The sequence below is a fragment of the Camelus bactrianus genome, chromosome 29 (genome assembly GCF_048773025.1).
Source record: "Camelus bactrianus isolate YW-2024 breed Bactrian camel chromosome 29, ASM4877302v1, whole genome shotgun sequence".
Taxonomy (NCBI): domain Eukaryota; kingdom Metazoa; phylum Chordata; class Mammalia; order Artiodactyla; family Camelidae; genus Camelus; species Camelus bactrianus.
Window position 1 is genome coordinate 6,588,722 of NC_133567.1, and position 265,669 is coordinate 6,854,390.

Sequence of the window (265,669 nt, forward strand, 5' to 3'; positions counted from 1 at the left end):
CCCTTCAATTCTCTAGTGTTAACTGATACCACCGCACGGAAAGTAAGGGCCAGCACCAGGGCCCCTGGGTCTCGGAGATGACCTCTTCATGGCTGACTAAATGCCAGGGAGAGAGCTCTTTGCCCCAGTTGTGCCATCAACACTTCAGTAGTCTCTCACTGAAGTAGAAAAATATTTTCAGCCCAGTAACATCATGGTCTGCTGCCAAAGACACAAAAAAACATCTTGACATTTGCCTTCAGTATAGTTCAGAGATTTTCTTGACACACCCCAGTTGTTTTTATAAGCTATTTTCCCAGGTCTTGGGTAAAGTCCCTGGCGAGCTGCTCTAGGGGATCCTTTGAGAAAAGTCACACTGAATATTGCCTCTTTGACCAAGTGTGCCTCCTTGACTTCCATCACCCAGAGACACATTCCTTTCCTTGAATCTCCTAGAACACTCATGAAAACAGATGCTTGGGGTGCTGGCCCCATATTCCTCTAAAGGCGTCTGGTCACATCGGACCCCAGAACACGCACATTTGGGGTCCTGCTCCAGAACACCTACTGCATGAAGTATATACACAGAGGAAATCTATGCAGTACAGAAGGGCAATACATAAGTGGTAAAATTGAACGGAAATTTTTATGGGACGCTTATCATGTATCCTGGCTCGAAGGCTTTGCCTGTATTTGATCATGCAATACTCACAACTTCCCTACGTGAAAGATACGGTTGCTCTGATCCACAAAAGGAAAAAATGAAGGGGAGATATGGTACCCAGCTCATCCAAAGGGAACGGCAAAACCAGCTTTCATACTCAGGTTTGTTGATTATGGAGGCTACGCTCTTAACCTGCACATTGTGCTTGGCATGTGTTAAAGATTTATTTTGAGAAGTTCAAAAGATAAGAAACTGGTGTTTCTTAGGGTAGTGATCTGTTGAGGAGATACAACTTAAAACGGCCCTTAAAGGAGGGGTCAAGTACTAAGATACAGAGACTTAAGGTGAAGTATGAAGGCTTAGAGAAGATTCAGATTAAAATCCTTGAAGAAGATGGGATTCCAAGGGATTTTCTAAGTGATGTTAAAGGAACTGAGAACTTCCAGTTTTGTGAACAGGAAGTTGATACAATCACATTATAATGATATTCTTTCATGAAGGGCACTTCCCCAGCGGGTGAGAAACAGCAAAGTATGAAAGCTAACACATTAGAGATTTCAGACTTGCATAGCGATGAAATGAAGTGTTGAAGTAACAAAATGTTTTACCAAGAAAGATGACCATGTTGTTTTCAAGGGTCTAAGCAGAACAGGCATTCTCTAATCCGTGGAGACCTGGAAAGTCTCTCCACTGCGATGGCGGGGTTGTCCAACCCCACTTCCTAGCTGACCAAGTGGTAGGCAGGTCTAATTCTGTCCGTATAGACAGATATGCTGCCTCGTTAAAAGCGGAGATGTAAAACGGGAGAGTCTGTTCTAAAAAGGTCTCTTTGGAGTATCATGCACCTGAAATCTTCAAGTGATGTTAACAGAATATTTTTGTGTACATATACAAGTGTGTATGTTGCATGCTTGTATATATGTATTTATGTATATGTGTGTGCAATTGAAAAAAATCACAAATTTCTCTTTTCACATTCTTTTACGTGGATAGCATGGTTTAAAGATGATAGGAACTAGGTAGGCGTTAGTCACTGGAAAAGGTATCTCTCTCCTTGGAAATGCAAGACTGAGGTAGGGAACGGTGAGCAGTAGGAGACAGCAGTTGACCTTTCTACCTGGCTCTGCATTCGAAAGGAGGACAATAAAGGCTGTTGAACACATTCATCTCCCTGCCTCTGTTACCTGAAGTGGATAATCAGCTTAACACTACAAGGACGGTGTTGAATGCGCGCTGATTTTTCTTTGGTATTGATTGCTATGCTTTGCCGTCCTGTTCTCATTACTGTGCACCAAGGCACCACCTGGCACCATTGTCTATCTTAACTACTCCCACATCAGGTGATCATTCTTTTTGCAGGTTTTCTTTTCGTTGTATACAGTTGCCAATACATATGCCTAGAACATAAGACATGGCTTCTTGGCTTAAGTAACATAGTTCATATTTTAAAGTACTGTTTGATCACAACGATACAGTTTCAGACAGAAGAGTCTGAAATTCAAGAGCTGATTTTTCTAGACTGTATTTTTTTTTTCAAGTTTCTTCTAAGAAAAGTGTTGTTTCTCATTTTAGGTGACACTTTGGTTCCTCAATAGACAAAGGTACAAATATAAGTTGTAGGTGCATCGTGGCTCATGTTATTTGCATAAATATCTGTATATGAGCAACCAGAATATGTATATATGCTTCTTGAATAACAATTATAATGAGAATAATCATTGTCAGTTTTCATAAAGAAACATTGGCATAAATGGGACCCTTGTGTCTACTTACCCACTTGTCTACGGGCACCAGGCAGGCGACGGGTGGCTCCCGGGTAATCAGCAAAGCTTGTTCCCTGCCCTTGGGGCACCCACGGTCCAGGCATCCCTTTTGCAGCTCCAGCACCTGAATTATTCACGCAGAGAGTGTCTACCAGCCTCGCCACTATCCTTGTGAGCAGTGCCCACCAAGTCAAATCCTATCAAAGCTCTACCCCAAACAATTCCCTGCCTTCGGTGTTGAGTGCAGGAGGGCAGCAGCCTTCTCTGCTCCTCTGGCTCAGATTCTGTAAAAGGATCATCTGTGCTGCCTGCCCAGAGTCTGCTAGTCTGAGAAAGTCCACCAGTCCAACTTAGTATTTTTTTGGACAATGCACCAGTGAGAGCCAAGGCCCAGAGTATCCTGAGAGCCCCCAAGCCCAACCTTTACTAAACATCAGGGCCCAAGGTTAGTCTTTGTCTCCCTACCTGCTACCTAATGTGCTTGGGACCACAGGCACAGACCTTCCACCTCTCCCCCAATACACCCATGCTCATGTGAAGTCTGAAGGTTCACATCTACCTTGATGCTTCTTAATTTGCCAGGTTGGCCCCCCGAGCAGCCTCACTGCACTGCCCTGGCTTAGCGCCCAGACCCCACCACGCTTTCCTCCCGTGACAATCCACCTTTTCCATGACAGTCACTCATGGTGAGTCCCCTCCTCGCCCAAGACCGCCAGCTCTTCAGCTGATGGCAGATGTCCTCACATGGAAACTGGTCTTCAGAAATTCCTCAACCAGAAAATGTGGCAATTGCTTCTTCAGAGAGAAACCAGAAGATGTGAACCCCTCCGGAGATGTGCACTTTACTTCAAGATTGAAAGGATGTCCAATTTAAAAACAGCGTCTGCAGGGACGAGTTACAGCTCGGGAACTATCGCTATGCCTTCTAAACTAGGTGAAAAACACTCGTTGTTGATGTATCTAATCAATCTAAAACGGGGGGTGGCATATAGCTCAGTGGTAGGGTGTGTGCTTGGCAGACATGAGGTCCTGGGTTCAATCCCCAGCACCTCCACTGAAAAAAAAAGAGCTTTATTGAGATAAAATGGAGATATTTAAGAAAGAACTCTCAATGGTTGGCGCTTACTGACTACAGTAATGCTTATTACCCTGAGCTCTCTTCCAACACAGAGTGACCTGCTGACTGCTCTAAAAGAATAATTTCTCATGCAAAGGAAGAAGCTAGTTTTAAAGGAAAATTTTCACACTATACATCCCTTCCCCCAAAACACACCTGTACGCAATTATTTCAATTCTCTTAGGATTTGGCCAGGAAGTGATATTTAGAATTTCAAGTAAGCTAATACTATTATTCTCCATTGCTTTATGTTCAAGACTAGTACAGCCAATGAATTGAGTGATTTTTATTTTCAAAAAAAGTTGGGGCACCTTGGGGATTTGCAGACATTTATCATTTTTCTTCTCTTATAACACAGTAATGGATTTTTTAGTATTCAGTTCTCTTATTTTTCTCGACCTGACTTGTAGGCTTCCAACCAACCTATAACTACTAAAGAAGCAGTGAGGAAGGTGAAGTTTCATAGAAGGCCCCATCCTGATCAGCAGGACCGTGAGACTTTCTGAATTGTTGGTATTCTTTTGGTGCTTCCAGTAGACCAAGAACTAGAAATTTGGGTTGCAAAGTGCATTGGAGGAAAAAATAATGAATAGAAGGCAGTGGAAAGGATGTTGCAATGGGCCTTCTCTCGTTTGCCTTCTCTCCTCAAGGCAAAGAAGTAGATCTTTGGGTTTCCCTGTAGCTCTGACCTAGATTCGTCCTGCCCCTTTCCCATCAAATTACCACGGCACCGGGGCAGAGATTCACTGAGGTCAGCGCTGGGCTTTTGCCCATGGTGAGTGGTGTGTTTTACCAGCACAGTTAGCTGCAGAGGAGGCGCCGGGATACAGGAAGCCAAATCTTGAGATTTCTTTCTTCAAGAACCTCCCATCAGATACTGTCACTTATTATCTGGTTAATTTATACTATTCATCTTGCTGAAACAAAACCATGGCCAGGGTTTATCACTGACATCTCTTTGACCAGCCTCGCTTCCACCATCAAATCAGTGTCAACACACGAAGTGAAAATGCACCCAGCCCCATCGGAAAGCCTTCTCTCACGTGGTCTTGTAGCATTGGTTTATGTCCCTTTTTTCTCCCCACCTCCACTTTTTCCTCAGATTCAAGAGGTAGGTTCATGTCCCGCTTATGTCGCTTATTAGCCGTGTGAACTTGTACACATCACTTATAATACTGAGTTTCTGTTTTCGGGTGAGAAAAATGAAGAAAAAAATGCTTGCTTCACAGAGCTGTTATGGGAATCAAATAAGATATTTCTATGTGAAAGTACTTTGTGAAGCATACAGAGTATGTACTCACCTCCTACAACCGGGGCTACTTCCTCAAATGTGTAGGCATCCTCTTTCCTGTCCTATATCAAAATACCCCTAGTAAACCACATCTTTAGTAGAATTCATGGGACCTGTATTTGTTCCCTGATAAATGAGCTGCCTGTTAGTATGTACCATGGGGGCCAAGTAGCTATTTTTCCTATGTTCAGAATTTTTTATACTCTCTACTTATTTTTATTAAGCAAGTCTCTCTCCCAGAATCAAAATTAACATATTCAAAAGCAGTGACTATGTCTTACACTTTGGTCCTGTAGTAAACAGAGCTCTGGGTTCTGTCTTAACCAGAGTAAGCCTTCACTTGGATTAGTAACAATGCTGTTGGAAGATGTAAAAAAAAAAAAAAAAAAAAAAAACAACTAGAAGCCAGGAATTTGAAGAGGAATACTGTTATTGTGCTTTATAAAATGAGACATGCATTTTGGAGAGTAAAGGGTCCAATCGTTCCCCGGCTGGCGTTACCATGCCAGCCCATCGCTGCCTCTTGTTGCTATTAGCCTCTCATAATGTAAAACATTTCTTCATTTCCAGCAGATAATACTTTCCGTGAAAAGGTAATTTTTGAAGTCTATTACTTGCATTCTTAGTGAAGAGCACAATGCGGCATTTTGTTCTAATATGGCATTGAAATTGTTTGAGTAGGTACACCATGGAATCAAATACAAAATGTCAAAATGGTTTCCATTAACTATGCACATTTGCACCGCTTCGGTTAATGGCCATGTTTTTGTTCTTCCCCTTCATCTTTGCATCTGTAAGATGAAATGATTCAATTGATGTAACTGAAAAGTACCTTGAAAAGGTAGAGAGCAAATTACAAAAGCATCAAGCCACAATTCCACCCACGTACTTTACTTCATAATGAAGTTTACTAATGATAGGAACTGTCGCCAGACTTAAACATCAGTCATTTCAGCAATTGTAGTTAATGTGAATATCTCCTACCGAGCAATGTTTTACAAAAACATGGCAAGGATCGTGTATTATATTGAACTGAAATGTCATAATGAAATCGTAACTAGGAGCTATTATTGTGATATATATTATGTTAAGAGAAATTTACTTCACCTTGGAAAGATGAGCATTATTTCTTTCAACATCCTAAGTTCAGATAGAACCATTTTACTTGGAAGAAAGTTTTTTTTCCTTTCTAGACTTAGCAAGAGCACAAATAAACACCCACTACTCATTCCAAAAGGTGTTGTGTTTATGTATCTGGGGGGTAAATACACAAAGAAAATAGAATTATTTTTCTTTGATGAAAAGTTAACTCTAGAAAGAAATTTGTGGTTCATACACAGTATATATTTTTAAGCCCCGAATGTATTCGAGTTGTTGCTTTAATCTATCTTGGAAGAGAAGAGATCTTCCCAGTGGCAAAGCCCTAACTAAACCCAAACCTACGCAACTTCAGTTACAAGGTGGTAGAGCCCTGGGCGGTGAGACGCCTGGGCCAGGTGGCCCTGCCTGCTGAGTCATTAGCAGCAGCCTTACTGCCTTCCTTCCTGAAAGTACCAGTTCCTGTCGGTGACGGCAAATCAGGCACCGTAACATCAAATGAGATCAGCACCTGAAAACTCTCTCATTTTCCACTGCCCACCCCACTCACAGCAGCCTCTGCCCACATCCGAGGTGCTTAGCAAATCTCTGAGGGGACTGGGGAACATTTCACCCCCATGATGAAGGAAGAAGTGAGTTTTCATCGCTGAGTATCACGTCCTCTCTTCCCTCCTCTAGCAGAAAGGATGAGATGAGAGGCAGTCAGCTTCCCATAGCACTGTCTCTGCCCAGAGTCCACAGCAGTGCCAGAGAGGTGAGGAGGAAAGAGTAACTGGCCATGGGATTCTTGTCCTCTGCACACATTCGGGTCACTGTCCCCACATTCACCTCACAGAAGTTTTCCTTAGTAGTTCTGGTTCCCAGGAATTCTCTGTGCTTATGTGTGCATTTTCATATTTTAACAGTTTCAAAAATGCTGCCAGATGAAGCCAACAGATTCCATGAAACATCCAGAACAATTAGTCTTTGCCACCAGATGGCAGTGTGATACCATCCATGTATGGAAAGAGGTGGGAGGGGGGAATGGGCCTAAGGGACTCTGGATTTGTACTATCAAGCCATCCCTGAAATTAGATATCATCTCCTTCAAATATTCAATACTGATACACTTAAGATAAAAGGATCCAGAGCTTTGGCAAAAGAATGCTATTTTGCTTATCTATTGCTGCGCAATAAACCAACTCAACAAGACCTCCTGGTAAGGATTGTACTATTTACCACGTGTCTGTGGGTTCGCTGCACTCAGCTGGGCTTATCTTCTGCTGCAGGGATGGAGCTGAGGTCTCCAACGTTGCACTTCCAGCTGGGACCTTGGCTGGGGCTGGAATTTTCAAGATGGTCTCTCACCCTCCAGAGCCTCTCCCCACCTGGCTTATCGCTCTTTGAATCTAGCTCAAGCTTCCCTACAGCCTGGTACCTGGCTTCCAAAGGCAGTTTTCCAAGACTTTTTCTTGAAAAGACAGTTCAAGTGTTTACAAAGGCCCGGCTTGCACCTCACTTGCTAATGTTCTATTGGCCAAATCAAGTCAAGAGGCCAAGCCCATGGTCAGCATGAGAGGGGCTCCATGTGGGCATAAATACCAGCAATGGGATGGTCTATTATAGACCCATGAAAGCATCCACAGCTCAACCAGCACAAAGAATTGGAAAACTCCTTGATTCTGATTTGTTCTAAGTTGACCTCTCCTTTTTTCAGTAAATCATAGACAAGACCAATGGTGCTGACAAGCTTTCAAACTGTCAGAGAGATGGACCATCTGGCTGCTCCCTCCAGTGTTTTCCTCCTTGACAGAAGGGCATAATTCCAGGCTCTGGCACTAGGATTACAGAGCCCCAAACTCAGCTTTTAAGGGCAAGCATTATTTTTTTTTTTTACCATTTTTTAGTGATTTATAATCATTTTACAATGTTGTGTCAAATTCCAGTGTAGAGCACAACTTTTCAGTTATACATGAACATATATATATTCATTGTCACATCTTTTTCTCCATGAGCTACCGTAAGATCTTGTCTGTATTTCCCTGTGCTATACAGTATAATCTTGTTTACCTATTCTACAATTTTGAAATCCCGTCTATCCCTTCCCACCCCCCGCCCCCTTGGCAACCACAAGTTTGTATTCTATGAAGGACATGCATTATTGATCAAGGTAAAAGGGGACACTAGGGCTCGGTAAACTTACAAAAGACAACATCACCAACCAGATGTCATTCAGTAGTTTACAGAGACAGACCTCCCTGGCCTGTGTGTGGAGGCTAACTGCAAACCCAGTCCTTGTGGATAAATCCCCACCGGGGAAACAAATTATAAAAGCAGAGACCATTCTGTGAACACAAATTTGGAACAAAGGGAGCTGGACAGTCTCATGGGATATTTCCATTAAGGCTGATGAATTGTCTTTCTCAGTCCTACAAACGTCTCTGTTTTAAGAACTGACTCTGTTCTGTTGAATTACAGCAACACTGCCTTGTAATAAGACTAGAAAACCACTGATAGAACATTATTTTCAAGAACAAAGACTATGAACAGGATTAAGTATGAAAGTCAAAAACTTTCTCTCAACATTCCATGTTGCATAACGCCAATCATTTTTTCATCCAAGATAATATTCATATTGACTGTGCATGACCCAAAAAGCATTGTTGGCACACAAGTTTAGTTCAGTAATGAGTGCACTTCCATTTGTAATCTGATAATCCCCCCGGCTAACAGGTTGCCATAGCCAAACGATGCTTGTATAGTTTGGTTAACATCTGCCAATGACTGAACCTAAGGACAGAATCCATTGACTGTTCTAAATTTGCTTCCCAGCGTCAAGATTAAACTAAACAGCTAGGCCTTGCATCCACTAAGACAGTCGATTAAATTCATTTACACATAAAGTTTATATACTTTACAAATATCAGTGATTCATGCTGCTAATGTTCCTGACCTTCTGGTGAACTAGAAACAGAACGGGGAAAGGGACATTTACTGAAACTCTTCTGTAAGAGTTCGTGTTTTCTTTTGGACATTAAGATGACATACACAGTTTGAGAAATGGGATATGTGGATTTTATTGACAGCATTTCTTTATATGAATCCTTTAGGCCAACCTCTCAAAATTCAGTTTTCAGGAGGGGAATGCAATTTTTCTATGATGACTGTTCTTCCTCCCATGGCAAAATATTCTTCGTGGTGTTAAGCCTGGGATTAAGTGATTCATTAGATGAGGATGGAGAAATCTTCACTGTATCATATGTAAAAGAGCTTTGTCTCTTTAAATATTAAATATCTCATATGTCAATATTCAAATACCAGTTCTCAGGGCATTGCTATACAAGGCTCTCTCAAGAAATGCATTTATATGAGCATTGATTGAAGATTATGTTCACAGCAGTAAGAATCACATCAACTCTTTTAGGCACCCAGTTCTCAAACTTACAAGTCGCAATAAAACCTCTCACCCTTGAGAGGTCTACCATCACCTCCAACTCCACATATTGGGTTGGAATTAATCACTGATGTTCCTGATGTGCTTTGAGACACGCCAGTGGGTCTCAGAGCCAACCAAGAAGCCACAGAGTCAAGAAGGAATCATGTAGAACTTGGGACTCTGCCATTTCCTTTCAAGCAGAGAAATCTGGTTTCTATAATGAGTTCCCCTTAAAACCTTATCATGATAAATGGGATTAAATGTTGAGCCCACAGTAAGTGCTCAATAAACATTTATTCTTTGTCTCCTTCCCTCCTTAACCCACTCCAGGATCCAGTCTATGAACATTAATATTATTCCCTAGTCTTACAGTCTTGAGACCCTGAATTCCTCCCTAGCAGTTCCTTCCTTCACTCCCAATCGCCAGTCTTTACTATTCCCACCGGTGCTGTTTATCGTAGGTCTCAAACACGTCCTTATCTCACCACTTTCTCTAATACCATCTTCTAATATTCTGGGCCTGGGAGCCCTGCAACAGCCTGAGGTCTGAATCTCCGGCCGTGGGTCTCTTTACTTCCATCTGGACAACGCCGCCGACCTCCGCAGCTCGGCTGCTCCGAGGCCCTTCCAGCCGAGTCTGCCGCCGAGGCTTGCAAGGCTGCTTGCTGAGCTCTTGCGCGCACAGGCACTTCGTGAAAAATCTAAAGCCGTGCCTGCCTCAGCGCTGTTGGGAACTGTTGTAGGGGACCTAGCGGGGCGAAATAGCTACGTTGGTGACCGGAGTTATGGCTGCTGTGTTCAAATGTTCAACACACACCTTAGTAGGGATTCCTTAAAGAATTACCTAAGACCCTTCTCTCAGGAGATCTCCTTTTTAAATTAAAAAAAAAGAAAAAAAAGGGGGGAGAGAGACAGAAACCTTCGTTTGTCAAATAGGTCTGAGAACCCCATATAATATATTATGCTCTGAGTATAAAACTAGATATTAACATCTCAAGTCTCTGATAAATATTATAGTTAAGAAAACTGCTTACCTTTTTTTAACCTGCTATTCCACAAACTTACATAAAGATTAAATCTCTCATTTTTTTGGTTGTTTTTATTCTTATCTTTAGCAAAATTATTAAAATCCTGCAGAATTTGTGTCCTCAGAAAGCTTGGTAAACACTGCCTTAGTAAGCACTGTGGTGGACACGAACACAGTATGTTAAAGGGTAAATTGTCACTGTGTTACCACGATTCAGAACTTTCCTGTCGATTAAATCTGAAGCTCCTTTTCTATAATTCAAACTCCTTTACTATTTTCTGCTGTCTCATGCCCCTTCTTATACTGATGACAGTGAGAGCCACCAGTTGCTGAATCTGATACTTTGGCAAAACTACCTGCATTTTCATTATCCTCATAAATTTCATGGAAGTGGAGTTAGAGGAAAACACTGACCTAGAGGAGCTAAAGGCCATTTAGTGTATAAAGGGGACCATCACCGCTATTTCCAGTATTAGTAGGCGTCGTGTGCAAAGTCAGAGGACGCTTGTCTTGCCTCTGCCCAAAAGACAGAGCTAAGATCTTGGTAAAAGTAAGAAGAGGCAAATTTGAGTTCAGTATGAAGAAGGTCTTTCCAACAACAGCGGCTGTGACAAGATTGACAAGATTGTGCAGGCTTCCCTGGTGCCTGGGGCTATTTATTTAGTCATACTTTCTCAGAATATTCTAGAGGGTCCCCATGCACCTCTTGGAGTTCTTAGACTACATGAATCCTACGTTTACCCTGCAACCTTCCCTGTCATGATTGCGGGCGTTATATCACACATGGAAGTAGACATTTAACAAGTAACGTTCATGCCCACACACACTTAGCTCTTCCTCATCTTCACTCTGAGTACGCTTGTTCAAAGAAGAGTCTTCTTCAAAGATTCTGGTATTTGGAGTGTCCTTTGAAAGAAAGAGTCAAATATTCTCAGCTCAGGACATTAAATCATGGGGGCTAAAAATGTTCTGAAAACATACATAGATTCATATCTTAAAAAGAAACACATGAGTTTGGGATTAACAGATACACATTACTATATATATAAAATAGATAAACCACAAGGACCCACTGTAGAGCACAGGGAACTATATTCAATTTCTTGTAATAACATATAATGGAAAAGAATCTGAAAAAAAATAGATGCATGTGTATGTATATGTATAACTGAATTGCTTCGCTGTACACCTGAAACTAACATTGTAAAGCAACTACACTTCAATAAAAAATAAAATTTGTTTTTAAAAAAAGAAACACAAAAGCAGCTCTGTCCCAGGGGACAGAACCCATTAGGGAGAAAATTTAGGAGCTCCCACTAGATGCCCATGTCCACCAGCAACCGTTCCTTGAAGAGCCCAACCAAGCCCCCAGAGGTCTTGTAAGGAATCCCTGACTCCTGAAGGAAGCATTCTGCCCCTTCTCACAGCTGCTGTGAGTCACATAAAACATCACCTCGGCTCTGAGACCAGAACTTAATCACATATCGGGACGGAAAACACAGCCTTAAACAGGCTTAAAATCCAAATTCTTTCCATGCCCCTGCGCAAGTATTAAAAAAAAAATACCTGCACCCTTTTATAATATAGATTTGTGAAATGATGAATACGCTGCTATCATTTATGGTTTCCTTTCAGAAGGGACCCTTATTTATAAATGAATGGTTCTGTAATAACCCAATGGCACCTTCATAAATCTCTCCAATGTGCGGGACTCTGTAACACATCTGATGAGAAATGTGTTTACTCTTTCAGGATTAAAAATAGAAAAACACAATAGAACAAGTTCATTGGCAGGTTCAGGTGGCCACTTAGTTTATAATAGAATCAGGAAATGAAAGTGCCCTGTGGTTCAGTAAAAAACTCCACTAGAACCCATTTTTAGCTAACACAAGCAGAGCGTGTTACTGAGCTCCCTCAGTTGTCAGCATTAAAAAAAAAAAAAAATTAACTGTATACCTCCTTTCAGCCAGCTAAATATTTATTCAAATCTTCAGCTTGTTATTTCTTCATTAACAAGGTTTCCCCTGCTGCTCAGCAGAATATGTGAGGAACTTTGCAAATGTCAGAAGCACTCGAGTTGAATCAACCAGGGGAAGTGATAAAAAAGACTCATAATCAAGTGGAACCACCGCAGTGGCACATTTCAAGCTGGGAAATAATAGATCAATACACAGAGCTCTCTCCCTTGGGATAAGGCCGCTGTTTGTTCTTATTTTGTGATTCGTTTTTACTCATCGGATCACAAGTACAACGCATGTCTGTGTTAACCTGCAATTTGTAAATGATCATTTGTGTTCTAATCCCCAGAACGCTGCCACGGAGGAAAGAGGGTGCAGGTTTTGAAAGGAAAGCGGAATCTTGGGAACAAAGGAGAGCAAAATAAAATAAACAAAGCATTTTAGGCAAAGAATGAGTGCCTTGGGAGCTCCTGGTTAGCCTGCGAATATCTCGAATATCTCGTTCTAATAGTAAATCAAGCCTAAGGACACAGGGTTTGTGAAACGTGGACAAATACAGCAAAGATGCTCACAGAAAAGACAACTCTTTCTTTTTTAACGTTTTTTATTGAGTTATAGTCAGTCAGTTTACAATGTTGTGTCAAATTCCAGTGTAGAGCACAATTTTTCAGTTACACATGAACATACATATTCATTGTCACATTTTTTTTTTTTTTTTTTGCTGTGAGCTAAGAAAAGACAATTCTTAAGCTTCAGTTTATTCTGACATTAGAAAACTACCATGTTCATTTGCTTGGTTTTTTTTTTATAATTTTTTATTATCTTGAATTTGTAGATGTTTTATGTTTACATTTGTGGTTTGGTAAGGGTCTTGGTTTGTGTAAGCTTTCCTGCTGTTGTTGGTCTAATACAAAAATCGTATCAACTCATCTTTTTTACATGATTGCGTCTTAGTTTTAGCACCATCGTCCAATAATAAAACACACCCTGGTCAATTTATCTTGAAACCAGTTTCCTTACATTATTTCGGATATTTATTACAACATAACAGTTCCCAATTATTAAAAGCATCTGGTTTATAAACAAAACCACAGCAAAATATATGAAGATTGCTATTTCTTCATCCAAGAGAGCAACATGATAGCAAAAGAGATGTTTCCAAAATCACAAAGAAGAAAAAGTTTCAATGCAGAGGTAAATAAATGAACCCGCAAAAATGTTGCAGTGAGGGTGCACATCTTCCTAGATTATGGAAACTCCGAGCATCTATTTGGCTCTTTCCAAATATAAACAGACTTTTCTAAACTAGAAAGGTGTCATTTGCAAAATAAGACCCACCATGAAACGAAGCAAAGGGCTCAGCACCCAAGTGCCCTTCATGGCCAGCCGATGACCGTGATGATGATGTGAGAACTTCCACTGTGTATGTGAGACTGAAGCATGGGGGATGCTCGGCTGCGCCCTGCCTGCAAAGCCCAAAACTCACGGTGTCACTGTTCTAGCAGGTCTTTTAAGTCTTCCAGTCCAGGAAGAAAGGAGGCAGTCAGCAGCCAGGGCCCAGGGGAAGGTTACTTCTCAATCCACAGGGTCCACATTCATCCACAGCACCTGCAGGGGTTACCCCCACCCAGGCCTCAGGGCTCGCCTGGCTCCTCTGGGAGAGGGTAGCACAACGTGGTAGACGATGGGTATAAAATGAGGGCAACTTTTGCTTGTTCATGTTTGTTTGAATTGAAGCACACTTGATGTCCCACTTTCTGTTAGTTTCAAGTGTAAACACAGTAATTCAGTATTGGTATCGTTTATGCTTCATGGAAAGTTAAAATACTGCCATCTGAAGAGCCTGTCTGCAGGTGGGACACACCAGCTCAAGCTCCCCAGGCTAGGGTGACTGCTGATGAAGTTATAATGTAGACTGGAAGGTCGGGGGGCTGGGTGAGGAGGGGAGAAGTAGCTCGTTTAATGAAAAGAAAAGGGAAAGGGTCATTCAAGGGGCAGAGTTTGGTCACTCCTCTACATCACAGGGATTCATTCTGCATATTAAATAAATTAAATCTTAACACCACTTACGAACAAAACCCTTGCAAAGTCGTCTTAGGACAAGGTCTGTGTCTGAGATTCTCCGGGGCTGTGGCTAAAATCAGACTATGCTTGACTTCACATCATCCGGTCCTTTGCATTCACACTTTCCTCAGTTCTACAGGAAAGATCTCTAGGTCTGCAGTTTTTGCCCACCAAAAAGCAGAGATGTTTTCCTGGACTCCAGCGTCCAGGGAACTCTGCCTTTATGCGATGTTGTGAGTGACTTTGTAGCATAAGCTGGTTTCTTTTTGTCAAACGAGCTCTCTTTCAAGCTGGCCGAGAGTTTATTTTTTACTTTTTATGAAAATTCTACAGTGAGCCTAATGGCACAGAATGGGGCCCAGAAATCATTTGTAATACTCAGCCGCAACATGGATTTTATTTTCTGCCTCCTTCGAAATAAGTCTTTTCTAAATATATTGTTGAGGACTGACGGCACATAAAAGGGAGCTATTAAGGAGAACCACGGGGTGTCCGTGATGGGAAGGGCTGATTATCCCTGACAGCCTCCAACCCTGGAATTCATGGAAAGGCAAACCACACATATTTCAGCAAGACTAGCCGGCAGATAAATTTTATGCCACATTGCCCTTCTCCCCTTTTTCTCTTCATTCCTCTAAAATGGCACGTCTGTTATGAGGTGTTCTTGGAAGCTTGCTGATGTCATCCGAAGCAACGTAGTATCAGACGCATCAGCATCTTCTTAAAAGATAAGCTTGCTCTGTCCTACAGCAGCTTCCTCATCAGAGCAAGTGGATTTATTTACATGCTCCTTTGCATGGCATTACTATTATTCTGTAGTAGGACATTCTGAGAAAAGCTCCATGCCTTCCCAACACTGAAATTCAGGGAGGTCGTCTGCAAAACCCCATAAACGAATTTGAATCTTATCCTTCCTTCAGGTTTCATTCTGTGACCTTGCACCCAGATTCCATGAATAGAACATTGTCCTCACAGGGCAGAGGCTCAATAACTGGACATTTTCTGGGTCCCTGAATTCGTACAATGAGATATCAACTCCAATCTGCGAGCACGATGCTCCAGTGACTGCCGGGAATGGCTGCAATATTGATGCCTTTCAATGGAGTTCGCATCATTCACCCAGCAGAGATCAATAAAACGATACTGTAGTTAACAAGTTTTATAACACAAAGTTACTTTAAAACATGGAACTAATCAGAGGGAAGCCTGTTTATGCATGTCACCACCACATTTAATTGTCAATAAATAAACAAAGATTTGCTTCACCTATTGTCATGTATATCAAGTAAGTCATTAATCTAAACTAATGAAGCTTAAGATATATGACAGACAGTTTTTATGGAGCGCCTTCATAATGATATGTTTGCTTTTCATTTCAATGCCAAGAGCCCATTATCAAGAAAGCAGCACATTATGGTCCAAAACGCACTGAAATCTACAGTACGACTCTTTGTTCGGGGTTCACAACAAGCGGCGCCTGCACTTACGTTGTCATGTACTCTTTGCAGTGAAAAGTATTAGTTAGAGACGAATAAAGGGAGGTGGGGGGGGGCGATGCATCTGATGCTGCTGCTCTGGTGTGGGTGCCCCCCATCCTGCCATCAGATTTTTAAGCTTACCTGGAAGGAAAAAGGAAACTCAATCCAGCCCGATTCATACACACACCCATTATGAAAAACGTGAGTGAATGTGTATCAGAAACACAATGAGCCCTAATCACTGCAGAACTCCCTGAATCTCCAAAGGGCACACACCCGGGGTGCCACGCCGCAAATAGTTGCTGGGTGATAGAAGCAGGCATTCGACAATTATTTCAATATTCATGTTCATCCTAAACCCTTGATGGTTTCCAAAGATGAAGAAATCATTTCTTATTCTGCTTCTAGTGGAGAAGAACCATATGGATGAATTAAACATCTGTCAGACCACAGAGATTCCTTTACCCGGTGACAAACATTCAAAATAGACCCTTTGGGCCAGTGCCACTAAGAGACTATGGCAGGTACCAAATACCCAACGAAGGGCTCTGTCCTGTCCCACTTTGGTTTACATAAATCTGGAGAAATATGCCTTAAATGGGACCAGATTATAAGGGGACGCAGTAGATCCATGAGCAGGGCAGGACAAAGGGCCGCAGTCTGTGGCTCAGGATCTTGACCACCTTTTTTCCTCAGTGCACTCCCAGCACCTTCCACGGTTCCTGGCCCACGGTGGATATTTGGCGAATATTTGCCAAGTCTATAAAAGCAACCATGATATAAGGAATGAAAGGATATTTTAAAGCTTTTCTGGAAACATCTTTTTCTCCTCTCCCATCCCCTTTTATCTATTCTTCGAGTGAAAACAGAAATGCCTCCACGGTCAAGTGTTTTCCCTTCTCTGTCTTCAGGGTCAGGCCTGAAGGGCCTCGATGAAGTCATAAGTCCATTCCTTCTTGAACTTTCTACTTGCTCAAACCAAACCAAAATTCAATTCATTCCTTCAAGAGATGCTTACGAAGCATCACAGGGCACGTGGGTCCTCACGGCGCTCAGATACGTACACACAGAGAAATAGCAAGCGTTGTCCACAGCTTTTAGAGCTGTGTGCTCACACGTGCACAGGGGAGGGTGATCATGAGCAGAGGGTTCAGGGAAGTCTTCCCAGGACACACGCCAAAGAGGTCAAATTACCACTTTTTGAAGAAGACGTGATAGTGAACTTTCAAAAGGTTTTGATAGGTTTTGATAGTGAACTTTAAAAACTTCGAGAACCAATGATAAAACTAACGCAAACATTAAAGAAATTAAATAATCTCTCAGGATGTAAAATTAGCTCACAAAAGTAAATAGCTTTCACAAACACAAAATGACACCAGTTAGAAGATACACTGAAAGAGAAAAACCCACTTACAGTAACAAAAATAAAAGATACTTTGAAATAAACGTTAAAGAAAAACTTCAAAACTGTCCTGAAGCAGAGAGAGAGAGAGAGAAAAACCTCAAAACAAAAAGATATTAGCTCTTCTTATAGAGCAATTTAACATCCTAAATATATGCCAATTCTCCCCCAAGTTAATATACTAACTCAGGGCAATCCTAAGAAAATTACCAACTTTTCTTTTCTGGAGCCATGTGAATTAGTTCCAAAGTGCATAAGGAAAAAACATCCCAAAGTGCCTAGGGAAATCCTGAACAGTAAGAATAATAAGAGGAACTACTGTTACTAGACATTAAAACTATGAAGATCAGTAATTAAAACAGCACATTTCAGGTATATAAACAGGCAGACAAACCAATGGGGAAGGGAGTTTACCAATTTAAATTGGAACGTCTTGTGACAAAGCAAGGAAGCACTCAAAAACAAGCAGGACAGATCCAAACAACAGACACCAGCTTGAAAGGGCTTCCACTGGCCAATTTTTTTTTAGTGATTTGAATATAATAAAGAATAATGATTCTAATGGATGGATCCTAATATCCATAAGGATAGTAAAAGGACAAGGGAGAGAGGCTAAGGAAAGATCTCCTTTATATAAGAATACAATTAATAAACTCAGAGAAATGACAGCATGGAAAAGCTGCCACTTTCCATGTTAACTGTAATAATTTATTTAGGTAAGGCGAAGGCTAACTTCGTAGGTGCTAAAGCCATTACATGACATATGATCGAGGAACATGACATTTACATGTTCTCAATGTGTTATCTCACAATTTAACCATTACAAACGAAAAAAATACTTTTACACTGGAGAGCTCCGAGAGATGTCACTTCAACCAAGTGATCAAACTTAGTATCACCAGTAATTAGGTGACCAGTAACCAGAGTTCCCAGTTTTTCTGGAATATGCCTAGTTTTCACCTGATGTCTCCGAATACTTATTAACTATACCATTTTCTCCTCTCAAAGGAGTCCCAGTTTATGGCAAGAAAACAGACACACAGATCAATGGAACAGGATAGAGCCTGGAAATAAACCCAAGTATTGTGGTCAGTTCATCTACAACAAAGGAGGCAAGAATATACAATGGAGAGAAGACAGTCTCTTCAGCAAGTGGTGCTGGGAAAGCTGGACAGCCGCACGCACAAGAGTGAAATTAGAACACACCCTAACGCCATATACAGAAATAAAACTCCAAGTGGGTTTGTTAGGCAGTTAGATAAGTGGGGGCACCGGGCAGATAACGAGGAGAGGGAGGATGGTCCGGAAGATAGTGCTATGCCTGTCCACAGTGTAAGGGGCTCTACTTCCTCTAAATGAGCGCCAGTAAGAAACCGGTTGGGACCTAATGACCATGAACATGCAGTAGTGACAAGGACCTAACCAGACATGACCCAGTGCTCATGATAATATAATTAGCATCGTGGTTTAGGGCCCCCCATGGGTTTTCTGTGTGCATAATGGGTAAGGACGTGCAAAAAGGGATGAGCATGACTAAGCATTCCAGGGGCAAGGGCTGTCAATCAATCAAGAGATCGCTTCTAAGTGAGGGTATAAGACAGAAGGGACAAAGACCAAGGCTGCCATCCATTCTTGGAGTTGCACTTTTGCTTTGCTAATAAAATCTCTAAAATCTTAACTACACGGTGCTTTTACATCCTGTCTGAATTCTTCCCTTTTGAACGAGACAAAAACCCAGGCCTTTCCCTTTGGGGTAACAGATTGAGACCTAAACATAAGGCCAGATACTGTAAAACTCCTGTAGGAAAACATATGCAGAACCATCTTTGACACAAATCACAGCAACTTTTTTGGATCCATCTCCTAGAGCAATGGAAGTAAGAGCAAAAATGAACAAATGGGACTAATCAAACTTACAAGCTTTTGCACAGCAAAGGAAACCATAAACAAAACAAAAAGCAACCTACAGACTGAGAGAAAATATTAGCAATCGATAAGACCGACAAGGGATTAATTTCCAAAATATACAAACTCAGACAGCTCAATATCAAAAAAAAAAAACCCAATCAAAACATGGGCAGAAGACCCAAACAGACATTTCTCCAAAGAAGACATTACAGATGGCCAACAGGCACATGAAAAAGATGCTCAACATTGCTAATTGTTAGAGAAACGCAAATCAAACTGCAACGCAGTATCTCCTCACACCAGTCAGAATGGCCATCATCAAAAAGTCTATGGGCACTAAATGTTAGAGGGGGTGTGGATAAAAGGAAATCCTCCCATACTGTTGGAAGGACTGTATATTAGTGCAGCCACTATGGAGAACAGTGAGGACATTTCTTTAAAAACTAAAAATAAAGTTACCATATAATCCAGCAATCCAATCCCACTCCTGGGCACAGCCAAAAACTCTGAGTTGAAAAAATACATGCACACCAAAGTTCATAGCAGCACTATTTACAATAGCCAACACATGGAAGCAACCCATGTCCACTGACAAATGAATGGATAAAGAAGTTGCGCCATATATATATAATTCAGCCATAAAAATGAATTAAATAATGCCATTTGCAGCAACATGGCTGGACCCAGGGACTACATTCTAAGTGAAGTAAGTCAAACAGAGAAAGACAAATATATGTGGAATCTTTAAAAAAAAAAAAAAAAGATACAAATTAACATATTTACAAAACAGAAATAAACTCAGAGACATAGAAAACAAACTTATGGTTACAAAAGGGGAAAGGTAAGGGAGGGATAAATTAAGAATTTGAGATTAACAGATACATACTGCTATATATAAAATAGATAAACAGCAAGGACCTACTGTACAGCACAGGGAACTATATTCAATATATTGTAATAACCTATAATGGAAAAGAATTTGAAAGTAAATATATATATATTATATATATAACTGAATCTCTTTGCTGTATACCTAAAACATAGTAAATCAACTATACTTCAATAAAAAAAAGTAAACAGTGTCCCAGTTTAGATGATAAATTATGTGGTCAGTCTTCTGATAATGCCTCCTGATGGGATGCAGTCAAGGTCACACAGACCACTTATATAGTATTCTTGCCAAAATGTTTAACTCTTGTTTAATCAGAAGAAAACAATCAGATTAATAAATAATATGGAGAATTTTGCAAGACAACTGCTTTGGAGTCTTAAAAAGTGTCAGCATTATCAAAGAAAAGAATCTTCGGGCATGCTAGTTGTGTTATGGGCGGGTAGGAGAATACCTTCTTTCTTAGGAGATAAATGCTCATATATTTAGACAGCAAATAGTTGGGTTTTGCTTTTTTAATCCAGTTTAACAAGTTCTATCTTTATTTTTATTTTTAAACAAGTTCTATCTTTAAATTGGAGTATTTGGACCATTTATATTTAATATAATTATCAATATATTTGGATTTTAATCTATCATCTAGCTACATATTTTCTATTTGCCCCCTCTATTATTTGTTCTCTTATTCCCCTTTCTTTCTTGATTTTTTGACTGAGCACTTTTTTCCATGTTCTGTTTTATCCCCTGTCTTGATTTAATAGTTAAATGTCTTCATTTACTTGTTTTTCCAATTGCTCTGGGTTTTATGATATGCATGTTTAACTTATCACAGACTGCCTTCAAATATTACATCATTTTGTGTACAATGTATACTTCCATCTCTCCCATTTCATCTTTTGTCCTATTGTAATTAATCTTACAATATGTGATTATTTTTTGCTTCAAACAGCTAAGAACATTTTAAATAGATGAAAAAAGGGAGAAAAAAGCCTTTTACATTTTTCCCTTCATTTATACTATTTCTGCTGCTCTTTATTCCTTTATAAAAATATGTTTCCACTTGGTATCATTTTCCTTTAATCTGAAAAACTTTAAACTTTAACACTTTTTGTAGTGCAATCTTTTGGCAATGAATTCTTTCAGGTTTAATTTTATTGAAATTAAAAAAGTTTTAGAAGGCTATTTTTAAGAAATACAGAATTCTCATTTGACAGGTTTTTTTTCTCCTTTCAACGCTTTAAAGATGCTGTTCCATACCCAATCGCACTGAGAGTCTCCCATCAGATCTGTGGCTTGCTCTGGACGTCTGAGCTACATCAGTTCTTAAGGATGCAGCAGTCCCTGATATAATGAAGCTCACTTTCTAAGCAAGGGGAGACAGAAGATAAACAATACACCTAAATAAATAGTCTTGTAGAAGGTAATGGACAAAATACAGCAGGAGGGGAGGGACCTGGAGGACGGCAGAGGTGGTTATAGAGAATAGTGTGTTTGGATGGGGCCTAATTGGGGAGACGCCATTTGAGCAAAGGCTTGAAGGAGGTGAGCCACATGGATACACAGGGGAAGAGGGCTGCCCCAGAGGAAATAGTCAGAACAAAGGCCCTGAGGCAGGGACAAATTTGGTGTGTTCCAGAAACAAGAGGCTCAGTGTAGCTGCATTGTAGGGAGCAAGAGGGCCAGTAGTAAGAGATAAGGTCCTAGTGCAGGAGGGAGACAGACTGGGGGGGGGGGGTGTCTTTAGGCCTTTGTAAGACTCTTGCCTTTTACTTTCAGAGAAATAAGGAACCACCAGACGGTTCTGAGCTGGGGAGGATGTGATCTGGCCTCCACTTTAAAAAGATAACTCTGGCTTCTCTACCAACTGTGGAAGGCAGGGTGGGAACAGTGATGCCGTGGGGGAGGCCGGAGGAGTTTTCCAAGGAGAGATGGCAGCGGACTGGAACAGGACAGTAGGGAAAGGGGCTGAGATCTTGTGTACTAACAGGAGGACTGGCTTAAAATAAAACATGGGATATTTCATCTCTAGCATCAGTTGGGGGTGCTCCTAGGTGGTAAGTGTGCTGGTGGGTTATCCACACACAATAGGTAATAAACTTGTGCTTTAAATTTTTTCATAAATAGCATAGTCTGAATCCGTTTGTCACTTTTTTTAATCCTAACCTGAAGTTTGGGGAATTCACGCACACTTAGTCTATTCACTTTATGTTCACTGCTACCCTACCCAAGGTGCAAATCGATGCATTGGTACATGGCATAAATAGACCCCAACATATTATATAACACCGCATTGACAGAACAATTAGCTGTTATAAACAGTGCAGCAATGGACACTTTCCCTTCTACAACACATAAGCAAGAGTTTCTCTCAAGCATGTAAGTAAAATTACATTGCAAAGCTATAACATAGGCGCAGCTACAATTCTATTAAGTATTGCCAAACTGCCGCTAAAATACAGACTGGAGCATCATTTTATACATCAAATAATTACAAGTTGTGTAAGTTTCCTGAAACAACATTATTAAATAAAGTTTTGTACATTCATAGGACATAAAATCATGTAACCATAACAAATCTTTTTAGACAACAGTTAACTAGGAGAAATGTTTATTATACAACTTCATATTTAAACCGCGAAAAGGAGAAATAACACCATAATTTATGTTATTAAAAGATTGACATTTTAATGGGCCTCTGTGTAGAAAATGACTGGAAGTAAATATTGTCAATATATTAACAGTCATTATTTCTGGAGGTTGAGATAATGGGTAATAATTTTTTTCATATGTTTACTTTTCTGTGTATTTTAAATTTTGTACCCAAATGTGTATCCCTTTAAGTAAATTACAATGTTTGTATTGTTATTGAAAGAACTTCACGATAAATATTAATTTTTCTTAAAGAAATACAAACTAAGGCTTATGTACGATAAGGCAAGTTTCAAGAAAAGTTTTTTTTGAAGAGTCTCATTGGTTTCTTCACCCACTGGTGTCCACTGCCTTAGAGCCCCTACATCGTATGTGAGTACAGTCAGCTTCACGATTTGACAGTATTAGAGAATATCTATTATATGTAAGAATAAAAATGCAGTTTTCTCTTCCAAGATATAAACACCATCTACCTCCTCCACCCACAGCTGTACTGTATTCTGCTGCTAATTCTTTCTGGAGCAACTGATTCCCCACCCTGTCAAAAGATTCAGGGGACAAAAATTATGTCACCTGGTTGAACACCCCAGTGCTTCACTAGAAAACGGAAGCCGGTCAAAATTGTGGACTTGGTGGAACACCCCGATGCTGATGTGTCCCATTTGACATGAGGAGGGCTGTCTTCTTCCGAATGGAAGCAATGGGATATTCATTCTGTCCTCAAGAACAGAATAACACCTAAAGATGAAATGACACCAAGGAATAGGTGTGTTTCAGCTGTTTGAACCTCTCTCTTTGGAAGTGTTCTATCCTTTAGTTTTGTTATGGAAATGTCATACAAATGCGCCATCTACAAAAAACAAAAAGCAAGAAAAACAAAAAACCAGGTAGTACTACTGGTCTTTCAGTTCTGTCTTTGATACATAGAATTTAAACTTTTTTTAAAATCGTCCTTGCTTTGTCCAGCAATTTACTCCCTTCGCCTTTATTTCTCAACTTTCATGAGATAATGGAAAGAAACCTCCCTATTTTTATAGGAACATTTATATACAATCTTGAAGTCAACAAGAGGGCCACAAAATCTATTTCCATTAGTGTGAGAAACAAAGAAGGGCTTTCAACCTAGAAATGTCAGGCACCATTACTTTCTGTACGGTGCGAAAATGCTACATCTGTTGATGTCAAAGATAGCAATGTGTCCATCTACATAGGAACATTGATGATTGTGGGATGGTTCATCAGACTCCTGGCAGGTCCACAGATAGTCACTGTTCTCATAAGTAGCCAGCAGGAAAAAAAAAAAAAAAAACATGCAAGATGGAATTTTTGCAACAAAAATCATCTAAACTGATTTTTAAAAATTTACCAGTTGTGGGGAGGGCTAGATGAGGAGTTTGGGATTAATAGATACACATTACTATATATGAAGTAGACAAACAACAAGGACCTACTGTAGAGCACAGGGAAGTATATTCAATTTCTTGTAAAGCAGTAATGGAAAAGAATCTGAAAAAAATATATATATATATATACACACACATACAAATACACACGCATATATGTATGTATACGTATAACTGAATTGCTTTGCTATACACATGAAACTGAAATTGTAAATCAACTATACTTCAATTAAAAAATAAGAATTAAAAAAAATTTACCAATGAGCTTACATTTATCATTAGAATATTTTGCAAAGAGCCTGTGGTAAGTTGAGGTGATCTTCGTTTCAGTAAAATGGCAAATTGCATCATTATGGGTTTCACTGAAGGTGTGTGTGTGGGTGACAATGTGTATGTCATGTTTCTACGTGACAAAAGATACGTGTAGCCCAGCAAAAGTGCCCAGGTGCAGGACTGAATCCTTGTTGCCTATCAAAGCAAGAATTCTCTTTATAAAGATAAGACTATATTGAATGAGAACTAACAATACAAAAATACACACTGAAAAATTTAAAGGTCATATTTTCAGCTGCCTTCCATACAGCCTGTTGGTAATTTCAGCTTTTGCCCAAAATGTCTGCTATGTTTGAAGCATGTTAGTTGTATCTGGATTAAGGACAAACATAAATAAGGTATTTGAAAGCATTGTCAATACACACAAATAAGCACTTGAAGTATTGTGCTCAGTCTGAGAGAGAAGCTTACCTTTGGGTTTTCCAAGATTTCTAAATGGGTAGGAAAAATATTGTCCAGCCTCTGTGCCATCAGAGATACAATGCGATCTTTTTTCAAAGATCCGAATACCAGGCCTTGGTCTTTCCTAAGCTCAGCCAAAAAGAGCGTCTAACACCAAAGACATGACTGGGTCTCTGGGACAGTGGGACCCGGGAGCTAGTTCCAGACTGGGACTCCCACTCTGCTTTTCGTCTGTCCTGGCAATTCATTAACTCTATAGAGCCCACTTGTCCCACACAAGACACGTGGCTTCTCATAAGTTCCAGCCTTCAAAAAGGATTACTATTCCTTCATTAAGTCCAATTTAAAAAAAAAAATGGGGGAAGACTGATTTGCATCAGTTTGGTTCATATATCTCCATTCCCAAACCAGTGCCTGCAGCCGTGGGATTAGGCACTAAGGCTGTCTCAGCCTCACCCAGTTGCCTGCTCTTCACAGAGTCACTGTGGCTGGGAAGAAACCATTCTAGAAAAAGATAAATCCACTAAATCTCATGGTAAAGAATTCGGGGAGGACCCTTTCCTAACAACAGGTGAACGCTTTTATCAGAGGCTGGAAGAGGTGCTGGCAAACCTAATAACATATTTCAATAGACAAATAAATGCATTCCTGCCAACTTCACCTCATCAAAAGAAATGTTCATACAATACATTGAATTATATTTCCTTCCAATTAGTCAGGCTTTTAAGAAAGTAAGGAAATTGGAAAATAGCTAAAATTCTTTGAACACAAATTAGTCTTGCCTAGGCAATTCTTATAGGACCCATTTTCATGGACTCCAATTTAAACTGAGTCAGATCATAATTATCTGGTCTGGAAAAATATAAATCTCATGTCTGCCCTGCTCTTTGATCTTATTTACTTCAATTTTCTTCTTTACCAATCTATTTCAACAAATCTCATTCTCACAGTTGCCTTGAAAATGTAAAAATCACAGACGCATTAGATACTCCATATGATGTTTCATAGATGTTACTAATAAATGTGTCTATTTTGAAAAAAAAACAACTGTCTGTGATTTCAGGGATGTTTACCCCCATTCACTGCAAGCACATTTGATAAGCATAATTGCCACCATGACCGTAAATCATATCATAAACAGATTGTTTATAGATGTGAAATTCATCCTCTTCAACTTCCTCTTCAATGTGGATTCTTCATTTTAAATATACTCTACACTCTGAAAAATTTTGCAACATAGTTGTGACCAAAAAGTCAATGGGTCTTATTGTTTTGCAGACAAAGAAGATGGTGAGATAAAAATGCGTGCTAAGAAAAATATATATATATGGTATTGATGGACATGTTACTAAGTAAAGCTAAATTCGGTTCCTATTTAGTAGCTTAAACAGCCTTCTACCAGCAAGACTCAGAACTAGCAAGTGTTGGCCAATGCCTTCCTCAAACAAATAAAAGGAAAAACAAGAAAGTCACATTTTGTTTTGCAGCTGGTTGTTTCTGTTTGCTCACTGTATCATGGGAGTTTTCTAAATTACTGTTTCAAAGAGCAAGTGCTCATTTGTGCACATCGCTCACCTTAATTTTCTGATTTTCTCAGAGACGAGTAGAGCTACGTAGGAACATCTGTGAACACAGAGGGGGTGGAAACCTTACTTCCAACATTCTGGGCCAACTTCCCTCCCGTTACAATTCTATCTCAGGATCAAGGTCATACAGGAAACCCAGCAGGTGTGACTCTTCCCCTCTGATCAACTCACTTTGTTTTTCTATTTTTATGCTCTCTTGAGCACTGTCGAATTAACTTCCCTAACGGTTCTAAAACTACTGAGTAAATATATTCAATGAGCTCCCATCCATGTTGACGGAGAGGAAATATGATGACTGTCGGAACTGCTCCTAAGAAATGAACCAATACTAACAGCTTATTGGTAAAAATATAAGTCTATTGCACTGTAGGTGTTCTGATCACCCCCTCCAGCCTTTTAAAGAAATGATGGGGACGGAGGAGCAGCAAGCTGCAGCAGGCATTCCCAGGAAATCCAGAGGCACCTCTTCCTCCATGTAAAGGCTGTGACACAACGTGCCCATGGTCCCAACCTTACCAGCTCCTGCTGAAAAGGCACGCAGATAGATAAGATCACACCAAGTCCTGGCTAACCAGAAACACTTCTTGAACACCTGCCATGTGCCAGAACAGATCTGCACTTTCAAGAAAATGGTTTCAAAACCCTTCAACAGTCTTCCATCTCATTCAAATGAAACCCTAAGTCCTGGCAGGGTTCTTCCTCCGCTTCATCCCCACTCCAGCTGCAGTGATGTACTTCCACACGCCTGCATGCTTCGATTTTAGAATTTGGGTGCCCACGGTTTCCTCCACTTGGAAAGCTCTTACCCCAGATATCTATGTGGGTTGGCCCTTCCTTCCTTCCTTCTGGTCTTTGCCCAAATGTAGCCTCAGTGAGGTCTTCTCCAGCCATGTTTCCAAACTTGTAGCACCCTCTCTACTTCCCAATCCGTTTCTCCACTGCAGTTTCTTCTTTAGTGCTTGTCAGCCTCCTGCATAGCATATATTCTACCCATTGTGGCCTGTTGCTGTCAGTAGGACAATAAGCTTCAGGCAACTGGAGGTTTTGGTTTGTTTTGTTCACTGCCAGCTCCCAAAGGAGTGCCTTGCACATGACAGCCACTCAATAAATAGTTTTGAATTAACCAACTTATGAATATATGTTCGTTTCATAATGACTTTACGAGGTTAGAATTATTTCTTTATACCAATGAACAAAGAGGCCCAGAGATTACTCTAAGGTTCCAGAATGTGTAAATGGGAAAGCCCCTCGGTATCTCCAGATTTCTGGTGTAGGACACATTCCTCTCTGGTACAGCTACCTGGGAAGCACAGACCAAATTCAAGGCGGGGTGGGGTGAAGACAGGTGTTGGAAATGGCCATTGGAAGGCACATCCATGTCCTGAGGAGTCAGGGCAGGGCACGCACGTGGCAAGCTGGGTGAGTGAGACTCAAATCCTGTGCTCATTGGCAAGTGGCTGGAAAATGTTTTGGGTTGCAATCTTATAAATTTAAAATATTTCTAAATTATAAATATGCCCCTCTCTGATCAGCACATATCTACTTAACAATCTAGGGTTGCTTCCGTGGAAAAGAAACTGCTCGCCTCTCATCTGACTTCTGTAGTATGAACTTCACTATTGGTATGAAATGAATGCTTATTTGAGTGACATACTGGCTGCGTTATAACTCTCGTGATTGCCTGGCACATAACTATCTTCCGCGTTTCATACCAATTGAATAGTTCCATGTGGCAGGATGAGGGAGAGAAAAAGCCGAAATGAATAAAATATTAATCTCACATATGTGGCAGCTTTTTACATTTCATCCTGTTTTCTAGATTCTGCACAACAGATTCATGCAGACACTGATCGGATTTTAATCACGCTCTTCTTGCATATCTGACCTTGGCAGAGAAGCACTCCACTCAAACAGGTGGACCAGCTTTTTTTCAGTAGAGCAACCTTATTTGGTTTAACAGAAACAACTGACTTTTTTCTGGGCCCTAAATCCTACTTCTGCCTGGTTTACATTCATCAGGTTACTGAGTCAAGGCTCTTTGGCTTGAAAGTGGCAGAAACCCAGTGGGACCATGTTGAGCAAAAGAGGAATGTAGTAGCAGACACGTAGGCTAAAAAGATCAGAGTGCGGGCAGGCTCTAGGTACAACTGCAAAGAGAAATATGGACCCTCCAAGGCTCTCCATCTCCTGCCTTGCTTCACTTCCCCTGGATACGTGGTTGTCTCTGGGCTACTTCTTCCATGTGTTGAAAATATGGCCACTAGCTGCTCCAAGGCCTGATACCTCACCGCTTCGCCACCATCTGGGGACTCTGTCTTTCCCCTGTTTATGTTTGCAAGGCTTCCAGGGAAGGATTCTGATGGGGCTGGTTTGGAAGTCCACTCCTGGATCTCAATCTTCTATGACCACATTGGAGTCAATAACAAAATGGACACACCATGCAGACTCCACCAGTGCAAAGGGGTGTGGAAAGGAGCGTTTCTCAGAGGAAGGGCGGTGCTGTTCCCTCAGACCCCAGGAGAGGGAGGATGGACAGGGAAGCTTGCTGGGTGACAAAACAATTCATGTCACCCACACAGGCCCACGTTTCCAAGTTCCATCATGTACTATGCACTCTATCTTGCTAAACTCTCCCCATAAATTTCCTACAGTCCACTAAATCCATTAAATTCCATTAAAGTACCAGAAAAAGCTTTCGTCAGATGCTGCGGCAGAGCCCGAAGCCAACAATAAGTTGGGTGCCTGTGAAGATCTTCAACAGCTGGCATTCAAATACTTTGAGCCCTTTGACTCCATTGTTGCCAACCCTTACCACAAGTTAACGAGAGTGGAGTACATACAATGAGTCTAAACTGCTTCCTGAAATAATCATTTATGTAACTGTTCTTCTGGGATGTCTATATGCATGTGCTCCCTCGTGCTCCATGCTTCTCTGTGCACACGCAGGCAGACCCAGCAGTTCTCCCCCCACATCTCACATTGCAAGATGTCAGTATCATTGTGCCATACATTCATTCTGCTGGTCTACCTGCAGTAGACTGCTAGTCACCACTGTTGAGGTTAATAATCATGACATCTGTGGAACATCACAGACTTATGAATATTAGCCCTGGCCTTAGCATCATTTTCTTTTATGACTTACATGGAAAATATTCGATCCAGAAAAACTGAAGAGACATGCAAAGTTCTATTTCTCTTTCACCAGAAATAAGTCACAAAGTAAACTACATTCACACGTACTTACACACAAACACACACACACATACACACACACACCTCTCTGTGCTTCATAGTAACTACATTAAGGAATTTCAGATCAGCTTGAAAGAAAATTACTGTTTCTAAACAGAAGCTTTGAGACTTTTTTTTTCAGATTAAAAAAAAGTCCATGAACATGCTCAGCATCTGACAAAGTTAGTGTTGATTTTATTCAATAACATGCTTCACCTTACCCAGTACATATTAGAAAAACTGAAGCCGAATAAGAACTACAGATTTATAGAAGCTGGTGGAACGCACCAACTGAAAAATTGCACTTGCTGTTCGACAAATGACTGCTCTTCAGAATACAAAAACCTTCTGAATAACAGCTACAGAACAACGCAAGAAAAATTCCATCTGTTAATCAATACCCAAAGAATGCATTCCATTTCCATCTCAACCACAGAAATTCCTCTAATAAAAGGAGACACAGACATAGACACAGACACTGGTAAGTGCATCATTATTCACCCAGTTTTCATTATTTGTCATTCATTAACCTCCGGATGTGACGCATTTGCTAGGAACTGTACAAAAGAAAGTCTGACACAGTTTCCACACCTTGGGCTTACAATCAAAAAGAAACAGTGAGAAGATATTCAATGAGACAAAAAAAAAAGAGAGAGAGAGAGGTAAAAAATGACACAGGGAGAAGAGAAATTCAAAGACAAAATTTAAGCCATGGAGAAAGGGGCTGTTAAAATATGAATTCCTTTTTGGGTTTAAATCACCATCAAATATTAGAAAGCAGCTCAAATGTTCAGGAAATATAATATTCCAGTGAATCAAAAAAAGGGAGGAAAAATAAAAGAAACTGTAAATCCCTTCAGATCAGAGGCAATGGTTTATTCTTTTTAATTCTCCACAGCCCCTAATAGAGGAACACAAAATACATAGTAGGTTCACAGTAATTATTAAATAAAAGAATGAATGAAATCATTCTTTAAAGCAGTGTGGCTTAAAGACTTTTGTGAGGCACACCACACCAGCGAGGTGGTCTGTACACAAAGGTTTTCATGGTCAAATAAGTTTACCAGTGCTGTGTAATATCATATACAAAATGCATAAGGTCCACAGGTGAAACTCTTAAAGAAAAGATAGTGAAGCATATCTTTGACATTGATCTTAGCAATGATTTTTGGGTATGACACCAAAAGCACAAACAATAATAGCTAAAATAAACCAGTGAGGCTACATCAAACTAAAAAGCTCCTGTACACCAAAGGAAACAATCAATAAGTTGAAAAAGCAACCTGTAGAATGGGAGAAAATATTTGCAAACATGTATCAAATAAGGGGTTAATACCCAACATATGTAAAGAACTCAAACAAATGAATAGCAAAAAGGAAATAATGCAGTTAAGGACCTACATAGACATTTTTCCAAAGAAGACACATGGATGGCCAACAGACACATGAAAAGATGCTCAACATCACTCATCATCAGGAAAATGCAGATCAAAACCACAGTGGGATAACATCTCACACTTGTTAGGATGACTACTATCAAAAAGATAAGAAACAACAAATGCTAGTGATGATGTGGAGAAAAGGGAACCCTATATACTGTTGGTGGAAATGTAAATTGGTGCAGCCATTATGAAAAACAATATGGTGGTTCCACCAAAGAAAAAAAAATCGAATCACTGTAACATTGAGCAACCCCTCCCGGGTATGTGTGCAAAGTAATCAGAATCAGTATCTCAAAGAGGCAGCTGCATCCCCTGCTCACTGCAGCATTATTCACAATAGCCAAGATACGGAAACAACCGAAAGATACCTGAATAAGATAAACTGTAATTTACATCACATCCCCCACAGAAGAAAACTGAAGATAAGTAACTTTACTCAGATCACACACCAATAAGATTTAGGAATAGAAACAAGGGAACTGTTTGCTGCCTCTTTCAGAATGAATCAACAGATACCCATTTAGCACTTCTATCATAGAAACCAAAGAAATGAGATCAAATCAAAGAAATGTGAGTCCTAACCACTTTCGAATGCTGAATCCCTGATAATATCAACAAACCAACTTGAGGATAAGGCCGTAGAGAGGACCGCTCGCCACAGCACGGCAGAACACTACCTTGACAAAATTTAAGTAGCATCCTTGAGGGGACAGGCAGAGTCAGGAGATGTATGGGGTTTTGGAACCTAGTTTAAGACAGACCTTTCAATGTGCGGGCTTGGCAGGGATTAGGTAGAGGTCACAGTATAATAGTTTAGGATTGGTAGACAAAGCAAGGAAAGGACATTAGTGCACACGTGGAAGAGTTTTGGGGAGTAATCAGTTATCTGATGTTCTCTGTTCAATAGTTGAACAATGTGATGTTCATTTAAATGGAGTTTTCAGAAACAAACTCATAGACATAGAAAACAAACATGATTACCAAAGGAAAAAGAGGGGAGGGGTAAATTAGGAGTTGGGGATTTACAGGTACGTATTACTATGTATAAAAGAGATAAACAACAAGGACCTGCTGTAGAGCACAGGGAACTATATTCGACCTCTTGTAATAACCTATAGTGGAAAATAATCTGAAAAAGAGTAGATACACATAATATGTATAACCAAATCATTTTGCTGTGCATCTGAAACTAGCCATGTTGTAAAAGAACTATACGTCAATAAAAAAATAAAAATTAAAACATGAAGTTTTCCACAAAGTTCCTGATACCACCTGTAAAATTATTTTATCTCCCTGGGCCAGAGTTTCCTAGAATAGTGAAGTTATGTTGAAAAAAACACTGGAACAATAAAGTTAAGTTAGTGAAGACAGCCAAATAGTATAATCGTGTTAATATAAGTGACAACCTGTGTGAGTACAGATGGTTTTGACTCTTACCACAAAGCAGTATTATACATATGGTAGAAGGAACAAATACTTCGGAGCCATCCAGGCTCAGGTTTGGGGAAAAAAGAACTTTCCACAGATTAGGTCTGTGGGCTTAGCCAAGTCACAAAACCTCTTTTAGTACCGCCACACAGTATAATCTTATTTAAGATGCTTTGTAGAAAGACACAACCCATCAGACCCAGGGAAAGGAAGAAAACAGCAAAAACCAGGAGCATTTTGAGACAAAGCTGGAATATAGTGAAGAAAGCATGATAAAGGAAAACATCTTTATCATTAGCTACAAACCTCCAAATAGCCATACCTTTCATTTTTGTTCTCTTTAAGTACTATTTTTTAATGAAATAAGGTACAAAATAATCATGTAATTATGATTAAAATGAAAGAGAGGGTGAGATAACCCATCACAATTTGTTGATAAATAATTTTTACCCTGCTTAGCAAGATGAATATTTTACATCAAACATTAGAGTCAATTACAATCACAAGTACTACTTAAATTCTATTAGAGTACTGACCCTCCAAACTGTTGTGATGTCAGCTAGCCCCAGGCGTTAAAGAATATGCACTAACTCCATCTCCTTTAAAGTCTTCGTTGAGCTAAAACAAAACCCCCTTACGCATTAAGTACAGACTTTCTTATTGCTTCAAATGTGGAAAATACAGGGAAAATCAAATACAAGTGCCATGGTCACCAACTGAAACGAGAGATGCTTAGAAATATAAGATGACCAACCTAATGAAAAGTGTGCAAGAAAGGAAGACATTTCCTTCTGAGGGGCAAAAATTATGTAAAGAAAAATATAAGGAAGCTAGTTATTTGATCATTGAAATGGTATAATTTTTCACACACACACACACACACACACACACACAAAATTGAACCAAAAAATTCCTGTCTTACTCTGGAGAGGGGAGAAAAAGCAATAAATAAAGCAATTTTGCACCGTGCAGCAGCCTATTGCCAAATTTAAATCAGAAAGCAAGAGGGAATAGGGACTTTGGAACATTAAGCTCTAATACCATTGAGAAAACTAAAAGGTTAGACACAGAGACTCACTGGATTGACTTTGGCAAAGCTCACAAACTTTGTCACGACAATAAAGTTATTAAAATTGAAACTGAAATTGGAATGGAAATAGTGCAGACACCAAGAACCAGAAAAACATCACAGAAACTAAGGCGCCAAACTTTTCCCTAGAGAAAGTGGAATTAAAAGTCACTGCTGTAATGAAACATGAAGAGATTATGTTTGGAAATATGTCAAAGAACCTTTTTTATTTAAAAAAAAAGTTTTAAAGGCTATTTAGTAAAAATATCAATTTACTGAAAACGGATATTCCCTGGATAACCAAAATGTGTGTTTCGTGGCAATCAAGTGTTGATCAGGCCTGAAGAGTTAGACGTGAGCATGCAATTACCAATCCTGAAGAAAGTGTTTAAGAAATGAAGTCAGACCACATTTCAAGGGACCTCAGAGTGTTAATTCACTTCACACACTGGGCTGTTTAAAAGAAAACACAATCGTTTCCTCCCCATGGCATTGGTTTTGTCCAAGGCTAGCTCTATAGAGGCAGAATTGCTGCCGATCCATGTGATCTGATTCAAAGAAATACCAAAATCCACCCTGCAAAATATAGCGTCACTATCTGCCATCACCTCATTCTCTCCTTTCCTTTGGTCCACAAGTATTTCCTTGAGATTCACTGCATACGTTCATTCGCTTTATGGCTTTTGGAGGACATCAGAGATCATCTTGCATATAGATCTCCAGCAAAAGAGTTGACAGTAGAAACTGAGGGATGTTGAAAGTAAGACCAATTATCTCAGTGTGTAGTTGTTCTGAGTATTTTATGTCTTGGGACAAAATATGCTTCTCTGTCCTTCCATGATACTGGCCTCCCATATGCTAGCAACCTCTCCTCTCAGGATGACTGTCACTGTCTCCTCTTTCCCCAAATCCCCAACACAGAACACGCTTCCAAGCATTTCTAGGTATTTTAATTGGCTGTGGTCAAGTTCTAGCTAATGCAATGAAAAATATTTTTCTGCCCTGACTTTTCTATCCAGGCAAATTTATGGAAGGCAGTTTGACCACCTCCATTATGTCATCAGACAGCGGCGATGTTTTATAGTCCCTCTGGAGAAAGCAATCTGCAAGAACTCTATCACTGTTGCTTGGAAGGTAGCATCTTCACAGTGCTTTTTACAGCTGTATCACTTTGTACTGGGCTTACCTAGAAATAGTTTGAAGGTCCAATCATCACCGGCTAATAGCAGGGAACAGAATGGTAGTCAAATTGAGATCTCAGACATCTCTATAAACACACCTGAAAGCTCTGGTCACCTCTTAGGATACCATCGTAATACATTTACTTCCACAGAAGAATCATGAGAATTAGTTGTAGTAAATCAAATCTGTAGCATCAGATTGTAAGGACTCCTATATTCGATAAATCTCTAAGTCTTTAATTAGAACAAAGTAGGAATTATTTTAAATTGCCATGTCTTTGGCAAGTTTTTAAAATTAATTACAGGTGTAAGAATATAATACATATACATATATACACATTTATACAGATATATATATATATATATATGAAACCATAGATATACCAAGAGAAGCTATTTTCTTGGCAACTGAACATAAAGAATTCATTCTGAAAATTATATCTGTAGAAAGTAAGATTGTGTCCAATATAGATAGAGTAAGTGAAATCTTGTGAGTTGCTTTGTAAATTGTACACACAGGAGAATGAAGGGGACAGGCATAAGATTATTTCCTGGCAAGCTGAATGTACAAGCATCAGGAATAAATGAAGATAGGAATAGAAATATAGCACATAAATACATACAATAAAGCCATACGAAAAATAGCTTTAGGTAAACCAGATTCCATGGCCATAAAACTGTATTCTCCTGTTAAGAAAAAGTTCTCCCCTAAATTGGCAGCAATAGATTCAAGAAGGAGAAGAAACTCCAAGTGGAAGTAGCTAAAATCAGATCGTTGATAAATGTAAGTGATTCAATTAAAAATATTTAATATTTACTGACTAGTCCCAATTTCAGTCACTTGGGAAGAGGAACAAGGATACCCCTTTAAAATGCAGGTTTCCAGCCCTCAGGGCTTTATTCACAGGGAAATACTTAAAAGTCTCTGCATCAGGAGATGGAATTGGCTTTACTTATTTTCACCTTTATTTGTAACTTATTCTCCAGAGGTTCTTTTCTCCCACATTGAAAAGAAATTCCTAGAAACAAACCTACTGACAATGTGAGCAGGTCAACATTCCAACTAGATCTCATCTTTAGCACCTTTTACAACGTGCAGTATGTCAGAATATACTGGCTAACAACACTCAAACCAGTATTTTTGATGACAACATTGGGGAAACTGCAGTGTGAGTCTTCAGGAGCTTGGCCCAGTGTCACAGCCATCGCCACGTGCAAGCTCTGACAGCGCAGTCAAATGTTTCAATGTGCTTAACACTCCACAAAGCCTATCACCTTAGACATGTCGACGACTAACATGCACTGAGTGGTTTCTTCACCCTGAGGTTAAAGGAACGTCTCTTTTTTAATTGCAAGTTTGGGGGGTTTTATTTATTTTTTTATATTCTCCCCATTAGGTTGCAAGTCAGTGAAAAGTATAAAATGTAAAACAAGAATAGCAAAGTTGGCGCCGTGAAACCAATAGCCACTCACTCTGCTCCTTGATGGAAGCAGGATGTGAATACAGAGTCATCCAGACAACTACTGCTGTGAAAGCAACCGATTAGAAGGGAAAACATAAACTCAGAGAAAACTCCCAATTGCTGTTCTCATTCACATCCACTAGGGTGAAGGTCCACTAGGCAAATGGGCCATTGTTCTTCTATGCTTCTGGAAATAGCTTCCTGGGAACCAAGGAGAAAGAGAGACTCTTGGAGCAGCCGATGGCTCATAACAAGTGCCTCCTCAGCCCAGACGGTGGCTTCTCAGGCTTTTTGGATGAGTTTTGCAGAGTAGGGAACCAACAGCAGCAGATGGGAGCAACTTTAGAGACTGAGAGGGACCTAGAGGCTGGGATATGGAGACTGAGCCCATCACTGAGGGATGCTGGAGCAATAGCCAACTCGGATGGGAAGCAATTCATCTGACCAAGATGCAAACTAACAAGTAAACAACACACATTCAGGTCATTTTTGTAATAGACTGATAAGCACAAGAGAATCTATATCTTTGCGAGAAGAAGCAAAAGAACACTTTCTGTAAGTGAACATGAGATGTTGAAAGATACCACCCAGAGCAGTAGCCAAGAGGAAAAATAATGTGTAACCAGATCAAATGCAATGAATGGATGAAAGCATTTCTTACAGTCACCTGGAACCTAGTAGATAATTAGCAAATGCTGTTAACGCTCTCCACAGCAAGGTGAGAGATGCACTTGAAAGTTGACATCAGCAGAAAGACAGTTTTTCCACCCTTACTCACAGGTTATTACTGTTCTAACCATCTAAATCTTGCTTTTAAATCAAAATCCTGGAAGAACTGTACGCTTCTCTCATGACTGTTTCACGACTCACTTTGCATCAGATTAAAAACTCACTGCCAAGTATGATGAAGTTCTACAAAGTAAGCCAGTCCTCCCGAAGATGACGCAAACCAAGTGAGACTCTGGATCACCGTGGATGTGACATTATGATGATCATTCCCTCGCTCACTCATTCATTTATTCAACAGCGTACCTTCAGTGCATACTCATGGCATGGCTAGCGGAAACCGAAAAGTAGGAGCGCGGAGCACATGATGAGATAATATATGTTAAAATCCTTTGAAAAGAATAAAATGCCATAGAAATGACACAGGTGATGATGATGGTGGTGATGATGATGATGATGCTACAATCATAGCCCATTGGAGAAAAGGCAACATAGTCTCTTTAAATAAAGGAAAATCATGTCTGTCTATTAATATAAAAAGGGTTCATTTATTCGCATAACTTATTTGGATTTTCCAATAGCTAGCTTTTCGGGCTCTGTAGACAGTCAATTTTTCAGGTTCAAATCAGTTGACATAGGATTATGGGGAATGCTTTGTCTGGATGAGACACAGGTAAGAAGAATATATGTCTTGGTATAGAGAAGCACTAATTAGAATAATCTTACTTAGCAATGTTATAAATCACTCAGAAGATTTCAGAGTGAAGTCTTCCTGTTTGCAGCAACTCTCAGCTTCTAAACAACGACATAACAAGCTGGCTGGCATCAACTAGATCTCGTGAGGCTGTGGCATGAAAATTCGCAATTAAATTTGATTATTAGGAATAAAAGGGGGCGTAGAAGGAGAAAATCATGGAACAATCATTTTGAGAGGATGGGTTCCAGTGAAAAAACAGAGAAGACCCTGGAGTGACACTACTGTCATTGCCTGCTTGTGCATTAACGTGGCCTTTGCTCTCAGACGCTCCTTTCTTCAATTGAGTTGTGCACGTCCTTCTTTTGACAGGCATTGTCAAAATGTTTTAACATGTTTTTGGTTTGCCATCAAAATGAAAGGTTACTATGAACACAGAATGACGTGAAAACAAAAGAAGATTTCCAGGTTGCGTATTAATGGAGCAAATATTTCCTGTTGGAGGAATGACTACAATTGCGTATTTTCTTTGAAAGCAATGACAAAAAGCATTTTGCAACGTAAGCAAGCGAGATGCTCACAAATGGCTGAAGCTGGGATCCATCTTGCTCCTGAGGAACATGCACAAAGCTGGCTGGTCACACACCAAGTAATGTGACCAAGGGCAGCCAATGCCACCTGATCCCTTCAAATACAAGAAAGAAATTTTAAAGTAAAAACAGGTTAAGGAGAGCTGATTTTGCATTCTCTGAGTTATAAATAAGACACCGAGTCCTCTTTTAATTGTCAGCTCTTCTCAAAGCTTTCTTGGGGAAGAAGATGGTGTTTCTTACCATCAGTGGTGTATTAGAGCTAGTAAAATACAGTCGGTGAATGTCTGGGGGGACCTCGTGTGAAAAGTGTTGCAAATCCTCAGAGAGAAGAGCAAGGCGGGGGGTGGGGGGGCAGAGGCTGCAGGGGTGAACCAGCAAAAGATAGGACGTATATCCAGCCAGGCAGGGCCACACGGCAGTTTTGTTGCTGTTGTAAGAGCGATGAGAGCATTTCCAGCAGAAACGGGGGTGAGGGTGGAGGTAGAGGGAAGAGAATCACATGTTTAAAGCTCACTCTGGCTGCAGTGTAGAGACATGGCCCCAGTGGGTCCCGAGTGGATGGGGGACAGAGGTCAGCCACAGTGCTCCAAGCCAGAGATGGAACAGCTATCACTTGGGAGGTGGCAGTGTGCAGAGAAGTAGACATTGTCCCGACTGCGGTATTTTAGTAAGTATGTGTAATAGAGTATTTTAAGCTTGTCTACCTTGACTCAGTTGTGAGGCTCCAGCTAGAGGCTGGTCAGTTCTTCTTGAGCAGCTGATTAAGTCCATCTCCCCAGCCCCCTCCCTTAGTGCCATGAGCGCACCCGCCCTGATCACCCCAAGGCAGGTACCAGACCACCGTGGACAGCTCCCACTCCGCAAAGCCCACGGAAATGATTGAAACCAGCCAGTCCTAAGCCTGCTGACGCTGCCTGGCCTGTTTCTTGCTGTGGATACCACAAGAAAGGCTCTTGCCACCCTCCCCCCGTTTCCCCTCGCTCCCTCTGCCTCCTCAGTGCATCCACCACGTAGCCCCGCACGTGTGCTGCATTCTCCCCGGGGAAACTTGAGCATAACCAACTGTGAAACTCTAATTTCCTCTCTCTCCATGTACATCTGGCCTCACCACACCTCACTCAAGGTAATACGGTTAAAACCGTATAACCCTGTTAAATCCAAAAGGTAAATTTGAATTTAGGCAAGTCTCATATAGTCAAAATATTAGATAATGGGGGGAAAGGACAGTAGAAATTCATGGTACCCAAACAAATGTGACTCAGAGACCAAATTTATTGAAAAACTCTTAGAGATGCCCCCCCCTGAAAAACCAGTTACAATCTCCTTTCCTACCAAATTTGCAGACAAGTAGCAGAATTACTTGATCTAATTTTTTTATTTCATTTTATTTCTCCTGTCCATCAACCAGCAAAGATGCTAAAGAACAATGAACATTTACATGTTCCAAAAGCAAGCAGAGAGGCAAGGAGGAAGAACAAAAGACCTGTTTCATCTTAAAATTAGATTAGTAATATTTGAATAATTGTGCTTTGACTAGAGTAATAGCATGGCTCCTGTCCATAACAGACCTTTGATAAAAGTTTGCTTGAGTGAATAAAAGAACCAGCAGGATTCTTTAATCACAAAAAAAGTCATTAAATTAATATTAATTATGGGATGGAAAGTTCATATAAAATATATAACTCAAAAATACATTACATTCAAGAAAATGAGACATGTCCCTTTGACATGTGTTCATCTGTTAAGATCCCTAGAGTTGTGTTCACAGTTTAACCCAACTATCTTTATAGATCTACATATATGCATATTCATCTACTTGAATAATTTTGCACATATTCAGTTTGGGATGTATTTATTCAGCCTGATCACACTGCAAAGTCTGAGGTATTTGATGAGTATAAACCCAACTACAACACATGGAGGATAAAGCCCACGTTTCTAAATCTGTTTGCAATTCTGAGAAATTCTGCTTAGTTCAAAAGAGTTACTTCTGTTGGCTGGGATCCAGCTGGGGTTTAAGATATTATGACATGTACGCTCGTAACAGATAAAAGCAAGAAGAAAGACACCAGCACTAAATAAGAGTGTCAGGATGAATTGCACACCGTTCTTCGGGATAGAATTTGGTTTTACCTGTGGGGAATCATCCCTAATATATAAGGCAAGAAAGGTGTAATTTAAGATCTTAAACCAGCATTTCTGTACCTACAAGAAAAATAAAGTTAAAAATGAAGATCCTCTTGCTTATTCTTCAGGCTTCATATGAAATGTCTTCTCCTTCAGGGACGCCTTCTTGGATAACCCAAGGTCCCTTCTAGCTGCCTCTGTACCATGCACTTACACTTGTTTTATCACTTTTCAAATATTGCATACAAGAGTTTATTTACAAGTATACTTTTAGCTACTTTAGTGCTAGAAATGTATCTTATTTCCCGTAGTAGTGCACGGTAACCTTTCAATATATAAACAGTTCAATAAAATTCTTTTAAAAATATATCAGAAGTATGTTCTCATAACCTATCAATACTAAAATATAAAATACATTCTGTAACGTAACATAAAATTTAAACCACCGACTACGACTGGCTCTATTTCTAATGGTATTTGACTCCATTTGTGAAGACATAATAGAAAGACGCTACATGGCCATTAACACAGCCAGTCGCACTCAGTCAGTCCCACTGAAAGCCAGCAGGTGTCAAGACCGTTTGTCAATTGCTATTCAGTCATCGGAATTTTACTTCGGTCAGTAAAGATCCAAATGGTTTCCTTCATGTCTGCAAAAAGCACATCGGAAATGCCACTGTGACACACAAACTGGCACACACCAATAAACAAATATCCAAGCCAGTCACTTCTCAAGTGATATTCTGGGGTGTCCTTATTAAGTACACATAGGAATGCTATGAAGTAACAGTTTCCATAGCCTTCCATTAAAACATGAAGAATGATGCTCAAGTTTCTGATCTTTAGGCCAATTGAAAATGTTGGTATACTGGGTGGAGCGTACAGCTCAGTGGTAGAGTGCATGCCCAGCGCGCATTAGGTTCTGGGTTCAATCCCCAGTACCTCCATTAAAAAATAAGTGCTGGGGTACAACAAAAGTTAAGGTTACAGCAGAAGTGTTCGTCCACTCCAGGGAGTGTTACCTATTTTTCCAAAAGGAGTGGATTTCGGAAGAGTCTAAAAGAAAGTGTTGCTACAACAGCTCAAAAGTGTTATTAATAAAAATAGAATCATAGCTACCACGGATGTGGGCAGGGCCGCTTTCATCCTAAGGGCCTCCTGGGTCATCCAGGTTACAGTCTTTAGCATAAGAGGACTCAACACTGACAGGACAAAGAAGTGAGTTACAAGGAGTGCAAACAGCAGCTCAGGTCCAGCTAATGGAAAAATCACCCTGCTTCCTTGGCTTACAATTGTTCCTGTCTTAGATGTTCCCATTATTTCTGTCCTTACTGCCACTTACTACTACACTAGGAGAATAGAAGCTTCAGAACAAGTCAGAAAATTAAAAACAATAATCATGTCTAAATAGTGTCTGAAGGCGACAGATGTCAACTAAATCTATTGTGGTAATCACTTCATAAGATATACATTTATCAACTCACTATGTTGTACACCTCAAATTTCACAATATTATGTGAATTATATCTTAATAAAATTGGAAAAAAATGAGTCCTACAAATAGCAATAAAGTGGTTAAACTAACAAATTTGAAGTCAAATATAATAAGAAAAAATAGTTCCTAAAGAATAATAAAATATTTTAAAATAGTGAAACAAAATTCAAAGTGCTTATAGATATTAAGATGAATGAATTTAAAAATAAGTAGCATCATATAAGAAAATAAGTGGCAGACACAGCTGCCTGGACCAGCATTCCTTCTCCCGTTATTACCACTTAGTCACAGAGCCCTGATTTTGCACTGGGCGCATCATCCATCCAGAAGCCAGGTGCAGTCAAGTGTCCATATTCTGACCAAGGAGTGTAAGCACCAGAGCTGCATGGGATTTCTGGGGGGCTGCTTAAAATAGTTCAGCTGCTGGGAGGGCACCTTTTTGATTTTCTAATTTTATTCCTTTTCCAGTCTGGAGTTACAGCAGCCATCTTGGACCCCGAGTTGACCAGGAATGTGGAAAGTACATACTAGGATGAGCATCAGAAAAACTGGACCCTGATCCTTGATGGTGGTTGGTTACCCCGCCAGCCCGCAAGTGCTGCCTGTGGGCATCTTTTACGCAGAGGGGAAAATCAGGTCAGTTTCTAGCTTCTTTCAGACACTGTTAAGTGAGAGTTCCTGTTGTGTGTCCTTGAACATAAAATCCTAACTAAAACAGAAAGTTCAGAGACACTGTAAGTAATCTGGAAAAACTAAAGCTAAAAATGAGCAAAAGTCTAAAACTAGAGGACAATCATATGCACTAACTTGTTAAAGATTAAGAGCCGTTAAGATGCAGAAGGTAATACAAAGAACAAACAAGAGTGGATGAAAACTGTTGATGAACGTGAAGCAAAATGTTAGACAAACTAAGACAAGGACAAAATTTAACAAAAGGCAATAGTTCAAGACAAATGTGTTGAGTAAACAGGATTGAAACCAACCTAAGATACCCAACAGGTGTCGTATTTCTTATGCCAAGATTCTTTCATAGGTGTCTCCGTTAACTGAGATTCCCATAGATAATCTTAAAGTAAAGGCTTATTGTATAAATTCATGCAACTGGTGTCTAAGCATAGTTTTATTTTCCCTTCAGAGCAAAGTCACCCCACTATCTAAGAGATAAGGGGGTGTGGTCATAAGCACAATTGCTCCAACCAAGAATATATGGGTATAAAAATCTCACATCTCTAACCAGCAGCCATGGGGCAAGCACTGGGAAAGTCTTCCAGGCACATACTGGAAACTAGTCTCACATTTTCTTTCAAGGATGCTAATGTTAGTAGCTGTAATGTTTTAATATAATAAGTAATATTTGCTAGCTTAAGAAACTCAAAATCCAACTTGCTCTTTATTTGGAAGTAAAATAATACATTTCTTAAAGGTCCCATATAGCATAGTTGATTTTTTTTCTCTAGCCTTAGTTTGTTCTGCAACTTGGGGTTTAAAAAATGTTTAAGTAAAATGCAGCCTTTGGTGTGACTTTTCTTTCAATTTCTAAGTCTACAGACTCCAAGGTTTTAGACAAAATTGCCTTTTCATGGGAGTAAAAAATTGATGGATTCTAAACCAAGATTGAGCTGGCCGTGCTCAGAGAGGACTAATGCATATATCTGAGGGAAGAGGGCTCACAGCCCAGAGGGTGCAGCTCCCTTCCCCCAGCCCCATGGGATGTGATGGGCAACATTTTCCAAAACTTCAGGTTCTATTAAAATATGTAATTTGTCGTCTCTGAGTATCTCAGAGACGTGATACAAAGAACAAATATATGACTAAATCCAGCTGATTAGCCTATTTCAAGTTGAGATGATTATTTGTAGAAAAATACACAATAATTTCTGTATAATGACTCTCTTAGTTAAGATTATCATAGTGATTTTCCCAACAGTTCATTATTAAATGTGCAAACCCTTACGGGCAGTTGAGAAGAAAAATGTAACAATGTGGACATAAGATTTCATTCCCCATCCTTTCACTTCTTAATGCAATCTTTAACTCACACAATATTCATGGTGCTGAAGGCTAAGTATTTCTGAAGAGGGAAAATAAAGCCATAAAATGAAAATACTCATGTTCGTTTAAGCTACCTGAAGCCTTGACCCAGTGTCTTTAGCTCTGGCTCTGGCTGGTTTTCTCCACTGCATCTTCCCTCCTGCAGCTCCTTCCCTCTCTGCCTCCCCTAAGCCCGCTGGCCGGGACTCCCGGGTGCCAGTGCCCATCTTATCCCATAGAATCAAACCATCGTGACGTGGAATAATGGCGCTTCCCACCAACACCTCTGGGCAGACAGCATCCGAGGACCCAGCCAGGTGGCCTTCATGTGGGACTGGGATTAGAAAGGACAGGATGAAGGGACTGCTGGAGCACAAACAGGTGGCAGCTAGAAGTTACAGAGAATGACTAGAAACTTGGTAGACTGCAAGTCAAAGTTGTATAATCCCCAAGATCCATGGAGCTGATCCTCATGAAATGCTTAAGATGCAGCAGTTGCATTTCCGGGCTGAATACAGATTGATGTGCGCGGTCCGTGCCTGCAGGTGCACCCACGTGTCTAGCATTTTTAGGGAATGATCTGTTCTAAATGAGTAACTATCCCAAATAATACGTTTTCCCTCTTTTAGCAGCAAATCTTTTGTGTTAACCATGTACAATTAAGCCTTAAAAAAATAGTATTGCACTTTGTTGCCTTTTCAGACAAAGTGCATTGAAATACAACTTCATCTTTTTCAAGGACGTGGGGTAATTGTTATTAATATGGCTGGGCGTCTCCCTACAGTATTAATATAACTGTGTAGCTATTGAGCCTGCCACGTTGTGCGCCCCACGCACAAGGAGCCCAGCCGCCCTGCCTCTTCCGTCTCCCGGGCCGCCCATCCACCTGGCTCCGCTCTTATTTTAGCCCGACAGCTGCTACTCTACTCCGTCATTGTGTCCCTGAACCTACAGCCCTGATTCTGAAAGTGATTCTTTGCCTGATACAGAAAAAAGAACAAGATGATTTTGACAGATTTTTCTCACTGTTGCTCAGCTTTTTCTCAGACCTCTGAGATCACTGCTGTGATCAAGAGACTCAGAGCTAATGAAATCCCCACCCCTCCAGATCCATCTGTCTGTAAACTGGTAGTTCCACTGTACCAAGCCGCCAACAGTTTGATGTTAATTTAGGAGAATACATGTAGCCTTTTGTTTATGTTCTATAAAAATTTTTTCCAGTGGCGGAAAAATTCCATCTTTAGGGCCGCTCATTTGGTCATCACGTGATCTCCTGCAGACTGTCAGTTCTGCGACTCCCCACCATCACAGAAGGAATGACGTTTAGAAGGAGAGAAGACAGGACAGCTGAATTCTGGCAGACGAGCCAATGATATTCTGCAAGAAAGGACAGCCTGAGATGGAGAATCTGTATGGGAGCCTTTGGAGGCCAAGGGCGAGGCTGGCAAGCACTGAGTGTCTGCGAGGAAGATCAGCAAGAGGGTGACAGGCAAGGAACCCATGAGGTTGCCTCTCCCCATCTCCCTGCATCATGTGGGGTCAGTCCTGGTTAGGCGGGGCACACACAGGGAGGGGATGTCAGAGGAAGCCAGACCACACTCCACACAGGGGCTCTGAAATAGACACAGAGAGATTCTGTCGTGAAAGTGTATCCAAGATGGGTTTTTAAATGATGGGGTTGCTTACTCTTATGCCTGTGTTACCCCAGATGGACCGGCGGCAGGTGCAATGAGAACTTGATGGCTGAAAACATCACTAATAGATCTCTTTAGAAGGAATTATTGCTTCATTTCAACCAGAGTTTATTATTTGAAAAATCCAATTCACTCATGACATATAAAGTCATATTTTTGGCCCTGTAAACAGCGATCCTGGTAAATGTTGGGGGAGTACTAGGAACAAGAACCTACCTTCAATATTTTGATTAGTTTCGCTTGGTTTGTGCAAAATTGCACATATTAAATAGAGCGGTGCCTTTACAATGACTTAGCAATTATGCTGCCATCATATTGGCCCCCCGGACCTGCAAGTTTTACCAAATAAATGTTTTAAAGAGATCATCATTAGATCTTAACAATTTCATCCCCAATAAATGCTGTGAATGCACTGCTGTGAATACACCTCTAAAAACATTGCGTTGCTAGAATCCATAAGCAATATAATTGTTGTTAGGCTCTCTGAGTAGAAATTTTCCCCCAAAGATCACACTAACTCAAGCAGACATGAAACAAAAATCAATCTAAACTCAAAATTAGGGATTTATGTGTTCAAAAATAAGCGCAGATATGGGAATAATCCTGTTAGATGCAGACTAAAATTAAAATCTAATATACAAGTGGAACAAAGATAACATTGAGGATATGAGAGAAAGCCTGTCTTCAGAAAATTCTACATAGTTTCTTATCAACTATGGTCTGCCAATAAATAACACGCAAAAACGACTCAAGTGTACCAGTTATCAATTGCTGTGTAACAAGCCTCCCCAAAATATAGTGGCTTAAAATAATGAATGATAATTGAACTGGATTCTGAAAGTGGCCTCTGTTTCTTCTGCTCCATGTGATGAAGTCTGGCATCAGTCATGGTCTGGGAGTCCAAGAAGGCTGGGGTCTCCTCCACATGGACTCTGTTCCTCCACAGCCTCTTCAAGTGGCCTGTCTCTCCAGCAGGAGAGTCTGAACTTCCCAACAGCCTGGCAGCTGGGGTCCTGAAGCATAAAAGCAGGAGGTTCTAGACCTTTAAAGGCCCAGGTCCAGAACTGCACAGCATCACCTCTTCCATAATATGGAACTTCCAGATTAGAATGCAGACTAATTAACAAATCCCAAAAAAGGCCTTACTCAACTTACCTCTGGTATCTGAGAAAGCAGACAGTTAGGAAGCAAGAATCTACAACAACATCAAAAACAAAGAGTGACCAATGAGCTTGACCTCAGAATGAAGGAAAGGTACAGGTTGTCAGAGGGGAGAGGAAAAGCAATTCATGGCTGACATGCGTTCTACCTCCCAAGTCAAAATGATGAAACAGGGAAATGAAAGATACCAATTCCTACTGCCGACCCCCGGCACGAGGGCAAGAAAGCTGCACTGACCTAGACACAGTAAGTACAAACACAGAAGAGAGAGAGAGAGACAATATGGAATTTTACTTATTCTAAAATGTGTGTGTATAGCCTGTCCTCAATGGCACCAATTCCTATTAAATTTAAGATGGGCCACAATAAATCGGAAGCCTCCTTTTCCAACCTTAATATGTATCAGCTATTGCCAACATGAGTGCCCTGCTATGGAGAACCAAGGCTTCCCAGTGGTTCCTAAATCCAGCTCTGGCCTTTCCTCTTCCCCCTTGCTCATGTTGTCCTCCACCCTGCGTCTTGCCTGGCCTCACCTTATCTCTGCCTGTAACAGCATGAATGTTGCCTAAGGTCCAGCTCAGAAGTCACCAACGCTGTAAAGCCTCTCCTGGTTCCTCACCTGGTCATGATGATCTTAGTTTTTCTTACTTTTCGCTTTGGCAGAACCATTTGTGCTACAGTGACCGTGAGGACCTAGATGAAGCTGGCCTTGAAGCAAATGGCAATGGTCATCTGCTTGGTCCAACTCTCAACGACCCAAGTTTGCAAGGGCGGGGCGCAGGAGCTGCTCTTGCCGTCAAGCGATGCTCTGGGCATGTTACTTACTTCAGAATCATTTTTAGTTTAAAAAAATCTGACAATGTCCATTTCAATACATTGTTTCAGTACAGTGTCCCCATGATACAATTTCTGAGCCTAAAATTCATGTTTACCTAAATTGTATGGTGTTTATAAACTGTACCTGCTTACATTAAACACAAAGCAGGAACACATTTATGGAGAAAAGCTGGGTGCTTTCATTCTCCAGTTACTCTGGGAGGATGTTTGTTCACGTTGGGAGGCCAATGGTGTTTTCCAGCATTTACGCATAAGAGGATATCCCTGAGGGGCGACAGAGGGAGCTGTAGGGTGCAAAACTGCCACTGTGTCTTGTCTAACTAACTTCCCCTCCCACCGCCCCTCCTCCATTCTCCTTTTTTACCGCCCTTTCCCATCTCTTATTGATGAGCACAAGGTCTGTGTCTGAGTGTCTAGCACACAGTGACTTACACATAGGAGGTACGTGGTGTTGACTTGCATTTTTAATAAACTAAACTGGGTATAGATCACTAGCAAGTTCCAACTCTTAGCAAAGCAGAGGTCCACTAAGGCCATCACTAGAATGCCTACGCTGCAATCTTTAAAAGAATAATCTAAAATGTGTTATTGTATATTTGTCTGAGACATCACACAGATCTTTGCTAAAGTATGCACTTCTAAACAAATGCTTTGGTCAAAAACGTTTGATCAACTTCCCCTTTCTTAATTTTAATTCTTTTTGGTATGTTCACTGAATTGAAAAGGATTCCACAAAGAATCAAGAGGGCCAGGAAAACTGCCATCGAAAAACTGGTCGGGGGAGAAGACCCTATTTCTCTAACTGAGCCACATTGCATGAGGATAAGGTCTGTCTAGTGTCCCAGAGAATCCAACTCTTCCAACCCAATCTGTCCATCAGCCTAATTCATATTCAGGATTCTCAAAAATGGCAGTTTTCAGTTTCTCAGGAATCTAAGCATCTGCAATGTACTTTGTGCAATGAAATAAAACATATTTTTAATATTTGGCCGAGACTTAAATCCTCAAGAGCCAAGTCTCAGAGCAAATATTTCCACATTAATTGAAAATTTTATTGTCAAATATATTTCATGGTTTATTCATGCACAGGAGTGCCACTTGTCTCCTACCTTTCACTCCAATGATTTCACGGAGAAGCCAGGGGCTATTTTCAAAATTGGGGTGACATTTAGAATCAGGGTGACATTGTTTTTCTCACATGCAAAAATAATGATTTCTTCCTTTGTGCTGAATATCTTCTCCACTGGGTGATTTCGCTGATAATAGTATCTTTCCTGTGTAGCTCAGAGGAGAGTTATAAGGATCCAAAAAGAGAGAAACTCTTGTGAATCTGCTACATAAACTGCAGAGGGTTTTTCTAAATATTGTAGATTATTATCATCATTATTATTACTCATCCAAAGTGAGACGCAAGCACCAGGGCTCAAGGGGATGTGGAATCCAACTGAGGAAATTAATTTTGAAATGTACACGGAGAGGAGAGAGACAGCCCTCTGATGAAGGCGTCGGAACAAGACTGCGTTTAGTTCTGTCTCCGCCCATTAATCTTATGCAAGTTACTTAACTGACCTAAAACCCAATATTTTTCATTTGTTGCACAGGGATAATAAGCGCATTCTATCGGATTGCTATATTAGTAAGTTAGATCATGTGTGTGAAATATCAGCTCGCTAGTAAGTGCTCACTTGTTAGCTATCACTGCTTCACTGGAACATAAGCACCGCAAAAGCAGGGCCACAGCCCTTCCGTGCATTTATTTATTCATTTTTTTTTAAACAAACGTTTATTACCAGACTCTGCTCTCGGCACTGAGTCTGCAGCAGGGAGGGAGACAAGGTCCCTGCTCACAACATTAAACAAGTAACTAAGGTCATTTCACAGGGTGACGAGTACTGCTAAGAAGCTGATTTGGGTACATTACATAGAGTTACAGGAGTGCAGGGCGGGAAGCAGCGGCGAAAGACAGGAGCCCCAAGGCCGCCAAGAAGGATCACGTTCGACTTAACCTCTTGCCACATTTCTGGTGTTAGGTCCCATGTGCCAGCCGTGCAAAGATCTGAGGGCCGAGATCTTCACCCTGAGGAAATAGTATTGGCCACGTGTCTAGATTGAAAACTGGCTTATTGTGTTCAGAAGACAGAAGGGGCCCCGGTCTGTCTGGAGCTGGGTGAATGAGAGGAGGAGCTGATGGGAGAAACATGATGAAGGTGGAGAAGCAGAGCGCCCACATCACCTGGCGCTCAGTGGGCCACGTGAGAAAGGGCAGCTGTGTTCCAGTGGCACTGCAACTTGCCGCTCCGTAGACACTTGCGTGTCTTTTTTGAATAATGTAACTAATATATTCACAAAGTATTTTTAATAGCAACACTAAGAAGGCATTCAGGATACTTTGGAGACTTGGAGACTCTTAAAGAGATGCCTTCTCTCAAGGAAAAATCAGAAACTAGCCATGTATCCCATTTTTTAAGTGGTATGAATGTAATTTAGCAGTGACTCTTAAGGCAACATCTCTCCTTTGTTCATCACATCCAATAAAAATGCCTATGCTGACCATACATCATTGGGCAAAGGTGAGGCTCTGCTTTTAACCTGGAGCGAAGATGGTCACATCTGGGATTATAGCAGAGATGGTTTATATCTGAGATGTTGCGAATGTTCTTGTTTGTGCTCTCCAAAATGTGGCTACTGAATCCTTAATGTGTGGCTAGTGTGACCGAGGAATGAAGTCTCTAATTTTGCTTCATTTTAATTAATTCTAATGCAAAGAGCTTTAGGTGGCAGGAGCCCTGGGCGGCTACTGTACTGAGTAGTGCAGATTGTATTTTTCTTTGCTTTTGCCATTTGCCTTCCTGAAGTGGCTCGTCAGCCTCCCCCATCTTGTCCCCACCGGTATTTCCTCCCTCTCACTCGGGCATGTGCTGTGGCCCGTTGACTGAGCTGTTTGCAATGCTAGTCATGGGGACGGTTCCTGGGTGAGCTGCTTACCCTCACTCTGCTGGCTGGTCCTGACTCCACCCCAACCCACAGCCATCTCTCCATCTGTGCTGAGATGATGAGATGGACCTCGTGCAACCGCATGGACACAGAAAGCGTGCCCATCTCTGCAGGCCAACGGGTAACACGAAATTGGTGAGTAGGAGACAATTCCCCCGTTTGCCAAGGGTGGCTTCATCCATCTTAAGTGAATCACCCGTGTGGTACTTTTGCCAGATGTAGAAGGCACACCTGTATCAGGTCAAAAGAAGATGAGAGACGTTCCAGAATTAACCTAAACTTAGTTACTCCCAAATTCAAGGAATTATTATATTCTTTTCTATTAGTTAAAGCTTCCAAATCTGTCTTATTCACATTATTGATGATACTGAATCTAATGGATAAACATTTTTTAAAGAAATGCAACAGCTGTTCGAACTTAACTCCACATAAAACATTCCACTTTTGAATACAGCACTCATTTGTATCTTCAATGGGGAGGCAGGTAGAGAATGCAGGTTTTTGGCTTTTCTTCTCAAGTTTGCCACTATCCAAGGAGCGAGTCCGTCACGAGGACGATCACAGGGGACCTCACAGCAGACCATCAGAGCAGTATCGATGGCAACTCAAACTGGCCACCTCATGTTTTATTTTCTGCCGCAAACACAATTTCCAGACTTAAACATTTTTTACAAGTGTTATTTAGGTTCCTTGGACATCGAAGAACCCTCTAAAAACAGATTTTGGATGAGTCAGGAGTAGATAAATCAGAAGCATGCAGATTAAATGTCTACGAGGGGAAAAACCGAGAGGAAATGTGCTTGAGGAGAAATTCATTTGGATCATCCTAAAACCAAACCATTTTTAACCATGTTTTAAATGTTTATTTTTCAAAATTCACCTATTGGAGGATCTAAAGTTAAAGCCTTCTTTAAGTGCTTAGATACCAGATTCCACTGTTTCCCTGTTTCAGGCACAGTAACCTCAAGGCGCCCTGTCCTGGCAAAGTTCTTACTGATACGTATAGAAACCCTTGTGTCTAAGTGAATAACACGACCTCCAGGATTTCTAGGTCAGATGTGATTACTTCGTTCAACAGCACTGAGAGCCACTCCCATCCAGCTAATCTCAATAGCCGCATCTCACAGCATCCATCGAATTAACAGTTTGTTTCTTTTAATTAATCCTTTTCCTACCAGAGTAAGGAGTGTATAGTATTTCTCTGACCTAAGGATTGTGGAGTTCTTGGCAGGTATTCCAACCTAGAGTAATATTTTTCAAATTCAGATAACTGGGACCCAGGAGTATATGTCGTTGGATCCCCAGAGGGGCAAGGATATCAGTGTGAAATTTTTGGTGTTGTCTCAGAAGTTAATATAACCACAGACACTGAAAGTACATGGTAAGGCTCGATTGTGAAGTGGTCACCTTCAAGACCCAGAGAATCCTTCCATGATTTTTGTGGTTCTATTTTAAGCACCTTCATATTACAAACACAAAAGAAGGAATGTTCTTACAGGAGTATTGGACCTTAGAAAAGAGAACCAACAACTCTAGTTTAAGAAACACCCCTCCAGAAACTACACATTTAGTCAATTACAACTTAGGGAAACCCTTCCTTACTTTAGGTATATCTCCAGAGCATAGATTCATCATTGCTGTGTCCTCCTTAGTTATCATAGAGAATGTCAAATAAATAGCAACAGAAGTGTCTGTGTAAACTCATAAGTTAAGGAGGGAATTAATTTCTAATTCGAGTTAGGGATAAGCCCAGTGTACGTCTGCCCATCATTCCCCAGCTTGCAACGCCACAATACTCCACGCATCACTTTGTTCTTAGCCCTGGACGTGGATGTGCTCGCTGAGTTTTCTAACTTATGAATGTGTCCATGATTTCTTTCTGTTAACCAGGGAACAGAAGACAATGTTAGTCTATCAGAAAATGTTTTACCCAAGAGTAGATTTTGTTGGAAATTCCAGGTGTGTGTGGTCCAATCTGATTCTCCACAATTTCCACCACTGAGATTAATGGACTGACCCTGAGGTCAACTGGAAAGGCTGATGGAATAAGGAGGCTCACGTACTTGTGGAAATTTGCTCTGAAGTCAGTTCTTCGAGGTAGGATAATGAATCCCGTTCAGTAAGTATTTGTTCAGCATTTAAATATCTGTTGAGTATTTATTATATTTATATCCGTAAAAACCTACTAAGTAATCATGAATGGACAGAATTTTAGGCTAAGCAGTTGGACAGAATACCTTCAGAACATCTTCCAGATGCCTCTTGGTAAATTTGTGCCCTTTGGAACAGGTAACTATGTAATTATAGAGTTAATGATTGATGAGATTTTTCCAGAGGAAAAAAATTAACTATATTGAATACAGCCTCCGGAAAGTTGTTCTTCAACAGGCATAATTTTCTTTTTGCTCAGTCCTGCAGGATAAGCTGCATATTAAAATAGTTCAAAAGCAGCTAGCACTGTATTTGGGGTAATTAATTCAACAGCTTTGTGCTACTGAATACCGTTGTTCCATAATGACACAGATACTATAAAACTATTCAAATTCTACACTGTAGTCCGGTAGAAGCTACTTATCTGGAACTATCTATTAACCAGGACTTGTGTACCTGTACAATACAATGGAAACTGATGTTTATAGTCATGTCTTAAAGGCACCTGGAGATCTCAAAATGCCTCCTAAAAAATGTCACCTAGAGCATAAGGCAGTTAAGCTCGATCAATCCGCAACCATGTCTCTATTACTACATGTAGAGATGATTAAAAAAATGTGTTAAAATGTGGTTTCTGCTTACAAGACACTGACAGCCATAGAGAGAATTATAACCCACCTAATAAATCTTTAATCTCTGAAAAAAAGAGATGACCTTGATGGACATTCCCTAACAACTACCTCACTCTCCATATTTTTGAAGTGGAAATGTACAGGTATTTATTTTGGATCATGGTTACTAAATTGGGGAAATAGATATGTCACCCAAATCACACTAATTGAATTTTAGTCCATGTTCAAGATCAACCTCTAATTCCACCTGCTATGCATACCCAGAGTCCACATCTGTTCTTAGGTAAAAGATGGACAGTGGTTCTATTTCGACAACTTCTAAAATGTGAGCATATTCCACAATCATTTTGACAAATTTGCTTCAGGGAAAATTTGAGCATTGGAAACAGGCCCAAAATGAAGGGTCACCTGCTTGAGCATCTGGCCAAGTTTTGCCAACAGCAACAATTTAATTGGTAGGCGATATTCAAATACAAGTGTGGGGCTATTCATGATATTGTTGATAACTGAGGAGAAAATTATACTCATTTCTTTTTCTCTGTAAGTTTCTGTTTTGACTTAAATTTAAACTTACAGAAAAGTTGCTGGTGTGTTGACTACATTTTATCACCTCAAATCATTGTTTACACTTGTTTTATCCATTTGCTCTATCATTCCCTCTGTCTCTTCTTTCTCTCTTTCTGTCTGTCTGCCTTCTCTCTCTCTCTCTCTGTGTCTCTCTCTCCAGTGTCCCAGTGAATTTATCCATCTGTCTCACTCTACTGGGCTCTACATTTCTTGAGGTAGAGACTGTCTTACCGGTCTTGGACCCTTGTGCTCAGTGGTTCTGAACTGTAGGCCCACGTTGATTACTTTGCCCATATGCTGATGGGCTCATGCCAGGAGGCCAGAAGATCAGTGGCAGGCATTCTAACTGAGAATAGCTGATGGCCGAGGGAAAAGCCAATGAAGAGAGAGAGACCACAGTTAACAGAAGAGAGAGAATAACCCAGTCGAGAAAAGAGGAGGCAATAGAAGCAAGAGCCTACGACTTGTCGGAGAAGAATATCTAGACTTGGAAATAGGAATGGAGAGGCAGTGGAGGGCATTCCAGAGCAATGCTGAAGCAGAGAGACAGCAGACTGAGGTTACTTGCTGTATGTATACAACCATAAATCAAGAAGCCATGCACCAAATTCCTTTCAAATGTATGTGCTTATGTTTTTAAAAAGTTAGCTTTTAAATCTGACTTTCTACCAAAATACACTTAAACAAAGTAATGTCTGTCTTCAATTTGAGACCCAAATTCTTTTTACCCGTAGCATTTTTATTGGAAATTTGACCTTCACATTAGAGTTCTGGTAAAATCCAGCAACTCTTGTTTACAATGCCTTTTGTAGAACTAGCATAATTTTAAGAAACAAATTGAAGAGGAATGTGAAGTAAAGGCTTGATAAAAATGCATTTGTTTCTGACAAGCAGTGATAAGGTTCTGATATTTTTCCCCTGATATTTTTTTTAGAATTCTTTTTCAGAAAACTGAGCTGTTCAATAACAGTCAATATCAACATCACAGTCTGGTTCATTACCAGACTCACACTGGGCGGCGGGGAAGGGTTTCTCAATCTCTTCCTTCCATCTGACCCCTCCTTTCACTCCCAGCAAGAACTCTGTCACTTGGCACAAATTTTCCCAGAACCAGCAGCTCCTAGGTGACCCCCGGCAAGCCTACTTTACGGCCGTCGGTGCCCTCACGAGCCCTAATAAACCACGAATCACTGCTATTAAGGTCACTTCTGATAAAGACGTGTTAATACCCCTTTGATAAAAATCAGTGGAACCAGAATCATCACGGTGGTAACAGTGAAATGATGCAGTCAGTGAGGTGTCCTCCAGGAGGGAACCCGGAAGGGCCTCTCATGGGACTTTCTGTCTGACTATTTCAGGCGACTCCTCAAGCTTTCTGAAGATGAGAGTTTCTGTTTTCCTTCCAAGCTCAATAGAGTTTGGCTCTGAATGTGGTCTTCTTATGGTACAGCTATGGCTGGCAAGAAACAGAAATAATGAAAAAATAATGGTTGAGATTTATTCAGTGCCTACTATGGGCCAGGCACTGGCTACGCACACCACATCTGTTACTGCCTTCCATTTTCACAATACTCCTGTGAGCTGCTACAGTGCCCCCGCTGTCTGGATGGCCTGTGTTCACAGAACAAGCAGGTGGGCAGGAGGTAACCAGTGTGGCAGTGGAACTCCAGACACTAGATTCTAGGAAGAAGCCATTCGCAAGTCTCTTCAAGTTCCAGGGGACTGCAACCAGGACCTTGACTTGTACACCAAGTCCACCTCCCTACTGGATTCCGTGCCTAGAGGGGTTCAGGTGCCAAATTTTTCACTATAAGTTGGCAAAACAGAACCACTGTCCATCTTTTATCTTGTAACTGTCACTACAATTTATTTGAAACATCTCATTATTTTACTATGAGGATCTTATAAAAAATAAATCAAAACCTTATAATAATAAATGTAGTTCAGCTCTGTTCACAATAGCCAAGATGTGGGATTAACCTAAAGGTGCATCGATGGATGAATGGATAAAGAAAATGTGGCGCATACCTACAATGGAATACTCGTCAGCCTCAAAAAGAAGGAAATCCTGCCATCTGTGACAACATGGATGAACGTTGAGGACAGTATGCTAAGGGAAATAGGTGAGATAAGCAAAGAAGGACAAATACTGCGTGATTCCATGTACCTGGAGTAGTCAGATTCATAGAAGCACAGAGGAGAATGATGGGGTCATGGTCTGGGGGAGGGGAGACGGGGACTTGCTAACCAAACTGGCATAAACTTTCAGTTATTCAAGATGAGGAAGTTCCAAAGATCTGCTGTACAATATTGTGCCCGTAGGTAATGCTATAGTCTGCACTTTAAAACCTGTTAAGGGGATAGATCTCATGTTATATATTCTTAAATAAATAAATAAGTACCCCTTTTTTATTAAAAGCAGAGAATGTCCTTTAAAATATGTATTATATTAAAACCCATGCCCTCAAACTCCAAAAAACATTTTCTGTGCTTTTCATTGATGCATGTACACATACACGCACATACACACACGCACATACGCAGATGTACACACAAATGATTTACCTCTAATAACATTTCAGTATATATCACATCTTCTCAAGTGTTCATGCAGCATGCGCCAAGGGGGATCACTTACATAATGAGGTGAAACCGATGGGAAACAGGTTGCTTTTCAGCTTAACTACGTCTCCTTTTGAGCTGACAGGAGATTCAACCTCTAAGTTGTTTTCGACATTTGACATTTGACATTTGATAACCGACCTGGCTATACGATGTCAGTTTTGAAAGCTCTTATCTGTAACAGGTGCTCTCCCTACTCTTTTGATAGCATTTTACAGCTTATTTGGAGGGTAAATGTAGGGCCGATTTTCCTATCTTTCCCCTTCCTGAGCTAAAGAACACTGCACTAAAATTCCCCTAAAATATTCCCCTCTATTCTCTTCTCCTGTGTCTCTCCCTCGTCTCCCTGCAAGGATTTATTTTTTTTTAATCTAATAACCAAAATGGCTGCTTGCCCAAAACTGAAGAACTGTCATGGGGGTAGCCTGGCTATTTTCTCTATTAACCATGCAGTCGAGGACTAAATCTGACAGATTTCTCAGAAATAGCTTTGCTTGTCAGTATCACAGTAATGATTCAAGAACAGTTAGGCTAAACGCCTCAGACTTTTCTAAACACACAGCTGATACCATGTTCTTTTCCATTTTATGAGCGGCTGTTGACATTGAGATTTTCCACATCCTCGGAGCCGCTCTGCTACCTCTGTTGGAAGGACTGGCTATTTCAGTCAACGCGAGATGCTCCGACAAAAAATGTGCCTAGAACATCCCCTGGTGGTGACAGCAGGAATTAGCAGTTTCAACACAACTAAAGGTTCATTGTCCGGCCCCTCTCTGCACAGCCAACACATCCCAGGACATACGCTTAATAATAGAGAATTCTGATGCTTGCAAGACATTTCAGCTCCCCAGCCACTGATGTTAGTCACTGTGCTGTCGAAGCTCTCAACACGCGGGAGCATCATCACATCACGGGACTTCTCCACTTTTTCCTGTTCCAGGTGTAAATCTGAACATGAAGAGCAAAGACACTTGAAAGGTCTGTTTTTCGAAAGGCAAGATCTCGTATGATATTTTCTTTTGTAAATTTCCACAAAGGTAAATAAAATATTATTCCATAAAGATAAGTATTAAAAATTATTACACAGAAAAAAAAGTTAAAATCATGGAAACAGAAGAGGGGAGGGTGTGTTCAGCGGTAGAGCGCATGCTTAGCATGCACGAGGTTCTGGGTTCAATCCCCACTCCCTCCTTTAAAAAAAAAAAAGCAAATAAACAAACCTAATTACCTCCTCCCTAAAAAATACAAAATAAATAAATAAATAAAAATTAAAAATTTTTTATAAATAAATAAATAAACTCATGGAAAGAGAGAATAGATTGGTAGTTGCCAAGGCATGAGGGGATGAGGGAATGAGGAGATACTGGTCAAAGGGTACGAATTTTGAGTTATAAGAGCAATACGTTCTGGTAATCTAATGTACAGTGCGGCGACTGTGGTTAATAATGCTACATTGTCTGCTTGAAATCTGCTGAACAAGTCATCTACCTGAAGCATTCTCACCACACACACACATGCACACACAACATGGTAACTGCGATTAACTTCATTCTGGTAATCATTTCACAATGTACGTGTATATATATATATCAAATCATGAAGTTGTACATTTTAAATAAAAACCATTTTATTTGTCAGTTATACCTCAATGAAGCTGGAAAATATACATTTGTATAAATAAAAATGAAAAGTTACTCGATAAATGAAATGCATGGCTTAGATTCCTCAGTCATGAAAATCAAAGTGCAAGCTGTCCAGTTACAACAGCGGGAGACGCGGAAACCGCTGAGGGACGTCTCCTCACCTGATGGCTGTGGTCTTCAGGGCTTCAAAACTGCAAATCCCACAGACACCGTTTTGTTTTGTTTTGTTTTTTCTCTGCAGTGAATTATAGAAATTGGTAAACAATGACACTCTTTCTGGGAAACAAGGGCTAAGGCATCAGTTATGAATTAATTAAGCTTATTGGCCATCAAAACCTGTGAATTAGGTGAGAATCAGCATTCATTTAAGCCAGTGGCGAGAGCTACTGAGAGCATCCTGCCTCCTGATCCAGGCACGTGATCTCTGTATTTCGTGACACATCACAGAATGGATTAAAACTAATGAGGCTGGCTCGTGCAGCTAACTTCTTTAATGATTTTGATTAACGTACAGTTTAAAGAATGTGGCACGTGACTCCCTGTTGAATGTCAGGGGACTGACGTTTCATAGCTCACCTGGCTCCCAGAGAGGTCGTCATCCACGGGGATTACTTTGTAAATTCCTTAGGATGTAAACAGGTACGTGTGAACATGTTTGCCTGATTCACGGGCTAGAGCATTAAACCTAAGGAATCATAGGCTGAAAATAAGGATACCACAGTAGCAAAGACGGGAGGGTCCCCTGCCCCATTTGGAACAAAACAGACACCCAGCAGCACCTTCCAGACAGCAACATGCTCCCTAACACTTACCCTTTTCACTGGGTGAGGATTCTTCAGTTTTGAGCAACAACAGCCAAACTCTGGCTAGATGAAGCAAAATGTGATTTATCAGGAAACTCTACGAAAGCTCCCAAGACTGGAGGGCAGACTGAAGAACCCAGCTTAGAAAAGTGAAAAAAAGGCAGCTCCATGGTTTCCATGGTTTCACCTTGGCCAGCACAGGGTGGTGATAAAGGACATACAGACACCCACCCCCCGCATCCCTCACAAAAGGGCAGACACCTGACTTTACCACCCCACCCAGACCAGCCACAGCAGGACAGAACCATCTCTCCAAAGAGAAGTCCCGCAGAGAGGGGGTGACGCATGCTGGGTGACCAGAAAAGACGGCAACCGCCCAGCACACGAACCGTGGTCACTGGCCCTAGCCTGTGCCTTTCCCCCTTGAATCTGGATCACAGTGAGCTATTAACTTAAAATCTTTTTGTATACACTTCAAATGTTTTGCCTTTTAAATTGCAGATTTTAATTTTTTTATTTTGTTTTTAATCGTAATATGGCAAAAATCTTCTAAGAAAAGGGTGAATAAAATTTTCAGCCAAGGCTTGCTTCACAATTCAGGATGTCAGGCAGAAGTGGGTGGGACAGAGATGGCCTCTCTTGATTGACAAAGACTACAGTCAAGTCTACGGCCCCTGCTGACCATGCTCTGGCTGAATCACTAGCATAGTGCAAATCTAAGTAAGGCGTTGAATCTAGAGAGCGGTGAGGCCAAGGGTCTCAGCCAAGAAAGATGGGGTTCTCAGAAAGACAGCTCATCTACCAGAAAGCCAGAGTCTACACCAGAGCAAAGTCTAGGGACTAAGCAAGCACAGGGAGCCAGGGAGGAAGGATGCACCTCACGTACCAGATGCTGAGACCAAAGGCAGGACACCCCGAAAAGACAGAGCACCCCTGTAGGGAGGACTCGGCTTGAACACACTTCCTGGCATGACCTGCCGTGGTGGTACAGGACTGCACAGGGCGGCGCTTGTGGAAAGCAATTCTGTAATGTGGCTGGCTGAAAAGTATTAAATTTACAAAGCAGTAATCCCCTCTGTGATACTATTTCCAGGAGGCAGGTGACCTATAAAAGGGCGATCTTGTCACTTACTAGATAGTTGTGTGGCCTGGATCGAGGAAGTCAGAGAAAACACAACCACACTTCTCTTCAGTCCTGCTCCCCGCCCCTGCCTCTGCTCTGTCCCCAAACCCAAGGGACAGGAAAAGCATTCTGAGTTTGTTGAGGGGATACAGGGAAGATCTCATAATTTTCTAGCAAGTAAGACGGAAAACAGAACTCAACACATATGCATCTGTTATCACAAGGTTAGGATGAATTACGCGTCTTTAATACATTTTCTGCATTACTTTTATTATTATTACCTAAATAATCAAGAATACATTTATAAGAGTCAGTATATATTTAATCAAAACATTGGTTCCCCTGTGCCCAATGAACATTACGATGGGAGCCGGGAAATGTCCCTCGAGGCTGGGAAGAAGCTGTTACGTACGTGTAAAGCAAAATGACAGCAGAGGTTTGCCCTGGAATAAGCGAGGAAGATGTTAGGAGATGATCAGGAAAACTGAGTGTATCACTCTCTGGTGGGCAGAAACTATGTCCATGGTTTGCAGTATCATTTATCATGACTTGCCATAGGGCCTGATAATAATACAAATGTTCAGCAACGCTAACTCTTTATCTCAGTCTCATTAGCTAACTGTTTTCCTAATTCAGATCATCAAATACTCCTATGCCCCCAGTCAAATAGGTGTTATCAGGAGGTGGAGATGACGCCACATGCTCCTGCCCTCAGGGAGGTTACACCTAGTACTGCAGAGACACTGGGTAGCCACGAGGTGGAGTGCAACACTGTCAATTGCCCCAAAGGGTTAAAGGAACAAAGACAAGCTACATGGAAAATCATAGCCTCAGAAACACAAAACTGCCTGTCACAGACATTTATTTGGCAGGAAGTCCTTTCTAATTGAGAACTTTGTGCATTCATTCTCATTCTCCCACACATATTTATAAATAAAGCAGTGCCCTTCCTACCAGCGGACCTTGACTTTAGTTTGCATACAAATACCCAGAGATGGCAACCATGCAGATGCCTGTCCGATTCCTCAGCATATGATTCAGCAGGTCTGCATCTTAATGTGCGCTCAAGGTGATTTTGATACGGGTCCTTGGCCCCTACTTTAAGAAATATCCTTTAGACATTGATACTTTGCTCAATGTCTTTCAAAGGTTTTACTCCTTCAGCGTTGCAGAAGTGAAAAACAAGTGTTTGGTAAAGTTTTGTAAGATAATTTATAAAGACACTGCCCTTCCCTCCAGATGATGCCCATGAACTAAGACGCACGGACATAACCCTGCTGACACTGCCTACTCTGGACTTGAGGTTAAAATGTGGCTGCATTTCATCAGGACTACTGAAGAATTCTCAGATGGGTTAATCAACAGGAGAGCAAAATTCACACACCATAAGGTCTACATATCATTTGCCCGCCAACCATTATTTGGAAAAAAGTAGGCAGGATTCAGAAGAGACAGAGATAGACATTTTTCACTCCTTTGCATTGCAAACTTTATGTGACGCCTTACCATTATCTCCGAAAAATGTTACCAGGTTTATATGACATTGATTTGTTCTTAATAAACCCATGCTGCCAATGTCTTAATTCATTTGACTGTAGAATTCTGAATAGACTATAAAAACAAATTTCTAGAGTTAATGACCTAAAAAATTGCCATTAATTAAAGTACAAGCATTTATTTCAATTAAAGTATGTCACAATATTTAGTTTACATCTCAGAGCTACCACCGTAAATCTAATCAAAGGCATAATTTATACCAAAGAGCAATTTGAATAATTTAATACACTGTACTTAATGTTGGTCATTAGACATAATTGCAAATTTATATTATTATAAATGCAAAATGCACTGTACTATTCTTTATTCTGTTTATTTCCTGTCATGTTGATTACTATTAAAAAACAAACATAGGAAACCATTCCTTTTAACCAAATAGCCTCAGAGAAAGTTTAACCAGGGTAATCTCTTGGGCAAAATCTATCTTTCATAAATAAACTCATAAAAACAACAGACTTTATAAATATTTAACATGCAGTTACTTGAGGTAATTCAATAAACTCAATTACCCATATTCTGATTTTGCTTTTTGTGCCAATTAGCTCTTATTAAAGCAATATAGAAATATTTTAATTTCTAAAGAAAAAAATAAAAAGCAAATGTACGATTGCAAGTCTGTGATTCACCTAGGACTTCCTACTTCACACATCCCCTTCCCCGGGAGGTTAGGGTCAACATCATCAGGGGTAAATCAGGAAGAGAGCATGGACCCTTGTATAATATGGCGAGACAACACTTCCCCTCTCTCATCTTCTTCTGCAAACCACAATCCCAGGCAAACTATGAAAAAAACAGACCAACAAAATTCAATTTTGTAAAATTGAAGGACAAAATACGTGACCAGTACTCCTCAAAACTGTCAAGGTCATTAAAAAAAAAAAAAAAAGGAAAGTCTGAGAACACATTACAATGCAGAGGAGGCTAAGGGGACATGACAACTAATGGCACCTGGTGTCCTGAACAGAATCATGGGGCAGAAAAACAGCACTGGGGGAAATTAACAAAGTGTGAGTTAAGGATAGACTTTAGCCACTAAAAAAGATACCAGTATTGGTTCCTCAGTTGTGACAAATGAACTTTCGTAATTAGAAGCATTAACAATAAGGGAAACTGGGTGAGGGGTGTACAGGAACATTCTGTTTGACCTTTGCAACTTTTCTGTAAATTGGACACTAACTGAAAATGAAAAGATTAGTTAAAGTTGAAAAAAAAAAAGTACTATTTAAGGACAATGGCAGAAAACACATGTAACAAAATAACACACACATGATTAGTATCCAGATTATGGCTCACAAATTGATTAGGAAAAAAGACCAAAAAGTAGAAAAATAAGGAATGCATCAGAACAGGTGTTCCCCTACAAGCAAATTCAAATACCCAATAAACAGGAAATTACGTTAAATGTAAGTAGTGATCAAGGAAACACACATTAAAATGACCACTTTTTATTCATTATGTTGACAAATGTAAATTGACTAAATCCAGGCCAAAGTTAGAGAAACTGCAATGCCATGGACTGCTGGAAGAGCTGTGAATTATTACAGCCTCTTTGGGAAAAAAATTGAAAATTTATTTAAAAATTATAAATGCTCATACCCTTCAACTCAGAAATTCCAAATGTCATTATTTATCCTAGACACACCGGGGCCAGAAAAACCAGTGCAGAGACATCTGTCACTGCAGTGTTTGTAGTGGTAAAAATTTTAAACTTGGACATAAGTCATAAACTATGCACAGTTGTTAAATAGGTTACACAATGTATAGTATATTTGTGCTCCATATATAATACATGATATCTTATAGTATAAAAAATGACGGAGACCTATGCAAGTCTCCTTCATGGACAGACTGCCAAGATTTTGCTGAGGGGAAAAAAATAACCAAGCTACAGAAGAGTAAATTGATTATGACACATTAAAGAATAAATAGAAAAAATGCTGAGAAAATTAGACGTTTTTGAGAAGGCTACTGAAAAAGTGATATGGTTATCCCCACCCCCCAAAAAAGGCTAAAAAAACCCACTGAAGTGAGAAATTACTATTCTATTCAACAAATAAGAAAACACAAATCAAAGAAAAGTGAAATTACTTTGTTCCCAGTGTAGACCAAAATACAGACGTTTCTTATATGTGAAGGAAAGAAAACTCCATTTCTGCATCTGATTTCATTTTTGTTTTGCTTTGTTTTGTTTCAGTACAGAGTCTATGAGGAGAGCGAAGTATGATGAAGAAAAGAGATATGGGCAGAGAGGAAGGCAACCGATTCAAATGATGTCAATTCCCACATGTGCGCATATTTTCCTCCTGTATCTAAAGTCTGGGCATGATTCTGTCCTCTGCAGAAAAAGGAAAATTTATCTGGTGACCCAGTTATAAACAGACCAACATTTTATTCTTGTGTTGCAAAAGAAATAAATTTTAAGTAAACCCATACGCCTATGACTTGTTTGAATAATGTGTTTCTAATCCTGGAAGCATTTGGAAAAACAGTATAATGCAAAGCCTCGTTTTTCCCAAAGGAACAGTGTTATAATCAGAGGGATGACTGTAAGACACTTAGGTTTAGACGTACTAAAGCTGAAGAAAGAGTTAAAATAAAATACTAGTCTGGTAAGAAATGTGAGCGAGAAAAGGAATTTTTATGGCTTGCTGCAATTTGGTTTTATCTTTTTGTTGGAATGAATATTGAATTCGAGAAGACACAATTACTAGCAGCTCCTAGAAAAGAATGAGTCCCATGCTTAATAATTAATAAGCTTAAATTATATCAAAGTTACTTTTAAAACATATTTCTTTTGTCTACAGCATTCTGTAATATCAGGCAGGTAGCTGTTGGATATAGTCTTCAGGGGGCCATATCATTATGATTAAAATCTCATAGATTCTGTAAGAAGCCATCAATATAATCAGGACAAATTACAGTGCAATATTTGTATGACTGTTCCTGTGCAAAGGCATTGCTACTATCCCACTATTTGAACTCGTATCTTTTAAAGTAGTAGGGACAAAAAGAAATCATGTATAGAAATTAATTTTTTTTGAAAAAACAGGATTTTTTAATTCAGCCAATATAAATACATGTTTTAATCAATAAAAACTCTAAAAGCCATGTGACTCAGAATGTTATATCTGGAATAATTTATTTTACTGTTCACAGTACACAACAGGAAGCTTAAAAGGGAAACCAGAAAATTAGTCAAAAACAGTTCTAATAAAATATTCAAAAATCAGGACTCTAAATGCCTGGTCCAGAGTTAGCTATTAGGTCAGGTTAGCATCCAGATGAAGGCATTTAATGATATGAATAAATAGATTAAGGTAAGTACACACATATATTTCTCAACAATATAATGGAATCTTGTTAATTTGTAGCTCACTAGTCAACTCAGACAGATACGACAAAATTTTATAATTTATAGAGATTCTAAAGATATTTAAGACAAGTTTGTATCACCTGGGACCTCAAATTACTCCTATAATTTCAGGTACCCAGCAAGGTCTAAGATAACTAAATACTTGAAAAAATAAGATCCTATGAACTTGAATCAGCAGAAACAACAGAAAACTGAAATAGACCCACAGGAACTCCTTGGCAGTGGAATTATCAGACAACAGAGTATGAAACTATTATTATTATAAGCCAAGCTTAAAATTATCAGCAGCAAAATGGAAACTATTACACAGTGATACAGATGATTTGGAGGAAAACCAAGTACACAGTTTAAAGCTGAAAATACAATACTGGAATTAAGACTAATTGGAAGAGTTAAGACTAATTAAGACTCAGCTGAAGAGTTAGTGACACAGAAAATAGGTTTGAAGAAATCACCTGAATGAAACATGGAGTAACAAAAGACTAAAAATATTTTTTAAGTGCAGGAACCATAACACATATCACAAGAAGAAGGTCTGTCATATGCCTAATTGGAGACCCAGAAGGAAGGAATGAAAAGAAAGATGTGTAAGCAATATTTGAAGAAGTAATAACTAAAAATTTTCCAGAAATGATGAATTTCCAGAATTGAAACTGTCCACATATTTGTGAAACCTAACAAATACCAACTAGGAAAATATAAAATAAAAGCACTAAGTTAGTTATCATAGTGAAACTGATATATATATATATATATTTATATATATATATATATATAAATATATATATATAATTTTAAAAGAAGCCGAGGGAAAAAAGGATAGACTTTTTTAAGGACACATACAAAGAAACAAAGAATTACTCTCAGCTTTTTTGGGTATAAAAAAATCTTTATTTTGCCTCCATTTTTGTCTCTTTTTTTTAATTATTGAAGAATAGGCAGTTTATAATGTTGCATTAATTTCTGGTGTACAGCATAATGTTTCAGCCATACATATACATACATGTATCTGCTTTTATATTCTTTTTCATTTTAGGTTACTACAAGATACTGAATATAGTTCCCTGTGCTCTACAGTAGAAACTTGTTGTTTATAGTAGTTATTATCTGCAAATCTCAATCCTCCAATTTCCCTTCCCACTCCCCTCCCCCCCAGTAACCATAAGTTTGTTTTCTCTGTGTGTGAGTCTGTTTCTGTTTTGTAAATAAGTTCATTTGTGCCCCTTTTTTAGATTCCGCATATGAGTGATATCCTTCCAAACCATTACACCGTCTACACTGAGTGCCCCGTTCATGGCAACACTGCAATGACGTTGAGCCCTTACCCCGGAAGTGAAGTATTGATTTGCTGAGACCACTGCTTCACTGTCTGAGCTATGGTCCTCAAAACTGCACAGTGGAGAGAGCACTGAACTTGGAGCAGCTGACATGTGTTCAAATACCAACTTGCCACTGGTAAGAAGTGTAGCCTCCATCCAAGCATCTGTTTCCTCTTCACAAACCACATATAAACAGAGCAATAAAATTTAAAAGTTCGTGTGTGAAAATACAATATCTTACCTATGTGTGTCTGAGTGTTTTTAATCCAGTCTAAATCCAGGAAAAAAGTGTTAGCACCTAAGGTTTTCCTCCTCCTCCTCACCCTGTCACTTAACTTTATTATCTCCTTTTTCTCTTTCAAATATTTGCTTGACTACCTGGCTCCCATTATGAAATATTCAGCGATGAGGCCTGACATACAAAGGGATGGATATGAATTGCATTGGGTTGGCTGCCTGCTACCCTCATTCAGGGAGTACCAAGAGACTCTTCCCTGCGATGATCTGGGTGATCAAGGGTTAAGGATTAGCAATTTCTGTTTCAAAAATGACAATACATTACTTGTCACTTCCTGAATCTGAGTCATTCATATCAGCCTGATAGCTGGCATTATAAAGAATAGATCTTACTCTGTGATTTTTTTCCCATCAGATTTATTTTTGCTATTTCTGAAGCAAGTGTCACAGGAAAGTAATATATATGTACATCCTCTGAGCCGCTACACCGGGTAAAGCATTAATAGGATGGGATGCTGGCTTATGAGTGGAGCCATGAGGAGGGGCAGGAGACGTGTGGAAGGCAGGCGGAATAGAGGGGAAAGATGGAGAAAGGGATTTGGGACACTTTGCAAATCAAAACTCTACTGTCAATGCTGGAAACGGGAAGAGAATTTTAGCATCAATGTAACTCTACCACCAGAGGATATCTTAGGTTTTAATACTGTGTCATAATCTTTCCCAGTACCAAATGTTTAAATGGTACATGTTAGAAAATTTCTGAAGAAACAAAGATGGATACTTATGACATCTTTGAATGGAAGCAACCTAAATGACCACTAAGTAGGGAAAGAATAAATAAAATAAAGCCATAAAATAGGATACTCTACATCAAGAGACAATAAAAACATAATATTGGGTGAGAAAAGCAAGATTAAAAAGATACTTACAATAAGTGAATGAATAAAAACGCACAAAGCAACATTATGTAGTCAATACGTACACATTTAGATGAACTAGAAAGCTACCACTAATTACACTGATTGACTCTGAAAAATGGGTAGGTGAGACTAGTAATGATGCTTAAAGGGGACTTTGGCTTCGTGCTATGTTTTGCATCTTTGACAAACTGAGCAAACATGATAGGTCTTCCTGATGGTTAATTCTTGGTGGCGAGAAAAAAGGTATTCTTGATTTTATTGTTGTTATTTTAACTTTCTCTAAATTTCATAATTACAAATTTATTGTTGAAAACAAAAGGAAAGTAAAAAAGATCCTCAAAGCCTGAAAATTTAGCAACGATTTCAGTAGTTTGGCATGGTGATGGAGAGAGGATACTGGGATCACGCATGGATGAGGGCTGAGGGAGTGAGACTGCATGTGAAATTGGTAGCATGAGTTCAGTCGAGTCTTCTGCGGACTTAGACATGGATTAAGCACCTGTTTGCCAAGCGCTAAGTGGCAGAGACGGGACTCCCATTCATCCGTCTGATTCCAGAGCTTTCACTCCTTCCACGAGACGCCCCCCATTGCTCTCTGCACATTGACTGCATTTGGTTCACAGCGCTAGAATGAATAAAAGGCAGGGGAAGCGCAGCTCAACGGAAGCCCCAAAGTGAAGATTTAAACTTTAGATAAATCCGTTGATGTGTAACACTGGGTGAGGGCTATTTTTCATTATTCCAAACAAGATCCCTCCTGGAAGTGTGAGGCTGAGCAAACACTCCTGGTACGCTTGGCGGGGCAGCCTGGCAGGGGGGTGGGAACTGCTGAATGGGCAAAATTCATAGCTGTCTTACTGCTTCTGCCTCCTCCGTGGTGCCTCATTCACGGACCCTGAGATCATCTGCAAATCCATCTTCCCATTTTGCCAAAATTTGTTGAAGTGTAGTTGATTTACAGTGTGTGAGTTTCAGGTGTACAGCATAGTGATTCAGTTGTGCACACACATACATATTCTTTTTCATACTCTTTTTCATGATAGGTTATTACAAGCTACCCAATATAGTTCCCCGTGCTCTACGGTAGGACCTTGTTGTTTATTTTGTGGATAGTAGTTTGTATCTGCTAATCCCTCTATTTTGCCAAGTTTAATGCAAAGAAAATCAGGGCAGATTTTGGTCAGAAATACATGCAAGTAACTGAAGAAATGAATCAAATAACCTGGTGTTTAGCCTCCTCATGTTCCCCCCAGGGACAGGGGCGGCTAAGCCATGAAACTGGAATTCTTAGTCATGTCTCCAGGACCCGAATGCTGACCCGAGCCCTACTTGGAGTATGTTCCTGTGCACAGGCCAGCGTCTGTGCTGAAATGAAGCCCCGTGGGGGAAGCTGATTTGCCACATCCCCACTGCTACAACCCCAGCGCCTGATATGCAGAGGCGCGCGTGAATATTTGCTGAATAAATGGACACCAGTGGCCATGGGGCTTTTATTCCTTTCCTGTTAGTATAAGCACAATTCACTTGGAGCAACGATGCCTTAAAGCAGAAGACCAAGGTTAATCTTAGAACTGACAACTTCCCTAGAGAACACGAGGACCTTAGCGCAGTGCTCACTCCCTTACCTCCCTCAGCTCAAAGGCAGTGGAGTCGCTCCAAGTCCTTCACCTGCCGTCGTAACGACCGCCCAGAAGTAACGTGTGCAGCTCCCTTTCACCCACGTCATCTCATTCCACCATCACAATGGATCTTTTAGGGAAAAAGCATTAGCATTCCAGTTTTGCCAATGAATAACCAAAATACTCTTGTCAGGACTCCAATTGGTCTAAACAAAATGAAGCCAAAAAAAAAAAAAAAAGAGCTTGAAAATTCTCCTCTGCACTTCTAGGTCCTTTTAGCCGAGCTAATCATTAAATTGACATGAGACAGATCAACAGGAGAAAAGCAACTGTAATCACATGCACATAGCGGGGTCACACAAACATTGAAGGGGTCAAAGGCAGGCAGGCAGCTGAGGCTCATGTTCCATCCTGAGCTCAGGAGGAGGTGGCAGAGGTCTGGGACTTGGAAGGGAAGGAAGATAATTCACAGGAAGCAGGGAAGAGCGAATGTGTGGTAAACAAATGTTCACCTCCAACCACAGAGACAATGGGACACGGAGAGGGCTCTGATGTCCGGACCCTGCCAGCTGCCCCCAGCTCACCACACCTACCCACACTCTTTGTAGGGGTCCCTGGGGATGGCTCTCTTCTTAAACCAGGCCCTCCCTCTCAATTCTCTTAGGTAGTTAAGGGAGAGGTCAAAAGCTCTTCCTGAGTCTTTTGGGCCTTAATGAACTTCAGCTCAAAATAATCCACATCCTGTGGGTGCCTTCCACACTGATCACCGTGGCCATCAGGGCTGAGGGTGTGGCCCGCCCTGTCAGTCACCTCACAGAGGAGGTAAGACCTTGGCAGCCTTGTTAGGTGAGAGAGTGGTAGCTCTTGAAAGAAAATGCTGAGCAGACGAAATGTGATCGGTGTCGTGTCCACAAGATCAAAAGAACTAAGTTAAACCCACAAAATTCCATAGTCCCTATGAGGCTGAGCAAAGGAGTGCAGAGGATTTACTGGCCAAATCAACTTGTGTCTGCGTTCAAAGCCCCAAACCCATGCCCTTTTCACTACATGTGCAGTTTCCCATTTTTGGAGCCAAATACTAAACTTCCCTCAAATTCACAAAATGAATAGGATTCAACGTGTAGGACTGACATAGAAAAACTGAAACGTAAAATGGTAATTCTTAGAAGAATGACGCTACGTGATACTGCTCTACTGTCCAATGCATTTTTACTACTCTCGGTTGTGGGGATTTGCTAACTGACCCTGCTAATGCTTTGAAAACGAAGCACACTCAGCGCACTCAGCCCCCAGCATCAGAGGTAGTTTAGCTTAATGAGCGTGAAGGAGCACGCTCCCTAAAGGGCCGAGGAACAGGACGGTTACGCTGCCACTGTTCCTGTCTGCGCCTGTCATCTGTTGTGTTTTCGCTCCTCTCTTTTTCTCAGATTCTATCGTAAGAGCACTTGATTTGAATGAAGGGGAAAATGGGTGATGAGTGTCTGTTCAACGTTTTTAAAAATCTGTTTTATCCTTTAAAAATCAAAATGATTTTTATTTTCCCTTCAAAGTGGAAAAGAGACAGAAAGAAACCTGAAAAGCACCAAGCACAGAGGGAGACATCCGCATTTGTGCTCTGACACTAAGGTATTTTTCTAGCGTCAACAAGTGGGGAGCTCTGTTTTAAATGTGGGAGAGGGTAGAGCTCGGAGGTACAGCGCGTGCTGAGCAAGCAAGAGGTCCTGGGTTCAATCTCCAGTCCCTCTATTTAAATAAATAAATAAAATAAAAATCTAATTACCTACCCCCCCCACTAAAAAAAAATGTATAAATGTTGCCAGCTTCTGCCTGAGTGCCATCATTCCATTCTGCTTCACTACAAAGAGAAAAGAAGTTACAGACACTCTTCCTTCATAATCTAGGATTCCTGGGGAAAGACTGAGGCATCCTGTCTGGCTTGAAGGTAAAACGCGTGACTTTCACTAACTTTAACTGGAGCGCTTTGTGCTGAAAGAACAGATTCCGCGTCTTTAAATTCTTGAGTCATGACTCACACAAAGCTGGAAAAAGCCCTTTTGTCTTATGCAGCTATGCCCACTGCGGCAGCACCAGCGTGACGCATCACAGAAGGCTGTCCTTTTAAGACAGGTTACCCACCCACAGTCATTTCAGAAGGCTCGTGCAGAGGAAGACGTCACTGCAGGGATGCAGGGTACCAGGCAGGGTCCATCGCTCCAGCACCAAGGGAGAAGGCTTCCGGGCAGCACACTTGTCAGGCCACTGGAAAAAGAATGACTCAGCTAATCGAAAAATGGCTAAAGGCTCCGTTTCTCTGGTAGGTTTAAGGTAAAAGAAAAATACTAGCACTGTTTTTGTATTTGCAGAGGCTGAAGAAAACCCACCAACATGTGGACACCACAAACTCATCCTGGTCATTTTTTTCCCCCTGTATTTACCATGTAAACAGAATGACACTTTTTTTTATGTTCACGTCTGAATAAGAAAAAAGTATAACTTTATAACCTTTTAAGTAATAATTATGGAATAGGAAGAGACATAATGGTTTTTTAAAGATCCAATACATCATATCAACTAGCGTCTCCATGTAATGTTTGTGAGTTGCTAGGAGACGAAGAGAAGAAATGACTGAAATTAATTCTAAAGAGAAATACTCATCAGAACGAGAAAGTGCACCAGTTTCCATGCAATGAAAAGTCACTCGGGTGGCCCAGAGCAGGGAGACTAAATCAATTTTTAAAGGAATACAAGTATTCAAAAGGAGGACTGTTTGCAAACAAACAGAAACGAGTGCTAGAAAATGCTGACGCTGACAAGGTAAGGTGCAGCCCAGGGCCAGAGCCCCGGGTGGGCTTCCCCGCCCTCCCGGCTCTGCCCTGAGCCTCCCCAGGCACCAGGTACCCCCAGCTCTGCATGAGCCGGCGGAGCAACACAGAGCACATCTCAGCGTGGCCTCGCAGATGTCCTTTTAGATCTGTCTTATGCTGCACGGACGAGACGTGGCGGACCTGGAGGGAAACAGCCCGGCAGGATTCCCGGATGCTGAGGCCGCAATGCAGGCCCTGGGTGCGCCACAGCTGACCCAGGCATCCTCTTAGAAAACGCAAACAGGCTCAGGAGCTGCAGGGACAACCACCCGCCCGTCAGTTTTTATCAAGAAGACACGCCCAGCCGGAGTGCAGGACCCCGGAACAGCTCGTCGTCTGCACGTTCTAAAGAAAGAGATGTGCCTTTGGGATAATGTTAAAAACCAAGATGTTACTGGTGGTTTTCCAGGTCACAGATACGTTTACTGTGAAATCCTGGAAATTCAGCGACGACTGCTGAGAAAAGATGGGGAGGCGGGGGGTGCCCGCAGGTTAGAGTCAACACTTCAAAGAAGAAAAGTAAACGTGTATTTAGGTGTCAGTGAGGTTTGCCTGTGTCTGGTAATAAGTTCAGAATCCTTTGTCTCGCTGGGAAGTCTGTCAGCCCTTCGAGGGGCTTCGGTGCCACCTGGGAGGATCTGATGTGAGCACAGTAGAGTTCTTTTAAGGACAATTGACCAGCAAGACATTTAAAGAGAGAGAGAGCTAGTTTGTATTTCTTGGAGCCTGAGGAGTTAATGCACGAAACGTGCAAATGACTCTCCCCAGATAGGAAGCTGGGAGCAGCAGCTGGCTCCCGTCTGGGCTCATCTATTTGTAGATGAAGAGGAGAAAGCCTGAGATGAAGGAGTCGAGGCAGCCTCGGACACCAGCTCCCAAGCACAGAGCAGGCACCTGTCCTGACTCGTCTGCTTCTCTGTCTCGCTTCTCAGCCCTGATCTTGCCCCCCTTTCGCTCACACCTCTGGGTGACAGGCTTGCCGGCCCCAAGCCAGTCCGCCACGAGTAACACGGGGCACTAATCTCCCAAAAGCACCAACGTCACGTTCAACACTGCCCTGGGTCGTCACTGCCTCTAGTTGCGGGCAATCGTTGTGCCCATTTGTCTTCCAGTCTCTCCAGGGTCTGTTTCAGAGCCTGCTACTCAAGGGCTCAGAAATGAACTTGCATGACAGACTCGTTCTGTCCTACAAATAAAGGTCACATTTCATAACCTCGCCCTCAGATTGCTCAGTCCGCTTCCTTCATCCCGCCTTTTATCGTCGCGTCTCTCCACGCTCATGTGTATATTTTGACTCAGCACCAACTTTGTAGTCACCGGCCTGCTCCACTGTCCTCACACCTTCTCTCCTGCTGCTCTGCATCCCTGGACCCCTTCTCCTCACCTGCTTCTCCAGCTTTTAAGTCCTGTGCCACCTTCATGAAACACTCGGGGTGCACTTTTTTCCTTTTTGAACATGTAATTTGTGCCACTAATATGGGTTTTAGAAGATGCTCTGAATTATAAATAGGAGTGTTCTGGGCAAGAATTGAGTTTTCTTAGCACCAGCACACTAACTGACACATAGTAGGAACTCAGTAAATGTGTGCTGAATAAACAGACAACGGCTTGCACCACGTCCCCCGCGCTGCCAAGAGAGAAATGTCAGACGTTCACAGCCATGTTTAATTTACAGCAATAGCAGCTGTAGAAGGAAGAAGAGAAGCAAGTCATGAGAGTTTTCAATGTTTGCTGTTTTCTCATATCACTATTAAAGGTTAGAGAAAAGCCACCCCCTGGTGTTGACTGGAGAAGGGAAAGCTGTAACTGGATGTCACCACTCCTAATCATCTTGGATATGAAATGAGATCTGGGGAGATCGGTATAGCCCTGGGACACTGAGAGGCTGAACACAGAAGCACGGACACTGCAAAGTCTCCAGGAAGAGAGCGGAATGGGCTGGCAAGCTGGGGTCGCCAGGCAGCCTGCACACTTAATGCCTGTCAGCCCCGCCAGGGCAGGGACTGCTTCTGCACCGTTCATCAGTGCCCCACTATCTCCAAGCACAGTGCCTGGGGTTTTTTAAAGTTCTCAATAAACAGCTGTCAAATGAGTGATTGCATGCTTTCAGAAACAACTAAAATATAACTATATGGTGAGAGAGCTTCTTTTGTACATTAGGCATTCCTATAAGTGATGGAGCAATTATATAGCAAAGCCTCGTTCAGAGAGTCCCATGAGTGTTAAAATAATACAAACAAACATCTTAAGATTTAAGTATTAAGAATAAAGAAAAAGAAACAGGCCTCTTGTCTCCTCAGAGGGGCTTGAGAACAGAGGAACACAAGGCTGGAGCCCAAGGGTCACAACCGCATTGAGAAGCAATAGGTCTAATCAACGTCGTCATGTTTTCAAATACGGGGTTTTGTGCAGACTAACAGTCACGATGGTCCTGCCTACAGGAGATGCCCTGCTCCTCGGAGTTCACTGCTCATCCTGCTGCTTGCACACCTGAGTGCCACTTAAGGCATTTCTCACACTTACAGAAATGAGAAAAGCACCTCCTGGGCACTCTAGAAGCGTTAATTCCTCTTCCTAGGAAGACCCGTTTACCCACAGGAAGAACTGTATTCACATTCCGTTTGAGTGGGTTTAGAAAATAAAGATCTGCAGGTTTTTCTTACCTGGTTCCTGCTCTTCCCAGACTGCTTCACATCTCGGGTTCTGTGTCGAGGCTGCGTTTGGCGGTGGCAGTCCCCGAACCTCCGAGCAGAGGGAGCTCCTCATAAAAGACTTCACTAGGCATGCGTGCCAATTTTTTAATAGGGCCCCCCGTGTATTTATTAAACTCTTGAAACTATGTCACACTGAAGATAATTTCTAAGTACGAGTAGGAAAAAAGGGAAAAGAAATCATGTATATTATAATGGTTTTTTGGTATTAAGGTTATTTCATTCAAATGAGATTTGCTCAAAACAGCATTTGTTAGGAAATGTACGTAATGTGACGGAAATTTCAAGGAGTTAATTTTCATCCCAGCCTTGTGCTATAATAACACTGTAGATTCCCTTTATGTCATAAAGAAGCATCTTTCTATTATGAAAGATAAAATGTTTTTTCACGCAATGTATAGACTTTAATATGCATTTTTTTAAAAACCCCTCTGGGCCAGGTTCTAATATAATTTCACATGGAAATTCCTATTGAGGTTGACTGAATTCCAATATAATTTGAAAGCAATTAAAGTTCATCAAAGGAATAGTGCAGTAGAGTTGTCCTGGAAATGAATCAGGCCCAAAAGGGAGTTCAGTGGGAAAAAAAAGTGTATATCCAGGTCTTTGGAGCAGCTCTAAGAAACTTCCTAAGTTTTGCCGGCTCACTAAAACCAGGGCTCCACTGGAGGGCGAGAGGTGCCGAGAGCATTACAAGCCGGTAGCTTATGCGGATTCAACGACGTTTCAGAAACTGAAAAAAGCTTCTTAAACCTCAATAGGGTCATTCCCGAACGGGCATTCCCGTGCGATCCGAGGCGTACGGCTTCTCGCATAATTCAGTAAAGTGTAATCTGAGTCTGACACAACACGAAAGTTCCAATTTAAGATCCTTTCTTCTGTGTTGTTTTTAATCTTTTTCTTAAAAAAAAAAAAAAAAAAAAAGGCTGATGGGTGGCTACCTCAGTGAGTGCCGGTGAAGAGTTTCACACAGAAGTAGTGCAGGAGACGACACAGGAAAGGAACAGAGGAGAAAGGAATGACGGTTTCTGTGAGCACATCCTTGGAGGCTGCATTGCATCATCGGCGTGCAAGGCCTCCTCTTGTACCTGACACTCCATACTACGACCCAAGATAATATTCCGTATCACACAAGCGCAGGTTGCCGTGTACTGTGTCTGTACTTGCTGTATGAATGTGTTCCTGCAGAACAGGATGGATTCTAAAACTGACGTTTACCGCATGTCGATCTTTGGGCATGCCGTCCTGGGGTTCAGTTTGTACAAGTCAGACTTAAAAAATCATTGATCCGCACAGACTAAGTAACTGCTTTTCATTAATTAGCTAAGTAGAGAGATTAAAAGGAGAAAATTTCTGAATAATTCACTCAATAAGTTAATGATTATTATTGCTAAGTCAACCTCATGCTCATTTTAAGAAACTTTAAGTTACCCAAAAGCATGAGTCTGCCCTCAATCACAATGGTGATATCTGACACACAGGTTTGAAAAAAATAAAAATAAAAAAGCTTACGCAAGTGAAAATTCCAAAGGGAAACTGATAGCTTGACATTTTGAGAAATGTACCATCTTAGATGATAAAGAATTACACCCAGAATGGCCATGTGAGGAACTCCACGACCTGCTGCTCAGCAAAACCACCTTACCTGATAGAATGAAAAAGGAAGAAGAAATTTAAAGTGTCTGGAAATCTTCCTAAGGACATACAGCAAATGGAGAAAAATCTATTCAAGAAAATCTCCTAAACCTCAGTGATCTGGAACTTGAGCCATAAATGTACTATCTCCCTCCCCCCACTCCAGCTCAGCATGATTAAATATTCACTCTAAGTGGGTACGGCCAGGAAGATGGGGCTCCCTCTTCCCTCAACTCCTCATTAAGGGATACCAAAAAGGCCTGCCCAGGCTAAATTCCAAGAGCTTATAGGCCCCCTGCATCCACTCAGCCCCCACTCACAGAGCAGAGATTCTGCACCAGGGGCAGCAGGCTGAAAATGCTGAAGCTTATCACCTTTGCCCCAGCTCATCCATAGGGTGGAAGTTTCACCCTGGGAAAAGCAAGCCATAGACAGACTATTAGATAAAGTAATAATCATAGCGATATACTGTTGGGTTTGCAGCATATCTAGATGCACTATGTAGAGCAATAATGGCGCAAAAAGGGAGAAGAGGAATAGAGAAATACAGGAGCAACACTTTTAATATCTCATTGTAATTCAGTTAATACAAATCTGAAGTAGATTCTGCTAAATCAACATGTGTATGGTAAGCCCTAGAACAACCACTAAGAAAATAAACTCCAAAGAAAGTTTTTTTTTTTTAAATCATTAAAACAACTGAAAGAGTGCACTGGAAAATAACAGCAGGGGAAAAAAGACCTAGTACACTGGAAAATAGTCACTTAATATAAAGGAAGGACAGGTTAACAACAACAACAACAACAAAAGTGACATGAGACAGGTAGAAAGCAAAAAGCAGAATGGCAGACATAAACCCAACTATGTCAACATTAACATCAAATGTGAATGGGTTAACCAGTCCAATCAAAAGACAGAGACTGTCAGGCTGGATGGAAAAACAAGATCCAACTAGAAGCTGTTTACAGGAGACAAACTTTAGATTCGAAAATCAAACAGACTGAAAGCAAAAAGATGGAAAAAGATATGCCATGCAAACAGCAGCCATAAGGAAGCTGGAGCAGCTATAATAATGTCATACAAAGTGTATAGTGTTTAAATAAATAAAGCAAAAATGTTGCTAGAGATAGAGAGAGACATTTTATAAAGATAAAAGGATAACTCCATCAGATATACATGTAACAACAGAGCCCCAAGATACAGGAAGAAAAACTGACCAAACTGAAGCAAGAAACAGGTAATTCAACAGTAATAGCTGGAGACTTCACTATCCCATTTTCAGTAACAGATAGAAATAGGCAGATCAGCGAGCCCTAACAGGACACACCACCACCAGCAGCACAATACACATTCTTCTTAAGTACACATGGAACATTCTCCAGGATAAACCGTATGCTAGACCATAAAACATGCCTCAATAAATTGAAATCCCACAAAGTATGTTATGACAGAGATTATAAATCAATAACAACGATTTGGGAATTCATAAATACGTGGAAATTAAGCAACAACACACTTCTAAAACACCATTGGGTCAAAGAAGAAATCACAGAGCAAATTAGAAAATACTTTGGGATGAAATAAAACAAAAACGTAACAAACAAAACTTACAGGATGCAGCTAAAGCAATGCTTAGAGGAAAATTTATAACTATAAATGCCTTTATTTAAAAAGTTCAAACCAATAGCCTAAACTTCCACCTTAAGATACTGGAAGAAGTACAAAATAAATCCAAAACAAGCAGAAGGAAGGAAATAATAAAGATTATATAGAAACACAGTAGAGAAAACCAACAGAATCAAATGTTGGTTCCTTGAGAGAAAAAACAAAATCAGCAAGTCTTTTAGCCAAACTGACCAACAAAAAGGCTCAAATTATCTTAACTAACAAACTAACAAATCAGTATTACTTTACACACCATCAGCTACATTAATTACCATGAATTAGGGGTGCTTATATATTGTTAACTATGTGATAAAAAACCCGTTTGCCTTTTTTTTCCCCTATGTTAAATAAACAAAACCCACCCTAAATTAAATTTTAAGATCTGTGAAATTTGTCCCGTATCCCTAGTTAACCCCCTACACACACTTTGCCTTAGAGGAGGCTCCTTCCTCAATTGATGGGCCCATCACATACCTTCAACTTTTCTTTCCCACGCCACCATCAGAACTGCATAGACTTGTGATCAGTCATTTGCGCTTTTGCTGATTGGCAAATTACTCTCTCAGCTTCACTCCTACAAAAGCATCACTACAACCAGCTTTCATAGTCTGAGTCTCAGGTACCTATTTCGGGGATGAAGGGGTTTCCCAAAATTAAAGGCTGAGATCCACACAGTCCCACCCATGGAGACCCACAAGCTAAACCAAGTATTTCATTTGTCTTTTGATTCAGAAAATATACAGTAAATAAACTTGATGCTTCAATTAAAATATATATATATTTTGGAAGGGAAACATGAGCTACTAGATATTACCCTGAAAGCCGTTTGAATTAGCTTTGGTGTTACTTTGGTTTATTTTGTATTTTTCAGGGACGACTTGTTGGAGACTGCAGGAACCACCACAAGCTGAGTCTAAAAGAGTCCCTGGCTATTCAGGACCAACCTTTCAGGGGTGAAGAATGTGGGCGCCTGGTACTGCTCACTTCCAGGGCCTGAGCTCAGGGTCTACCAGAGGGGCGCCAGCCACCCACAGCCTCTCACCCATGGGGATACAACTGCAGCCAATGTGGGCAAGTGTGGTATCAAGTTAAGTAAGATATGTGTTTAAATACGTCAAGTTTTTGCAGTCATTTCCTCATTTTTGTGTACAAGAAACCACAGAAAAGAGGAACCCAGGGCTGCCTTTGCCTCTCAGAGGCTCTGCCTGAAGCCACCCTAACGTGGTCCAGGGCTGTGACGCATCCTGACCCTCCATCAGCCTCCGCTTCCTCTCTCTCCCCGCCCAAGGCTCCACCACGAGCCTTCTCTGCTTCCACTTTCAGGGATTCTTGGTGTGATTTTTATTTGTATTTAACACTTTCGTTACTACAACCTCTACCCAAGACATCCAAAATCTCTCCACACACACTTATTCCATCTGTATTATTTCTAACTTAGATATTTTGCATCACAAAACCCCTCCAAAGGGGTCTATGGTATTAAAGTCTTTAGTTTTACAACAATAATTATAACAACAAGAAGTAACATTTATTAAGTATGTGTCGTACGCCCGGCCCTCTACTGCTTTACATAAATCATCTCATTCTGTCACATTCAACCACATCTAAGCATATGCTTAAATTTGCCAGTTGCACTTAAATTAATTAAAATAAGGATATTGTTGGTCATCTGTAAAAGAAACGTCTCAATATACTGAAGTGGAATTTATAGAATAATATATTCTAAAGTCTTACAAAATGTACAACACTAAATTATGATAGAAGACCATGAAATTTCTGTTTCTATCATGGAAAATAAAAAATAAAGTATCCACTTTCGTTTTACCCTATTTGCTTCTCATACCTTTCTCAAATTCCTAGAAATGACAGCTTCTAATACATCAAATAAATATGATTAGATTCATATATTCAATTAAATCCCTTAACTAAGAAAGTAATATACAAAGTGAGTATTATGTTCTTGCATGAACTCCCATATTGTGTTCTATAACAAATCACCCTGACATTAATCATGGAATGAGGGTTGAAAAGTAACATGACTTTTACTAACCCTTAACATTCCATTGTGAAGCTGTATGCTGTTCTTGATCAAAACTCTCATTTTATTATCGAGAATTACATTATTCTCCAAATGAGTGAACTTTCTGTTGGGGACAGGAAATGAAGGACTGCTAACGCTGGAAATGTATTTTTCCAGTCTCAGTATTAATACACGATATACATTCATATTAATAGTAACTCTGAGAACTAGTTTCACTTCTTCTACACATAAGCAATGAACAGTCTGTGCAGAAATATGGATATTAGCAGCAGTGATGTGGATATAATAATATGGGGTTTCCTTTAATGTACAGCCATTTCTAATATTTTGTAAGAGCACGTGTACAGGCAGCTGTCACAGATGTCCATCAGAGCTGGATTAGATGAAGGCAAACAACGCAGGCTTCAAGGATAAATCGAAGCTGTAGCTCAGATTTTCCGCCTCTCATCCAAGGGCGCTATAGGACCACTGTCTTCCTCCTTTAGGCAAAAAAGAGGGAACTGATTATGCACGGGCATTTCTCCCCAGCTGACTGAGACGTCTTCTTACCGTCCAACAAGAGACAGTAGAAACTAGAAATTTCATAAGAAAATGTGGAAATTTCAAAAATATCTCCATCCTCAAGTTTGTCATCTTTGCAATTCTTCCACAAAGTCTACCATAGTGGTATTTCTACGGTAGAATCTATTAGCTCAAAATTTTACCAAAACACGTATTTCTCAACCAAAAAAGGAAGTGAATGCCTGAACTGTTTTCTAAACAAAAATTTTATATGTCATGCACAATAATAAAGTTTTTAATTACTGCCATTAATTTCATGTGTAACAACTGCAAATTTCATGTGTGCAAAAGACTCCTTCTTCCAAGTCCCCGAATAACTTTATAATTGTATTAAATTTATGAAGAAATAATAAATACAGAATAACGCAAGGATGAATGGTACTTTCTAAGGTAATGAATAATCTTTCCATTCAGCTAGGATTTTAGTTCAATATATCTACTCATGGTGCCAGAGATGGGACTGGGGAAACCGACACTTTCATACAGTTGCTAAACATAAACCAGTCCAATCTTTTGGGCAAAAAAAAAAAAAAAAACCTAATAAAATTTAGAATGCATATACTTTTGACCCAGAATTATACTTCTTGGACTTATGATAGAGATACAGTCATCTAATCATGCAAAGATCTTATGTGTAAGGATATTCACGACAACAAAAGGCTGGAAAAAACTTAATTTCCTTTCTTAATAAATTATGATACAAAGGAATACTTTTAAATTGTTCACACACGGTGTATGTATGGATTTGCTTGTACACATGGACGTACACGTGTCCACACACGTATGCACATGTTTATATAAATATGTATACTTTCTAGAACAATTTGTTAGACAACATGAATAATGCTAGGATACATATTTCCAAACTAGATTTCAAGTAAGAGTGAGTCATGACCAAATCTTTAAGATTATGCCTCAAAGAAATGATTTCAAAGGTAGAACAGGACCTTGTTTATGTATGTATTTGACAACTATAACACAACAAATTATAAATCAAAAGGATCAACGTAAAACTGACTGACGATGCCTGACCCTGTTCACTGCAAGATACCAGGTTACCTGGAAAAATGTTTCAACTGATCACGGTCTAGGGTGTGGATGTGCAACCAGAAAGACTCAAGTTCAAATCCTAGCTCTGCCACCAAACTCCTGTAAGATTTTAAGCAATCTGCTGACCCCTTCGGAGCCTCAGATAACAGTACCTCCTTTGTAGGGTTTGTGTGAGAATGGAATATGATGACAGTTATAATGTGACAACAGTGCCTCCCAGGCACATAACTGAGCTCCTAGTGACAATTTGACTTTACAGATACCTCACTAGCTGAAAACTGAACTATAGCACGGCCTATTATTTTCCATATCAAGTATTTGAAATTTACTTACAGCATATCAGAGAACGTTTTCATGAGACGGAATCATACTTGATTCCACCTGCACTGTGTTTCCAAAGCCCAACACAACATCTGGCCTCAAGCAAACACTCCAAGGAAATGCATGTGTGTACGTGTGTGTGTGCACACAATATATGCATACAAACGCTGAGAAGTGTAACAAAATGACGGTAGCAATTGCTCCTATTTGATTTAACTTTTTATATCAAAACTATACATGCACCCAGTTTAAAGAGTTAACTAGTCCTAAAGGGTTTGTTACAAAAACTATCAGTCCCTTGTCCCAAACGTCACCCACCTTCTCCTCCTCAATTCTTTTAGCTGATTATTTTATTGACAACCATAATTGGTGCGATTGTATTATTCCTTTTCAGTTTTCTGTTTTAGTATTGCCTGTCAACTTTCCCCATGGAGAATGACAATGTGACCCTTTCCTTTCCTCCTGCCAGCCTGTCAGCCCCCTACACACACACACACACACACACACACATCACCCATACACTGTAAACCCTTCTCTTCACTCCACGCTCCCAAGACAATTATAGAGTAATTGTGGTTGGATCAATATTCAACTCAATCAATAATATTCTATTATTGTGATGATGTAAATGTAAACAAATGAGTTCCATGTATTAATATATCATGAATTTTCCTTTCCTGTACAACTTTTTGTTTTCTCTAGAATGAATAAATACCTTGAGGGTTTTTTTTTTTCTACTTTAGTCTTCTATGGATTCCATCCAAAATGGCCTACAGTTGTCTGACTCTCTTCTCAAGAAGTTAAGACATCATGCAGTCTATCAACTTCATCTTCCAGAAGCTGTTCTGGAACCTTCTCATCTGCTCGCATCTGGACTCACACCCTCTATGCCAACAGCCTCACTTCACCATCATTCTGGGAACCTCCCTTGTCCTTCTCCGTTGTCGGGTTCCCTGTTTCCTGAATCCCACGTATGTTTTCTTGGCTGACTCCATTTTGGTGAAGCACATCTTGCAGTCACTCCCTGGGAAGTAAATTTTCAATGACCTTGGTACCTGGCCATGACTATTGAAAGCATGCCTGGGTCAGGGACTGCAGGTGGGTTGCAAGTTTCCCTCAGAATTCTTAAGATCGTGCTTCCCTGACTTGTAACTTCCAGTATGCTGTTGAGAAATCCGATGATCAAATTCCAAAGCGTGACTGGGACATTGAGCTGCACACTGGAGACTGACACGCTGGAATGGACTGTACTTCAATTTAAAAAATTAACAAATAAATTCCAGGTTCTTTATTTCTGACGTTTTTTCTCCCTGTAATTTCTCCCTCGCTGTTCAGAAGTTTCACAATGATAGTGCCTTGGTGTGGGTATATTCTGACCTACGACACTAGAAGTTCAGGGGATCTTTCCAACTTGTAAATTTATGTCTGAGCTCTGAGAAAATGCTCTGAAAGGCTTTGTTGCTGGTCCTCTTCCAAACCTCCTCTGCTGCCTCTACGGATTTCCTATTATTTAGGTAACAGACCTCCTAGATTGTCCTCCAATTTTCTTATTTTATTCTCTCCTGTTTTTGCCTGAGAGCTCTTATGAGAAATTTCTTCAATTCTGCCTTCTGATTCTGCTATACATTTTTTCATTTTTGCTATAATGTTTCCAATTTCCAAACGCTCTTGTTTCTTTTCCCCTGATATTCCTTTTTTAAATAGCATCCTCGTCCTGTCTCAGGGTTACCATTTCTTTCCTTACCTCTCTGAAGATAGGAATGATTACCTTTTTGAAGTTTTTCTTTTCCTCAGTATTTATTTTTTATCCCTTGCCTTCTTCTGTTTATTTTGGGGTTTTATATGTAATAGGCCTTTTTCAAATACCTTTAACTGTTCATCCCTGCAAATGGGAACAGCTGCTCCAAGAGAACCAGAGCAGAGGCTCTGAGCACCTGGGGAGGCTTACCTGTCCTGCCCTCACCCCAGGGTGAGCCGGCAGGGCTGTTTCATTAGAGAAGTTCCTGGGCTTGTTCAGATCTTCCAGAAAGATCCCTCCGGCCCCTACCTGAGTAGAGGTCTTTCTGCCAGGACGCTGATGGCCGGGTCGGGGAGGAGGAGCACGTGAGGTGTGCGGATGTCATTTAATCACTACTTTTGATGAAATACTCTGATCCTCAGTCGTGCCTCTGTCCTCTGAGGGAGAGACCCTCTCTCTGCCACAGCATAACGACCTCCAGGATCCACCACAGACTGGGAGGGGACTTGGAAATGTAAATGCTTCTCAAACAGCTATTCACAAATCCAGACAACGTCAGCCTCCTTTCACTCCAACATCCAGAGCTGTCTTGCCACCAGCTCCCGACACTCTGAGTCTGCCACGTAAGCAGCCTGGCCCCTCACATCTGCTCCCTCCATCACCACACAACCACCTGCTTCCAGCTTCCAAAACATTGTTGCTGCTGCCTCCTATTTTGTTTTCTCTACTCTTGTAGGTTTTTGAACTTAAAAAAAAAAAGTCTCCTTCCTGTTATTTTAATGCACTTTGTGGTGGAAACGAAATTGCCTTTTTGTTTAATTGATTATCATAATTTGATAAAAAAGTTTCTTTTTGATACCATTGTATATTTTCTAAACTTCCTATAATAAATCTACTTACTTGGTACTCAGAATATAAATTTATTTGGTAAAACAATCTAAAGAAATGACACCTTGAATATACAAAGGTAATTAGGCTGACTCTCTCCCCTTTGGGACTTCCTCCAAATATCCATTTATCTACATATAAAAAGAAAGCTTAACTATAAAAAGGACTTTTCTATTATACAATGATCATTGTTCATAATGAGACCTTGAAGTATGGCCATAATCCTCAGAAGCTGTCTAAATCATCAGCTATTTCAGTATAATTATAACAGACGCTACCTTTCCTATGACTATTTCTGAACCTTAAATTATCTCCTGTGAAGAAATCCTAGGGAATGAGTGCAAATCGAATCACCATTGGAGAATTTCCCAAAAAGCTATCAAAAATAAAAAAAGCACCTGTACACACGTGTCCTTCCCAGAGGCCACTGCAGGTCCCAGAGGGGCTAACTTCGCTTCTACTGAGCTGGCTCAGCTAACGGATAACCCACTAACACGACCCTCTTTAAGTGAGATGATTCAGCATAAAACCTCCAAAAGAAGAACCCTTTAAGAAACAGCTGGACATGAAGGCTGCCTTTTGGAAGGCTCTCCTTCCCCTGTCCGCTAGGACAACACTCTGGGGCAGTCTTCTTGTGCTGCTCGGGTTTGGAGTTAGCTGTGTCCCCTGACTCACTCCCAGTGCTAGGCTGTACCCTGATAATGTTGATATTTGCACACAGTCCCTAGAACACTGCCACATATGACACAGAAGGTTAAAAATAAATGTCTTTCTGTTACAAGCAAGGGCAGATAGTCACCTACTTTTTCAATGCACTGATTAATAGCAGTATGCGGTCAGGAGGAAGGAAAATAAAGAGAATAAGAAGAAAGGGAAAGGAAGAGGCTAACAATGTCAACTGCTTCTGAAGCTCTGAAGGACAGAAGATGGAAAAGATGCCACAGGATTTGGAAATGGAAAGCCAGGCAAATCAGAAATAAGAAGGCGGTACCAGATGTCACTGCTAATTATTTAACATTATTCTGTGTGCTCTGGATGGTACAATAAATACGAACAATTAAAATTAGAAAGGAAAAGATGAAATTCTCATTATTCACAGATGTGATCAGGGTCTATTTAGAAAACTCAAAGCAGTCAGCTAAAAATGTTATTGGAAACTATATGAAAGGTTGGTAAGGAAGCCAAGGACAAACTTAAGCAATTATTTTTTTCCCATGGAAAAATACCAACCAGTATAAAAATGTAATGGGAAATGGCACCAGTCAAAATTGACGATGGTAACAAAACAACAATAATGAGAGTCAGAGCCCACATGGATTGAGTGCCAACCCCCTGCTAAGCACCATGCTATGCATTTTACCTTATTTCACTTAATCCTCACATCTCTAGGAGATACGACTCTCCGTACCCCCACTTCATAGATGAGGAAACTGACGCTGAAAGCATGGCAATAATTGGCCCACACTGTGGAGCAGCAGGTGGAAATGTCAGGTTCCCCATCAAGCCACACCCCAGGCTGACCCCGGAGCCCAAATGCGCATCCTGTAGTAAATCTACTGACAGGAGAGAACTGTACAACATCTGAACAACGTAAAATCTTTAGTAAACACAGACCTACGCATTGTTCCTTGATAGCAAAATTCAACGCTGTAAAGACACCAATTCTCCTTAAATCACTCTACATCTTCAACGCAATCCAAGTAGAACATTCACCAAGATGCTTCTTCTCTCGTCCTCTTTCTCTCTCCTTTCCTCACCCTCTCTTTTATTGTTTCAGTCCTTCTGATAAAATGATGCTACAGCTTATCTGGAAGAACAAAGCACGTGGAAATAGGAAGATCCTGCAGAAGAGATTAGTGAGGGACCTTGTGCTACCAAACACTGGAATACACAACAACGCCACAGATGCGGTCGTCGGTGCCCACGAGTAGACAGGTTAATGCAACACAACAGGGAATTCAGGAATGAAACCAAGTGTTCACCAAAATACTTACTATGTATGTAACAAAGTCATGTTTAATCAGATTGGCAAGGCGTTAAAAAAAAAAAAAGTAAAAATACTCAATGTTGGAGAAGGTGAAGAAAATCGTGCAGTTTGGACAGATGGTCAGTGGGAACATAAAGTAATACAATTCGCATATAGACAGTATTACAATGAAAACTCTGACCCAGTAACCTCATTACTAAGACATTTTTAAGAAAACAGAGGCATATCTTAACCACAGTACCGCTGATTACAGCAAAGTACTGGAAATGACTTAGAATGGACAATGACAGAGGAACAGCTCAATAAATTTCAGTACATAATTAAAGGCAACTTACATACAGTCATTAAAAGTATGACATATCTCTACTGAATGACATGAAAAGATATATCAGACAGAAAAATATCCTGCATAATATAATTCCATAAGGGACATTATATGTCTACATGTGCTAATAAGATAGATGCCCAGAGAGAAATCACAAGAACAAAAATAGTGATGAAGGTAACGTTTATTAAATACTTACACGTGGACCAAAAATATGTCAAGCACTTTAACTGCATTATCCCTTAGTGTTGCCACAACCACCCTATGAGGTCGGTACTACTATGGCCTTCTTTTATGTGATGAAAATAGAGACTTAGAGACGATAGCAACTTTTTCAAGGTCACACACAGCCAATGAGTGGTGGAGTCAGGATGGTACCCAAGCCACCCCCCACTGCACCATGGGGGGGGAGCCTCCGTGTCCACCCAGCGCTGGAGACGGCGGCCCCAGAGAGGAGGGTCTGAGGGATGCTGGCTGCTTCTTCATTTTGTTCTGTATTATTTGAATCTTCTGCCAGGAACATGTATTATATTTTGAGACAGAGGAACAGAGAACAAAAAGAGAAATTAAAGCAATTGCCTCAGCAATTTTAGTAGGCTGATGGAGATGAACACATTTCAGGAAAGCGAGGAGTGAAAAGGAGACGGGAAAGAAGTGGAAAGTACACAGAGTGGGATTGAAAGAGGGCAAAAGCCCCTCCCATCCATGGTGTAAGTATAAACTAGCATGACCCTTCGGCAGGGTGTCTCAGCGGTGAGCCACCAAAAATGAAAGCACGCGTGTCCTTTTCCCCCAGAAATCTCCTTCCCAGGGACCTCCCTAAAGAGATGAGGAGGCAGAGTTACACGGGGACTTCGTAACTGTCTGCCTTTCGTTATCCGAAATGCAGTCTAGTGAAAAGGGCTCCGGGCTTGCAGTTCAGCCTCCCTGGGAGTGAATCCCTGCTTTGCACTATGCTGGCTGTGACCTTGAGGAAGCTACTCAACCCCTCTCAGCCTCAGTGTCTTTATCTCTAAAATGAAAACAAAAACACACGCCTCACAGTATGGCTGTGAGGATGACGAGAGATAAAATACAGCCCAGTGTCTGAAACGTGAAAAAGTATCCGTTATCTCCCCTTCACCGCCCACTAGTATGTGCAACTCAGAGTGGGTCTGTAAACGTGAACCAAAACTCTAGGATACGCCATTCTGCTTGGAGTATTCCACCTCACTCTGCGTCCAAGTACCATAAAACAGTAAATCTGGCTTTTAAAGTCATTCGGAAGCAAACCTACGCTACGATACTTTTGACACTTTCTCAATCTCAATTAGCACTAAACTAATTAACCAAACTGTTGGCTACACTAGAGTGAGTCACATTTTTCTTCCTTCTCCGCCATCCCTGGTGTGTTGTAAGGGTGATTGAGTATCTAATTACTTCTTAATTGAATGCACATATTATACATTTTTCTCTAGTTCAAGCTTAATGCTTTTAGTCCAGAAATCCAAGTCAATGATATTAAGCTGGATTGGGATTTGCGTAACTATTACAATGAGAGAAGGTTTGTATTCTGCCTAATTATAAGTAAATGTGGGTTTTAGCATTATTTCCTATGGAAATATTTCAGGTACAGGAATCTGCCATAAATGACCAATTTAGATGATTAATAACATTGTTATTCTTATTTACAATCTTTTATTCCTCATTACAGTGATTTTATTGCTAGGACTCACTAAGTACAATCATTCTTTAAAGAAAAGATACCATTAGGGAACCATTGGTTCTACTCGTACTAAAATCAGAACGAACATTCGTATCTGTGAAAAATTACATGAGTTTCTCTGCACCATAAAGGTTACAGGAACTCTCACATGGTGTAAACAAGAAAAACATAAACCTGGGACTCCTTGGAATGCAACCAGTTACGTTAATCAGAAATACTCATTTACGGCAAACCATAAAAAATATTACTATCAAAATGGTGTTCTGATTCAGTGAATACTTTACCAGGAGAGTATTTCACGAGGCTTTTTTTTTTTTTCCTTCTGCAGTATGCAGGAGTCAAAAGCCCTCTGAAGCAGGAATCCCACACAACAAAGATCTGTCTGCTTGCTTGTTTCTAGATATGGAGCAACCATCTGTAATAATTTAAAGATCTCTTCAAGCAGAAGCTTAGATTAAATGCCTTTTGGGATCCAATTCAACTCCATGCTTCTAAGATGCCTATGAAAACAGTCTCTGCAGACAATCCCTAAAAACCTTTATGAGTTTGTAACCACCAAAAGCACAAGAATTCAGAAATTCTGCAGGAGTTTAAAGAAACACTGGAATAGAAAACAGACCCATCCAAAGCCAAGGTGGTCTTATTCTCTTAACAATTAATTTCTTTTGATAATGGTGTTATGCAGAGGCAACAATCTTGATTGGAGAAACCTCCATATTATCCAACAAGTATTTCAGATTCTGTCCAAGATATGAGCCCTTGTCTAGACTATTTTAGCCTGGTATGCCACCAAAACGAGTTTTAACTGGCATGTTTGCTTAATTAAAATGAAAGGAGCCAAAAAAAAAGAATAAGGCAAATCCATTTGTTCTAACATAGAAATATTCCCAAGACCTATGCAGCTGAATTGACAATCTTTCAGTGCAGCGTATTTTTAAAAAATATTTTTTAAAATATTTATCACCCTTGTCAGGGGCATGTCAGTAGCTATCTTTCTTACATGGTTTCTTCTTTCACTTACCCTCTTCCCCTCTTCGAGCGATGGCTTCTATCCCTAACAAAGGGTTGGGGCAGGTAAGTCCCTCTCCAATCTCACGCCATGACCCCATCATCACCCTCAGATCACTCCATTTCTGTGCTGAGATTTCAGATTTCCTAGGTTTTGCTCTATATGTGAGCTCTCTGCTATATATGTTCATCAGAGCATAACTGTCACAAAATAAAGTGAAAATAGCTTTTTTTTTAAAAGGTAGGTCAGGGGACGTCAGTCTTTTGATCACGTCTCTGTATTTCCTTGGTAACTGCTAACATCCAGGTACGGATCAATAGATCTAATGCAGGTAAATTTTCCAAAGCCCACTTTCAAAAGAGTCTTCACCTTCATAGCTGAGACATTTAAATCAGATGCCAGTAAACCTGCCTCCCACTGTGGATGGAAATAACAAACCACAGTACCGCTACCTGCCCCCAACAGATGGCACCGATGAGTCATGTCACTCTTTCCCACTGTGCTCAGCTGTGGATGCAGAATCCTCCTTAACACTCTCGAGACAGTTCACACCAATCAATCAGAGCTGACACACAAGGCTGAGTGCACTAAGTCCTCTGTGTCTTTTATTTTTATAAATCTTTCTCCATCAATCCTACGTGGAAGAGAGGGAGGGTGTTCCTGCAACAGCCTAAGGGACAGCCGATTTATGGTTTCTGGTTTGTGATGGCAGAGATGGAGACACGGGTGGATGTGGGAGCTTCCAGAAGGCGACTCTGCAAAACTGGATGACAGGTTGGAAACGTGAGGTGAGGCGGGGAAGAGAAGTGTCAACCATGACTTGAATTTCTAAGAAAACTGGAAGAAAGTCAAGTCTGGGAAGGAAGATCACAGATTCAGTCTTTCACATGGTGAGTGTCAGATGTCTCTGACACATCTGAAAGGAAAGTTGTGCAAACAGTTGCGCATCCAATTCTAGAACTTAACAGAGGGACCCGGGGTCGGGGTATAACTGAGCGGCTCCTCTGCATTCAGTGCCAACAGCAGCCGTGAGTGTGGATGCTTCACCCGCAAAGAGAGCAGCCCCGCAGGCTGAGGGGTGAGGACTCCAGCGGCAGGTGGGCTCCTGGGAGGCCCCCGGGAGTGCTGGGCTTCCACTGTTCCCTAGTTCTAGGATGAAGATGCTCTCTTAGTCTCTGCGAACGTCATCATGGAAAAGAGAAACCAGAAAGAACAGGCTGTAAATGAGGAGGACGCTGAAGTGAATGCTTCTTCGTGAATAATGTTTTCTAAACACGTCTCAAACTGGAAAAATAAAATTTAAAAACTGATTTGAGGAAATTACCGGAAATGAGCACCCATGGGGAAAAAGACATAATACAACATGTTTAGATGAGATAATCTGGTCCCAGTAATTTTCTTATGAAAAACATATTAAGTTTAAAGTCATGAAATCTACTGTATTTAAGATATCATAGTATATTAATGTTCAACAGACAAGCTGGCCCATGACTGCAAAATGTTCTCTTTTCTTCGTCCCAAACACAATTCTGTTTGAATTCATCGAGGGGGAGGGCAGAAAAAAAAAATCTTTCAGGGATTTTTATCTACAGTAAATTATTAACATTCCTAATACATAAAAAAGAAGCAAGGACTACTTTCCTTCTTTAGTAATCTTGAAGAAATGTCTATACAGCTTTGATATTTTTGATTCTTGGGTTAGTAACAATTTTTATATCACACAAAGCATAATAGATCGGTTGAGCACCCCTGGTATTTTGGCCTTTTCCTGAAATCATTTTGAAATCCTCAAGGAAATCCATTCCATTGTCAGGAAATTCTATATAAGACAGTAAACAGAAAACAGCTATATCCACTGAGCTTTCATTTCCCACCCTAACGCTGCGCATCGTGTTAAACTATTAGAGTGCGGCGAGTCCAAGTTCTATTGACTGAAAATATGGCTTTGAGCCTTCCATTCATCCTGGAAGAGTAATAGCTTTTACCTACTTGGTCATTCAGAGTTGGCATTATCCCTTCTCCACACAGCTCCTCCTTTTCTATCATGTCTTAGCCTTTTCTAACCTGTAACTCTGTTAGGTTAGAAAAGAAACCTGATCTGAAGTTGATGCCAGCTACAGCTTTATTAACGCTAAGAAGACAACATTATTAATTGCACGAATATACTTGGGGAAGAGTTCAGTGCAGTCTCCAATGTGACTTCAAAGACCCAGGAAAGGTCTTTGCCTAAAAACATGGACAAGTTTGACAAAAGGATCATTCAGAGATATTTATTTAATAATCCTTATTTTTTCTTCTTCCTTTTTTCTGTTTTTTTTTCCCCTAATCTACTTAGGACACTTATATTTTCCCCTCTGAAGGGGGAAAGGGAGACTATTTAAAGAGCTTTGTGGCACTGTTTTTTACAGGAAACAAATAATTATAATTAATTACAGTTACTGTAAACATGTGTTTACAATATCTCAGTTTAACAATATTTGAGTCGCAGTAGAAACAGGCAAGTCTTTGAACAGCCAGAAGAGCTTTTTAAGATGGGTTCCTGGGGGAACAGCATAGTTCAAATGATAGAGCATGTGCTTAGCATGCACGAGGTGCTGGGTTCACCCCAGCACCTCAGCCAAAAATAAACAAACCTAATTATCCCAAAAAAATAAATAATAAATAAATGAAAATAGGCTACTACTTAATGAAACAAACAGAAAAATAATCATTTCATTGGAAGATTAGTACCAATATTAGCAAGTAAGCTGGACATAAAGCTGGGTCTTATTTTGGTTTACTGTTACTAAGATTTGGTTCTCCTATGTCAATCAGAAAGTTCAATTCAAATTGGCTCCCAGAAATCTGAACTAGCCCTGCACCTGGGTGAGTTATATGCTAATTCTTTAAACAAGTACAAAACCATAGTTCAATCTTCCTAAATGGTGATACAAAAAGTCACAGATTATTCATGGGAATAACAAGTCTTGGTTATCAAAACCCTCCAGATGTCTAGACATGTCATGCAAAAAAAAATGTCATTTTAAGTCCAAAAACTAAAGTTATTTTAGTAAAACATAGCTGAAATAAATCTGAATTATTTTGAACATTTTTTAGAGAACCATCAGGAAAAAAGGGTTTTTTTCCTTTTCAGTTCCAAGAGCTTAAATGAAACATTCATGCATTAAATTCAAAGTCTGACTGTCAAATCATTTCACTTTAATAAAAATTTGAATTACCTGCCTTAGGGCATTATTAAATATCAAATAAAAAGCACACATCCATAAGTCTGATTTCCCAATATAATTTTTATGTAGAAGTATGACTAGATTTGTATTACACATTTCAAGATAAAAGGTTCAAAAATGTATTCATAAAAGGGTGAAGACAGAATTGAAGTCGCCTTTGAAAGAATTTCTGCACCATTCTTAGGAATTTTTTTAAAAAATGACCCCCTTTTAAGTAATCTCAGCCACGAAAATAGGGAAATAAATCCATCCTCTTTCTTAAAATATCTAAACTATAATTATTAAGACTTTGAAAATTATACATTATCTTCCTACCATATAATGAAATATGAAGTATGTGAAATATATGTTATCTTCCCATAAACATTTCAGAGAGTGTGTGTCTGTGTGTGTGTGTGTGTGTGTGTGTGTGTGTGTGTAAGAGAGGGATAAAATAGTGAAGGCTATTTAGTTATTTAGAGAGGGGCAACTCTGGTGTAAGGCCAGACATGGATCAAAAATTCAAGGCAATAATCTTATTTCATAAAAAGTATCATTTTCATTTTACTCAGCCATAAAAAAAGAATAAAATAATGCCATCTGCAGCAACGTGGATGGACCTAGAGATCGTCATTCTAATTGAAGTAAGCCAGAAAGAAAAATACCATACGGTATCACTCATATGTGGAATCTAAAAAAAAAAAAGGAAAAGAAAAAAAGGACATTATGAACTAACCTACAAAACAGAAACAGACTCGTAGACATAGTAAACAATCTTATGTTTACTGGAGAAAGGGGGTAGGAAGTGATAAATTTGGGAGTTTCAGATCTGCAAATGTTAGCCACTATATATAAAAATACATTTAAAAAAACAAGTTTCTTCTGTATAGCACAGGGAACTATATTCAATATCTTGTAATAACCTTTAATGAAAATGAATATATGTATGTATATGCATGGCTGGAACACTGCTGTACACCAGAAATTGACACGTTGTAACTGACTGTACACCAATAAAAAATAAAATAAAATAAATTTTTAAAAAGTAAAAAGTGTCACTTCCAGTTACCGCCCCAGCAAGCAGGCACACCAAACCTGCCGGCGCAACCCATAAACTCATGTTCAGCAAACCTCACCGCGCCTCACTGCCTGCCCCTCTTACTGCGTCGTGCCTGTGAGCCCCTTCCACCCTCCCTCTGCTTCAATCTCCCACCCTCCCTCTGCTCTCACCATTTTTACCCCATTTTGCCTCAAACGGTAGAGTCATGAATCACTATCTATAAATCACCCCCTCTAGCCTTCATATTACAACACAGAAAGTGTCCTTTCTCTTAGCCAAAGTCAGTCTCTATGTCTGTTTAGGATCCTGCTCAGTTTTCCAGAGACTTTCCTGCTGGGATTAGCCCCTCTGAGAAACAGCAACTTCAGCTCCTCCCGTCCATCGGCTCGTTCCCCTCACAGAGAAAAGTTCTGGTACTTCTTAGCACAGGGAACTACATTCAGTACCTACAATAGCCTATAATGAGAAAGAATATGAACAGGAATATATATGTATGTATAACTGAATCACTATGCTGTACACCAGAAATTAATACAACATTGTAAACTGACTACATTTCAACAAAAAAAAATTTTTTTAATAAAATTAAAAAGTCTCATTCTCACCTCAAAAAAAGAAATGATATATATGCAACCTGATAGAGCTGTCAGTCCACACTAAGGCAGTAATCAAATTGTAATAGAAAAATGTATCAAATCAATACACATCCTATACCTTAAACTTACACAATGTTATATGCCAATTATATCTCGGCTGGAAAAGAAGACTCCTTCAGTCCCACCCCGTCTCTGTTGCTGCAGCCTTCTGCTCCCTCCCCACCCAGCTTATCAAGAGCTGCCATCACAAGGTGTCCCCACCTCCTCCCTTCACGCTCGACGTCTGGCTCACGCAACACGCAGCCCCCATCGGCCTGCCATCCTGACCACCAGCGTGGGAACGCTCTGCCAGCCAGGCTGCCTGCGTCCAGCTTCCAGTTCCGATGCTCAGTGACTGAGTTACTTTGGGCAAATGACCTAACCTCTCTGTCTTTGGTTACCTTGTCCTAAAGTATCACCTAAGATGTTATGAACGCCTGAGGTCAACCCTAGGTAGCGTTAGAACTTTATACGTACACATCGGTGTATAATCTCTATGCCAACGACTCCCCCATTCACTTCAGACCTTTTTTGATCTCCACTCTCGAAAATTCCAGCTGCCTTCATGACAGGTCCACTACTGTGACTGACAAGCCTTGCCCCTCTCTCCATCTCAGACAGAGCCTCCTCCAGCTTTCCTGTTGTCACGCAATGGCACTCTGTTCACACAGTTTCTAAAGCCCCAAGCTCCAGAAGTTTCCTCTGGTGTTTCCCTCTCCCTCTGCCCTTGTCTAATTTATCACCAGATGTCACCTGCAATGGCTTTTTCACGCATGTTAACCTCTCTCCATCTGCACTGCTCCTATTCGAGCATCCAGCCGCCATGCCTTCACCAGGCTACCCAGTGGACTTCTACAATTCCCTTCTACTCCTGGCCTGGCCCACAGGAATCCAATCCACTCATCCTCCAGCCACTGTGATCTCCTGACAACACACATGGATCAGGTCACACCCCTGAGAACCCTTAGGGGGTCTCCACATGATGAAACAAAGATGTCTTAACTTGGCTGACAAGGCCGTCTGACAGGGGCCCTGCTTGACTTCCCCTTTGATTTCCATCCTCCAGACTCTCCGGGCTTCTTCCAGGTACCTCGGTGCTTCAGATTCTCCCCACCTCCACAGGGAGTGGCCCCTCGGGTCTTGGCAAAAGATATTCCCTCTGTCTGAAATCCCTTTCACTCCCTTTCCTTGTTCTTTTCATTTATGGAATTCATCACAGTGTGTTTATGTGTATTTTTGAAGTGTTTGTTCTGCCATCATCAGACTCCCTAGCTGAGACTTTTAGGAGGGAGGGTGGAGACCATATCTGTTCTTTTCAGCTCTGGATACGCAGAACCAATTCCAAAGTCGATGTTCAATAATTTTTTGATTGAATATTATTTAATATTATTTAGTTCATCCACTGTTAAGACCTCGCTTAAAGCGCTCTGGGATTTTCTCCATCTCACCATGGATGAGTTACTGAAAGTTCCTTCTCATTCCCGCCACGGGTGACTTTGCCTGGCCCTCACCATCCCCACAATTAGAAGAAGAGAGAGGCGAAGGGTACTGGCTAACAGAGAAACAGAGAATGAAGGAGCAACTGGCACAGAGCTGGCTGGCACAGGACACAGAGTTCCAAGGAATTTCTGATTTCCCTAAAGACATTCCAGACCCAAAGCGCCACGTGCCATGATGGAGTCAAAGTAACATCAACAGGTTTCAACTCTTAAGCAGCTTGAAGTCTAGCAGAGGAAATAAGAGATACACGAGCAGTTACATGGAAGGAAAAAAGTGAAACAAGAGGCCCAATTTAAGGGACAGGCAGAGCATTTGTGCGGAGGGCGGAGGCTGGGGCCTGTGGGCGCTAGGATTTCAATGGGCAGAAGAAAGGGGGAGGAGGACTTGGGTAAGCAAAGCACATTCACAGAAGAAAAAAGACAGGGAGCACAGGGCGCATCAGTCCAGTAATAACAGAGGCGCGAGGAAGTGGACAGGGAAGCACGTGGACAAAATGATCCATCACCCTTTAAAATTCCTATGCTGACTGTCTAGCTCGTGAGACTGCAAGCTCGAGGCAGAGATGTCTGTCCCTTTGTGACTCCCTGGTCCACTGTGCCACTCACAGGGGATGAGAGGCCCGACTCCCAGCGGTCCATTAAACAGCCAAAGCTCTGTCCTGCACACAGAGGAAACTCTTGCAACAAACGCTTCCCTCCCACGGGAAGCAGTGGTTTGCCAGCAACGCACACTGACCCAGGTACGCGCTCCTGGGCCAACGACAAGGTGAAGAAGTCATCCAGTACACAGGCGTTTATGTACACTTTATCTTTTCCACGTGTATGTTTTATTTTGTCAGTCCTTAAGGGTAAGGAATACATACATTGAATTCAGTATATTAAAATGTATAATTCTGTTTCGGTCAATAAAGAAACATACCATACTCAGAGGATGAGGAAGTGTTTCTTGACCTAGCAAACAAAAGCACTTCCATGGAACAAGCATTTCCACTGGTGCCAGCTCTGCCCTCACCCACCCACCCAGGTAAGCAAGACGGCCAAATCTGCACTGGACAACAAGGGCCAGCCTGGAGGCTCATCCCCTCCTCCAGTCCCTTCTTTTATGTCCCCCGGTCATCAGGAGGTGACAGCTGCACTTTCAAGGGTGCAGCCACAGAGGAAAGCACTAAAGAGGCATGGTGTTATCACTGCTTCTCTGCCTGGGGCGCCTTCTCTTATGAGAGACAATATTAAAGCGAAAGTAGGATGAAAGGCTGCTCTGCTGGGAAAACATAAGGACTGTTTTTTTTTTTTTTCAACACAGCATGAAATTTTTTAAAAACCACCTGACTCATAATTAACAGGGCTTGAGAATGTGTCCCAAATTTAAACGCAGTGCGTTTGTATTGCTAAATTATCAGGACCATCACGAGAGCAGCTTTGGTGGAACAAGGCTTAACCGTGCGCCGCATTTTCCTTACTTAATCCGCACGTACCCAGACGAAGACGCCCTGGTTCCGGTTCTCTTTGGCTACTGAAATGCAGCTCTTATGACTCTGTCACTCAGTGGCTGAGTGGGTCTAAAATTGTCTCCCAAAATCCCATCACAGCCTTCCACAAGCTCCGCCCCCTTCACATGTGTCCTCAGCCTTCGGAATTCTTCAATCTGGAAGTAAAAGCAGAACAAAACAGATTAATCACTGACCAGGCGTTAACGAGACTGGGGCTTCATAAATGACAGAATGTGCACCAATTACAAGAATTTAAAAAGAGAAAAGTGAGATTAAACGTCAAAGAGACAAAAACACTTCGTTCTTGCAGACCTAAGACATTAGACAAGACTCTTGCAAGAGGAATGAAGACACGAGGAGTAGAGCTGTGAAGCCCAGCCATCAAAACCTGCTGGATTTGTGAACACGTCTCTCAGAAAGCTTACCTTTGCGTAGAACATAAGAAAGAGCAGACAAATGGATAAGTGTTCTGAAATGCTCCCCACGCACGTCTTTAATGAATGCTGATGCTACGGTATGCTAACTTTGATTAGACGTTAAATCTATTAGGTGGAGGTTTCTCCACCAAAAGGCTCTTTTTGTGGCTTGTCTAGCCCTTTGGAGAGCACAGATCCAAAGACTGCCTCGGGTTCTCCAAAAGTTTAAGCCCACCTTCCTCCCTTGGCAACGTCGATTTTCAAGTTCATCGCCCTTTCTCAGATGGCCTTCCCAGATCGCATGGTTTCCCATGACCCACAAAGAGGTCCCCACAGTCCTGAGGGACCATTTCCATCAGCTGCACAGTATCTCTGACCTGCCAGGTCAGCCCCTCCGAAGACCCTAAGTCTGCCAGACATGACCCTCTGAGAAGTATTTAAGCAACAAGCAAACATGTGATGAACATTCACCAGGCCTGTTTCCATCTGCAACTGGTTTGCCTATAGGTCTCATCATCTGTTACCTCATTTAAATGCCACATGAAATCACATTGCACACAGTCTTCATCCCTTACACAAAAGGAGAAACTGAGGCCAGACAGGTTGGGTTTCCAAATTAGCTAGGTCTGACAATTCCAAGTCCACCTGCTCTTCTCCCAGCTCTGCAGCCACCTCTGCAGAAATCCCGGTCAAGTCAATGGACCCGACAACCTGCAGCAACCCCAGGAGGCTGAGCAAACGCGCTCTGACCAGCGCCAATCCACCAGAAGTCCACCGTCCACGAGCCACAGGCTTGAATCTACGAAGGTTCACTTAGCCCAGCTGTAGACATCTCCCAACCAGGAGGCCCCAGAAATGCAAGAGACTAAGTAATTCAAGGGCTCTGGCAAGAGTCTAGAAACCCCTAGGCTTTAGAGGACCCATGACACTCCTGGAGGACCTGTGACATCTCACCTGTGCGTTTACCTAAGACACTCCCTGACTCCAAAGAGCTGAATTCCATAAGATTCTAATTCCATCCACCTTCAGACATGTTGGAAAGCAGAGCTGGGGACAACTCAGTGGCTTGCTAGATCAGAACCCAGGTTAGAAATCTGACTCCTAATGTTTTATTTTTCCATGTCTTTAAATACCATCTGATTTCCCTAAATGGGATAAAATATGCACATGCTGTATGTATACAGAAGTGCCAAGCCATGAGCGGTTTAATCTACATGAGGGTTGTTCACCAGACCTTCTTAGGGTCTTAGCGGGGGGAACATGGGCAGCGTCGATCGCTTGCTGCATCAGAAAAACTTCTAGAGCCAAGGCTGCATAGGAACCACCTGTAAGCATTTCTGGAAAGTATTTTTACTTAGTTTTCCCTAAGAAAGGACTGCTCAGTCAGAGGAGCCCCTGCTTTTTTCAAAAAGAAGATGACGAAGGCCATAGACTGCATCAAAAAGCCGGTTCTCGTCCAGGCTCCGCCACCTAAGAGCCAAATGACCAAATCACTCCACCTTTGCAAGCCTCAGCTTCCACCCATGTATCACAGCAGTGATGATCCCAGTTTTCCCGAGGCTGGTGTCAGAAATAAACGAGATAATTCATGAAAATCACTCTGCAGCGTTCCAAGCACATGGGAAACGTTCACTAAATAGTCTCACAACTTCTCCTGAAGTCTAACTTTCATCATTTTAAGACAATTATTGAGCTACAACTTGATATGCAAAAAGGAGACCAGAAATGATAAGGCCGCCGACAGAGAAGACAGAAGGTCCTCTCTCCCCCGTCCCCTTTGCTTGTCCTCCCGTGGGAAGCTGTGACCAGACTCTGTGGACCACGGACAGGGTCACTGACAAGCACTGTCACCAGGGACTTGGCCGCCTTGACGCGCTGCAAGGAATACTCCACTTTTAAGTGACTTTGAAGCTTATTTTAAAGCTAGGTTAACTTTATATTTACGCATTCTGCACTGAAGATGAATCTTTCAAGCCCCAGGTCTCGGCCTGGAAGCACAGTCTCTGAGAGCAGCTGCTCCTAGAAGGGGCGACCTGAAGCAGCCGGCCTCAAACCGCCGCGTCCTCGGCGAGAACCAGCTCCCGGGAAAGTGCTTCTCTCATTAGAGCGACGCTTTGAAGACTTCAAATGCCAGCAGAGATCGAGGGGAAACACCATCGCTCTGAAATGCCAATTTTTCTGGAGCAACCACTCCTCAGGGCTTTAGTCACTTCAAATGGTTTTGGGGCGCACAAGGCGGCAGCCCACAGAAACGAGAGAGCGTGAGAAGTGAACAGAACAATGTTCCGGGATAAAAGCCTCCCACAAAATTCAAATGTCAGGGGCCGCACAGAGACTGTCCCCATCACAGGTACCAGCACGTACGGTCTCACCGACTTTGACGACTACTCCACTTACACATAGTATTTGTTTTATTCAATTGAAAAGAGAGGGGTGGAAAGGACAGAGATCCAACACTTCAGAGTCAAACCTTCATCCCATGAAGGCGGAGCTGAGAAGCCCCTGGTCTCTGAACCCGGCTTGCGCTTCAGTTGGTCTAAGACCTTTATTCCAACCTTCACTGACACAGGAACCAGATTATTCACCCAAAGTTCAGCTTTAACACTGCTTTCTCCATGAGTGCATTTAAAGGGCTAATTCCCAGGGCTTAAGGTTTGGAACGCGTTCCTTTTATAGTCCTTGAGGATCTATGTGCATCCTCTCGTGGACCAATTGGACGTACCTCTCACGTGGCATCAAGTTAGAAAAATAACACGTAAAGGTCAGTGTTCTCGTCTTATTTTCTTCTATCAGCAGGTAATGATAACACACGCATCAGAGTAATGTTTCCTCCCACAAGGGCTGCTCATGTCATGCTTCCATCGGACAGGGCAGGTCTAACGCTGCCCATCACCCTGGCCTTCAGAAACTCAGCATCCCGGTGTTCGAGTGCTGACCTCACTTAGCCATGGAGGTCAGTGCAAGCTGATGAGAAACAGCGGTTCTCAGGGTGCGCTTCCTGGAATAAGTACCCAGACCTACCAAATCAGCACCCCCAGGTGGAGCCCAGCCGTCTGGGTTTTAACACCCCCTCCAGGAGATTCTCTGGTGCGCTCAAATCTGAGAACCACGGATACCGAAGAAAATATACCACATCTGTTCCAAATCACTTGGAAACATTTTCACACACGATCGTGTTGTGGTTAGTCCCGTAGCATCCGGGTCCTTAGGGGTAACGGCCCCTCAGCCCCACACAGAGCAGAGGGGAAGCCAGCTTCTCAGCCGTCCAGGACCAGACACGCTCCAGACCCCACAAGCCTCACACGCAGCACCTGAACTCGGGCGGCCAGGGCTCGGAAGAGTCCACTTTTCAACCCACAGAAAATAAGGGTTGGAGAAGGATGACAAAGAGGCCAGACTGCGAAGAAACAAAATTAAAAGTGGCTTTCCATTTCTAACAGGTGCACATCCACACAACAAAAACCAATAAAAACACCCATGTTCCTCTGTTCCACTGGTGTTACTTGACTTTGAAAGAGAAAGAAATAAACAAAGACAGACACATCTAACTGAGACAGTAGGTCAGTTAAATAGAAATAGATAAATAAGAGGGAAATGCAGAATCAGAGGGGCGGGGAAAAAGCAGGAAAAGGAGAGTAACACTGAATGCTCTGTCACTTCTGTGTGTGTGTGTGCGCACACATATTTGCAAATAAGCCATTTTATCAAAATACCACATTTGATCAGTTCTGAATATCATTCACATTTTAATGCCTCTGTGCAGTCAGAATGTGTCTTAGGATTTCGGTTGTCAGATCTAATGAAATTTGGTATTTTGATTCTGCTCTGGGAGTCCCATTTCCAAACATTACAATCCAGCTGAAAAAAAATTTTTTTTTAATTTCAGCTTCCTAATGCTTAGAACCACTGTTGATCTTAAAGTAATTTAATGGTTACAGATCACTTTTTAAAATGGTTTAAATTACACTCATTCAAACCCATCCAGTTGTGCAGGTTTTTTCCCCCAGCAGCTGGTGTGATAACCAGGAGAAATGTGAAAAATTCAACCAATCAGGGGCTTCCAGCCTCCAGATGCTCGGTGCTCAGGGTGACGTCAAGGCTCCACGTTAGGCTTAGCTGTCAATGCTACTCTTCAGCCCAGGACTCCGCCTCCTTGACTGAGCTTCTGGGCATTTCCGAGGAAAGCATTATGATCCAGAGCTTCCTCCTTAATTAAGTTGCCAGCGCAAGCATTATCACCCAGAAGAAAAGCAGATGATGCATTTCAAGATACCAGTTGTTTCCATAAGAATCCCCAGCAGCTTAATTACATATGTTATCCCTCTAAGAGGAAACATTTTTTCCTTCAACCCAAAGTTTTGTATTTTTCAATATAATCAGCTTTGCAGCGGCAGCACCGGCCACCGGCTATTCCTTTTGTTACTTTCTGTATCAATCCTCTCCCTCTCTCTCTCTCTCTCTCTCTCTCTCTCTCTCTGCCTCTGTGTTTTTCTGCTCCTCTTTCAGGGCAACAAGAGGAGGCTTCCCAATTTTTCTTGGTTTGATTCTAGAATCACATCCTCTCCCTTCAGTTTCTCTCGTTTTTACTGCCCTCTCTGGACCATCTCTATTTTTCGCTCTGCCTTCTCTGAAATTATATGAGTGGCAACAGTGAAACCTTCAAGTCAAGGACAGACTGATTTATATTCTCCTAAGATTATAATTTTTTCCTAAATCACTCTAAATTGCTTTTTAATATACATGCGTGTGTACATTGTAACATTCCAGCTCTCAGAACAGAAGCTGGTAATGGAGCTCTGCGCTAAAAGCACCTACATCTTTTTCCTCGAAAAGCCACAGCTAACGGGAAGGTCATCACCTTCAGGAGCAGCTGGGAGTATTCCTTCCGATACACACTCCTTTGGCTTTGGCTCCTTTTCTAGGAAGATAAGGCTTACTTCCCAATAATCGAGGAGCATGATTTAGTGAGTTTGGGCTCTACTGGAAGGGACAATACAAAGAAAAGTTCCCTTGGAAGCCGGTGAGACCCAAAGACGTGATGGTTTGTCTCCTGGCTTTACTGTAACATTCTGGTCAACGTGGTAACATTCCCCATCAAGCCTGTTCGTCCTTGTTTATTCCCTGTTATAGTAAAGAGCAACATCTTACACGCACCAGTCACCCAAGCTGGAATCCAGGGGTAATATGTGGGTCCTCCCCCCATGAAACCCCTCCAGGTCTCCGGATCCTACTTCTTTATTATCTCTAAGGCCATTCCCTTCCTCTCGTCCCACTGCCACAATCTTGACACAGACCCACATCTCCATGCTGTTTCGATCATGCCTCTTTCTTTCTTTTAATTTTTATCTTTCATTGAAGTGTATTCGATTTACATGTTAGTTTCAGGTGTACAGCAAAGCAGTCCAGTTACACATATCCACATATATATATTTATATTCAGATTCTTTTCTATTACAATGCATTATAAGATCACGATAAGAAATTGAATGTGTCTCCTTCTCACTACATTCTGGGGACTCCTTGCTGCCTTCAGGAGAAAGTCTGCCTTCCAGGACACGGCACCATGGCCCTCTGATGAAGGTCAGGCCCGTGTGCCCCTCTCCAACCTCGCTCAGTCACTGGCTGTTTACACTGACCTCCTGCACTGCCAGAAACAAGGTGCTTTCTCTTGCCTCTGCGCTTCTGCAGACGCCTCTCCCCCTGTTGACCCTTAATACCCATGCCACACCTCTCTACCTGTTTGGGAAAGGCTACCAGATGGCTCAATCTCGTTGGGGTACTTTTCCTATGTGATACCACAGGACCATGTTCATGCTGTACCAAAGCACTGTGCTCACGAAATTATTGGTTTTTAAATGTGAACCTATTTGCCTTTCCTCTTAAATGGTTAATTCCTAGAGGACAGGGCCACATCTTATTTATCCTCCGTTATCAGGGCCTGTGGTGTCTGGCACATATCAAATGTCAAGTAATAACCAAATGAACCAATGCACGAATTAATAAATAAATTATCTAGCTCAGTCTCAAAGGAGCAACTCCACATGCACGTCAAGGATAAAAGAAACGACAGGGTTATGACATATATTACCTTATTTTACTAGTAAATTCCTTGTATTAATAGGGTCAATGACAAGTAAAGGCCAGTGAATGTGTCCCCAGCATCGTAAGACATTCTGAACATTAAGCCTCTGCTTTGGAAACTCGTCATCTAAGATTGTGTGCTACCTGCCACAACATAAGGAAATGTCTATCATCGTCCTAGCATCCAAATGGAGGAAACATACACGGAGAGGGATTTTTGATCTTTTACATCTGTCATCCCCAGAACAACAGCCAAGGTGCCAGCCCAGCTCTGACAGCTCTGACCACAGCTTCTCACAGTCTGAACTGGACGGGGTAGCCACCAGCAAGCATGGCCTTCACATGCCACCTGCTAACCCCAGACCTTCTTCCTGCTTTAGAAATATGATGCCAGTGGGAGGAGTGACCTGGAATCGGCAGATAAGTTCCATGGGACCCTACCAGCTAGGAATAGCTTTCTTATAAAAGAAAGGGCACCCTTGGGAAATGTCCCAGGAGAGCATCTGTGTTTATCCCTGGTCCCCTCCCCCTTCACCTCAGCATTCCACGGAAGCACCTCACTTTAGTTAACAACTCAGTTAACTGGTGACGAGAGTCCTTCTCATGAATCTTGCTTGCATGATGGCAGCTCTGATGTGAAATGAAAGCTTTCTCCATGGTTGGAGCCCAAAGCAAACTGGCTGGAGGGGGTGTTCACCTGGAGCAACCAGGGCAGCATGGTGGAAGGGATCGGGGGACAATGGCACTGAAGAAGACAGCCAACGCTCGGCAGCAGAGAAGTACCAACACCAGGATCCACCAGTGAGCACGCATGACCACGAAACAAGAGTGAAAGGTGAGCACCGGGAAGCGGCGCCTGGACACGTTTTTATGAGGCGTAGTTACTTTCCACTCAAATGGGCAGCACTCATCCTACTTAGATGTTGTCACTAGTAACCTCCCTTCTCTGCATCTTGGAAATACTCCCTCTTGTCTCTGGATCCCAGGACCTCACTCCCTCCCCAGGTCCCTGCATGGTGTGTCCTCTACCTGCTCTGAGGCTATGCACTCAGCTGGGTACCATGCCTCCTCCTCAACTTGAGCTGATCTGATCATCAAATTCATTTCTTCTTCTTGGACATGAAGCCAGAATTCAGTTCTCAGCCTCCCGTGCAACCAGGTGTGGCCATGTGACTGAGGTCTGGCCAACAGAAAGGAAGCAAAGGTGCTGCTGGCCATTCCCAGGACCAGTCCTTCAAAGGAAACCCCCTTGAGAACTTCCACCTCCTCCCCTTCCTGCTGGCTGGAAATCAGTCTCTACTGTCATCAGCCACTGAAGTTTTGAGGTGGATCTGTTACAGCGGCTATCATCTTCGCTGTTAAATTCCAAACCTATCTCATTCGTCTGAAGCTCTATTCTTAACATTAGACGCAAATTTCTAATTTCTTCCCTCTCCTTTACTAGACTAACTCCTAACACTTTTCAGGAGTTGTTCCCTGGACATTGCAGTCTGGGTCGGGTTGTTTTCTCCCTGCATGTTACAGGAGCACCTTCCTTACCACCATTAACACAGCCGTCTGCCTAATCACACCTCCCCAAATCTACGGTGGGCCTCCTGAGGGTCGAGGCTGGGCTTCAGCCTCTACGTCCCTTGTGCCCGGTTGGGGCTCAGGAATAGTGTCTCCTCTGAATGAATAAATAAAGGAACTGGGATTTGCCATATTAAAAACATGAAGGCCCAAAGGTGGCGTGATCAAGGTTTATAAAATAATGCAACGGCAGAGATGCTGAACGGGGAACTTTTAAAAATAATCCTTAGGAAAAGAGAAATAAGAAGAGATTGTTAAAGGTTGAAAGAGGGGTTTTAACGATTTAAGGACAAACAAAAGAAGGCTTCCCTGGGTAGTCGGTAAACTGGAACTGCTTATAAAATGATAGGGGATATAATAAAAGTTTATAAAGAGTTACTAAAGGAGACGTGGCTTATTTGTTGAGAGTATTACCCAAACCTTTTCAGACTGATCATGAAGAGAAAATACAGCCTTCCAGAACACATTCTTAAACAGATCTCTGGGGTATAGGAGACGTTTAAAGCACCTTTTTTTTTTTTTTTTTGTAGTAAATGTATCAAAATCATTGTTTAAACACGTTATAGTGATACTGCCGTACCATCTGACATCCCAGGGACACGTCACCTCGGTGCCCCACACACTGTGCATCAGCATTTAGAGCACCTATTCCACACCCACGGTGGGAGGCAGGTAACCAAAAGTGCGGCAAGAGAACAATCCAGAACCTTCCAGAGCATTCCTTCAAGCTCCCACCCCCTCTACAGACAGAATTTTCCTGTGCAAGCCAAGGAGGAACTATAAAACCCGCATGTGGCATGCAGAAACAACCAGCATTCTCACTCTACTTCCAGGAACTTTCTCCTCTCCGATGCCTGGGAAAACCCACGTGAAGGAATAACTAACCGGAAGTTTGACTATCTCGGTGACTTCTATTTACTCTATAAAAACTGACTTTAACAATACAGCTCAGAAATGATAGCTGGGTCCTCTTCACCCTTTGACCTTGCAATTGCTTTCACCGGCTTGAGACATTTAGCTTCCCTCTGAAAAGGTGTGACCGATCGAACGGACCCCAAGGGGGCCAAAACACAGAACAGACATTGCCCTTCTACAGAAACAGCACGTAACCTTGAACTCAGAATTCCTCTCCCGAACATTCAAAGCACCGCACTCACCTGCAGCTGGGATATGGTTAAAGGGTACCGGAAGAGAATCCAGGTGACCCCCTCGCTGCAGGGCGGGACGGTCAGAGAGCCTTCGTACACCCAGTAATCCCGCAGCAGCGGGTCTGCGTGGCCACACGGACGCGTCGTGGAAAAGCAAGTCAGTTAAATGCAGTTTTGAAGAGTTCAACAACTATTTTCAAAGTTACAAACTGTCCAAAACACACTTCTTCTCAGATTGAGGCCACTTTTAAAGTAGAGCCTCACCTATGTATTTTTAAACTTATCAGATGGAGAAAAATAATCAATAGAAAAATATAACTAATCTTACTATTATTTATAGTGATTTCTATCAATGGATCACCATGCGTATTTAAATATGGTTATATGAACTGGATATATATAAACTTGATACACTCTGCTATATATAGGTATACACTTGATGTATATACAGTAAGTTAATTAACTTATTTAACCCTTGCGGCAAACCAATGAGATAGGCCCTACTGTTTGCCCCATTTTTCAGATGGGGAAATGGAGTCACAGAGGGTTACCTGACATGCCCAAGGTCACTGGGATAGTAACTGGCAAAGCCAGGACTCGAACCACAGCAGTCTGGCTTCAAAGTCTGTGTGTTTATATTATCTTTTAAAAATTCATTTCTATAAATATTTTTGTAAAATGCAAAAAAAAAAGTCAATAATTTGTAACTACTGAGATTTAAGGAAGAGACTGCTTAAGTTGTTCCTGGGTGTGATTATTTAGAGCTTTTGATTCTTTAAAGAATGTTAAATCATGTATCTGATTTTCATAATAAAAATGAGAGATAAAGTCTGTGTGTTAACCATTCTGTTCAACTACTTCTATATTGTTCTTCACCAGCAAAATATTAAAATCGTCTTATGATGGAATGAAAGAAATCATTCTTATGAGATCCTTTACTCCTGTGTTTAGAAGAATTTGTGATTAAATATGATGGGTAAACATTTAACACATGGCAAAAACTTGTTTGTTGTAGAGCAATTAAATGTAGAAAGTAGAAGATATAATGCATTTGTTTTGTTAAGAAGATACAACGCTTTGTTTGAAACACTAAAATATTTCACCTAATTTAGGCAGAGAAATGTGAAGACCAGAATTTTGCACAAAACAACCTTTATCTACAAATTATATTCTAAGTATTTTATACACAATTCTTACCTGTTCAGGCATACCTAAATTTTTAGAATAATCGCTAAATAACATCATTGCAACACAGTATCACTGCAGTAGCTACATAACAGTATCATTGCAAATAATATCTAATTTCAAAATTAGATACAGAGTTTATTTCATGCCAGAGATTAATAAGAACTTCACTGACCAATCATAGATGGTTATTATGCTCACACTTTACAAAGAGGTAGCAATTTGTACAAATGAAAACCCAAAGGAAACTCTTCACGGATTAAGGGAACTAGTGGCAAAGTGTTTATTGTTTCAAAAGATTTACTCCCACGTTTCGAGCCATCTGAAACTGGGACCAGCTACAGAGAATACAAACTGTAAAGAAACTTTACTAACTGATACTACATAGTTGTGTATCTTCTGAGGAAAACAAAGCAGGCATAGCCACAGTCAAAACGCATCTCAGGCAACCTGGTAAATGCTTACCTGGCAATAAAGTGTTAGGATTAAAGCAGGGTATTATTTTGGACTTCCCCTGAAAATTGAAGAAAAAATAAAAGTTACCCCATAAGATTAACATAAACCTCTAAATTTTAGAATAAAAAATTTCATTATCACTAAAACTCCAGGTTGAAGTCATTTCTGGATGGCGGTATCAGAACCGATGGATGTGTGGTGTGTCAATCAACGTCTCCCCATCGGAGCCACCGTGGCCGGTTCCAACAAGACAGCCCTGCTCCGAGTCTGTCGCGGTTTTCTTTGCTGTGGCAGCTCAAACTGCCCTGCAGTCCCTGGTGTGAAACTTAAAACTGCCCCATGTTTGTCCGTCCCATGTCACTACCTTTCCTGCCGCGGGCACACCCCGACCGGAGACCTGGGCCTTGGCTCAGGGAGTTCTTCTGCAGCGACTTTCCTCCCGGTACTCGGATCTCAGTCCCTAACCTTCTCGGCAGCACAAGCTGCCTCCCAAGTTCTCGTTCACCCCGAGTGGGTTCGGGAGCTCAGCTCCAGGCTCTGGTCTACACGGTCTCCTCTCCCCGAGAGAGAGGACTGACACTCAAATGAAAATACTACATTTCAACATACATTGACCAAAACTAGATTTAAATTTCAATAAAATATGTATGCCATTATTCAACAATTCACACTTCTGGCCAATGGTTGGAAGAGTCCCATTTAAATTGTCAGGACCCGGACGTACCATGGCAGGTGGACGTCTCCTACAAGGTCGCCCTATTAACACAGACATAACAGGGAAGAATAATGCATAACCTCTTAGCATCTTCCTTACTTCTCGGGACGACTGGACACACGAAAGAATCCAACATACTTGCCTCCCACCACCCTCCTGTAGTCCACAGTGACTGCCGTCATACGGATCAGCTGAAGCAACAGAGGAAAACTTCTCCATGTATTTCTATCGGACAAATATCAGTGAAAATGTGTCCTTGTCCCCTTTTTACCAGCTTCTGTGGCCAGTCTGTGCTTTCCCTTGGGAGCTGGATTCCCTGTGAGCCTGCTCAGGGCACCTTCTGCAGAGGTTCTTGCCCAGTTCAAGACGCTCGGGGCTCACACTGGTGTAGAGCTAATCAGACTTCATTCCCAGATGGGCTTTAGGATTGTACCTTGGGTCTTGGGGTCCCTGTGCTGTTCCGGCAGCCATATAGGATTGAACTACTCCCCCCTCGAAAGCCACTCGGATTCTACTGGCTCAAGGTGAGCATACAAGGCACTGTTCGTGATAGAACTTGGCCTCCCTACATCACCAGGCTGAATCACTACAAGGTCCAGTCAACCCACATCACCCTCTCTGGGATATACTGTCTTACAGCTTATGTGGACTTGCCCTTTTTCCTTTTTACATAAACACTTCAAAGTGTGGTTGCCACAATTTTTGTTTCATTTACACTACTTTCTTACAACCAATGGGTGGAAAGGGTTAACTCAGCAGGGCTGGATTGCTCAAAACCTGCACAATCCAAAAAAAAAAGGCCTGTCTTCAAGACTGGGCATCCACCTTTTTCACTGTGCTGACTTCTGATCTAGGTCCCTCCACTGGAATAAACCACAACCAGGGGAATGGCAGCTTGTCTCTGAGCCCTTCTCGTGAGTCCTTAAGCCTGACGGCGGACTTGGAAAGCCCTTACACAACCTGTACCTCTATTTTCTCTTAAATAATGACCTACCTTATACTGGATGTCTTGGAGGATTTCAGTCACAGCCTTCAGGCCTACGTGTTCTTTCCCTATCTGAAATGTATAGAGCATAAACCATAACCGTAACACTTTTAAATATTTTCAATATATAGCTTTTACTCAAAAAGTTCACCCAAACGTCCTTCTTAGGGAATAAATGACCTTTTTATTTTTTTAATTTTTTAAATCTTCAACCAGTTTTTTATTTATTTATGTATTTATTTTACAATATCATATTTTTAAACCATAGGTGATGCACAATATTACGTTATAGGTGTACAACATAGTGATTCACAAATTTTTAAAGGTTATACTCCACTTATAGTTATTATAAAATACTGGCCGTATTCCCCACAGCGCACAACACACCCTTGTAGCTTATCTCATACCTGACAGTTTGTGCCTCTTTTGCTCCTCCCCCCTTCCCTCTCCCCACGACAACCATTAGCTCCTTCTCCACCTCTGTGAGTCTGTTTCTTTTCTGTTACATTCACTGGTTGTATGTTTTTAGATTCCACAGGTAAGTAATATCTTACAGCATTTGTCTTTCTCTAGAACGACCTTTTTATGAGTAACCAGAACAATGTCTACTAAAGGCGATTAAAGTTGTAACAGAAGCCAGCACAAGCAAGTATTATATATGTTCCCGGACATTTCCAAGAATCCGTTCTGACTTCACCTTGCTAGGTCAGGTTTCACCCACTGTGCTACATACATATATGTGTATATCAAATCATATAGCTATATATATATATATATATATATATATATAATCATATAATACTGCAATGTAAAAACTTGGAGGGTATTTCTGAGTGAAAATTATTCATCACATGCCCAAAGCCTTCCATTTTCCCTTTTGGCATTTCTAGGTCATTGCTATAAAGATTTTACCAAAGTTGAAAAAATGTTATTAACTCAGAAAAATGAGTTCGTGATTTCATATGTTAAAGATCACCAAAATCAGAACAACATTCCCTGATTACCACCGGCAATAGTTCTACAATCGCTTTTTATTCTTAAATAAATAAGAAAATGCTGTCCGTAGCTGTCTATTTTAAAGCATCCTACACCATTCGTTGCAGTTTTCATGTATAAAGTGTTCCAAAGAATTTGAGACTTTAAACAGAATATGATATTAAGTATCCTTGATTTTAAAAATTCTAAGTGCAATCTGATTTCCACTTTTTAGCCAAGTTTCAATGCTCTAGGACAAAGGAGGACAGAGACAATTTATAACATCAGATAAACCACCCTTGTTACCGTTCGCCTTTTCTCTTCCACATGAATTTTGGAGAATGACCTACAAGGAGCTAGAAGAGCTGTCAGTCACCGTGTTCACATCCCCTGTTTCTCTCCACGTGAACCAACCGGGAAACGTACTGGGTGAAAAAGGCATTAGAAAGGAAATAAACGTACATAACCTAAAATGAGCCAATCAGTTCAAAATAATCAAGACTTTATTTCCCAAGTGTTTGCAATTCCTGAGATAGGTTCTAAAAACAGAAAATGAATTTTCTGTAGTTAGAGAAAAAAAAAAAGATGTCTTAGGGGAATGTATTCTTGAGCGGTAAAGCCTGGACCTGCAGGCAGACCCCTCTGCCCAGTCTTTAGGGGAAGGACCCTCTGTTGTGCTGGTTCAACCACGATGTCTGTGCCTACAGTTGGCGTCTGTTCTCGCTTCCTGCGTCTCTTGTCAGATCGTAGCTCCGAAGAGTCCACGTCTGAACGCTGTAAGGCCGCGTAACGTAGTGGCTCAGGGGAGCACTCCCACTGGACGCTGGGTTCGGATACTGACTCACTTTTTAGCCCTGAGCTAGTTTCCTTAACCTCTGTGTCCTTCAGCCTCCTCGTCTGTCCAGAGGGGAGGATAAAAGTGATGGGGTCGAAGATAGGACTTAATCAAGCAAACACCTTAGCCCAGGGCACAGTGCATCGTAATTCAGGGAAAATCACCCGTATCACTCTTGATCAGAACGCCACACAGCACCCGATCCAGTTTCCACATAAAGCAGCACTTCATTACTGGCTCCTCCTATATTTGTATCTAACTATAAAATTCTCTACTTTATGGGCAAAACTCTCAATCTTGCCCCCAACTCCAGCTGTCGCTCCATCTCTTTCCTTTCGTTCCGTGTCAAATTTTTGAATGAAGAGGTTACAACTACTCCCAAAAGAAAATGTAGCTGACACTCTGCATATCCCAGCCCCTAAAATCCTACAGCGGTCCGGGTGACCACAACCCGGTGCCAAGCGTCCCCCAGGAACCAGGCAATGTCTGACCTCTCCCTTTTGCCATCGTTCACCGCCACCCAACATGCCAGCCCTCTGGTCAGCTTCCTGTCCTAGACCCTCAGCCCCCCACAGCTCTGCATTTTTCCACTTCTAACTCTAGTCTCCTCTCACCTTCCACTGTGCCTTCTGAAACAGGACGATGCCACGTCTCTGACAAGCTCTCCATCACCTCCTGGTCTACGCCAAGCCCTCAGGTGTGCTCAAGGTCACAGCCCTCCCATGCCTTTTGAGGGGACACTGCACAGTCTCCCTCAGAGACAGGACTGAGAACCTTCAGGTGGGTACTCAGACTCTCAAGCACAGGGCCATCCTCCTCTGAGTGGACTGTCTTCCTCTGATGCTGACCTGCTCCGCTTGTCATTTACTGACCCCTGGTCACTCCCTGCAGTCATCACCTCCGGCCACCACTCTGGAGGACTTCAACATCCACGTGGGTGACCTGTCCCCTCCCCGGTCTCTCTTCACCCCTCAGTCCATGCCTCTCAGTTCCATTCCCCCTCAGCCAACCAGTCCTGAGAACACACCCTGGATCTGTTTTCACTCTGAGAACTGCAACTCCAAAGGCCGTCCCCTCTGACCGTAACGGCTCATCCATCCAGCCCTCTCCTCTTTTCTCTCTCTTCCCATTCACTGAGCCGGGGAAGCCAAGCCCCCCGCAGGTCCCTCTTGGCTTCGTCTCGCCCCCTTCCTGCCTGAATGACATCTCCTCAACCATTCTTGATTCCCTATCCCCTTGTCCTCCCATGCCCTCTCCTCTGCAATGATGGATCGATGCAGCAATTTGCTAGAATTCTCTCCTCCTCTACCTGGATAGAGAACTGCCCACGATACACTCTGTGATGTCCAACATCAGGCGGGTCTCCCACACTGACTGTCAAGTTTATTGTCATTCCCCTCCTGCGCTATTTCAGAACCCAATCCCACACCCACATTTCCTTTGCTCTATAAATAAGCTTGCTTTGCATGTCTCAGAGATAATAAAGGTCATCAGGCCTGAACCCTCCTAATTTCCTGGCTTTCTTCACCTACAAGTTCACCCCATTTGTGCCCACCCTTTCCTCTTGGCCCTCTATTTTGGAGAAAGGGTGGGTCCCCTCCTGTCTAAGGTTAGTCCATCCAGATACGTGCTCCATCCTGTGCCCTCTTCCCTCCTCTGGGACTTCCCTGCATCAGTTATCCCCTTTCTGGCTGATATTTTTAAACTGTATCTGCACAAGTTCATTTTGCTCAGAGTGAAAACACAGACCCATCTCAGATCTCAAAATGAAACAAACAGAAGCTCGTTGGTGTCTCACCACCAGGAACCCCCCATCTGTCTTTCCTGAGACAGGCTTCTTGAAAGGGGAGTCCACACGCACCGCTCCGACCCCCTCCCCTCCAATTCTCCCAGCCCTCTGGCCAGAGAGCAAGCCCCCGGGATGCGGGTCCTTTCCTCTGCGCCTCAGCCGACACTCCTGAGAAACCCTTCCTTCCTCCGTGAACGTCTGCTCTCGTAGTTTCTGTAACTTCGCTCTCTCCTGAGAAAGGCGTTTTCACGTGGACACCCTGAATTGTCCCTCTAATGGGAAGTCAGAACCGTGTGCAAGCGTCTCTTGCCTCCAGGAACGAGTTTGTTCCAAGAAACAGGGATGTTGGTTCCAAGAGACTTGGCTTCCAATCCAGGGCTTGATTACGCCAGTCAGCTGGTCTACGCTGAGAGGCAGTAAGGGAACATATCACGTTATCATTCTTAATTCCACTCACAAGTATTTATCGAGTGCCCCCTCCAAAGATGGAACTAACCTGTTCCTTTCCCTTCTATACATGACTGTTTGGTTATTTGTATTCTTATTTTTATTTGTATTCCTATTTTACTCTAATTTTTTTAATAATAAGATATTAATTTCTACTGCCTCACGTTGTGAAATTTGGATGCTCTGTTAATTTTTTCAGGTTACAAAAAATGGATTTTAACAGTTATTACTAAAATATGCTAAAGATTATCCAAATACATATGTAGGGTAATTTAAAACGTTTTTCAAGAATATTTTGTTATTCCATTCTATTTATACAATGTGGTCATAAAATAGAAGGAATATAGGGCCCTTATCTGTGAAGAAGCCATGAAATAAACAGTGAGAAGAAGATTCATTTTAAAATGTAAGTGTTTCACCAGAAACTAACACAACACTATAAGTCAACTACACGTCAATTAAAAAATTAAAATAAAAATAAATAAAAAGTAAGGATTTGTTTTTAAATTTGAGGGCATGTCTCACACTTTCAATTTTAAAATATTAAAAGGCTAAAATTGAGTATCAAAAAAAAAACCCCACAAACAATCCAATCAAAAAATGGGCATAAAACCTAAATAGACATTTCTCTGAAGAAGTCATACAGATGGTCAGCAAGCCCATGAAAACATGCTCAACATCACTAATAATTGTAGAGAAATGCAAATCAAAACCACAATAAGGTGACACCTCACACCAGTCAGAATGGCCATCAGAAAGGTCTACAAATAATATATGATGGAGAGGGTGTGGAGAAAAAGGAACTTTCCTACACTGTTGTGGAAATGTAAATTGGTTCAACCACTGTGGAGGACAGTATGGAGGTTCCTTAAAAAAACTAAAAATAGAGCTACCATATAATCCAGCAATCCCATGCCTGGGCATATATCCAGAGAAAACTCTAATTAAAAAAGATACATGCACCTCCTAATGTTCATAGCAGCACTATTTACCACAGCCAAGACATGGAAGCAACCTAAGTGTCCATCAACAGATGACTGGATAAAGAAGATGTGATACATCTATACCATGGAATATTACTCAGCCATAAAAAAGGGATGAAATAATGCCATCTGCAGCAACATGGATGGACCTAGAGGTTATCATACTAAGTGAAGTAAGTCAGACAAAGACAAATATCACATGATATCACTTATGTGGAATCAAAAAAATGCTAAAAATGAGCTTATTTATAAAACAGAAATAGACTCACAGACATAAAAATTGAACTTATGGTTATCAAAGGGGAAAGGTGGGAGGGGACAAATTAGGAGTTTGGGATTAACATATACACAGTATCATATATTAAAAAGATAAACAGCAAGGTCCTACTGTATAGCACAGGGAACTATGTTCAGTATCGTGTAATAATCTATAATGGGAAAGAATTTGAAAAAGAATATATATATATATAATCTGAATCACTTTGCTGTACACCTGAAACTAACACAACATTGTAAATCAACCAAACTTCAATTTAAAAAATAAAAGGTTAAAACTATAAGGCTACTTTCAAATATCAACAGAGAAATATCTTAGAGGTATCTATAAGAGGAAATTATTATAATTAAAATTATTGAAATTATATGCCAGCTAAAAAAAAAGCAGGTTTCAAAAGGCCCCTTCCTCAACTCTCTTTGGAAAATCCAGCTACTAAGGACCACTATGCTAACGTTGCTGTTCCAATCCCAGGTAATCCAAAGGCAGCCCAGGACCAGACAGCGTGGGCAACGGTTTCTGGCCCTGACTGGCGACAGTAAATCCCTGTGTTACTATAAACAATGACTCGGTCTCTCCAGCCCTTGGTTTCTTTTCTGTAAGAGCGGGAAGAGGAAGCCTAAAATTTCCAGGGCCTGTTTCACCTCTACATCTTTCATTACATCAAGCAGATGATAAGACAAAGTTTAAAAGATTCACCTTAGGAACTGGATTGAATTCTTACCTTTGAAAGCGTACGGCCTGCTTTTGTACATTTCACTAAACTTATATACTACTCTTTGCCCACCAAGGGGCTCAGATCTAAACTTTATATTGTCTATATCTGCCAAGGTCTTTGCTGGTCTTATTTTATCAGTGTTTTCTATGAGGCACTTCGAATCACCTTAGAGTGAAAATTATAATAATAGATAGCGAAAAGAATCTACTACATGATTATAGTATTGATTTTTCTTAGGTTTTTGCAGTAAGCCAGGGTCCAAAAATATTCTCCAAAATTCTTTCTCATTAATAAAATGAACTCTGTCTTCAGAAGACATTTTCTAAATCATTTCTCTAAAGACCCTGAATGTCACTCTGCAGAAAAGTTTCCAATAAGCAAATGAACCATTTTCTACCGATGAATGTGGCTGCTCAGACGTGACCCCGTAACGGTCAAGTTTTCTATTTTTAAGGTATCAACAGTTCCCTGTAAAAGTGTTTAATGTCACCTCTAGGTAGTAAAATGGAGAGAGAACAAGAAGCATTTTTGCAAAGTGAGTTAGAAATGAGCATCTCTGAACAACATAACAAGCACTGCCGGGGGCCACTTACCTGAACAAACAGAGCGATGATGGCGATTCCATGGGTCTTCCCCACAGCCTCATCAATACTGCCGAACAGGGTGGCGTTCCAGTGGATCAGGTGGAGCTGGGTGAGCAAGGACAGACACATGAGCTTGTCACTTCATGTAAAGATGCATCAGCTTCCCTTTGACCTTGACCTTGACCTTGACCGTATCAACATGGTACCAGACGCAACAGGAGTATCACAAATAGACACAGAGGGACTGCTGGTTCAGCACTGGTTCTCTGCATGAATTCCTTCCTTCTCGTTTCTGAGCAGAAGCAGGGCTTAAGGGATCACGTCCTCTCAAGGCCTGCCTTAGCGTTCATCAGGAGCACATCACAGGGGGCTCATCAGGAGCACATCACAGGGGGCTCTCAGGTTTCACACTGTGTCAGTCGCCCTTCCTTAAACGCCACCCCCTCTGGCTCACTCACGCAGAGGCTAAGGACCCACGTACTCCAGGACCCTGTGGCCCAGTGCTTCCATCAAGGATAATACAAAGCCAGTCTCGAATTCTGTGAACGATTTCAACTCAGAACTATCCAGAGATAGCGTCCTAGAAAAAGTGCTGCACATTCTTACAGCAGGGTAATATAGTGGGTGCCGATGCAGCGCTCTTCCTGCCCTGGAGATAAAATGCTATCTGTGAAGGAATGACGAACAATGCTCTAGAGAACTCGCTCACGCCAGCCGCGTAAAACTCCGCAGCTTTCAAGTTTATCTGGAATATGCACTTGCTCCCACAGCGCTGATAAAACACTCGCAAGAAGCCAAATTCAATTGCCTGGTTAAAATCAGACGGCCACGGAGGGTCTCAGTGTAACGACAGCCAGGTAAACCTGCCTAGAACACTCATCTTCACCACTTCAGCTTTAATCAAGTCATCATGACACACCACCTTAAAACACAGCCTCACTTAAAAATTAGTTTTAATCCAAAAGGACATACTAAAATTCAATCACCCTGTCATTTTAGCATCCGTATTAAAATATTAAGGAAAATTGTCATGAGGATTGCCACATATTTGAAATTTCTCCTGCTGAATTTGTCCAACTGGAATTGAAGATTCTGAAGCTGGCCACTAGAGGGAGGTAATGAGAGCTCTGCCTATACCAGAAACCGTAACCAGGGGTAGGTCAGGCTGTGAAAACCCCATGTGGACTCTGACCGCCCAGTAAATGCAACTGTCAAGGCACTGCCTTTAAGGAAGCGATGTTCTGTTACCTCTCAATTAATAATGAAAGACAGATCCATTTAATCTTTCCTTTTCTGGCTGCAACAATCGCTGTGGAGTCCCAGTGGTACAGATAAGTGTACAATGGTACAGATAAGAATGGATGCCTTAATTAAATCAACAACAAAAGCCCAAGGTCGAAATCTATTTTTATTTGACAAATTACAAAGTTCAAATCAACACTTTGCTTGCTTCTCATAGTGACAGTATGGAGTTTTGTTCTTTTTCTTTCTTTCTTTCTTTTTTTCTTTTTCTGTGAAACAAGCCAAAAAAGCATATTTGGGGCTTTTGGTGGGTTTTTTTGGCCCCTCCTTGTAATTCAGCAACATCCCTGATCACACCTGCTCTTCAGAAGTTACTTCACATGTTTTTGTGTTTAAAAAATTGAGGGTCCCGGAGCTTCCCAGCTGGTGAACACGTGGAGATTTGGGGAGAGCGGTGCACTCGGAGAGGGCCTGGGAGCCTCACAACTTTTCCCCATGCCTTGCCCTGGCTCTCCTCCATCTGGCTGCTCCTGAGATGTATTCTTTCACTATAAAGTGGTGATATAGGAAGTACAGTGTTTCTCTGAGCTCTGTGAGCTGCACTAGCCAGTTACTCTAACCCAAGGAGGGGGTCTTTGTAACCTTCCGTCTATGATGGGTCCCTCAGAAGCACAGGTGACAACCAGGACTTGTGACTGGCTTTGAAGTAGGGGGAGGAGGGCAGTCTTGTAGCACTGAGCCTTGAGCCCGTGGGGCCTGATGCCGCCTCTAGGTAGACTGTGAGAACTGAGTTGAACGGCAGGACACACAGCCGGTGTCGGAGAACTTCTCGGTGGTGTGGAACCCCCGCTACCCCACGTCGGAACTGGGCATGTAACCACAGAGCCATGCCATCTGTGGGAAAGTAAAAGTAAAGAGGAGTGTCTGTCCCTTTATCAGATCCATTCCTAACCGCCTGGAATGCACCACAAGAGGAGGTTGGAAGGATGGAGAAACCCTCATTCGTTTTGCATGAAGAGGTGGAAGTAAGTGGCTTTAAAGTCAAGTAATACAGTGAAATGTTTTTTGGCTAATTACAAAATCGAATAAAACCAAGGAAGATTGATAATAAAATACAGAACTACGTTTTTTTTTTTAATGAAGGGTCCCCACTCCTTAAGTGTGTGCTGCACATGGCGATTTAGTTTCCAAGGGTACAGCCTGAACGAGAACCTTGACAGTGGGGAAACATGGCCACAGGACCCAAGCCAGGTGATCAAGACCATGGGCATCAGACATGCTGACATCTGCCCCCTGGACACGATGTGATAAAAATGACGTTTGACCTGTGTGGTCTTCCTCCCAATATCCTGGGACCCCAGTAACCATGAGGGAAACGTCAGACAAATCCCAGTAGAGGGACATTCTACAGAGCACCTGGCCAGTCCTTCTCACAGCCGTCAAGCTCATCAAGAACAAAGAAAGCTGAGAAAATGTCACAGCCAAGAGGGAGACGTGAGCACTGAGGAACGTGGTGCCACAGGTCGGATCTCGGAACAGAAAAAGGACGTTAGGTAAAAACTAAGGAAACTGGACAAAATAAGGACTTAGTGTATCGATATTCGTCCACTAACTATAACTAATGTCAGATGTTAGTAACAGGGGAAACCGGGTGGGGTTAGTTGGGAATTTTCCATACTGTCTCCACAATTTTCCTGCAAATTTAAAACCATTCTAAAAAATACAATCAATTTTTTTTAAAAAGAAAAATTAAGGGAAATGCTGGCACTTCCATCAGTCCAAGCTAAAAAGGCTAACAGAAGCTCACTGTGACCTTTGTGTGACTAGAGCAATAACACAAAACAAAAACATCAAGGGAATCTCTACAACCTGTTGTTCATTCTGCCATCTGGGTCTTAAATAGGGACCTGAGACTTGACGGTCCAAGAGCAAAGGAGATTCCTCCCCCACAGCCCACAACGAACCCAAACTTTAAAAACTACACTGATCTAGTACTTAACTGAGAAACCGCCTTCTCTTGGACATGCCTCCTCTCTCATAAGACCAAACAAAACATCATCAGAGATCCCCTTTCCACACCCCTAGAGGATGGTTAATTCCAGTCCCAGGCAAGTTTCCAGCACATCCTGGAAACCAGCTGCAACCCAGCAGCAGTGACCAGGATGCTCGGTCCACAGCCATAAGTACACTCTGCATCTCTGCTGCCTCTCGCCTTTAACTCACTCTGTCCTCCCTGAGCCCTTCCTCACTCCAGCTGTGTTAGTTTGCTGCCGTGACAAAGTGCCACAGACTACGTGGCTTAAACCACAGAAATTCACTCTCTCAAAGATCTGGGGGCATCGATCCAAGACCAAAGTGTGATCAGGGATGATTTCTCCTGAGCTCTCTCTCGTTGGCTTGCAGACGGCTGCCTCTCCCTGGGGCTCACATCATCCTTCTGTGCGTGTTTGGGTCCAGGTGTCCTCTTCTTATAAGGACACCAGTCACACTGGATTAGGATCTGCCCTAATGGCCTCCTTTTAGCCTAATAATCTCCATAAAGATTCTGTCTCCAAACGCAGACCCATTCTGATGCACTGGGAGTTAAGATTCAGCGTGTGAACTGGTTGGGGGGGGGGGGGACACAGTGCAGCATCTAACACCGTCCACCTCACCCTTCCCTTTCTCCGCAGCTTAATGAGGGCTCTTCAGATCTGAACAGCTTGGCTTCTTCACATCCACTTCCGGTCTCCCACAGCCCCTTCTTTACTCCTGTCCTCTTATATTCTGCCTTACACTAGTGTCGGTTCTGTTTCATAAAGCAAAGCCATAGAGACAGGAAAATCATCAGTGCACGTGGAGAACTAAGAGTACTTTGGGGGTGACAAGAGGGGACATAAGACCGGCAGTGACAAGAGAGATGCAGCTGGAAAATTAGAGGGGTTCAGAGTGCACAGAGATTTAAATTTTAACCTATGTTTTGGGAAACACTAAAGCAATATCTTACTGTAGTGAATATTATTACTATTTATGCTGCTTAGAATGAATCAAACTCCCCTACACTGACGTCTTTCCTTCAAAAGTCCTTTCAGCAGAATGGGGATGAACGGAAGTATTTGGCACTGGAGGGTGGAAGACATGCGAGGAGGCTGCTACAACATTTCCAACAGAAAAATTATAAGGGTGTGGGATGGTTAATTTTGCACGTCATCATGGCTAGGCTACGGTGCCCAGTCATTTGGTCAAACATCAGTCTAGATGATGCTGCGAAGGTACTTTTTAGATGTGATAACATTTAAATCAGTAGACTGAGAAAAGCAGATTACCCTCCATAATGTGGGTGGGCCTCATCCAATCAGTTGAAGGAGAAGGCATTCTACTTCCAGAATACAATTCCACCTGTGTTTCCAGCCTTTGGCCAGCCCTGCAGATTTTGGATTTGTCAGTTCCCACAATCACATGAGCCAGTTGCTTAAAATAAACCTTAATTCTTCTCTCTCTCTCAGAATATGTAATTTTGCTTCTCCAGAGAACCCCTGGCTAATAGATTGTACAAACAGACAAACAAACAAAAAAGTGTGGCAAGAAAAAAAGGCACAGAGATGAATGGAGGTTTAAATCTGAACAAGATTCAAAGCACCAGAAATAAAGACAAGAGGCTCTAACAATTAAAGTGATGATGCTTAAAACTTATTCTTTTCAGACTAAACTCAGCTCCTCCGACGAAGGGGAAGAGGGGGACAAAGTGGTCCACAGATGCTCAGAAAGAACATCTTAGAGCTTCTGCTTATCTTTATTTTTATCCAATGTCCTTTTATTTCAATTTTCCTATGTTTCACAAAATAGATTATGTATGTATACATACACATATAAATAAAATACATATTAGTGCATGAATTAATTTATTAATAAATATGCACATTTTAAGGATATGTGCTCCAGCATATGTTTGGGGACAGATGAGTTGGAATGGGAAAGCGTGTGATACTAAGGATGTGGTTGAGAAAGCGATGAGGCACCCACGGAGCCCAAGGGAGGCACAGGAGAGGTCCAAGCAGATGGTTATCCACCGAGGGGACCAGGAGGGTTCTTTTCAAAGTCTAACTGGGCCGAGTGGGTCTACTACGGCAGGGGGCACTATGGAGAGGTGGGAACACTGCACCTTTGCCGCTCTAACGCTAACTTCTTAGAGGCACCAGATCTCACGCCAGTCCCGGGAATCACAAGCACAAGATGCTTGTTTCAACTCAGCTCGGGGAACGTCACACGCCACCACCCTCCTGGAGCATCAGGCTCCCTGGAAAGTCGGGAGAGCCACATCTGTGGCTCGGCTTCGTCACAGCCTTCTCCATCCTCCCGTCGGACCCTCATTCCTCCCGTATTCCTGTCACATCTTGCTGTCATGAGCTTTAGTGATAGTCACCCGCAGAGGCAGGAAAGCGGGGCGATGACTTTGAGAATGGAGAGCAGCTTCCCCACTTACGGTGAAGCCCAAAATTACCAACGCCGCTCCGTTTCTAAGGAGGATAAGGGCGGGACGGCAGGGTCACTACTCCTGCTGCCTAGACTCGGAGGGTCCCACTCTGCTTGGTCACTGCACTCCTCCCGTGACCGCAGGCAGGACCCAGCCTCACCAAGGACTCCTGGAACCTAGACCTTCCTTGTCTGTAAGCGCACAGGACAGTAGGTGACAAAGGGGCCGCCTCTTGCAGTTTGAACCCAAACTCCTACCAAGCCTGCCAGGAGCAGGAGCAGAAAAACAAGGCGACACGAATTCTTCCTCAGCGGAAACGTGGGAGTGGAAACCCTTCTCCACCCGCTTCGGTGACTCGCCTTCCAGAGACAAAAGACAAAAGGTCTGTCTTCCTCCCAACCTGGGAAGTCAGAGCAGAGGACCGTGGTTTTCCATCGCAGTTAAAGCCAAGTCTGTCCTCACTTACTGCTGCTCCTGGCCCGCGCCCCCCTCCCCCCCAACCGTGGCCTCTGTGTCTGTAGCCCGGTGTGTTAACCGTGGGCATGTTATAGGGAAATAAAAAAGCAAAGATCCATTATGACTCGGTCAGCATCACAACTATCACCCCTTCCTATTAAAAAAAAAAAATCTGACCCTAGGACAACAGCTGTAAAGCATCCTTTTGTAGTTTTAGAGAAAATACCTGAGCTTTTGCTAAAGGGCTCGCAAATTCAAATCTCCTGCCGCTGATTATGCTGCCCGGCCATTAGCACCTGAGAAACGTTCATCTTAATGTACTGAACTCAGAGCAATAGATAAATCTGTCCAAAGTTATGAAACTGTGACAAGCCGTAGCCTTATAATCGTTTATTTGTCACCGAGAAAAAATAAGTTTGAAGATTTCGTGGCAGCCCAACAGAACGCTATCTTCAAGACAAATGAGGTTTATTATTAACATAAATAACATGACAGCATGAAAGTACAAAAGAATGAATCATGAGGAATGGAAAAAGCAGTAAAAACTGAAAAGGCAATTATGACTCACACATTTCTCTCCCCAGCCCTGCACTCACACAGGTTCTGCGTGTCTCCTGTCTTCAGATGCTGAACGGACATTTCCTTTCAAATGGCTTCGTGTCCCCTCAAGCTGAATATTTCGAGAACCGACATCCATTCCCTTCAAAGCCACCAGCTCACTGTTTTCTCGACGGAGCCCCCATCCTTCCAGGCTTGAGACCTTGGACCCCCCACATCCCCTTTCTCTCCAATGCACCAAGGCTTTCCTGACCCTGAGTCATTTGTCTTTCAAGCTTAGCCAACCTCTCTACCGTAGCTCTCACCACATTTCTCTCAAACTCTCTCCTTTCCTTTATTTCTTACCCATACCAGGCTTCAATGTCTCTAACCCATCCTTCCCCAGCCCAACCAGCCCGAAAATACTCAAATCAGTGTGGTTCCTGACCCCTCACCACGCCCTCCCCATTCCACATCTGTTCCACTCACCTGGAATGCTGTTCCCCACAGTCCTACCACTCATTCAAATTCTACCCACACTCCTAGCCTTGACAGACATTTGACGGATAGATTGGAGGTGGAGATGATGGAGAGGGAGACAGAGATAACCTGAACCAACAGATATGAAGGGAAAGGGACACCTGGGGTTTCCACTCTAAATCACTAACAAAAGCAGGATGAGTCCAGTTTTGGGTAAGAGTTGAAAGTTTCACTGTTACAGTCACACTGGTTTCCATCAGTACGAGATGCAGAACGCGGACTGCCTTGAGAAGCAGGGGCCAGAGGTACAGATCACAGACACCCCGAGATACCCAGCGAGCTGGCCTTACAAGGTCAGTTCACCCAGGATCAAGTCACAAGAGGGATGGACAGAAGGGCAAGGACTGAGCTCTGGGAAAGGGTGAGATGGAGAAAAGGGGAATACCAAAGACGCAGGAGGAAATTCCAAGGTCCTGTTAGGACAGAAGAGAAAACACTTTCTAGAGGAACGTGGGGCCAGCAGGGTCAAGGCTCTAAGACCAACGAAGCTGCAATAGCTGGGAAGAAACGAGAGACAACGAGGACAGAACGAGACTGGGACCGACTTCTCTGTGATTACTGAGAGGAGCGGAGGCAGGAGGTAAAGGCACTGGGATGAAGGACCAGGGTAGGGCGTGGGCCGTGAGGATCAGAAGACAGACTTCAAAAGGCAGCTGAAGTGAGGGCTAGGAGATTTTTTTAAATAAGAAGAATCAGGATGCCTGAGTCCAAACGAAACTCACCTTTCACCTGCAGTTTTCTTTTAATCTGTTCTTTTACTGGGCAAAAGTAAAAGCAGAAAGAGCCATAGGCTGCTATTAACTTTGAAAAATCAGAAGTCCTCAATGCACCTAGGAAATCGGGTGTAACCGAACCTGAAAACCATTCTTCTGCAAACTGTATTTATGAAGAACCTTCCTCTGAGCTAAGCCACGACACAGCACAGTGACAGAGGAAAAGGAGTCACCAAGAGCAGGTCCCGGTTTCTGGGTCCTGATTTTGCTTCATTGCTTTTGTCGGTCCCAAAGAAATCCAAGCATGGAGAGTTGTAGCGGCTCTCCCACTAGATTCCGAGTTTCAGAAGCTGAGTTTCTCACCTCCCCTGTGCTCTAGCACAGCCCAAACGTCCATTCTCAGCACACTCGGAAAAAGGTACCAAACTGGAAAAGGAAAACAATTAGGAGTTTGGGACTAGTGTAGACACACTACTATATATAAAATAGATAAACAACAAGGACCTACTGTATAGCTTGGGGAACTATATTCAGTATCTTGTAATAACCTATACTGGAAAAGAATCTGAAAAGAACATACATGTATGTATCTATATGTAGATGTGTAACTGAATCACTTAACTGTACACCTGAAACTAACACATTATAAATCACCAAACTTCAATAAAAAATGAGTAGATTTTTTAACAAAAGAAAACAAAAAAAGGTTGACGTCTCAATTTCATTTACGATACTGAGGGCTGAAAGAAAGACGATATTAAGTACTGGAATTTTAAAAAACGAAACGGAGACTGGAAGGGAAATGTCTGAGTAACAAAATGGGAGCGTGAGCAACTGGAACACGGCACAGAAAGCACCTCTCTCTTTAGAGCCACTCCTAACCCCACGGAGCAGCCACCCATCTGCAGACAGACTGAGACCTAGTGCCCAGCATTTTCAGGCGCTGCTGCACTTTACGATGTCACCGTCAACGTATTATGCAGCTATTACTCGGAGAAGGACGCTCAAGGTGTGGACAGATGTAACAGTGGCAAACCGCTGTAAAGTAGGGAATTGAAAAGAAATTATTTGAAATTCTGTCACCGACTTGTCATGTTTGCCTAAACTTAATTATGTACTTTCTTATATCAGAAAAAGAGAAATAGGAGGCTGCACTGGGGCATTTCAGAGCAACTTCATCTATGAACACATTAACATCAAAAGGTGTTTGTCGTGTTCTTAAGGCTCTGAATCCTCAATTTAAAAAGGCACTAGTTCTGTGTAATTTATGAAAAGGCTTTTTTTCCAAAGCAGAACAATTTCCTCTTTGAATGCTAATTTCCTTTTGTTTACTTTGATTTTACTGCCCTCTTAGGGACAAGGTATCGTAATACTGTTAAGGCTTTTTTTCCCAAAAAACAAAGCTTCCTTTAGGAAATCCACGATGGAAAGTTAGAAAGGCCTTGCTGGGGCAGTCATGGGCATCAAAGGAAAAGAAAAATACATCATGTTGAAATATATTATATTTAATGCAAGATCAGGAGCAACTGAAACCAGTTCATTGACATTGGTTTCTGGGTTTTCCAAGAAACATCCTCTGTCTAATTTTCTGAAAAAGGAAATCTGAATTGTGGGATACAGTTGCAATTAAAGTGGCTGTAACTTACATTCTCTAAATTTCATGTTTTATAAAATAACGAAAGTAAAGAAGTTGTCAAAGGGTCTTGATGTTACAGAAGGTAAGTCATCTATTGGTTACGTCTGCGCACTCCGCACAGCGAACCAGTGAGCAATGGCGGGATCCAACTCCCTCCGCCCCCAAAACACACCTGACAAAAGAGCTCTAAACTAACGGCGGCATTCAGTGTCACATCTACTGGGTTTCAGCGTACACGGCTTTCAACGCTGGAAACACAAAGACCTCAAAGGGTTTTACAAAAGAATCCAGGCTGTGAATAAGTAAAAAGGTGAGCTGATAGGTCAGCGGAAGGAAAGGACGAGCGACAAGGGTCTGCGGGCTCTGTGAGTGGCAGACGCCACGCTGGGGAAGTGCACCTGCTTAATGAGCACTGGCGTGACTCGCTCAGCCGGCCGCGGCTCCTTACAGACCTGCCCTCACCCGGCCCTCGCTATCACCTTTACGACGGCAGATGCCTTGACTGCTGCTCACATCCCATCTTAATAAGAAGGGAAAGGAGGCACAGAGAGTGAAGTGGCCGGTCCAGGGCCACACACAGCGGACACGTGACAGAGCCAGGACCTGGCCCAGGAGGTTTGGCTCCAGCACCTCTATGCGAGCTCTCTCCAAAGAGGGAGGGGAGGCAGACGACTGATGGGGGTAGAACTCACAGAACGCGTGGAGGAAGGACCCGCGGTGTTCTCTAAAGAGATGGGAAAAGCCAGGGAAAAGGAATGGGGAGTGTGCAGCCCAAGAAATGGCAAGACTCCGGCCAGGCCGCGCGCGCCGTCGACGCACACGGCACCAAGGGCACACCTGGTGTGAATGACCCGTCGTCTCACTACGAGCTCCTGGCAGAATTACCTGAGTCCTCGGCGTCTCAGCTGCACCACGAAGGTCAGACACCCAACGCGTCAGGCAATGACAAGGGCAAGAGACCTTATCTGCAGAGCTCCTGGCAAATATCAAGGAAGTGCTGGCGAGAGCCAGGCAGAGCCGAGACAAGCCAGAGGTGCCGACGGAAAGGCGGGCAGGGTTGTGTTTAAAGAGCTCGGTCTTTGAAAACGAAGGTGTACTCATCAACCTTCCGGCTGGGTATTTTCTCATTATGCTGCTGAACCCAGCCACTTCTTTTCTTAAGGTTTGATGGTAACTTAACAATGCTTTCCATTATAGAGAGCCAGGTCACTTCCGTCAGTCGCCAATTCAAACGCCTCCAGGAAGCAGGCTGATAAACGAGGCAGAGATGGGGTGAAACGGGGAGGAGGGAGCTGCCCAAAGGTGCTTAAATTCCCAAACGTAAAAAACACAGTGCTAGCGGGATCCACCCCTAAATCCAGCCCCAAAGAGCCCCAGTTTGCAGCCCCCTTGAGAATATCGTTCACAGTCTCACACAAGGGCTCCTGCCCGGCAGTGAAGATAGAAGCATCAGCAAGGAGCTGCCTCTGCCTCCTGCCAGGACATCCGGCCGTCCTCTCCTTCCTCCCCATGTGATGGTTGAGCCAACATTGGCCCCTGCCCGGCTCCACTCTTCACTGCCCCTTCGAGGGACCTTGGTCCATCGCTCTTTGGCCAGATGTCTCCCTCTCTGTTATCTCCTTCTCATCCTCAGTTAAATACGCACAGATTCTTCTCACCTTTAAAATATACAAACCCTGCCTTGACCTCATATACCTTCCTACGACTTTCTCTTCCCTGCAGACGTTTTCAAAAACTCAATCTACACAACCCATCACTGCGATCGCCCTGCTGGTTTCCTCCACAAGCCCTGAACTCCACCATGCATCCTTTCCCTTTAGTGAAACTGCTCTCTCCAGTTCGCCAGAGCCTCCTCTGCTAACTCATACCCGTCTGGCTGGGGCTGACGAGACTGCTCTACAGCACCTGAGCCCACCCCCCGCCTGCTCTTCCCAAAAACCCGCCCCGTCCTGTGGGTTCCATGCATCCCCCTCTCTGGTTTCCCCCTCCTCCTCGATACACGGGTTTCCTTCCCTGGCGCGCCCCGAGCGGCACGTCTACCGAGGCCCCCGTGCTCTCACCTCTTCCCTTCTTATGAGCGTATTCCTGTCGGGTGACTGTGTCCACATCACGTGCTCATTTGTCATCTAGACGCCCATGATTCCCAAATCAACGCCTCTAACCAAAAATCTCTGTCCTGAGTCTAGACTCCTTTACTAAACTACCTCCTAAAAAATTTCCAACTTGGCATTTCATAACCGAAGTCCCACCCTTCAGACTCCTGTCTCCCTCTTTGCTCCCAACTCTGTTAACAGACCCAAGCCAGAAATCTCTGCCATCCTCCTCTTCCCTTACAAACAACCAAGAACTGTGTCCAGACATTTTCTACTTCCTTAAAAATCTCCCAAATCCATCCACCTGGCTTATTCCCATGAGCAAGTCCTTAGTGTAGATCGCCCAGGCCTCTTAACCAGTCTCCACGCCTCCAAAGTTGCCTTTTCAAATTCATCCTCCATCTTGCAGTTCCATCACATCGCTGTCCTGGGAAAGTCCATCGCAGGCTTCTCACTGTCCACAGGGTACGGTCCAAACTCCTTAACACCCAATACACTGAAGGAATATGTCTTTCCATAGTTTTGAAAGTGTGGCAAATTCGGTTCATTATGTATTAACTGTTTCAGGTAAGCTGGCGGTAAGAATTATAGTAATAAGCAGTCAGAACCCATTTAAAGCATTTTTAATTGGATTTAAAATTTAGCACTCTTTCATTCCTCTGTGAAACGCCACTGTCAGTTTCCACACTCCAACCTCATACACCTAACACACAGTCTAATAATCTGATTTTCAGGAACAATATTTTTTAAATCCAATTACAATATTCAAATATTACAGCTCGTAATAGAATGTACTTATCTGAAAATGGTAAAGAAAATCCACCTTAATCCGCACTGTGCCTGAAAAGGTGCTTGTCCGTGAACACAGCACACTCAGAGGCTTTTCCGTTTTGAATGCAATTATCTGGAGCAAAAATCAGGACTGTTTTATTAGAAATAGGAGAAGGAGCATATTGCAGAGGGAAAACAATGATAGTTGGTCCAAGTCCTAGCCGTTACCGACGTAGCCTTGCGCAAACTGTTGAACACCTCTTGACCTGATTATTTGGCTGAAAACAGATAGAACATCTACCTCTAAGGGATACTTTAATGATTAAATAAGATGTGGCCTGTTCCTGGCACGTGGATTGCCTTCATATGCATTCACACTGTCCCCACAATTCCCTGAGAATTGCAGTGAGATGAATCCTTCATGAACTCCGTGGCCATGAGATAATCCAAGAGATCTTCCAACAAGAGAAATATCTTGTATCTTTGAATTATTAGGGAAGAGTGAGCTCTGGCAGGTTAAACAAACAAATGTATACACGGAGACACATGTAACAGAATTTTACCAAAAGCATTCCCTGTGGGTGGGAGGACCCCCCCCCTCCGTCACCCACAGCTGGGTAAGAACAGAGGAAGGCTGCCCTGACCTTACAGACAAGAAGCCCTGCAGAGCTACAGCTCAGCCCTTGCTCACAAAGTACTTCCTTATTTATGTAAGTTTTGTTCTTAACTTTAAAATCGTAACAAATTAATCCAACTCACTTGTTGCTCAAGACAGCTGCACAGAGAACCATCCTTCAGCAAACCCACCACCACCCGCATCACTCCTCAGTGCTGAGGGCGACCAGGCTTCCTAGAGATTCTCCTGAGACTTCGCTGCCAGCACAGGAGCAGGGCTATCGGGAACCAAATACCAGTCAACTTATTTTCAAGGACATTGTAGAAAACTGGATTTTGACTTACTCCTGACGCGAGTCCAAGTTTCTTTTCAGTGCTGTGATAAGGTAAAGAATCAATTTCCTTGATTGCGCTTGTCCCCAAACAGCCCGGGTGAAAAAAAGGCCAGCTAGGAACAGGAAAGATATCAATGGGTGTGAGCCAGAAAGAGCACAATTCAGACAGGAAACTTCACCTACATTTACAGAGCCGTGCACGGCAACGCTGTCCAGCTCGCGCTGACAGAGGGGGAGAGCATTTCCAAAACCAGGCGGTCTCACGCTGCACATAACCCGAAACGTCTCATCATCAAGGACGCAGCGCCCGGGGGGCGGGCAGAGCTCAGTGGTGGAGCGTGTGCGCAGCATGCACACAGTCCTGGGCTCCAGCCCCAGGGCCTCCATTAAAAAGTAATAATAAATAAATAAAAGCATAATCACTACCCCCCCCAAAAAACGATAAAATGCTGGGCCTTCAAAAAAAAAGAAGAATATGGGAAAAAAAAAAAAAAATGACGTGCTTTAAGCATCCAGAGGGCAGATATCAGGGAATGAGGACTCTGCTTGTGCCGGATCCCGGCCCACCTCTCCAGAAGTGGCTGGAGCCTCCCCTTTACGACACCCCTCACCCCTCCGACTCTCCGGTTTGTGCAGTCGTGGTCGTCTAACTAGGACGTCTGCCCCACTACTCAAAGCCTTTATCATCCTGGCCATCCAAACCATTCGCCAAAAACCTACGTAAATTCAAATGATAGGAACAAAATGACTGTTTTCTAAAAGTTTTTATTACAGATGGCACACGTGCTTTAAAGAGATGAAATACATTAATGAACTAAACCCTACCTTCGTGTGTGGATGTACTCACTGAGACAGGCCCCTTAGAAAAGCAGAAGCCTGCCTTGCTCTAAAGTAACACAGCTCAGAAGATAATGTTGCTATCTGAAACTATTATAAGTGGGGAGGGTGTAGCTCAGTGGTAGAGTGCATGCCTAGCACACACGATGTCCTGGGTTCAATCCACAGTACCTCTGTTAAAAAAAAAATGAATAAAATTATTATAGAGGTACACAGTTGTTTTATTACCTTTGCTTTTATATAACATGGTACCAGGTATTTTCAATTAATTTGCTGTTAAGCCTTTAACAGGATAAAGAGTTTAATAAAAACATGTTTCTCTGGGAAAATGGGAAAACTTGATAGTTGGAAGCGAGGACCTCAGAGCACGTTTTCAGTAAGGCACCGTGACGGAGAGCCGCGTGAGGATGTAAGGACTGGACATACTGTACCAAGGTGGACATTCAGTGTATAATGGCAGGCCTTATGAAAATACAATGTTATAAAACTATAAATAAAAATGAAAAAAACATAATCACTGCAAAAAATATTTACTGAGCACTTACTATATTTAGCTGAAACTAAAAGACCTGGAAAATTTTCACAATAATTCCAGAAGAAGTATCTTGTGGAGCAGAAAGTCACTTTTTCAGATAAGCATCTAATTGGTTTAACTGGCTGTTCCTTCTCTCTGGAGACACAGCTGACTTAACACTCACCATCCATTCCCTACCCCCTTCCCCCAGGCAAACAGAAACCCACCTGCATTTACACAGCAAGAGGCCAAGTGATCTGGGGAAGGCCAGATCCCTCCTCAGCTCCAGGAAGTGAATCTTGATTAAGCTAAAACAATTACACCCTTTTCTCTTCCCTTGAGATGACTATTTCAGGAACTTGCATGCACAAATTCTAGCCAATGCTACACGAGGGAATTCTGCTGGAGGGCAGGGGGTGGGAGGAGACTTCTAGGGAAACGTTTGCTGGTTCCGAAAAAGAGATTCAAACCCTGGTGAGCATGTAGGTTACTGCAGCCACTTTGGTTAGCTGCCCAGCAGTACCCACTGGAACTGAACTACGCCCATCCTGTAACTCAGGCTGCAAGTCGACGTGCACGTGCACCAAAAGGCTAGAAGAGTCACAGAAGCTCTCTTCTAACAGATCAGATCTGAACACAGCCCAAGCTTCGATCAACGTTAGAAAAACTACCACAGAAAATTCACACAATGAAATGCCATGCATGAAAGCAAGCAAACCAAAAGTACACACCACAGTGTGGATGCATCTCTAAATGTAATGCTGGAACAAAAAAAGAGCTGGACACAAAAGAACGCAGTAGCACGCAGCAGCGTGCCTCCATGTACGTAAAAGCCCCAAACAGGCAAAACCTACCTATGGCCTCAAAAGGCAAGATCAGGATTAACCTTCAATCAAAATCAAAAACGCAAGCAGTAACAAGTGTTGGGCAGGATACGGAAAACCTGGAACCCTCATAATACACTGCCGGTGGGGTCATTAAATGGTGTAGGCAGTTTGGAAAACAAATTAGCAATTTCCAAAATGTCAAACAAAGGTTTACCATATGACCCCGCAATTCCACACCAAGGTATATACCCAAGAGAAATGAAAACATACATCCACACAAAAACTTGTATGCAAATGTTCATGACCACGTTATTCATTAATAGCCAAAAAATGGCGACAAACCAAGTGTCCATCAATTGGTGAATGGATAAACAAAATGTGGTATATCCGTGCAATGGAATACTCTCCAGTAATCAGAAGTAATGAAGTATGGACACAGGTTACGACATGGATGAATAAACCTTGGATGGAAGTATGCTCAGTGAAAGAAGGCAGTCAGAACAGACTGCATATTGCATGATTCCATTTATATGAAATGTCCAAAATAGGAAAATCTACACACAGAAAGCAGATCAGTGGTTGCCTAGGCGAGAGGGGACAGGGAGTGACTTTCTTTTTGGGGTGATGATAATGGCCTAAAATTAGAACATGGTGACTTGCAAAATGCCGTACAAGCCATTGGCCTGTACACTTTAAATGGGTGAATTTTGTAAATTATATCTCACTACCTGCAAGAGGATAAAGTTCCTCCTCTTACGACCTTTAACCATTAATTTGTGAGGATTTGATGCTTACAGGTGATACAGCCATTTTGCAACCATGAGAGAAAAAAATCAAAAGAGAAAGAGCCAAAATGCTGAAATGGCAGAAAAACAGAAAAAACCTGGCCTTTGGAAACATGGCTGAGCAGCTGGAACAACTCTGGAACCCTGGACCTGCTCTTCGGGACTTCTCGTGATTGGAGAGGTAAACTTCTTTATTTCTCAGCCATGTCTCCCATGTCTTCCCTGAAACCAAGGCACACCCTTAAAAGAACTGCAGGACGCTGAGCAAAAGCACTCCGTTGGTCACTTACATCAAATTTTTCAGATTATGCATAGCCTAAATAACTTAATAAACAAAATTGTCACTACAACCCAAATCTGGGCTTCTGATAGACAAAAATGTCATAGTTCTTAAAAATAAAGTTATACCGAAGAACAGACAAAAGTGGATTGAGTTTTTTGCTCTGATGGAGAGCTTTGCCCAGAAATATTCTAAGAGGCGTTTTCATCATTTTATAAGACCCTGAAAAGTAAAGATGTGAAGAATGTAAACCAATCATCAATGAGCATAAAACGTACCAGCTAAGGGGATTTTAGAAGTATAAATCAAATTCTAAATCTCTTCTACTCCCGTTAATATTTCTGAACGATAAGCAGTAGATTTCATTAGTTTATTATTAAGGACCCGCACAGGCTTTCCTGTGTCTACGTCTTCGGCCCATTTTTGCAAACCTTCCCCTTATTAAAAAAAATTTTTTCATTGAAGTGGAGTTGATCTACAATGTTAGTTTCAGGTGTACAGCAAAGCAGTTCAGTTAGACATATGACTACAAATCTGTATTTTCTCTTCAGGTTCTTTTCCATTTTATGTTATTATAACAAATTGAATATAGTTCCCCGTGCTCTACAGCAGGTCCTTGTTGTTTATCTATTTTATGTACAGCACTGTGTCTGTTAACCCCCAGCCCCTAATTTACCCCTCCTGGAGGGGCTTTTTCTTGATGTCTGTGCTCCGGGAGTTGCTACGTGGTGCTGTTGTCAGTTGCTGTTCCCAGAGTCTCTCTTATTAAGGGCAACAGTATAGTTAAGTTTCAAGAATGGATTAATTATTGATGTGGATAAAGACCACAGATGCTATTATTATAGCTACAATCGGAATAAATTAAACTAAGGGGGTAAAATAACCACTCCCTAGGGTCAGGAATATAACGTCCCCTGGTGAAGCACTGCATGACTAGGCTTACTCAGGAGCATTACACACTCCTGTGACACCCATAAGCGGCGGTAACAGGAGACCAAATGAAAGTTGCCACTGGTATCCCATGACATTAGATGAAGAAAAGACACCGTGAGTCCTGATATTGACCCATTCACCCAGAGCCAGGTTGAAATGGATACATCAGTAAAGAAGATCAACACAAAAGTGGAGAGCTTCTTCTGAGTTCTGCCTAGAAAACCCAGGCAAAGCACACATTACCCTGTGACGGTCAATAAATTCAGATTCTTTTAGACTAAAGAGATGGAATGAAAATCACAAAGCCAAAAAATTATTCTCCCTTGAGAACACAAAGCAACTCCAGCTAACGATAAATAAGCACTAAAATCTAGTCATCTTTAGTTTAATTCACTCTTGTGTCATGTAGAGAAAGATGAGCTCTAATGAAGACTCAATCACATAAGGTTTAAAAAAGCACCAGTTTTCTCTCCCCGCTACCCGCAGCAAAGGGCACCTTCACAACTTTTCAAAGGACCACGACCCCCAACTCCTATTGTTCTTTCCCTAATTTGAAAGTGTGCTGGAATGGAAAGCATCATGGGTACCAGCAGGGTAAAGTGACACAAAATAGTATCATTTCTTACTCCCGGTTAATTAGCTTCTCCCCACCATGGTCCCTCACTTTCTGACTCCCTTTTTTATCTTCCTATTAATTGTCCCACCACTATTTCAATTACTCAAGTTCCATTTCTCAGCATCATACTGGCCATTTTTAACCACTCACCAAGCCCAATCTCCAGGTCCTGTGCTAAATCTTTCACAGCCACCTCTTCTTTTCCCACCCATAACATTTTTATCCAGCAAACTCCTACCCAGTCATTAAAGTCCGGCCCCAAAATCCACCTCTCGCCAGTTTTCTCTGAGCCCAGCAGAAATCCACTATCCCATGATATGTGTCCCCCTTCATATTTCATCCCTTACGGGTATTTTCACATATAACAGCCATTTGTAAAAGGCCACACCCTGCTGAAGAACGTGAACGTCTTCCAGACCTGGATTACTTCTCATTTATGGTCCTACGTCAGCACCAACCACAGCGGCAAACACACAGGGGCTGCTTCCTCCGGGCTTTGTGAACTGTTTTACCACTGTTATGTAACCCCTCAACTGGTATCTTTTCACAGGTTTCTATCTTAATTCTCCCTCTTCCAACCAGACGATAGAATCATTAAAACAAAGGGCGTCTTCTTACCTTTCGTATTTCCCACAGAGCTTGGCCTTAAATGCAGGCACTTAACAAACGTTGGCTAACTGAATGGTTTATACGCCTCCACCATCTTGCCTTCCTAACAGCCTCAAAATTTAGCAATATCTTTCTTTTCACTTGCTCATGGGGAAAAACGGACTCTGGAGAAGAAAGAGCTATAAAACAGCCCACTGAGCTCAGCTGAGGAAAAGGTGGCACACATTACTATCGCCTTTATCGCACCGTGACCCAAGCCACTGAGCCAGCATAGTCAAGCTCTCTAATACAGTCAAGCTCTAGATTAGAACATAGTGTGAATGAAAAATGTTGTCTGCCGTATCAATAAGCAAAGGACGCTGCAGCCATCAAGCCACTGCAGCCGCCCCCAACGGTGCCCCCTGAGGGGACTCAGGATGGGAAAGAACAGGACAAGCCCTAGAGAGCTCAGGTGCAGATCAAAGGAAGGACTGCAATGAGCCCAGACCCTTGCACCTTCCCATCCACAGAAAAGCGCTGAATTTCTTAACTTGAGATATCTGGTTTTCTTTAATTCACAGAAATCTTTTGATGTTCCAACTACCTGGTCTTTGCGGCAAGAACTCCTATACATCCTGGTTCCCCTCTCACCTCTTTGGAGCAGTCAGTCCCTCAAAACGCTCTGAGAAGCTGCTTCCCAGCCTTGACGTCCTCAGAAAGACCACTGCAAAATTCTCAGCTTTTAAGTTGTGCATTTTTTTAGTCGACAGCAGCAAGACTGGAAACACAGAGCATGTCAGGGCTGGTAAGTTAATTAGGAACAATGCCCACTGATAAAAATCTGTAACATTTGTTCTCCGTAACAAGGTGAGTAAGTGATATTTGTGTTTAAAAATTATGGCAAAATATTTCCAATGTCGTACAACCTGAATGCGGAATAGGATTCATGATTTAAGCCCTGATCCCAGGTCACAAGTTTTGAAAAGTGAAACATTCATAAACTGCCCTTAGTTGTGTCTTTGGATTAAAGAACTGGTCCAAGCTGAGATGGTGAAATGGGCAAAAAAAACACCCAAGTAAATTAGAAAGAAAAAAATCCTCCGCATGTTTCAAAATGCTCGCTCACTCCGAGCCCCAGACCCTTCCAAAAAACGGAACAGTGTGTGACTATCTTAGGTGAAACGGAGCTGCAAGCTGCAAAGGGGACGTGGTCCCAGACAGATGAATGAACAAACCTGCAGTGAAAGGAAGCAGGACTTCCCTCACTGATCCTGCGTGGCTGGGCTCCTGTGTCACGTGCTGCATGATTTTAAAGGCTCCGTGGGAGACCTTGGAAGAGTTAGTCTTATTAACAGGAAATGCCTCTTCCCTGTTCCTTGTTCCCATAAAAAGGGATTTTCCCTAAACAAGCTGGCCTTCCTCTCCACTCCTTCAGCTAACTCCTCTCTCCTTTTTATTCCTCTTTTGAAATTTAAGCTACCCCCAGAGAGCAGGCTAATGCACCCAACCGGGGAACGAGTCTCCTCTCCACCAACCCTCCCCCTCCCCCCACCTCGGCACCCCCTCCCCCCACCCCCTGCCTATAACCGAGCGGGCCGACCCTTTCTCCTCTCACACTAAGCTCTGTCTCCAGTGTCCTTTCTCCACAATGTTCTCCTTTATCTGGTAACTCAAATGATGCCAATTTCCTATTTGTTCAGAGCTCAGGCTGCAGAGAAGCGATCTCTTCATGGGCTCTCCTCAGAGAACTTGATTTGCACACCCACCAAGGAATATTCATGGGAACTACACTAACTCTGAAGCCAAATAAATTGGTTCCGCGGAATAAACTCTCTCATCCAGAGCTCTAAGTGATTCATGAAGCTGGGCTTAGAGAATGTACTTGTCTTAGGGTTTCCAAGTAAAAACATTAATTGATTAAACAAAAAAAAAGTCCATCTTTCATTTGTCAGATCTCACAACTACAGATGTCTTCCTTCTATACTTAATGTTTATATCCAACAGTTTAAAATTTGAATTTCTTTTTTCTACTAAATTCAAGGCTTCTAAAAAAATACAAAACAACTGTATTGTCCCAAGTTACAACCTTTGCCTTCAATACAGCTAACGATGGCCCTTAAAATGCTTCATGAAAACACTTTAAGTGAATACCAGATTTTGTAAATAATAACAATATTTTCTACCACTGTACTTAGTGAATGGTGCTGCTAATATTATGCCGTTAATTTTTACAGCCTCTCTCTATGTTTCATAAGGGCAGGTACAACTGTATTATCCTTACGTCCTAATGAAGGAATTGAGGTTAAACAACCACACAGAAATCGGACAGGAGACACCACGGGAAACAGGGACCAGAATGTAGCCCTGCCTGACTGATAACCTACATCACCAGGGCCGGCTGCCACCCGGGGAACCACAGCACCAAAAAGTCAGGTTTCCCACAGGATTCATGGCACATTGTTCTAGGATTCCACGGTGAGTTTCGGTTGTGTGTAGCCCTAAGAAGCTAAACGAAAAAAATGTGTTCAAGCACAGCAAAGCAGTGGCCAGGGCAAAATTATCTCACTAATGTCACTCTGCCACTTTAACCCATCACTCTTAAATCCGAAAATATAAAAAAAAACAAAAAAACAAAAAGAACCAGAAAGATGTATATCATTTTTATACTGGCGAGTATCTTATGAAGTTAAAAATCTCTTAACATCCTTCTATTCAGTTAGAAGTTTTATCACACTGTTAGTCAGTTATCTCACACAGGAAATATTTACTGGATCTTCACTACAGAATAAGCTGATGATCTAAATTCTACTACAACCGCATACAGAGCAATTATAAAGAGATGTGTCAGGAAAAATGACCAGGAAATGTCACATGGACTAGACTTGTAGAAGACAATGTGCTTACCTAAAGGAGGGGTCCCAGAAGGAGAAGAGAGAGAGAAAGGGCCTGAGGAAATACTTGAAGAGGTAATAGCTGAAAACTTCCCTAACTTGGGAAAGGAAGCAGTCACCTAAGTCCAGGAAGCAGAAAGTCCCTTACAAGATTAACCCTAAGACAAACACACCTAAACATATTATCATTAAAATGACAAGAATTAAAGATAAAGAGAGACTATCAAAAGCAACAAGAGGACAGTGACAAATAACACACAAGGGAACTCCCATAAGACCATCCACTGATTCTTCAGCAGAAGCTCTGCAGACCAGAAGGGAGGGGCATACCTTTAAAGTGACGAAAAGGAAAAACCTACAACCCAGAACACTCTACCCAGCAAGGCTCTCGATCAAATTTGATGTAGAAATCAAAAGCTTTGCAGACAGGCCAAAGCTAAAAGAATTCAGTCCTACCAAACCAGCTTTACAACAAATGCTAAAGGAATTTCTCTACACAGAAAAGACCACAATTAAAGGAAGGGAGAAGAGGTTATAAAGAAAAAAAAAAAAAAAAAAAGGCTTCAAACTTTTTCCTCTATTTATATTCTCTACATTGCCTATTTGCAGAAACAAACAAACGAAAACTTCTGGTTTCCCTTCAGGGTATTTTCACAAAGGGAAGGATGGATGGAAAACAGTGAAAGATGACAGTTTGGTTACAAACTACCTATTTAAATCAGTCTATTTTTTTATTGGAAAAGGAGATGTATTTTACTGTAGAATTCAAACCTGTTAGAACCCAATGTAAAATATTTTCCAAATGCAGCAAATCTATAACCACCTATAAATTAATTATACATCAGATTCACTGATAGGGACTAATTTTTCATTTTGCACAAGTTTGCCTTACACAGTAAAATCAGCTATTTTGCCAAGAAACCTCTCATACACCTTTAGACAACGACAATGAATAATGTACTATAAGAAATACAAACATAAAATTGAAGGTAGGTTCAAAGTGACTACTCAAAGGTCAAGTTGGCTTCATACAATTCTACTTCTAAGTGGAAACCGCAGATTGCCACATCGTGTGGTACAGCTCAAAGAACATTTCTGTTTGTTCAACACTGTAATTTATTTTCTGTTTAGTAAGCTGTGAGGTTTCTGCACTAAATACATTTTAAGAAGTGAAAAAATAAATAAATATACCGAATCAAAGCAGGAGCTGTGATTTTCATGGAATAAAAATGCAAGCGTTCGTGAGAATCCAGGGAACGGGAAAGTCATTCTTATTTTTCTTTACCCAGATGTGAAAGAGAGTTCCCGCAATTATGACCACTGAAGGGGCCACAGCCCAAGGTTCTAATGCCTCCAGGTGCTTACCCACAAGGCATAATCTGCTAGTCCTGTAGAAGACTCCAGGATACCAAATGATAAGAATCCTTATATTTAGATTCCTTTTTCTGGTCAAAATGATAAAGCTTCCCCGAAAAGTGAACACTCAGATTTGAGGTTCTTTCTTTTAGCGTCAGTCTTAGCTCCTTTTCATGGTGAGAGTCCCTTTTTTTTCCCACGAGGCAACCCCAATCCAAAGTATTACCTACTGCTGCAAATAAAAATCTCAAACTGGAGCTGACTTTCCTAGTAAGAACTGGCTTTAGAAGGTGAAAAAGCAGCACTCCACAGAGCAGAAGTCAGCTGACAGGTCTCGCGTGCCCTCTGCCACGTCCTAAGGGGGGACCCTGAACTCACTGCTTCCTCTCCAGACCCTGGTGAGCACTCGGCAGCGTGGGTGGGACCACACGGTCCATTCAATCCACCCCCGGTCTTGTGTCCCAGGTGGTCCTTGACGGCAGCTCAGGACGGGGGATGGTGGCAAGCTATCCACCTGTCTCCGCGTTAGCCATCTCATTGCCTCCTGGGCTATTCCACGTGGAGTCCCCCTCTCCCCTCAGCACCGGGTCAGCCCTCTCCTCCTTCAAACCCAGCTCAGTGTTCACAGCCTCCACTGAAACAAAACAAAACACACAAACAAACCAAAAGCACCTGGCCCACAGGTATCTCCCTCTAACTCCGCACACCCACAGCACTTAACGCACTCTACAGGATACAGCGCTAAACAAACGTCAGACGACTCAACTGAAAGGAGGATTTTCTCTAGGACTGGATCAGAGATGACCTGGGATAACAAAGAATTTAAATACCATTCATCGCCTATTTTGGAAAAATTGAGGCTGTAATTTCATTATCCGAAATATAACTATTTCTGCAGAAATAAAGCCTCACTACTAGAATTTAATCTCCACTCAGCACAAACCATTACCTGTGCTTCACGGACCGGGGCAGTTAAAACTTCACCAAGTAGCAGGACCAGTCTGAACATGCGGTCCAGAAGCTCTATGCAGGTTCAGAGCAACGAGCACACATCACCGACGCACCTCATCTGATGAAACTTCCTGAGGCTGTAAGTTCCATGTCACAAGCAAGTCCACGGAGTCCCCATGCAGAAGCTGCTGTCTGTCCAACTATTCCCACGCCTCCTTAAATGTCTGATGACCAGAGCATGTCTCTGAGGATCGGTTGAGAGCAAGCAGCTTCTCAAACTCAAGAAGAGGGCGGGGCTGAGGCTCTGACAGTTAGGGGCCCTCCTGCCCCTCCTCCGCCCTCCAGCCCTCCAGCAGTTCCGTCATTTTGGATTGTTTCGTGTCCTCTCTCCTCTTCGATATGTTCTGCTGTGAACTCTTCCTTCTCACGTTGGGTGGGGACAGGGCAGCAGCCGGAGCTGACACAGAGACAGGGCAGAACTGTTTGCAGGCACAGCGATGAGTGGATGTCAGCAGGACTGAGAAAAGAGCCCCTGGAAGGTAACATCTGAAGGCCCAGCCTTGCCCATCAAGACCTTAAAGAAGCTGCCTTCTCTGCCTCTCTCACCATCACAGACCTCATATACTCTTTCACGAACTGCAATTGTGTTTTTATTCCCCTCCATCCTTAAAACAATCCATACTTCACTTTTAAGACTTGAGTTTTTTTTTTTTTTTCGTGCAGGGATATTTTGAGCTTTCAAAAGAAATTTGTTAATTAGTTTTAAAGTAACATTGAGACATACTTTCTCCAATGTCATCCTGTCGAGTACGTGCATCATTTATAAAAATTATAGAGTCGTGAGTTCCAGGCAATGACGCAGCTCTGGATGTGGTATCTGGCCCTAAGCAATTCTGTACTCAAGTCTGTGCAGTTGGAAACGACAGAGAAGGAAGACTGGCATTTCGGCAGCCCCGAAAATATACTGTTACCTGCCTCTGACGGACTGTTTCCTGGAGAGAAATGCAGGTCCTCATAGAAAGAAATATGAACAAGGCCTGGACCAACAGAGACATCCTCTCAATTTCACCAACACAGGTTGTCTCTGATGCACCCAGCACCAGACTAAACACTGGGTGTCATGAGGAGAGGGAGACGTTTGCTCCAGGTGCTGTCCCATCAGCTCAGGCTGCCAGAACAAATTACCAGACTGTGTGGCTTAAACAACAGAGTTTATCTCTCCCAGTTCTGGAGGCTGGGAAGTCCAAGATCGAGGTGCTGGCAGCTCTGGTGTCTGGTGAGGGCACCCACTCCTGGCTTACAGGCAGCGGTCTTCTTGTGTCCTCACAGCAGAGAGCAGGGAGACGTGAGCCCTCTCTGGAGCCTCTCGAGGGCGCTAATTCCATCCGTGAGGGCCCCACCCTCATGAGCTCATCGAATCCCCTTCACCTCCCAAAAGCTCCGCCTCCTAGTACCCTCACATGGGGGAGTTTCAACATATGAATTCAGGGGAAGGGGAGTGGTCACCAACACTTCCATCCATACCAGGAGCCCACAATCAGAGAGAAGGACTCTTTAAACACTAAAGGTTACAATCTACACAGTCAATTTCACTGCAGCAATCTATCAAGTGTGCTCGGAGCACAGAAGAGGGGAAATTAGTTCTGCTTATGGAAGGAACTCAGAAGTAAGTCCTGTGGGAGAAATGATACCTCAACCAGATACTGAAGAAAGAGCAGGAGTTGACTAAGAAGACGAGTGGGGGAGGGGATTCTTCAGACGAAAGAATGACTCTAAAAATCTCTCTGTCTCCATCTCTCTCTCTCTCATTGCTTAGTATGAATAAAACCAACTTACCAGTTTTAATCAGAGCTAAACTAGTTCTTTTAGTTACTCATGAAGTTTCTCCAAAAGTTATTTGTTTTCAGCTTATCCTCTGTTCATAGCATCTACAAAAGTGACCTCCTGAATTTGCAGACTGCAGAATTTTAACAGTAATAATAACAGAATGAAATTTAATATTAAACGTAAAGTACCTTTGTGGCCAACAGCCCATGTGCGTTCTCCAGCCCCACTAAGGCTGATGGGAAGCTTCAGTTGCTGCCCCAAGCTTACAGGTCATTGAGCACTTTTTAATTTTACTATAAGTCGATGAAATTCAAGAGCCATACATCTACTTCCAAAGTAAATCGTTTTCTGGAAATCACTGAATACTCTGCATGAACAACAAGCGTTTTGCAAACTGATTTGCTCCTCTTACCTCCATGGGGAAAGCTTTGAAGTTAACTGTGTGCTCCGAGCCACGCTGGTTTTCTCTTCCCCAGTGAAATCTAACCTCATACAGCTCGAACTCATGCCCTTGAGGTAATGGGCCTCCTGACAGAACTGGAAAAAGAAAACAAAGTCCGTTTAATCACATCTCAAACACATTCACCAGCACAGCGTTATAAACATTGAGAACTTTTTTTTTCAGCCACAAGGTCTCACGTGCTCTACAGATTAAATCCATAAGCCAAAATGAGAAGGGTGTTACAACTGGGCAGCGAATCTGTCCTGTCACCTGGATACAGCAGAAGTTCCGGGACTCTGCAACACTTGGCGATGAAACATAGACGTTAACCTCGTGAGCATTTTAGGCACAGGTGCAGAGAAAGTCAACAGGTCAGGGCAGTAGCCACACGCCCTGAGAGTTACACTCAGCACTGATCGGGGGACAAGACGGCGCTCTGGGTCTCAGACTGACCACTAATGTGCTCGAGGCCTGTCAGCAAGTTAAACCTTGCTTACAGATAATCCATTTATACGAGCAGGCTTTCAATCTAGAGAGCAGGTATCCACTGACAAAACTGTCCATGAAGAGAATTATTATGAAGCCACCTTGATTTTTCAACAATGAAAACACATTTTTAAAAAAGCAATCCATCATCCCGTATCACAAATATTGACTACACAAAATTGTCATAAAATATTCACAATACCTAAAATATTAAATTTAGTTCCATGCGGCCTTGTCTCTAAGTCTCGTTTCTGGATGTAACCTGTGTCCCAAACAAGGGCACGCTGAAGGATGGTGAAAAATGCATCTGTTTAAGAACCTGTCAGAGAGAGGGTGTATAGCTCAGTGGTAGAGTGCACGCTTAGTGTGCACAAGGTCCCCAGTACCTCCATTAAAAAAAAATAGCAATAATAAATAAATAAATAAAGCTTATTAGTTATAATACTTAATTTTTAAATATATTAATAATTATTAAATAAATAGTATAATTAATTATAATAACTAGCAATAATAAATAAACAAATGAACCTAATTACCTCCTCCCCCTCAAAAAAAAGAATTTAGAAAAAGAACCTGTCTTGAAGCAACAGAACACTTTCATTAGTTAAACACACCCTGATGTCGTACAGAGAAATGTGAAATAAAGTTTATTACATGTGGCCAATTTCAACACAAAGGTTATTTGCATTTTTCTTATAAAAACTGTTCATTCTAAATGGTATCAACTAAGGATTATTGGTTCTTGTCAGTCAAGGAGCTGACCAAGTTCACACCCCGTTGAAGGGATCCCTTTGAAAGAGGCGGGTGTTCACACTCAGGCTGTAGTCGTGAAGGCAGCAACGGAGGCCAAGGTGAGTGCCGCCTGGAGGAGCAGCCTTGTGGGCCATCCTTACTCTAAACTCAGAGGAGAAGAAACAGGGCTGGCGCAGCCATATTTACTTATTTGGTTGGTTCTTCATCTGATAACTCGTCCCCCAAAGAATTCAAGGCTGTTTACAGCAAGGTTCCTATCCCGCAGCTGGACGGCACCGATTAGGAAGAAGAGCAAAGGGAAACAAAGACAGAAAGAGACGGAACAGTGAGGTCCTCGCCCACATGAACAGCATCGAGTCCTTGCTAAAAGGTCCCCCCAGATTCAGTGCCAAGCCTTCCTCCAGTTCAACTGATGAAGAAAAACAGCATCAGTGGCAAAAGCTATTTTAATTTTTCAAGGGCTCAGACCTCACATGCGGGGGGAAGAGAAGCGAGGTGCCTGGCCTTTAAGATGCCACGGTGGCACGCACACTTTTAATGTCTTCCTCGTCCTTGGTCTTATTTTACGTTTCGCCATGACTCGGAGGGGTCAGTGTCATCATCCCCATAGACAGGGGAGAAAACACGGCCGAGAGCGGCGGGGTGTGACTCGCCCCGGTCCCCCAGCTAGCCTGTCCAGGAGTCTGGAACTCGAGTCTTGTGACCCACATCCCACAGTGAGACAGGGCCAGGGAACCCCAGCTTTCAGAACCTGCGAGCACAAACCAGAAAATGGTGAGTTCTTTAAGCCTAGATTTCTAAACTGCAGTCCCCTCCTTGAGTATTACCTCTCATCCTATTTCCTAGAACAATCCAAAAATAAGATTTCAATACGTGGATTAAAAGGGATTACTGATATCCAGAACCGCGATGCAGGCTCACTGCACCTTCTTCAGTGAGCACCCTGCCGTGGATTAACGAAGGAGTAGGGTGTTTTTATCTCAACCAGGGTGCCACAGCTTCCAAAGAACCCCAACACTGCTTCCTTGCCCTTGGCTGGGTCCAAACTTGGTCTTAAGAAAAACTGGGAAGGAGGCCTAGAGCCTCCCCGCTGTGAACTCCACCTCTCAACCAAAAAGAACAAATGGGAAAGGCTTCTTAGAAGTCTCGGACCTGCTGCTCCCCAGCCTGCAGCATCAGAAGGGGGAACACACCCTCACCTGTGCAGCTACAACCTGGCCTGAGGCCCGGCGGGGAGCGGGAGGCGGGGGGGGGGGGTCAGTCACACTCCACTTTTAAGAGAAAGCAGAAAATCGTCTTGGAGGAGGCATAGCTACACTCGGCTAAGGAAAAAGAAAGGGGTGTATTGTGGACTGAAGCCCACGTGAGATGGGAAAGAGTATTAAAAAAAAGAAGTATTTCCCCAAAACATTTTCATCAGGTACACACACATAATTTCTGAAACTGAAACAGAGCATCCACCAGTATTTTCTTACAGAAAGAGATGAAGAGGATCCTGGCAGTGATTTCAGGGACCAAAAAGAGACCCATGCTTCAAACTCACCCCCCGCCTGACCAATGCCCAATATTCCTTTAGCTTAAAACTTGGGAACACAGCTGACATTTTAAATGCCCTGGAAATTCAAGCTGCGCAGATCTATGTCTTGTTAGGGAGAAATTCTAGCCCCGCAGGGGTTCCCTCAAAAAATATTTCAACAAATATTTTGTGATCACCTACATTATACCCAGCACCATCTTCAGTGCTTAAGATAACACTGATTTTGACAAAGCAGACAGAATTCACAGGCCCCTGGAACTTACATTCTGTTGGGATGAAATGTCAATTTATACATTTATGAAGATCACATTTTTGCTGTGATATTTGGTCACTACATGGCAGTTTTGATGGCTGTGACGTCATTGCGTTCAATGAAATTATCATGAAACCATAATCTCAGGGTCTTAACGTTCTGTTGGGTTGAACGTGAATGCAAAGGAGGGGAGCATTTTGCCCAGGTCCCGTCCCCAGGGAGGTGACAAAGGGGCAGCTTCCAGCCAGGAATCGGCTCTGGGGCTCCTCACTTTTGCTGCAGATGAACAACCCAAAGATAAGCCCCCTAAGATCGCACGGCTGTGCAAAGCCGTCAAGAACGACAAAAGCCTGAATGCAGAATTTTATGAGGTGCCAGGTAAAAGCATTTCCTGCTCATCCCCCAGGAATGACCGTGTTTACAGACCACAAATAAAGAGCAGCTCTGTTTTACCCATTTGGCAACATCCTCTTAAGGCATTTTCCTCCCTTTTCACCACTTACTTTTTCCATAGGAAAACTAGTCACACCAAAAGAGGAACACTTTTCCTGCACTTACGAATATCACTCAAATTTTTCTGAGTGATCTCTTATCACTATGTGGCAGGTTTATTGGTTGTGATGTCATTATGTCCAATAAAATTACAATGAGACAACACGAAACTCACACTGATGACAGGCTGCATTTCCTCAGAAGGACGAACTCGTGAAAAGAATACAGTTTGAACCGGTGTCATTACTCCCACCTCCGTTTTCCTTCACGCCTTGCCTTTGACAGGCCTGGCCACTGTTTATAGACATAAAAGAGCCCCTTTCAGAAGCTACTGCAAAATTTGAGAATCCCTTAAAGACGTGATGTATATACATTTATCTAGATCTATCCAAGCTTCTATCATCTTTTGCTGAAAACAGATTTGCCAGATAGTTCAAAAGCTTATTCCTCCTCGTTCCATTGGTGTTCAACACATACGTGTTGAGATGGGCTCCACGCCCAGCCCGGGTGGACCACTGAGTGCATAAAGAGCAGGACATAATCTCCGGGCTGGCGGGGGGATCTCAGTGCTTAAGGAACTAGATGTAACAGCAGGGACTGACTGCATCAGAGCCGGTGAGGGAAAGTGCACCAGGCACTCCGAGGGCCCCCCGCAGGGGCTGAGCCAAAGCCAAGGGGGCATCAGAAAGTCAGGGAAGACTTTCCGGGGGAGGTGACGGCTACGCAGAGTCTTGAAGAGAAGGCTAAGGGAAGAAGGGAGACAGTGCATGCCGAGCGGAGAGAAGAGGCTGAGAAAGGCTCGGAGATGTGAACCCGCCTGAGTGCGTCCCACGAGAGCACAGTTGGAGGAGTCCGCCAGCCCAGGGCCAAAGGATCTGAAGGTCAGAAGAGGATTATGGCCCATGCTGAGGGGCTGGAATTTATCATGGGGGGAACCATCGATAGCTTTTAAGCAGGAAACTAATATTTTTGCATTTTAAAATATTACTCCCAGGCCTGCCTGGATGGTGGACCAGCAAAGGGCAGCCTAACCATTTCAAAAGTTATGTGACAGCCAGGTAAAGACGGTGAGGCCGGGAGACACAGCCCGCTGGAGCCACGACCCCAGCACGCAGGGAGACCAACGCCAATGGTCCCCAGAGGATCAGGGGCCTCCAAGGTTCATTTGCAAAAGGTTCAAACATTTTTTTTTTCTTTTTAGTTATTTTTAATGTTGGAGGAGGGGATAATTAGGTTTATTTATTTATTTATTTAAATGGAGGCACTGGGGATTGAATCTGGGACCTCGTGTACACTAAGCATGCACTCTACCACTGAGCTATATCTTCCCCCCATCTTTTTCTTTTTTTTAAGATTCAAAGATTTTATAATCTCACTTTAACTTTTAAGTTATCCCAAATTTATTCATAAAACATTGCAAAAATAGTATTAGTTCTTTTTTAACATCTGAAGTCTTGAAAGCAATAATCAACATTTTTTATAGTCCTGAGCTTTTAACCCACAGCTTTACCTCATATTAAAGAATAAATATCATCGGCTTGTATACCGTGCAACGGTGGGATCCACGGTAGGGAGAGGGGGCCAGTTAAACTGGGTCTACACGAGCAAAGTCAGCAGGTGAGGGCAGCTGTCCAGGTAATTCTAGTCCCCCAAAATTAGCTAATAATAAATGTAATCATAAAGAAATTCAACCCTGATGTTTCATATAAAGAATATAGAGCCTCTTCATAAGTGAAAATAACTTTAAGATATTTTTTGACGACTTCATCTTTCAATCAGCAAGTTTGCCTAGGATATACCATAAAAAACTGTCCTATTTTCAGATTGGGATTTCAAAATGTAGAATAGATAAACAAGATTATACTGTATAGCACAGGGAAATATATACAAGATCTTATGGTAGCTCACAGAGAAAAAAGTGTGACAGTTCATGTATAATTGAAAAATTGTGCTCTTCACTAGAATTTGGCACAACATTGTAAAATGATTATAACTCAATAAAAAATGTTAAAAAGTTGTCCTATTTGGGGGAAAAAGTATGATTAATAATAATAATAATAATAATCTACTCTAAATTTAATATTGAGAATTATCAAAGACCCAGAAGTAAGTCTTTCCAGTTAAAGTTTCTATAAGAAGTTGCACTGCAGGGCACAAATGACCTACCTTAATTTGCAATTTCTCCGATACCAATGGTGCATGAAAAAAAGTGGTCACGCACCACTTGTTTTCAGACAGAATGACATTCTACTGCGTAAACCTGGGCAGCCTGACACCTTTTTCACAACTTAAGTATAAAACCACTCGGGCTAGAAATCTGCAATTAAATTTTTATACTTAAGCTGCTTCTTACACCACTTAAGTATATTCGGTTTTAATTTGTCCGTGTTTGCTAAAAATGCTAATATTCCCAGGGGACAGCGATTCGTGGATCCTAGGGAGAAATTAAATGACACATGTGGCAGCTTTAATAAGGCTGTCCCTCCTCAGGGAGATGGCAGGACCAAGAGTCTGGCCGGGTCACGCCCGGAATGTGATGCCGGGCTCAGCTCCACCTGAGGGGGAACTGTGCCACCTTGAACTGTCACAGCACAGGCTGAAGGAGGGTGACAGGCTCCAGACTGTGGCCCAGCCACAGGGGCTCCACCCCGGCGAGGCCCTGCTTCCCGTTCCACACAAGCGATCACTGAGGTCGGCAGGCGGCTTCCCAGAAAGCTCTTGGGCCCCCTTCCTTCCAGCACCACCGGCACACAGCAGCGGCAGCTCTGGGCAACTGAATCTCTTACAACAACCTTCAGACGCTCCCAGTCCCTCCCAGATCCCGTCTTACTCAGTGTGGCCAGGTTAATTTTCCTAAAACAACATGCTAATTATGACTTTATCCTACAGAACAACCAAGAAAAGGGTTATACTCTTTAGACCTAGTTTAAGATCCCTGGTGAATTTGCCTTCACACAGCTTCTCCACTATATTATCTATTAACCCCATTCAACGTGAATGAATCTCTCCTTCCAGATATACTGAAGAATTTGCATTTCCTCATCCGCTCTCCAGACCTTCCCGCAGCCTCATCTTTTTCATCTACTGTCCTCTCTTTCCACACATCCCAGTCTTCCCAGTCCACATGCGAGTCCCCCTTCAACAATCACTGCAAATGCTACTTCCTCCGCAAATCCTTCCCTAATAATTTCAGTCCCAAATAATCCCTCCCTGTATGCCTGTCTCTCACCACCTATCCTTGTAACCTCCCTGATGGCTGGCTTTGGGTCTGATTCATATCAACTTGATCCCAAGTATGGAACACTTCACATAAAGCAAAACGAAGATTGCCAACTGTGCCCTGCAGGCCAGAAAAGCGCAGGGAATGTGTGTGTGTGGTTCACAGGTCCACGGCTCCAGCCTCTCCAGACAGACTCGACATCTGGCAAACAAGGCGTGCTCTCTGCAGTTTGCTGATTTCCCACAGACCCCACCAGTCCCTACTGCCTTCCAACACTGCAGATAAAGCAGAGGGTCAGTAGCTATTTACGAGTTTTGCTCTCCTGCTTGCCTTCATTTATAATACCTTACCTGGCTCTCAGAGACAAGTGAATTTGTAATTCCTGTAGTAAATGATTCATAAACGGGTATTAATGAAGGACTCTCGCGTGAGGAGTGGTTGAAGGAACTATGTCAGGAAGGAAAAATGGTAGCTCCATGATATGACAGTGGTGGTCAGTATTTTAAAGAATGACACGTGAAAGTACAATCGCATGTGTTCTGTGGCGGTCCAGAAAGAAGACACAATGAGGGCAATCACAGAACTTCTCGATTTGGAGAATTACTCAAGAGCAAAGTGGATTTCCTCAGTGAGGAATAGATTTCCTTTCCTGAGCTGTTTAACCTGAGGCCACCCAGCCACCTGCCAGAGGGTCTGAGATGCGAGGCTAGACGGGCAGGCCTAGGGGCCCATCCCACTAGGTGAATCTAAGATTCAGGCCCTTTCCTGAACTCATCTGCTCCCTGACTAGAAATCAGAACAGCGAACAAAGCCGCATACAGTCCGTACGAGTGAGCCGCTTCTAGGGCGACTGGGTCACAAGAAGAGAAGGGGGCTGAGGAAGAAACTTCGAGGAATTCCATCATTGAAGGATAACAGAGAATGGAGAAGTGGCAGAGAAAGGGCAGCCAAAATTAGGAAGAGACAGCAAGAAGTGCGTGTCCCAGAGACCAACGGGAGAAAGAGCTTCCAAAACTTCCAGCAGACGCAGCAGAATTGAAGCATTTTAAGAATTTTAAAGTGGTCTTCTGCTTGTGGGATGGGAAGATCGTCGGTGACCTTGGTCTGGGAACTTTCAGCAGGCGGCTTGCCTGGCTCGCACCCGTGACACACTCAAACTGAAAATCCCGGGTGAGGTTACTGCATACGGGAACTATAGCCTTAGGATTATGTTAAAAGCTTTACTTTCATACGTATAAGCGCTCAAATTAGGCTACAACTCTTGTAACTCTTTTTGGTAATTCTGTATTATTTTTTAACATAAACGAAGCCAAACAATCAAAAAAGAATTGTGCTTATTCTATGAATTTTTTATTTTAAAAAAAAAACAGCATCCAAGGAAACTTAAATGCATTATCACCAAGTGAAAGAAGCCGAGTGAAAGACTATGAAATGTGTGACTCCAAATATATGACACTCTGAAAAAGGCAAAACTAAGAAGACGGCGGTAAGATTAGCGATCGCCAAGGGGTGGGGAGGGGCGGGGACACAAGGAGGAGCACGAGGGTTTTGAGGGCAGAGAAATTGTTCTGTATGAAATTGCAATGGTGGATACACGTCATTATCCATCTGTTCAAGCCCATGGAAAGTACACCACCAGGAGTGAACTCCAGTGTAAACTTGGACTTGAGGCGACGGTGAATGTCAGTGGAGGCTCATGTGCCCCCCTGGTTACACTCCTCTGCTTGTGGTCAACAACCAGAAAGCAGGACAGCCAGGTGGGAGCCACCACACCTTCTCCCCCAGAGAAGCCGACATGCCCACAAAGACTCCTCCAGCCACACAACCTGGTCCTACATTGTCACGTCACTGTGACGTTCCCCAGACCTCAGTCCCTGCCCGTGTGCACAGAACCGCTGATCTGACTTTCAGATCCATTCCTACATATGACCAAAGAGCCAAAGATCGCTGGGCATCTAAGAAGACCTCCAACCTAAAAGAGACAGACCAAAACAAACAGAAAAAGGATCCCTAATAAATAGGGACATACAGGGAACAGGGAAAGAGCAATGCAGGAAAGAATGGAGAAAGATCCTGTAATTAGGAAATAAATACTGGTAGCTGTTTGTTTTTTTTTTTAAAGTCTTTCTTGACTCATAGAATAAACACAATTTTTTAGAAAATTACAAATGTAAGAGCAGAAATTAAAAGTTTAAGAGAAAGAAAAATCGAAATTAAGAAAAGCTACCAGAAAGTAGAAGAAAAAGACCAAAAGATAAATAGATGTTATGAAACAAAGAGAAAAGAAAACTTAACAATGAATTAATATAAGAAAAGTTCTAAGAAATGAAACACACACCTGTCTTGATTGAATGCGGCCACCAAGTACCCAACACAGAGATACCTTCTTTTCAGAAAGTTACTGGAAGATGAACTGCAGAAGGGAATAAACCAAGAAACTCCCTGAAATGAGGGAACAACCTCGAAAGACGATGTCACAGCATCCAGGAAACACGGGACTGGACACGGAGACAAGCCAAGGAACTTCCTAGGCTCGAGGTCCAAGGAGCTGGCCGTCCACATGGGGCAGAAGAAGGGAAGGGAGGCCTCAGAGAGAGGAAGGACGGAAGGACTTTAGAGGGCTTTCTGAATCTCCTGGGAGAAGATCTGCCAGCCAACCGTCAGAGAGTTTGGAAATGAAATCAGAAACAAAACACCAAATAAACAAAAATACACTAACCCCAGGGGGGAGAAACCCCTCATTATTCAATAAAGGAAACAGAATATAGTCTCAGCTGGAAAGAACAGTTGCACATTTATAATTAAAAAACACTGAGTTAATTTAAATGACAACTGTAATTTAAGCAGACAAGGACATGGGGTGGGGGGGCAAAACCATGATGGGGAAGAGTCATAAAAGGACTAGCCTCGTCTTCCATCCAAAGCACGTCAGTATAAATGTGTTATTAAGAAATGTGGATGAGGCAGTAAGAGAAACAGGTAGGAGTCGAAAGTGGTTGTCGCCAGGGCAAACAGTTCGAGGTGGGGAGGGGTGGCGCGCAGCCAGAATTACAGTACCGGTCAACTATTTTAAGTTTACATCCTATTTTGATACAGACAAAGCTTGAATTAAATAAATGAAATAAATGAAAGCTTAAATTAAATAGATGAAAAGCCCAGAGTGTTTGGGGCTTGCAGATCATTCCTTTGAAAAGCTTGTATATGTTAGAAAACAAATAAACAAACTAGTCCAGACATGGTATTTTCGTTACATTTTTTTTTAATTCGGAGAAATAGTAAAAGAGACGAAACAATGGAGAAGAAATGAGTCTAGTGGCAGAAAGAAGACGGGGCATCTGAAGGAGCAAGGTCTCCAAGGAGGCAGGAGTAAGGGGACTAGATTGTGTGCGTCAAATTAGACCCAGAGAGAAACACAGACAGCTCCTCCGTGGTGGTCCGGGGGGACCCTGTGGTGTAAGGGCTGAAACGTTGCTTGATCATCTCTATTTTGGGGTGAGGTAGGGGACGAAGGAAAATTGTAAACGTCTGAGAAGGTACTGGGGAGAAAATGGTAAACTCAGTTTGAGCAAGCAAATCTGATCTTCGAGTAGGAAAGGAGACACACTGCCTTAATTGACAGCACTGGTCCTCAGTCACCCCTCTACACTCCTGTAATACTGTGACACTAACCACGTCCTATTTACCCTGACACTTTGAAAGTCTCTGGTTTCACTTATATGAATCCTCAAGAACCATCTTATCCATGTGTATAAAACCAACACTCAGTCACCTTGGTGCCTGATGTGAAATGTGTGTTTGTTGCACAGACACATGTTTATTTCCAGAAGTACAAAGGCATGCCAACATGTTAATACACCTTAAAATGTAATACCAATATTACCTTAAAATGTTTTTTATATATCAGAACAGTCAGCATTCAATAATTTTCCTACACATTTAAAAATAATGCATAATGTCCCATCATAGATAACCCCCCTGACAAAAAAAAAAAAATCTGAAGTTCAAATGTACATCTGAAGCTGTCTCTTTGGCCACATCCATATAACACCTAGATTCTGTTTTGGGTGATGCCCAGTCTTTGAACTTGGGATGGCAGGGAAGACTACATGAATCTATATCTCATGGATTCTAAATCCAAGCTCAGGAACATTCACAACAAATTAAGCATCCATAGTTGGATACCAATACCTTCCCTTTCTAATAATAAATTCAAAGGTTTTATGGCTTGAAATACTAAATTTATTGATTCAGAATTAATTTGAGTACAGTCAGTCTCTGTTTATTAAGCACCTCCTAGCATTTCAACACACTCTAATTTTAAATCCTTCCCAAGGGGGAAATACAGTTATTATTCACTATGAAAAGTATGATGCTAATGCTCACTTTAAAGTATTCTGCTTTCTCCTCCACTACATTTAAGCCAAAAACCACTTTCCTTGGTAATTGCCAAGAGCTTTTCTAAAAAACATTTCAGATCCATCTCAAACAAGTTTAGATGGGAGGAGGGGAGTTAAAAACACATAAAATTAAGAGCTTTGTTTGCCATCTAAATCTTTTGTTGAGTTTAACGGATGTCTTTGACTGCTATTAGTAAAATTCTTGTTGTATAAATATAGTAGAGAAAATTAATTTGAAAAGTCTCTGTTGAATGCCATATTATGTCAATAAATCCTAAGCTTTAGTTGCATAAAGCAGTAAGATAGAGAATTATAATTATCTAAATGATTTAAGCTAATCAACAATTTAGGATAAAATGCAGGTTGGTGCACCTGCATATACTTTTCCTCAAATTCCACACAGTTGCGATTTGACCAACTAAGGTTGTACCAATAACACCATACAACATACAACAACCAAACTGACACCTTCGTCATTTCATGCTTTCCTCTTTTCAAAAATGTTTCAGAAAACAATTCCCCAAAATGCATTTTGTAGTATATAAAGGTATCCTGCCAACAGAGTTAAGATAGCTCTATCTTTAAGGTCATACAGGCTAACCAGCTCCATGATGACTTCTAGTTTACAAGAGCGCACAAAAACATCTCAAGTACCTGATTTCGACTTCAGGATAACCTGAATGGTATGTCCATCGTTGGTGACCTCGCAGTCCCGGCAGACCACGTAATTCGGGGAGAGGCGGACTTCCAGCAGAGAGGGGTCGTATCTGGCTTCTCGTGAGTTCAAGTTAATGGGAGACTGGTACTCCCCGTTAGCATCGGGAAACACCAAGCCCCACTCAACACCTGAGGACAAAACGAAGCAAATTTAGAACAGATTTAAAAAATAAGTTACAGCAGAATTTAGCATGGGAAAGCTAGCTTAAACACTGTTTATGATCCTTGCCATTATTAAGAAGGTGATGGCTACCACCTCTTTACAGATACAATGTAGTAATAATAATGTGTGTGAATTTTTGCATTCACATATTTTGCATTCATATTTTGAATGATCTACTGTTATCAAACACCACATTCAAAGTCCCAGACTAACAAAATATTCTACTTGTCCACACAGATGTAGTAATCTATGGGTCTAGGAAATTTAGGTCATCTTTAAGTGATCAGGAAAAAAAATGATACCACAAAAATTTCCTCTGCTCATTAGTTCAATTATGTGCAGTACCTGGGAGATTCCTGTAACTCTCAGCACGCTTGGTGAGAGCCAAAACGCATAAATCTGCTGCTAGTGAATAAACACTTCTTATCAGAAAAGCAAAGACAGTATTTTGAAGTGTGCATATGCACGTACACACGTATCTATATACCGTGCACATACGCATAATATAATTTCCATATTTTTATAATAAAATTTATAAACTCTACATTTGTTTCAGCGTACGTAGTCAACATCAGCGCCAGTAGTCAGCGCTGTTAGCAGTCCTAAATCTTCAAGGATACCTCAAGGAAACTAAACTTTTTATTAAAAGCTCAGCCCCCTTCTCGCCAGGCCCACCGATTCGGCTGGAAACTGAGGACTAGTTTAGAGAGAGTGGAGCGGCGGCAGCATCCTTCCCGCAGAGTCGTGGCTGAGACACTTTCTCCCTGCAGGGTCCTCTGAGCAAGCAAGAAACTAAGTTTCACTAACGCTGTGTCCTCACGGTGTTCAGTACCGTGCGACGATGCTCGTCTGAGCTACTGGCAAGACAGAAATGTCACCGCCTGAGCCTTCAGGCTCGCCCTCCGGATGGCGGCAGGTGCCAGCCGCTGCCCGGCAGGAAGGCCAGGCTCCCGGACGCGAAGGCAGGCGCCGGGCACGCCCGGTCTCCCCGAGCGCCTGTTGCCCCCGAGCGGCCAGGGCTGCGGGAGAGCCGCGGAGACCCACGTGGGGAAGACGCGCCGCGGCGGTGCCAGCCCCCCGACGCCGCGACGCGCGGCCGGTTACCTTCCTCGTAGCCCCACTCCACTCCCTCCTCCTCTTCCTCGTCGTCCTCCTCCTTCTCCGGGAAGGCGACAGAATCTTCGATGAAGCTCAGGTCAGCCATGGGGAGGCCGGCGGTGCCCGCGCCTCGGCGGGGCGAGCGCTCCGGGCCGCGAGTGTGAGCGCGTGTGAGCGGCCGGGGGTGCGCTCGGGCGAGTGTGAGCGCGCGTGTGTGCGCGAGTGTGAGCGCGCGGGGACGAGTGTGAGCGCGGGAGGCGGAGGGCGAGGCGGGCGGGGAGCGCGCGGCCGGGCGCTGGGCGCGGGGTCCTCGGGCGGCCGGCGCGGGGAGCGGGGCGCGAGTCCGGCTGCAGCGCGGGAGGAGCCGCGGCCCCGGGAGCGCGAGCGGGCGAGTTATAAGCCCGCCGGGCCGGGCCGGGCTGGGCAGGGGCGGGGCGGACTCGGGAGGGACCGCCCCCTGCCTCGGGCTCGGGGCCGGGGTGCACGGCCGTCTGAGGCCCCGGGGATCCGGGCCGAACCGCCCCCCACTACGCGCACGCGCACACACACACACACACACACACAGACACACACACACACAGACACACACACACACACACACACAGACACACACACACACAGACACACACACACACACACACACACACACACACACACACACATACACGGCACCGCCCTAACCGCCGGGTCGCCTCCCCACCCGCTCTCGCTCACCAGCTGCTCCCGCTCCCCCGCGCCTTCCTTCCAGAGCCCCAGGGTCCGCCCTTAGGACCCCTGGACGCAGGGCCTCGGTCAGCGGCTTCTTACCCTTAGTTATCGCATCCTTCCTCCGGAAAATACCACAAAGAAAGAAAGGGGTCGGGGAGGAGAAAGATGAATTGCAGCGGATAAGCGAACAGAGAGGGCTGGGAGACCCCGTAACAAAACAAAAAAGTTTCCCGCTCCGAATATTTATTATTGAACGTTAACTTTTTGATTCGGCCTTGGAGCACAGTGGAGAACAGTAGGGAAACATTTACAATTGTGGTTACTAAAAATATTTTTTAAAATTTTTATTTTAATCTAGACAAGTAATTTAGGGACATTTTTCCGTTAAAAAAAAAATTCAAAGGCAACAGGAGTGAAAGACAATAAAGAAAGGGTGTTTGGTTTTAGTTTCAAGTCTGGGGTGCTCCCGCAGGCGCAGCTTGCTGTGTACACAGCTCCAAATCGCCTGGAGAAATCGTGTAAATAATGAAATGCACACATTGCATAACAAACAGGAACCTTCCTGACCCAAACAGTTACCTCTTCAATATGCTCCTCAGTCCCGTGTGAATGGCTTCAACCCCCTGTTCGAAGGCCTTTTTAAATGAAGCTCTAGCCAATAACCCCGGAGCAGGCTAACCCCGCAGTTTTAGAAGGTATATGTACGTAATAAGCTCAGATTTGGACTTTAAGTAACACTTGTTTTTATGTGCTCTGTGCATACAACAAAACGTTAGCGGTTTGAGTAATAGGTTCCTAAACTGTACCACCCTCTGAATGTTTAAGTCCTCTGTATAAGGATGGAGATGCTCTGTCTGGGAGATTCTTAGGTTCTGTGTTTCTTGCCCTCACTGCCCACTCAGCCATGCACTTTTATAAAAAGCCATTTCACAGGCTATTAGAAATTTCTCCCAAAAATGGATTGGGACTAGGCAGGTGGGGAAGTACTCAATCATTTCTGCAATTCTGCCACTTTCTGGAATGTTTAGCAAAATAAGTGAAAACTATTGGTCAACTTAGCTTTGAGGATCTCAAGCATTCTTGTAATTTCTCGTTCCCCTTAGCACAGAGATCAGAAAGCCACCAATCAGAGGACTGAGCCACAGTTTGAGAGAGACTAACTTCACTCTTCACTCACTGCCTTTGGTGTTCTTTAGTGGAAACTCTCCCTCCCCTGCATCTTCAGTGGAGACCCTGTCTCCCCTGTACCTCGGTAAGCCTGGGATTTGCAGAAGCAGAAGTCAACTAGCTTTTAAAAGTAATAAGCACAACCCAAAATATTAACCACTTTCCACTGAAGTTCTTCTGAAAGGAACACTTTATTTCTTTTTCCATTCTTGAAAACTCTCACATTCTTGAAATTTTCAATCCAGTTTCTTCTTAGAAGTATGTTCACACATTCATCCAATGCTGTAGCTAATGGGAACTCAGGAAGAATATCAGTAACAAAATCACTTTGCAAGCCTGAGCTCCTCAGCAAGATCCATGCCCTTCTGCCCTCAATCCTGCGTAAGTGCTAAATTGCAACCACTGTGTAACAACCAATTTCATTTAAAGGATCACGTAACTTATAGAGATGTTTACCAAGCCAGAGGACAGCAAAATCACATGGAAAAAGCTCAGTTTTTCAGGAGTAAGTAGTGTGCCATATTTACAGCAGGCAAGCTGAGATAGTGAATTGTTGATACTGAATTTTGCAGCTAATAGGCAGTTTAGCCTATAGCCCACAATGCATCACCGTTCATAAATGCAGTTAACTGCTAGACACACATATGTTTATCCATACGTATTCTTTGTGAATTTTTCAACATAGTGTGTGTAATGTAACTCCTCTCTGCAAGCCTGGGGTGCCCTACCCAGCAACATATGAGCCATTTCACCATACATCCAAATATTCAATTAGCAGCCTTAATTGCTTTGAGACTGTGTGCTTCAGATTTCTGCTAATTAACAGCACCTTAAGACCTCCTCTTCTCAAAACCCTGCACTGTATTATCACTAAAGATGGAATTTCTATTTCCAGTTATTATGAGATACCTGTCACCAGAAAACTGAAACACACAGATGAAAGATATAGGCCAATTTTTTGATTTACAAAATGGAACAAGCACACCTAAATCTAGTATCATAGAGTCTAAAAATAATCATGCCCTATATTATGAACATAAGTATTCTGTGTATCACTCTGTATAGTTTTAACACATTTCAACCTAATGTCATATCTGATTCCTTAAATTAACTTTGTATTACTCACTTCTAGTGTTTGCCTAAGAGGTCAAACCACATCCTAGAAAAGTGTATTAACACTAAGAGCTATATAACTAACTACTATTTGATACTATGAAAATAGGAATAGAAATGCCTAAAAGAAATAAAGAGATACTAAGATTGCTTCACAGCACCCCATATTTAAACAACCCTCTCTCCCAGTCTTTTCTCACTCTTTGCCTACCTTCCCAAGGCTTTCTTACTGTGTTGGTGAGTTTGAGGCCTAGATTAGTCATAAACAATTGTTACCTTTTGCTTGTGTGTAACTTATGCTCTGGGAACACCTCAAGGTTGGCACTTATATGTGTGTGTCAAATGGCTCTTCCCAAGATGATCAATTTTTGAACTTCAGCAACAGTGAGTTGTGTTCCTTTGTGTGCGCTGCTCTGCCCTGGGCACTGTGGGAGACCCCAAAACAAATAAAATCCTGTTTCTGCCCTCAAGGAATTCACAGTTCTCTTGCGAGTGGGGTGGTGGGAGTTAATAATTAAAGATAATGTGTTAAGTAGAAATGCAATTGCCATCACATCTAAGGAAGATGCGATTTAGACACATGACAATGACCCAGAAAGGTTTCTGGGAAAAGATGGCATTTGAGGCAAACCAAAAAAGATGAGTAGGATTTTGGTGGGTGATAAGGGAGGGAAGAGCATTGCCGGGCCAAGAAATGATGTTGAATCATGGAAGAGCTGGTTGTAGATCCATTTTCTCCCCTAAGTGCCTTCTGTGGCCTTCCAAAACTCATCTGCATCTCTTGGAACATGTGTGCTTCCATGTGCTCAGGTCTGAAGTAAGACAGTTCTCTTGTTGTTTCGTTTGTTAGTCTGATTTTTGTTTTCTCTGTAAAGATATTAAAATTTTCCTGACCACATCCACTGATTTCTGAAGGTTTCAAGCTTTGCTTATAAGGCAAGATGTTCTGTTTCTTTTGTTTACATTTCTTTCTTCAGCAGATTAATCTCATACCTTACCTGCTTCAAGTTGAGTTTATCAACCTAGTTCGTTAGCCCTCTTCTTGCTCTCTTGTCTTCAGAAGCATCAGCTTTTAGTCCTAGGGTTCAGCAGAGCTGTGTAGATTGTGTTATTGTTCCTGTCATTCACGATTGTACGTCGCTGCTTTGACTGATTGAATATGAATATAAGTGCATGCACCACTTTCCAATAGAAACTTGAGGAGTTACTGTGTGGTTTCACTACCATGTTTGTCCCTTTGCCACAAAATTACCCAGTTCAGGAAAGCCTCCTTCAGTTAGTCTGGATCCTGGAATGAAGAACAGCCACAGATGAATGAGAACCACAGCCATCCCAAAGTCAATATGTAACGTCAGTGAGAAATCAATCCCTTTGTTTGCTACAACACTGAGCTTTCAGGGCTGTTTGTTACAGTAGCATAACCTAGCAAAAGCTGACTGTTACAGTAGCCCATCAGGTAAAGGTGATTTCAAGGGTAACCTTCATTTGCTCAAATGCTTTTTGGTATCTCTCTTTTTCTCAAAATAAAAGTACCTCTCTGGCCTGTGAGGAACTAAACAGCTTCAAACAGTGCCCTTCTCCCCACCTTGCAAACTTCTCAGAAGGCCCAGCCCAGTTGGGATTCTCACAGCATCACCACACAGTGAGAAAGCCCTTATGCATGGAAAACTCCCATCTCCTCTAGTGGACACAGGCCATAGATAGCTCTCTGGACTTCTCTAAGATCGCACCAGGTAGGCCTGGGACCCTACACCTCCTTCAACATCAAAATGAAAGAGGCTGAATTTAGGGTGTCTGAGATCATTAGGTTTATGTCTCCAAAATCTATGTTCATAGCAAGCAAAACCTTCTCTAGGTGCCTTCCTGGTACTCTGCCAAATGAAACCCCTGCTCGAGTGGTTAAAGTGTGTCCATGGTAACCCCGTGCAGATCTCCAGCCCTGAAGTGAAGATCGTGTGTGAAGTAGGTATCGTAGGACCTCCTCCAACAGACAGGGAGCTCCCGGGGCAAGAGCGCTTTATTTCTCCTTGTATCCCCTTACGGCAGGACTCAGGAATCAGCTTCCCTGCGCCACCCGACTAGCATTTATCAACATACTGGTGCAATAAAATTTCCAGCAACGAGGGTGGCAGCTTTCAGGGTGTAGTGGGACCACCAAAAAGGGAATGATCAAGAGTACTTGGTGGCAAGTGTGTCAATAGGGGCTTCATAAAGGAAGTGACACATGTGCTGGGTCTTAAAAGGTAAATAAGTACTCTTTTGCCCGCAGCAGAGAGAAGGAAGGGAGGAAAGAAGGACATTCCAGTGAAATGGAAAAGTAAACAACAAAAACTCAAATATAGAAGCGAGTCCGGGTACACTTTTCGAGCCAACTTTGTTTTCTTTTCCTGTGGCGTTAAGAAGGTTTTCTGTGGTGTTAGTAAGAGTGCAAAATGACACCTTTAAATAGTATGTCTCTGTTTTAGTGATTTTTTTTAAACAACATGTCTCAGAATAATCTCATGTCGTGAAATAAAATACAAAGGAGATGCTCGGTGACTGCATCCTGTTGGCAGAACAACAGGACTGAAAATGCATTGAGCGCTCGCGACATTAAGACAAGATGCCATGGCCAAGTGAGAGCAGCCTGTGGGCCACACGTATTCCCACGCGCCTGCCGCCCCGCGTGCTGACGTGCTGTTGGCTGGAGGGGCCGCGGGTCAGCCTGTTGTGCACTGTGGGAAGCCAGTTCCCAGGAAAAGAACGTCTGAGCCTGGCAGTGTTCTCCAAAGATCGCAGCTGTCACTCCTGCCCTCCTGTAGTCACAGGCTGCTCTTCCCAGTGGGAGGGGCAGCTAGTTCCCCTTCCAGTGAATCAGGGCTGGCTCTGTGACTTGTTTTGTCCAACAGACTGTGGTAGAGTGACCCTGTGCCCCTCTAAGAAGGCTGGTCAATTCCTCTTTTGCTGTTAGGAACCAGTCATGGTGTCAGAAACCCCACCACCCAGAGCCCACCTGCTGTGAGGAGGCCCAAGCCACCCACGCCACACGGGAGCCCCGGGGCACAGGTGTGGGAGACCTTCCAGCCCAGCTTAGCCCCCAGCTGAACGTGGCCAAGTGAGTGGCCCCAGCTGGCAGGATGCGGAGCAGAAAAATTGCCTGTCTGAATCCTGCCTGAATTCCCGGTCCCCAGAATCATGAGAAACCGTAAATCATGGTTTTAAGCCACCAAGCTTTCGGGTGGTTTATTACGCAGCACAAAATAACGAGCGAGCACTGACTGTGTACCAGGTGCTCTGCCGTAAGCATTTCCCAAAGACTCTTTCCTCTGAGTCTCATAAGAGATTCAATAATATCATCTCAGGTTCAGATGAGAAAAAAAAAGGCTTAGACTTGCCTGTGGCCACAGATAGAGGGGGCAGGTGACCCGAGGTCTGTCTCTCTCTGGAACCTGTGCCCTGAACCACCAAACTGACTGCCCATGGAGCAGGTGAACTCAGCCAGTGTGCTCTGTCTCCACGACCAGGAGAACATGGGCTGTAGGAACAGTTAGGAACCACACAGCAATTATTTTTATTGAAGCACAGTTGAATTGCAATGCCGTGTTAATTTCTGGTGTAGGGCATAGTGATTCAGTCATACATATATACATATTCTTTCTTATATTATTTTTATTTTAAGTTATTATAACATATTGCATATAGTTCCCTGTACTATATATACCATTGGACTTTGTTGTTTGTCTATTTTATATACATTTGTGTCTGCAAATCCCAAACTCCTAATTTATCCCTCTTTCCCCTTTCTTTGGTAACTACAAGTTTGTTTTCTATGTCTGTGGGTCTGTTTCTGTTTTGTAAACGAGTTCATCTGTCTCATTTTTTTAGATTCCACATATAAGTGATATTTGTCTTTCTCTGTCTGACTTACTTCTCTTAGTATGATAATCTCTATGTCCATCCATGTTGAAGCAAATGGCATTATTTCATTCTTTTTTTATGGCTGAGTAATGGAATACTTATTTTATATATATTTATATGTATGTATACATACACATACAGATACACACACACACACACACCCCATAACTTCTTTATCCAGTCATCTGTTGGTGGACATTTAGGTTGCTTCCATGTCTTGGTTACTGTAAGCAGTGCTGCTATAAGCATTGGGGTGCATGCACCTTTTTGAATTAGAGTTTTCCCTAGATATATGCCCAGGAGTGGGACTGCTGGATCATATAGTAACTCTATTTTCAGTTTCTTAAGGAACCTCCATACTGCTTCCTTACTGGTTGTGCCAAATTACATTCCCACCAACAGTATAAGAGGAGTCCCCTTTCTCCACACCCTCTCCAGCATTTATCACTTGTGGACTTTTGAATGATGACCATTCTGATCAGTGTGAGGTGATACCTCATTGTAGTTTTGATTTGCATTTCTCTGATAATCAGCAATATTGAGCATCTTTTCATGTGCCTCTTGGCCATCTGTGTGTCTTCATTAGAAAAATGTTTATGCCTTCTGCTCATTTTTTGATTGGGTTGGTTTTTTGTTATTGAGTTGTGTGAGCTGTTCAGACAGAAATTTAAATGCACAATCCAGCCCTACTGCATCCTTCCTCTGGGCAAACAGGGAGGTATACTGGACCAGTCTTGGCAGCCGGGGTCAGGAGGGTCAAAAATGGAAGTGTCAAGGAAGCTAAGAAAGGAAAAAGAGAGGTACAAAACTGAAACTTTTAAAATTTATTTTTAATTAAATAAAAAGATTTTATTTTTGAGCAGTTTTTTGTTCCAAAGCAATTGAGCAGAAAGTACAGACAGTTGCCACCTCCCCCCTCACCTCAGCCCAGTTTCCCCGGTTATTAGCATCTTGCATTCGTGTGGTACATTTGTTACAATTGATGAGCCAATAATAATGATCCATTATTATTTCTTGAGGGGGTAGGTAATTAAGTTTTATTTATTTATTTTAATTGGCAGTACTGGGGCTTGAACCCAGGACCTTGTCCATGTTAAGCATACACTCTACCACTGAGCTATACCCTCCCCACAATGATTCATTATTATTAACTAAGGTCCATAGCTTACATTAGGGTTCACTCTTTGTGTTGTACATTCTGTGTATAATTTTAAGCCTCTGCTCAGATATAGAGAAGGGACTTTGTGGCTGGAATCCCATGTTGAAGATCAACCCTCCCCTGCAGCCATGATTTAGTCCACCTCTGTTGCTCCTCTGACCTCTCTGTCCCTCTGGCCGGTTTGTCTGGACCCCTGCTCTGGCTTTGCTGCCTTTTGTCACATGGCTCCCAATCCACAGCTTACCGTCAACCTCCTGCTTCCTCTGCTCAGACTAACAAGCCAGGATCTGAAGTCTCCTGTTGGACTGCGGAGTCCTTGCTCGTGGACCAATGATTTGCTCAAGACCTATTATGTATCATGTGTGTCATGTGATTTCACTCATTAATTCATAATAATCTGACAGGAGGTATTTTTTTTTAATAGATGAGGAAACTGAAACTCAGAGAATTAAATGTTCTGCGAATGAGCACACAGCTAGCAAGGGGAGGAGTGACACAGGTGTAACCAGCTCCGCAGCCAACACTTACCGCGTGCCCCTTTCTCACCTCTCACCTGCGAGTCAGGTTTTTGTACCAGAATCCCATTCAAGGTGTCATTAGTTATTCATCCATTCACATTTGCAACCAGCTCTCAATGGGATACGAATTAAGTGGCTCCTTAACAATCTAACATGCTCAGCAAAAAAGGCAGAAAGCCTTCAAGATGCTTTATATGAAATGTTTCTGTTTCATAAAGAGCCTGTGTAATGAGGAGGAACCAGGGACACTAATGAAATACACAAAGCAGTAAACATTCCTAATGCTAATGGGCACAGCGTGTTCACATTATGGTCGGAACCCCACTGACTGGGCTTTGCTGACTATCACTTTGAGCATAATTTTTGATGATGGAAGAGAGAGGCTAGCGTGATGCAGAGCACACCAAGCGCTGAACGAGGCTGACCGTGCTAGTTTCAACTGGGGCTTCATTCTTTAAGGGGCAGTAACGCACGACATATTCCCCACCTGGCAAAGGAGATAACAGAAAAAGAGACTAAAACTACAACATGAGAGATTTTGGTGAGACACAATACTTATCAGATATTAAGAATTATTTAAAACAGTCCTCTTCAAGAGTCTGATGGAAACACATACCTTGTTAAACGTGTTATTACCCTCAGCAGAATATACTATATTGGAAGTGGGTATAGTATAACGGCTTTGTGGCTTAGTAAGTTTTGATCTTGATCAAGACATTTAAGCTCTCTTTGCCTCAGTTTCCTCATCAGTAAAATGAGGATAATAATAAACTACAACAGTCAGTTCTAGAGTGCTTGTGAAAATGCAAATTTGTTCCGATGCCATTGATATCGTAGGGAACGATTTAAGCACACCAATACTTCCCTGTGTGCTTGTGAGGAACACGAGACTAAAGCAGAAAACCAGACCCAGTAGAACCAAGTCATGTAGGACATACATACACAAAGGCACTCATGCACCCACCTCAAACATCTGCCAACGACACCTGACTTTCCAACTCCGCATCAGATCTCAGCTGACCCTCCTTCCACCCCTTCTCAGTAATTCACAAGCTGCAGACACATCCCCAGGCAAACGTCAGATCTTTTCCAAGTTAAAATGCCACCCTTAGTTTAGCATTTATGCATTTCTTAACCTTTGAATGTGTGTAAAAAGCTGCTACCATTTTATTCGACTCCTTTGTTATTTTTAATGTGTCACCATTGAAGATTTTTGAGTGTTGTGCCCCTAATCCCATTTTCTCCAGAAGCCCTGGAGCTGTTTTTGCCAATTTTGCATAGCACGGTGTCTTTTAGCAACACAGGTATCACATTATAGCAAAACTGACTGTATCTGCCACTAATAAGCACTCAAATAGTGTATTATTGTTGTAATTATAAGAAACTGATATTTCTTAGATCATTTTCTCTTCGAGTTAATCTGATTATTGTCATCATTAGTTTGAATACTGTCCATGTTGCTACTATTATTATTAATATTATTCTTGTTGTATTCATATTCGGGAATGTCTTTAGGATGTGCACACTCGTGAGATTGCTCAAAGTATATGAACCAGTACGGGAACAGTCCATCACTTAAGAATTTCAAATGTATTGCCTACCCTACAAACTTGACCGTATCTCTTTGAGACCACAGTGCAAAACAGAACCTGCTGGTAATCAGCAGGTAGCCCTAAGTGTTTGACTTCAAGATAGTTTGATTTCAGACATCCAGCTGTATTCTGGACTAGTTATCCATAAGCCTGTTTAATCAATTATCACATAGATAAGGGCATGATATTTACATTTCGGGTGTAAGCAAAGTAATCAGCTGAGGTCACGGGAGGAAGACAAGATTATTCGAGAAGTGAGCTTTTTGCAAATTATCTGTCCTGCTTGTGCACCTTCAAAAGCAAAAATCACATGTGAACTATCATTAAAGACATGATGAGAATGCAAACACTAAGTCCTAAGATTCATTCACGCATCCCATCAGTGCAGCCAACCCACCACAGATCAAAAATATTCCAGGGGAGAAAAGAAATTCCAGAAAGTTCCAAAAAGCAAAACTTGAATTGGCTGTGCCTTGGCAACTATTTACATAGCATTTGCATTGTATTAGTGTTATAAGTAATCTAGAGATGATTTGAAGTGTACGGGAGGATGTGTGCAGGTCATACGCAAATACTACACCATTTTATACAAGGGCAACCTTGTGTGTGTTCACTGTGGGAAGAACCACACACACCTTGCTTCATCCACATTCATGCACCAGCGATGTTGACAAGGATGGCATTCTCTTCTGTACGAAAGGCAAACATATACTATAGAGATATCCCCTCACAATTGTAAGACAGAAGCTAATATATGTGAAGGTTCTTGAGAATCATAAATAATTATACAAGTGTAGATTGGCTTCATAATCATTTTTAAGTTGCTTCCTAAATCACATCTAGAACTATCTTTGCAAATAAAGCACTAGGTGCCCCAGAATGAGCAATGACGTAATAGAGGAAACTAATAAAGACTGAGAAAGAATCATTTGGAGTCAACCCTGAAATTCTGAATTTTACTGAACAAACACCATCATCTCACAAAAATGTGACAGATGCCCCAATTGCATACCCATTGTCAAAAGAAACATTTCTCACCTTTTAGGTAAAGTTCTTCGGTTTGTCTAAACCAGTGGTTTTTTAAGTGTGATCCTGGACCGGCAGTATCAGCTTCACCGGAGAAATTGTTAGAAATGCAAATTTCTGGGCTCTGCTCCAGACTCACAGAATCAGAAACTCTGAGAGTGGAGCCAGTGATCATGTTTTAACAAGTCCGCTGGGCTGAAGTTTGAGAACCAGGGGTCTGACCTGTGTTGTCCAACAGGGTCATTACAAGTTGCTATTAACCATTTGAAATATGGCTAGTCCAAACTGAGACAAGCTGGCAAGTGTAAAATTCACAATAATTTCAGAAACATAGAAAAAAAAAAACCCATAAAAGATTTCTTTAATGTTTTTATATTGATTACGTGGTGAAATAATAATGATTTGGAAATGTCAGGTTAAACGAAGTATATTATTAGAATCAATTTAATACGTTTTTTAAATTTTTTTAATCCAACTAAAAGAAAATTTATAATTGCATATGAGCTGCATTATATTTCTATAGGACAACACTGCTCTAGACCAAACTTCTTAAAAATGTCAAAATACACTTCACAAAATTCCTATGGAAAATTATGTAACCTCTGCCTGAATATTTTCAATGGCAAGGGATCCACAATCAACACTTTCATTTCTGAACAAGTCTTTCATATATTGAATTAAGATCTGCTTTGCTGTAACTGCCTGTTTGTTTTAGGTTGTTTTTTTTTTTTTTCCTTTACCCTGGCTCTGACCTCTGGAACTACATATAATAAGAATAACCTCTTGCTTCATGACAGTTCTTCAGTATTTTATAACCTGAATCAATGTCAACAATGTGTCTTTGTGTTTGCCAGGCTGAAAATATCCCCTGCACCATCATTTGTCCACATAATGCGTGATTTCAAGAGCTTCTGGTTTCCTGGTTACTCTCTGCGAAGCATCCTCCTCTATGGTAATAGCCCTCACGTAGGAAAAACGGTCCAAGTGTTGGAAATGCGCCAAAGTGATTTCTGGTGTCTTTTCAGTGGAGCTCAGGGCATTGTTAGCAGACCCTCAGGGTTGATCTAATTCCATAGGGGTATGAACGTTCAATTGCCTCATGTTGAGGAGGCTATTTCACAAATGTGCTGGAAGAGAGTTTAAATTCTAGAAAAAGGGTAAGAGCACAAATGCTGTATGCCCACAGCCGTGTGAATGACTCCCGTTCATGGCGATGCAAGGGAAGCTATAAGTCGGACTCTCATCTTAAGTGGATTTAAATTAGTGAGTTAAATAATATATTTGACATGTGTTCATTTTGTTTTTGTGATTTTTCACCTTTCTGAAAATCATGCTGTTAACACTCCTGAAATAGGATTCCCAGCACACAGTAGGACACACCGGATGTGGTCTGAGCCCAGCGGGCTCCTCTGCGCTTGGCTGGTTACTCCATGTCTCCCAACGCCAGAGCTTTCTAATGACCTCACTAGCACGACTGAATTCTTGTCTTCACAGACGCTGCTCTAGCCCAGTTTCCCCTATCCCATAGCTTTTATTTTATAACTCAAATGCTAGCTTTTTTTTTCTGATGTTCTTGCCTTTTAAATTTAATGTTGAGAATCTAAGCACATTATTCGGCCCGAGAAAACCTCTGTCGTGTCACTGATGTCTTTATCAAAGTGCACACTGGATGCCAAGAGCCACTCAGAGCTCAGTCAGAACTCAGAGAGGCGTTTGTTTGAGCAAAATCTGCTTCCCCGGGTGGGAGGAGAGAGAGGAGGGGGGGAGGCGCTCTCTCCAGACGCCAGGGGAAGCACGGAGACCGCTGCAGGCGTGGTCGGGCTGAAAAGCATCCCGTCTGCGGGTGGGGCCTGCCCTTGGGAAGACTAACGCACAATTGTCCTCTCTTCCCTAATGCTGTGCTTCGATAAAATTACTCTCCTCCAGGGAGTGTAAAATGAAGACTATAAAATTGCTGGAGCCCCTCCCCAGGGCCTCACATGAGGCCCCATGACCTTGAGGGACCCTGAGTTTCCTTGGCTTCCCCGCAAGTCTGCCCCGCACTCAGCTGACTTGCTGGTTCAGAGCGAGTACCTGATGGTGCTCACCGCGTGCGCAGCCTCGGCTTTTATGCCGCTCGCTTCCGTGACTCCCTAGCTCCTAAGGAGGATGTGTACGAGACTCCACGCACCTATTTTTTTTTTTTTTTAGACTCATTTAAGTTATTCTGTGTTCCCTTTTAGAAGTCTCCTGTGGACAGCTACTTTCAAGTGTCTTAAGTTTACTTGGGTTTTTTGCAGAGTGAAACGATGGGGAGATGATTGCTCTGAAATCAAAAAGTAAGTGAAATTGAGGACCAACTTTATAGAAACGGGTTGTCTCACTTCTGTAATTATAATCCACTCATAGGAATTTTCAAAAGAAACTGATCCGGGGCCCTCGGGGGCTGTCGTAAGTCCTAGCCCCCACGGAGCTCACACTCCCAGGTGACACTGCAGGTGGCGATGAACCCAGCAGACTCGGATTTCCCCCGCTGTGCTCCCAATTTTCAGCTTCTAATTCAGTGTCTCTGAACACATGACAAGAGAGTCCAAGAGCCTGAAAGTAAAGACAGATCACAAAAGGGAAGCCAGAGAGAGTAGGTGAGGGTGAAAGATCTCCCCTTTGCCTCCGTGGAAGAGGGGAGCAGAAGAACCATGTGCTTGGGTGCTCATGGAGTCTCCTGTGTCTTTAGCAACATGAGGGGACACCTCCTTCCAGGGTCCTGTTCCACCTGCTGTAGTCCCGTCCCGTCTTCCCGAGTGCTCCCGCCCCGTCGGCTGGGTTGCTTTGTAAGAGGTAGAATGCCATGCTACTAATCTAGCTCTGTGCTGCCTTCCCAAGGGTAGGAAGAAGAAGATGGTCCTACTGCTACGCGTGTGTGTGCTGACAGTTATTTGGGTAGGATATTGTTCTCATTGCTGTAGGGTGAACGGAAGGGTGTGAGATCTCCCCGTCCCTGAATCCCAGTTTCCGCCCAGCCCACTTCTGGAACAGTGTATGACTCCGAAGAGCCCCCTCTTCCATATCTAGGCCCCCCACTTCATGCCAAGGGAAGGGATGTGTAAGTCCACAGAAGTGTAATGGCATAAATATGTCATAATCAGAGCATGTGTTCAATAGCAGTAGAACTTGTAAGGTTCTTCCCTTTTACTCTCACCGTCCATTGTAGCCTGGTCGTGTTTAAGACCAAATTTCAGCTCCACCACTCACTCACCGGTTGTGTAAACTGGGCAGATGACTTGAACTTTCTAAGCTTCACTTTCCCCATCTGTAAAATGCTGTAAGATGCAATGGCCACACTTACGTCTTATGTGGTTATGGAGAGGATGTATTTAAATAGTTTCCTGCACTGCCCCAACACCTTCAGCGCTCAGGGAAAGGGGAGCTGCTATTATAACATTTGTCACTTGTCACTATGTCTTGTAATGACTTTTGAACCCTTATATTAAAATATAATATATAACATAATGTTTACCTGTTGTTGAAAGTATGCAGCTCAGTGGTTTTTACTGTATTTACGGAGTTGTGCAACCATCACCATAATCTGAGTTGAGATCATCTTTTATCGTCTCAAAAAGAAACTTTACTCCCATTAGCATCACTCCCATTCCTCCTGCCTGAAAAACCCTCTGGTATAACATTGAATATAAGTGGTGAGAGTGGACATCCTTGCCTTCGTCCCAATCTTAAGGGTAAAGCCTTCAGTCTTTCATCATTTAGTATGATCCTTGTTGACAGTTTTGGGCATATTTATCAGTCTGAGGAAGTTCCCTTCTATTGCTAGTTTGGTGAGTGTTTTTATCACGAAGGAGTGGTAGATTTTGTCAGAGATTTTTCTGTGTCTATTGAGATGATCTTGTAGTTTTTGTCTTTTATTCTGATAACATGGTGTATCACATTGATTTTCTGATGTTAAACCAACCTTGCATTCCTGGCATAAATCCCAGTTTCTCATGGTGTATCATCATTTTTATATATTGCTGGATTTTTTGTGCTAGTATTTTGTTGGGCAAAAGACAGGATTGCATGCCTTAATTAGGCCTAAATAGCTCAGTGCTTAATACATGCCATAATGTGTGTCTAAAGGGGCTAAGACTAGATGAAGTCATATCCTGCTGTTGGTGAAGGATACAGGGGCCACACTTACTTAGAGCAGAAATTCCTCCCTAGAATAATCGTGTTATAGAAATCTGGATTTTGCATTATCAGGACTGCCAGGCACCACTTTCAAATATAAGTAATGCAAAAATTTATTTAGTAAATCAAGAAATTATACAGCTGCATATAATGGGTTCTCCATAAATATCAACTGATGGCATTAAAATGATATAAAGAGAAAAATGCATGAGAAAAGCAAATGACTGGGCCTTGAGAAAGATGATAACAAAAGTGACCAATCAAACATCTGTTCACAGATTCCAAAAGCATTTGTTGACCACCTGCTTGTGCCAGACTCTGGAGGGAAACCAAAAAGACTAAGATACAGCCCTTGTTCCTCACAGTCTAGTGCAGAAGGCAGAGCAATAAACAAATAGCTACACTGCGGAGTGGTAAGCCCGGAGTGCAAGTGTGTGCCAGGCTCCGAGGCAGCCCAGAAGAGGGAGTAAGGAAATAAGTCAACCCTCTGCACTGAGTATGTGAATTAAGCTCCCTCCGTATTAAGTACGTGAATGGATCGCAGGGTCCACCAAGGGAGAGACAGGGTGGAGTCAGGGAAGGCAAGGGAGGAAGTCAGGAGAGTTGGGGGCAGAACCAGGGAAGCAGGAAGAAAGAAAGAAGTGTGGGAGCAAATACACCCACGCCTCTTGTGCAAGTTCTGATACGTGTGTGTCCGTGTGTGTGCTGTGTGTATGGGTATAATCCCTATCTGAGGTTTAATTCTAAACCAGAGCATCCATTTCCAGGTCTTACAAACCAAGCATTCTATACATACGCATCCCTTAGTCCGCTGAAAACCACTGCTATTAATAACATGTAGGCAATGAGGTTATTGTGAATACCTGTGTGTCATCGCCGGGTCCAGGTCCATCTCCTTGGTAAGAAACAGCGAAACAAATCTCATTCTCCTTTGGCTACCAGAGCTGATTTTTCCACACTGCCTCGTTTATTTTACAAATTGCATTTCCTCAAAAGTTCTGTAAAGGATTCCGTAGAGTTTGCATCTCACCCATTAAAATAGGCGGTTTCTGTTTGCTCCAAGTAATCCAGGACTTATCCTGACTCTTTGAACGCAGATGCCTTCCAGCGGCTGGGAGGTCTTACTTCTTTTGAGCGACCTGAGCCACGAACCAGTCTCTAAGCATCCAGTGAGTGTCAGCGGGCTATTTCACAATTCACAGCAAATTCCAAAAATTTAAATTGGAGAAAGTAGTCCCCGCTCAAGAAAGCATTCTGAGTTTAAAATGATTGCTTTATATGCATGCCAGATGACACCGTGATAATAGTAGCTGACGGTCACAGAAGGCCCCAGGCACTGCTACACGCACTCGTTAACTTCCTCAGGCCCCAGCGCCCTGCGGGACTCCTCCGTGTATTCCTGATGGCTCGGCACTCTAGAACAGCTAACCATTTCTAGTCTTTATCGATAAAGGACACGTGGTTGTTGGTACCCAGTAACGGTTATTATTATCCAATGTCTGTCTGAGCGCACGGGTGCACAGAGAGGTGAAGCAGATCGCCCAAGGTCACACAGCGGGGGAGCCTGAGAGCAAAACCGGAAACCAGGAAGTTGAGATCCAGAGCCAAGCTCTGAGCCACCAGATTTCATGGCCTCTCAGGAGTGAATGAAACCAGATAAGAGCCCTTATCAGAGAGAAATGGTGGCCTCATTAATCCATGACATAAGCTGTGCTTTAAAACCAACAAAGCGAACTGTGCGATGGGCCAGCCCGGAGTCTTACTGGCCAGCGGCAGGAAATGGAACCATTGCTCTTCAAACACAGTAAGAACAAGCGCGCCGCCTGCCTGGCCCCGGCCTCGGCCCCAAGTGGAAGGGACTGGAAGGGCTGGGGTCTTGGGTGGAGGACCTGGAAGAGGGTCCCATCACCGAAGAGCAGTTCCGTGAGAAGGGGAAGGGGCTGCACATGAGGGGCCCAGAGGGAGCCTTCTTGCTGACACGTAAACTGTGAGAGACTTGGGACACAAGGCGAGGAGTGCCCCAGGCAAATCCACCAGGATGAATCCTTCCACCCACCAAACACACCCTCTCCCTGTGGCTGTTTCCCTCATAAACTCTTGAATCTCTGTCCCCTGCTGAGCAGCAGGCCTGGGAAGAACGCTGTACAGTGACAGCCAGTTGTAGCATTTGCTTTAGTCACAGGTGGTCGGTGAGAAGTAGGGAAGCTAATCCACAAAGCCGGCAAGGGGACAGAAATGATGCTCATCTAAGTTATCTTTTGCTAATGTAATAAATTGTTCCAAAATTCGAGGGCTTAAAAAACATCATCTCGTGGTTTCTGTGGGTCAGGCTCTGGGCTCAGCTTGGGTGCCAGCCCGTCTCTTATGAGGCTGCAGGCCAGGTGAGGACTGGGGCAGGGTCCGCTTCCTGGCTCCCCCATGGGCCTTTGGCAGCCTCAGTCCCTGGTAACTGTTGGCCAGAGACATCCGCTTCTTTCCATGAGGGCCTTTCCATAGGGCAGCTCATGACTTGGCTGCCAGTTTGAGAGAGGAGAGAGAGAGAGAGAGAGAGAGAGACCGACCGAGGGAGAAAGAATCAAGATGCATCCAGAGTCTTTTCATAACTTAACCTGGAAGAAGCAATCCCATCACTTGTGCCCCATTCTGTCTGCTAGAAGCCAGTCCCCAGATCCAGCCTCCACCCCAGGGGAGGGGCTCACACAAGGGTATGAATACCACTGGGGCAAAAGGAGGACAGAGACAGTGGGAGAGATCTGATGAGGGAGAAGCCTTGTTGAACTTTAAGATGATCATTTTTGATACAGAAACACTTCTCTGTGTAGCTAATCTGCAAGCAGCCTGTTGCTCAGGTCATAGAAATATACAAGAAAAATGCAGTGACCTTTTCTTCCTTTTTGTCTGAGTTATCTGCAAACCCTCAGCAGTCTCCCTTCCCTGGCTGCACCACTGATCCTTCAGAGTCCCAGGACTGGCTGACCTCTTGTCAGTGACACCACTGGCACTTGGGACATATCTAGGGTAACAGTTTGTCATCCACACTTGACACTTTTAGAGTGAAGGGACTTTATTTCTAATTATATGGGGACAACAGGCAAACCAGGATGCCTGTCACCCTCCTCTGAGGCCACGTCCGTGCTTTAAGGAGTGCCTTTCACCCCTCCCTCCTCCTCTCTCCCTCACCCTCCATCTCTTTCTGTCGTTTGCTCCCGTCACTCACTTTCCACTCTCTCTCTCCGTATCAGTGCTGTTAAATGTGAGCTGGAGACGGAGGCATCTTCCTGGAGCAGTGTTGCCCTCCCCCTCTCCTGGGTAACTTGCTCGGCAGCTGCCTTCGGAGATGAGGGAGCACCACAGTGCTCCCCGCCATGACCCGGATTTCCGACCCCATCAGCACCACCACTGCTGCCGCTGAAGGCTGTGTCCTCCTTCCTCACCATCAGCAACTGAAGGGACGTGTGCGTGCGCGCTCACACTCGCACATCTGTGTCTGTGCGTGTGGACTGTTCCCAGATAGGATATCAGAGATGGGAAAGGATTATGAGAAATATTATCAGTGTTAATGAGTGGTTTTTTGTTTTTAAAATGCATTTCTTAAGCATCTCTGTGTGCAGAATGTCTATTGGCTAACATGCCATCACCTCGTGGTGTTTTTTTTAATGATGCATGTAGAAGTTAATATATCATTAAAAATACGTACGCTGATATTTGCCCCAGTCAGGAATAGGAACTTTGTTACTAAAATTGAATATTAAGCTGAGAAACCATTGACATCATACCCAGTATCTCCAAGCCTTGTGCCCCCCTAAGCAAACAGGTTTTTACAACCTTTCAGTTGTCACCAGTGGAGAGACATTAGCCAGATTGTTGTTAAACAGATAAAATTTAGGAAACTACATCTGTGAACTGAGTTGTTCATTAAAATAATGGTGCTTCCTACTGCTTTCCTTTCTCTCTTAGTAAACATCCTTTAATTCATTCAAGAAAGCGTGGATGTGAACAGAAGAATGTTTTCCTAAAACTGAAAAAGGAATTTCTTAGGATCTTCATCGCAGTCACTTCTGGGTCATAGGCACAAGAGCAATTCACGTTGAAATGAGCAGTTACAGTTTCTAATGGTCTGGAGAAGCCATGTGTCTTTCTAACTATGCAGTCTTTCAGGACAGGTGAATGTGAAAGTGAATTTTCTCCTTCTTCTCAACTCAAGCAAACCGCATTGGCAACAAATAGGAAATCATTGTTCAGAGCTACTACAGAGTGTGTGAATGGTGTTACCAAATGCAGTCTAGACTGCTACTAGTTTAGCAGCAAAGAAATGTTTCTATCATACGGTTTTTATCAAGAGGACTAAATAGAAGGACTGATAACCAGTGGGTAATATTCTCTCTTGAGTTAGCTTTTAAATGGGTCACATTGTTCTCTGTTTCATCGGCAACTGAAAATCAATGCAATATCAGCAATGTTTGTGAAAAATAGCACGTTATCTGGGACTGACTGGAGCGGGGGTGTGGGGAAATGTATGCCTTTATAAATTAAGTTTTAAAATCTGACAGGGGCTTCTTAGCTCATCTGTTCCAAGCCCCTCATTTTTTACCTGCAGAAGTAGACGTCAGAAATATTAAGGGACCAACGCAAAACAACTATTCAGCATCAGAATTAAGATTTCAGCTGTAAAAACCTGTTTCAATTTAAGCACATAGTGTGTGATTTTTTTTTTTGAATCAAGATAAAGAGAGAAGATAAGAATTTATCCTGAGATGATTGTCTCTGATAAATACCGTTGAAGATTCTAGAATTTTTTATCCCCTCGATGAGTCTTGACTATAATAAAAGTCAACAAGTTAAAATAGAGGAAAACAAGGCAGAGGAACAATTTCCACCCCAAATAAGATGGAAGTAGCCCTTTCCTTCCCAATTTCAGCAAACAGACCCTGGACCCCGCAGTGGTGTCCCTGTCCCCTGAGCCCTGGAGGAGCTGAGTGTCGTGTTGCCCGGGCCACGGGCCGCACCACAATCGGCCCTTCTATGCATGGAACCAATGGACCTGTGACCTCAACGACGGCCACCTCAGTCGGCCTAAATCAAACATTAAGAAACAAGGAAAGAAAGGAGAGGGTTTTGTCTCCCTGCTTCAAAGGGGCCAATACTAACCTCCCTGGTCCTGCCCCCCAGAACCCAGGTGACACTGGGGCACATTCGTCTAAAGCCAGGCTGCAGGAGCCGCTTTTGAACAAGATCAGATCTCCCCTCGAACCAGACTGCCTTTGACCTCTAGGCCACTCACCACGGACTGAGGACCTTACAGGTTGTATTTCGTGGATCTGGGGCTTGACAGGGCTGAAAGTGAAAGTTCTGTGTGCAGAACCCATTAAATCAAGTTTCCAACGTAGAACATGCTTTTTCCTGCCTCCTGCTTGCTGCTGAGAGCGGTCCTGGAGAACGAGAAGTTGAACAGCTGGGAGACCAAGCAGTTCGCGTTTTCCCTCCCTCCGTACTCCATCTCCTAATCGCCGCTCAAGGACACACCGGGAGACGTGGGCCCTGCTAAATTAGTAGCTGATGGAGGTCCCTTGATAAATTAAAAAGAAATGAATTAGTATCAGTGCTCTGTAAGGTGCGGCCTGAAGCACCTCTCTGGCAGAGATAACTTAGGATGGCCCAGTTACGATTATAATGAAGGGCTCAATGAGGTGATATTTCCAGGGGAATTTTTAAAATTAGAAGACTGCACAGTGATGATAACCCACATATAAACAAGAGCTAACGTTGCTGAGCCCTTGCTGCCTAGCAGACGCTGCTGAGCTATTTACAAACCCAATCTCGTTTCTTCTCATAACAACCCTGAGAGATGGGTTCAATTATTAGGTCCATTTTAGAGGTGGTGCCCGAAAGCTTGGAGGGTCAGTAACTTGCCATAGGTCACACAGCTAGGAAACTGGGGGGTCGGGTTTTGAATCTACGTAGTTTGACTCCAGAATCCACCCATAACTGCTTTGTGTAACTGTGATGAAGACGTTTATCAAGTTGTGATGTGTTCAAACATTTTTATCACTACACACAAAATCATCTAAAGATCAGAGTCAAAAGAGTTATTATGGATCCAAAGTTGAAAAGGGGAAGGTTTGGGGGGATTCACAGACACACATGACTATATATAAAATAGGTAAACAAGAGAATGTAAGAGAATTTGAAAAGAAAATATAGACATGTATGTATACATGTAACTGAATCCCTTTGCTGTACATCTGAAACTAACATGGTAAATCAACCACACTTCAATAAAAAATTTTTTAAAAAGTGGAAGGTTTGCAAAAATGGGCCAAGACATAGATATGAATGTAGGAAAGCCTGTGCGGGCCAGGGAGGAGGTTATTGTTCAACTATTTAGGAGAAAAGGAAGCACGTACAATGCTGTCTGTGTTTGCTCATTTTGGGCAATTTTCCCCCAAATGACCCTAATTCTGAGTAAGTGAGTAAAAGTGTGTAAATCCACACAACCAGCTTTCATTGCATTTCAACCTCATTGTTCTTCTCTTGGAAAATGTCAGGCGTGATTAATTAGGAAGGAACTGGAAAGGGGAGGCCTGCAGACTTCTAAACACAGGCAGCAGACAATCTCCACTCCAAACGTGTGTCTTCGCGGGAGTGAAGAAGCCTGGTCCCTGGTTTCTAAGAACATTCCAAAGATGCTGTGCAGCTGGGAGAATGGTGAGCCAACAGCAGCCCTACATTAAACTGAACCAAATTTTAACTCAGAAAAAAAAAAAAGCCCCTATTTTATTTCCATGAAAAGACCTACTTTAAAGAAGGGTGAAGCCTTTCCCCCGGTTTCTGTCAGTCGTGATGTTGTTCAATCTTGGGTTGGCGCATCTGAGAAGATCTAAGATTTAGTGTTATTTTATGTAAGCAGTTTCTAAACTTAGGGAATCGGGTTTCACGGAGGCCGAGAAGATGGAGCCCGCCGCGTTCACGCCGTTCGGGCGAAGTTGTCCCAAGTTCCATTTTCCTCTGCAGAACAGCTAGCTGGTTGAGTTAGCAGTGTTTACACTGAAACACGTTGCCAACTCTCGTACCACATCCTGACAGTTTTATTACAAATCACAGAATTAGAAAACCACAGGTGTAAATTGTACATATGTCTAATGTATTTAGGTTGGCCCATGATAGTTTTCAGTTTGCTGTAATTCCTGATTTTCACATGTTGAGAAGTTATAGGAATACACATTGGATTACAAGTTGCTCCCAAAGATCCTTTTGTTAAAGGGAAAGTTACCTTGGAAAAGTACCCTGTGTTCATTTGTGGATCTTGCTTCTAGTCCAACCTTGTGGCTTTTGCTGACTCAAGAGAGGCCAAATGCCTACAGAAGTTCACTCTCGACTACATCAACAGTGTGGTTATCTTCCAGCGCGTTTCTTAAGTCATTAACAACAGTGCCTGGTCTGTGCTTTAGGAGCCCTGAGCTGGGCTGAGACAACAATAATATTGTTTCATTTCCAAAAGCACTTGACAGATTGGAAAGGTTTATTAGTAAATGCAGTTTGACCCAAATGAAAAAATTGTTGTTCATTTTAACACACTGTGAAAGGAAGTGCAGAGTGATGAAGCAACAACAAGTATGTGTTCAGTGCCTCCCATGGGTCATACGCTCCTCCACGGATTTGAACACTGGATCCAGTGGCCCCCAAGATGCTTCCAGAACCACCACCGCTCCTGAAGTTTACAGTCTGGCTGAGGGATGGGGTGGGGTTGGGGGCAGACAATTAAGCCCTTAGTGGTAGGGGTCTGTGTTAAGTGTAGACATCCAGGGAGTAAGGACCTGCACAGGCTGTGTGCACAGGAGGGGAGGGGACCAGAGAGAGGGAGGGAAGGGAGGGGAGGGGAGGAGTCCCTGCTTCAGTTTGTGACTCCAAAAAGGAGATACACTTGTACTGAATAGGTTTTGTTAACGCAACTGAACGTGATGAGTTCTGTGTGCTATGAGTCATCTTGGCAAGGAGAGACTGATCCTAGTTTCGGGGACCAGAGGAGGTCTCTTCAAGGAAGTGATATTTGAACTAGACCTTCAAGAATGGGTTGGATACCAGGAGACAGGGATGAGAGGGGAGGATTTCCAACAGAGCAAAGACTTGGAAGCTGTTAGGACCCAGGGAGAACAGAGGGCGCAGCAGGCGCACAGCGGGAGAGCTGAGAGCAGGCTGAGCGGCGGAACTGGGGAGGCGGGTGTACCAGATGTTCAGGAGGGTATCGGAGCCCCAGGAAATGCAAAGTTAGGCCTTCCCTGAAGCAAAGATACAAGTTCCTAATATGACGTCACCCACTGTTTAAACCATGAATTCAATATGAGAAAAACTGATTATTTTGCTTCCGAATTGTCTAAAAGCAGAGGTCTCCCAAAAGCATAATTAGTCTTTGGAAGATGCCTGAGGCAATTCCTGCTCTCTGTCATGTTCCATTTGCCATTGGATTATTTATCCGGCATCCAGGAGTCGGGTTCTTCTGTCTGGTTGCCTGGGGTGAAAGAATGTAGCTTACAGGGCCACACTGCGATTGTCTCCTACCACCGAAAACCAGGGAAGCTCTTGACCTGAGCTGTAGCAACACCACACCCCCAGAGGTCAAGGTAAGATGCTGTCTCCTTAGGGCCAATTGTATAAAGATTTTTTTTTCTGCTTCAAAATACAGGGCAGGGCAAAGTTTTACAAGTCTTGAACCCCCAAAGCAGGCTTATCCCAAATATGCAGGCTTTATCTGGATGCTGAAATTCCAGATAATACCTTAACTGGCTTAAAAATTACTTTTCTTTTGAAATTGCTCTGCTGCCAAGAATAGTCTTCTCCGGAGCTAGGCTTCTATGTATTTGCCATCTTGACAGATTGTGGATCTCACGATGGACAGACCAGATGAATGGTCACTGGGTGTTCCAAAGCCAGGATCACACCAGGAGGTGCTTTTCAAAAAGCATATAATCCTATGCTGCTCATGAAATGGTGTGACTCCAGAATGCTGGGGGCCTGCCTAATGATTTTCCCACTGGGTCTTGTGACACGTTCCACACAGCATCTGTGCCCACTGTGGAGACATCCCACACCATGGCTGGGAAATGCATGTTTACTCCACTTTTGCTCTGTGAAATCCCACAAAGATGAGCTTACTCCAAGAAACCAACCAGAATCACGTTGATGATGTTGGTGATGATGGTGTTGATGGCAGTGGTGGTGTGAATGCCCTTTCTAAATGCTGTGATCCATTTTCAAAAACAGCAGGATGTCACTGTGTTAATGGAACTTGGTACAGTGAATACTGTTGGTATTTGGAGAGAATGAATCAAAGAAAGTAAAACAGAGCAACAGTGGATGCAGCTTGAGAAATTAAATGACTTCTTCAGAAACAGCCTAAGAAACAGAACCTCTGGCCAGAGACTTGTGTGATATTTACTACCTTTATCTGGATTTTAGCTCCTGAATTGTTCTGGGCCAACTCAACAAAAGCTACAAGGCACGTACTCCTTTGCAGCACTGAACTATTTTCTCACACTGATGAAAAATCCTTATAGCTTGGTCTACCCAAAGAGAAGCTCCTGAAATAAAATGAAGTCATTAAAAATTGGGTAACAAATAAACTGAAAATCTCTATGGAACTTTTTCCTGTCCAATACATAGTAATAACTGTCCTAAAAGACCAAAGAAAGTATTTTTCTTTTTAGAGTTTACCCCTCTAAACAAAATGAAAGACAAAAATACACGATAATGCGTCCTGTAGATTCTAATGTATGCTACCTATTACCAAAAGGATAAAGTAAAATTTTCTTCTAAATAAAAGCACATAAAATAATTTAAAAGATATGTACCATGAAATCACACTAGAAAAGCTCCTGTTTATTTGAATACAGTCTCTTCAATCTTTCTTTGCCTTTTATGAGTAGATATTTGTGCCTAAAAAGAAATTTGAATTCTAAAAGAACAGGATACCCTGGAGTATAAATACAGGACCAGATACACTTATCTTGTTGATCGCTTCTAAAACCCTACGTGTTCCACTAGTGAGCAGGAACAGTAGCAATATTTTTCCTAGTTCAAAAAGAAAACAATGAGTTATGCAAACATTTCCAGGATAATCAAGCAGAAATTTGGTGAAATGAACCATGAAGAATTTTTTTTTTAACAATGCAAGAAAATAGTCACTGATTTGAATAGTAATCAAATCACTAACAGCTTCTAAATTCTGCTCCTGTAATAGTAGGGGAACGGATGGAGTTAGACAGAACTATAAATGGAAAAGGAATGAGCCTTCCACCAACTAAGTGACTGTTTACACTGACAATTTGTCAGATCAGTCAACAATCCTTGGGCCAGATAAAAACAACTGCATTACAGAGGATGCATTCTTCTATGATTGATTCTGATATTTCTCACCCTCTTCCCACCAAAATAAATCTACACCTCCATAAACATGTGCGTACATCTGGAAATGGCAGGGGAGCATGCATTGGAAATTAATCACTCTTTTGTTAAGGGTCTCTGCCTTCTTGTGGCTCTGCTTTAAAGTCAGAATAGCCATGGAGGAGTAATAAGCATTATCAACTTACTGAAAGTTTATCAGATCTTTCTTGTCTGCGACTCAGACTGTGAGACAGGAAGTGGGAAGGACAGAAAGTGAAGACAGAACAAGAAGGGGTGGGAGGAACCTCAGAGACAAACAGCCCTCCATACCGCATTGCATGCCCTGACAGCCAGCACTTGGGTTGCTGGCCAGTGCATGAGTGAGTTGCCCTGCAAGCACAGTTCCCAGTGTAAATACCATCGCTGCCACCACCAGCTACTCAGAAGACAAAGGACCAAATTCTTGCCTTTGTGACAAATTTGGTCACATATAAATGGAAACCGTGCATGATACAAGTTTCTTTGGTGAAAAGGAAGAATGCCAGTGCTCTCTGCCATCTGATTTGTTCAGGTCCCAGAAAGAAATTTTGATCTGACAGAAATCAGGGCTAATGTTCTATTGGATCTAATTCATTTCACATTCACATTATGGTAGGCAGAGCTGCGGGCGCCTATTTCTTTACTGCTAGATGTAAACAATACATATCTTGCTTGTCCTAAGAATCGATCGTTAATTACTCTCTAAGCAGAAAGACTGATGCAGTGGTGATGGTGATAGTGGTTTTCTCTTGCCATAATGGTTAAAAGTTAGCCAATGATTTCATACATGGATGACACAATGGCTGTCTTTCCAAGAGATGGAAATAGATTCAAGCAGCTGCAGGTACAAATCTTCTGTAGTAAATGATTCTATTTCATCACTATCGAGAGCTTACCCAGTGCAGCTCTACCCTGCAGCAATTGCACCTGCAGAAGTTACTTTATTCCTAAGTGTTCTAATCTCTAGATGAGTGTTGTTTGGGAATTTGGCCAGTTAAAGGAGAGGTCCTGAGTATAAGCTGTTCGAAAGTCACTGTCCCATTATAGCAACTATTCCAGGCAAGTTCAAGTACACATCCTAAGTCAGGACGGTCTGGAACATGCTGTGGGGGAAAATGGGCCCCTTAGGACAGCTGTCAGAGACGTCTGCACACACATTCAGTCTGGTTCGTCTTTCTGCTATCAATACTTGGACGATTTAACAGGTAGTGATCTTAGTCCAAAACATCATCCTTGAAGTTTATTTCTCTAGGCCTCTCCCTACCTGCCCACTGTACTGCTAATATATTTGCTGGCATACAGGAACTTCAGTTAAAGAGTAAAAGATGTTTGGATGCTAACCAATATTTACACTGCTGCTGGGTGTGAGTCTTTCAAAGGCCTCAAAAATCTGCATTTTGTTGATCTACCAATTTCATTTCTAATAATTTTTCCAAAGAAAATAACTAGAGATTTGTGCAAGGATTTAGCTACAAGGATTCTTATTGTAGAGTTGTTTTATAATATAAAGAAAAATAAGCAAGCCACCTGAATATACAGCTATATGAAATCTTTAAATAATTTATGGGGAACCCATGCACTACCTTATTTTGCTATCATTTGATTGTAATAACTGTCTCTAAAGACATAGAAAAATATTTATAGCATAGCATTCAGTGAAAAGTGTTGGAATGCACCATTTTGTACTATATAAACTGTAAGGGAGAGAAAAACTGAAGAGACACACGCCCCAACACTAAGAGGAATGATACGTGAGGAACGGGATTAGTGGTGCCCTTCTCTAGTCTTATCTCTGCTTTTATGTATTTTCCAAATAATCTGCAATAAATATGTATTAGTTTTATATTCAGGGGAAAAAAAAAGTAATTTCCAGAATAACAAAGTAAATTTAGGAGCACAGATGCCAGTCCTGGAAGCTCCGAGCTATTTGAGAGCAAAGGTTTGCAAACTAAGGTGCGTGTTGACTTTGTATTCTGTTAAACGGAAATGCGTGCTGTCGCTACTTTTGTGTTCACACATTATAATGCTCCAGTTCCCTTAAGTGGTTGAAAACAGATACGTTTTTCTCAGGAAGTTTTGGATGAGTATATACTGTGGCGGGTGGATTAAAGCAAACAGCCAAGGAATAAAAGTGTTGGCCAAGGAGGAACATGTAGGCAGAACAGTTTCCTGCTGGTGTTGCGCTCAGAATTCCTGGGCATGAGGACTAAGGGTGACAGTTCCTTTGACCGTGTTCACGGACTGACCTTCCTTCCGCCCGGACAGCCTGTGGCCCACGCGTCCAGGTGCCGGGGACACGCGTGCCCGGGGGACCCAGCAGAGTGGGTGCCGGCGCCTTCGGGGGCGGAGAGCCCAGGGCTGGGTACCAGTGCCGGCAGGAAGTGAGGCATCTCAGACTCCAAGCGGAAGACAGCGTCCTCAGAATGCAAATGGTCGCAGTAGAAAATACAAACCACAGGAGGCCGTGGGGAGGAGCAGAAGAACCATTTTACACTGGTTTTTGGAGGCGGCAGAGTATCAGAGCCGTTGCACCGAACGGAGCGGAATCGCGGCGCGGCGCTTAAGCGCGGGCCACCCCCCGGGCGCCCGCGTCTCCCAGACGCAGACACCGCAGGATCCTCGCCTTCACGGTGGTTATGCTCTAAGCAGTCGCTGCAAACACTGAATTCGTGAGCTTGGAGCCGTTAGCCCTACGGGAGACACGGGTTCGGTTCCTCTGGTCACAGGAGTGAACCCATCAACACCCGGCCTTGTTGAATCTACGTTGTCGTTGACTGGTTAACACTGAACTCGCAGCCTTGCACCCTGTAAGTCAGGCCTGAGCGAAGCTGACCTGACACGCGGGCTCTCCCCACGAGGCCCACCGCCACCTGCTAGCACTCAGGCGCAGGCCGCAGCGCTGTGCTTGGGGGCCGTTTCAAACAACCGGATCACCAACGCAAAGCACGAAAATGCAGAGGCAGCACTAGGGAGACCCCCCACAAAGGACACCTGTTTACTTGTGGGGCTGAAACAAGGTGATCAGAGTGTCCCCTGGGAGCAGGGGCATCAAGCAAGCAAACTTCCGCCTGCTCCACACAGGTGCGTGTCCGCGAATGACCGCGAAAGTGCGGTGAGTACCCCTGCGGGATGATAAGGACATTTGAGCAAGTGAATCGGCAGATACAGAAGCTTCAAATGACACAGATGGACCGCAGTGGTAACCCTCTTCCGCCAGTTGTCGAAAAGACACGTGACATAATTCCTGTCGAGCATTTGACAGGTATATACTAAACATGAGCTCGAAGAATCACTGCCTTTGTAAGAAGTGTGAAGTCCCTGTTAAAGCGTTGGGTATGGAATGGTGTATAGCTCCATGTACTCTATTTCTTCTTCTTCTTTTTAATTTTTTTGTGGGGGAAGGTAATTAGGCTTGCTTATTTACTTTTGGTGGAGGTACTGGGGATTGAACCCAGGACCTTGTGCGTGCAAAGCATGCACTCTGCCCCTAAGCTATACCCTCCTCCCTCTCCCTATGTCCTCTAAATAAATACTTTAGAAAGGCGATTACAAAAGCAACCTAACGTTAACACTAACTGATAAACCCGCAAAAATTTTTGGTCATGATTTTTTTCAAAAGAGCTGAAAATAACACTTCCAGCAGTTTCTGTGTTTTCTGCAGCAGGCTTGTTCAGTTATAACTACGACCTTTGGGAGACCTGGAGGTGGGAGGGGGGAATAAATTAATTGTTTTGCAATAAAAAGTGCTTTGATAGAGATAATTCACCCTTGTTTAGAAGTAAATAGTGCGATTTCCTTAATAAAATATTAATAGGAGTGCTTTGGTGTAATTTTTTTTTCTTAACTTTTAAGAGCCACCTTGTTTGGCATTTATTTTTATTTAGTTGTAGTAGTAAACACAAGGGATCCTTTCATGGGGCATGGAATTTCCTTGCCAGAAAGTAAATATTGAAGGATTATATAAGAAGCTATAAAGTCAATTTCCTGAGAGATTTTCTAGGAAGATGTTTACCTACCCAAGCCAAATGGATTGAGAGCATTTAAAAATTAACCTTCCTTCCAAATGTGACAAGGTGGGCATTTTCCTCTGAATTATTCTTCACAATTCTCTGCAGTATTTCAATCCTCTCCTCCTTTGGAGTTCAAAACCTGGCCAAACTTTTGCTGTTGTTCTTAATCTAAAATGTCTGTAAAGCTCCATCCACAGTAGCTATAACATCTCTCTCAAGCGTCCCAGCTCCCAGACCCTCTCTGCCCGCGTTCCTGATTTCTGTTTATGGGATCGCCATTCTTGCAGTCACTCAGGCTTAGAACCTTGGATACACCTTTGTCTTCTTCCTCTTCCTTGGCCCCTGCCAATCCATCCAATTACTTCTTCCTAATGAGACCACATTCTCAGTGTTTGTCCCCATCTCTCCATCCTCATGGCTCTTTTTCAAGTCGAGCCCCTTAATTCTCTTTTTTTTTTTTTTTTTTCATTTTAAAAATTTATTTGTGCATTTATTTTACAACATCATATTTTTTAAATTGAAGTATAGTTGATGTACAATATTATATGTTACAGGTATACAATATAGTAATTCACAATTTTTAAAGGTTATACTCCATTTATAGTGATTATAAAATACTGGCTCTATTCCCCATGTTGTACTACACAACCTTGTAGCTTATTTTATACCTGATAGCTTGTACCTCTTAATCCTCCACCTCCATCTTGCCCCTCCCCCTTCCCTCTCCCCACTGGTAACCACTAGTCCTTCAAGACCCTTAATTCTTATTACCAAAGCCAAGGCACTTGCTTTGTAACCACCACCCATCACCACCCTCCAAACCATCCTACCCACAGCTACCAAATTCATTTTCATGAAGGACTATTTTACTATCACACCCCGCTCAGAATTCTTCAATGGCTCCCCAGTGCCCAAGGAATACAGTGCTGACTCTCCTCTGCCGAGCAGGGAGAATCTTCAGGGACCTGTCTACAATCCTCCCTCACAACCACGTCCCTCACAGCTGCCTTCCATGAAGCCTGGGCCAGGCCGACCTCTTGTACCTTCCATCCTTGTACCCAGAAAGCCTGACCTTGGTCCTCTCCAGCTACGTTCCTTCCGCTCGCATTCTCCTCTCCCCTGACTCTCGGGTGCCTCACCACTCAAGTTCATTTTAAGCCCAACTCAAATACCACCTCCTTCCTGACACCTTTCCGAATTCAGGCCACCACAGCCACCTCCCTCCTGAGGGCACAGGCTCTGAACCAGACGACAGCCTGGCTGTGCTGTCATTCAGGGGTTTAGGACCAGATTCTTCAACAAGGTCGGAAGGGATTCTGTGTACCTTCGGGGGGGGGGGGGGGGCGGGAAGTGAAACACCCAAAAGGAATGAAACTTGAGGTGGAGAGATACCAACTGTATCCCAGGAGTGCTGTGGGCAGGAAAACAGGGGTCCTTTTCTTGGTAATCACCTCCAAACCTCTTTTTTCTTTCCTTCAGGTAGTCATTCCCTGTAAGAGAACTGAAGAACCATGCCTCCAACTCTTGTAAAAGGCCTATCTTTTATCTGCAGGTGGGGGACCTACCCTCCTCTGATATTTCAGATAAAATGGGAAACTCTGTTTGGGCTCTGAAAACATCACAGTGACAAAGCAGCAGGATTTCTGATGAGAGGGCCTTGGGGAATCACTCGAGGGGTAAAAGACCATCTCGTTCCAGGACAGAACCAGTCACATGGCTACGAGGTGGGGACCTGAAATGCCTCAAGACAGCGTGGTCCTGTGCATTCGAAGGACTGAGGTCTCGCTGCTTCCTGGAGGGCAAGACATTCTGTAGAAAAGGACAAGGTGAGGAAAGAATTTAAATAGGAAACCATGGGTTTGAGTGATTGCTATGAGGTTCACCAAAGTCAATGCCCCGCCCTCAAAGATATCCCTGAGATTAAATGAACCAGAAAGTTAGGAGAGGCGGAGAGGAAGAAACTCATTGCTCAACAGATTTCATCATTGGCTTCCTGAAACTAAGGTTCAGGGTTTAAGTAGTAAACTCTTTTGTTTGTTTGTTTTATGAGGGGGAAGTAATTGGGTTTATTTATTTGTTTATATTTGGAGGAGGTACTGGGGATTGAACCCAGGACCTCATGCATGCTAAGCATGCACTCTACCACTGAGCTATACCCTCCCCCCAAAAGTAGTGAACTCTTTAAAAAGAGGAAGCAAAAACTTCAGGCCTCTGAATAACTGCCACCTCTCACTGTCCACCTGCGTCTGGAAAAGAAGCAGGCAGAAAGGCTTAGAGAGATATGGTGGTGTCCCTGGCACTGTTATTACTCTTTGGTTATTTTTCTTATTATTTTTGAAACCCTACATGTGATGAGAAAAGTGATGAGAAACTTTAGAGGAAAAAGAAAACATGATGTTCTTCATTAATTTCTTTTTTTAATATGTAGCTTCCATCCCAAGTGAGGTTTTGGTGCAATTGTTTGACGATTACTATGAATGCCCTTGAGAAGCGTGTATCCGAGGAAGCAGGCTTTTTTTTTTTTTGTCAACCCCTGAATATCTGAATTCCAACAACAAACAATCTGGATGTGAATTCAAAGGCATTAATGCAGGGAAGTCCTGAAAACCTGCTTCCCAAAGGATTTATCTCCCTTTTGATGCAAGGTTAATTGAGGAGGTGATGAAATTCTATGACTTAGGACATTGGAAAAATAAAATGAAATTCAGACTCTACAGTTCATCCGGATTTCTCTGAACTAAATTGGCTACCCTTTGGGTGTGATGACTTTTTTTAAGTTCTAGAATTTTTTTTAAATGTAATTGTATATAGCAAAAACAAAGGTTTTAGGCAGTTCTCTGTTCTCTGTGCTCACTTGGTGAATTTTACATCTATTTATTTTCAGTGACTGCTCTGAATTTAGGCGTTCCATCCAGCTTCACTAGATTGCAAATTCTCCAAGGAGCAAGAGCAGAAAAGTGGTAAAACTTGTCCCTGATTCAAAATCCTCTCTGGAAAGTGATGTTAAGGATACTGAATCATTTGGTAAGTGGAAATGAAATATGATCATTTCCACTGCCTGCAAGATATGATGTACCACCTGAAAATGAAAGCATGACTAACTTGACTCTTGAATTCACGTGAAAATGTTACAGCTTGTTCCAATCCTCCATTATCCCATCTCAAGGCTAAATCAATACAATATCTTTACTTTAATACTGAGTACAGAAAAGAAAAAAACAGGACCTATTTATTTGGGTGATTGGACAAAGGGACAAAGAGAAATCGCCCCTCCCCTGGTCTTCAAATGACAGTTTCATGACCTGAGACTTCTTCCTCAGCACAGCTAAGACTGACGATGCGTGAGAAGTCAGGGTTGTTTGTTTTCTCATCTTGAGTCTGTGCCTGACCAGGGAGACATATTTAGTCTTGGGCTTGTTGCTTGGGGGAAGTTTTAGTGTCTACTTAGACCTCAGGCAGAATGTGGGCAAGTCAGATGTGCAAGACAGAAGCCCCACCTCCTGGCTGCCCTTCTAAGGCTTCTTGCAGTGCACCCTCCCCCCCATCCCCTCTGCTACACTTGAACCTCTGTCTGTCAGAGAAAGACTAGTTTTCTAGTCCACTGGTCTTTGTCCCCAAAGGCAGAAAGTTTTCCAGTATGCTTGGGAAGAAAAGATTTGGCAGCAATGGAAATCAAAATATTTCTCTAGTCAGTACAGAGTTTTCTGTCATCCATCGTATCCTTCTAAGCCAAAGCACACTTGCTTAATAAGCCCTGTACTTATCTCTCTCTTTGTGGGGAAGAAAATATAACAATACCTTATGCTGAAAAAACTCCATACACAGGCTGACAATTGCATCTTTTTCTTCCCAGCTCCAAGCTTGGATAATTATTAACAGAACTTCTAAATCTATTTATCTCTAACATTTGCAAGCTCTATCATCATCCCCTTTGGGTATTTTAATTAATCAATTCATAACTCAAGCTATAGCTTCCATGTACCCAATATATTTTGTATTTGTAACACTATATAAAGTTTCTCTTAAGTCTACTAGGTTTTGTTTGTCTCAGAGACCAGGTATGGACAACCACCATCTTTGTTGCTAGTTGATATGAGCACAGAAACATAAGCAATGGGATATGATAACCAAAATGCTTTCTTTTATCCCCAAGTGGAGAGGAAAAGGTGAAGGTTTCCAGTACCGTAATAAGAAGATGTTAGGTGAACCTAACATAAACTTATATAAGGGATGCCCCTTAAATCTACATCTGAGTTTTGTGACAAAGGTAAATAAATCATATTGAACTGAGAAACACAGTCCACAACAGCTGGTAATTGGAAGTAAGGGAGAGTTGAAGTGGGGGTGAATTTTAGAATAAAATGTGTTCATGGAAAGTGGAAGAGATGTCATTTGTCACCAATATGTTGTCCACCTTGGGAGACAAGCCAGAGCAGGATGTTTGCAAGTCACTCTCGGATGTCAGAGATGTCTCAATTTGCATATGAAGATGCCTTTTGAACTCTTGATTTCTTAGCTGAAATGAAACAGCACATTTTTCTCACAATGGCTTCTTGAGAAAATTTTTTCTAACTACTTTTTCCGTTCATACACTGACAGTTAAACAATGCATGTTGAAAGGAGGGTAAGAAATCAAGACCACACTGCACCCTCTCCACTTCCACCCTCCTCTTATCTCTCCCCTGACGCTCACTTCCCTTTTTCTTTCGATTGCCCTGTTCTGGTCAGTCATGAAGACATGGTTGATTTCATGCTTTAGTTCATTTCCATGCGATAATCCTATTTCTGAAAATTAAATGACAGTGAAAGAAAAAAAAAAAAAAACACAACCTGAACAAGACAGAGATCCATAAAATAAGTGACTGAAGCCACAGGGTCAGCGTTAGGGATTTTCATTCTCTAATCTAATCCTGGGAAGAAAATTCATTCGCCTTCCTTTGTCTCATGTCCGTTTGTAAAAACCTTGTTTTATGTATGTGTGTTTCTGTTTTTCAAAAGTCATCATAAACAGAATCGTGGACTAGTATCTCCCTTTTATAATGAAAATAACTGTGCTTGAATCTCAGAAACAGCTGGTGGGGCAGGAGTTCTTATTCTCCCATTTCAGAGATGAGCAGACCAAAGTCAGAGACGTGATTCTGCGGGGTCACTTCTGCTGACTGTACATCCCGGGATATCCTCACTCCAGCACCCTGCTTCTCAGGAGTGGGGATGAATCACCGAGTTTCTTGTGTGACCGAGGGACTGGTAACTCCTTTTTAAGCCAGTGGGTGGGCTGTGGGAAAATGCAGGAAGATTTGCCTTGGCATCTGAAGTAAAGAGAAGAGGCAGGTAGATGTCTTAGCTCATGGGTTGGGCGGTTTAAACCACAGACAGTTACTTTCTCACAGTTCTGGAGGCTGGGTAGTCCAAGATCAGGGTCTGGCTACCAGGGTTTGGTTCCTGGTGGGAGCTCTCCCGGCTTTCAGATAGCTGCTTTCTCGCTGTGTCCTCCCAGGGCAGGGAGAGAGGGAGAGAAGAGAGAAGAAAGAGAGAGAGAGGGAGGGAGAGGGAGACCGTGACCACTCTGGTCTCTTTCTCTTCTTAGAAGGACACTAATCTCATCATGTGAGTCCCACCTTCATGACCTCATCAAAACATAATTACCTCCACAAAGTCCTACCTCCAAATACCATTGCACTGGGGGTTAGGGCTTCAGCGCATGTATTTGGGGGGGACACACACATTCAGTCCACAATAGTTTAATGCAAATGTATGTGCAGGGTAAATTATAAAACACAGTAACTAGTAGAAATACAGAGTTATCAGATGAACTTAGAAATTGCCTGGCCAGTTTCTCTCTCTACCTAAGGAGACCTGCTGATCCTCACACTTGACTTTAAAAACTGAGATGAACCAAGCTGAGCCTGCCATGTTTTTCCTTCCGTGCGCCAGGATCCAGCAACAGCTACCTGGCTCCGCCGCCTCTGTATGTCTGCTCCCCTCATACTTTCCAGATTCCACAGAGATAGCACAGAGCCACCTCTCCTTCCGCTGTATCTTGCTGCCGTTCACCACATTTGTCGCAGCAACATCTTAGCAACGACACCACTGCAGCCTTCTGGGGAGCATCAGTGTCTCCCCTACCACCAGGAACAGGTCCTCACGGCCAGCCAGTGGCTAATGCAACTCCAGTGTCCCACTCTTACTGACTCCCAGCATACTTCTGTTGCTGGCAGTGTCTTGGGTTGAGTTTCCTAGAAGCAGAACCAAGGACAAAATTCAGCTGCATTGGATTTACTGAGGGCGTGCTCTTCAGGAAGCACCGGGAAGGGGTGGGAAGCGTCACCATAAGGAAAGGGAAGGAACAGAGCAAAGCTGCTGTCTCGGAAAACTCAAGCGTAGCCTGAACCCTGGGGAAATGGGTGTCTTGGAACCTAGATTGCATTGTGGTGTTGTCCCACCTATGAAGCTGTGGGGTCAGGGTTTGTACCCTAATATCAGTCATACCCTAATCCAGGCAATATTGAATCTGGAACTGTATGAATTGTCTGTGCCTTGGAGTCAAGCGGACCTCAGTCTCAAGCTTTCGCTTGTTCCTAGGTCTTTGATCTTGGGCAAATTATTTACCTCTTCCAAATGAAAAGAAACTAACATATCTAACATACGTGGACAATATACTCTCTCCAGTGCTATAGGGGGCATTATAAATGTTCATCCCTGGTCCTCTGCCTCCATCCCAGCACACTCAGGACTGTCTGAATTGCGGCAAATTAGTTACCCTTTCTGAATACGAATAAAATGTGTCATTTCTCCCTTCCTGCAAATCTCATAAAACAGTTACAGCACACACACACACACACACACACACACACACACACACTCATACAAATGAGAGTGCTTTATTTTTATTGTTGTGAAATATACTCAACATAAAATTTACCATTTTAACAATTTTTAAGTGTACAGTTCAATATTAAGTATATTCGCATTGTTGTGCAGCCAGTCTCCAATCTTGTAAAACTGAAACTCTGTATCCAGTAAGTAACAACTTCCCAGTCTTCCCAGCCCCCCACCCACAGCCCTTGGTAGCCACCATCTACTTTTTGTCTCTGTGCATTTGAATAATCCAGTTACCTCATAGAAGTGCAGTCATATAGTATTTGTCTTCTTGTGACTGGCTAATTTCACCTCGTGTAATGTCCTCGGGGTTCATCCATGTTGTAGCATACATCAGAATATCCTTTACTTTTAAGGCTGAATAATAAATACCCCATCTTATGTGTCTGCCACATTTTGTACATCCATTCATCCATCCGTGGAGACTTGTGTTGCTTTTGCCTTTTGGCTACTGTGAATAGTGACGCTATGAAGATATCTCTTGAAGAATGTTCTTTTAATTCTTTTGGTATATACCCAGAAGTGGGATTGCTGTATCATAGGGTGATTCTGTTTTTAATCATTTGCGGAATCACCATACTGTTTTCCACAGCAGCTGCACCATTTTACATTCCCACCAACAGCACACAAGTGTTCCAGTTTCTCCACATTCTTGCCAACACTTGGTATTTTCCAGTTTTGGGGGGCGGGAGGTATAGTAATCATCTCGATATGTGTGGAGAATAATTTTAAAACTAGTTAGTACCATTAAAATAATATTTTGTTACTCTGTAATGGGTTAATTTTATGTGTCAACTTGGCTTAGCTAAAGGATGCTCAGACAGCTGGTAAAACATTATTTCTGGGTATGTCTGTGAGGGCGTTTCTGGAAGAGAACAGCATTTGGATTGGAAGACTGAGTAAAGATCATCCTCACCAATGTGGTTGGGCATCACCTAATCCATTGAGAGCCTAAATAGAGCAAAAAAGCACAGGAAAGTTGGTGCAAAGTCCATAGGGGTGTTGATAAGCTCTGACGTATTCCTGGAAATCTGAACCTGACATATTCCTGGAAATCTAAGAGACCATGCTCATGACTAGGGGTCTGTGGATGCTGGGTAAAGAACTGAGAAAGCCCTAAGCTCTCACCTGTGCATGACCCTGAGCCTCTGGGCAAGGAGGAAGTGAAGGCTAAGGCAGAGTTATAAACTGACTGGCAGAATGTCGAGGGCTTTCCCTAACACACACATAGTATAGCTCAGTAAAGAATGAGATTCTTACTGATTCCAGGTATTTAGGTTAATCTTTGTTCAATCATTAGCTAGATTGAACTAAAGGAAATCATGTTTAAAGAACTAAAAGAATAAACAAGATTATACTGTACAGCACAGGGTAATATACACAAGATCTTGTGGTAGCTCACAGTGAAAAAAAATGTGACAACGAATATATGGCTGTTCATGTGTAACTGAAAAATTGTGCTCTACACTGGAATTTGACACAACATTGTAAAATAACTATAACTCAATAAAAAAAAAGTTAAGAAAAAGAAAAAAAAAAAGAACTAAAAGAGACGAGAACAATGTATCCCGAAATAGAAAATATATATAAAGGGACAAAAATATTTAAAAAAAAATAGAAATTCTTGAGTGGAAAAGAAAAGAAAAATTAACTAGGGAGGCTCAACAGTAGATTTGAGTAGGAAGAAGAAATAATTGGCAAACTTAAAGATTTTATCTTGGCTTTTCTTCCACCAAAAAAGTGAAAGCTATGGAGAATATTGTGGAAAACATTTTTGTTGCTTTCTTAACTTAAAAAAAACCCAAACTTATTAAAAAAAAACTTATAATAGTATAAAGATTCCCATATACCTTTTACTCAGTTTCCCCAACTGTAAATAGGCTACACATTTGCATTCTCATTTCTTTATCTCTGTCTGTCTCTCTCTCATACGTACACACATATACATAAATTTTTCCTGAACTAATTGAGAATACAAATATGATGCTCTAAATATTTTTATGGGTATTCTTAAAATACAAGGACACTATATAATCACAGCACCACCATCTACATAATGAAATTAACACCAATACGTCATCATTATCTAGTCCACAAGACCAAGAGTAAAAAAGCCTGTTATTTTGCATAATATTTCTTCATTTTGATGAATATGATAAAAAATATAATTAACAGCAGAAAGAAACTTCAAACTATTGTAAATTAATCAGCACTCTGTATTCCATAACTCACCTCAATGCTTCAGCTTGAACAAGAAAGAACGTTCTTCTGTGAGAGAGAGAGAGGGAAGGAGAGAGAAAGAAGGTGAAAGAAAATGAAATCGTTAAGAAAAGTTTCAGAACAAAAGGAATCCCTTTCCTATAGCCACACACTTTATTTAAAGCATAAAAATCTCAGAAATATTAACTCCTAGACCCAATCCAGTAGAAGTAACCAGTATCCATGCATAAATAGGCCACTCTAGTAACAGTATGATGTCTCTCGGTATCGAATGTCTCTTTCCAGACTTGAAATTCTGGCTTCACCTTTGCACACTGCATAGCCTGAAGCTTTTGCAAAACCAAACTGTAAATGGTTGTCACTCAATTTCCCCATGAAAAAGTTTTCACCCTAAGAGAACTTATCACTTTTCCTTCTTCATTGCCTGATTTCTAGCTGGTCATCTTAGCAGTTTAACTGCTGGGCATCTCAGTTATTTCATGACTGTAGTGTCATTCTGTTATCATTTATTTTGCTAATTATTTTCCAATAAATGTAATTCAGTCAACAAGTAAACATCTCCTTCATGCAAACACTTAGCATTCGTAATCATAATCATTATTTTGGGGAGAAAATTTTCCATTATATAACTGTAGCATCATACTACAAATTTCTCAGAACTATATGCACAAAATCTAGGAGTGCATTTGCAGTGGTGACCTCATCAAGTTTCACATTTTATTATTTCTAAAAATTATGCAGAGGTTTGATGAACATGGCAACGATGCATTAGGCTTCTACTTCGTCTGTGAATCATGTGGTTTGTGATATTTTACTCTCTAGTTCAGTTCACCAAGATTTCATAAAAATTTTTTAAGGATTAGCTCTGAATCAGATGGAGTTTTTATAAGTCACAACAATATTTTAATTAACCTAAAGGACATATAGATTGATTCTTTTGAATTTACCTTGTAATTCTTGTGTAGTCTCCTTTTTCTATGCAGATTTATCATGCAGCTCCATATGCCAAAGAGATGGAATAATATAGCAGGCAAGAATTTTTAAACTAACTTTATTCAACACCCTCATTTGGAAGGCAACTGAGAAGGGTGCAGAGAAACTAAGCCTCCGGGTTTCCCAACACCAGGTCTACAGTTACACACAAAGGGACTTGCAGTATTCATGAAGACAGTGTCTACTGCAAAAAAGAAAGAAAGATAGAAAAGAAAAGGAGAAAGGCACTAGCACAGACTATGTTCTTAACAGAATAGAAGAACGTCCTGGATTCGGGAGGCTGATCTGCTCGTTATGAATGCACTTTGGAGAGGACGGAGTCTACAGTCAACCATCAGGACCCATCCCTCAGACCAGGTGAGCTGTCCAAGTCATGATTACCTTCTGCAGCTGCACCTTTAACTATTTAACAAACAGGCCATAAATATCATAACCATAAATGATTATCATTTTGCAATATATGTTTAGCACCTTAAATTTATATACTGTACACCTTAAATTTATACAATGTTATGTGTCTATTTCTTATCTCTCAATAAAGCTGGGAAATTTCAGAAGAAGAAAGAAATTTTTAAAAAAGGAAAGAAGGTTGGTTCATTCAGCAATTTGTTCAGGTAATGTTTACTGATTACTTCCTATTACTGAGCACTCAGCTAGGTCGTTTCATCTGTGTGATCTTATTTAATCCTTATAATTATTTAAAGAAACACAATTTCTATTCTATGTGCAAATCCTTGCTCTAAATGCTACAGAGTTTAAGAGTTAGGATAAGAGGAGGAAAGATGGAAAACACATGTATACATGGACCCTCAGGTACCTGTGTGCTAGTTGTCTATTTCTAGGTACATAATGAGGTCACTAAAAACTTAATGACTTAAAACAACAATAGTCATTTATTATCTCTCAAAGCATCTGTGCATCAGGAAATCAGGCAGGACATGGCGGAGACGTGTGGATCTCTCCTCCTCAATGCCGGGGGCCTCTTTTGGAAGAAGACTCAAAGGCTGGTGATTGAAATCACCAGAAGATTCATTCACACAGGTCAGGTGTTGATGCTGGCCGTTGGTCACAGATCTAGGAGCGTCCTAGGCTTCGTTACAAAACCAGCTCTGGGTTCTGAGGGTAAGATCACAGGGGAGTGGGGGGAAGGAGCACTCCCCTTTCTATGATCTAGCCCAGAAGCCACCCTTCAGCCACACTGCCCTAAGTCAGGAGGAGGGGACATAACCTCCCACAGCCCCATCTCTGGGTGGGAAAAATGTCAGTCATATTGTAAGAAGAGCATGTGGGGTGGGATCAAATACATAAGAGCAGCCAACGGTGGGAGATACAATTTCCCACAACCTTACACTCTCGTAAAGGGCTTAGGGTGGGCCCTGGATTGGGCAACACCAGGAACCATGTCTCCTGTCAGGACTCCAGGGAAGGGAAGGATCAGAGGTTGCTTCTGAGTAGGGGTCGAGGCAGGCTTCAAAGAGGAAGCCATGTTTGAGTTTTATCCTGATTGGACAGAATTTCAGTTCATTTATTCATTGTGCCTACTTGGTGTATGGATGGTAGCATGCTAAGTGGAAAAGGTAATGGAAATTTCTACTTCCAAAGGCTCAAAGCTGACAGTGACCCCTAGACAGGGGGTCAGGACTCCTCAGCGGTGAAGAGCCCATTGCACTCTTGCTTGCACGAGCTGTCCGTCTCGTGCTGCTGGAAGCTTACTGTGCTGCAGACTCGTGCCTCACTCCTTCCCGGCTCCCTTGTCTCTGCTCCTACAGATGGCGGACCAGGGGACACATACCACTAGGGAATTTGGGGACCAAGCTAGAAACTGTTTTATATTACTAAGGAGAAAAAAAATTATGTAAAATACAGTGAATGAAATGAAAAAGTCAATTTGTGGACCATTGAGTTGCCAGTTTTTTTAATCCTCAAGAAAACCAAATCTCTTTGTGAATTCAAGAATTCAAAATATACAGAAGCAAATCTTTTTATACTTTCCATTTTCTGTTTTATTTCACCCTTTCCCATTCCTTCTCTCTCCGTCTCCATGCGATTCCACAGAGGATAGAGATCAAAAGCTGTTACTTGTTGATGAGGAAATACACAGGCAAATCTAAATGAGATTTACAGTAATTAGTAATTGGACCAAAGAAACTAGGAATGTCAAAGTCATGGTTGTGATTTTTTTTAAATCCCATCAATTATTCTGTCTCTGAGCAAATGAAACTGAATGCACTAGGGCATTGGGTTTTTTTAGTAGCTCCAAGTCTTACATTTTATTACAGAACAACTTCCTAAAAATAGGATCTGCCCCAGATTTATACATCAGCAGTTCAACAAAGAAATATTCACCGTTTTTAACCCCTACACATATAAAATAACTCACTTTGGGGAACTCACTATAAATTCAAAGCCTCACCTCTGATAATGAAAAATAGACCATAATTCAACTGTGATTTCTTTTCTCATATATATGATTAGCTTATAGCTTTAGACTTGTCTTGAAAGTAGATCAACAAATACCTTTGCAGTTAAGGACTTTTTAAATTTAGTTCTAATTGATGATCAAGGCCTGGTTATTTTAAAACAGTGATTTCAAGAAGCTAACAACTTCATAGGGTGAAGACATTACTTTTCTTGTTTGGAGAATATTTTTTAACACAGAAATGGAATGGCCCTAAACTCTTCATTTCTCCTTTCTGAAGCTCTTTAGAACTGAATCAGAGATAAAGTTCAAATACAATGAAATTTTGATAAACCCGCTCATCAGGTTTAAGCAGATTCAGAGAAGAGACCTCACCACCGTGAGAAAAACTCTAGAAAGTCTGTTATGTTACCTCCCCTCTGCTTACAGGCAGTATTCTGTGCTTCACATCAAGATTTAAAGTACAAAATTATTTCTAGGTGTGATCTAAAAAGCTCAAAGGAAACCACATTTATTTGTATAGTGATGTCTAGGGTAAAACCACGCTATCAAAGGAATGTAAGACTCTACAATAAAACTGACTGATAAGAATTCCAAAATACGAGAAGTGGGGGTTGAACCACGAACAGTGACAAGACCCATTTGATATCTACATTCATGTGGAAAAAGGCAAATGGGGTATCTGAGTGCCTAGAGAACAGGAGAATTCAAAACCACCCACAGTAAGTAACTCCCTAAACACAGCAGCAAAACTGTCGGGGGTTCTGAAGATTCTGATTCACAGGTGAGAGCAAAGGGACCCACGGGAGGTCAGGAGGTGCTGAAATGGGCTTGGTTCTAGGATTCCCAGAACTTGCAGTCCTGAGCTCACTTCTAGAGCAAGCCTCTCGCTAAGGAGAAATTGAAGAGAGCAGAGTCTAAGTCGAGCAGGACAATGATACGTGGGGCAAAGGAAAGAGAAGTGCGGATACACGTGAGGAAAGCAAGCAGAGGAGACGGAGCTGAGCTCAGAAACACAGTCTCAAGCCATGTTTTAATCATTTCATCAAAACAAGAGCCTCCAGAGCAGTGAAGCTAGAAAAGACGTCGTGGTCCACCTCTGCCTCTTAGAAGTGCAGGAAAATTAACTTCACTTAAAAATGAGCAGCAGAAAAGAATTACAGTCAATTTCTATACAACATTATTATCACAAAGGAAGGAAGGATGGAATATCCTTGTATGTTTTAAACAATGAAAGCATACCAGAGAAACACACTCACAGAGCAAATAAAAACTGTTACCTAATACTTCAAAAACTAAAATAAATAATTGTAGAAATTATTAAAGAATAACACAGATCAGAATTATGAAAGCTTAGAAATAAAGTGATTGGAGAAGAAAAATACTTGAAAAAGGTGATGGGACTCAAAGAACTCAAAATAAAGGAAAACCATGCAAACCTGAATAAATACAATACAAAATGCCCTGAAGATAGTTATAAGATTGAAATAACAAATATGTTTAAACTAAAAGTGTAATTTTTTGAGGGCAAAAATAAAATCCAATGTACATATTAGGAGTCCCCAGAGCAATGAACAAAGTAATGAAAGAGAATAAATACATCTGTAATTTAAGAAAATTTTCCTGAACTAAAAAAAAAAATGACCCTGCCTTGTGTACTTTGATAAAAGTGTCCCAAAACCTTTAAAGTAGCTAAATGTTCAAAGAACAAAAGGAAACTCAAAAAAAAAAAAAAAGAGAAAAGTAAATTAAGGTATGCAGACAATGCAAAGTCACATACAGTTGCTTGAGGTGGCCTGAATATTTGACTCTGAGCTTTCCAGGGGTCACTACGGCACAGGGAATCGTAAGCCAAACCTATTGAACGTTGAGTATCTGAAATCCGAGTGAAATGTCTCCTGTGGTAGGTGTTTATAAAGAAGTTTCCCTTTAATTTAGCACCTGTACCTTCACCAATATTCTGACAGTAAACACAAGAATATTCATAAGGCATCTCTAATACATTTCTTCCAGGTGTATCTATGTCATGTCATATAAACAATTCAATAAGGTAACTTCAATGCAGAACAAAGACAAGGTGGTTTAGGTTTGACACAGAAATAAAAATAGAGTATCTAGAAAGTGGGCTGCATGGCTTTTAAGCACCTGTCCATAAAGGCGGCCTCTGAGCGCACTGGGATTGGGGAACCCTTCTTGCCAGGACTTAAAAGTGCAAGAACTCCCTGTTGTGGGGGGAGAGTACAGCTCATCAGTAAAGCACATGCTTACCGTGCACAGGGTCCCTAGGTTCAAGTCCCAGTACCTCCATTTAAAAAAAAAAAAATTTTTTTTAAGAATTTCCTATTGCCATTTAGAAGCCCACACGTGTGTGTCTGTAGTCAGCGGAGCAAGGGGTAAGGGTGTAAAAGCTGAGACACTCGAGAAAGGTGACGTGCAGAGAGGAAGGCCACCGCTCCTGCACTGACGGGGCTGAGAGCGCAGGGCACACAGGCGAGATTTCTTGCTCAAAGACACAGAAAAATGAGCAGCTGAGTCGTGAAGGTTTGTTATTTAGAACATGAAAACAATTATCTTTGTGTGGAAAATTATTTGCCAAAATCTCAGGGAAGAAAACCAACTCTCATTGAAGCACCTTTTGAGATCCAACTCTACTCGCTGACTCTCCCCAGGTAATTGACTTAATTGGCCCCAGTATAATTGACTGCGTTGACCCGCTTTACAGGCATGTTGACCATCAGCCAGTTCTCAGTTGAGGGAAGCTGTTAAAAACTTCAGAGTTTTTAGTTTCTGAAGTCCTTCTTTCTGGAAACACTGGTAGAGGAAGACTTTCCAGTTGTCAGTTAAGGGCACTCTTTGTTCACTGAACTAAAACATGCGATCTGCTTATAGTAAAATCCTCCTGTTTATTCTTAGGGACTCAGGATGTGAATTTTATTAAGTCCCTTTCAATTTAGGTATGTTCAACTGAAAAGTAAGCATTTTGCTTTAATCTAAACCTTTTTTTAAAATGTAGACCCCTTCCAAATCCAATTTTAAAAAATCAGTACTTTTTAATTAAATTTCACTTTTTATGTTTTATTTACAAATTAATTAAATCAAATGTAAACATTTCACATTAAAAGTAGTAATGATAAATCTCACTAGAAGGTGCTGGTCAGATCCGCTGGTTTGACTCTGAGTTTAGGTAAATGAAAGAACAGACTGATTCCACGGGAGTACGGGCTTTGCTTATTCATTTATTTACAACAGCCTTGGCCAACAGGAATATTTTTTCCCTTAGTGAAGATCTCAGGGCCCTGTGATTGGTGATTAGACCTCCCTTCCTCCAGTTTCATCAAATTAGTGGCCCAAAGTCAGAGCTGAGGTGAGGACCCCTGATGTGGAGTTCAACCTTCAGTCTATGCACCTTTCAAACTCTCCGGGGTTAAGTTATGTCAGCTTCCTGTAATTTGCCCTGTTTCACCATCTGTCCATCTTTACCAATGCGAAACAAGAGAAATGCCTATTTAATTTAAAGTTCTTCCATGCAAAGTCCTGCGAAGATGTAAAATAGAAAAGATGCAAACTGACCATCTCACTGTGTTTCGTATCTGCAGACTCTCATTCTGATGTCAGTTCTAGGGCCAAATTCCTATTCAACCCTCACGGTCCTAGCATTATCTCAGTATCATTTATGATATGACTATCAAAGCCAGATGTTTTGGATTATGAAACTCTGTTTCCATAATAAAGGATTTCAAAATCATTTATGCTTTATGGCTTAGGAGAAGGAAATCGCAAAACGTAGTTCCACTCCTGAATATCCAAGCATCATAGATATAATTCTATTTTTGGCAGTAAAGACATTAAGAAGAGAGAAATTCAAGCCCTTTTCCAAACCCCTAAAGGGGGAAAATAGTTCCCAAAAAAAAATCAAGAATGAAGCCAGCAAAAAATGCTCCAAAAAAAATTGGAGACAGTGACAAAATAGAAGATAGTATTGTTCTGATAGAAAGGTGAATCCCAGGGCTGTAAGCATCCAATTAATAGTTGAATATTGCTGCTATAACGTGTGTTTACAAGATGAGACAGTGCTGAAAATATGCGTGAAATCTGCACAAGTAATCAACACTTGATATTTTGTAAAGTCATTTTAGATCAAGACATTCAAACCCGTAACTTCCAACTCATATGCTGTAGTTAAGAATCCCCAACAGCTAAGAGAGAGGCCAACATTATCCATCACTGCCAGAGGTGAGACTGATGTTTAAAACCCAAGACTCTCACACTTCCTTTTTTGATTCATCCCGTGTTGAAGAAAGAAACGTCGAGAGAGCAGAAGACCTTTCAACTAGATAGAACGCTGTGTTAAAATGGGAATTAAGGGAATTGGATTCTGACATGACCCCATCAAATCCCAAACCTCATTTTGCTGATAGAGATCGGAGGAAAAAAATGAAAAGGTTGAATCTACACTTGTGTGCAAGTAAAAATTCCATTGCCAGTTTTTCAGAGAGAACTGACATTTGGGAATGTAGAGGGCACGTGGTTGGAATGCCAAGTAGAAGTTGGCGGGATTAAACTTCTACCTCCAGCAGGTCATTAAGCAACCTTTAAAAAGCAGACTGAAAACTCACTGTCAGGAAAGCTTTGTTCCTATCAGCAGCATATCCCAACCTGAGCTGTCATATTTGTTCATTGGGAATATATAATACAAATTACCCGGAGCAGCCAAGGTCCTGACAGTCAAGCCCACTGTTTTCATGAAGATCTTGGTCTTGGTGATTGTTCAAAGGACAGTCTTCAAACTAGGGTAACAGAAAATTAAAAAGGTTGGTGAACTTCGGGAACCATTTTGCAAACTAAACCAGATTCCTGTTAATAGGTTCTTAGGTCTTGTTTTTAAAACGTTGCAAGAATGTTCTAAAAAAAAAAAAAAAAAACAAAAAAACTTTCCATTTCGCAATACTGGTAATTTATGAGGAGTAGCAAGTCACTTATATGCAGGTTGCTCTTGTGACCCTCATGGGTCCTAAAATCCATGTCAGAGCTGAACAGATTCACAGGTGAAAGTTTTCAGGATCTCACGCAGTAGCATGATTCCAAGAAATTCATCCAAAGAAAGAAACAGTTGCCAGCGTTTGTTGGGGAAATGGTCACTTAACATCCAACAAACTTTCCAGCACAGCTACAGTGTGTTAGGCCCTGGAGTTGCGACCTGCCCCTGGATGCTTCAGGAGCTAGTTTGGAGACAGACACCAATCAGATTCAGTGACAGTTGCACACAGTGCCACTAGCTTCTTGTAACCAACCCAGCCATGGCTCATGACCAATGTTTGAGAACAAACGCAGTTAAATAGGGATGTCCTAGAAATGAAATACAGAAGTAGGCTTAACATGGTTTCCCTTTTTCCACAATAAAACTGAGGACATGAAGAGCAAAATGCTGAATCTGGAGTTTCCCAGGCAGAAGGTGAAAATCCACACTTCAGGACTTTAAGAAGCCAGTTGCCAACCAATATCGCACGAGATTCAAGGATCGTGTTAAGGGCTTAGATCTGCCCTGCCCAGCGTGGCTTGTGTCCAGTGTGCACTTGAAATGCCACGAACTGAGCAAATTCAGCAGATTCAGTGCCCCCGAATTCCTGAGCTTTTGAGCTGCTCACAGAGTATCCGGAGCACGCCACGACCACCCTCCCACATGCCAGAGTTAGAGTGGGTTTATAAAAACTATCAGTTCAGTAGGGTGCTCTCAGTGTCTTTCTTATGTTCTTCATCTTTCTAACCCAAAAGAGATAAAGAATACATAATATTTAATTTAATGTTTCACACTGATCTACACTCTTATTCCCACTGTCTCTTTGTTAAATCCAAGAAGAAGGCAGAAGAGAAGAAAAAGACAAAGCAGGGGAACCTCAGAGGTTAAAGGATGAGTCATAGTTTGTTTCGTTCCCAGGTAGAAAGAGGTGTGTGGTTTGCAGGGTTAAGAAGTTTCCATTTTTACCTATTTCTCTTTGTGGCTAGTTCCAGCCTAGTTTGTAATCTTCCGCAGTGGAATAATTCGGCTTCCATTTGTTTGTTTTTCCACCAGCTGCAGCTGTTTTTCTACTGTTCTTTTATTCGAGTAATTAACACACTGATTTATTTTGCCTTGACAGCCTGGGGCAGTGGTACTAAGGGTACAAATTTTTAAGTCAAACAAATACATGGACCTTTTGAGAATGCATCACACTGGATTTCCTTCTCTTCAGATTCTCCTGAAGTCAGACGATAGGAATTCCAGGGACCATACTCTCCTGGGCAAAAAATATATATATATATTTCTTTAATGGAGGCACTGAGGATTGAACCCAGCACCTTTTGCAAGCTAAGCAGGTGCTCTACCACTGAGCTATACTCTACCCGCCGTGTGTGTGTGTGTGTGTGTGTGTGTGTGTGTGTGTGTGTGTGTGTGTGTGTGTGTTTGGAGAGAGAGAGCGCGAGAGTGAGCCAATAATGATCTATACAAACTATTCACCCTTTAAGACAGTTCACCTCAGTCAGCTAATTATTCTCAGGGCCCCCCTTCAATGAGATGGATGTGACCTGCTCATATTTCAGCCAGTAAGGAAAGCTAAAAAAGTGACTCCAAAAGTGACATTGACCAGAGTTCTCTGCCATCAGATGACAAAGGGAGGGTGTTTTCTTGTTCATAAAATGCTTTTGCTCTTGGCTGAGACTAAGTATAAAGCAGCCAGACTTCAGGATTCCGAAACTCCACTCTGCGGAGCAAATCCTCAACTCACAATGGTCCTAATTAAGGACCAGTGAGCTAAACTGAGTATTTAGAGGCCAATTTTTTAAAAATAAAGAACATTTGTTCAGAGTGAACAAACTCTGAACCATCAGGAATGCACTCATTGTGCGGTCTCCTTTCACGGCGGCCCACGTGCACAGGCCACACCCCTGTCGTCCGTTCCAGAGCCTCACTGGGGACCCCAGCATGAGTCAAGTGTAAGTCTGAGTGACACAATCATTTGTAAACAGCACTTCCTTAATTACCACCAAGAATTCGCAAAAAATAATAACAACAAATAATAATAATGGCTAACCAGGTGTGGCCTGGGAAAACCCACTGATCACTTTCAGCGTACAAGCTGATACGCAGCCCATTCAAAGGAACGCCACTCAGGACTCCGCCCACCTGATTCTCATCTCCGTCTTGTTGTTTATTCTGTGTGGTTTATTCTTGTACTAGTCAGTTGACCTTTTGATTCCTCTGTTTTTCTCCTCTTTAGAATGAGGGGCATACACTCATGATCTCAGTGTCCTTCTTTCTCCAACATTCTAATTTTACATCCCTAAATCATTTAAAGGGACGCATTGCCTCCCCATAAGCTAACCTTGCTAAACCGATTCCAACCTGACTTCCGCTGACTTGCTCAAGTAGGCTAAACATCCCCACGTCAGGAGCTCGGAATCATGTTCTCCCCATTAATTTTCTCCTAAACAGCACAGAAGTAAGTTGCAACGCAGTTTTGCCTGCAGCGTCATAAAATCTAAATTAGTTGGATTTAAACTGGTGACGTGTGAGTGTGTGTTAGATTAAAATGTAACGTCAATTAATGGTGTGTGTTCTGTCCTGGGTCGTTGTCTCTTTCTCGACACAGTCTGCCTGGAAAATTATAAATTGCCCACAGCTTCCAGACATTCCCGACTCCTGAAAGTCTAACTCCAGATGATTTCTCCTCCGAGCTCCAAACTGATATCCGCTAATAACAGTCATCATTCACCGAACGCCTCTCACAAGTCTGGTGCAGAGCAGTCACTTTAACAACCTGGTTTCCCAATACTCAGGGGAGACCTGGTGATCTCCACTGTACAGAGGAGGAAATTGAGTCTCAGAAGGATCAGGTAGCTGATCGAAGTCACACAGCTGATCATTGTCAAGGCCACGGTTATAATCCAGGTCTCGCTGGCTTAGAAGTCCGCGCCCTTTGGACTCTTCCACACGAGTGAACGGTACGGTTGGAAATGCAGGATAACAAATCATGATAACTGTTGTGGATGAAAGCTTTCTTCTTGGCAGAGAGGGGGCAGGCTGCAGGGAAAGGCACTTGCGTGGTGAGGACAGGGTCTGGGGTCTGAGGTCACGGGCAGAGAAAGGGGAAGCTGACAAGGTGGGTCTGGGCCAGACGCGGAACAGCCTCGCGGGCCAGGACAGAGAACGCAGGCTCCTGTTAGACAACGCGAGTCACCCCAGGGTCTCAAGGGGACGCAGGAACTGACTACCGTCAGCTTCACATTTTAGGGGGGCATAGTCTGAAAATAACTTTAAGAAGAGTTTAGAAGGAAATATAGAGAAATTAGAAGTAGGAAGGTCATTGGGGAACCTATTCCAGGTGAGAGGACATTCAGGCCTGAAACGGGACAGTAACAGAGGAAGGGGTGAGAAAGGATTCACAACTCAGTGCACAGTTGAAGTGGAGAAGGAGAGGAGGACGAGGGTCTGCCGACCGCAGGGCCACCCGCCTTGTCTTTCCCCGGTTGCCTCACACAGCGGGTTCCCACGGCCAACCTGCTGCAAAGCCCCCACCTCGGTGGAGACAGTCGCCGCGCTGGATCGTACCGGGCGCAGCTCACTCCCCATTTATCTGAATGTCTCACCGCCTCCATTCACCACCCACGTCTCAGAAATCTCACCATCTCTGCCTCTCAGCTGGACCTTTACAGTCACCTCCTCTCCCATCTTCCCACAGCCACCCTGGCCCCTGCTTCCAGACTGTTCTCCACACAGCAACCCCCAAAACTCTTGAAAACCTGTATCAGATCATCTCACTCTTCTGCTCGAAACTGCAGGATAGCCCCCTGGCCAAAGACCTCCCAGTGGCAGTAAGGCCCTGCGTGTCCCGTGATCCCTGACCCCGTCTCCTTCTGCCTCCTTCTCCTCACACTGCTCCAGCCTCACCGGCCTCCTCCCTGCTCCTCGGACCCACAGGTCACACTCTAACTCAGTGCCTTTGCGCTGGCTACACCTCCCTCAACATCGGTAAGTCTCACTCGCTCACCTCCTTCGAGGTTTTGTTCAGATGTCTCTCTCCTCTGCAGTGAGTCATACCCTGAACCGCCTCATTGAAAATCGCAAACCTCCCCGACCCTTGCCTCGTACACAGATGCCCGGCCCAGCACACTTAGGATGCCGTATTTTGCTGCAACATACCGTTATGGGTTGCCTTGTGCCCCTCCAAAAGAGGCTGAAGTCCTCAGCCCCAGTACCTGGGAATGTAACTTTTCTAGAAGGGTTTTTGCAGGGGACTGAGTTAAGACGAAGCCGTTAGGGTGGGTCCTAATCCAGTATGGTTGGTGTCCTTATTAAAAGGGGAAATTTGGACCCAGGGACACACACAGGGAGAACACCGTGTGAGGATAGAGGCAGAGATCAGCGCGATATTTCTGCAAGCCAACAGACACCAGAAGCTGGGGAGAGGCCTAAACAGATTCTCCCTCACGGCCTCAGAAGGAACCAACCCTGCCGACACCTGGATCTTCGATTTCCAGCCTCCAGAACCATGAGACAATAAAATTCTCTTGTCTAAACCACCCAGCAGGTGGCACTTTGCTATGGCAGCTCTAGGAAACTAATCATCTTACCAAACAACCTACCTGTCTTCACCTGCAAAGGTCAGCTTCCCGAGGTGGGGGCGGGGGGAGGTGGCAGCGATGTGTTTATTTTTCTTTGCTCGTGTGTCTCCAGCAATAATGAATCTCGACAGCTGTGCCCAGGCCGCAGGGCTAGCCTCTCCCCCCACATCTCTCCAGGACAAAGTCCTTTCAACTTTCACCCCAAATGCCATGGACTTTGATACCTTCTTAACTTAGCTTGAGCTGTTTCCCGGGCCTGGGATGCTCGTGTCTGCGTGTTACCATCTCGTCATCAGTTCAGACACATCCACGTCATCCCTCCGCTGATAGGTCCCCTCTGCCCCCTCGTCCGCTTTATTGTTCATGCGGTTGTGCCTCCCTCCTGTAAACCGGGACCGCTTTGAGTTCTGGAATCATACCCTATTCATCTTTCCAGCCCCAGAACCCAGCCCCATGTCTGGCACCCAGAGGGGTGTCGTAAATGTTTGCTAGATGGAATTAAATCTGTATCCTGCAGCGTTGGCAAGAGCTGCCCTTCCCTGGGCCACTCGCCACCGCAGCGGGTACAGGGGGCTCAGGGCGGCCCGGCGAGCGGAACTCGGGGCAGAGCATCGGGGCGCTTCGGGGCTGTGGCTCCCTGCGGACCCTCTGTCTCCCTGCCATCTCGGGAGAGTTTCTTCAATCAGAACCATCAGTGATGTGGTACTTAAGCCACTCAGGTAAGCCCTGGAAGACATTTGCCAGAATTCACAAACAGCTCGATCAGAGAAGGTGTGTGAATCCTCCTCCTTTTTATAAGCTCCAGCGAGGAAGGACAGTCCTCTGAGACAGCACTTCCCAGGCCGCTGGGCAGGAATATGCTGGCTTTGGTTCCAGGCAACGGCTTCACCTCTGTTTCCTGTTCTCCTCCTGTTCTTTCCCGGGGGCGGGGGCTGTAAAGGCCACGCGTCTCCACCCAGCTTTGCAGGAAGGAGGAGCTGGAGCCAGCATCAGAAATGAAGCAGGCGTTTGGTGTGGCCAGCCTGCCTCTGAGCCCCCCCCCCCGACTACCCGCCGGATGTGGCCTGAAAAGGCTGGGAGACCAGCCTGCCAGAAATTCCAAGCGAATGGAACCAGGGTATCAGACTTGAGTCCTCAGGAACCGCTGTGGGCTCTCCGAAGGCTCTCTGACCCTCTCTGTTTTCCAAAAGCCATGAGCTCCTCTGTCTCACAGCCATTGCCTAGACAGCAGAGTGGGCCCAACGGAATGTAGGAAATGCCAAGATCTTTACAGGCTGACTCCTTGTAGGTGCCATGCTGGTGGGTTAGCTTCAAATGCATAAGAATAAGTGATCTCATAACCCTAACTACGTGCATTTGGCAGGTCAGATGTCCAGTTAATTGTGCTCAGGTGGCTCAGTCAGTCATGGGCCCAGGCTCAGCACCCATGCCGCGCCAAGCTCTGCTTTTCTTAAGGGCATCGAAGAAGAGGGCTCTTGGGAGGGAGGGTGTAGCTCAGTGGTAGAGCATGTGCTTGGTATGCACGAGGTCCCGAGTTCAATCCCCAGTACCTCCATCAGAAAAAAAAAAAAAGAAGAAGAGGGCTCCTGTTTTTCACATTATGTCATAAAGCTGATCAAACAATAGCTTACGCTATTCCCAGCAAAATGTAATAAGCTTCGTGATCATGACTAAAGAGTTGCTCGCAAATTTTTAACAATTCAATTCAGCCCTACCGTTTGCCCCCTTAAATTCACATGGGCAATGTGTCGATCATTCTTTGTACGCTGGCCTCATAATGCTTTGAATTATTGTTCTTATACATACAGTACGTGTGAAGCGTTTGGGGCAGTGGGTAGGCCCTCATCCAGTGAGACTGGTGGTCTCAACATTTGGTCACGCGCTCCTTTCAGATCAAACAAAGCCAGGAAACCTCGCCCCAGAAAAAAAATCCACACACTTCACACGTGTTTTACGTATAATTTTGGACAGACCTGCTCCAACAGGAATCAGCAAACTTTTTGCTATAAAGGCCAGATAATATATATTTCAGGCTTTATAGGTCAAGAGGCAAGATGTGAGTATTATCTAGGTATTTATATTAAAAAAGAGAAAACAAATTCCCACACATTTTAATTGACAAAATCCAAAATACCATAACTGCATATGATTTGTTTGGTAATACAGGTCTGTGAACAAAAAGAAAGGAATTTGGCTGGAGGGGAAGAGAAGGGAAATATTTCACTCCATCGTGGTTCAAAGTGAGTGTTTCCCGTCATAAAATCGATGGACAACGTCCATCTGTGAAAACCACTCTGAGTTCAAGGACTGTGAAACCCAGGCAGTGGGCTGGATTTGCTAATCACTGCTTTAAAGTGCACCCAGAGGCAGAGACGCACATCTAGACTATTTTAGGGGGTCCCTGCTGGGACCGTGTTGCTGTCCAGGGCTCCTGACCCTCGTGGCAGGGAAGACGCCCACGCCGAGGCCCCACCTGGAGCCAGCGAGGAGTCCTGGGGCCCGGCTCCCACCACAGGGCTGGCTGGCAGCTGAATTGGGGCCACATGCCTTCCTCTCCCAGCTGCAACCAAGACCACACGCTCTACTCAATTCTATTAACCTACATTCTGTGACCTCAATAAAACTTTCCCAATAATCAGCAAGAATAACAATGCACAGGAAAAGAAACTCCTTCGCCCAGTGCTTGAAAGTTGAAATGTAAAAAGCACACCAATGCATAAGGCTTTTTAATGAATAAAATTATTTCCTTAATCTGCAGTTATCTTTCAATCAATACTCACTTCCAGAGAGTCCAAAAAAATACTGTCTTGCACATCTAAAACAGCTTTGAATAAATCATAACAAACTCATCAAGACTCAGCGTTCAACAAAAATGATTATGCAGAAATTTTAGCTTATCCTCACCCAGTTAATCTTTTTCTCCTAAAAAACATTCCATAGAAAGTCAATCGCAGGAGAAATGTAATTCTATATAATGTTTTCCGGCCTGTAATGTTTGAAAAGCTTAGGCCACTAAGAAGAGCCATAAATGCATCTCACTGTCGATTAGAACCCATCATTTCATCTCGATAATGGTTAAATAAATAAGTAAATACAGACATAAATGCAGCTCCGTTGACAGGCTGGCGGGGCGGCAGTTTGAGCGACAAACTTGATGCAAGTTCTCCACCCAGTGGATCTTTCGAAAGTTGCAGGTACCTGTGTCAGCTACAGACAAAGAGATACAGACCCACCGGAAGCATCCTCTCTGTTAATCAGTGACAGCATGTCGGATGTTCATTTTCTCTTTTTTTATTTTCTACTTTCTTTGGTGTCCCTCCCCATCTTAGCCCAGGTTCCCCAGGGACGATTCAAAGACAGATATTTGCCTACAAAACATTAATTGGGGCACACTGTCGGGACACTGGTGAGGGAGCGAAGGGAGCAGCGCTGGATGGAGGAGGCGGCTGGGCTGTGTTGGACCCTCGCAGCCAGGAGTCTTGGTGACAAGGAGCCTGCCGATGGCCCACACTTTGCCTCCAGTCCTGCCAGCAGGGCTGCTCCATCCACAGGCCCATCCGGGAGGCAGATGAGGAGGCTGGCTGGCCTCAGCTGTGTGTTTAGTGCCTCGTGCACAGTGGAAGCTGTCCGTAGGTCTCACATGAGGAACAAAGCCATTCACACTTGGTACCCATCCACATGCTTCTTCCCTAGGCCCACTCATCCCTGAGGGCCCAGGCTTTCTCCCTGAAGGCCTCTGACCAACCACCAAGCCATCTGGCACTGCTCAGGACTCCGTGTTCCTCCAGCACTCCCCTGCACACTGAGCACATCAAGGGCCAGTGGGCTGGATGGTGCATCTCACCACCCACTTAGCGGTCCAGTCTCAGCTCGCGTCTCACTCCAGTCTGACCCATCATGAACTTGGCTTCCTTCTTCCCATCAGCTGGTCAAAGGGACCCCTGCCCCACTGTCCAGCCACGGGTAGGAGGCAGGGAGGCACCGGCACACCTGTGACGGACGGATGGAATGGAGGTCTGAAATCCCATCTTTTGTGCCTCACACTGCTCCTGGGACTGACACCGCGATGTGAGGTGATGAAATGAGGAAGACGGTGAGAAGGGGAGAACAGAGAGCAATAAGAAATGATTGAAGGGAAGAAGTGGCTACATTGGAGGATGCAGCTGAGACCTGGAAACTCTCCACCTGCCTGGCGGGGACGGTGCTGTCTGATCTCCCACCTCTTCTCCTCCTCTGACCCACAAGCAAATCCTGTCGGTCAGTCTCGTTCAGACACGTCCAGAATCCAACCACCTCTCACCCTCCTGCAGCAACCACTGTGGTTCAAGGTACCATGGCTCCTGTCTCACTGCGTATGTGGACAGCTCTCCTAGTCGCTGCCATTGCCCCTTTGTCTGCTCTCTGGCCTTTTCCGTCCTTGAACATCACAGGCTCATGCTCAAATCGAAAATATGTCAATTGGTGATTGAATTTCAAATATAGACCCTTCAAAATCAGCAACTGACATGTTTTTCAACACTGACATTTCATTCAAACATCAGTTCTAAATCTCTAATGTCACAATGTTTTTGTCTCATGACATCTTATTAATTATCTTTTAGCCAGCCTCTCTTGCACCAGATGTTTTATTATATAAAATCAAAAATACAACCTAAATATCCATCGACAGATGACTGGATAAAGAAGCTGTAGTTTATTTACACAGCAGAATACTGCTCAGCCATAAAAAAGAATAAAATAATGCCATTCGCAGCAACATGGATGGACCTGGAGATCATCATTCTAAGTGCATTAAGCCAGAAAGAGAAAGAAAAATACCCTATGATATCACTCATAAGTGGAATCTAAAAAAAGAAAAATGAAGACGTTAATGAACTCATCTACAAAACAGAAACAGACTCACAGATATAGTCAACAATCTTATAGTTACTGGGGGAAAGGGGCTGGGAAGGGATAAATTGGGAGTTCAAGATTTGCAAATATTAACTACTATATATAAAAATAGATTAAAAAAACAAATTTCTTCTGTATAGCACAGGGAACTATATTCAATATCTGTAGAAACCTATAATGAAAAAGAATAAGAAAACGAATATATGTATGTATATGTATGACTGAAACACGCTGCACACCAGACATTGACACAACGCTGTAACTGACTATACATCAATAAAAAATAAAATAAAGTGATTGATGGATGGGTAGATTTCATCAATATTTTCCCCTTTCTGTATATTGAGGCAATACCACTGATCAGAAAAGAGGCCAAGATTCACATTATATAAAGGATAAGGGGAAAGCCAGCAATAGCTCTAGAAAACCTCAGGGGCAGAGTGGACACTCCCACCAACACAAGCCACAGAGCATGCATCCTCCCTGAAGCACTGACCACCACCCGAGCCCGCCAGACAGCAGGGCCCACTCTGGACCCACAGGACCAGTGAGCGGACGCGTGCTGCTCCCTCTCTGGTGGCCTGACTCCCCCCACCCTTCCTTCCTAGGCCCCCATTTAACAAGGCACGTCCACTGCTGGCATCTCCTAAGACTGTTTTGCCACACTCCCCTTGCTCATGAAAGACAGAAAGACAGACAGACAGACAGAGAGAAAGAAAGAGAGAAAGAAAGAAAAGAAAGAAGAAAGAAAGAAAGAGGAAGGAAGGCGGGAGGGAGGGAAGAAAGAAAGAAAGAAACAAAGAGAAAGAAACAAAGAAACAAAGAAAGAGCAAAAGAGCTATTCACAGTAGTTCATAGGCATTGAAAGTGGAGTAGGTCTCACCTCTCTGCGTAGCCATTGGAAATGTTCATGACCTCTTTCCAATGATAAAATGTCAGTGTCAGAGCTGTTGTTTATTTTGCAAGATTTGCAGAGCCTCAGTGAGAGCCTTGCAGATGAGTGTCCTGGGGCCACGTGGGTTGCACCACCAGCGGACCCCCACCAAGCTCAGACAACCTCATCTTCTTGGTGGCAGCCGGAGGCAGGCCGGCATCCTCCTCGCTCAGTGTCATCAGGCCACTTCCACCTCAAGCTCCGATGCATTTTTGAAAACATCAAAGTTGAAAAAGTCCTCATAAAATCTGAAAAAATATCAGCTTCATGGATGCAGTCTGCGCTTGGTATTGATTTTTTAATGCGCATCGAGTGATGAGATGAAGCTATATTCTTGAAATATCTGCTGTATACTTTGTGTTCCATACCCTGACATACAATAAAGCTATTTTCTTTCTTATTTTACTTTTGAGTTCATTTTCATTCCAAAGTCAAACTGAAAAGCTTGAGTTATTCTAAAATATTGTATTTTTCACCACGAGTGTTAAATTGTACTTGCATATTTCACAAGTACTTTAGGCAACTTTCCTTTTATTCACATGTCTTTTAAGACAGAGAAGTTTTAATTATGTTCATAAAAACCCTGGGGTCTATCATGGAAAAGAAGTGACTTTTGACACCACAAAACATTTACAGTTAAAGTCGTCCGGATAGACTGCTGCTGTACCTGCACACCTCTGAAAATCCAGGAAACATTACTTTTTTGTTTCAATTGAAGTCTAGTTGATTTGCAATGTTGCGTTAGTTTCTGGTGGACAGCATAGTGATTCAGTCATACATTTTCAAAAATGCAGACAGAGATTGTGAGCTAATCTGAATCAGAGACACCACAAGGCGACTGAAGTTCGTTTTGGCTAAGCTGTGGGTTTAGAGCACAGAATTAGCTGGTCTGGAACCGACTTCCAGGCGACCGTCACTTCCTAAATCTGTGCCATCTGACAAGCTTTCAATTTCTGTGAGCCGCGGTTTCGTCATCTGTCGAATGAGGATATTATTGGCTACAGTTTCAGTAGAATTTACAGAGTAATGTTAAGATCTCAGACAGAGACTGGAACCCAGAAAGTACTGGATCATCGGTAATTATCACCATTTCATTCTGGGAGCTGAGACTCATTAGTTCTGGAGTCGTCACATCTCAGACAAGAAGGGGCTTTCTAGGTCCCCCGATCCAACCACAAGCACCCAGCCCCCGGCCATGCGGTCTGCGCAGGGCACCTTCCAAGACACTCACATGGGACAGAAAAGCATCAGGACTTCTGCCAACAAAGGCGAACAGAAGGTCAGGTGGTGTGCAGGCATGCTTGCTAAAATGGACTGTAAGAAAATACAGCCTGACTTTCCTTGTGGGCTTGGTTTCCTGTTGGGAGTCGTCCTCCTGGAACAGAAGGGAAGCCCCCATCGAAGGTGATACTTTCTGAAGGGCACTTTGAAAACAGCCCCCTCCCAAGTCCCTTACAAAGCCACAGCTGTTAAGATCCAGAGGTACCCGGCTAGCTGTTAGTGACTTCTTTCCAACACAACTAATAAATGAAACGCCGCTCGGAAAACCTCCACCGGCTTCGGATAAGCCCGGGTGTTGCGCTGTGACACTCAGCCGGGACCTGGCGCCGACGAGATTGTCACTGACGCCTTGAAGGTTACGCCAGGAATCACAGCACCGCCACCTGCACTCTGGCTGCGAACCACGAGCCTGCCAGGAAAAGTCAGCGCCAGCCTCGCGTGTCCTTGCCCAGCGCCAGAGGCTGGAGGACACGCTGAGATATCAGCTCTGCCTCCCACCTGTCACTCGACCTTGGTCATGAGTCATCAGAGCCGTCGTCCTCCCTGGGTCCCAGTGTTTCACCAGCCAAGTGGTGACAATCGTGATCACCTGCCTTCCTCACCTGATAATTAGGGCCTTAATGGATTTCGTTTTCGTAGCGTGTTTCCACATCCTTGACAGGACCTTGCTACCCGCTGTCAGGAAAAAGCCATTATCATTATTGACCTCAGAGCCAAACGTGGGATACTTTTTTGCAGGCTTACTTGCTAATAAGGTGATGGTATCTAACACTGACACCATGCTTTCCATCACACACACACACATACACAAGTACCTAGAAGTTCGCGATTTTGAAATATGAATTTAACGTTGCAGTTGTTTTCTTTGCGAGGCAGCGTGCTTCAGTGTAACCAGTCACAGTACAGAGCTGCTCCGGAGAGCCTCAGTCCAGATGGCCAGAGCTGGCCTCTGGTTCTCAGTTCATTAAACAGTCTCCCTTTGACCAACAGGCCTCTCATTGTAAGGCGGCCCCGGCCTCAGCTGATGTCAAAAGCTCCATTCTCTCACGGGTGGATTGCTCTCCTGAAGCATGCCCACACGCACTCCGCGGCAGACAGGGACGGGGCTGGCTCTGCAGATGTCACTGCCACCCCACTGACACTTCTCCCCATCACACGATGCTGGGTGTCTTTCCAGAGACGCGCACAAAGCCCGATTCAGAGTTTGCCTTTGACGGATGCACACTCAGCCTGCAGATGGACAGGGCGGGGGGAGAGAGAGAAAGACGTCCCAGTGTGTCTCCACGCTCGCCTGGGAAAGCTTGGGAATTCCTGGCTTCGTTACCAGCCTCCACTCGGGCTGAAAAGCACGTCAGAAGGCTGCCAATGGTGGCATTCAAACTCCAAAGCTGGGTTAATGCGACTCTGTGAGTGAGACCATCAATGCACAAAAGTCAGGAAATCCGAGGCCGCCATTCCCACAGCCCACGGAGGCCTTCCGCACACGGGCGACGGTGGCGCCGCCTGGACCGCGAACCGCATCCTCACCAAGGTGCAGGGTCGCAGGGGGCCCACCCGGGGGGCGCGCCCACCGCAAGGGGTCTGGCCAAGGGAAAATCGGGCTCTGCCTTCACTACGTTACACCTTCAACGCTAACAGGATTCATTTATTTTTAAGTCAACCTTTTATCACATTTAGGGAAATGAGCAGCACGCTGAGCTTCACAACGTGAATGCCCCCATGTAACCAGCAACCAGTCACGGAACCGAGCAGAGCCAGCGCCCAGAAGCCCTGGACCTGCCTCCTCCTCCCAGCCTCGAACTTGAGGATAAAGCCAGATTATAAAAATTAACAGGAAATAGGGTGTAAAAAGCCTCTGGGACGCTAGAGGAGGTTAGAAAATTTTATTTGAAAGTATCTCCCAAAATTGAGCCGCACTTCGTGGGGACACACAGATGGCTCTTTGGAACTCAAACTTCCCTTTTAATGTAGACCCCAACCCTCCTTCCCACCTTTTAAGGGAATAGCCAATTCGTTGCCATTTCAAAGGCAACTGGAAACTCTACACCTTCACTGTGCAATTATTAGCTACATTTCACCTTCCTCTTTAGCATCATTACTCTCTCAGACTCACTTCCAAAGTCTACCATTCCAAGGGGCTTTTTGCCTCTTTCTTTTACCCCATATAGCAAATGGAGCAAATAGAGCCCTTGGAAGTAGCATCTAGCGGGTGTACCCGAGAACCGCCAGCCGGGGAGCAACGGCATTGGCGCCAGCTCCCTGTCTACACCAGCATTCAGCAGGTGGTTCACTTCCTGCCAGGTGCCTACACACAGCAGTTGATTTTTTGGGAAGAGTAAATCACAACCAGCCCGGGCGGTGGCGGGAAGCCGAGCGCGCTGGCGCAGTCCTTCCTGTTTCACAGGAGCCAGCGTTTCCTGGATGGAGAAAATGGTTGGAATCCCAGTCCCAGCGTGTGAGGCATGTCTTCGTTCCAAGACCAGCCAAGTGGCAGAAGCATGGTCAAAATAAGGCGCTTGAGGATGTGAAGAAAATGGAATAAAAGTTGTAAAGGTTCAAGGAAGAGAGAATTGAACAGTAGGAGGTCAACGATGTTAACTAGGATGTTCCTTTCCAAGGGGAAGCCAGTGTTGGAACACATAATAAAAGCATGTCAATCACACCATTAACAATGCATCTGAATTGCATCATTTTAGAAGAATTCCAGAGCCAGAAGGAATATGAGAGACCATAGAAGTCAAACCCATGATCTTATGTATGAAGTGACTGATTTACTCACAGTGAGCAACCTAATGAATTTCAATGTGTCATCAGAAGATCCACCCACCTCAAAATATTCCCACCTGGTGTCTGTTATGATGTCTCATATATTCCCACTATTTTTTCATTCCTTTTGGTAAATTTGCTGGGTTTCCAGAAAAGGTGCACATTAAAAGTAAATCTGTTTTCAAACTGAGGGGCTGTGTTCAAAATAAGAACCTGTTCTCTAAAAGTGTCAACATCATGAAAGACCAAAAAAAAAATTTTTTTTTAATTTTTTAAGCTGAGGAATTGTTCCAGATGAAAAAAGACTAAAGAGACATGACAACTAAATAAAATGTGGGTAGGATCCCAGATTGGATCCTGGACCAGAAAAGATTTATTGGATTTTCCTACAAAGGGCAGAAGTGAAACAGCTGGCAAAAATTCGAATATGGTCTATAGATGAGATATTGTATCAATGTTAACGTCCTGATTTTGATCCTTTTACTGTGTTTCTGTAAGAGAATGTCCTTGTTTTTAGAGAATGCACACTGAAGTATTTAGGGGTAAAGGAGCACATGACACACATGTGAAGATCACCCTCAGGTGAGTCCCAGCAGGAATGAGGTCACAAGTCCTTGCATAAAATAGTATCACCAACAGAGGGCGCTAGAGAACCCAAGTAGCCTGCCTGCCTGGACTCCCCCTTCACCATGGTACCCAGGGTATGGAGCAAAGCGCCCAGCACCTCTGCTGTCCTTCATTTCCTCCTCTGAGGATGTTAAGAAAAACACGAGAAGCCTACGCTGCCTAAAACCATACTCTGTGCCAGGCACCATTTCAAGCACTTCATGTGCATTAACAACAACCTTTTTTTTTTTAATTGAAGTATAATCAATTTACAATGTTGTGTTAATTTCTGGTGTAGAGCATTATGATTCAGTTATAAATATATATATATATTCCTTTTCATATTATTTTCCATTATAGGTCCTTGCAAAGTATTGAGTATAGTTCTCTGTGCTATACAGTGGGACCTATATATAGTAGTTACATATTATAGTTGGTAGTTAGTATTTGCAAATCCCAAGCTCCCAATTTATCCCTCCCTGCTCCCTTTCCTCCCTGGTAACCATAGTTTGTTTTCTGTGTCTGTGACTCTGACAACAACCTTTTGAAATAAGAAAACTGAGGCACAGAGAGTAAAGTAATTTACTCAAGATCGTAAGGCTGCGTAGCAGCGGTGACCAAGATTGAATTGCCACCTCATACACCGTCTTACCTACTAGTGTTTCGGTGGAACCTAGGTGACACTGCATTCAGTGCCTTTGCCGTGGGCAACGCCCTGGAAGGATTAGCTCACCAGCAGTGTCCACCCCGTCACCACCGCTGGTGACCCCAGCAGGATGCCTGAATTTGCTGGACTCCAAGTCTTGGGCGCTTAGGCTCTTTTTTTTTTTTTTTTTCTTAAACTAAATCTTTTGTAGAGTTTCATCAAATAATGTAACCTATAAGCTAAACACCAGCTATCTCAGGACAGCTTAGAGAAAGATTAGGGGAAATGGAGGTGAGTACTTTTTCTTGTAATAATTGATCACTGTGTGGCCAGGTTCCATAAAACTTGGCTGTATGATTCATTTTGAGTTGAAGACATTCTTCATCCCCTTTGGAGTCCTCCCACAGAACACTGCAGAGCCAGGGTGGGGGCGGGGGCGGGGGGGGTTCTATTGGATCATTCCTGCAGTGTACATATTTTGGGCAGGTATTTGGGCTTTTCTCCAGAAATCATGCTAATATACCTTGTCTAGTAAAAGACACTGATGCCATTCAAACCAGAGGTTACTTCACAGTCACTCTTCTGTCTTTTTTGAGCCTCCTTAGTTCTTACAGAGCAGTTTGGTGGTCTTGCCTGGTTGGTGTTGGTGCCGACTGGATGGACGATCTAGTCCCGTTCCCTAAACTCAGAAGAAGCCTGTCCCAGTCGGCTCGGGCTGCCAGCCACGTCCGCGGACTGACAGGCTGAAACGACGCTCGCTTACTGCAGGCTGAAGTCCGACGGCAAGGTGTCCGTGGGCAAGCCTCTTCAGGGGCTTCCTCCTCGGCTTGCAGCTGGCCGTCCTCCCCTGTGTCCTCACGCGGACTCTGCACGTGTCTGCGTCCTAATTTCCTCTTCGTAGAAGAACAGCAGGCCATACTGGATTGTGACCTCATTTTAACTTAATGACCTCTTTAAAGTCCCTTTCTCCAAATAAAGTCACATGCTCAGATACTGGGGCTGGGACGTCAACGTGTGAATTTTGGAGGAAGACAACACAGTCCGTATCAGAGGCTTAGAGGGACTGGAAGAGAGAATCCCATAAAGAGGTGGCTTCAATTCCAGGAACGAATATTCCTTGGAGCCACTGTTTGCAAAACGCTGTAGCTCTAGCTTCTGGAGCTGCTGGTGTCCTCGCATCAGCCTCTGGGGTCTAGTCCAAGGGAAGTGCCATCCCAGCAAGGTTTCCAGAACCTTCCCTTGCATCTCCATAAACCCCTTCTTGAACTCTGCTGACCCCACCCTCACCTGCATATCACACCCTGCAGACTCTGCACCACCTCTACCGGCGTGATTCTCAGAGCCCGAGAACACAGGATCCTTGTCTACAATGTGTTGGCACCACTGCTAAACCCAACACCCAGCCAGTACAGCTAAGCAACCTGGAAATAATCCATCCTCTCAATAGCTGATATAATTTTAGTACCTATTTACTACAAACACTGAGTTTTGCCTTCAGGCCTCGCAGAGAACAGCCCTGACAACTTCCAGGAACATATTTGAAATGCCTAGCATAGTGTGCACAGCTGACAAGAAGTGCTCCTTGCATGTGCGACAGAAATAAACAGCCGTGAAGAGGGTGAGGCCGCAAATCCAAAATGAAAGGCCTCCAGGGCTGCCCTGGGCGTCCAGCCCCCGATCTGGCTTCTGATTTAGGACCCAGAGACCTGCACCCCTGACTCTGCAGGGACTTGAGGCCCCGTCTCTTGTCTCCACATCAGTGAAACAGGGATTAAAACCACATCGTTCTATTCCCCTCAAACTATTGTAAAACAATAACTATGAGACGGAACTTGAAAACAAACTTGGGTAAAAGTCAAAAGAGACTAAATAATATAATTTTAATTGTTAACTGTCAAAGCCAATTTAAATCCATTAAATGTGTTATTTTTTATTCTGGCATTGTTTGCTAGTTTGTAAACATTGCCAGATAAAGACTGAATGGCTCTCACAGTAAAACTTCAGTCTTCAGTCCCATGAGAAGATTCAGAGATATGTTTTCACTGCCCCGAATCTATCTTTACCGACTCCTCCAGGCTCTAGACCTCCTTGCTGTAGGACAGAGGGAGACGGAGGAGTGGTTGGAATTTTACAGCGGCTCTGGGAGCCGGGTGTAGTACAGCACATAACCACCAGGGGACAGCATAGATTGACGCTGCCTTGGATTTCATTAGGTTTTTGCCATTTGCTTTCTCTAGTCTCAATGTGCCCTCCGGTCCCCCAGGAAAACCTCTCTGTGCTGCAGGATCTGGAGGTGCCCCAGGAGCAGAGGCCCACAGCCCCTGGTGGCAGCTCCTTGCCTGGAGCAGGACTCCAGCCCCTTCTCCTGCGCTAAGCAAGGCACAGGACTCAGCCGCTGGGCAAGGCCGGCCTTTGGGTGTTGAGAGGTGGTCCCAGAGGGCAGGCGTGGGTAACGATACAGGCACCCTCACCAATATACCACATGCAGGCATCAGAACCGACCAAACTGAGGCTGGCACTGAAGTAACTCACAGCTTCCCAGGCTCCGACCCTCTCTGAAGAGTCAGGGAGCAGGAGCCAGCTTGTGGGGGAAGAGGCAGCCCGGGGCACGTGCGTCAGCAAAACCCAGACCGGGTAGAGGTTATCAGTAAAGACCTACGAGGTTTTGGTACTTACCATTATTCTGTGTTTTCAAAGTGTTTGGTCCTCACTCTTACTCATTGTGAGCTAATAGTTCTAAACCATCACCTTCGTATTATAGGTGAAAGAATGAAACACAAGAAAGCATCACTTCCAGCAGAACCCCAGCCTCCTCCCTCGTACCATGGGTTGTTGAGCACCCCAAGCCCTCTGCAAGCACAGAGCCGCTCCTGGGACAAGGAAAACCCCCTCCAGGAACCAGGACGCCTTTGGAACGAGGTAGAGAGGTCGTGTTGTAGCAGAAACAGAAACTCCGCCCGCCTCCCACCCGTGGGGTAGCTGGCACCAAGGCAGCAGAGCTCTGAGTCTGTGTGACAACAGCCTGTCTATCAAGCACGGATGTGGCCAGGGGACAACCAAGGAAGCATCACGCGGGGGGATCTGCAGCCACTGGGTCAGGGGGACCACGGTGCGCCCCACGCCCGGCTCCTCCCGCGGTTCCCACGCACCGACCTCCCCTCCATCTCTGTGATTGACGCTCCTGGACCCCGCCTGGAAATTCTGTCTGTGAGCTAATTATGGCGAATGACCTGCGTCCGCTGGGCAGGAGTTAGAGGCTCGGAAGGTGAGAGCTGCCTATTCACGGGGCGGCAGCCTTTGATGCGAGCAGAGCAGAAAGTCTGGCCGAAACTCAACACCTCTGACAAGTAGAGATTAGTCAAGAGGAAGAAAGGAGAACGCATTGTGGAAGTTTTCAGGAAGGAGACAAAGATGCCTGTGTTTTGTGTCGCTCAGCTGCCTTGAGAAAATGTCCCTTTGTTTTCTTTACACCCCTTTTACATTTTAAGTGGGATCTAGTGAATGTGTCTTTTCAGTGTTCCCAATTTCGCCGTTTTCTCTACACCTCATGTTGCCATTTTAATGAAGCATCATTTTTCCAGAGGGTGTGGGAACAAAACTTATTTAATGACCTCTCAGAGCAAACACTGAGTTCTTCAAATATTTCCCTGAATTAAAACCCCCCGCCCAACAATTCACTTCCTTTTTGAAATGCCAGTTTGCCAACTACTGGAAACCAATAAACAGGGCTTTCCTTTACTCTCAAGCCACAGGGTTCCTGTTGAGTCTCACAGCCCCGGGGAATCCATGAGAAACCCTGGACCCCCAGCCGTCAGCTGTGCCCTTGGAGGGCTCAGTGGGGCAGCAGTGGTCCCCTGGGAAGCCTGGTACCACGTGCCTTGCACTCTGATAGCACAGAGGTTTAGGGGGCTCCGAGGAGACCTGGGATGACCTTGGAGATTATCAGCCTTTCGCTGTGCAGATGAGGAAGCCGAGGTGGGCAGGGAGAGGCCTGCAGAGGCTACACGGGGTGTCACAGGTGGGTGGGGGAGGTGGAGGATAAGCAGGGTTGATCCCATGTGGTTCCCACACCCCCTGCCTCAACATCACTTAGGGCAGATGTGCGAAGTGCCTACTTCCGAGCCCCCTCCCACCCCAGTTGCAATTTCTGGGGGTGGGGACTGGAGATTTATATTTCAGCCATACAGCCGCAGTTGTGACACACACCACCTTAGGGGAAGCACTTGAAGTCACAGAAGGAACCAGCTTGGAGACAGGCAGACCTGGGTTTGAATCCCATCTCTGCTACTTACCAGCTTTGCGCCATTGGCGAGCTCGTGCCTCTGAGCTCTGTGTCCCCATCTGTAACGGGCGATGCTGTGAGGGCTATGTGGGATGGGGCATTAGGCATGCTGAGGTATCAGGGCCTGGCACAAGAATGCCCTCAATCAGCGTCACCTGTCCTCTGGAGATGGCTGGGTTTGAGCCACAGAGCTCCCGTTTATGGATCATGTAAGGCTGCGCACACCATTGGTCTCTTTCGAGCCTCAATTTCTCAATCTGTAAATGGAGATAGTATTACCTCCTCCCGGGAATGTTGCAGAGGTTAGATGTAATAGCATGTTGTAGCTGCATCGTGAAACAAAAACACTCTAGGTCTTTCAAATAGTTGGAATTCAAGGCAGAGATTTGGTTCCACAGGGGATGGATGCAAACAGAATAAAGAGGCCATCTTAAGATTGGTTAAAGGAAGGTGTGGTCGAATAGAGCCCAGGAGCCAGGGTCACTAGCCGGAGCTAGGACCACGGTGGGGCAGAAGAGCTGACGCCACGGAGAAGAGCTAGCCACAGCTGGATATGGAGACCTCACACAGCCCCCCACAAGGCAGATGGGAAGAGGGAGGAAGGCCTTGGCCACCCTGCAGTCTCCTTGCCTGGGGGAGGTAGAAATCAGAAGAAGGGTGTTCTGGGAAGGGTCCTGGAGAGACGGAGCAGAAGAAAAGGGCGACACGGGGTCTAAGAGCAAACAAGCAATGCCTGGCACACACACGTGAAAACACTGACAGTCTCAGACACAGAGGAGGCATTCTCTTAGTGCTTGTTGTCGTATTGCTAACAAGGAATGTAGCAGCCCAATGAAAAGGCTCCTGGCCAGAAAAGTGCGTGTTTGTGAGAAGTCTGCCTTTCATTCGTCACACACAAGCATCATTTCTCCACGGCTGGCCACCATGTGGAGGTGATGTCCTGAGGTTACAATCCTAGATGGGATTCTAATAAAGTTAAAATAAGGCTCAGTTGCTTCATGTATGGAAACAATAACGCATGATTTCATAAGGCATCATGAGGATGCGATCATAGACAGAAAGCACTTGATACACTCAGAGGATTTGTTTACAGTCTCGGAAAGGGGACATTAAAAAAAAAACACACACACACAACTGTCAGAAACACCATGACCTACACTCAGTCTAATTACTTTTTTCCCAATTAATTTTCCAAGCTCATTATTTTCTTTTCAGGAATTCAGATAGAACACGATTGGAGCAAACACTATGAAATACGTAACAAACACTATAAAATACATACAAAACACTATGAAATACAAAAACACCAAAGTGATGTGCCAATCAAAAGCTTACACGAGAACCACTGAACTAATGTGGTGACACCTTGTTCTATAAAAAGAGATTCTTCTTTGCTGTTGCCACTGAGTAAGTTGATGAAACAGTGGCTACATAATGATATAATAAGCATATATTATATAATATATACTACGTTATATCTATTACTTATAACATAATAATACATAAAAAGGTATAATAAAGAAATATATCTATTACTTATAATACCTAATATAATGATACTAAAAATAAATATATTTATATATAAATAACATATATAATAAAAGCTATTATTTGACCGATCTCTTTGTGTACTTTATGTGCATTATTGCCATTTAATTTATTATGTGATAATAATTCTGATTTGTTATTATTTCTGTTTCAACTTCTTAGCTGGAAAATCATGGGTACTCAGAGCCATGAATTAACTCGCTCAGGGTCCCTCAGCCTGGCACCAGCAGACTCAGGATTTGAACCCAGTCTGGCTGACTTCCCAGCCAACTGCTCACCGCTGCCTCCTTACGCACTTGCGTTTGGGGTGCTGGTCACTGAACGAAACGATTCTGTGTCATTGATGGTGACAGAAAGAGGCCAAAACTAAGAACAAGAAGATGTGAATTCTAGTCGGCCCGGCTCCAGTCAGTGCTGGGTTCTTACCCACGAGATGATAGCTTTGGTTGGAAGATGAAATTTACAGCTGCAACATTTGATACGTTTTATAAATTCCTGACTACATAACTTCCTGACTACAGAGTACTGGCAACAAAAATGTTATTGTTTTGGCGTGGTGTTTAGGCACAAGCTAACGACATTTGGTATCTTTACAATGAAAAGCTCTTCTCTTCTGCTCTTTTGGTTTCCTGTGTGTTTTTTGGCCCCAGCCATGGTGCCTGGCATCATTGAAGGTTGTGAAAGGTACCATTCTTAACATACTTTTAAATCTCTTAAACTTTTTTCCCCCAAAGCAATACATCATCTATTCAGGCACATTTTATTTTGTTGTGTTTGACAAAGACCGTCCTGGGATGTGGTCAGATTGCCAGCGGGTCCCTGAGTGTCATCCATCACAGAGCAGCGGCAGAGCCTGCCTGGGGTTGCTGAGCCAGGCACCAGGCCAGGAGCCAGGACCAGGTGACAGCGCAGGCCGGGAGGGGAGAGACGCAGAGGCAGGTGTGAGGGCCGCCGGGAAGCACCGCCGAGGAGGGGCAGCTGGAGGCTCGGGTTGCACCACAGATCCGTCCGGGCCTTGGGCATTAGCTCAGGAGGGCTCGAGTGTGACTTTTGAAGGAGGGAAACCATGCCCCAAATTTGCACAGCCTGACGTTTGCCAAGAAAGGTAAAGGCCAACTGTCGGGTGAGACTCAGGTGGCCGGGAGTAGGCAGCTCGGGTCCCACACAGCCGTGAGCTCAGGCCTGCTCTTCAGCAACGCCCTGCCCTCCAAGTCCGCCTGCTGCAGGGCTGAGCTTCAGGAGCTGCGCTGCTCACGGGAGGAAGCCCTGCAGGACATTCGTCCCGGGAGGACTGAAGAGGTAATCTGTGCGGCAGGACGGAACCCCAAACGATGACTGCGAGCAGACAGACAAGAAGGAAAACCAGATGCCTCTAAAGACGTGAAAGGCAGAGAGATGCTCTTACCAGGAGGTGTTCCGTTCACCGCTTACCCGGCTCTGAAGCCAAAGAGGCCTTTGAACAGGAAAATTACAAGGAGGAAGAGTATGATTGCATGGAATCTGGGAAGCACCCCAGTGCAAACTGGGAAGGCTCCTGTCTATAGGAAGATTCTGCCTCTCAGAGTGTCCCGCAGAGTATTAGAGGGGAACTCATTCACGTGTGCAAGGTGTCATTCTTTGGTTGGTTGGTTTTTTTTTTTTTTCACCCTTAGAGCTCAGAGAAAGAAAATGTGAGGAATCTGTGCCCTGTCTGAGACGGTTAGTGTCCATTTATTGCCTAACACGGCAGAAAACCTGCTTGATTTTTATCAAGGGATGGGATAAACGTTTGTATAGAATGCACGTCTCCTTTTTAAATAATTTAAATCTAGTAACTGCGTACTTAAGGAACTAGTGAAGTTTAATTATGGAAGTAGAGAGGGGTTTTCTTCCTAATAATCTTGATGAGATTATCATGAATTTGAGGAATTGATGGAGTATAGACGTTGAACTGTTGCATAATAACCTTTCTTTGGTTCAAGGTAAAAATGATTTAAATAAATAGCAGTCAAAATTCACCTAGGGAATTAAAACTGTACCTGTTTTTAAACATTGCCCATAAATACTATAGTACTGAAATTTAAATACAAGTGTGCATGAACCTTCAAAATTATTTCCATCTATCTACCTGGTAAATATGGACTCAAGAATTGCTGTGCTAAATTCAGTCAATTATCTTTACGTCATCCAGTGACAGTTTAATTATGCTCGTGCAGCTTTGGCTTTTAAGTGCAAACACTCTACTCATTTTCCTACACACTGTATATTACTAGCATATGGTACCGAACGTGATTTACTCGAAAGCTGCTTGCAGAGGAGGTCTGTAGAATGAAGCTTTCTCAGACATCTGTGAGCCTTCTTCTGCTCCTGCTGTTAAAACATATTTTGTAGATTTAAAATGTATTCAGAGGACCAAGTCTTCTGAGTTTTCGTCTTCTGTGTCTGGATTTCTCTGGGTGCCAAGTATTTTTTTCTTGTTGCTCATTTCAGTAAACCTGTTTGTCCGCCCTGCGTTCTCCGTGGACTGACACCTGCCCATCTGTTCCGTCTATCTCCTCTGCGAGTCCCCTGCTATGTCACCAAGGCAACCCTACCTGCTAAGACCTCATACCGAATGGCCAACCCTTCGCTGGACTTCTGATATCAAATGTAACACTTGGCTTTCAAAACCACAGCTTTCTAAGGGTTCTTCTGTAGGAGGTGAGGCAGCAAGCCCCTCAGGGGTCGTCTCCCCCCCCCCCCCCGCCCCGTTTCCTTGGCCAAGAGTTCCTTCCATGTTTAGGAAGCCAAGAGTCCTAAGCCAGTAGCATCCACCAGACTCAGTCTCCCCCCAGAGCAACTACAACAGCTCTGAGGAGAGGACGCCTCTGGCAGGAAGACGCATCAGTGGCTTTCACTTCAGAGTGACTCAGAATGCACCCGCAGGCTGCACGCCAACGAAACAACGTCTGGACTCGCCCCTTCCTTCGTTCTGCTCAGCCACTGTGGGAATCTAGGCGTCTTTTCAGCAAGCTCCTGAGGGGACGTACAGCAGAGTGTGAGGAACACTGACCAAGACGGTCTTTCTCAGGGACCAAGTGTGACAGTGCCGTTGTCGCACAGGACTGGGGTTACCTGCATGAGCACTGCTGGAGAGCTGGTTGAAAATGCAGATTCCTGGGCCCCGCCCCCTAACTCAGAGTCTGAGCGTAGGATCCCAGCATCTGTACTCTCACGAGCATGTGGAAGCGACTATGGTGACGCTGGAGGCCAGCCAGACCTGGATCCAGATCCCAGCCCTGCCCCCTGAGCAATCATGTGCACGTCTGCAGAAATTTTTTCCGTGTCTGTCTCACCTGTAAGAATGAGGGTGATCATGTCTAGCTCATGAAGGGACTGTGCACGTGAAATAACAGAAGCCATGCTTTGGGGGCTGTTTCTGAATTCGCAAGAGGGAGTGGTCAGTAGCATCAGACAGAGAACACCAGCTAGTCTGGCTGTCATTTCCGATTAATGATGGAGTCTTTTTAAGGACAGATAAGCAGGGAATAGCTTCTTCCAGGCAGAAGTCCAACACAGGTTTTGGTGGGAATGGGGATTTGGTGCAGCCATTGGGGAAAACAGTCCGGAGATTTCTTTAAAAACTAAAAATAGACTTAGCCTATGATCCAGAAGTCCAACTCCTGGGCAGACATCAGGAGGAAACTAATTCGAAAAGACACATGCACCCAGATGTCCATATACTATTTACAATAGCCAAGGCATGGAAACAACCTAAATGTCCATTGACAGATGACTGGATAAAGAAATTGTGGTATATTTATCTAACAGAATACTACTCAGCCAAAAAAAAGAATAAAAGAATGCCATTTGCAGCAACATGGATGGACCTGGAGATTGTCATACTAAGTGAAGTAAGCCAGAAAGAGAAAGAAAAATACTGTGTGACATTACTTCTGTTTGGAATCTTAAAAAGTGAGGAAAATGAACTTATTCACAAAACAGAGACAGACACACAGACATAGAAAAAAAAACTTGTGGTTACCAGAGGGGAGAAGGGAAGCTGGAGGGACAGACTGGGAGTTTGGGATTTGCAGATACAAACTGCTACATATAAAATAGATAAACAGCAAGGTCCTACTGTACAGCACAGGGAACTGTATTCAATACCTCGTAATAGCCTGTAATGAAAAAGAATATATCTATAATTGAATCACTACGCTGTACACCAGAAATTAACATAACATTGTAAACCAACTATACTTCAATAAAAAAAAAGTAGCATCAAAACATTTGTTTAAAAAGGTAAAGCAAATTTGCATATGATTTAGCATAAAATTACTCCTTGTGGTTCATAAACTCTACTTTCAAGAATGCAAAACTAAAATGAAATCAAGTACCGCAGCCAACTGAAAGAATAAAAGAGTCCAACACAGTTTGGTTTTTGTCTTTCTGTTTTTAATGCAGGTGGTGGAGATTGAACCCAGGACCTCGTACATGCTAAGCATGTGCTCTACCACTGAACTGTGCTCTCCCTCCCAACACAATTTTGAGAGACAGAGCAGAGAGTCCCAGAAGTGAAGATACGGTTTCAATCATTTCAAGAATCAACTGACCCACAAAAGCTTTCCATTCTTCATAAAAATCTGGATACCAGGGAACGAGCTGCATATATATAATTCAAGAATGGAGAAAGGTGAAAAACCTCTGCCTTGGAGACTGGTATTCAGACATCTGGGTCACCCCACAGGCAAGATATTTCCTGGACTTAAGAAGGAGAACCCTTCTCTCTACCAGACTCTTGTTTCCCAAGCGTAGTCAAGTTTAAAGATCTTTCTACAGCTGTCATTGACCTTCTTGGCTTTCAAGACCCTTCCAAAATGTTGCTCTAGAGATGCAGGCATAATCAAGAGTGAAATTACTACCTGGAGATTTGCACTGGCCATCTCAAGATTTGGGATGCAAAAGCCATGGTCCAGTTTATCTGGAGTTAGGGTCGTCACAGAGCGTAACAGTCTGATTCCTCTTTTTCCAGTTTCAAAGTGGCAGTTGAAGGCCACTGTTCATTTCTAAATGGCCCTCTGAAAATAAACAACTCCCAGGGGAAAAAAAGACTTCTCAAAAGTGGCAGTGGGGACCTGAGCCACCATCGCCCTCCACACTGCTCAGCCCCTCCCCTTGAGGTGTACGCAGAACAGAGAGCCCGATGCTGAGGGTAACACTAGGAAGACAATTAAATAATTGGAAAATAAAACCTTTGGGGAAGGGCTAAAGGAAATAAGATATTTAGCCCGGAGAAGAGGAGACTGAGGAATGACCTAATTATAGGCTTCAAGTACATGAAGAATTAATCTACGGCAGATGGTGACCAGCTGTTTTCAATTCCCATTGAATACAGTACAACAGAAAATTGGCTTAGAGGGTAATATAAAGGATTTAGGATAGATAAAAGAAGGAATTTACTGGTTTTTGAGGGTCACAAAGGTTAAGAGGAGATGGGCTCTATTACTTAGGGAGATGACAGCCACTCTGTCCCTGAGGTTTCCCGGTTTGGAGTGGTTTGTTGAAGTGCACTGAGGGGGAAAGAGAGCTTTGTTCCATCGCGGTGAAGGCCAGCCCCGTGCCAGGGCTGCGCACCGCACCTGTGCGCTCGATTCATCTAGCTGCTCGTGGCTGCATTTTCCATAAGTCGTCACGGTCACACCCAATGGTTTACCCAGCGCCCAGCGTAGGGCAGGCAGGGTGGAAGAAAACTACCGATTCCACCTTTTAACCTTCAGAGCTTTGCCATTTGCCGATGACAAGCATGTGCTGGGTACCCCCTGAGGGCCAGGCACTGTTTCAGGAATAGGGGGCTATTCAGACGAATAAGACATGGTGGTTCTCAACAACAGTGGAGTGTGTGTGTGTGTGTGTGTGTGTGTGTGTGTGTGTGTGTGTGTATGTAAATCATAATCATCACCTGCAAGTTGAGAACCCTTTTTTTCCTACCTTAATATTATAGCGTCACTTCAAAAATGGTTTTATTTAAAATACAATGCCCACCCAAATGGAAAAAAAAAAAAAAACAAGCAGCAATCCATAATTAGACACAGCAGTTATTCACTACCTGGGAAGTGTGTTTTAGGATGACATCTAGAACGCACTTGCTCTGCGAGTTTCTACAATAACTAAATCAACTTTGACCCTGTCAAAAGTAGGAGCACTGAGGAAGGGGCACACACCTACAATACTGCTGCCCTTAAAAGCAGTGAAGCAAGAGAATACCTATCAAAGAGCACACGCACTTCTTACAGATCCTCCCCTGAACTACCTCTGGCTTCCATGCAAGGTGCCTCTTTTCCATCACTGCGTCAACAACTACCAAAAAAGGAAAGAGGAGACTGAAATCAATGGGACTGGACTGAATTGTTTGAAGCCAGGGTCCCAGATGTGGGGAAAAGTGCATTTAGTCCAGGAGCAGTAGAGCCTGGTGGGAAGACACTGTGCTTAGATGCAGATATTCCAGAACTGAAAGGTGTACACAGCAAGTCAAGATGTAAAACCAGATCACACCATTAAAGAACCTCGAAACGTGCGTGTATTGCATGGAGAGCCTTTCTTTAATGACAAAATGTAATAAGAAATACATTATAAACTGTGATCTAGCGCGCACACGTTCACACACACACACACACATACACACACACATATATACATGCAAGTACACGCAAGACTGAAAAAAGATTTCACAGAACAGTGCTTCACTACCACTTCTGGATTTTATATTCTATCCTAGTGTTTTCATTTTTTGAATGCTGCTCAGCTGCCATAAATTGACTTCACAATTCTCTGATTAGTCATGACCCAGAGTTTGAAAAACACAGCTGCGGGGAGAGGTGTCCCCTCTGCTCCAGGCCCGAAGGACAAGAACTCATATTTTTGCACCTCAGTTTGAGGACAAAAAGGAGAGTGTGGGTCTAGGCTAAGAAAGTTGGCCAAGGGGCTCCCAAGCCTCTCCAAACCTCAAATTAAAAGGATTTGTGTAAGTTCCAGCCCAAGTCACCAAGGTAAAGGAACACAGGGACAAAAGCCCGAGAGCCCTAGTAACAGAGCGCATAGGACTGTCTGCGCCCCAGGCAGCCACCAGGGCGCCTGGAGGAGAGAAGCTGACTGTTGAAAGTTCTGGAGATTTGGGGTCCTAACAGGTAAGGCAGGTTTGAAGTCAAGAAGACACCAAGCACATGGGGAGCCTGGTGATACGGAGAAGGAAATATTGAATTCCAGACCCAGCGAGGTCACTAATTAGTTCAGTGGGTCCCAGCAGGCCACTTAACGTCTCCCGAGACAAAGCAGCAGGATCAGCCGCAAGTGACTGGAAGCCCCGCCAGGCACAGCGGCCGCTCCCGCCAGCTCACTCCCCACACAGGTCTGTTGATCACACCTGCCTGAAATAGTGACACAGGCCATCAGCATTTCTCCTCCTGCCTGGGGGGCCTCCTCCTTCAAACCATGACTTAAGACTCTAAGAGGAAGAGCTTTTCGGAGTGGAGGCCAGAGGGAAGGTTAGGTTACAAAGAGCGATTGGTTATCAATCAGTGAGTTGCAGGCAAAGAAGACAGGCCTCAATTTCCTCATCTGTAAAATGGGGTCATTAGACCCAAAGTGACAAGAGCCATTTCAGGGAGGGTCAGGTGGTCACACGGGGTCAGTGCATGTAATGTCAAGGCCCCTGCTTTGTTTGACTCTACCTGCTGAGTGACACCTGGGGGTCAGAGGGTGAGGAAATGAACTGGGGTGTGGAGGTTGATATAAATATTTTTATATACAGGGAAAAGACATAGATATACACACACAAGTATATACACAAACATATACATTCATGTATTCACATGGGGTCATGCACTCAAACCATGACTCCTGCCCTCAGAGAACTCACAGATTAGTAGAGGGAGATGCAGGTGGAAGCGAACGCCACAAAGCTTCTTGCAGGCCCTGAGGAACATGAGGACTGAAAAACGGGAGCGTCTGACTCTCTGATCACAACCTCCTGTATTCCTAGTTCACTGCCCTGACACTGGTCCTCGGCCAGGGGCTGGTCCCCACCATCCCTCCGAGGGGACACTTAGAAACGTGCTGCACAGTTTTGGTTGTGAATGTCTTAGTCCAACAGGGCGGCTGTGACAAGATACCACAGACCTGACAGCTCACACACAATGAAAATTCATTTCTCAGCGTTCGGGAAGCCCAAGGCGATGGCCTGGCGGAGGAGGGCCCTCTCCGTGTCGCAGACTTCTCGCTGCCTCCGCCTGTGGCAAAAGGGGCCAGGGAGCGCTGTGGGGTCTCTTTCGTAAGAGCACTAATCCCATTCAAGAGGAGCCCACCCTCACGGCCTCATCACCTCTCAAAGGCCCCCTCTTACAGCACCATCACGCTGGGTGTTTGGATTCCAACACGGGAATTTGGAGGGGACAGATACTCAGATCACAGCGTCAGGTGACAAGGGCTGCTGCTGGCCTGTCAGGCTACGGGGAAAGACTGTCCTGCCACATGTAGAGCAGTGCCACTCAAAACGCCAACAGCTCCTCTGCTGAGAAAGCCTCCTGAAACCCCATTGCAGAGTGACTCCTCGAGGCCCCTGAGATTACCAATCCATTGGCTCCTCCACATTTTCATTCACAAGTCCTTGCTCACCTACCGAACGCCAGGCTAGATGTAGATATGCTGTCTCCTGGCCATTGGTGGGGGGGTGCGTTCTAGTGGGGAAGGCGTAAGCTAGACCAGTAAGCAAATAAGTAAACACAAAACATCAGGGGGTGGGAGGTGCTTTGAAAAAAAATAATAAAATAGGGTAAGAGGTGAGAGACTGACCTGGGAAGGGTGTGACTACTCTACAGAGTAGGCGTCATAAAAAGCCTCTGTGTAAACATTGGAATAAAACCCTGCGTTAAGAGAGTGAACCACGTAAAAATCAGTGAGAGGGTCCTTTCGGGCAGAAGGGACAAGAGATACAAGTTCTCTGAGTCCAGAGTGCACTCAGCAAGTTGTAGGAGCATCAAGGAGGCTGGAGCCCATGGGCTGGGGAGAGGCAGTAGGAAGTGAACACGGAGAAGCAGCCATCGATCGTGGAGGACCTCAAAGGCCCCAGCAAAGACTTTGCATTTGGTATTAAATATGTTGGAAAGGCATTAGATGATTTTGAGCAAGGAGTGGTAAGATCTGACCTAGATTTCTTTTGGTTTTGTTTTTGCTTTGTTTTGTTTCCAAAATGTACTTCTTTTCATAGAAGTAGAGTTGATTTATAATGTTGTGTTAGTTTCAGGTGTACGGCAAAGTGACTCAATAATGCTTACTACATATATTCTTTTTCAGATTCTTTTCCATTATAGGTATATTATAAGATACTGACTATAGTTCCCTGTGCTCTATGGTAGGAACTTGTTGTCTATCTGACTTTTATTTCTAAATGATTTGTCTACATAAAAGAAGTGGAAGGGCCATGGGTGGAATGGGAAACCAAATTTAAAACGCCGAAGAAAGCATCGAATTAGCCAGCCGCCTGTCACGGGCCTGCCCCAGAGCTGCCAGGGATGGAGACAGACCGGCTTCTGAAGCAGAGGGCAGAGTCCTGACTCCACCAACTCTCATAGGATGCATAATCCCCCCAGACAGAAACGGAAGGCAGAGCCTGAACCACCAAAAAAAATGACAAACGTAGGGATAAAGAATGAAGAGGTACAAACCACTAGGTATAAAATAAATAAGCTACCAGGATATATTGTACAGCACTGGGAATACAGCCAATATCTTATAATAACTGTAAATGGAGAATGACTTTTTAAAATTGTGACTGTGCTGTACACCTGAAACTTACATAATATTGGACATCAATTTTTTTTAATTTTTAAAAAATTTCTTCATATAAAGAATTTTTAATAAATTAATTTTTTAAATGACAAATGTCATTTTTTAAGTAACAGGAGAGTGTTTAAAGGTTTGTGGAGTAATATTAAGCAGTCTAACATACATGTAACTGAGGTGACAGAGAAGATAGAAAGGATGAGGAAGAAGGAATATCTGAATAGATAATGGCTGAAGTTTTTCCAATATTGATAAGATATCACCCATAAGTCCAATTAATTCAGTGAACCCAAAGCAGGATAAATTAACAAACTATATCCATGTACATCATGGTTAAATCAATGAGAATCAAAGATAAAGAGAAAATCTTGAAGTCTACCCAAAAAGGAGACATATTACTTGCAGGAAAGTAAAAATGAATAATTAACCATGCTAACGCTACCCAAAAGAAAAACAAGAGTGGTTATTTTTAATATCAAAGTATAATTCAGAGCAAAAAAGATAATAAAGGAGAAAGAAGGTCGATTTATAATGATGAAGGGGTCAATTAAACAAGACACATAGCAGTTCTAAATATATATGTCCCTAATTAAAGGCAGCTTTAAAATGAAGTAAAACTTGTAGGAAAAAGAAGACAAATTATACATCATTAAAATGAAAAATGTTGTGCTTCAAAGGGCACCATCAACATGAAGCGACAACCCACAGGATGGGAGAAAATATTTGCGAATTATACATCTCCTAAGACACTAATATTAAGAATATACAGAGAACTTTTACACTCAATAATAAAAAGGCAAATAATCTGGTTAAAATATGGGCAAGTGATTTGAATAGACATTTCTCCAAAGAAGATATACAAAGGCCAATAAACACATGAAAAGATGTTCAGCATCACTAGTTATCAGGGAGATGCAAATAAAAGCCACAGTGAGATACTACTTACCTCCCACTAGGACGGCTATTAATCAAAACAACAGATAATTACAAGTGTTGGAAAGGGGGTAGAGAAATCGCTGTTGAGAATTTTAAATTGCACAGTTACTTTGGAAAACAGTTTGGCAGTTCCTCAAAAAGCCAAACATAGAGTTAACATGACCCAGTCATTTCACTCCTAAATATATACCCAAGAGAACTGAAAATATATGTCCACACAAAAAATAACACATAACTGCTCAGAGCAATATTGTTCATAATCACCCCAAAGTGGAAGCAATCCACATGTCCATCAACTGATGAACAGATTACACGTGGCATCTCCAAACAACGAACTTACTATGTAGCCTTGTGATGAAGGACCTTGAAGATATGCTCAGGGAAAGAAACCAGACATGGAATGCCACATACTCCATGGTTCCATCTATATGAAATGTCTGGAATAGGTAGGTCCACAGAGACAGAAAGCAGACTAGTGGGCGACAAGAATGGAGGGAACAGAGGTGACTGCTAATGGGTGATGGAAATGTTCTGGAATTAGTGTATGGTTGACACTGTGAGTATATTGAAAGTCATCGAATTTTATTTAAAAGGGTGACTTTCATAGTAGGCAGATTATATGTCAATTATAAAAACTGATAGAACTGTGAGGAGGATTAAATAATCCACAATGGTAGTCAGATCTCAACAGCCCTCACTCAATGGTTGACCAGACAAGCCGGTAGAGAGTGGACGAGATTACAGTAAACTGGAGCAACACCATTAGATGGCTTGACCTCACTGACATTTCTACAGTGCTCCATACAAAACAGAATTTAACTTTTAAGAGTGTTTTTACTTACCAAGTGTTGTGCATAACAAGTATCCACTCCCTGGAAGATGGAAGCAAGTCTGGGAAAAGTGATGAGAGTATGAAAGTCAGTGATATTTGCTTCACATGTTACTTGGTTAAAAAAAAAAAGTTGTATTAACATTTTGATGAGTCCTGACGTTCCCCCTGTCAAGTAAACATCTGCATAAAAATGTCGTGCTTCCATTTCGATCACCTACTCTGTAAGATGTGCTGACAAGCTTCCACTGAGATTTGTAACTTGCCTGCACTGTCTTGGCACTTAATAGAGTCACTTTTACAGCGCTGTGTTTGTCCCATGCCCGCCCCTTGCCCAGAGGGACCTTCAGGAAGCAGTTATGCAGATTCTCCCCATGTGTTTAGCCCCATTGGCACTCAACCCAGAGCCCTCCGCCAGGCTAGGGCATCGCTGGGGCAGCCCGTCCCTGGCTGCCACGCGGGTCAATGCTCCACCCCTCTCCAGAAAATCGCTCTCTCTGGCAGGAGCCCCCTCATCTGGAGATGTCTGGGGGACAGCAGACTACACCCCACTCCCGTGGCAGCCACGGCCAATGACTGATGGATGTAACGTACGAAAGCCCAGTTCCTTGCCACCTGGCAGGACAACTCTGTGATGCCTCTCCGGCTTCAGGCCCCTCAAGGAATCAGGCTGCCTTCAGCTGAAACCACATCTTCACTGGGATTCTTCCTCTGCCCCTCCTGCTTCTCTCCTGAGGACCCTCCCTCCCTAAATCATTTGTGCAAGAAACCCGCTCTTAGGTTCCTCTTCTAGGGAACCCAACAGAAGACCGCCATTGTATCACACAGTGACATCACACGCGAGGGTCGGGGGTGGGGTTTCCCTCCCAGGTTTCAATGCCAGGAAAAAGTATGCGCCTTCACAGTGAACTCTCCATTGTTATCTTATTAACTCTGAATCTCCTAGAAAAATGATCTCCTCTCTATTTTGGCTGCCACGATTCTCAGAACCCAATTTTCAATCCATTTCTGTTACGGACCTGTACTAACACCACGTCTTTCTGAGTAGCAATTTTCCTCGTGACTTTAACTTCTTATTTACCTTTTTTCCCCCTCTTTGCCATAATCACTCAATCAATATATGCTTTGGAACTAGGTGGAAAGTGGTCTTTAAAAGAAGGCACAGTGAATTTCTCCAATTCCTGCACTCGGCTTTGTGCAAGAAACCCTCTCTCTGCACTCGGCGTTGGCCGTTGCTGTTTCAAGCCTGCCCTGGATTTGGGGGCTGCAATCACACCATCAGGACTTCCTGACTCCCCACCTCTCGGCTCTGATTTCTTCCATCTCCAGTCTCAAGCCGGTTTCCTGAGGCAGCTTCTGCCGCGCCCGGCTCACCCCGTCCTGGGGCGCTGCACATACACCAGCCGACTTCCACGCAGCTCGGAGGACAGGCCTGGGACTGAGTCCACCAGGCCACTTCGGGTGACCTGCTCATCGCTGTGACCAGAGAGAGTGGACGCGATGGTCTGGTTAACTAGCCCCTGGTCATCCCCGAGCCGGGGGTGGGACCAACCCCCCTGGAACCCATGCCCAGGAAGCGGAAGTAAGTGGATCCCGGAAGAATCCGAGGACGGGGGGGCGGGGGTCGCTCAGGGGTGGAGTGCGTGCTTGGGGCGCATGCGGGCGTCGGTTCCGTACTCGGTGCCTCTGTTAAACCTTAAAAAAGAAATTAATAAATAAACCTAATTACCTCGCTCCCCAAAAAATTAAAATTAAAATAAAAGGAATACGAGGATGCTGTCACCAGAAGGGACCGCCAGCAGGCGGCTGGCGGACGCGCCCCCCCCGGCTGGTCTGACTGCGGGGCGGGAGGCTGCGCGGTGCCGCCCTCACGCACGAGGCCGAGCTTGGCGCCTGGGGGCTGCTGTGGGCTGGGCTCCCTGGATGCTTATCGGGGGGACATCTAAGGAGCCAGCGCTGAAGTAGGCAGGAGATGGAAGCCGGGAGGCCAAGGGAGACGCCAGGTCGTAACAAGTCCTGCTGGCACAGCCTGAGCTGACGGCCGCCGCCGCCGCCGCCGCCGTGGGGAGCTCTCGGGCTATCGCGGTCCTTCAGAGCAGACCCGGGTGGGGGACAGCACACCCTGCCGTCTTCAGCCCCCAGAGGCCAGGCCGGGCTACATCCTTCTTCCTGAAGGGGGACTGGGGCCACATTCAGAGACCACCCCAGAGCCACACAAGCAGGTGGGGTAGCAGAGCTTTGTCTCAGGTTTCCCAAATGTAGAGGGTACCTCACTTCAGCAAGGATTTTATGGATGTTGGCACCTAATCAGTTAAAAATGACAGGAGAAAATTACAAAATTGGCTTGAGGAAAGTTTTGACTCTGGTCCAAGTGCCAACACTGTGAGCCAGGGCCCTACGTGGGGGCAATTTTTACGGTTGTACTGTCGGAATTCCAGGTCAGTCGTGGGTGGCAGCAGTCTGGCACCTGGCCACCTAATTTCAAGGGGATGAAGATGGCCAAGAGTGTCTGCAACCTGGAGGTGTTTACGATTCCCAGGGCTGAGAAGTAATGGCTGGCCCTTGGGGCTGATGGGTACAGCCAGGTCCTTCTGGCTGAATCATCCATATCTGGATTGATGCAGTGTTTAGACAGAGAATAAGCTTAATCTTTCCCTGTAACTCACAGATCTTATGATTTAAGCAGAAAACAGTCAGGTCTCCTCAGACCAGGAGGGTGCAGTGGGAGGGAGGACACCTTAAGGCAGTGTTGGAACAGCCAGACTAAGGTAAAAAATAAGAATGTCTTTGCTGCACCGTCCAGACTTGTCCTTACCCATGAATCACAGCAGTTGGCAGTGAAAAATTATTCATCACAAGAACAATTTTTAAAAGAAGCACTCAGCAGGAGACAGGGTGCAGAAGCAATGAACTTGCATAAGTAGAGGATGAACAACATTATCACTGGAAATACAACAATAAATATATTTGAAGCAATGATTGGTGCTGATGAGCAAATAAGACATATCATGAATAATTTTTAAGACTCTCCGTAATCTCTAACTGATAAGGTGTTTGGGAAAGGATTGCACATTAGAGGTGAGAAGTCACTCACCAAATGACTCACAGGTCCCCGAACCTGTGGCTTCGCCAACATTTAGCATGCCATTTTGTTTAGGACAAAGTTTCTAATGTAGAATTTCTTGTTGGTTGTTTGGTTTGTTGGTCGGTTTGTTTTGTTTTGTTTTTTAATCAGAAAAATTCAAGGACCCAGATTTTCAAGCTGTCGTAAGTTTTCTTATAGGTCATGTACATGACTGTGCATATAACTGCTCAATCAATTCAAAATTTTGAATTCAAGGAGTATAAAACCATCAGTATCAATTTCTGAGTGTGTGCTGTGGAGTCGGGATGGTTTGGGAGAAGGAGAGAAGACTCTGTAGTTAGGGGGGAGCTTGGAGTCAGACAGGCTTGGGTTGTTTCTTGGCTATTCTTCTTAACTAGCTGTGTGGCTTTAGGCAGGTCCCTTAATCTGTCTGAGCTTCTTTACTCATCTGTAAGGGAGATGACAGGTCCCCGTCACGCAGGGTTGTCACAGGTATTGAACAAGGCGATGTGTGCCAAATGGTTAGCACAGAGCCTGGAGGGCGGTATCTGTCCCCCAACAGTGGCTGCTACTGCTGTTTCATTGTCATTGTCATTATTGTTGTTGTTATGGTGATGAACTTATCTAAACTTAAACCATAAGAACTTCCCCAGCCCCCTCCCATTCCTACCCTTGCTGCAGGAAGAAAGTGGTTTTTTGTTTTTGTTTTTGTTTTTTACCTTTCAAGGGGATTGTGCCATCAAGGAAAAGAAATTAAAACAAGTTGAGAACCCTACTTCTTTTCCTTTGCTTTCCCCAGTGGCTGAGTGGAAAGATGCCTGAGCACAAGGTTCTTCTCAAACAACAGATCGACCCTAAAGCCCAGGATAGAATCAGGAAACCCAGCTGCCTCCCAGGCTTTCTGATTCATCATCGGTGAAGGGCAGCCTCACGGTCACGTGCCCTGTGTGGGAGGCAAGGGAAAGCCCCTGCTCAGCCCCGTCAGGGGAACGCTGTGTGGCACAGCAGTGCCTCAGCTCCCCGGCTGCCTGGACACCACCCCTGACCTCCGTGTCCCCCGGGCTCTCCTTTCAGACTCTCTGGATTGGAAGGAAGGAGTTCGGTATTACTCTCTGCCCCAATTCTTTTAGGGCTCCAAACCTTATGACATCAGCATAGCATGGATTATTGGTACATAAAATGAGTATCGATAACCAATAATTTTTAGAGGAGCTCATGACAGGCCCAGTAGGATCTGCACACCAATCCTGTCATCACTCACCGTTTTCACCGCCTCCTTTACAGTGAATCCCAGAGCTGTGCTGCACGAGGGTTAATGACTTGTCCAAAGTTAGGTCAGTTAGTGGTTGAGCCACGAGAAGACTCACGTAATTGAGCTTCTAGAACAATGTTCTTTCTTTTTTTCTGCAGCTTTATTGAGTTAAGATTGGCAAATAAAACTGTAATAAAATTGCAAGATACTTAAAGTGTGCGTCATGATGATCTGATATATGTATACATTGAGAATGGATTCCTCCCACCTGGTTAATTAACACATCCGTCAGCTCACATATACATTTATATTTTTTCTTTTTTTTTTTTCTTTTTTTGGGGTGGGGGTAAGAACATTTAAGGTCTACTCTCTTTGCAAATTTCAACTATACAGTATGGTGTTATCAACTATAATCACAACGTTATACACCAGATTCTCAGACCTTCTTTGGAACAAGGTTCTTTCCACTGTGATTCTCATTCATTCATTCATTCAACAGGCACAAACGTGTGTCTACACTACATGTCAGACTCTGTGCTAGGCACTCAGGGAATACAAGTGAACAATTAATTCCCAACTTGGTAGGGAATTATTAGCCATTTATTTAAGGCTACACATGTAAATAAATAAGTGCAATAAAGGATTTTAGATGCCATTGTCAAAGAAAGACCGGGAAATTTTGATTTTACCTGGGAATATCAGAAAATGCTCGGCAGCAAAGATGATTCCTGAGTCTTGAAGGATGAGTAAATGATCAATGAATGGATGTTTTGCATAAAGACGGCAGAGAACTCATCCTGGGAAGACAGATGAGTTTAACAGTCTCATGAATATGCCACGAACAGCCTCACGTGTCTACACAGCTACAAACAGCTGGGCAGAGCAAAGCCTGCATGGGAAGCGGGGCATTGCGTTGAAGTGGAGCGGGACCACCTATGGAGGGCTTTTGCGTCCTCCTGGGAATTTAGACTTCATCCTGTGGGTAGTAGAAGCAATTAAAGGGCTTAAGCGTGATCAGATTTGATTTTAGAAAATGGATCTGGCAAAGCAGTGGAGATTGGATTGGAAGGGTAAGGGCTGCCAGACGGGGTGGGGTTAATGACAACTGCCCAGGCTCCAGATGGTTGGGGTGGGTCAGACCATGACAGTGGCAGTGGGGTGGGAAGGTAGTGAAGATATAAAAGATACTGAGGAAGTGGAGAAGTGGGAGGAAAGGGTTCAGTACGACTCCCAGCTTTCTCCTTTTAGTGACTTGATAGCTGTAGTATCATTCACTGAAATGGGGGCTTGAAAAGGATGTTATAGGAGAAATGGTGAGATCAGCTGCTTAAGGAAAAAGTAGGCAAAATGTTTAGCAGACAGTTATAAGGATGTGGAACTCGGTGAGTTCTGGCCAAGAGCTATAGATTTGGGGGTAATCACCTTGTTGACAACAGGTAAAGACAGGAGAATTGATGAGATCACCCAGAAAGAGTATGCAGACTAGCGTTCGTCAGAGTGTGACACTCACCACGTGCATGAGAGTCATCTGAGGAGCCTGTGAAAATGCAGAATCTCAGGCTCAATTCCAGACTTGCTGAAGCCAAAGTGTGAGAAGGGAACTCTTCTGCATCTTCTGTGTTGTGAGCAAGACACCTTCAGCAATTCTAATGCAACTGGACTTTGAGATCGACTTGTGTATTAGTTCAATTTGTCCAGAGAAAATAGAACCAGTAGGAAGTGTGTGTGTGTGTGTGTGTGTGTGTGTGTGTGTGCATGCACATGTAGATAGATATATAGAATTTTATCTTCCTTGGGAGAGAGCAATCTTTTTTCTATTAAGGCCTTCCACTGATTGGATGAGGCCCACCTACATTATGAAGATAATCTGCTTTACCCAAATTCTGCTGATTTAAACGTTAATCTGAGAAAAGTAACTTCAGAGAAAATATCTAGACTTATGTTTGACCAAATATCTGGGGACTGTGGCCTAGTTAAGTCGACACATGAATTAACCATCACAGGTGGGAAGAAGAAGAATGGAAAAGGGTGAGAATCAAAAAAAGAACCCTAACAGGCAGCAACACTGACGAGTCAGGCAAAGCAAGAGAGGACCAGGGCAGAGAAGGGCAAGAGAGCTGACCACAGAGCTGCCAGGAGAATAGGAGAAACAGGGCCACAGAAGACAAAAAAAGACTAAAATGATCAACAGTGTCAAATGACACAGAGAACTCAAGAAGATGAAAAGAGAAAAGAAAGCACTGGATTTGGAAAACAGGTCTCTGGTGTTGTGTCAGGCAGTTTCAGTGACATGGTGGAGGCAGAAACTTCATTGAAGTTAAAGGGAGAAGAAATCATTAAAAAGCAAAAGCAAAGATTGCAATCAGAGTTGGTGAGGGTAGAAGGGGCGCTCATGTACTGTTGGAAGTATAAATAGTGAATTTTTATACCGAAAGTTTTTAATATGATCAAACCATTCGACAGAGCTAGGCTACTTCCAGAAAATTACCCCAAACAAATGAATATATGTCTCTGCCAAGATTTATCTATAAGATATTTGTTTAAATACAGTGTCTAGTGGTACTTTTTTAAAAAAAGAACTTAAATGTGCAATAATAAGGTATTGAGTAAACCAATTCTGTTCTATCCAGGGCAGAGTTACTATAAGATGTGAAAGTTAAGTTCTGGACTTGCATGATTCCTTCAATGCACTGGAAGAAGCCCTTTAACATCTTGTATAATTTTAGTCTTTTTCTCAAGCAGGGCTCTCCAGATTACATACGCTCTAGACCCCCCACCCCCCCGAAATTGGATCCTTTCTAGGTGTATTCATTCATTTATTTTTTAAAAGCTGTGTTTAATAAGGCAAACAACTGCCTCTGCAAAATGGGCAAATGATTTGAACAGGCATTTCATCTCAGAAGAGGTGCCAACAGCATCAGGAAACGCAAAATACAACCACAGTGAGACGTGACTTTTCACCCACAGACTGGCTAATTTTTTTTTTTAGTGCTCGTGAGCATGCAGAGCAAATAAAGCTCTGCTACACCACTGGTGGGAATGCAGGATGGCAGCACCAACGTGGAAAACAGTTTGGCAGCTTCTTATAAATTAAATATATATTTGCCATATGACTGAGTAATCTCACTCCTAGGAATGTATCCAGGAGAAATGAAAATATGAGTCCACACACAAAGACCTGCACGCAAATGTTTATAGCAGCTTTATTAAAGAGCACCAAAAACTGGAAACAGCTCAAATGTCCATCAGTTGGTGTACAGATAAACAATCTGTGTACGTCCATTTCTTTTTCTAAGATAAATTGGACTCTAAAATTAAAATCTGCAGCTATTTGAAAGACATCGTTTAGAAAATGAAAGGACAAGATACAGACTGGGAAAAAATATTCACAATTACGTATATGTCACAATGGACTTGGACCCAGAATATACAAAGATTTTTCACAGCTCAATTAATCCAAGTAGAAAATGGATTAGAGATTTGAATGGATACTTAGCAAAGAAGAGATTCTGAAGGCAAACAAGCACACGAAAAGGTGCTCGACATCATTAGTCATTAGAAAAATGCAAATGAAAATCATTGAAATCATTGAGAAACCATTGAACACCTATTAGAATGGTTAAAATAAAAGAAAAAAATAAATAGAAATAAATTCAGCAATACATCGACATAAATTAATGATACGTCCAACAACATGAATGAATCTCAAAAGCCTTATTTTAAGGGAAAGACACCAGACATAAACACACAAAAGGCTACTATTTGTATAATTCCACTTATATGACATTCTGGAAAAGATAAAACTTCAGGAATAGAAATCAGATCTGTAACTGCCAGGGACCGAGGGTGGGGAAGGGAATTTGCAGATGACAGAAATGTCCCCATCTTGGTTTTCGTAGGGCTTATGTGACTCTATATTTTTCAAAATCCTCAAGCTGAGAACTGAAAATAGGTAATTTTTACTGCACATAAAGTTTACTGCAATAAATCTGACCTAAAAAAATAAAGTTGTACAAAACTGTTTAATGACAAGGAATGGTGGTCATGTCATGTAGCATCAGTAAGGGAAGAAAACAGATTATAAAGGAACCTATATTCATTTTCAGAAATCAATCATTTTATGCATATATAGATAATATTATAAATGTGTGTACAGAGGGAAGGAGAGAACAAAGGAACATACACCAATATTTCCACTGTAGTTGCTTCTGAGTACTGAATAATGGGTGAATTTTAATTTTATTTTTTGGTCATATGTATTTTCTAAATTTTCTTTAGTAAGTACATAGCTCGTGTAATTTTTTAAAAGTAGACTTTTGTTGACGGTGGAATTGAGGGTTTTTAAAAGACCGATGAAGAGTGGGAGAACCAGACAGAGATCTGAGCCTGTTCTGACTGGCTTGGCTATTTAGGGAGAAAGTTATTAGAAAGAGATTCAGTTCAAGGATAGGGTGTTTGGGTTTGTTTGTCTTGCCTTTTATTTTTAAATGAGTGTTTTCCGTCAGGGAGAGTAAGAACAGTGCTCCCATGCCATCAAGCGCTGACGGAATACTCTTTGGGAGACCATCACAGAACTGTGTTGGGAGCGAGCCGCAGTCATGTTTTCAAAGCCTTGATGACTCAGCTGTCTCTGAATGACGCCAAGCATCTTTCCCCGAGGCCGCCCCGGTATTTGTTCAGGCGTCTTTCCTTGGTATCCACCCACACACACTCTGTGCTCCAGCCAAGGGTTTCATCATCCCCAACCACAGCCTGAAATCTTGCTCTGTGCCTCTACTGTGTTCCTTGGATCTGGAATCCTTTCCCCATGCCTCTGGCTCCTCAAATGAGAAACAACAGTTAACTCCCTGCACCTGCAGCAAGCCTGTCCCTCTGTGACAGTCACCTCACTCTAGTGCCTTACAGTCGCCTGTGACTCCTTCCTCCCTCCCTCATTCATCTTGGTGCCCTAGGCTCTTCATAGCCTCCACATGGAATGGGCGGAACACAGTGCCTTACAAACGTTTGTTGGATTTCATTGAAGATGGCATCAGACCAAGAATGCCAAATTGTGGTACATTCATAAGCTGTGACACTTACACAACAGACTGACTCCTAAGACCAGCCCCAGATTCAAACCAGTTATAGGAAAGGAAGCACATTGAGGGCCCATTCCAGAACGTAAGTCCTTGCTCCTTGGATTAACATGTGGGATGACACAGAAATGCTCTGCTAACCCAAAACTCAAGTACAAATATAATAAAATTAATGAAAATTATTATATAAATACAACAAAATGAGACCTATTTAAACAGTGTTCATAGTCTATTTTCTTTTTGTTAAGCAAGCTGTTCTTTCAAATCTATATCTGTTTTTAAGTCTGTTTTCAGGAACCACAACCAGTTTATTTTCACTGTTGAATGCCATGTCCAGATGCTCTAGAGAAAGGGTCTGGCTAAACATTGTTTTTACAGAAATGAGTGCTTTAGAACATGAATTGACTCTTCAGTTGTTCATTTCTTAACTATAAATTTGCAATTATGATGAAGTGCCATTAAGAGAAATATACAAACTGTGTCAACACTTCTTATGGTTGAATGATCTGGAAATGACTAAATGCAGGTCCTACAGGGAAAGATTTTACATGTTCATGGAAATCATTCTCATTCATTCAGCTAGTCAGCCTTCCCACATATTTTTTGAGTTCTATGACCTGTGTCATCCTGGTTCGTCATTTGTGGAAGTCATTCACAAAGGTCGCCACGAATGTAGCACAGTTGGACAGAAGCAGGGACTCTCAGGAAAGCCGTACAAGGAAGACCCAGCCAGCTTTAGGACAAAACTCATGGCTCTGCCGCTGGTGGGTGAACACAAAGCCTGTTCAGACGCCTCCCACAGGTGCTGTAAAGGCTTCTTGGCTCTGTGAGTCAGAAGATTAGACATCGTTAGAGATTTGGGGTATCATCAGCCTAAAGGTGGTGACTGAAGTGCTAAGAGCAGATATGATAGTCGAGGGTAAATGAGTAGTGAGAGAGGAGAGGGAAGAGGATGCTCAAGTAGTGGAAGCAAGGTACCACTGAAGGAGACTAGGGAAGGATAGTCTGTGACAAACGAGAAACCGGGGAACATGATGTCATATCATTCCTGGAGAACAGTGACAAACACCAAAAAGAGGACGAGGTAGATTAAAGATGGCCGATTATTTGATACTCCTTCCATCAAGAATTGGGGTCCCACATCCCCTCCCCTTAGGTCTGGGTGGGTTTTGTGACTGCTTTTGTCCAGCAGAATACAGCAGAAGTAATGCTGTACCCATTTTCAGGTCTAGACTTTAAGAGACTGGAAGCTTCCAACTCCTGTCCCATGCTCCAGCCACCACGTAAAAAGCCTGACCATTTGAGATCACCCGGCCGTGAGAAAACCCATGCTAGCTATGAGAGGGGGAGATGCCCAGCCAGCCTTGGGTGGCCCAGCCATCCCAGCTTAGGTGCCACCTACCCGGGCCTCAGCTGCCATCGCACTGCACCTGTGTGGGAGCTCTCTGGTGAGAACCAGTCAACTGGACCCAGTCAACCTACAGAATTTTGAGAAATCATTGGGGGTTTTTTAGTTATTTAAACAATGGTTAGTTGCAGAATAATTCAGGTCAGCTCCAACTGGGGTAACACCAACTGGGTGTCCTGCAGCTCAATTCTGACAGTACCCACCCTGTTAGCACACACCACCCAGGTTAAGGGCAAAGTCCTCTGCAAGGCAACCCTCACTTCAGCCACCAGCTGCATACCTGGGAGGTGGGGGGGTCCCTGAGCCACCCTGACTACTGATGGACTGACTACAAATTCAGAGTTTCCCACAACCCCCTCAGGTTTAATAATTCACTAGAATGACTCACAGACCTCAGGATTGCTATACTTAGGAGTACAGTTTTATTATAAATGGATACACACAGGGCAAGGTCTGGGAGGGTCCCAAATGCAGAGCTTCCCTGCCCTCACCCCATGGAACGGGGACAGCAGTGTGGTCAGTGCCCAGAGGTTTTACTGGGGTCTCATTACACAGGTATGATTGAGTAAATCTGGGACCACGTGACTGAACTCAATCTCCAGCTCCCTTCCTAGAGCTGACTGAATGGCTTTGCCCTTTAATCGTGTGGTTGGCCTTTCTAGTGATGAGTCCCCATCCTGAATCTATCAAGGGGGCCCATTATGACTCATTTAATTGGCAATGAAAGACGTCACAGAGGAAATTCCAAGGATTTGTGAAGCTCTATGCTGGGAATCTGGGATGAAACTCAAATTCTTTATTGTACCGTACATAGCAACAGACAACTAGAACTGGAGTCAGGTAAATTAAGAACTGAAACATATCCACTGGATTTGCAATGTTTACATTGAACTGAATTATAGGTTAAAGGGGGAGAGCCAACAGAGAAGCAAGATTTATTTTTTCTGTTACTTGCAGCCAAAACCATCTTAACACAATGCAATGATGAAACATGTATTTATAACCCAAGCATACATGTGCATGTATTATAAACCAAGAGTACTCAGAAGTTATATAATAGAAAAACACAAGAATACAGCAAAAAAAAAAAAAATTGCCAAGAGAATAACATGGTAAGTAACATTTATATTTTATCTTGAGGGGCATCAGTAAGATTTCATCGGGCAGAGGAGGCAAGGAACTTCTGTTGTCAATCTAGGGTGCAAAAACACTACATAGTAAAAGGAGATGAAATATTTTGGGATCAGGGAAAAGCTGAGTAACGCTGAAGCACTGTTGCCAAAAAACTGGCCTCTGTCCCCCGATAGCCGAATTGAGAGGCAGAGGCAGAGTTTTGGGAGGATAGAAAAGAAAGACTTTATTGCTTTTCCAGGCAAATGGGGTCACCACAGGCTAATGCCTTAAAGACTGTGAGTGCCTCCTGGAGTTGGGGTCTTGAGGTTTTATAAAAAAAAAAAACTGAGTGGAACAGAAAAGGCGATAACTATCAGGGTGTTTTACAAGGGATTACATTTCTTTCAACCTGATAAGAACTTGCTGTTGTTATGGAGGAATTGAGGAGGGTCTGCCCATCTTCTTGAGGTCCAGCCCATGACCTTCTTTCAAGACCTCCAGTGTAAAAGGATAAGTTATTCTAAGAAAAGAACGCACAGGGAGGGGAGCGTGTTAGTCATAAGATCAGTTTAGCTAGAAGTACAGGCCTGAACCACTCAGCAGCCATCGTGTCAGTTTTCTCCTCTTTCACGTGGTCCAGAAGTAGGGGGAGTCAGTGATGGGAGGCTGACAATGGGGGACGGGGTGCTGGTCAGTAGTAGAAGCTTGTAAATATCATTTAATTGTCCAGAAGGCAGTCAGTGATGGGAGGTCAAGAATGAGGGAGGACTGATCAGTAGTAGAAGCTTATAAATACAGTTTAAGATCTGATTCTGATAGGTTTCATGGACCATGATAATGAATTTAGACTCTCATGTGGCTGATGTGTAGGAGTCACAGATTTTTTTATTGTTATAAAATATACATAACATAAAATGTTCCACTTTCACTGGCAGTCTGATTTTAAATACAGGAGTCACATACTCAAATCTGATAAGCTATTAAATGAATCTCAAGGTAATAATATTATTAAAACAAATAATAATTTAGTATAATTTTTAAGTCAAAAAATAAAAATACCAAAGGAAAAATTAAAATGAATAGCTCAGTGGACATGAGGATGTCCTGCCAAGAGCAGGAAGGACATGCTGCCCAGCTGTGGGGTGTGCAGTTAGCAGATAACCAGCTGTCAGCCACTCTGGGGCTGGTCTCAGCTGCAGAGAGCCACCCGGCCTGAGGACATGTACTTTCTGGGTGTATTACTCGGATTCTCCAGGGAAACAGAACCAACAGGATATGGAGATAGAGACAGAGATCAAGACCAAGGTCAAGATGGAGATCGATAAAGATATAATACAAAGAGAGAGAGACAGATTACTGATTATAAGGTATCAGCTCACATGATCATGGAGGCTGAGAAGTCCCATGGTCTGCCATCTGCAAGCTGGAGGTTCAGAAAAATAGTAGTGTAAATTCCGGTCCAAATCACAAGGTCTGGGAACCAGAGCAGCAGATGATGTAAGCCCCAGTCCAAGTGCAAAAGACCAATATCCCAGCTCACACAGTCAGGCAGAGAGAGCAAATTCTCCCTCCCTCCACATTTCTGTTCTGTTCAGGCCCTCAGCTGATGGAATGATGCCCACCCACACTGGGGAAGGCAATCTGCTTCACGTACTCTACCAGCTCAGATGCTACTGTCATCCAGAAACACCCCCACAGACACCTCCAGAAATAATGGTTAGCCAAATAGCCGAGCACCCCACGTCCCAGTCAAGTAGACACAAAATTAACCATCACACGGGGGCAATGTGCAACCTGTGCCTGAGTCAGGCAGAGGTGTGGGGTCCAGCCTTCCACCCGAAGGGGTATCACACTGACTGACAAAATTAGTCCAGAGCTCCTGCAGGGTAGCTGAAGCCTGCATCACAGCACAACTTCTCCATCTGCCCAATACTGCTCCCACCCCCTTCCTTTTTTAGGTGTTGATCCCTATCAAATACCTTGTACCCCTAACTTGGTCTCTGTGTCTGCCTCTGAAGACACGTGTCTTCTCCATGTCTGCCTGAACTGTGACAGTGAGGTGCTATGGAAGGACATGAATTTTGAAGACAAACAGAGCTAAGTTCAAAACACAGCTCTACAACTTATTAGCTCTGTGATACTGGACAGGGAATTCAACCTCACTCAGTTTTTTCATCTGTAAAGCATGAACATAAACCATCTACCTTGCAGGGTTGTCATACAAATTAGAAAAATATATTTGACATCCCTGGAATGTAAGAGGCGCTCAATAAATGGGGCTAATGTTATTTGGTAGAAGACATCATTGGGTGTCTCACCAGGACCCGTACAGATTCCCTCATTCAGAGGGACTGCCTGGCAGGACGTTCGTGAGACAATTCCCTTGCAGGCTCTGAGGCCCACAAACCACCCTGGTGTCTGCAAATAATGGGATGTTAGCAGGGGCGGGTGCATCAAATTTCAAGGATCACATGTTAAGTCTGAAAATCATTTTTGAAATCCTGCTCCCTTGGCCTGAGATGAGAGGGAGCACGGAACACCTACAACTCTCCTCGAAATACTGTGTAGGTAGGTAACCAACTAACAATGGGTGGACCACTTTTGAACCAATCTCTTTTGCTAGACCTGCATGGTGGCATCTATTGTTAGTTTCTCAGTCACTTGGGCTTCTTCAAAACTTAAATTGCATTTAAGGTTCTGTTCCACAATAATTAACAACAACAACAAAAAATTTCATGGAATGTAGAGTCTTTATAATAACACATACAGATATATTGTTGCAAACAGTGATGAGTACCATGAAGGAAAGGTTCACTGGATGTCATAGAGTTTGGCCCCCAGTGAACCATGCCTCCTGGCATCTTACCCTTGTGAAATCCCCTTCCATGTTGATGCCGGTTTGGCCACATAATTAATTTTGACTGTTGGGACATTACATACACGGTACAAACAAAGGTGTGATGAGCACTTGCCCTGTGGGACTAGACCTCTTGGAAAGCACTTTCTGAGAACCCAGTTGCCATTCTGTAAAGAAGCTCACAGTCCACATGGAGGATAACCAAGGGTCCTGGAACAGTTCCAGCTGAGCTCCCAGTTGGTGTCCAGCATGACATTCCGGCCTTGTGACCTTCCAGCTGTGCCAGCACCTCAGTCAAGGCCATGTGAAGCAGAACCATCTGGTCAACCAAAAGAGTCGTGTGAAATAACACCTTGTTAGTATTTAAACCACTGAATCTTGGAGTGGTTTGTAACACATTAGTAGATAACAAAAACACATGGCTATCAGAATAAAAACAAAATGTCCTATCTAGTCTGGAAAATCGGGCGGTCTTTTCAGAGGAATAGATAATTTACATGGACTCTGAAAAAAAATAAGTGTTGTCTTTCAGACAGACAGGGCAGAATGCACAGAAGTGTGTGTTTGAAAGGAGGATGATGCATTCAAAACCAGAATGAAGGTCATTTTCTTGTGCATCTTCACCTAATTCTGAAACATATAGAAAGGCAAACATATGTGTGCATACATATTTTACTTATTTTCTACAGCAATAGTATACTTAAGAAGGAGTTGAAAGCCCAAAGCTAAAACTAATATGTCTATTCTTGTTTATTACTACTGACTCGCTATTATGAGCCATATGTGACATGAACACATTGTACCGGGACCATCTGTAATGTTCCTAATCTAATGGTTTAAATGATGGCTCATGCTCTCATTAGACCATATTAGCACCTCAAAAACATTTGTTGGAAATAGCAAGGTACTGATCCCCACAGATCCTATCGGGTGGCGATCCTGTAAACTAATGCATATAAGAGCAAACAGAAAGGAAATTAACACTCCTTGAGTCCGTTCTAGGGACCAGGACATTTGACAGACTCCTCATATACATTCTCTCATTAATCCTTTCAGAAGTCTCATGAGGTAGGTATTATTACTCCATTTTTACTTATTAAAGAAAATAAGGCTTTTAAACATTTATTAACTTGCTCAAGACCACACAGCTCCAAAGTGACAGGGCCAGGATTTAAACCCCAGGCTCTCTGCTTCTAAGATCTGTGATGTCTACAGCAGCTCTTCCTGGTTTCCTCCCCTGCCCCCATTTTCCCTTTCCTTCCAAATTTTTGTTCATATGTCCATGTGCTCCTGGAGTGTTTTCCAAAACCTCCAAACAGTTCTCCAATGTTCAGTGGACATCCACTGAGTGTCTTACAAATTTAACTCAATTCTGACACTATCTACCTGGAGAAAGCATCAGATCCCACAGGTTAAGGGCTCAGTCCTGCCAGAATCCCCCACTTCAGATGCCAATCTCAGGTCCCAGGGGCCACCCGCTGACTGACCCGCTACGGAGTTCCCAGAAACCCGAGGGGCCCTTGGGTCTGATAATTTGCTAGAATGACTCACAAGGCTCAGGGAAGCATTTACTTACATGTACCTGTTCTTTATAAAAAAGAATACTCCTCAGGAACAGCTAGTGGAAAGACATGCCCTCTCTGGGTACACACCCTCCCAGTACCCCCATGTATTCACCAACCCAGGGGCTCATCAAATGTCTCAGTGTTCAAGAATTTTTCTGGAGCTTAATCTGCAGCACGCTCTCCCTTTCCTGGAGCTTGATGAGTGGACCTGAAAGCTCCCACCTACCAATCACTTCGTCTTTCTGGTGACCAGCCCCATCCTGAAGCTACGTAGGGACGCCACCTTAAGTGTCCTCATTGACATAAACTTGTGTGATCAAAAAAGGGGCTCCTTATAAATGACCAAGGACTCTCTTATCACTCAGGAAATTCTAAGGGTTTTAGGAGCGCTGTGCCTAAAAAAAGGGAACAACCCAAATGTATTTTTCTTTTTTAAATTAAATTATTTACTTGGGGGGTAATTAGGTTTATTTATGCATTTATTCTTAGGTACTGGGATTGAGCCCAGGACCTCATACATACTAAGCATGCGCTCTGCCACTTGAGCTATACCCCACCCCCTCCAAATATATTTTTTAACATTTTTTATTGATTTATAATCATTTTACAATGTTATATCAAATTCCAGTGTAGAGCACAATTTTTCAGTTATACATGAACATATATATATTCATTGTCACCTTTTTTTCTCTGTGAGCTACCATAAGATCTTGTGTATATTTCCCTGTGCTATACAGTATAATCTTGTTTATCTATTCTACAATTTGGAAATCCTAGTCTATCCCTTCCCACCCTCCGCCCCCTTGGCAACCACCAGTTTGTATTCTGTCTATCAGTCTACTTCTGTTTTGTATTTATGCTTTGTTTGTGGGTTTTTTTTTTTAAGATTCCACATATGAGTGGTCTCATATGGTATTTTTCTTTCTCTTTCTGGCTTACTTCACTTAGAATGACATTCTCCAGGAGCATCCATGTTGCTGTAAATGGCGTTAATGTTGTCAGTTTTTATGGCTGAGTAGTATTCCATTGTATAAATATACCACATTTTCTTTCTGATTATATCATGCCTCCTCACGAAGCCAGTGAGCTTCAAGGGTGACCTCTTAGTCTCTGCATTTCTTAGCAGCTGGCACAGTGGGCATTTGGGGCTGGCCAGCTCTTTGCTCTGCAGAACTGTCCCATACATCTTAGAATGTTTTGCATCCCTGACTTCCTTTTGCAATCATTCTAACAACCCAAAATGCCCAACACACACCTCTGTGCCACAGCTCTGCTGAACAGTTGGTCCAAAGGGAGCACAGTGCTTCCTGCCAACGATGGTTCGGGAACTTACTCAGTAACTGGTATGCCAGTCATGAAATGGAATTTCTCCGCCACAGGAAATGGTCCAGGAAGAACCACGGAATTTGGGCCAATGTTAACCAAGCCCTCCCTCCGACTAATGCACGTCTTACCTCTGGCATGTCCCCTTCACAGCCATAGCTATCCCTCTTAGGGGAGTTTTCAATTCATCAAAGTATTTGGTACTTGGTTAAGTTGTTGGTCCAGGGTTACAAATGCCTGCAGAAGCCAAACAAATGCAGCATGCAGGCCAGAGTGAGACAGCTGAGTGTGGTCAGACTGATGTAATGAGAGAGTGAACAAGAGGACGGAAGGCACTAGGAATCACAGACTTTGTTTCTGGGAAAGAGCATTCCAAACGTGAGGTGAAGCCTTCTTGTTCTCTCTGCTGAAAGTCATTCAATATTTCCACACACTTTACTCTTTGTCCAGGATAAGAAAAAGACAGGGGTGTGAATTTTACACATTCCTGTCTCTGGGATAGTGATTTCTCATTGCAATTTGACACTCTGTTTTTAAAAATCAGACTCATAAACTAGGTTAATGTGGGTCCATTCCTGAAAGATGGATTCATTTTTGATGTGCAGAGAAATCAGGTTTGTAAGCCTGATTTACTATGTATGCCATCCTGTGAGTTCCCTTGGGAGACTCAATATAATCCTTCTTCACGAACGTAAAGCCTTTATCACTTCCTTGTGGAGGACAAATACATTTTTCTTATGTGTTATATGCTGATGACTTTTAAATTTGTAGGTGGGGGTCAGAATGCTCATAGACCCACATATCCAGCTTTTAGCACTGTCACTGTCATGACACGAGAAATTCTTTAATCTCTTTAAGCCTCTGTTTCTCTTTCTATAAAAGATTTTTTCCCCTTTGTATATTTGTTTTTATTTCATTTAGCTTTCAGATTATCAGAGTTTGGAAATTTACATTAAAGAGTTTGCATATATTAAAGGACTATGATACACATTTCACCATCTTTTTAAAAAAACTGATTCAGTTTGCACGTTCAAGTTCTACAAAAGAATTCTCACTTCGTCACATTTTCTTCATTTCTGATTATTATTCTTTTCTTTAAACGAAGATTTTAAATTAAAAACCTATCAGATTTGCTGTGAAGATTAGATGATTTGGGTGGTTTGTTACACATTTTCAGTTATATTAAACTATTATGAATTTTAACAATAGTTGTCAGAGACAATTAGATACATAGGTAGAGGATACAAACAGATCATGTACAATAGAGGAACCGCAAATGTCTGTCAGACACTTGAAAAAGCATTCGGCCCCAAGTACCATAGCAGCTAAGCGGTATTTCTACCCCTATCTCAGATCACACCCCCGCCACCCCCGAGCTCCAGACTCCAAATGTCCAATTGCTCATTCCATATCTCTACTTGGATGCCTGTTGGCATCTCAATTCAACGCGTCCAAAACAGAACCTTTGATTCTATCCTCTCTTTCCTACCCATCTGGTCTTCTCCTCCCTCAGTTAATGCACTACCCTGGTCATTAGGCAAAATACCTGGGAATCATGCCGATTTGTTCCCCTTCTCAGTCCTGTACATGCTACATCAGCGATGCCTGGCTGGACCCTGGAGTCGTGGGTGCCACCCGGACCCAGCCGGAAGCCAGAGGGGAGTGACCTGGTCAAGTTCCTCGGGAAGTCAGAGTGGGCACATGCTCTCCCTCTTGCTTCACAGAAAATCCTGTCCCTTCTGGAAGCTCACCTCTCAACATTACACCAGCAGAGCAGAAGAGAGAACAGAGCAAGTGTCTGGGAAACAGAGAGAGACTCACAGACATAGGAAACAATTTACGGTTACCAAAAAAGGAAGTAGGAAGTGGGCTAAATTGGGAATTGGGGATTAACAGACACACACTACTATATATAAAATTGATAAACAACAAGGACCTACTGTATAGCGCATAGAACTATATTCAATATCTTGTAATAACCTCTAATGGACAAGAATATATAGATATATAACTGAATCACTTTCCTGTACACCTGAAACATTGTAAATCAACTATACCTCAATAAAAAACAAAAAACAGCAAACGTCTAGGGACCCTGACACCTGCCTGGGTGGTGGTGAGGGGGGTCCAACTTGAAACCTTGAAGCAGCTCCTCATTCGCTGGTCTCCAAGGGCCAGGATGCCGAATGCCTCCTAACCCCACACTCTTCTCTGCTCTCAGTTGGTGTCCTCTGGCCTCGGGGCCAGCATGCTTGCATGTCCCTCTCATATGATTCCAGTCTTCCGCTGGTTGCCAAACTTTCAGGAACCTCTCCTATGAGGCCAAAAATGAAATCTAATCATCCTCGTGCTTCAGTATTTGTGATGAGAAAAATGCTCTCAAGTGCAGGGGTCGGGGCGGGGCCCCCCCTCCTCCGTCCAGAGTCCAAGACAGGCACTGAGCCTACTTAACTACATCTTTTCAAAATTTATTTCTTCCTTGTAATGAACTATGGCTTTTGGTGTGAAGACCTTTGTTACCACTTAGTTCTCTATGATAGAATCATTTTGATTAATTTTTCATTCATCTTTATTGCTTTTATTACATAGTCTGTTAATTTTTTATGAACTCTTTGTTTTTAATAAATAACAATCTCTGGGTTTTTACTAAATAAATTAGGAACCTGTAATTTCTCATGAGTTTTAGTAGAATTATTGCAGTTAAGATGGTTCACTAGACCTGTGCCAACTCAGAGTAAATTTTCATTTATTTATGTTTGAATTTTGCTTCCAAGATTTCGAGGATAACTATTCTGAATTGGAAAGCTTTATAATAGGGTACATGTTCCACCAGCCTACATATATATGTCCAGCACTGGCAGGCAGAAATATAACATGGCCCCCAAGAGCTCCACTCCCTGTTGCACACCCATCTTCTCCCTGTTGTTCAACCAAATACTAATTTAGATGCTGCTATGAAGGGATTTTGCAGATACAATTAATGTCCCAAATCAATTGACTTCAAGACAGGGGGATGGCCCCTGGTGGGCTGTACCTAATCAGGTGAGTCTTTTAAAGTGACAGAGCCCCTCCTGACAAAAAAATTCAAAGCAGGAGGGACTAGAAATGAGGGAGAGTCTCTGTTGTTGGGTTTGAAGATGGAGTCAACCATGTGCCAAGGAATGTGGGCAGCCTCTAGCTGTTGAAAGCAACTCCTGACTAATAGCCAGAAAAGAAATAGGGACCTCAGCCCTGTAACTGCAGGAAGCAGAATCTTGCCACATCACATGATCACATGGGCTTGCAAAAGGACCCAAGCTCTAGATGAGAATGCAGCTAAGCTGACACCTTAATCTTTACTTTGTGAGACCCTGAGAAGAGAACCCATCTAGACCAGGCCCAGACTTCTGCCCTACAGAATTGCAAGCTAATAAATGGGTATAGCTTTTTGCTACTAAGTTTGTGGTGTTTCGTTACTCAGCAATAGAAAACTAATCCAGTAGGACGTGCTCATGTTGAGATATGATCTCCCCACCACAGGATGTGGTATGAGTCAGCGAAGCAGGGATTCCAGAATTCCTGCAAGCCTTTTCTACACTGGACAACTTACAATGATTCAACTAAAAACATGAGAGACTGAATAAATATATTCTAAAAAGTTAAATGTGTCCCCAACACAACTCTTCCTTAAACAGTACCAAAAAAACAGAAAGAATACAACCTGTGGACACTCCAGGACCTCCCAACACAGGGGGAAGTACAGCAGATAAGAAGTCTGAGTGGAGAGAAAGAACAGAATTCAGAAATTTAAGTATAGATATCTCACTTTTGCAAATTTTACAAAAAAAAGGAAATTGACCACTTGAACATATTTGCTTTGGAAGGTGTCACGCAAGTGAGGGACCCTGAGCTTAAGTTTCCTTAGCTTCGTGGTAAATCTCTATATATATTCTTGGCACTGGTATAGTACCTGGCATGTGAACAACAGGTCTCAAACAATTGTTTCTTATACGGGTACATTAAATTAATCATTAAAGTGTTGTTTAGTGACTTCAAAATTTTCTTTTAGTGACTCAGTGAATTCAAAACTTTCTTAAGTGAATTCACGTTAATGGAAGGATGCCTGTGTATACTGAGTTCACTTTCAATTTCCTGTATCCTGGGTCCCTTATAGTCAAACATACTATACAGAGGGTCCCTGACTTAACAATGATTTGACTTACAATTTTTTGACTCTACAAAAGGCATGCACATTCAGTGGACTCCGTACTCCGAATTTTGAATTTTCATCTTTTCCCAGGCTAGTGATGTGCAGTATGAGCCTCTCTCTCGTGATGCTGGGCATCCGTCAGCCATGTGATCATGAAGGTTAACAGTGATACACTTACAGCCATTCTGTACCCAGACAGCAGTCCTGGTTTTCACTTTCAGCACAGTATTCTGTAAGTTACATGCTCTGTTCAACACTCTTATAAAATAGGCTTTGTGTTAGAGGATTCTGCCCAACTGTAGGCTAATGTAAGTGTCCTGAGCATGTTTAAGATATCAAGGCTAAGCTATATTTGGTAGGTGTATTAAATGCATTTTCAGCTTAACAATATTTTCAACTTATGATTGGTTTATCCGGACGTATCCCTAGAGTAAGTCAAGGGAGATCTGTATACTTACTTTCTCATCTCTGCTTATTTCCAGGAAAGAAAGATAAATAGTTCAGTTTTTGTGTTTCAATTAGTAATTCAAGAACCTCAGTCTGTTCTTTTATAAATAAGCCATTTGCTGACCTCAGTGTTCAGATGAGACAATCTCACATTTGGCGTTAGGATGTAGTGGGGTTTTTTGAGGGGGTGAAATGAAAGGAGAACCTTCCAGAAATGCATTCAGTTGTTTCAAAGAGAGGAAGCAGACTCTAGTTCTAAAGAGGTTTTTGTCTATTAATGATTTTGCTAAAGGAAAAATTAACAAAAAGTAGTGTATATCAATGATGAATAATCTGCTCTTTCTAACAGACGCTTTTGTGTTATAATTTGTATCAAATGTAGTGTGAAGAAAGTTAAAATATCCATTTACTAAGAGTAAAAATTGCTCTCCATTAAGTCTGGTAATGAAAACTTCAAGATAAGACCCCAAAATGACATAAGCCTGCAGTTCTTCTGATAAAGATAACAGTACCAGAAAACACTGCATTTAGGGAATAAGATGATAGAGAAACTCTACTTACTAGTACTTTAAACTTTTTCACCTAAAGGCAGTGTTTCCCTTACATCCATTTAATGGAGATTTTTTTTTAACCTGAAACATAACATGCATAATCAACTACTTTAACATTTGGACATATGAGTGCAAGTAGGAAATATTAGCAGATAGGAAAACACTGAATTCCCATAAAATTATTCAAATAAGTTAATGAAAAAGTGGAAATAAATTGTTTACTCTGTGGAATCACATGAATCCTTAAGGACTTGAGATGAAAGCAAACAGCTTTTTTTAAAAAAAAATTTTAAAAAAATCCCTTTTAGACTATGTTGTTATTGCATTTGAGCCTCAAAAGTTGCTTTGAAACATAATTTTTAAAAACTGAAAAATATGTTTTCTCTCTCTTTTCCAACTGTAAACTAATTTTTTCAGGCCTTTTACTGAAAATATTTTTAGAAGCACACAAAACCAAAACCACAGTAAATTTCTTTTTACTTTCTTTTAATTTCTTTACTATAAACAGACTCATGTATTTATACTAAAATTTTATTGTAGGTAGACAGGTTAAATGAACCTGATTTGACCTAAAATGAATCTGATTTCAGATGGTTAGACATTTATTAGATCTCTGTTTTTAGTTCTTGATCTCTTCAGGTTGTGGTAGCCAGCTTCTAAGATGGCTCCCAGTGGTTTTTGCCTCTGGTATTAATGCCCTTGTGTAGTCCGTTCCTAGATTTTATCACAGTGGGTCCATGGGACGAGAAGAATACAGCAGAAGTGATGGAATGTGACTTCCAAAGTTAGGTCATAAGAGACATTGAGGTTTTGACCTTATGCTCACTCTCTCATCTCTCTCACTCTGGGAGAAATCAGCTTCCATGTCACGAAGGTACAAACAGTCCTCTGGGAGGTCCACGTGGTATAGAACTAAAGCCTCAGCCATGCAAATGAGCTACCTTGGGAGTAAATCGTGCAGCCCCAGTCAAGCCTTCAGATGACTGCAGACTGCAGCCCTGGCTGGAAGAGTAATTGCAACCCCATGAGACCTCCATGCCAGAGCCACCCAGCTAAGCTGCTCCTAGGTTTCTGATACACAAAAATTGTGTGATAATGTTTATTGCTGTTGTAAGGTTACACTGTGCCTCTTCGTAACCTGTTTAATTGAAGAAATTGTTAAGAATTGATCCTCAGATTCCTTAAACTGAGGAGGTTAAAAGAGTAGTGTAGTGATGATTCTTGGACAAATCTAAATTAGCCTTGCAGATTTTTAAATGTGAGTCTTTAGATGTAATTTCAATTTCTGAAGAATGAGTTTATTCTTTTAATGAATTTTTTTTTAAATAAAAAAGTTTAGAAAACAGACTGTTATTTTCTCCATATTAGAAAGGAAAATGTGATTCTTTGGCGGTCATTTTCCTCTCTCTCACTCCATATGGTGAAAATTCTGAGAATCAGAAGCAGAGATAAAGACTGTATAGGAAGGAAGGGAGACAGAAAAAGGTTGAAATGTGATCTCACAATTTGGGGCACCCATTTCACACAAAGGATGTTGGTGACAGAAGGTTTTCTCTTTCCACACCTCCCACTGGGACAGAGCTAGCTTATCATTTTCTCAAAAATGGGGAGTAAATGGATTTCCCTTTATCAAAATTTAAAGACCTTTAAGGGTAAAGAGTAAAAGAAATTGAAGCACTTATGGAAGTAGTAAATGGTTCTCTCTTCGGCACAATGTGAGGCAGATTCCTCATGAACCCCCTTCTCATTCTGATCCCCGTTTTTCCAAAATAAGGACACCTACCTGTTAACACAAGTCATAGAATCATTAAAGATAAATGGAGAGTCGGCTTTGAAATAATTGCATGACAAAAACCCAACAATGCAGATGGTAAAATATCACTGATGTTCTATGCTTCTGTAGGGGTTGGGCCTTTAACACACTTAGATACATCTGCAGAGAATCATCCCCCTGGAAGATGGTACACATGCTTCCTCCTAGTCATGTACTTTTCACAGTGTTCTCACATCCACCTCCCAGAAGTTCTGTTACGTAAGCAACTGGAGTTATTATCTCTACTGAATATATGACCAAAATTCTGAAGAGGATGCTCTCCAGGTCAGCTGCTTAGTGGCAAGAGAGACTATAATTTAGGCCTCCTGGAATCCAACATTAGGCCTTTCTCCACATCCCTTTCTTGGTGGGAAGCACTAAATAACTGTTAAGGACTTAGAAAAGCAGGTAATTTAAGAACACTCTTTTGGTTTTTAACTCACTCTCAAGTTTTATTTTTTTTAATTATTAATTCAAAATGTTTTACATAGTTATAGTTTTTAATCCATGATTTTATAAAATGACCTCATTATTATTCCAATATTCACTTTTCTCTCATTCACGCACTGGTGGAGCTCTTTTCTATTATTAATGGTAAGTCCATTGGTAACAAGATTGGCCTACATAGAAACAAAAGTTTCTTCACTCCCCTCCACACACAGGGACTCAAGATGTGAATCTGCAATCATTCCATCGTGACTCTTCAAGTAAACTTTCGAAGGATGAACAAAACTAAATGGAAAAGAGAAAACAGTCATTTCTGGCTTTGACAAATGGTCAGAAATAGGTTGCAAATAGAAAAGTAAAAGAGAGAATACTGGTGTTACCCAGCAAGAATATAAAGGGCAGGGCAGGTGGACAAGGCGGACAAAGTATAGTGGAGAGGGCTGTTGAAGGCTCTGGAATGACTAGGTTAAAGCAATAACTATGAAGGATGATGCACTTTGAGGCTCAGCTTGAACGGTTCTCGTTCAGTAAAACCTACCTTCATTTTCCAAAACAAAATTCCGTCCTCTAAAATAACACTGTACCTCTCCTGCAGCCTTTATTGGGCCAAAAGTACTCATGACTTAGCACAGAGAGACTCTAATCCCCTTGAAGGCAGGGCTCATTTAATTCCTACAGCTCTCAGCGACAGGTTGGAGGCGGAGGACAGGGAAAGGATGAAAGGGGAAAGGACTTCAGCGTTTACTTCGTGTCTCCTGTGAGCTTGACACTTTGCTGGACACTTTACTTGCGTCATCTCATGAGAAATCTGAGGCTTAGAGAGTTTAGTAACTTATCCAGGATCTCTCAACCAAGAGCGGGTAAATTCAAGATTTGAACCTAGTTCCTTCTTCCTCCAAAACTGGTACTGAGCTTATTAGTATTTTGCAGGAGAATTAATTCTGTCATAGTATTTAGAAATGGCTGCAAGAAAGCATTTTGCAGTGGTTCTTAATTACGTCTGGGTCATGGACTCATGCGAGAATCAAATGAGACTCATGCAAATACACACATCACTGTGCATATCATTTCTAGAAGATCACAGAGCCCCCAGAGTGCATTTGAGTATTGGATAAGGAAACCATGGAAACCAAAGCACGAAGCCATGGATTACAGGATTCCCATCCCATTCCACCCTACCACTCTACCCACAGTCTGAGAGTGAGCAAAACCAGAGGAAATTTAAACAAATAAAAAGTTTGGTTGGGACAAGTAGATTTAAAATTCCAATATAAGACTGTACTTTAAAATGTCGTGGAGAACTTGAATAAGGAGACTCTGGAGAATGTAGTCTTACAATCTTTAAATTTCACAGTTATGACCTTCAGACCATATGTGATGTAAGACTGAGAGATGAGGTTATCGGACTTCATCCTCAAGGGAGTGAAATAGCTGAAAATCAAACTGAATGGAAAATCCCAGGAAGTGTCCTATGACTTAAGGGAAGCGAGGGGATTTTGGGGGCTACATAAAAATGTTTAAAATGAGGTTTGTGTAGTTTTTATTTATACCCTGGATTGTTTCAAAGAGAATTTAAGACAGCTTATATGGGCTTAGAGAAAATATAACAAAATATCATGAACTACACGTAGGAAAAAATAAACGTAGGGACATAAAAGAGAGACAGGAATGGAGCTGATTTTAAAACATGGATTTGTATAGTGATTAGGGCTTTATTCCCTCAAGTTAATTTTTTTTTTAAATTATGCAACACTAAGAGTTTCATGTATTAAATATATATTTTTCATAATTTACAAAATATCTTCACATACAGTATCTCATTTGATCCTAAATTGACTTTGTGAGGCAGTTTTTCTCTGTATTTTCGAGACAAGGAAACTGAGGCTCACAAAGGGACTTGAAAATCCAGATCTTATTCCTTCCAAAGCTACTGATTGTTACAATTCCTGTGCACAATAATACTGCCTCTCAGTCCTGTGCAAGAACAATACACACTTGACTCCTGTGGCCTTGACATTGTTGTGAGATTTTTTTTTTATCTTGCAAAAATGCCTTCTAATTTTATCACCTTCCCCTGGTGCATTTTTTTTCAAAACAACTGTTTATTGAAGTACCGCTGATTTACAATATTGTGTAATTTCAGGTGTACAGCAAAAGTGACTCAGTTACACACACATATATAAATCTTTTCTTTTTCAGATTCTTTTCCACTACAGGTTAGTATAAGAAATTGAATATAGTTCCCCGTGCTATATACTGGTTCTGGTTGTTTATCTATTTTATATATATATATATAGTAGTTTGTATCTGCAAATCCCAAACTCCTGATTTATCCTTCCCCATTCCTTTCCCCTTTGGTAACCATAAGTTTGTTTTCTGTATCTGTGAGTCTGTTTCTATTTTGGAAATAAGTTCATTTGTATTATTTTGTTAGATTCCACATGTAAGTGATATCATGTGATACTTGTATTTCTCTGTCTTACTTCACCTAGTATGATTATCTCTAGGTGCATCCACCTATGATTTTTTACATACACAATTCTGACCTTTCTCTTCAGTTTCCCTCGTGTCCGTTGGGTAAAGTTCTATATGCACACTGACACGGCTACAAATCCCCGTGTGACCTGGCACCAGTTACTTTTCCCTCTGCTCACCTCTAACAGTATAGGATTGCTCCTGATTGTAAGGATGCTAGGCTTTCGTGTGACATCCTCGTAGACTTGTCCTGTTCAGGCTATGGGTAAAGAACTTCCTCTGAGAATAGTAAGGAATTGAGTTTCTTCTGGAAGGAGGGCATTTCCTAAATGTTGATCACCAGGAAAGACTCGAGTGAAGGCACTCAGATGGAAGGGACAAAATGGCCTTTGGAATAGTGGTGGCCTTGAGCAGGGACCTCTTCTCCCCCAAACTAAAGACGAGTGAACCAGATTATGCAATTCTAGGTAATGTTTCATGTCAAATTTTTGTGTGCTGTCTCTGAAAATCCCCTCCAAACACTCTTTAAGAAACCTGTTTAAGGTGACAATTGGAAAGGCCATTCAAATCAGGCAGGAACCAGCCACTGCCAGCCTAGCACGAACGTGTCAGTAGAAGGAAGGATTCCAAAAGGGAGAGGAAAATATTAGGCAACAGGAGCCAGGGCCACTAAATCCCAGTCACTTCTGCCCTAGCAATAACGCCCCTTCCACCACCAACACAAGAGGCTACGAGTTAGCAAACAAGCTTCCTTATGCATCTTTAAATTCCCTGAACAGATCCAGGACCTTTGCTCATTGTTTCTCGTGCCTAAACTTCAGTTCCCTTTCCCCAACTTTCGTTCTTTTGACAAATTCTTGCTCATCATTCATATTTCTGGTTCAGACATCATCTTCTCCAGGTAACCTACCCTAACACTTTAACTGTGCTCCTTTAGAATAGGATATACCTTTAGTTCCAATGCCTAGAAGTGCAGAAAATATGCTATGTACTTAGTGTTAGTTGAATGAGCAAAAAAGTTATTTTCCCCCTTTTTTCAATAGAAAATTCATGAAGACTGCAAAAATGTCAAACTGCACTGAAAAAATTCAGTGAAAGGTGGATCCTTTCTCCAATCCCACCCACTCCTTCCTTTGATGCCAGTTGTTTCCTTTCAGACTAAGTACATGTGGGTATTTAAGCGGATTCCTATCATTTTTCCACACAATGGTAAAAAAAAATTCATTTAACAATAAAATGTAGCTTATAAATATACAAACACAATTATATATCATACATCACTTTTACATATTATAGATAATTGCATAGATAATACATATAACATAGATATATGTTTACACACTGAGTGCTGTCCCTTGTTTTTGCTTAACATAAGTCACGCTTTTTTAAAAAATTCAGACTACACAGCATTCCATCGCAGGGACCACCACGGTTTACGCACATTCCCTAATTTATGGCTGCTAATTTACAAATCCTTCCAATTTCACTGTCAAAGCCCCCCATCCAGCACAGAAATACCTCCGCCCTCCAACCCAGCCCCGAGTGGCTCCCGCACTTTCAAACAGCTTCTGACGAGCCCAGGGCGGGGCCCTGCGCCGAACGCGGCCTCCGCC

The 265,669-nt window shown here is 42.7% G+C and overlaps 1 protein-coding gene, 3 long non-coding RNA genes and 1 other non-coding gene across 10 annotated transcripts; 2 read left to right on the forward strand and 3 right to left on the reverse strand.

The window, feature by feature from the left end:
• Positions 1 to 76,913: 76,913 nt before the first annotated feature.
• CA8 (carbonic anhydrase 8) lies at positions 76,914 to 156,451 on the reverse strand. Of its 4 annotated transcripts, none has more exons than XM_074355107.1 (9): positions 156,009 to 156,445; positions 154,739 to 154,930; positions 142,917 to 143,041; positions 116,718 to 116,813; positions 110,113 to 110,175; positions 108,413 to 108,461; positions 106,772 to 106,884; positions 97,534 to 97,703; positions 76,914 to 80,553 (listed from the first exon to the last, which is right to left on the reverse strand). In XM_074355107.1, the coding sequence occupies exons 1-8, from the start codon at positions 156,166 to 156,168 to the stop codon at positions 97,569 to 97,571; spliced, it is 933 nt and encodes a 310-aa protein (XP_074211208.1). In that variant the 5' UTR covers positions 156,169 to 156,445; the 3' UTR covers positions 76,914 to 80,553; positions 97,534 to 97,568. The 4 variants fall into 4 exon arrangements, with proteins under 4 accessions (XP_074211208.1, XP_074211210.1, XP_074211211.1 ...); XM_074355109.1 differs by having other exon boundaries at positions 156,069 to 156,443; XM_074355108.1 differs by lacking the exon at positions 76,914 to 80,553 and adding an exon at positions 80,562 to 90,833 and having other exon boundaries at positions 156,009 to 156,447.
• Positions 156,022 to 197,863, forward strand: LOC123613030 (uncharacterized). 3 transcript variants are annotated; one of them, XR_012503225.1, is made up of 6 exons: positions 156,022 to 156,159; positions 187,525 to 187,652; positions 188,711 to 188,850; positions 196,171 to 196,275; positions 196,460 to 196,532; positions 196,828 to 197,856. It is a non-coding gene; the product is annotated as an uncharacterized LOC123613030 (long non-coding RNA). The 3 variants fall into 3 exon arrangements; XR_012503224.1 differs by having other exon boundaries at positions 187,525 to 188,850; positions 196,828 to 197,863; XR_012503226.1 differs by lacking the exon at positions 188,711 to 188,850 and having other exon boundaries at positions 196,828 to 197,854.
• LOC141575576 (uncharacterized) lies at positions 190,564 to 196,097 on the reverse strand. Its single transcript, XR_012503228.1, has 3 exons — positions 195,873 to 196,097; positions 194,938 to 194,973; positions 190,564 to 192,062 (listed from the first exon to the last, which is right to left on the reverse strand). It is a non-coding gene; the product is annotated as an uncharacterized LOC141575576 (long non-coding RNA).
• Positions 197,864 to 197,888: 25 nt separating the features above from the next.
• On the reverse strand, positions 197,889 to 238,013 carry LOC141575575 (uncharacterized). Its single transcript, XR_012503227.1, has 4 exons — positions 237,757 to 238,013; positions 236,470 to 236,518; positions 203,039 to 203,124; positions 197,889 to 198,025 (listed from the first exon to the last, which is right to left on the reverse strand). It is a non-coding gene; the product is annotated as an uncharacterized LOC141575575 (long non-coding RNA).
• On the forward strand, positions 209,420 to 209,492 carry TRNAT-GGU (transfer RNA threonine (anticodon GGU)). The gene has a single exon. It is a non-coding gene; the product is annotated as a tRNA-Thr (tRNA).
• Positions 238,014 to 265,669: the final 27,656 nt, after the last annotated feature.

Excerpts from the sequence above, each read along its gene's own strand:
- CA8 (XM_074355107.1), bottom strand. The coding sequence starts at position 156,168 with ATGGCTGACCTGAGCTTCATCGAAGATTCTGTCGCCTTCCCGGAGAAG. Across the intron at positions 143,042-154,738 it reads TATCCTGAAGTCGAAATCAG|TTCTGTCAGGAGGCCCATTA; the intron begins GTACTTGAGATG and ends TTCTTTTTCCAG. Across the intron at positions 97,704-106,771 it reads TAACCATATCCCAGCTGCAG|ATTGAAGAATTCCGAAGGCT; the intron begins GTGAGTGCGGTG and ends TTTTACTTCCAG.